Source organism: Schistocerca americana, chromosome 1 (genome assembly GCF_021461395.2).
Source record: "Schistocerca americana isolate TAMUIC-IGC-003095 chromosome 1, iqSchAmer2.1, whole genome shotgun sequence".
Classification (NCBI taxonomy): domain Eukaryota; kingdom Metazoa; phylum Arthropoda; class Insecta; order Orthoptera; family Acrididae; genus Schistocerca; species Schistocerca americana.
Genome location: NC_060119.1, coordinates 347,857,124 through 348,125,426, shown reverse-complemented (window position 1 = coordinate 348,125,426; position 268,303 = coordinate 347,857,124). Strand labels below are relative to the sequence as shown.

The window sequence follows — 268,303 nt, the reverse complement described above, 5'->3', positions numbered from 1 at the left end:
TCAAATCACATTAATCATGGAATGGAAACACACAGCAACAGAACGTACCAGCGTGACTTCAAACACTTTGTTACAGGAAATGTTCAAAATGTCCTCCGTTAGCGAGGATACAGGCATCCATCCTCCGTCGCATGGAATCCCTGATGCGCTGATGCAGCCCTGGAGAATGGCGTATTGTATCACAGCCGTCCACAATACGAGCACGAAGAGTCTCTACATTTCGTACCGGGGTTGCGTAGACAAGAGCTTTCAAATGCCCCCATAAATGAAAGTCAAGAGGGTTGAGGTCAGGAGAGCGTGGAGGCCATGGAATTGGTCCGCCTCTACCAATCCATCGGTCACCGAATCTGTTGTTGAGAACCGTACGAACACTTCGACTGAAATGTGCAGGAGCTCCATCGTGCACGAACCACATGTTGTGTCGTACTTGTAAAGGCACATATTCTAGCAGTACAGGTAGAGTATCCCGTATGAAATCATGATAACGTGCTCCATTGAGCGTAGGTGGAAGAACATGAGGCCCAATCAAGACATCACCAACAATGGCTGCCCAAACGTTCACAGAAAATCTGTGTTGGTGACGTGATTGCACAATTGCGTGCGGATTCTCGTCAGCCCACACATATCGATTGTGAAAATTTACAATTTGATCACGTTGGAATGAAGCCTCATCCGTAAAGAGAACATTTGCACTGAAATGAGTGTTGACACATTGTTGGATGAACCATTCGCTGAAGTGTACCCGTGGAGGCCAATCAGTTGCTGATAGTGCCTGCACACGCTGTACATGGTACGGAAACAACTGGTTCTCCCGTAGCACTCTCCATACAGTGACGTGGTCAACGTTACCTTGTACAGCAGCAACTTCACTGAAGCTGACATTAGGGTTATCGTCAACTGCACGAAGAATTGCCTCGCCCATTGCAGGTGTCCTCGTCGTTCTAGGTCTTCCCGAGTCGCGAGTCATAGGCTGGAACGTTCCGTGCTCCCTAAGACGCCGATCAATTGCTTCGAACGTCTTCCTGTCGGGACACCTTCGCTCTGGAAATCTGTCTCGATACAAAAGTACCGCGCCACGGCTATTGCCCCGTGCTAATCCATACATCAAATGGGCATCTGGCAACTCCGCATTTGTAAACACTGCACTGACTGCAAAACCACGTTCGCGATGAACACTAACTTGTTGATGCTACGTACTGATGTGCTTGATGCTAGTACTGTAGAGCAATGAGTCGCATGTCAACACCAGCACCGAAGTCAACATTACCTTCCTTCAATTGGGCCAACTGGCGGTGAATCGAGGAAGTACAGTACATACTGACGAAACTAAAATGAGTTCTAAGATGGAAATTAAGCGTTTCCGGACACATGTCCACATAACATCTTTTCTTTATCTGTGTGTGAGGAATGTTTCCTCAAAATTTGGCCGTACCTTTTTGTAACACCCTGTATAAAAGGACGAATTATTAATTTTCATTAATGGAAATAACTATCTTGTATGTAGCTGCTTAATTATTATAGATAAAACTTAATGAATTATTTCGTTTATTGAGACAAGAATTGGACTTTGTTTTTCATAAAAAGCTGATGCAACTCTGTTGTAAAGGGAATCAACCTTTTAATTAAAAAGGTTCACGTTTTGCTACGAGTGGTGACAAATTAGTAGGATGTTAATGTTAACAAATACGAGGACTATCCAATCGAAACAGTTGGATTATTTGTCTAGAACTATACACTTGAAACTACAGACGAACTTCTGTCAACAAACTTTTGATTCACGAGTCAGAGATAATATACCTATACAACTACCCTGCGAGGCATGTGTCGGAAAGTGTCCTGAATCTTCGAATAAGTCATATAGGAAATATCGCACTGATTACTTTTGAAAAAATTCACACGACTAGACTAACGATGGGCGTTTTCTCAAGGCTATTTCTTCCATCGGATTCATATTTGCGTTAAGGTTGCAAAACAGAAATGAAAGATCTGCCAGAAAAAGGTGTGCTGCTGTTAAACGGTTCCGGTGTGAACTGGGACTGTGTTCAACAAAGGTAACATTTTCAGCTCATACAATTTCTTCTTGTAATCTGAGTCCTACAATTTTTGTCGGTTGACAGAAACCATTTACTGAACAAACGAATACAGATTGTTTTACAGGTATTCCCCGCCTATGTCTACTAACTTTTTCCATCGTTCTGACAGCTTCCGTATTTGTGTATCAAACCATTCTTTGGGTTATCCTGGCGGCACTGACGGACAACTGCATGAAGTTTGTCAGTGGTGGTGTACTTCTTACCCCGCATAACCTCTTTCATTGCGTCGAATAGAGCATAGTCGCTAGGAGCCAGGTCCGATGAATATGGAGGACGTGACAGTACAGTAAACCCTAGTTCACCAGCGGTGGCAATTGTCTGGGGACTGCCATGTGGGCGCGCATTGTCGTGTTGAAGTAGAACGCAGCGTCGCTGTATGCACCGGCGGAGTTGGTGCAGTGAACTGCTGTCCCGACCATTGCTGAGCGTGGGAGGAGTCAATCCACCAGCTGAATCCCAAAAACCAGTCAGAATTTGTTCCTGCACGAATGGTCTCAGGAGGGCGGCTCCCAGTAGGTTTCTACTCCACATACTGACGTTTCTTTTTTTTGGAAAGGCCGTAACTCGTTGATCGTGACCAGACGCTCAAAAACTTCCGTTGAATCTGCACTGTGCTGTTGCAGTAATTGTTGGCATATCTCCACACGCTTCTGTTTCTACGCAATAGTGAGCGAATGAGACACGCATGTTGCACACACCTTCTTCATCTTCAAATCCTGACGGATGATGATGTCGAAGGTTTCTCATCACAGGCCTCTTCCCTTTTCTTGTTCATCAAACATGATTCGGCTGTGCCTCATTATCAAGTCATTGACACGCTGAGCATTGTTTGGTTTGTTTGCAGTGGCTGCACGCCCAGTTCTTTTGCGTTTTTTAACACAGTCCCTGCCATCCCTGAATTCTGATACCCAACGAAACATGGATCTGCGACTTGATGCTGTTTCTCCACATATGGCTACCGACCTCTTGTGGATGTACCAAGCAGTCATTACTACCCTCCGGCGAAACCACACTGTCCACCGTTGCTCATGCTTGTCTGCTTCCATGTCGTTTTATCGATATACAACAGCGTACTTGCAAGCCGGAACAATTGCTGCTGCAATGCGCCATCTATGGGAAGCAGCAACGCCATCTGATGGCGATAGACAGTACCAGTACTACCTTCACGTATACATCGACACACATTCCAGACTGCTACTTGGCAGGAGTTACAAGGGGAACGCCTATCAATTTTGAACGAACTAAATATATGTTACCGTGGGTGACCGAAGATGGTGAATTCTTTTTTGAATGGCAACACATACCAAATACGTTGGAGAAAGACCTAATATCTGGTTATATTCTTATTATTCTGGTTATATTATTATTATTATTATTATTCAGACCATTCTTATACATTCAGGCCTTCACCTGGTGAATGTCGACAAACCAGATATGCTTTGGTGGATAGCGAAACGAGAAACTGATGTCGACAGAGAGGTGATAGCCTGTCGCTAAACCCATTGTTCTGCCGCGATTGAGGTCACGTGGAATCTATACTGGTGTCCAAAATTAAGATAACAAATCGCTATTTGTCCGTCCTGTGTCTAATTCACGAAATAATCATACAAACTGTCAACTTGTATCCGTACGATAGTGTTCTCCAAGAGAAATGGCATTCTGGTCAACGGACAACCGTGCCAACGATGACGTCAGGGAACTTATCAAACGCGGTAATGTTTGTCAGTTAGTGCTACACCCACAATCGCTGTGTATACAGTCACAGACGGCGTACAGTAAGGCACAGAGAAGACGCCTACCACACACTTTGCGGTGGAGGGCCATAGGAAGAATGGAATGGAACTGGACAGTCGCAAGTCCGATGGCTTAATGTGAGTCTTTCTGTTGTTTCTCATATGCGGCGACAGTTTACACAGACCAGAACTGTATCCTGAAGACCAGGGCAGGGCCGACCACGTATGACGTCAGAAAGAGAGGAGCTTTATTTGGTTGTAAGGGTATGACAGTTCCGCCTTAGTACTGCATGGCAACTGGTATCTGACCTCTCAGCATCCACTAGACGTCTTGTATCGAGGCAAATGGTGCACAAAAGGCTTCAGCAGAGTGTCTTTATTGTCATAGATCGGCTGTATGTGTACCGCTGTCGCGTCTTCACAGAAGGGAATGTCTAGAATGATTCTCGGCGGAATGGCAAATAGAGGAAACATGGCACACGATTTCGGGACCCAGACATTGTCGAAATGGACCGATATCGAGGGCGATCCCTAACGGTGCGGGCAGGGATTATGTTGACTCTACCCCCTTTTCATGAAATTGTACCAGTGAACAGGCAAGGTTTAACTGCTGTCGGGTATCGTAACGAGAACTTGGGAGTTGCTGTGGGCTCAGGTTTCGTACTGATAGACGATACTTTTCGACCACATACAGCACGGGTGGTTGATGTTTTCTTCTAAATGGAACATATTGCAAGCCGCTCTCGCGAACTGAACCCTATATAGCATGTCTGGGATTCACTAGGGAAACGGATTGCATAACGTCAGCATCCACCAACCACTCTCCAAAGACTTGCGAGAGCTCTGCGGGAAGAACGGGCGTTATTGCCTCAAAATGAGATTGATGACAACATTCACAGCGTAATCTACTGTTGTCAGGCCCGTATTGGTGCCAGAAACAGTCACACCCCATACTGAGCACATTAACCAGTTATCGGAATAAGTGTGCAAATCCATCACGACGGAAAAAACGAAGAGCATTTTTTCTACTGTTAAGCGTCTTGAAGTTGTTTACGTTCTACATTCTTTACACTATTTCTACATTACTATCACCTGTTTATGCTATTTTGTAGCAAAATAAGCGCAACCTGAAAAAGTTCCGTTTGTTGCTTTAATTTTGGACAACAGTGTATTTGTTACACTTTGGAACATTATTGTTTGTCAATCTGATGCAACGTTCGCTGGTACGTGCAATGTTTTCTTAATTTTTTTATCCGGTTCCCTAATTAATACCGAATGGATACTGCAGTGAACATTGATTTTTTTTAAAGAAAAGAAATAGCTACGTGCATTAATTGCGAGTGAACGAAAAAACAATTGTTTTTATTTTCCTCAAGAAAGGTATTCTTAAATACTATCTTTAGTGATTTCTGCTAAAAGTAAGTGCAGAAAACATTTGCATTGCAGACGATTGAAGTTTTAAATTAATGATGAGAAATTAATAGCATCATCAAAACCAGGAGAAAGGAATATACAGTTCGTATTAATGGAATGAATGTCATCGAGCAAAACAGAAGAAATGCCCGGCGTTCCCCAAGGAAATGTTATAGGACCTCTATTGTTCCAGATCTATACTAACGATTAACTCTGAATGAAGAATGAGTACTAAAAGAAATCTTCTAAATTTCGATTACGCGATAAGTCACACAAATCTGAAGGCTATATATAAATGCAACTAAATACTTAGGGATTACAATTACAAATAACCTAAATTGTAACGGTCACATAGATAATGTTGTGTGTGGGCAGAGCAAACCAAAGACTACGATTCATTGACAGAACACTTAGAAGGTAGAGGCTTACACCACGCTATCCTGGAGTATTGTTATGCAGTGTGGGACGCGCATCCGTTGGGACTGACGGATGACAATGAAAAAGTTTAAAGAAGGGCAGTTCGTTTTGTATTATCGTGAGATAGTGCCACAGACATGACACTTGAATTGGAGTGGCAATCATTATAACAAAGTCATCGTTCGTTGTGCCGGGGTCTTCTCATGACATTTCAATCACCTGTTTTGTCCTTCGATTGCGAAAACATTCTGATGGCACCCGCCTACATAGGGAGAAATGATCATCACGCTGATATAAATCAGGATTAGCACAGAAAATTTAAGTGCCCGTTTTTCTCGCGCGCCGTTCGATAGTGGAACGGTAGAGAGACGGCTTGAAGGAGGTTCACTGAATCCTCTGCAAGGCACTTTATTGTGAATAGCAGAGTAATCACGTAGATGTAGTTTTACAGTATTCTGTTACCAATTTACATCTACGTCTGCAGCTACATCCACATGATTACTCTGCAATTCACAATTAAATGCCTGGTAGAGGGTTCATCGAAACATCTTCAAGCTATTTCTCTGCCGCTCCACTCGCGAACTGCGCGCAGGAGAAGGGAAGGCTTAAATCTTTCTGCGTGAGCGCTGATGTCTCTTATTTTGTTAAGATCATTTCTCCCTATGTATGTGCGCGCCACCAAAATATATGCGCAATCGGAGGAGAAAGTTGGTGACTAAAATTTCACGAGAAGATCCTGCAACTAAAAACGCCTTTGTTTTAATGATTGCCACTACAATTGACGTATCATGTCTGTGGAGCTCTCTCTCATATTTCGCGATAGTACAAAACGAGCTGCCCTCCTTTGAACTCTGTCGATGTCCTCCCGTCAGTTGCGCCTGATGCGGATCCAAAAAAAATGGTTCAAAGGGCTCTGAGCATTGTGGGACTTAACATCTATGGTCATCCCTAAATAACCTAAGGACATCTCACAGCACCCAGTCATCACGAGGCAGAGAAAATCCCTGACCCCGCCGGGAATCGAACCCGGAAAACCCGGGCGCGGGAAGCGAGAACGCTACCGCACGACCACGAGCTGCGGACTGCGGATCCCACACAGCACAGCAGTACTCCAGAAGAGGGCCGATAAGAGTGGTGAAAGCAATCCCCTTAGTAGACCTGTTGCATCTTGTAAATGTTTTGCCAATACACTGCTGACTTTGGTTTGCTTTCCCCACAACATTATCTATGTCATTGTGCCAATTTAAGTTATTCGTAATTGTAGTCGCTAAGTTTTTAGTTGAATTTACAGCCTTTGGATTTGTGTGACTTGTCATGAAATAGAAATTCATCCGATTTCTTTCCGCACTCATGTTGATGATTTTAAACTTATATATTGTTTAAACTATTTTACAATTTGTTTTGATCATCTGATGACTTTACAAGACAATAATGGGTTGTTCAGTATATTAGGGGACCAGGACATGTGTTTTTTCATTAAATTCAAATAGATAAACTGTCAACATGTTTTTATTTTTAATCAGTAATACACTCCTGGAAATTGAAATAAGAACACCGTGAATTCATTGTCCCAGGAAGGGGAAACTTTATTGACACATTCCTGGGGTCAGATACATCACATGATCACACTGACAGAACCACAGGCACATAGACACAGGCAACAGAGGATGCACAATGTCGGCACTAGTACAGTGTATATCCACCTTTCGCAGCAATGCAGGCTGCTATTCTCCCATGGAGACGATCGTAGAGATGCTGGATGTAGTCCTGTGGAACGGCTTGCCATGCCATTTCCACCTGGCGCCTCAGTTGGACCAGCGTTCGTGCTGGACGTGCAGACCGCGTGAGACGACGCTTCATTCAGTCCCAAACATGCTCAATGGACGACAGATCCGGAGATCTTGCTGGCCAGGGTAGTTGACTTACACCTTCTAGAGCACGTTGGGTGGCACGGGATACGTGCGGACGTGCATTGTCCTGTTGGAACAGCAAGTTCCCTTGCCGGTCTAGGAATGGTAGAACGATGGGTTCGATGACGGTTTGGATGTACCGTGCACTATTCAGTGTCCCCTCGACGATCACCAGTGGTGTACGGCCAGTGTAGGAGATCGCTCCCCACACCATGATGCCGGGTGTTGGCCCTGTGTGCCTCGGTCGTATGCAGTCCTGATTGTGGCGCTCACCTGCACGGCGCCAAACACGCATACGACCATCATTGGCACCAAGGCAGAAGCGACTCTCATCGCTGAAGACGACACGTCTCCATTCGTCCCTCCATTCACGCCTGTCGCGACACCACTGGAGGCGGGCTGCACGATGTTGGGGCGTGAGCGGAAGACGGCCTAACGGTGTGCGGGACCGTAGCCCAGCTTCATGGAGACGGTTGCGAATGGTCCTCGCCGATACCTCAGGAGCAACAGTGTCCCTAATTTGCTGGGAAGTGGCGCTGCGGTCCCCTACGGCACTGCGTAGGATCCTACGGTCTTGGCGTGCATCCGTGCGTCGTTGCGGTCCGGTCCCAGGTCGACGGGCACGTGCACCTTCCGCCGACCACTGGCGACGACATCGATGTACTGTGGAGACCTCACGCCCCACGTGTTGAGCAATTCGGCGGTACGTCCACCCGGCCTCCCGCATGCCCACTATACGCCCTCGCTCAAAGTCCGTCAACTGCACATACGGTTCACGTCCACGCTGTCGCGGCATGCTACCAGTGTTAAAGACTGCGATGGAGCTCCGTATGCCACGGCAAACTGGCTGACACTGACGGCGGCGGTGCACAAATGCTGCGCAGCTAGCGCCATTCGACGGCCAACACCGCGGTTCCTGGTGTGTCCGCTGTGCCGTGCGTGTGATCATTGCTTGTACAGCCCTCTCGCAGTGTCCGGAGCAAGTATGGTGGGTCTGACACACCGGTGTCAATGTGTTCTTTTTTCCATTTCCAGGAGTGTATAATCAACTCTGTTATCAACCACCTTTTGCCATCTATTACGCAAATTGTCAATGGCAGATCGATGAAAATCAATTGGTTTTTGAAAAAAACTGCCGAAGACGGCATTTTGCACATAATCCACGTTTTCCAATTTTTGCCACTTAGAAAACGTTGTAGCGGTCGGAATGAATGAAAATCCGAAGGCGCAATATGAGAAGAGTGTTTTTCCCAGGGTCCGTCTTGTGCAGTGCAGTCTTGAATTGTCGTTTCCTGAATTATGCGTTTTGTGTTGATAATCGCGGGGAATTTTTCAATTAAAAGATTGATTTACTCATCCACTTTGAGCCGTGGTAAAAACTGCTGTTTTGAAGAGCGCGGCGCAGCGCGTAGTGTGAAGCAGTCGCCCTCCGTTTCTGGCGGTGGCGCCGCTGTGGCAATTGCAGCGTTGGTGTCTCCCTCTGCTAGGAAAGGGGATAGGTTGCCTGTTCACGTGCATTTAAGGAGCGCTATGAGCTCGCCAGGCGGTCAGTCTGGGTCTGTCTCTCGTCCGCATTTGTTAGGCAGTTAATGTCGTCTGTCTGTCGTTCGGATCAACCTTTGAAGCCGGCAAAATTAGAGTCTTTCCACTTCGCCAGTAAGAGAACTCAGCGAGTGGTCGCCCGGTCGGGGCTTAGTTCCTGCATCTGAGTCTGCGCGTTAGGCCGCCAGTCTGCTCGAGTTTGTTCAGGCAATGGTCATTGGCGGTTGGATCGATCGGTTGGTCGGTCGCGCATTGAGACACAAGATGACTTGTCCGTCTTGAGCGTCGGCGCACGTGAGGTCGCAACGTGAGTCCAGTGGGCCGCGGCGTATATCGAGGGGTAGTGACTTCGCGGTCTACACGAGAGCAACCGGAGTCAACCCACGACATCAGTCTGGCCGGTGCGAGCTGCGACGCTGTGAGACGGGAGATCGGCGCGCCTTCCTGCGTCCGTTGAAGCGGCTGGCAGCGGACGGATCGGGAGAGCGATTGGGGGGTAGTGCGCCAAGTCTTCTCGAGAAATCGCAGTTTACTAGAAGTTAAGTGATCGGTGATATGTTGTTGATTTACTCTTGTTAAATTCTACTTGTTTTCTTGGTGAGGTCACCAGCCGTTTTGCTTTGGGGTAGTCCCACCATCCTTCTCCGTTTGCCCGGCCGCGGGAACGTGATTGTTTATAAATTTGGTGGTCCGTTTTTCCCTTGTGGAGTAGGGGCGGGTTAGAGCAACCTGCGGTTCGGGTTGTTCGGTAATCTCCCTATCAATCTACCGTACGTTAGAAGGTGCCTCTGTCATGTTTGTCGGATTGGTGTGTTAACGGATTTATTGCTTGGAGTGTAACGGCCTAATACCTGAAATATGTTTTGATCTTTGAAAACTTTGATATTATTGCCTATGATCTTGAGAGACGGTATCTGTGTAATGTAGAGCATCTTAACTATTGTTTGGCCAACCTTGTAGAATTTAATACAAGATTGCTTTTCATGGGCTTTTATTTAAATGATCATTTTAGTATATAAAGTTGCCACCCTTCCACCGTAAGACTTTTCTTAGAAGTTAAAATCAAGTTGCACCTTCGATGGCAAGGTTAATATTTTAATTGTTAGTGTTTTGCACCATTCCCATCCCTCCTATGGGGGGTGCATAGTTTGTGTGCTTCTGTAAATTGTTAAAACGCTTAGTTTAAAGTTATCTGGTATGTTGCAGATCTGCACCAGTGTAGTCTTTCAGAGGCTGTTGTGAGCGGTCGTAACTACGGCTGTGCCAAAGGGAGCGGGAAGATTCTCTGCCCGAAAGCTCATACAGTCAAAACTTGTTTCTTTCTGCCGCTGAGTAAATTGTAACTTTGATATTTAGAGGGTGCTTTCTGATTATAATTTTAAATCTGTTTCTTAAAAAAATGCCTTTAGGCTCTATTAAAGTGAATAAAATTCCCATTTGTTAAAAGGAATTTGGTTATGATTTCATCAGTTACTCCCTGGCAACTACTTCTGTGCTTACATGGTGTGATTAAATGTGTTAATGTTCTTGATGGATCGCCAGTAAATAAAATAAATTCTTAAGAATATTCTTTGAAAATAAATTACGGTTCACACTTGTTCATAGTAAAGGTTTCCATTCGCAATTCGTCCACGTTTCGGAATTTCAAAATGAACGACCCCGCCAATTCTCCACGAAAAACACAAAAGCGCCTTCTTGAGGTCTAAATCTGGCTTAGCTGTGCAGGGTAGTTATAATCAAACCTTTTAATACTTCAGAGGGCCTCCCTAAAAACGAGTAATCAGAGGGCAACAAAAAGTTGTGGAAACACTGGAAAGGACAAGTGGAAGATAAATAATGAATAAGCCACTGAAAGAAACTCCATTCCACCTGAGAGAGTAACGTTTGTAAATTGCGTACCATGTTTACGTTCCATGTTGAAAACACCGCTCAATGTGACGACCATCTGTTCTACTGCTGCCCGAAACATCTCAGGTGGGATGTTCGCTATCTCACTCGCTATGCTCATCTTCAGAACTTTCAACGTGTGATAGTTTCCCGTTCACAAACCCTGTCCTTCAGGTAACTCCACAGCCAGAAAGCACACGGTTTCAAATTTAATGATCTTGATGGCCACGCAGTTTGGAACGATCGGCCAATGGTTTTCTCCAAATGTATTACGCAGTAAACGAGTGGCCTCACGAGAAATGTGAGATGGAGCTCCACTATGATCAAATCAGTTGATTCCAAAGCATCACTCTCGCGTAGAGCAGGCATCACATGTTGGCGAAGATCATCACAGCCACGTGTGCCGTTCACGCCGCATGTTCTTGGTCCTTGGAATCAGAGTTCGTCCTACGTTGCCAAACCAGTACCGGCGCTAACGGCCAGTCATGACACTGACACTATTAATAATGCAAATCCTGCAGTGCACAGTCTGATCATCATTCCTATAAAGCTAAGTATTCATACGGTAAATACACTGGTGTCCATAATTAAAACAACAACGGAAATTTTGCATAGTTGCGTTTATTTTGGCACAAAACAGTACAAACAGGTGATAGTAAAGTAGAAACAATGTACTGAACACAGAACGTAATCAACTGCAACATGCATAACGGTAGGCAAAAATTTTCTTCGTTTTTTTCCAACTTAACGGATTTGACGCGCACATTCTGACAACTGGTTTTGTGATCAGTATGAGGTGTGACCACCTATGTCACCAATACAGGCCTGACAACGACGGGACATGCTGTGTATGATCTCATCAATCTCTGCTATAACGCCCGTTCTTCGTGCAGAACTGCTCACAAGAATTAGAGAGTGGTTGGTGGATGCTGGCGTGATGCAACCCATTTCCCTAGTGAATCCCAGTCATGTTCTATGGGATTCAAATCGGGAGAGCTAGAAAGCCACGTCGTGCGTGCAGTCTCCCCCGTTTCCAAAAGAATCAATCACCCGTGTTGTATGAGGTCGAGCATTATCGTCCATCAATACCTCGCAATAACCACGCATGTGATTCCAAGATCTCCCCGCGGTATCTGACAGTAGTTAAATTTTGCTGATTCACCCATGCAGTTTCATGAAGAGGTGTCCGAGTGGTCAACATAACCCCTGCCCACATCATTAGGGATCCTCCTCGATATCGGCCTCTTTCCACAATGTTTTGGTCACGAAATCGTGATCCATGTGCCCTCCAGTTGCGAATTCTTCGAGAATCACTGTCCAAACCAAACTGGAACTCAACTGTGAAAAGAACACTGTTCGACCGTTCAGGTGGCATGTCGACGGCTCCACTCTAGACGTTCCCTTCTGCGAAGACGCGACAGAGATAAATGGATAGCAAGTCTCCAACAATAAAGGCCACTCTGCTGAAGCCTTCTGTACACCGTTTGCTTCGATACAATACGTCCAGGGGATGCCACGAGGTCATATGCTAGTTGCAGTTCGGTACTAAGGCGGTACTGTCGTGCCCTTACAACCAAATAACTGTCCACTATATCTGATGTCACACGTGGTCGACCCTGTCCTGGTCTCCAGAATGCAGTTTCGGTCTCTCTAAACTGTCACCACATCGGAGAAACAGCAGAACAATTCACATTAAGCCATCTGGCCACATCAGTTTGCGACCCTCTTGCTTCCATTCTTCCTATGGCCCTCCACAGCAGAGAGTCTGTAGGCATCTACTCTGTGCCATATTGCACGTCCTTGACTGTGTACACAGCGACTGTGGAAGTGGGACTACCTCGCAAACGCTATCCCGGTTGATAGGTGCTCTGACGTAATTGCTGGCGTGGTCGGAATGCCATCTTCCGTGCAGAACACGATTGTAACGACATCTGTTGACAGTTTGTACGTTTTGATGCCGTAACTTAGACACAGGACGGGGAAATAGCAGTTTGTTGTTTTAACTTTGGACACCAGTGTAGTTTTCCGGCTACACTGGCTCAAGGAACGAAACTTTAGGTATAACAACGTGGAGATTCATATGGAGAGATCCACTACCTTTTGTGTTTTGTGTTATCATTGAGGACCCATTTTTCATCTCCAGTGATCAAGCGATCAAAAAACGCTTCTGTATTGTGCGGCTGAAGCACTAAGTTGCATGTGGTGGATCGGTTAGTTTAGTTTGTCTTTACCAATCTGCTGAAAATGTTCTTAGATGGTCAACCAAAATCGGCTAATGTGTGTGACAGCTCCTCGATTGTCTGATACGTATTTGCTTGCACTTCCGCCCTTAAGATGGTCTTCTTGGTCCTTAAGAGACCTAAAGACGAAAAATACCGGATTTGAACTTAGACAATCACCTTTGGCATTTACGAAAGTCTAATGCACTTTGATAAACATCGCAAAGTAAACAAGTCATTCTAAACACAAATGTCGTGCGAGACTTTGAAATGGGTAACGATAGTTTCATTCTGACGTCAAGCGGAATATCAACGACCGCATGATCGACTATCAACTTTCGTTAGCGTTTGATACGGGTCTCTCACAAAACCTCATGCATTATTGTTGTAATAAAATATCACATTATGATTTATCGACAGTTAATGTCTTCATATAAGAGCGCTCTCACAGGAGTAAGTTATTGTCAACACGCTTGTTTTATAATTTCAAGGTAACGGAGCACTGAATATTTTTCACAGACACGTCACTATTATCATTAAATGTCACTTAACATCGCAACAACGATATAAGCCTTCAAGAGCAAAAACTATGATAACCAAGACATGAGACAAACATCACGTGAGTGTTGTTAACATTTCTGGGACATTCTTATGAATGTAATGCCAGTATGTTCTGCAATATTCGATGTTATTTCCATTCCCTCTGATTTCAGAACGAAGGATGAAATAAATATTTAGCGATTTCCGAGTGTGTGGTTGGCAGGAACCTAAGAGGACAGCTTAAATTCCTGCGACTGAAACGAGCAGCAATAAAATTCTTATTCTCGCTTTACACAAATATTTCGAGGCGGGAGCCTAAGAAAACAGCTCTAAATGCTGCGACTAAAACGAGTTGCAATAAAATTCGTATTCTTCCTTGGCTCTGAGCACTATGGGACTTAACATCTGTGGTCATCAGTCCCCTAGAACTTAGAACTACTTAAACCTAACTAACCTAAGGACATCACACACATCCATGCCCGAGGCAGGATTCGAACCTGCGACCGTAGCAGTCGCGCGGTTCCGCGTATTCTTCCTTCTCACACATATTTGGCTCCTTATTCCCGAAAATGTGGCGAGTTCCGAGTGTGTGGTTAGGCAGGAACCTAAGAGGATACTTCAAATTGCTACGAGTGAATCGGAGCAACAACATTCTTCGTTGTCACAAAGTCGAGAGCCGATCACGCGGTCATCGATATTGCGTGTGACGTCAAAACGCCGTCACGTTTGCGGGAAGTGTTGGGAAACGAGCGTTATCTCTTTGAAATCACCATGACCTGACAAATGACAAACGAATATGGACATGTGCAGAAACGTCATTACTTACTGGTTCCCCTGATACTATCTGAAATTCACACCAGAACATGCCTTCGAGGACGAAGATGTACGCTTAAAGAATTGAAAATTAAATACAAAAATGTTAGATATTAAGTTGTAATGTTGCGTTCTAAGTTACGTAAACGATGTCAAATGAAACACAGTGCACCTAAAAAAGGCATTGTTGTGAAACCAGTGACCAATTTCATTTCAATCTGACAGACCTACAGTCACGCAGGGATGGCGAGTATAATTTCATAATGGTGTACCAGGTTCATTTAACGAGCTTTCTCCAGCTAAGACCTATGAAAACTACGGCAGCTGAAGAAGTAGCGTATCACCTTCTTTCCAGTTTTTTTTTTTTTTTTAGTTTCGTGCCCCAGCTATATTTAGAGCAGATAATGGTAGGGAATTCTGTAATTAAATCATATCCGAATCATGCGCTGTATAGAAAAATGTTAGTTGTGCATTTTCAACTTCTCGCGGCGTAATGAATAATCCATTAAATTTCGGGCATGCAGCCGCGCAAATAAAATTTCCTCCACTGATATTTCGGCCGCGTGTCGTCCGGCCATCCTCAGAGTGAGTCGCAAGACTGATGACAAGATGCCAAGCGTGGCCTTATATGCTCCACCGCGTCGGTATTGCGCGTGCGCGTCACAGATACATAGGTCAAACAACACGCGCCGTTCATGAGAGGTGGAGCATCGAAGATACACACGCTTAGTACAGCCAGACAAGTCAGCTGTGGCTGAACATTTTATTGTTACAGGTCATTCCATGAATTACAGTGATGTGAAGATTTTAACATCCACCTCTTCTTTTTGGGAATCTGTATTCAAGAAGCTATAGAAATTAGATTATCTAACAATTTAGTAAATAGAGATAACGGTTTTAATTTGGACAAAGCATGAAATCCGGCTCTTGGAGTAATTAAACTGCAGAGAAGTCGTCATCGTGTCACCGCCGCCGATCAAACATCGATAAGCGAATGGAATGTCTGTACGCCTTCGCCACAGGCGGCGCATGTGTAAGCGTATGTCTCTGCCGCCGACCAGCATCTGTGAGCCGCATGCGCAGTACCGCCGCGGTGGATGATATAAGGCCGCGCTTGGCCTTCAGTACCACAGGAGCGTCTGAGGAGAGCGGAACCCCAGCGCGCGCCGAAGCCGCTACCCCACCCCACCTCGCAGGACCACAGCCGAGCGCGAGCGGCTGTGCGAGATCTTCGGAACGCGCTAAGGCAGCCGCGAAGGTGGACTATCGGAGGAAGAAGATCCCACCGACGACCACGCCGAGACCTGCCGTCGACTTCAGCACTACCGCCTGTGCTAATTCACTGCGTCGCTGTTTCGGAGGAAGCAGAATTTGTCGTTGTGTAGCTACCAAACTTTGGTAGCGGCAAAATTGTCGTGTGCCACACACAGTGTCGTGCGGCAGAATTCTTCTGCCTCCTCCCAAGAGTAGGGAACAATCCGTGCCAGGGCCGGTGGCGCCGCCCCGAAACCCGCGCACGTGTCGATTAGGGCTGTGTTAGCACACGGATACCTTCAGGCAGAGGCAGTAGCCAACGCAAGGTGCCAACTAAGTGTGTAATCGGCACCCCAAAGCACGACCACACTCACAGCAAGGCACTGACTGACCCAGCAACATGAGCAGCGACAGTGACCAAGGACGTCCCCCACCACCGACCTACTCCAACAAGGCAGCGAGCCCCCCAGCCAGCCCAAGCCCCCCCCCCCCCCCCCAATCACCAAACAGGAGCAGGACACCGAGCGAAACATCCTCCCAGGGAGACAGGCAAGAAATCAGCGACCCTTGGCCTACAAAGTACGAGCTTAAAAACCTCCCCAGAGGCACCAAGCAACCCGCGTTAGCCTCAGACATGAGGAAATTTTTAAAACAAGACTTTCTGAGGAGCATAACAGACTTTCAAAAGAACCGCGAAGGGACGGCGGCATACATCTGGAGTCAGATGGGTGGCGCCGAGGGGGAAATAATGTACAAACTTAGGAGATGTGGGTACCCTGAGGTCACCGTCAACTCCAGACAGACAAGGGAACCGCGAGGATCCATAGGGAGACACAGGAAGAACCCCTCAATGAGTGTCATATTAAAACAAATCCCACATGGAACAACGGACGAGACTGTGACAGAACAACTTCGCCAACAGGGTTTCGACGTGGTAAAAGCATGGCGAATAAAGGACAGGAAGCGCAACGCTTTTACCCAGAAATTCAGGGTAATTACGTACTGCCAACAAACTGTTGACACACTCCTGACTGAGGGAGCAAAAATAGATTTCACCGTAAGACACACAGAGCCCCCACGTAACCCTCCCCCACAACCGGCACAATGTGGCAGGTGCTTAACCTTCGAGCATGCCACAGCGAACTGCACTAGAGAAAGTGCCCAAGATGCAGTGGACCGCACGATCTCTCACGCTGTAACATAAAAGAGAAAGAGATGTGCGCAAACTGCAAGGGTGACCACTCCGCGCTCTCGTACAGGTGTCCCATGTGTCCCAAGGAGGCAACAAGTGAGGAAACGCGCGCGCCAATAAAAATCATCGACGAACCAGCGCCACCTCCAAACAACAATGACGACCTCAAACAAGAGCTCGTGCTGAAAGAAGACCTGGTGCGAGTCCTTGCTGCAACTCTGCTGGACTTGTTCCAGGATCGCAGGGAAGCCATCAAAAAGTCACTGAAACAAGCTACTAAACAGATTCTAGAAAAAGACTTTGAGGTGACGCAAACAGGAAACAAAATACATATCACAATAAGTGACCACTGGCACCCAGAAACACGCTTCAGACACACACCACAACACACACCCCAGCACACACCGCAACACACACAACAGGACACGAATTAAACAGGCACCCACACCCTAACTCCAAACCCCTCCCTCCCAGGCACCTCCGCGATGGCCAACACACTACGTCTCCTATCGGTAAACGCCCAAGGCGTCAAACCGAAACGCCCACTACTAACGCACACCATACAACAGGAAGGTGTCCATATTGCAGGCATCACCGAAACATGGCTAAGGAACACACACGCCTTTAACATCCCCAGGTTCAATACATTCCGAAAAGACAGGCAGGACGGAAGAGGAGGAGTAGCTATACTCGTGCAGAACACGGTTGCAGCAAAGGAGATTCCTCTCCCGGCACCACTCAATAACGTAGAAGCAGTCATAGTACAGATAAGAGACAAGAACAGACGCACTCTTATGATAGCATGCCTGTACAACCCATCTGGAACGCCCCTGCCACTGCACTTCCTACGACATATGATGACTTACAATAGATACAAATACTAGGAGACTTTCATGCACGACACCATATGCTAGGGGACACAGCCGATAATGGAAACGGACGAAGTCTATTCGACTTCCTGACAACAGAACCGATGGAACGGTTACCAGTTTAACCAACCGACTTTCATAGGACACCGAGGCCACTCGACACCAGATCACGTACTATATGGACACAACATTAGCGACACAATGTCAGATGCTGTCGTGGGCACCTCGATAACGAGCGACCACCTGCCAATCCTTTTTTCGACCAGCGCCACCCTGCCCCCAGACCATATACCCACAAGACGAACAATCCGCAAATACGCAAATGCGGACTGGGACAAATATAAAGAAGTACTCACGGAACAACTATCAATACCACTGACGATAACAGACGACGACGACCTCCAACACGCCACAGATAGAATAGAGACTGCCATACATCAAGCAATACATGAAGCCATACCCACCATAGTAGTCGAAAATTGGAAACAAGCCATACCCCAGGAAGCCCTCAACCTAATTCGACACAAAAAACAACTTTATAGACAAATCAGACGCGACAACAACCCAGACCTAAAAAGACAATGGAATAGATTGAATGCCAGAATTAAAAGAATCATATCTGACACCGACAAAGACAATGGGACGACACATGCAGAAGACTTAACTACAGGGAAGGGGGGAAATTCTGGCAACGCTTTAAAACGCTCACGGGACAACGACAGACAACAAACACTACATTACTAGTGGATAACGAACCGACAACAGACAAAGCAGAACAAGCAGATGCATTTCGACAAGTACTGCAGCAAGTTTACTCCTTCCCACAAGACGCAAAATTTGACGACAACTTCAGACAACACGCCGAGCAACAGCTGGCTATAATCCTAAACACCCCAACGACAGCAGCAGAAGACGAAAACATGCTGACAGCAGAGATCACTAACGCAGAAATAATTAATGCCATATACTCAGGACGTAACACAGCTCCAGGACAAAATGACATAGGACGTATACACCTTCAGAAAGCCCCAGCCCACCTCCTGACATCCATCCTCTACCTCATCTACAACTATTGTCTCACAAATGAAACGCTACCCGCCACTTGGAAGACTAGCAAAACAATAATGATACCAAAACCTGACAAACCAAGGACTGACCCAAGATCTTACAGACCAATATCTCTACTCGACGTCATAGGGAAAACTTACGAAAGGATACTAACTGACCGCATAAAAACGTATGTAGAACGCAACGACATCCTCCCTCTGACACCATCAGGCTTCCGACAAAATCACTCCACTAACGACCCGTTAATCAGACTGACCAACGGAATAACACAAGGCTTCAACAGAGGACACTGCACACTTGCAGTCTTCTTAGACATAGATCGTGCCTTCGACAAGCTCTGGCATACAGGACTGCTCTACAAACTGAGCAAACTGGGCCTCCCGACCAAGGTTATACGACTAATACGGACGTACATCACAAACAGGAAGTGCAAGGTACATGTCGGCGGAGCCTACTCCCAAGAATTCACACCCCAAGCAGGAGTGCCACAAGGAGGTATCCTATCCCCGCTGCTGTACGCGCTTTACATGGCTGACGTACCAACGACAACAACCCCCAAAGAAACGGTAGGACTGTATGCTGACGACACCGTCTACTGGTGCACAGACTTGAAGACGACAACCATACAACAAAAAACACAGACCTACCTACAAAGATTAGAAAACTGGATGATGACATGGAGAATCCGACCAAACCCAACCAAAACCCAAATGGTTTTATTTAGACACAGACACCTGACGAAAAAACGACAACAAAACACAAATGACATACAACTGACGCTGTGGGACACACCACTAAGACTTAACGACACTGCCAGGTACCTAGGAGTGTACCTAGACAAGTACTTAAACTGGAAGACAAAATGGTTCAAATGGCTCTGAGCACTATGGGACTCAACTGCTGAGGTCATTAGTCCCCTAGAACTTAGAACTAGTTAAACCTAACTAACCTAAGGACATCACAAACATCCATGCCCGAGGCAGGATTCGAACCTGCGACCGTAGCGGTCTTGCGGTTCCAGACTGCAGCACCTTTAACCGCACGGCCACTTCGGCCGGCAAACTGGAAGACACACCTCACTTACCTGCTAAACAAGACGAGGAAAAGACAACGCCTAATCAGACAAGTACAAGGACGATTCCATGGATGTGACGACCACACGGCGATACACACCTACAAGACGTACATCAGACCAGTGATAGAATATGCAGCAGCCCCCTTAGGAGGCTTGCACAAACCGGTAGCCGAACAACTTTACTCGACCGAAAGACGACTTTTACGCGGCATCTGTAGACTGCCAAGGCTCACGCCCAGTGACGACGTATATGACATCACAGGCGTGGCGCCGCTACAAAACAGACTGACCAAACTCAGAGCGAACTACGGTAGACACATATTAACGAAACGCCCAGACATGGAAGACATTTTGACAACAAGACCGCGAGTGAACAGACGACCAAAATTTAAGTATACCCAACCAGCGCGTACAGTAGCACAAAACACCAGCCAAGAATACCCAGACCTCGCCCCCACCATGGAACCACTAACACAAGGCATCCAACTTCCCCCCACACCTGACCCAAAGACACAGAAACTGACCCCAGAATATACACACAAACGCGAACGCGCCTGCGCGCACACGCACACACACAAAACATACACAAGAACTGCAGACCTAAGCTACATCTAAAAAGTAGCATAGAAATAAATTAAACATTAAAAGTAGCATACACACCAAAACTACGGTACTACTATCGTATGCTACAACCTCCATACACACTAAAGTACTCAAAGAAAACAAAGAGAATAATCATAACGGAAAATACTGTATAATTTATAAACAAACACTATATCACAACATGACTTAAAATCTTTAATACTTAAACCTCAACCTCTAACCTCATTTTATGTAATATTTTTGTACCTATTTAATATCCTTGTACCTACTTTATATTTTGTTTATATTTTGTTTTATTTTGTATTATTGTATTATTTTATATTTCTGCATCTTTATATATACTACACTCCTGGAAATGGAAAAAAGAACACATTGACACCGGTGTGTCAGACCCACCATACTTGCTCCGGACACTGCGAGAGGGCTGTACAAGCAATGATCACACGCACGGCACAGCGGACACACCAGGAACCGCGGTGTTGGCCGTCGAATGGCGCTAGCTGCGCAGCATTTGTGCCCCGCCGCCGTCAGTGTCAGCCAGCATACGGAGCTCCATCGCAGTCTTTAACACTGGTAGCATGCCGCGACAGCGTGGACGTGAACCGTATGTGCAGTTGATGGACTTTGAGCGAGGGCGTATAGTGGGCATGCGGGAGGCCGGGTGGACGTACCGCCGAATTGCTCAACACGTGGGGCGTGAGGTCTCCACAGTACATCGATGTTGTCGCCAGTGGTCGGCGGAAGGTGCACGTGCCCGTCGACCTGGGACCGGACCGCAGCGACGCACGGATGCACGCCAAGACCGTAGGATCCTACGCAGTGCCGTAGGGGACCCCACCGCCACTTCCCAGCAAATTAGGGACACTGTTGCTCCTGGGGTATCGGCGAGGACCATTCGCAACCGTCTCCATGAAGCTGGGCTACGGTCCCGCACACCGTTAGGCCGTCTTCCGCTCACGCCCCAACATCGTGCAGCCCGCCTCCAGTGGTGTCGCGACAGGCGTGAATGGAGGGACGAATGGAGACGTGTCGTCTTCAGCGATGAGAGTCGCTTCTGCCTTGGTGCCAATGATGGTCGTATGCGTGTTTGGCGCCGTGCAGGTGAGCGCCACAATCAGGACTGCATACGACCGAGGCACACAGAGCCAACACCCGGCATCATGGTGTGGGGAGCGATCTCCTACACTGGCCGTACACCACTGGTGATCGTCGAGGGGACACTGAATAGTGCACGGTACATCCAAACCGTCATCGAACCCATCGTTCTACCATTCCTAGACCGGCAACGGAACTTGCTGTTCCAACAGGACAATGCACGTCCGCATGTATCCCGTGCCACCCAACGTGCTCTAGAAGGTGTAAGTCAACTACCCTGGCCAGCAAGATCTCCGGATCTGTCCCCCATTGAGCATGTTTGGGACTGGATGAAGCGTCGTCTCACGCGGTCTGCACGTCCAGCACGAACGCTGGTCCAACTGAGGCGCCAGGTGGAAATGGCATGGCAAGCCGTTCCACAGGACTACATCCAGCATCTCTACGATCGTCTCCATGGGAGAATAGCAGCCTGCATTGCTGCGAAAGGTGGATATACACTGTACTAGTGCCGACATTGTGCATGCTCTGTTGCCTGCGTCTATGTGCCTGTGGTTCTGTCAGTGTGATCATGTGATGTATCTGACCCCAGGAATGTGTCAATAAAGTTTCCCCTTCCTGGGACAATGAATTCACGGTGTTCTTATTTCAATTTTCAGGAGTGTATATCTTTGTATACTCAATATGATCAAATGCACTTTTGCAAGAAATATTGAATTAATAAATAAATGAATGTACGAGTTATGTACAGCAAATGGCTGAAAAGGGCAATGCAAGCCCTCAAACAGCCCGCCCATCCCCATCAGGGGTGGGGAAAAAAAAAAAAAAAAAAAAAAAAAAAAAAAAAAAAAAAAGAAAAGAAAATATTGTCGTCAGTCTTGGGACTCACTCTGAGGATGGTCGGACGATACGCGGCCGAATTATCAGTGGAGGAAATTTTATTTACGCGCCTGCACGCCCGAAATTTAATGGAAATGTTAGATGGTTCGGTTGAAGGCATCAATCAGAATATAAATAATATGTTAATTGCATGGATGAATGATGCCGATACAAATACATGGTGAGATGATATTCATATCGGAAGCGATCCGGCGAGTACTAACTCGATGACTTACTCACCTGAAGATGGGGGGCAGGTGGACCGCCGAAATACTGTATCAAGATGACTTTATGTTACGGCTAGAAACTCGACATGATTATCAGCAATTACTACGCCGGGAAAGTTTACGGAACCACATGATCAGATGGTTTGTTCTCTGTTCAGGTTGCCAAAAAGACAACATATCATGAAGCAAAATGTCGGAGTCTTTATGAAGCTACATTTGGCGTTAAACCAAAAAGAGGAACAGGATCGTTATCTTCGTCTCGCAAACAAATCGCAAATATTGAAACTGAAGAATACCTGAAAGACTTTTTTTTTTTTTTAATCTGGTTCAAAATGGCTCTAAGCACTATGGGACTTAACATCTCAGGTCATCAGTCCCCTTGAACTTAGAACTACTTAAACCTAACTAACCTAAGAACATCACACACAGCCATGCCCGAGGCAGGATTCGAACCTGTGACCGTAGCGGTCGCGCGGTTCCAGACTGAAGCGCCTAGAACCGCTCGGCCACCAGCGGCCGGCAATATCTGAAAGAAATTGTTAATACTTTTGAAGGAAAATTTGGCACTGGCCATACTGAAGAGGAGCTCACCATGTCTGCATATAAAGTCCTGAATGAACAATACGAGTTTATTTCTATAAAAAGTGTGGTAGTTGTAGTTGGAATAGTAGTTTCCGATTTTTATAATTTAGCAAACAAAAAGGTAACCGTAAAGAAAGGTTACTTTCCGTAGATGAGACTTCTCAGGAAATGTCGCTGAGTAGCAGCTACTGTTAATTCCAGAAGAATGTACTGCCTTTTAAGTCCAACAACTTTCTCCTGTTTCAACAAATATCATAACATAAATTATGATTTAAAAACGTAATAATAATATTTTTATTCAACTTTCATATTCAGTGCATCGTGAATGTCGACATTTGTTGGTGTAAGTGAAACTAAGGGTATTTCGCAAATAATTCTTCAAATGTTCAAATGTGTGTGAAATCTTATGGGACTTAACTGCTAAGGTCGTCAGTCCCTAAGCTTACACACTACCTTACCTAAACTATCTTAAGGACAAACACACACACCCATGTCCGTGGGAGGACTCGAACCTCCGCCGGGACCAGCCACACAGTCAATGACTGCAGCGCTCCAGACCGCTCGGCTAATCCAGCGCGGCTAGTCGCTTGCCACTTTACGTCTGATGTATTTTATGGCCTACATTGCTGCATGTCAAATATAGATAACATATTGAAATTGTTTTTAACGATGGAGGGGAGCCATGCCCCTTTTCACTCTCAGGAAAATTCATGAGATATACCCCAGGTTGTCTGCGACTATATGAATCACGACAATCTCCAGATTCGGTCTTTCACGGTAACATATACATCTCTAAAACAATAAAATTAACTTGACACAAACAGGTGTTTTTCAAGGAAAAATATTTAGATGATCAGCTTTTGTACAACCTTTAGTGCCGCGCGTTCTGAGGCGCCTTTCCACAGTTCGCGCGGCTCCCACCGTCGAAGGTTCGAATCCTCCCTCGTACATGGATGTGTGTGTTGTCCTCAGCGTATGTTAGTTTAAGTTAGATGAGGTACTGTGTAACCCTAGGGATCGCTGACCTCAGCAGTTTGGTCCCACAGGAACTTACCACAAAAAATTTCAATCTTTAGTAAAAATTTACATTCATTAACTTCCAGAACATACAAAAATTTTTATATAATTACTTATTTTCAGATGTGAATTGTTTAACTGCTGATTCGTGATCGATGACTTCCAGACTGGCCAGATTTTCAGTCTTTGGGACCACCATGCGCCGACGTGTATTTCACACCAATGGAGGGGCTCGAACTGTCCTCGGACGAGCCAAGGCCTACTTTGCAACCTGGCAACAGACGTTCTCTGACTCGGCGTTCAGTCGGAGCCTTCATCATGCATCAAACATCCGTACCACCATGTCATTGCACGTCGGACTGTGTCAACTTGGTGCTATAGAGATAACGCCCTAGATGATTGCGCACGTCCTTATTTTGATGTAAAAGTTGTTGATTTCGTCCTACAAGTCGCAAACGTCCAAGTATTCAGGGCTCGTTTTGTGGACGAATATCTGCGACAGCAAACAGCTCTATGCACGACGTGATCAGTTTTTCCTGCTGACTTGAAGCTCACGCAGCATGTTTGGGACGTTCTCGGGAAGCGTGGTGGTCGCAGTCCTCTCCAACGTTTATACTTCACTGAAAGCAGCGCTGCAAGAAGAATGGCATTAACTTCAAAAACAACATTACCATTAACAGCAACGCACACTGCTGTATTTCTGATCGGACTTATCACAACCTTTAATGAATGTTAGGTCTACTTGTACTATACCAAACTGTGAAATCGTCCTAACGTCTAGGAGCGTGCAGGAGCCTGTTGTTAGAGGTCTCCTAGTCTTGCACGGAAAGACTGACGCCATATGGCGAGAGGTCCGCTTGACTATAGCGCCACATGGAGTTGGCACCGCAAGATGAGGCAGTTGAAAGAACGAGAAAAGATAGCGTGTGTCAACCAGCGAGCATTGTGGTGGTGTTCTTCATTACAACGTGGCCCAAAGACAACAGCTGTATGGCTTCACGTGGGGAAGAATCATTCGGAAACTACGAGAAGAACGAAGTGTGTAGCCCAGGAGTTATGTACTGGTCACACCATTTTTTTCATGTGCGTGGGGAGCGAGACGAACTACAGGCACTGCTGCCCGAAAGAGAGGAAGTGGTTGACAGCTGCAGATGTCCGCTACATTGTGCAACAAGTAAGAATAGACTGACGGCAAACAGCGGGTGCAACTGAAAATACATGTAACCCAACTGCAAGCCATATGATCACCCACTCCACACTGGGCAGCTACTGCATGGGGGTGGTATCTTTGCCCGACGACTAGTACGTGGTGGTTCGTTAACACATGCACATGGGCGGCACGGATTACAATGACGTCAAGAACACAGACGCCGAAACAATGAAGAGTAGGGTCACCTGCTCTTGACGGAAAAGTACAGATTCAGTCGGAGAAGTGACTGTGGGCGTATCCTCCGATATTGAGAGGTGGGAACACGTGATGCAACCTGGGAAATTGTCGAACCTGACCGTTTTGGTTGAACAGGTGTTATGGTGTAGGGAGTCATATAACAAATTTCCTTGAGACAGGAAAGCTTCTATTCACAAATTAGCACAGATTTAGGAAGTACTGACCGTGTGAAACTCAGTTTGCCCTTTTCTCACATGTTGTTGTGGTCTTCAGTCCGGAGACTGGTTTGATGCAGCTCTCCATGCTACTCTATCCTGTGCAAGCTTCTTCATCTCTCAGTACCTACTGCAACCTACATCCTTCTGAACCTGTTTAGTGTATTCATCTCTTGGTCTCCCTCTACGATTTTTACCCTCCACGCTGCCCTCCAATACTAAATTGGTGATCCCTTGATGCCTCAGAACATGTCCTACCAACCGATCCCTCCTTCTAGTCAAGTTGTGCCACAAACTTCTCCACAATCCTATTCAATACCTCCTCATTTGTTATACGATCTACCCATCTAAACTTCAGCATTCTTCTGTAGCACCACATTTCGAAAGCTTCTATTCTCTTCTTGTCCAAACTAGTTATCGTCCATGTTTCACTTCCATACATGGCTACACTCCATACAAATACTATCAGAAACGACTTCCTGACACTTAAATCTATACTCGATGTTAACAAATTTCTCTTCTTCAGAAACGTTTTCCTTGTCATTGCCAGTCTACATTTTATATCCTCTCACTTCGACCATCATCAGTTATTTTGCTCCCCAAATAGCAAAACTCATTTACTACTTTAAGTGTCTCATTTCCTAATCTAATTCCCTCAGCATCACCCGACTTAATTCGACTACGTTCCATTATCCTCGTTTTGCTTTTGTTGGTGTTCATCTTATACCCTCCTTTCATGACACTGTCCATTCCGTTCAACTGCTCTTCCAAGTCCTTTGCTGTCTCTGACAGAATTACAATGTCATCGGCGAACCTCAAAGTTTTTATTTCTTCTCCATTGATTTTAATACCTACTCCGAATTTTTCTTTTGTTTCCTTCACTGCTTGCTCAATATACAGATTGAATAACATCGGGGATAGGCTACAGACCTGTCTCACTCCCTTCCCAACTACTGCTTCCCTTTCATTCCCCTCAACTCTTATAACTGCCATCTGGTTTCTGTACAAATTGTAAATAGCCTTTCGCTCCCTGTATTTTACCCCTGCTACCTTCAGAATTTGAAAGAGAGTATTCCAGTCAACTTTGTCAAAAGCCTTCTCTAAGTCTACAAATGCTAGAAAGGTAGGTTTGTCTTTTCTTAATATATCTTCTAAGATCAGTTGTAGACTCAGTATTGCCTCATATGTTCCTAAGTTTCTACAGAATCCAAACTGATCTTTCCCGAGGTCAACTTCTACCAGTTTTTCCATTCGTCTGTAAAGAATTCGTGTTAGTATTTTGCAGCTGTGACTTATTAAACTGATAGTTCGGTAATTTTCACATCTGTCAACGCCTGCTTTCTTTGGGATTGGAATTATTATATTCTTCTTGAAGTCTGAGGGTATTTCGCCTGTCTCATACATCTTGCTCACCAGATGATAGAGTTTTGTCAGGACTGGCTCTCCCAAGGGCGTCAGTAGTTCTAATGGAATGTTGTCTACTCCCGGGGCCTTGTTTCGACTCAGATCTTTCAGTGCTCTGTCAAACTCTTCACGCAGTATCGTATCTCCCATTTCATCTTCATCTACATCCTCTGCCATTTCCATAATATTGTCCTCAAGTATATTGCCCTTGTATAGACCCTCTATATACTCCCTCCACCTTTCTGCTTTCCCTTCTGTGCTTAGAACTGGGTTTCCAACTGAGCTCTTGATATTCATACAAGTGGTTCTCTTTTCTCCAAAGGTCTCTTTAATTTTCCTGTAGGCAGTAGACAGTATCTATCTTACCCCTAGTGAGGTAAGCCTCAACATCCTTACATTTGTTCTCTATCCATCCCTGCTTAGCCATTTTGCACTTCTGTCGATCTCATTTTTCAGACGTTTGTATTCCTTTTTGCCTGCTTCATTTACTGCATTTTTATATTTTCTCCTTTCATCAATTAAATTCAATATTTCTTCTGTTACCCAAGGATTTCTACTAGCCCTCGCCTTTTTACCTACTAAGTCCTCTGCTGCCTTCACTACTTCATCTCTCAAAGCTACCCATTCTTCTTTTACTGTATTTCTTTCCCCCATTCCTGTCAATTGTTCCCTTATACTCTCCCTGAAACTCTGTACAACCTCTGGTTTAGTCAGTTTATCCAGGTCCGATCTCCTTAAATTCCCACCTTTTTCCCACATAATCTACCATAAACCATGGATCGAGGGCACACTGCAGTTACAATATTCCCAGACTTCCGGAAAGTAGTTTACATCGCGCACAACTGCAAACAGTTGACGAAGGTCCAAGCAAACGGTTTAAGTCCATAGACATGTAAGTAGCTCGAAGACATCTTATGTAACAGAAGCCAGTATGTTGCCCTCGATAGCGACTGTTAGAGACACGGGTATTGTAAGAAATGCCCTAGGGAAGTGTGATATGACTGCTCTTATTCTCTATAAACATAAATGATCTGATGGACAGGGTGAGCAGCAATTTACAGCTGTTTGCTCATAACGCTGTAGTGTACGGGAAGGTGTGGTCATTGAGTGACTGCAGGATGATACAGGATGACGTAGATTTCTAGTTTGTGTGATGAATGGCAGTTTTCTATAAATGTAGACAGATTTACGTTAACGGGGATGAGAAGGGAAAACAATCCTGTAACATTCGAATACAGCATTAGTAGGGTGCAACTTGGCAGTCACATCGATTAAATATGTAGATGTAAAGCTGCAAGGCAATATGAAATTGAATAAGCATTTCGAGTGGTAGTAAGGAAGGCTTGAGATCGTTTTATTGGGAGAATTTTGGGAAGGTGGAGCCCATGTACGAAGGAGATGGTATATAGAACACTAATGCGACCCATTCATGAGTACCATTCGAGTGTTTGTGTCGCAACCATGTCGAGTTACAGGAAGATATCGAAGCAATTCGAAGGCACGCTGCTAGGTTCGATCATCACACAAGTATTACTGAGATGCTTCGTGAGATCGACCGGGAACCCCTGGAGGGAAAACGATGACCCGACTTTTGAGACCAGCTGCAGAACTATTCTACTGCCGCCAACGTACATCTCGCACAAGGATCACGTAGATAAGACGCGAGAAATTAGGGTTAGTGTGGAGCCCTTGGGCAGACCCCCCTCCCTCTTGTCCTATTTGCGAGTGGAACAAGAAATGAAATGGCCATAGCGGTCGCCACGACAGTAGTCTACTAAAGGTCATCTCGCCATCTTACAACATTTTCAGTTAGTGATAATTTCAAATGTTAGTAAAAATTCAGAAAAACATATTAGACATCTCTGTTTCTAATTCTAGAATATGATGGAGTACTTCCCCAAAAGAAAATTCTTGCCAGCTGCTACGAAAAAAATAAAAACTAACGTTACAAGAAATTTGTGAGAAAAATAATTTTTTACTTCAACATGTTGATAAATCAGAAGTACTGACATAGTGGACAGAAAAAAAAACATTAAAATTCTGAATGTTCATAAATTCAAATGATACATATTTTATATGAAAAACATAAGACCATCCAGCGATAAAAAAAACCGTAAGAGGTGTGAAACTGTTCCATCTGTGTAGTAAAAAATGTCATCGCTGATGAATTTGCGTTCTGTTGGAATTCGTAGAAACTTCCAGCGGAAAAGTTGTTAAAAACTATAGAATTAATTTTGGTAACATCCAAGACATCATTATTGTATCGTGTTACCTACGAATGCTATTTTTCTTCTGCGAGAGAGTCCATGCGCGGCAGCGAGCGAGTACTTTTCCCGACGCAGGATTTTTGTTCCGACGGCCGAAAAATTTTTATTTGCTGCTCGTACTGACACTTCGTCACCGCATCAATCATCCATATTGCCGATATAAACTACACAAAATTAACTATATGTTTTCAGGCCACTAACTCCGTTGAAATCGTGCAATACATATTTGTAAATATATAGTTTTGTGCTACCCAAGTTTTATCGAAGTATAAAAGACTATTGTCCTCAGCACGCAATAAGTCCATTGTACAAAAACTTTGTTCTAAATGCTGCAGTGTCTCAGCATTCCATTAAAAACTTTCGTCCAACATTACACTTTCTGAATGAAAAACCATAAGACCGGAGAAGACAAACAACTGAGGTCTCTAAGCCAGAATAATTAATTTTTTTATGAGATCACGTTGTATATTTTTTACCTATCAGATACTCTCATCTGTCGCAGTACTTAAGTACAATTCTACACATGAACATTTTTTTATTCAAAATGGTCGAGTTCCATAGATTTCCATCTTCACTTATATCCCTTTCTTGTAGGATCAAAACACACGTTCAGCTCTAGAGATCCTGCCGATGCTACTGCACTCTTATGAAATACAGTCTATTCCTCATAAACCATAATGCTTTGTTGTCATTTTACGAACTTGCGCTAAATTTATATTACTCCTGGTTTCTTCACCATTAGCCAGACAGTGAAAAACTTCGATAAATTCGAGTCGACAAATTTAGATTTTTTTCCCCATCATTTTGTCCTTTACGTAGACTTACTGGAGTAACACTACACGTAGGCTCTTGCTTCAGCATTTCGCACACTGTCAAACACACGCCAATGCACCGTTCCACGGAAGAGTGAAACCACACATGAAAACACGGTATAACACGGGAGCACTGAACATTCAGCTGGCGCGGAACTTCTTGCGTCACCAGTCTTCTGACTGGTTTGATGCGGGCCGCTACGAATTTCTCCTATGCGCCAAACTTTCATCTCAGAGTACCACTTGAAACCTACGTCCTCAATTACTTGCTGGATGTCTCTTCCTCTACAGTTTTTGCCATCTACAGCTCCCTCTAGTACCATGGAAGTCATTCCCTGATATCTTACCAGATGTCCTATCATCCTCCTTGTCACTATTTTCCACACATTCCTTTCCTCTCCTATTCTGCGAAGAACCTCCTCATTTCTTACCTCATCAGTAGTCCACCTACCTTTCAACATTCCTCTGTAGGACCAAATCTCAAATGCTTCGAGTCTACTCTGTTCTAGTTTTCCAGCAGTCCATGTTTCACATCCGTATAATGCTGTGCTCTAGACGTACATTCTCAGGAATTTATTCCTCAAATTATAGCTCTTGTTTGAGACTAGTAGACTTCTCTTGGCCAGGAATGCTCTTTTTCCCAGTGCTAGTCTGTTTTTGATGACCTCCTTACTCCATCCGTCATTGGTTATTTTTCTGCCTAGGTAGCAGAATTCCTTAACTTCATCTACTTCGTGGCCATCAGTCATGATGTACTCATAAGGCTGTTCATTCCATTCAGCAGATCCTGTGATTCTTCTTCACTTTCACTCAGTATAGCAATGTCATCAGCGAAACGAATTATTGATATCCTTTCACCTTGAATTTTAATTCCACTCCTGAACCTTTCTTTTATTTCCATCATTGCTTCTTCGGTGCAATGACTGAATAGTAGGGGGCGAAAGACTACATCTCTGTGTTACACCTTTCTTAATCCGAGCACTTCGTTCTTCGTCGTCCACTCTTCTTATTCCCTCTTGGCTCTGTACATTACATATTGCACCTGTCTCTCCCTACAGCTTATCTCTGTTTTTCTCAAAATGTCCAAGATCTTGCGCCATTTTACGACGACGAATGCTTTTCCAGGTCGACAAATCCTATGAACCTATCTTGACTGTTCTTTAGTCTTGCCTTCGTTATCAACCGCAACGTCAGAGTTGCTTCTCTGGTGCCTTTACCTTCCCTAAAACTGAACTATTGCACTGTTAACACTGCGGCAACAAAGATATGAAGTGGGCGAATCATAGGTATAAGCGCCTGTGGACTGCAAGCAGCAAATGTGACCTTGAGGCGTCTAATTTTGTGACTGCCACTCTAATGGTACACCACCACGCATCGTACGCTGGCTTGCAGTGTGTGGATGTAGATGTAGTATGATGCTTGGGCGTACTCACCTCCACATCATTGAACTTCACCCGTTCCGCTGCCTCACGCGCCTTACTCGCCTAAACTGGTTCCGTGGGAATTTTTCTTATTTCGAAGTACAAAAAGAGGCATGGAAAAACACGCATTTGACAACATCGAAGATTAAAAAAACGAGGTAGGAGCTGTCAGTTATTTCTAATTATATCTAAAAATATCCGAAACAAGTTTCGAACAGTGGAAGCATGGGGGGGGGGGGGTGAGGACACATGCACTAGACGTAATGGAGAGTATTTTGAAGGGGATAAGGTTGTTTTGTAAATAATTTGAAAATATATAGCTTTTAAAAAATAATTCCTTTTTTTCGTACCCCCTCGTACAATGCACGACCGCATCGAATAGCGCAGGTGGTAAAGCTCTTGGAATGAGAGGGTATCCGGCAGACGGGCTGACCTGCTTGTTTTCGCAGCACGTACGTATACACCAACGACCATCCAGCAAATGTCAACAGCGCTGGTGGAGGAACTGAATGCCCTGGCACAAGAAGTCCTAACCAAACTTGTGGTCGGCATGGGAGCAGTTTGCACAGCATGCATAGTGCGACACACCCTGTTAAGAACTACGTCCCACCTTTTGTAATGTCCAGGAGACTATTGTACATCGCAGTGCATTCAGTGTAATTACTGTCTTTAATTAAAAGTGTCACCTCTGTTCGTCTCATTGCGTATTTCTTTTATTAACTTTCTGTACTATGCTGTAGTAGTACTTTCTATGTATGGTGCAAGTTTCATCGAGCTATGTTACCTCTTTGTAAAAAATCAGTAAGTACTTTTTTGGCCCGAACAATTTTACGCTTCCTCATTAGTGTACCGATTTAAAGTAATGTTACAACAATAATGTACAAATAATTTCAAATATAGTATACTTAAATCTGAAAATTTTACAACTTAAAAACAAAAAATACACCAAATGTAAAAAGAAAACGCAAATACAGCAAAGATATTTTATATTTCATAAAATTTAAAGAAAATATACACACAACTCAACAACTCAATATATGTAGAATAAACATTTAGAACACATTTATATGGATAAGACTTATTAAATAACGCAATATGACAACTGGTACTGAAGTGGACACATATCAGGCACTCGTGCAGTGATATAGAGATATATCTACTGTGTTTCAACAAATGTGCCTTCGAAATATCATTTTATCATATGTATATGACTGTATATGATATTAACGATGTTGTACGTTTTTCTATTAGTCAAATATCGAAATGAAAAACAAAATATGGGGGAAAGTGGGTTTCGAAAAAAATGACTTTTTCAGTAAATATGGGTGTACTGTTGTAACATACATTAAAAAGCATAGAACTTATTTAAAGTTTTTTTTTACATCTGTTATCTTTTCAACGGAATTCATTCAGAAATATGAGAAATTTTTAAGGTTGTGTTTCGCCAGCTTAACGACTGTATGAGTACGCATAAAGAAATGTGGTGTCTCTTATTTTTCTCTTAACCACAGCGTATTTAAGGACGATCAAACTCGAAGTTAAATCTCTAGTGTACACTTACTTGTGAAGAAAAGATGCAGCAACTGCTGCCAACTGAAATCAGGACTCATCTGACCAGGCCACGATTTTCCAGCCGTATAGGGTCCAACCGATATGTCACGAGCCCTAAACAGTCGCCGCAGGCGATGTCATTTTGGGCACTCGCGTCGGCCGTCTGCTACTACAGTCCATTAACGTCAAATTTCGCCACACTGTCCTAACGATACGTTCATGGTATGCCTGACACTGATTTCTGTGGTTATTTCACGCGGTGTTGCTTGTCTGTTCACACTGACAACCCACCACAAACGCCTTCTTCGCTCTCGGTCGTTAAGTGAAGGCCGTCGGGGCCACTACGTTGTCTGTCGTAAGGAGTAATACCTGAAATTTAGCATTCTCGGCACATTCTTGATACTGTAGATCTTGGAATATTGAATTCCCTAACGATTTCCGAAACTGAATCTCCCATGCGGCTAGCTCCAACTCCCATTCCGCGCTCAAAGTCTGTTCATTCCAGTTGTGCAGCCAAAATCGCGTCGGAGACCTTTATACCTGAATCATCTGAGCACAAGTGGCAGCTCCTGGACGGTACGCAACAATGATCAAGGGTGCTAACTTAAATCTGAGCATGAAACAAGCGAGTTGGTTAAGGGAGTGGAAATAATTCCAAAGCAAAGCCACGATGGTGCCATTGGATTCCCTACGTATTTTTCAATTAATCCATGTTGTTTATCATAAATCCCATGAGCTAGTGTGTGTACAGTGACTGAAGATAGAATTCCGAGGCACTTGATAACAGCTATATGAAGCTGATGAACGGAAACTGAGAATCGCACTGAAAGCCCTTTCTCGTGCCAAAAACATTCTTTGTGGGTGCGCAGAGTTATTCCAAAATACGGCACAACTAAACAGAATTGAACGAAAATACGCGAAGTAAACTGTGTCACTGAGAATGAATTAAGCTTATTGTTATAGTAAATTCAGCATCAATTTCCACATACGATGTGTCGTCCGTCTCGACGATGACCTCATCCGAGCAGATATTTACAAGAATTAAACGGTAAACCTTTTCTTCAGGCTTAAGAATTTTAAAAAGAGTCACCGGGCGCCATAAGTCGAACGTGGTAGTAATTTATAACGCAAGCCACGCAGTTTACATGCAACAACAGATGTTAAATGCTCTATCTCTTTTAGGTGGTATGATATCAAATGATCGTATAGCACTATTGACCCCACCTCGTCTGGGGATATTCGGCCGTCTGGTGAAAGTTTTTCAATTTGACGCTTAGGTGACTCGTGCGTCAATGAAGATGAAATAAAGTGGTTAGAACAATGCACACCTAACCTCTGAGCGAAGAAAATCTCCGACCCAGCTGGGAATCGAACCCGGGACCCCACGATCTAGAGGCAGAGGCACTAACATCCACACTGCGAGCTGCGGACTTTGCATTGTGTTGAAATGGTAGCTGCTTCTTCCAAAATGAAATCGTGCTTCCCTCAATTACCTGCCGAAGCGGTGTTGTCAAGTGATGGTTTTTTCCTATTTTTAGGGTTCCGTCCCTAAATCGGTAAAAACGGAACCCGTATATAATTACCTTGTTGTCGTCTGTCTGTCAGTCCGACTGTCAAGAGCTCTTTTTCTCAGGAATGGGTAGAAGTAAAATGTTGAAATTTATGTCACATGCTAAGATCTACGGTCGTTGGAGGTCTATAAAATTGAAGCTTCTAAGTCAATACTATCAAAAAGATACGACCATTTATGTCACATATTTGATACACGTAAACTCACTCATTAAAACCTGTACGGTACTTCCAGGTGACAGAGTTATGAAATTTGCGAAATAAAGGAAAAAATGTGAAAATTTATTTTGTAATTATATCCCATGAAATGGAAATGAGCGTTTGGCGTCATTGGCCGGGAGGCCCCTTACGGGGTTAGTCCGGCCCGCCTTGGTGCAGGTCTTATTACATTCGACGCCACATTGGGCGACCTGCGTGCCGGATGAGGATGAAATGATGATGAAGACAACACAACACTAAGTCCCTGAGCGGAGAAAATCCCAGAACCAGCCAGGAATCGAACCCGGGCCCGTACGACGGCAATCTGTCACGCTGACCACTCAGCTATCGGGTCGGACGTTATATCCCATGAAAGCTTGTTTCTTTTATCACTTGTTATCCGGTTTAAAACTTAAAATTAAAACATCCTCGAGAGTAATAGAAAGGTGTCAATGTCATGTAGGGGGTAATCGACCTTTATTACAATTAGTAGTTCTATATTTAGGCTGGCCGGGTCGCAGGCGGAAAAGTCAGACATCAGACAAGGAATGACTTTATTGCTAATACGGTGCCTTTCGGAATGTACCGATCATCAGATATCCAGGTGCGATTGCTGCACGTAGATATGGCGTTTCAAGCTGCATGGGGAACGAACATTCGCAACAGTAACTGAACAACTGAGAACTGTCCTGCACCACTATGCAAACAACTGACGCGCAACCTTTTGCTGAAAAAATAACTTTGTTGTTATAATTTTCCTCGTTATTAAACATACATGACCACATGTAACCTGTTTGCCGGATCCATTGTGTCCCCCCACCCCTCCCCGCCCTACGTAGCAGTTAATGTCGGAAGTAACTTTATTTTTCTCCTTGAACCGAGCTGACCTTTCCACTTAACAAAAGGTTGTTCAAAGAAAATTGCTTGATCGATTTACACTGCTGTGACAAAAGTCACGGCATACCTCTCAATATCGCGTCAGGCCTGCTTTTGGCCGGCATAGTGCAGCAACGCGACGAAGCATGGATTCAAGAAGTCGTTGGAAGTGCCCTGGAGAAATAATGAGCCACGCTGCCTCTGTAGCCATCTTTAATTGTGAAGGTGATGCCACTGCAAGATTTTGGGCACGACCTGACCCCTCGATTATGTCCTATAAATGTTCGATGCGACTGATGTCGGGCGACCTGAGTGGCCAAATCATTCGCTCGAAGTGTCCAGGAAGTTCCTCAAGGCAAACACGAACATTTGTGGCCCGGTGACATGCGCATTGTCATCCATTAAAAGTTCAATTGTTCTTTGGCTGCAAATGGTTCCCAAGTAGTCGAACATAACCATTTCCAGTCAATGATTGTTTCAGTTGGCTAAAGGAACCAGCCCACTCCATGTAAACACGGCTCAGCCATTTCCATTCAATGCTCGTTTCAGTTGGCCAAAGGAACCAGTCCATTCCATTAGGGAGCCACCAACATTTTGCACAGTGCCTTGTTGACAGCTTTGGCCCATGGCTTCGTGGAGTCTGACCCACACTCGAACCCTAGCATCAGTTCTTACCCTCGTCTGTCGCCGTAGCCCATTGTTGTTGTTGTGGTCTTCAGTCCAGAGACTGGTTTGATGCAGCTCTCCATGCTACTCTATCCTGTGCAAGCTTCTACATCTCCCAGTACCTACTGCAACCTACATCCTTCTGAACCTGTTTAGTGAATTCATCTCTTGGTCTCCCTCTACGATTTTTACCCTCCACGCTGCCCTCCAATACTAAATTGGTGATCCCTTGATGCCTCAGAACATGTCCTACCAACCGATCCCTCCTTCTAGTCAAGTTGTGCCACAAACTTCTCTTCTCCACAATCCTATTCAATACCTCCTCATTAGTTATATGATCTACCCATCTAAACTTCAGCATTCTTCTGTAGCACCACATTTCGAAAGCTTCTATTCTCTTCTCGTCCAAAATAGTTATCGTCCATGTTTCAATACCATACATGGCTACGCTCTATACAAATACTTTCAGAAACGACTTCCTGACAATTAAATCTATACTCGATGTTAACAAATTTCTCTTCTTCAGAAACGCTTTCCTTGCCATTGCCAGTCTACATTTTATATCCTCTCTACTTCGACCATCATCAGTTATTTTGCTCCCCAAATAGCAAAACTCCTTTACTACGTTAAGTGTCTCATTTCCTAATCTAGTTCCCTCAGCATCACCCAACTTAATTCGACTACATTCCATTATCCTCGTTTTGCTGTTGTTGATGTTCATCTTGTATCCTCCTTTCAAGACACTATCCATTCCGTTCGGCTGCTCTTCCAGGTCCTTTGCTGTCTCTGACAGAATTACAATTTCATCGGCGAACCTCAAAGTTTTTATTTCTTCTCCATGGATTTTAATACCTACTCTGAATTTTTCTTTTGTTTCCTTCATTGCTTGCTCAATATACAGATTGACTAACATTGGGGAGAGGCTACGACCCTGTCTCACTCCCTTCCCAACCACTGCTTCCCTTTCATGTCCCTCGACTTTTATAACTGCCATCCGGGTTCTGTACAAACTGTAAATAGCCTTTTGCTCCCTGTACTTTACCCCTGAAAGAGAGTATTCCAGTCAACATTGTCAAAAGCTTTCTCTAAGTCTACAAATGCTAAATGCGTAGGTTTGCCATTCCTTAATCTATTTTCTAAGATAAGTTGTAGGGTCAACATTGCCTCACGTGTTCCAATATTTCTACGGAATCCAAACTGATCGTCCCCGAAGTCGGCTTCTACCAGTTTTTCCATTCGTCTGTGAAGAATTCGTGTTAGTATTTTGCATCCGTGACTTATTAAACTGATTGTTCGGTAATTTTCGCATCTGTCAGCACCTGCTTTCTTTGGGATTGGAATTATTATATTCTTCTTAAGGTCTGAGGATATTTCGCCTGTCTCATACATCTTACTCACTAGATGGTAGAGTTTTGTCAGGACTGGCTCTCCCAGGGCCGTCAGTAGTTCTAATGGAATTTTGTCTACTCCCGGGGCCTTGTTTCGACTCAGGTCTTTCAGTACTCTGTCAAACTCTTCAAGCAGTATCGTATCTCCAATTCCATCTTCATCTACATTCTCTTCCTTTTTCATAATATTGCTCTCAAGTACATCGCCCTTGTATAGCCCACTAACGTCGTACGTTCCACACTGATTTCTGCGGTTATCCCACGCAGAATTGCTTGTCTGTTAAAACTACCAACTGTATGCAAAAGCAGTTGCTTTTGGTCGTTAAGTGAACGCGTCGGCCACTGCGTTGTTTGTGGTGAGAGGTAATGCCTGAAGTTTTGTATTCTCGGCACACTCTTGACACTGTGGACCTCGGAATAATGAATTGTGTAAAGATTTCTGAAATGGAATATTCCAGGCGTCTAGTTCTAACTACCATTCTGCATTCATAATCAGCCAATTCCGGTCGTGCGACCAAAATCACGATGGAAACATGAATCACTTGAGTACAAACGACAGCTCCGTCAATGCACTGCCCTTTCATATCATGTGTACGCGGCTGTATATGTGCATATCGCTATCCCATGATTTTTCACCTCAGTGTATTTTCTTCTTTATACAGGGTGTAGGCGTCAGATCTGTTCAGTTTTTGTAGAACCTAAATCGTTTTTAGCTTTCCGATACCAGGACTCTTGAACAAGAGTACTCAACGTAAAAAGTATGCAAGGCGTCATAGAAATTTGCGATCTGTCACAAAAACAAAGCAAAATTATAAATACTACGAAGGGACAAAAGTACGATAGACATGCGTGAGTGCAGTTAAAATAAGACTCAATTCCGATGTCAGCACAGAGTATTATGCAAACTGCATAGCAGAATACACCGTTCATCCCACCACCCTCAATGTCAAAACTTTCTTCCCGAGAAACCACGACCCTGACGTTCCGTCCCGTTCAGTTGACGGCCTGTGTGAATGCCGCTGTTTGAAATGCACTGTGGAAAGGTTTGAAATTTCGTTCCGTTCGTCAAGTGTGAAGCGACCTTAACTCGCCGACGTTCCGACAATGTCGCTCGGCTTCAAAACCAAGCTCTCTAGATCTGAAGCACTCTCGTCTCAGCTTTCGCGACCTTGACCCAGAAAACGTGGATCCGCGTCTGTCGAAATCCAATAACCTCGCCTTTCCAACCGCAAATCTCTTTCGACGTTACACACCGCCTGCACACTTATTGCCGCTTGTAGCAAACTTGCTGTTACAGAAAATCATACACCCAACACAAGCGTACCGATATGTCAATCTCTGCATCATTAATCGGCAGCGAATGAGCGCCTTTCGGAAGTGTACCATCAACTTAACATCCGACAATACAGTATCTCATAACTCAAATGAGACGTCATTTAAGATTTAAAGTGATGTTATAATGTTTCGTCTGTATATGAGGAAGTTACCGTATTGCCGAACCCCCACCCCTCCGCCTCATTCAAGGTTATAAAGGCGCGCTAGTCAGCTGCCACTACATCTATAGAGAGCCTGTTTGCGTGCTTTTTGTGGAAGAACTTTTAACCCAACAAGCTGCTCGCGTACATTCCTAATCACTATACCGTGCACAAAGATCCTGGGTTAATTTCCAAATATGTCCCAGTGTCTAATGCAAAGATCCTTTGCTGCAACTCCTTACCAGCAGATCATGTGCTGGCACCAGGTTTCACTATTTCCATCACGTCCCTACACTCTCTTCATTATAGTTAAACAACACTATACATTCATAAGCAACTTAATTAGACATAGCTGGTGCGTCCGCCAGTTTTATAGTTTGGCAAATATCACGCCTGGGACGTTATCAGATCTTGCAGTGCCCATTGGCAGCAGTTGACCTAAAGAAGAACAAGACAAACGATATAAGTGAATTCGAATGTAGCCATATTGTGAGTGGAAAACGTATGGGAGTATTCATATCAGATTTTTATGAAGAATTTTTTTCTCCTTACCTACTCACCCCTATTTATTATTTACCAGTTTGTATACCACTGATTTCAGAGCCAATTAGTTACACCTTCAGGCAAAAGGATGTAGGAATTGATATACATTCACAACACATACCAGCTGATAACATGAGTAAACTGCTCATTCATCCCTGTATCAACAAGTAATAATAAATGTATACTATGTGAACTGAAGAATAAAAACTCAAAACACCATGGAGGAGTTGTGCGGCATAAATGAAGTTGGTAGATGTGTTTCTACATCTGAAACATGATGTCTATTCAAATTTCACACGAGTCGCATAAGGGTGGCAATATTAATGCCACTATATATGCTGTAATGGTCGCGAGTGTTAGTTACCTTTGAGATTGGATGTGGTGAGCTGACGTTAGTCAAGAATGCCTTTAAAGTGACGAAGACACCATTATCAACACCACACTGAGTTTGAAGGAGGTTGTGTAATAGGGCTATGAGAAGCTTGATATTCCATTTGTGATATTGCAGTAAAACTTGGCAGCAACGTAGCCACAGTACACAACTGCTGGCAGCAGCGATCACAAGAACGTACGGTTGGAAGATGATCAGACTCCGGACGACCACAGGGCACTACTAAGAGGTGCGACCATCATGCTCAGCATACAGCTCTGTAACATTGTACTGTCGCTGCAGCAGCAATTTGAGCAGCAGTTGGTGCCACAGTGACAACAAACTGTTAGAAATTGGTTACCTCAAGGATAGCTCCAAGACAGACACTCCGTGGTGTGCATTACACTAACCCCAAATCACCACCATTTGTGACTTCAGTTGTTTTCAACCAAGAGCTCAGTGGATGGAAGGGTTGAGGTCTGCTGTGTTTCTGATAACAGCTAGTTCTGTCTCAGTGCCAGTGATGGCCGTATGTTTGTTAGTAGGAGGCCAGTTCAGGGCCTGCAACCAACCTGCCTAAATGCTAGATATACTGAGCCTACATCTTGAGTTATGGTCTGGGGTGCAATTTTCTTTGAAAACAGGAGCACTTTCATGGTTATCCCATACACCCTGCCCGCAAATCTGTACGTCAGTCTGGTGATTTAACCTGTTGCGCTGCTGTTCATGAACAGCATTCCAGGGAATGTTTTCCAACAGGATAACACTTGCTCACATATCACTGTTGTAACCCAACATGCATTAGAGAGTGTCGACATGTTGCCTTAGCCTGCTGGAACATCGGACCTGTCTGCAATCGAGCACACATGGGACATCATCTGACAAACTCCAGTGCCATCCACAAACTACATTAACTGTCCCTTTATTGACTGATGACATGCAACAGGCATGGAACTCCATCCCACAAACTAACATCTGGCACCAGTGCAACTCAATGCATGCATGTTTGCATGCTTTCATTCAATATTTTCGCAGTTACACCAGTCATTAACGTACCACCATTTCTTGTAAAGGCTTATCTCACACTTATATTAACCTGTCATCATGCAATGTTAATCAGTTAAATATGTTACCTAGACAAATGTATTTCCAAAATTTCATTACGCTACAATAATTATATTTTGGCGTTGCCTTTTTTTTTGTCAGTGCAATTGAAACTTGAATGAATTAACTGTGTCCCCATGCCATCAGGTGATATATGCTGTAGATTTCCACTGATTATCACATGCTCAAAGATGGAGCCATGTCACTTGTAAATCAATATCACACAAACTGGAAAGCAAAATATACTAAGCTGCAAAAGAAAAAGAAAAATAAAGAAAGAAATATAAAGCTTTTACTTCTCTCCCTGATGTTCTAGAAGCTGATACCTCCACCATCTTTTATTATTGAGGTGGCTACAAAAATCCATATCAAAGACCATGCAGGAACAGGCTTTTCACATGCTTCCTTGTCACAGTTGTACTGAGAATTCAAGAAAAATTGCTCCAGTGTGCAAGAATTGTGGATTGTAATAGCAGCAAATCACTTGCCAATTCAATGTGGGATGACAACTACCACTACTGCTGCTACTGCAGAGCAGCTGTACCATACAGAATCGCCTTCTCAATATGGGCTACATCACTCACCAATGCACATGTATACCTCTACTAGCTGTCATTGGATGCTCGAACCACAGAAAAGACCATCACTTGGAGATAGTCGGTGGAGCTGTGGATGCTAGAAAGTGGAGTGCCAGGTAGAGGATTCCAAACATTTCTGCCATATTCTTCTGGTTGATTTCAATAGAGGAGTGACAGCAGTGGAGGGGACCAGAAACATTTGCACCATGTATGGGTATAATGCCACTGAACGGAGCAAGGCAAGAAAATGGTTTTCTCATTTTAAGGAGGTAAGGAGGGTCGTTTCGACATTAGTGACTCTCCACATTCAGGAAGACCTTCGAGGTTTGATGAAGATCATTTCAACACACGAACCCACAAAGATCCCCATCAGTATATTTGAGAAATGGCAAATGTGATGAACTGTGATCATTCCACAATCATTCAAGATCTGCATGCAATGTAGAAGTTTCAAAACTCGGGTCTATGGGTACCGCATCCCCTTAGCCAAAATAATTAAAATCAGTGGGCGGCCATACATGACCGCTACTTGCTTGTCATCAACTGTCTCATGAACAACATCATTCATTTCTATCCTGTATTGTTACTGATGACAAGAAATGTTGTCTGTAAGACCGCAACAACAATGATAACATAAGGAAAAGAAACAAATGGCTGAACTCAAACAAAGCAGCAACTCCCAGTACAAAGACCTGCATGCATCCACAAAAGATAATGTTATGCATATGGTGGAACAGTGATGGTGTGGTGTACTACAAATTGCTTCTCTGAAGTATAACCAAGACTGCTGACACTTACTGTCAACAACCGAGATGTCTTGCAGATGCAGTCCAAGAACAATGAGCAGAAAGACTAAGAAAAGTTACGCCATGCGGCAATAATACCCACCTGCATTCTGCTACACTGACAAAAAACACTATACGCGCTTTTCGTTAGGAAGTCAAACTTCACCCCCCTTACTCATCCAATCTTGCACCCTCAGATTTTCACCTTTCCACTCTCTACTGAACAGCCTTCAAGTAACTTCCTTTCCAGATGAAAATGCACTTCAAACATGGCTCTATGCGGGTTTTTATCTCAAAACGAGATGATTTCTATAGCCATGAAACCAAAAAGTTACCCTAGCTCTGGAGGAATGTTGTAAATAGTGAAGGAGAATATACTATCGATGACTAAAGTCTCTGTTAAATGTATATGTCATGTTTATTAAACTCATGGAAAAACACTACCAACTTACGCACCAATCTATTTAAAAAACTGCAGGAAGCAACGCAATGTGCTTGCCAGAACAACACCATTCAGACAGGTGGCACAGGTATTCTCATGTGGGGGATGTTCATTTGTGATGAAATGGGGCTGTGATATGTCTATCGTTGTATCTCATGAACAAACACTACTTCCCATTTGTGTGCAGCAGTTTGTTCACCTGTAGTGTCATATATGCATCCTTTGCTTTACAACACAACAGTGCACCACAACACTTCGGAATTGTGTCAGAATGCTTTGAGGAATATTCCACACACACGTGGATGCTTGACCAGCTATCCAGGTTACCTGATCACTAATCTATTAAGCACAACTAGGATTGTCAACTAAGATGCTCACTGACTGGAATTAGCTACATCCAATGTACATGGATTGTGGGCAGAGGTTGAGCTGCCACAGATCAAGATGTTTAGAAAATACTTTTGTGGCTCAAGAAGTACATTACATGACATTAATACCTGTTCCATAGATCAAGAATACAATATTTTGTAATGATGTGGAACATATCAGTTTAACATAAGTTTTCTCTACACTATATATATTTTATTTATTTATTTTACACATCTAGTTCCACATGACCAAATTGAAGAGCAAATCTCCAAAGTCATGGAACATATCAGTACATGAAATTACAACATAAAAGTAATAACAGATAAAATAAATGTTTATGAAGTCAAAGAGAGACAAGCCATAAGTTTACTTAAACGCAATCAACAATATAACACAGGAATTAGCTTAATTTTTCAAGGAACTCCTCAACAGAATAGAAGGAGTGATCCATGAGGAAACTCTTCAGTTTTGATTTGGAGTCATGTGGATTACTGCTAAGACTTTTGAATTCTTGTGGTAGTTCATTGTAATGTACTTCTTGAGCCACAAACGTATTTTCAAAACATCAGTACGCTGCACACCTTTCTGCACAAGAGTCAAGGAAGTGCGATACACATGCAGATTGGATTTCTGTCTAGTATTAACTGAGTAAAAGCAGCCAATTCTTGGGAATAAGCTGATATCATTAACAAGAAACAACAGTAAAGAATATATACACACATGAAAAAAAAGGTTTTGCATCACCCCGGTTACCAGAACTCCTGACGATAAGACATTGACTGTGTATATTGACCGTTTAGAGAGGACACTACACCCACCCAAAGATGTAAACAACCATGCAGGAGCAGCAGCACCTATAAAGGGGAGAGGGTACGACAGCCGACCACTTTCTGTCATTCCATCAGGAAGGAGGTACACGGCTCGTCTTGTCTGTAGTTCAACCATGCCTAGACAGTCAATACCGCAGTTCAATTGCATCCGCATTGTTACTTTGTGCCAGGAAGGGCTCTCAACAAGGGAAGTGTCCAGGCATCTCAGAGGGAACCAAAGTGATGTTGCTCGGACATGAAGGAGATACAGAGAGACAGGAACTGTCGGTGACATGCCTCACTCAGGCTGCCCTAGGCTACTGCTGCAGTGGATGACCGCTACCTACAGATTATGGCTCAGAGGAACCCTGACAGCAATGCCACCATGTTGAATAATGCTTTTTGTGCACCCATAGGACGTCGTGTTATAACTCAAACTGTGTGCAATAGGCTGCATGATGTGCAACTTCACTCCTGACGTCCATGGTGAGGTACATCTTTGCAACCACGACACCAAGCAGTGCAGTACAGATGGGTCCTACACCATGCTGAATGGACCACTCAAGATTGGCATCACGATCTCTACACCAATGAATGTCGCATATACCTTCAACCAGAGAATCGTCGGTGATGTGTTTGTAGGCAACCCAGTCAGGCTGAACGCCTTAGACACACTGTCCAGTGAGTGCAGCAAGGTGGGGGTTTCCTGATGTTTTGGGGTGGCATTACGTGGGGCCGACGTACGATGCTGATGATTGGTCATGGAAGGTGCCGTAACAGCTGTACGATACGCTGCCGCCTTCCGATTGATAGTGCAACCATATCGGCAGCATATTGGCAAGACATTCATCTTCATGGACAACAATTCGCACCCACATCATGCACATCTTGTGAACGACTTCCTTCAGGATAATGACATCCCTCAACTAGAGTGGCCAGCATGTTCTCCAGATATGAATCCTATCAAACATGCCTGGGATGGATTGAAAAGGGCTGTTTAAGGATGACGTGACCCACCAACCACTCTGAAGGATCTACAACAAATCATCATTGAGGAGTGGGACAATCTGAACCAACAGTACTTTGATGAACTTGTGGATAGTATGCCACAACACATACAAGTATTCATCAATGCAAGAGGACGTGCTACTGGGTTTTACAGGTACGGTGTGTACAGCAGTCTGGACCACCACCTCTGAAGGTCTTGCTGTATTGTGGTACAACATGCAATGTGTGGTTTCTATGAGCAATAAAATGGGCGGAAATGATACTTATATTGATCTCTATTGCAATTTTCTGTACAGGTTCCGGAACTCTCAGAACCGAGGTGATGCAAAACTTCTTTTTGATGTGTGTATATTGAGAGGTCAATGTCGGAATACCCGGACTAATGAACAAGGATCACCAAAAGGTTCATAAACTTACACCACTTATTACCCGAACCGCCCGTTTCTGAGCCAAAAATATCCTTTGAGAATGGGTGGGGTTACCCCAAATCATAATACCATACACAAATGAAAACAATCAAAGTAGACAACTTTTTGTGTTGAACTATCACTTACTTCAGATATCTTTCAAACAGTAAAAATGGGAGCTTAAGTCTTTGAACAAGATCCTGAACGTGGGCTTCCCACAACAGTTTACTATCTATCTGAACACCTAGAAATTTGAAATGTTCAGTTTCACTAATCATATGGCCATTCTGTGAAAGTAAAATGTCAGGTTTTGTTGAATTGTATGTTAGAAACTGTAAAAACTGGGTCTTACTGTGATTTAGCATGAGTTTATTTTCTACAAGCCATGAACCTTTGTCATGAACTGCACTACTTGAAACAGAACCATGTTGCACACAACATCCTTTACTACCAAGCTAGTGTCATCAGCAAACAGAAATATTTTAAAATTACCTGTAATAATAGAGGGCATATCATTTACATAAATAAGTAAAAGGAGTGGCCCCAGCACTGATCCCTAGGGCTACCCCAATTTGACCGTGCCCTACTTAGATCCCCTGTCATAGACATTCTCAACACAGTGAACAATGACCTTTTGCTGTCTGTTGTTAAAGTAAGAGGTGAACCAAATGTGAGCTACTCCCCGTATCCCATAATGGTCCAATTCTGGAGCAATATCTTGTGACCAACACAATCAAATGCCTCAGTTAAATCAAAAAAGATGTCTAGCATTCGAAACCTTTGTTTAATCCAACGAGTACCTCACAGAGAAAAGAGAATATAGCATTTTCAGTTGTTAAATCAGTTCTAAAATTCAACTGCACATTTGATAGCGAATTATGTGAAATAAAATGATCAATTATCTTTAGATAAACTGCCTTTTCAATAATTTTAGCAAACATTGATGGCATAGAAATAGATCTAAAATTGTTTACATTATCCCTTTCTCCCTTTTTATAGAATGGCTTTACTGTTAAGTACTTTAATCGTTCAGGAAACTGACCATTCTTAATGGAAAAATAACAAATGCAGGGCTAACATATGCAGCCAGTACTTTAATATTCTGCTAGGCACTCCATTATATCCATGGGACACTGAAGCACTAAAGAAACTGGTACAGGCATGCGTATTCAAATACAGAAATATGTAAACAGGCAGAATATGGCGATGTGGTCAGCAATGCCTATATAAGACAACAAGAGTCTGGCACTTTTGTTAGATGTTCACTGCTGCTACAATGGCAGGTTACCAAGATTTAAATAAGTTTGAACATGGTGTTACAGACGGCGAATGAGTGATGGGACACAGCATCTCTCAGGTAGTGATGAAGTGGGGATTTTCTCATATGACCAAATCATGAGTGTACCGTGGATAACAGGAATCCAGTAAAACATCAAAACTCTGACATTGCTGTGGTCAGAAGAAGATCCTACAAGAGTGGGACCAATGATGACTGAAGAGAATCATTCAACATCATCAATAAGGGCTTTTGGAGCTGAAGGCCCGCTTGTGTTCCCTTTATCACTGCACGACGCAAAGCTTTACGCCTCACTTGAGTAATTCTAGTAGGACAATGCGACACCCCACACATGCAGAATTGCTACACAGTGGCTCCAGGAACAGTCTACTGAGTTTAAACACTTCCGTTAGCCACCAAAACTCCCCAGACATGAACATTATTGAGCGTATCTGGGACATCTTGCAACATGCTGTTCACAAGAGATCTCCACCCCCTCGTACTCTTATGGATTTATTGACAGCCCTGCAGGATTCATGGTGCCAGTTCCCTCCATCAGTATTTCAGACATTAGTTGATTCCAAGCCATGCCATGTTACAGCACTTTTGCGTGCTAGTGGAGGCCATACACAATATTAGGCAGGTGTACCAGTTTCTTTGGCTCTTCAGTGTAGGGCTCCCTCTGTGTGTGTGTGTGTGTGTGTGTGTGTGTGTGTGTGTATGCACACACACACACACACACACACACACACACACACACACACACACAGAGAGAGTTACTACTTCATGCCCAAAAGTTTATCAATTGAGTAGAAGGAGTTGTCATTCAGAAATTATTTTAATTTGTTTTTAAATGTTGGTTGGCTATCTGTCAGACTTTTAATGCTAAATGATTAATGGAAAATCTCATATGAGATGTGAAACAAATACTAACAAAGAGATAGAGGGGCTGGCCAGTACTTACCTCAGCTCAGTACAGCCGATAGATACACATAAAACAGAACCGAAAATTTACGTTCCTAGCTTTCGGAACAAATGTTCCTTCATCGGGGAGGAGAGAGGGGAAAGAAAGGGAAGAAGGGAAAGGAGATTCAGTTACTCACAACCCAGGTTATGAAGCAACAGGGAAAGGAAAATAGGGAGGGTAGCAAGGATGGAGGCATGGTTGTCAGAGGGAACCCAAAGATCTCCCCGATGAAGGAACATTTGTTCCGAAAGCTAGGAACGTAAATTTTCGGTTCTGTTTTATGTGTATCTATCGGCTGTACTGAGCTGAGGTAAGTACTGGCCAGCCCCTCTATCTCTTTGTTAGACTTTTAATGCTATTTGTCAAATGATCAAAGATTTTTGTGGCAGCTTACACTTCACTATTATTTTTGAACTGGGACGAGTTGTAATAACAATTTTCATAAGTGAATGTATGTACTGCAGAGGTACTGCGAATATCATGAGTTCCTTAAATAAATGTCTAGAAGGTGATCTTGGGTGGGTTCCAGCCATTATTCTGATTACACGCTTTTGTGCAATATATACTTTTCCTCTTAATAATGAATTACTCCACAATATGATGCCATATGAAAGCAGTGAAAGAAAATAGGCATAGCAGGCTAATTTACTGATATGTTTATCACCAAAATTTGCAATAGCCCCAATAGCATAAGAAGCTGAACCTAACAGTCTCAGAAGATCATCAATGTGATTCTTCCAATTCTATTTATCATCAATACACACACAGAGACATTTTGAATATTCTGCTTTAGCAACAGACTTCCATTCAAAGATTATATTCATCATCAATGGTGTTATGCCATTTACTTTACAGAATTGCATGTACAGTACTTTCTCAAACTTTAGTGATGGTCCATTTGCAGAGAACCACTAAATAAATTTCTCAAAGATATTATTTACAATTTCCTCAGCTGATTCTTGTTTGTTGAATGTGATTATAATACTTGCATCATCAGAAAAAAGCTTTGCCTCTTCATGAATATAGAGTGACAAGCTATTATATATATTAAGAACAATAAGGGACCCAAGACCCTGTGAGACACCTGCCCTGTTAGAGGACTCTGCTGATTTTTGCAGACTATCTGTACTGTCAATTTCAACCTTCTGCATTCTTCTAGTTAAATATGAATTAAACAATTTGTGCACTGTCTCACTCATACCACAATACTTAAGCTAATCTAGAATGATTTCATGATTCACACAGTCAAAAGCCTTTGAGAGATCACAAAATATTCCAATGTGTGATGTTCGGTTATTCAGAGCATTTAATATTTAATCAGTGAAAGCATACATAGCATTTTCTGTTGAAAATGCCTTTCTGAAAACCAAATTGGGATTTTGTTAGTACTTCATTTTTAAATGATGCTACTCTTGAATACAGTACTTTTTCAAGAATTTTGGATAAATATGTCAGAACTGAGATTGGGTGGTAGTTGTTCGCAGCAGACCTATCCCCTTTTTTATGCAGTGGTTTAACCATAGCATATTTCAGTCTATCTGGACAAATGCCCTATTTCAGTGAGCTACTACGCATACAACCGAGGATCCTACTTATCTGTTGGGCACAAGCTTTTAGTGCCCTGCTTGGAAATGCCATCAATTCCACGCGAGCTTTTACTTTTGAGTGAATTTATTATTTTCCTAATTTCAGTGGGAGATGTGGGCTGAATTGCAAATTCATCACATTGCATGGGTATTGCCTCTTCCATATACAGCCTTGCATTTTCTAATGAATAAGTGGATCCTATTTTCTCTACTTCTGTCTTATATGATGCTAACAAAGAAAGCCAGTTGGCTTTAATGCTCATCTGAAGACACTTGGAACAGATGTAATAGGACCATCATAAAATAAGTAAAACAATACTGGTTGAGTAAAAGCCAGGCACAACAAAAAGACTGTTGCACATAACCCTTTCGGGCAAAGCCTTCATCAGAAAAGAGAAACACACCTGCTTTCACACGAGCAACATTCAAGGACCAACTAGAGAATGTACACCAAGCATTTAGATTATTTATCTGACAGTAATTCAGCTACAAAGATTTACGTTCGTGACAAAAGAGACACTGCTCAATGTTCTTAAGACATATGAGCTCCTTTAAATTATGAATCTTGTAATCATAAAGATATTTTTGTTGAAACTAAGGCAAGAGTTCCTTTGTTGATAATACCTGACATTACCAAGCCAAAACACTTCATCAAGTAAGTGTAAGGGAAAAGCATAAATATAAAGTTTTTCAACACTTTTCTTTGCCACTGAGTTCTTAGAAAAGGCAACACCACGAAAATTGAACCAACCATTAAGTGAAAAATATCATAATTTATTTAGTAAACAGTCGTCATCACATGTAAGTTGTTACTTTTCATTTGTGGATGACTGCTTTCGATCTACTATAGAGATCATCATCAGATTTCTCTCTGCAGTAGATTGAAACCAGTCATCCACAAATAAAAAGTTACAGCTTATAAGCAACCATGACTTCTTACTACATAAATTATAATATTATTAGATCACTGTTTCCTGGAACAATGTTCCTAAGAATTTGAAATACATCAGTCAAAAAACAGGACTACAACAGAGAAGGAATGAATATGACTGTCATTGATATTTGCCGTATTTATGTGGTTTCACAACAGAAAATTAAAGGATTTCAATATAAATTAAAATAACTTTTTAAATGTGGACACTTCACAAATATAACAAAACAGTACACTAATGCCACAGCACAACTGGTCAAAACAAATTATGTACTCACTTATGTGTAAAATAAGGGAAAGTAAAACTTAGCTATAGCAGAATGATACATGGTGCATTGATAAATGTAACAGAAAACAGTATACATTCACTTTAAAACTCTTGCTCTGTTCCTACAATAAGCACAAACAACCATACAGACACCAAAATGAACATAACAGTACCCATAGCAAGACTGATAATCTATTATCAATTACTGAGTACAGTTGCCTGTGCAGGAGGAGGGTGCAATAGGATACTGCAGGGTAGGTCTTCCGAGAGATGATTTGGTGGCCGCACAAAAAAGATGAAAGGAGTTCAGGGGGTAGAACAAAGAAGAGACGTCAAGAATGGAGAGAGTTAAGCTGGAAAGGAGGTGGAAGAGGAAGGTGGAGATGAACAGAATGACAGGGTGGGGTGCGTGAAAGGGAGAGGGTAGAAAAGGGGGAAGAGGAAGTGAAGGTTTGGACAGGAGAAGAGGAGGAGAGAAAGAGAGAGAATGCTGCAGTTAATATACAATTCTTTGCATACGCATAAGTAACCAACTGTCTATTAACATGAATGGCACAGCCAAACTGTGGCAAATGACAAACTTGAACATCCAGTTGTGAAACATGCTGTGCAATATTACACAAATAACTTCCACGACTGCTTCTTTTATGGGTCGTTTTGATACTCATTTCCAGCACAAGTTTCTCTGGACTACACATGTTGGAATTCTCTCTCCAGCATAACCCACACTCTACAATTCCCCTGGCCTAAACTTCTGCTAAACTGTTTCCTATTGCCTCATGTTACCTTTTCCCTTCTGTTTACTGTCCACACCATTCCTTCCCTGTTCAGATCATGTACAGCATTCTCCCATCATTCTTCCTCCTCTTCACCCCACCCCACATGTGGACATTCTCTCTCTCTCTCTCTCTCTCTCTCTCTCTCTCTCTCTCTCTCTCTCTCTCTCTTCCCCCCCCCCCCCCCCCCCCCCAACCCTTTCTCTTTCAGTATCACCTCCCTGTCACCTCCACATCCCTCTTCCCTCTTCCACCTCCCTCCCATCCCACGGTCTCTCCTTTTTTTATATCTCTTATTTGCTATACCCTCTGAACTCCACTCATCTTGTTGTGCAGCCACAAAATCATCTGTCAAAAGACCTGTCGTGCACTATGCTGTTACTCCCTCCCCACCTCCTTCTGCTTAGGCAACTGCTCTCAGTAACTGATACTCAATAATCAGTTTCTCCGTGACCACTATAATGTTTGTCTTGGTATCTGTATGGTTGTGTGTAATTTTATTAGAAAAATAACATCATCTCAAAAGCTGCTGCAACTACTGTTTTCAGTTAAATGTTTCTATACACGTCTGTCCGCTATAAGTGAGTGGTTGTCTTCCCCTTATTTGAAGTACTGTTCCATCCAAGAAGTTCCATTATTGTTATATGTATCCTCTTATGATCTTTTCACATTAAATATACACAGTTTATAAACTAAACCAGACTGCATTCCTAAAGCATACAGAACTGACTGTAACTAGGCAGTGACATCTAAAAAAATTTTTCGGAATGCCACAGTGATTTACAGCGATCAGTGCCTTGGTCATTGAGTTGCAGCTAGCTAGAACTGCTCAATGTGAATGAGAGCAAGTGAAACAGTGCAACTGTAAAATGTAGGATGAATATTTGAGAAGATCTGAGGTGCATGTCACAAAGCAAGCCCATAGTCAATTCCTAACTAGCTCTTGTTATAATTAGACTACATTTTCCCATTCAGTAATAATATCGCATTGCAACATGTACTGTCACTAAAGTTTTCAACTTTTTACAAATGTTAATCCTATTTCGTTTCTCAAGCCTCCCTTCTAAGTTGAAAATGTTACACCATAAAGTCAAGGGCTAGCACAGCATTTGGGAACAACAGAGCAGAGAGGGCTGTGAAACAATGTCAGCCAATTGCACACTGACAGAACCCCTCTCCAGGATGACAATGCTGCAATGACCTCTACGTGAAGAGGACATAAGCGCCGCGCCCGACTGGTCATGGCCCAGTTGAAGAGAAGCTTCAAGACTAGCAGCCTGAATAGAAGCGTCAACTGTATTACTTCATTTGTATTAAGAATTTTATATACTGAAGAAGCTGGCTTATTTTGTCTGTCGCCCTTTTGCAACACATCTATGTAATTCTCAAAGTTAAGTACTGTCATTTATTTTTTTTGTAATAAACCTCATTTAAATGATTTGCTTGAAATGCTGTCTAGTGATCCAAGAAAGCAAGTTTCCTAGACACCCCATATTCGACGACTAGGCAGGATTTAACAGAATGTGCCTTTAAAAGAGCTTTCAGTAGAAGGTACAGAGCACATGCAACTTTTTTCTAGATGTTAACTGATGAAATTAAATACAGTATAAATATGCAAATCAAATCAGTCCTCTTCAAATAGCATGATCCAATCTAATGTGATGCCATAACTGTGAATTTTCAAAACCTAGTTAACTTTCTTAGAGTCCTTAATTTTATACATTTCATTTGGAATTTTTATACTGTTATCTTGCATTAGAATGCAAATAGGATACAAGCAAGTCATCCAACATGTAGCCCTTCTGCATATGAGGTACATCCAGAAAGTCAGTTTTCCTATTTTTTAAAACAAAGGCAACATAGTTTCACGAAAAAGTTACTGGCAACAGGTACAGCAATGTTTGAGTTATTTCTTGACACAGTCACCACAAGAATTGAGTAACTTGTCATATCAGGGTATCAACTTTTGTATTACTGGGTTGTAAAAGTCTGCTACCTGTGAATGAAACCAGCATGTAATAGTCATCTGCAACTCTTCATCGTTGTCAAAACACTGGTCGGAGGACAGGAATTTCTTGAGGTGCAAGAAAAGATGTAAATTGTTGGGACAGCCCCCAGCTGAACTTCTGCAAAACAGTTGCTGTGCGCCATGTTATATGGGGACAAGTATTGTCATGGAACAGCGCAACACCTGCGGTAAGCATTCCAAACCTCTTGTTCACTCTGGGCAGGAAGTCAATGAGCAGAATGTCCTTCCTGTTCCAGAACATCACACACATCATTTTCTGCACTGAAGCAGTCTGTTTGAATTTCATCTTGACCAGTGATCCACTGTGACACCTATGTATTTACTGCTGCTTGGTTCCAAGGGTCAAGATAGAAATCCAGCTGCCACATACATTCAGCAACAGCACAGCTCAAAGCGTATTTATTTTTGTGACAATGGACTTTCATTTGTACGTAGTAACATTTTATTAGTACAGTATATTCACTAGTAATGTAGCCAAGTGGAAGAAAAGTTAAATGAAACCCGTATCACGAGAAAAGGAACAGTATAGAATAGGATACTGTTCAGGAAGGAGGTAAATTTATTCTTTTGTGGGAGACATCAATACAGAATGAAATCTCCACCTCTCTTTTGCCTCAGCCTGTAATGTCTCAATGGTGAATGGCACAGGAACCAACTGCCCTATCATACACTTCTGTTTGTTCACCATGCAGGCAGCCTGTATCTACAATTATACAGTGTATCATTGCAGGAATATCAAACTGTGACAAAATACTTTCAGGAAGACTCTAGGCAAATGAAGGCAACTGTGTTGCCCCAGGTTACCTGGTATCAATCAGGAGCTACTGCAGTGTGTTGTTATTTTACTGAAATAACATGTTAAAAATTATGACCTGTTCTCCAGTTTACTAAATCTTGCATAGGAACTAGTGTTCACAATTAATTAATTAATTAATTAATTAATTAATCATGTTCTGTAAGTTCTGTTGTGAAAGAGGACCTTCAAGGAAATCAAATAAGTCGAGGAACACCTTAAAGAGTGAAGGAGGAAATAACTACAATAAAACTGCTATATTCTATTCAGTTGCCAGTGGAGCAAATGACCACTGTTAATCTGATATTGTGAATTCAATATTCTTTGCATTATTACAAACAAACAAATACGTACCGTAAAATGAGAGAAGGGGCAGGAACATAGAGTTATTAAGAAGAATTTGCTTTAATAGTAAGTCTGGCTAATGTAGGGGACTAGACCCATATCTAAAGTTTCTCAGAACAAAAACCAATTCCTTCTTTTCATAAAATTCAGGGAGAGCTTGAAAGTCTTCCCATATCCATCATGAAAGGGCTGACAAGCACGAAGAGAGAGAGAAGTGAACAGACACAAAATATTTTTAAAAAGTAGGATCATTATGACTATACAACCATCAAGTGTTTTAATTTTCTGTAGTATGACAGCTTGCTAAGAAGCTCTAAGTTTAATTAACATTTGGTTACATTCATATTGAGAAACCTCCAAATTCTTAGGCTGCAACAAATAGTGATCAGGACATGTACAGGCTGTCTTCACAGTACATGATACAAACTACAACAAATGATGCAGCAAAAAGAACATTCTCAGGATAGCCAACAATGAGATGGCTTTTGAAAGGTTAAATAAGAGCAAGATGTGCAGTCAAGGTACAAAAAAAACTTGAATTTTAGTGAACACGAAATAAATAAATAAGCATGAAAGGAAAGACAGAGCTTCAGCAGAATAAATGAAAGATTTAAATCTCTACTCAGGGACAAGCTAGGTTTGAACAACACAACCTATGATGGCATGCATCTTTCAGTATCTGTGAACAGATTGGCGATATGAATGACAGTTTTAATCTGTGGGTGAGAACCATGGTGTAACTTTGAAATTCGAAAGGATGACAATTGGTGTAATGATGATGTTGGATCAATTATGATTATTCAATTTTGGATGGTGCTAGGATACTAATTTATATCATAATAATGATGCAGGGATCATGAATGAGTATTCAGTTTTGTATAGCACTAGGATTCTAATTTCTATCATGGTGCACTTACAGGTACTCCTAATGATAGTCCTAGAATCATCTCACCACACATGTTGACATTCTTAATCTTCCTTAAATCCCTACCAAAATATCGCAGTCAATACTTTGTTTTACCCCTGACTTATGTACCTTCTCATGAAGAGCAAAAAGTTATTTGGTCCATAGTTATTTACAGTTACCTTTAAAAATTGTGAATGTTTGAACTCCCAGTTATCACAGGATATAAGCAATGAGTACAGTTTTTGGCAATTACTGTGAAAACGGCAACAGCAAAAGCCTACCTGAAGGAAAAATTCTGAGACTAGACTAAAGTGATTTAGGGAAACCACACACAATCTAAAACAACAATTGGCCCAAGATTTCCATCCATGAATATTAGTCCTACCTTGCCATTTCTCAGAGTTACTGGTTCAGATTATCAACAGCCTTATTACTGACTTTACTTACCTGGACTGGAAACAGGCTTCAAACAACTGGCTTCTTACTTAATGATTTTATGCATCCCATCATGCGTAATATTACGAATGTAAATGAAATGTCTCACTTACCTACTAACAGTTTTCTTCTCCACAGTGTCATATGGAAGATCTCTAGCACAATGGTAAGCATGCCCCCCTGCCGAAACCAAAGTGGCACAGGAGGAAGCAGGTGAAGGAAAACTCACAAGCGTGTCACTATCAGAGGTAGGTGATGCTGCCGTCACGATAGTATCACTATCTGAATCTATGGAACAAATTATGGAAAACATGAGGGATTTCTTCATTCTAATATAAAACTGTATTATTTTAGTTTCAATGTTAAGGGAAAAGTTAATATCGTTCTTGTGTATTTCAAATTCTGTTAGACTTTAGGAATCTGATGGAACCTCTGTGCATTCAGGTTAAAACTAAATCAATTTTACCAATATAACAGTGCCTATATTTATCTGGGTAAAGGGAAGCACTAGCAGACCTGATTACTGAAATACTACTAATACCATCCAATATGTTAATGATTATCCTCAGTTTCATTTTCTGACCAGTACTTAACACATTTCTACTTATCTCTTTTCCATTATAAAAAAAAGAAGAGAAAAACAGTGTAACACAGAACAATTATGAACAGCTACAAGTACTACAGCACTATCAAGTACAGATATGAAAGTTGAGGTACTAGTTAAGGTGGAATAGGTAGAGAAGAGTACAGAGAGAGGATAGATGAGGGAGGAGAAGTTGGCAAAATGCCGTACCTGGAGTGGTTAGGAGAGATGGCAAATTAAGGCTGAGAGATAAGAATACAAGTACACAAGTCAGTCATGGCTGAATATGTCTAGAAAACAAGGATGGGCAGGGAGTAAGTGGAAAAGAAGGACCATGAAAATAAAGCAAATAGTCAGAAAGTAAGAACAAAATAAAAAGTAGATTAGGCACATGAAAAGAAAAAAAAGAAAGTGGGTGACTGGGAAAATCTAAAGTCAAAGCAGGAAGAGAACAGATGTTGTTGGATTGTGGAAAGGGAATGATGACAGGACAAGAACAAAAGTTCATGTCAAGGTAACTGTGTGATCATAGTAAGTGCTGAAGGAGCTATTAGCATCAGCGCAGTTCTGAGGAAATGGTGCTGAGTGGTGAAGGATGGGTATCCATATGCAACAAGTTATAGAGTAAATATTAAAATTGACAGTGTTCCAAGGCCTAATTTACCACTGTTGATAGTATGTAGAGGTCATTAATCTGAACAGACTTTCTGAAGAGTTATTGTAGTGAGATTAGTAAAAAAGTGCTGCACAGCCAAGCTTCAATACTTTTCACGAGATAAGGTGTGCTTGGCACAGAACTTATGTTGAAAGTTGCCCATGTTGGATACTGCAGCCATAGTCAAATAATGAATAAAATAAACACGTTTTGTACCATCACAACAGCATCTCTTTATCGCTCTCCCAAGACCAGTTTCAGACTTCAAGCATTTTCAAGTGGGACATATTAAAGTCATGTGAGTAACACTCATATTATTTGTGAGTAAATAAAAATTAACTTGAGAAAACAATAAAAGTATGAGGCAGAATTGCAGGCCTTTGGGAAGTAGACTTTCAGTGTTGTTGGTTTGTAGTACATACACTATTCTAGCTTTTGAAACTATTAGTTCCTTCCTCAGGGATGAGAGAGAAATTGGTTGGAAAAGGTTAAAAAGAAAGAGCAGGTCATTCGGAGCCCACGATGAAAGGGACCCAGAAGCTATGAAGGGCTCGCCACATCCTCAGTACATGTGGGAACCTAATCATCCAGGGGTTTGTGTGACTTGCCCTTCATTTTTAACGTTACCCACCTATGACCTCCAACTCTTTCCTCATGAAGGAACTGTTAGTTCTGCAACCTAGGATAGTGTATGCACTGTTACAGGTGTCTCTCATCAGTTGCACTGAAATTTCACCTCCTGAAGAAAAGAAATGAACAGCAAATCTGTTGGGCCAACTCTTTGCCTTTACAAATGTCTGCTTGTGTCTATGTATGTGCGGATGGGTGTGTGTGTGTGTGTGTGTGTGTGTGTGTGTGTGTGTGTGTGTGTGTGTGTGTGTGTGCGCGCGCGCGAGTGTATACCTGTCCTTTTTTCCCCCTAAGGTAAGTCTTTCCACTCCCGGGATTGGAATGACTCCTTACACTCTCCCTTAAAACCCACATCCTTTCGTCTTTCCCTCTCCTTCCCTCTTTCCTGATGAAACAACTGTTGGTTGCGAAAGCTTGAAGTTTGTGTGTATGTTTGTGTTTGTTTGTGTGTATGTTTGTGTGTCTATCAACATGCCAGCGCTTTCGTTTGGCAAGTTACATCATCTTTGTTTTGAGATCATCATTTTGTATAGTGCTGGGCATAATTCTAGTTTAGTACATGCATTATTTCACAAATCCACATACTTTTTGAATATTTTAAGCCCCTGGAGAATTTAACCTTTAATGTACAAACAAGAAAATAACACAGGGCTGTGATGTTTTGGCATTTTACAGGAAAGTGGGCTAATTAGAGTGGCTTTTTAACACTCTTTATGAAAATGTAATGTTTTCTTCTAAGACCTACAGTTATTTCATAATTCATGAAGTTTCCTATTTTTAAATTTCCGCATAATATATACTGCAATAGATCATAAAGTGATTCAACATGATCAGCTGTGGAAAAATTGACACTTCTTGAGTTGTTTAGAAGTGCATTAACACATCAGAGTCATTTGAGTGTAAATTTGAAGTGAAATTTGTGTGTAAACATTATCCGGTTATTTCAAATCAGCCTAATAATGGCCACTTCATCAAGAAGATCATGTGTGAATGACCCTGACGTGTTTTGTTACATCTGCAGCTCTCTGACTCTCAAAAGCAGGAGAGAGAACATGACCTCATTTATCGAAAGAGCATACCTGTCTTATTTCGGTATAAAGTTACGAGACCAGGACAAACATTTAGCACTACACCCTGCTTGTCATGCATGCATTTTTGAGGAAATGGACACAAGGCAAGAAGAAATCTTTACCATTCAGGATTACATCGGCATAGAGAGAACAAGAAAATCATGAAGATAATTGCTATTTTTGTATGGTGAAAGTGGGTAGGCTTATCAAGAACAATACAAAACAAACTGTTTATCCAAACCTAAAAATCAACCATAGGATTTCATATCAAATGGTCCTAACATTCCTGTGTCTGAAACACCCGCTACTATAGAATCTTCAACATCACCACCAGCATCATCAAGTGAAAATTCAGATCCTGATTATAGCTCCACACCCACAAAACGACAACTAGAGCAGTTTACACAAGAAGAACTTAATGACTTGGGAAGAGATGTGGGTATCTCAAAACACCGAAGTGTTGTATGTGGAGATCCAAAAGTAATAGGAGTGCTGCTGGGATAAAAGTCTGGCTTAACAAAGTTCATTTGTTTCCTGTGCCTCTGGGGTAGCGATGTCAGCGAACAGCGTTGGAGTAAAACAGAGTGGCCTACCAGAACAATCATGAATCCTGCGGAGAAAAATGTGATATATGAGAATCTTTGGTACAATGACAGAAATCATCCAGCTACCTCTTGATATTAAACTGGTAATCATGAAACAGTTTGCCAAAGCACTGCCACAGATGGTGATTGTTTTATGTATATAAACTACACGTTTTCTTTTATGTCCAAGGCTAAAGTTAAAAGTAATTACTTGTCGGACCAAACATTAGAATTTGAATTATCTGAGAATGTACTAACACATGAAGAACGACTGGCCTGGACAATATTTAAGAATGTGGTTGACAATTTCTTAGGGACTAGTAAACACACAGATTTTATAGCCATGGTGGAAAATATGTTGATAGCTCTGAAAAATTTTGGATGCAATATAAGCCTTAAAACCTATTTCCTTCATAGCCACCTTGACTACTTCTCCAACAATCTTAGATATGTTGATGAACATGGAGAAAGGACTCATCAAGACATGAAATAAATAGAACTACAGCATCAAGACAGGTGAGATGAAGGGATGATGGTCTCTAAAAGGAGATAATATGTAGCTACAGCATAGAAGAAAATCTTTAAGATAAAATTTCAATTGAAGACTAAGCCGTACTGAAATATGTTGAACTTAAAATTGTGATAAGGTCTGCAACCAAATAAATGCTGTTTGATTTTGTCTACTTGAGCAGTTTACAAGTTACTAGAATAGCTGTAAATGTCTTTATCAATATACTAAAATGTCATACTATTGTATAAATATAACAGTTCTTTATAGCATTATTACAGTTTTCTCATGCATGATGGCCAAAATCTAACTTCACATTATTCAACAGAGACCAGTAATTACTAAAAATCACCTTTCAAGATTAAAAGCCCTAACCAAAAATTTTATTTTGCAGCCCTTTGTAATCAACAGTAATTACCAGGTTTTTAATTAGGCCTGCATCCAGATGCAGCACTTGAAATTCAATGCTTTTCTATGAAACATAGTTTCCTTTGCACACGTGATTTTCTGCATGTGAACCAAATTTTAACTATCAGTCTCACTCAAGCCCTGATTTTTGTCATGTGCAATCTGAACGATGGTGACTCTTTTGCACGTAAAATCTGAAGGTGCACAAATGATGCCATTAACTGTGCATTTATTTCTGCCCAACTATAATCTTTTCCAATTAATCAATTCCCACAATTAACCTGGGCACCTGCTCCAGTTCGTAGTTCAAATCTTGCTTAATATACAGGGCTATTACAAATGATTGAAGTGATTTCATAAATTCACTGTAGCTCCATTCATTGACATATGGTCACGACACACTACAGATACGTAGAAAACTCATAAAGTTTTGTTCAGCTGAAGCCGCACTTCAGGTTTCTGCCGCCAGAGCGCTCGAGAGCGCAGTGAGACAAAATGGCAACAGGAGACGAGAAAGCGTATGTCGTGCTTGAAATGCACTCACATCAGTCAGTCATAACAGTGCAACGACACTTCAGGACGAAGTTCAACAAAGATCCACCAACTGCTAACTCCATTCGGCGATGGTATGTGCAGTTTAAAGCTTCTGGATGCCTCTGTAAGGGGAAATCAATGGGTTGGCCTGCAGCGAGCGAAGAAACGGTTGAACGCGTCTGGGCAAGTTTCACGCGTAGCCCGCGGAAGTCGACGAATAAAGCAAGCAGGGAGCTAAACGTACCACAGCCGACGGTTTGGAAAATCTTACGGAAAAGGCTAAAGCAGAAGCCTTACCGTTTACAATTGCTACAAGCCCTGACACCCAATGACAAAGTCAAACGCTTTGAATTTTCGGCGTGGTTGCAACAGCTCATGGAAGAGGATGCGTACAGTGCGAAACTTGTTTCAGTGATGAAGCAACATTTTTTCTTAATGGCGAAGTCAACAGACACGATGTGTGAATCTGGGCGGTAGAGAATCCTCATGCATTCGTGCAGCAAATTCGCAATTCACCAAAAGTTAACGTGTTTTGTGCAATCTCACGGTTTAAAGTTTACGGCCCCTTTTTCTTCTGCGAAAAAAACGTTACAGGACACCTGTATCTGGACATGCTGGAAAATTGGCTCATGCCACAACTGCAGACCGACAGCGCTGACTTCATCTTTCAACAGGATGTTGCTCCACCGCACTTCCATCATGATTTTCGGCATTTCTTAAACAGGAGATTGGAAAACCGATGGATCGGTCGTGGTGGAGATCATGATCAGCAATTCATGTCATGGCCTCCACGCTCTCCCGACTTAACCCCATGCGATTTCTTTCTGTGGGGTTATGTGAAAGATTCAGTGTTTAAACCTCCTCTACCAAGAAACGTGCCAGAACTGCAAGCTCGCATCAACGACGCTTTAGAACTCATTGATGGGGACATGCTGTGCCGAGTGTGGGAGGAACTCGATTATCGGCTTGATGTCTGCCGAATCACTAAAGGGGCACATATCGAACATTTGTGAATGCCTAAAAAAACTTTTTGAGTTTTTGTATGTGTGTGCAAAGCATTGTGAAAATATCTCAAATAATAAAGTTATTGTAGAGCTGTGAAATCGCTTCAATCATTTGTAATAACCCTGTACAGTAACGTACCTACAGTGAGACAAATGTTCAAATGGCCATACAAATGGATGCTGATCCAGGCTTCAACATCAACTTTTCACCCAATGTATCCAACTCAAGTACGAAATGAGCACCGAGACTCTCTCAAACTGCGATTCCACATGTGGCCTTTTCATATACATTTGTTACAGCACTTCTGTGATGTAACAATATACACGCAATATGTCACCAAAAAAAAGAAGCACCACGAAGGAGTTGTGCAAATTGGCACCAAATCGATATTCATACAGATACTGATGGAAAACATAAAATTTTAAACTTTGCTGGCCAATGGATGAATGCGTGATGCTGCTGCACAATTTCACTGTGCAGCTGGCTAGGACGGAAATGGGATAATTTGACACCCTGGCATACAGTCTTTGCAAATTTCTTTCCATGTACTCAGTTGAACAGTAAGTATGCCCTGCAGACAGGAACATGAACAATATACATAGATGTCAGTATTTGAGAGAAGATGTGTAGTTGGGCTCAAAGAGACCATTTGGAATAATCGGTAAATCGCTCCACATTTGAATACCAGAAATGTCACTATTCAGCAATCTGGGCAGGAATAGTCAGAAAGGCACTCAGGGCACTGGTTTCATCATTACCATCAATACAGCATGCTACTGGTGCTTCAGTCCAATGTGCAATGGGTGCTTCAAAGATCACAGGGACCAACAACCGATGGTTCACAGAAAGGGAGCTCACAGCACCCCTTGCGTCAACTACCACTGACCTCTGCACACCAACAGGCAACATCGGGCACATTTGGACTGGAATCTCATTGACTGGAGTAGAACTGTCTTCAGTGATAAGTCCCGCTTCAGACTGAGACCTGGTGACCAGGGAAGATGTGTCTGGAGGTGCTCTGAACAGTAGTCGCGTATCAACCTGATTGTTGCCTGCCATACAGACTGACATCCACGAGTGATTGTCTGGGGTGCCATTTCATTTTGTAGCAGGACCCCTTTGGTTGTTCTCCGCAGCACCCTTATAGCACAGCAGTTCGCCAACGATATTCTATGTCCCGTTTTGTTCCCCTTTATGGCAAGCCATCCTACTCTTACATTTCAGCAACATAATACCCATCCACACATGGCAAGAGTTTCTACAGCCTGTCTTAATGCTTGGAATAATTAGCTTGGCCAGGTTTCTTCAACTGAAAACATTTGAAGCAGCTCAGGATTTTGACAATCTAACATGCCAATTGGACAGAATTTGCACAATATTCCTTAGGAGGTCACTGCCAAGCTGAATACCTGCTTGCATAAGGGCCAGATGGACCAACATATTATTGACTTTCTCAATTTGTGAAGCTCTTTCTCTTGAATAAATCATCCAATTTTTCTGAAACTGCACTCCTTTGTTTGTCTGTACATGTATATCACATCTACCAATTTCTTTTGCAATGTGCTCACCTCCCCTCCCCCTTAATGGTGTACACTGTATATGCAAGCAACTAAATATTTGAGGGCAGGATAACAGTTTATGCTGTTAGGGAGAAAGAGAATAACTTGAAGTGGCAAGATGGTTGAAAAAAGTTGAGGTATCATTTACAGGATGAACTGTGGTGGAGGATCATTGGCAAATTGGAGGCAGACAGAATTCTGGAAAACTGGTAATACAGTCGAAGCTTCAGCGGTCTATTACTCAGAGAAGTAACAATTATTTCTAAACAAAGGTTTGATATCCAGAAAGATTTTCAATAAATATTGAGTATCATATGATTTCATTCATTTGAAGAACTAGGGGTGCAACCCCATTCCATTTATGTTGTTTTCACACTTGAACAACAAGACGGGTAATATTTAACAAAGAAATTCATCAAACAGCTGTGCCAATTGAGAAGTTATTTTATTTTATTTTTGGTACCAGTTTTGACAATTCAATACACCATCTTCAGGCCCCCATATGCACCTCTAAAAAATTATCAATATTAGCATAATGGGGCCATCTGTTTTGGACACCATTAATTCTTAAGTGCTTCCTTCAAAGACTTGACTGCAACTGAGCACACCTACAGTCCAAGAACAGTAGTGCAAACCCATTCATAAGTTCTGCTAGAGTGTTTGGGATCCCATCAGGTCAGATTAAAAGAATACATCAAAAGAATTCAGAGGGATCTTGTTAGATTTGTTATCGGTAGGTTCGATCAGCACATAATTATTATGTAAATGTTTCATGAACTCAAATAGAAATCCCTACAGGGAAGATGACACTCTTATTGCGAAACACTATTGAGAAAAGTTGTAGAGCCAGCACTTACAGCAGACTGCAGACCAATTCCACTGCCACCAACGTACGTTTTATGCAAAGGCCGCAAAGGCAAGATGTGAGAAATTAGTCTTGTATAATGGTGTGCAGACATGCGTTTCTTTCCTTGCTCCATTTGTGAGTGGAACACGGAAGGGAATGGCTAGTAATGGTACAACATAACCTCTGCATGCACCATTTGGTGGCTTGTGGAGTATGTATGTAGATGTAATCGTCCCTGATGAGATCTACTGAACATAATGAATGAATGAAAGGAATTACTCAATGAATGAACATGTGTATGAGGTGACCAGTATCATGTAACACTGCCACAGCAGACAGACAGTACAAACATGTACACGAGAAACACATAATGGCAGACTATTCTCTTCAAGGATTGGGATGCACTTCTGATAAGCAGAAATGTTTTAATTTGGCAACTTGTTGAGCATTAGACTTGTGAAAGAAATGCATTTGAAAAAGACAGAGTAACTGTGTGTGTGGAAGGGAGGCACATGTAAGCACAAGTGTGTGTGTGTGTGTGTGTGTGGGAGGGGGGGCGGGGGGGGGGGGGGGGGGCGGAAGGCAAGGGGTAAGCAGAGGGCAAGGAGGGGAGTGGGAGGGGGTGGGGGTGGGGATGGTAGTAGTAGTAGTATTGCTAGGCACTCGGTAAGGAAGGCCACCTCACCTGCGCAGCTACCAGGAGAATTCTTGTTGTTTATGTACAGTGGACAAAACAAAGTTGTTTGCATGCCTTGATCAGTTTATATATCTTCAGTTCTATACAGCTTGCACCATTGGGAATGCAACACACACTGCCAATGGTGTCAGCACCATATGTAACATGCTTTTAGCATTGTATTTGTTCCCTTCTTATTTTTAATGGTTTGACTTATGGAAGTTTCTGATTTTCTGTGATTGTGTATAATTACCACATATTGTTTTGTGTGTTATAATAACACTTACTTTCATTTGTTTGAAATGCTGATGTGTTTCTGCCTCTGAATGATAAGAAGACAGCTGTATCATTCCATGGCTGCCACACAGCAATCTTTGAAGGTCTGGGTTTCCACAGAAGTAATTAAGGTTTGTGTCCCTATAACACCATATTTCTTTTACATGGCATTGTTTGTTGAGGTTTTGCACACGTAACATGAACCAATGTCTACAAAAAAGCCATTAATCACTCAAGGAATGAAGGTATATTGTAGGAATAGAGGAAACTGTATCTGTCTGTTAAAAGGAGCTCTGATGTTGATGCTATAGCTCATTACAAGCCATACAGCAAAATACTGAAGAAAGCAATCCAGGCATCTAAAGCAAACACATTACGAGAAAAAGAGACTCACATTAGGTACTAAAATAAAGACAATATGGGATATAATGAAGATGGTGACTGGCAGAACCAGCGATGAGGAAATATTAGCTAGATCTAGCAGGACCACCCACCAGTTCACTTGAGTTGAATCATCCAGCAATGGTTTCACAACAGGCGTATGTCAACCTCATTGACTTGCCTGTTTGAGTGCTGGACTTGAACCCCACTGAAAATCTGTGGGCCAAAATGAAGCATCATATGAACTTATACTTGCCGACACCGAGAGGCTGACTGCATCCATGCCATGAAAACTAAGACATGGCTTTCACTGTATTCAGCACCATCAGAAATTTTATTTCCATCTACTTATATTTCAGTCAGTGTAAAATAGAAGCTATTCCTATTTCATCATATTCTTCATGAGCTTATGAACAAAGTTAATGAATTACCCATCTGTATTCATCAACAGTGTCATCAAAACCAGCTGACCTAATGTGCTTTTCTGAACCACTGACACAGACATATTAAATGTTATAGAATTTAATTTAGCATTTCACTTCTGTAGAGCAGAAGAGGAGAATGGAGAAGTTGCCCCAATCATCGGAAAATGTCATACATTTAAGGCCACAGACATTAACAAATTTTTCTTATAGCAACATAAGGAAACACCTGCAACTGCAATAGAATTTCACAACAAATCCTGTACAACAGTAAGGAAATGCAGAAAATTTCGATCTGTTTATAAATCAACTTTAAGCTCTATGAAGCAAAAATGTGGTTTTTTAGGGATTTAACATAGACTTCTCTTTAAATTATTTGTATTCAGAATCACGCTCACCAAAATTAATTTCTACTATCAACTTCTCAACTAGAGTAGCTAATTGCTCAAAAATAGCTATTGGTAACAATCTTTACTGAATGTCCTAATGAACAAAATAATATAACAAAACAAGCAGTTAATTGTTACTTAGACTAAGACAAACATTTCCTTATGTTAAATGTTAATACTGATCAGAAGAGTTCAAAAGCGTAATTAGTAAGCCAAAATATTTAAAATTTTATGAAACTTATCAAACCCTGACCTGTAGTGATATGTACATTATTCATCACATGAATGACTAATGCAACACATTTATTAATAAGTAATTTCTTACCTTATTTGAAACCTGTTTCCCCTCAAAAGTAGCTCAGATTAAACCAACAGTGATCGATTGCTCGGAGTAACAAGGGAGGGATGAGAAAGATGCGTGCAGAGAGGTGGTGGGGACGGTATAGGGCTGCTAGGAGCAGTACATGGAGGCTGGTGTAAAGGAGTGGGTGGGAGGGGGGGGGGCAGGGGGGAGCAAAGATGTAGAAAATGGGGAAAGGACTAAGCAGGTGCACTGGTGGTATAGTAAAGGACTCGGAACAGAGGAAGAGGTAGGCACATGGACTAACATAGGTAAATGCCAGGGGTTTTACAGGTACAAGGAATATGCTGCACAGAGAGCTATCACTTTTCAATGCAGAAAAGCTGCTGTTGTTGAAAGTATCCATGTGATATAGATGTTCAAGCACTCACTGAACTCAAACACATTGTTTTGAGGGCATGCTCAGTAACTAAGTAGTCTAACTGTTGCTTGGTCACAGTTCCCAGATACAGCACTAGCATCTTTCCCCATTCCTACCCCGCTAGCCCTCTCTCTCCCCACCTCCTGCTTCTTCTTCTGAATTCCCACTACTCACCCCAACAAAATTTCCTATTCACTTCAGATGCAGTCGCAGTTTGGTCTTAGCACCCACAGACATAAGCCACTGTAGTCTGTGGGTGCTAAGGCCACAGACGACGGTGGCCGTGTGCCTGTGAGCTGTGCTTGTATGAATGTGCATGAGTTTTCTACATCTGATGAAGGACTTATTGTTAATCCAATAATAAATATATCTTGTATTCTTTTTCATTGTGCCTGTCTGCAACTCAATGCCTCCTCTATGTGGTGGGCTGCAATATATCCTTTCAATATTGTTGTTATCCTATTCTGGAGTTTCCATTGTCAGAGTAAACCAAAGTCTACAAAAAAGCCATTAATCACTCAAGGAATGAAGGTATATTGTAGGAATAGAGGAAACTGTATCTGTCTGTTAAAAGGAGCTCTGATGTTGATGCTATAGCTCATTACAAGGCATACAGCAAAATACTGAAGAAAGCAATCTAGGCATCTAAAGCAAACACATTACGAGAAAAAGAGACTCACATTAGGTACTAAAATAAAGACAATATGGGATGTAATGAAGATGGTGACTGGCAGAACCAGAGATGAGGAAATATTAGCTTTAAGAGTAAATGATATATGGAAACATTTGCAATAAATATTGCTGAAAAGATGGAACTGCCAGGTCCAGTAGAATATCTCAGACCAGCCATTACAAATAACTTCAGTAACATGAAAATGACCCTCACTACATGATGAGAATGTCCACCATCAAATCTTTAAAATCATAAATTTTTAGTTTTTATGATAAAATATGATAGTAACAAGATAACACCACTGACAGACACTGTTAAATTGTCGTCAGGAAAATAGGTCCCACACGTATCCGCCTGCCTGCTATAACAAATGCTGAAAACTTTGAGCATTGATACATGCTATAAAGCAATTATGAACAAACAATACTGAATGTTGAATTTTGTTTAGACTCATCACAGCACAGTCCATATTAGATGGTATTTCATGTCTTCAAGAAATGGTGCAATTTACCTTGTTTTAATCTTCCTACCAGGTAGAAGTCCATGATTACATGTGGTGAGCATGAAGGCTGTTTTGTGTTTCCCAAATGATTGATTCAACAACCCCAAATACTCTGTTAAGAAGGTCATCTGTGCAGAATGGGTGAACCATCTGTCACACAGATAGCACATGGCTTGTCCGATTTCCAATGGGTGTTTGCAATAACAGCAGCAGCATATCTGTCAATAACTGAAAATACTTGTTTTATTTAGAGTCTAAATAGTAAAACAGGGTTTGCTGATCTGACCCTTGAAAAACCCACAGTAAATGTTGACAGTTCATGGTCATTGTTTATACATGTCTCTCAGCCAGCAAGGATTTTCACCAGACCTTTAGTGCATTTTGTGGAGATGGATTTTCACATGGTTTGTAAATGATGCTTCATTCTTTTCCATCTTTTTTTGTGCCTTTGCCTCTCATCAGTGCAGGGTCAGCATGGTTATTAGCATATTTGGTAAGGGTAAATCAAGGGGTGGCCAAATGCTCTTCCTATCGTCACCATACCATTAACAAACCCTCCTCCCCCTTAGGATGGAATGTATGTACACCCACTGCTGGCGTGTAGGCTTATTTATGTGAAAGTGAGTGAAAGTTCTTTAAATGTTTGTGAATTGTGTAACTGAAGTGGGACTTGGGTGCCAGCCATGTACTCATTTAGTGGGATGTGGTAAAATGTATAAAAACCATATCAAGGCTGGCTGGCAAACAGAACCTCATTGTTAATCTGGCAGCTGGGCTCAATCTGGGGACAGTACACCTCCACAACCCAGAAGTGCTGCTTTAACATGTTTGGTTACCTGGGGAGGTCTGAATGATGCTTAATGTACAAACAACACATTGCACAGAAATGCCATGTCACTTTGCACCTTTTTGTAGACATCATTCATAGGACTCTAGCAAATTTTGAAAACCATTGCCATGAACATGCTGATGGAGTGAAATGTAGATAGGAAGAAATTCCCACTCATTCTGGCTGTGTTACATTGACATGTCACTTGTGTGTTATTGCTACTCAAATGTTAGCTTCATTTTTATCATCAGGCACTGTTATTTTTTGATGGCTTATTTTATTCTTCAATTGTGAAATTACTGCTCAATTTCTTAGTTCCTTAAACTATTTGGTGGTGAAAAAATGGCTAATGAAGTGTTTTTTTCACTCTTGATCTTTGTGTTTTATGGAACGATCCAGTTAAATCATATTATGTATTTCTACTAGGCCTACAAGAACATTAAAATAAGAAAAGAAAGACCTGTCATTCATCATCTTCACATCTTAGATTTAACAATGTTTATCTGTTGGTTACATAAAAATTTAATGTCTCATTGAAATACATATTAGTCAAGAGAGAACACTACCTCAGTTGGTGAATGATTACAATAAGTAATTGACCATGATCTCATTGAAAGAAGTTTCCCAGTATTAGTCTAAAGTAATTTAGTAAACTTAATACAAACCTAAATCAGGGTTGCCAGATGGGTAATGAATCCCATTTCTCCTGAATACCAGCCCAGTGCCTGAACCAGTGTGCTGCCTTGCTTGCACATATTTTAAAAGGACGTAATAATCCACAAACTGTTAAAAGTTGTAAGTAGTACTATTGTCATGGTAAAGCATACCCCTTATGCATTGTTGGTTCTCTGGAACATGACATAGTAAAGTATACTGGCAGAAGTAAAGCTGTGAGGACGGGCCGTGAGTCGTGCTTGGGTAGCTCAGATGGTAGAGCACTTGCCCACAAAAGGCAAAGGTTCTGAGTTCGAGTCTCAGTCCGGCACAGAGTTTTAATCTGCCAGGAAGTTTCATATCAGTGCACACTCTGCTGCAGAGTGAAAATCTCATTCTAGAATTTGGGTTTCCTTGAATATTTTCTTTACTACAAAAACTTTTTTCAATGTACAAACATGTTATTGCAGGCAGGTTGGAATTTTGTATTTTGGCAGTGGAAGGAAGACTGGGCCACTGACCTACATGGATGAAGTAGGAATTGCAATTTTGACTGTTAGTGCAGGAAGACCTACACTGATACACTAATGAGGCATGTCTTATCCCCGATTTGAAAGCGAGGAATCATGCACTGAGGAAATCGGATCCTTCTCTACTGGAAGTAATGTGAATAGCTCAAGCCTATGAAAGTGTCTGTGAAGCCCAGAGTTTGTTTGCAATGGAAGAAGATGACACGGCAGTCAATTCTCTGGCACCAGCCATGCTCACCTTCTCCACAGCTCAGGTGACACTATAAACAACCACACCAGTGGTAGCAGGTTAGCTTCCTCCTTTACACACACATCATGTGCCCCCATTGCATGCAACACACTACAGGCATGGTGAAAAGGGACACTTGCACAAGGTATATTGTAGAAGCTTTACTACAAGCACACCCAATCCTGTGGAAGTGTACAAAGTAAGTTATAAATCTACAGAAATGCATGTTTCTCGGAATTCGGTTTAGCAAATGTCCTTAGATACATTCACTGGCAAACAATCAGTAAAGTTATTTCTTAAGGCAAGTGCTACGTGTACTTGCTGACCAAAGCACTTAACATTTAATATAACTGCCATTGGGCCTATGGATGCCATCAAGTGACCCTGCTTTGAAAATTTTCCATTTTATCCACATACTACCAAGTCACTTGTCTAGTAAATTTTCTTGTGGTAGATGACCTTAAAGTGAACAACATTTTTGGGGTAGATTTTTCCACACTTTTGTGTTTAGAGCTCATGAAACAGTATGTGCCATGCAATCCAAAGAACTCTATGTCACCCTAAAGTCTGTCTGCAATACAGACCTATGCTCAATTCATCTCACCCGGGTTAGGAAAGATAACTGATTTCGAAGCTCATTCACTGTTAAGGTGACAGCTAGCTCATACTTCCTCAAAGCTCACATGGTGGCAGGTGCAGTATCACGTAATCCCATAGCCAATGGGCCACTCCAGTGGCAAGAGTACACAAGTCAACCAGAATTTTGAGATTTAGCAGTGACTTTAAAGTGAGGATAAACTCATAAGCTGAAGTGGAAACTTACCTCTTTACTGACACCAGATGAACTCTGCAAAATTAGGCCATGGCACCTTATTCAGTAAAATCAACCTAACAGAGGCATACTTTAAGATTCCCTTGGATGCAGCATACAGCCTTACCTAGCCCTCAATATGCCATATGACATCTATAGTTACAATAAGTTACCTTTTGAAATACCATCAGCCCCTGCCATATTCCAGTATTTTGTGAATAAATTAGTAGAAGGTATTCCAAAATGCACTACAAACCTCGAAGATATCTTTTCAGATGTGACTCCAGGGGATCATCTGCACAACAATAAACTTTTTTTCCACAGGCTGGCAGCAAAATGACTCAAATGTAGCCCGGGCACGTGCTCTTTCAAGCAACTACCCTAGATATATTTGGAGTTCACACTCCTAGCCAATGGACTCTAACTAAAGGAAGATTATATTGTGGCAATCAACAACATGCAGCCACCTACAAATGTAAAAGACCTACAAGTTTTTCTGGGTAAGATCAATTATTATGGACACTTTTTGGGAACCTATCAGAACTCTCATACTTACTGAACCCCCTATGACACCAAGGCTTGTGTTGCAAATGGACACTTTGATGTCATCAGAGCTTTCCAGGCTTTAAAAGATTGCCTCAAGAAGACACTGTGCTTGAAAACGCACATCCCTGGTCTGCCACCGCTAGTAGCGACCAACACATACCCAAACAGCATATGTGTAGCCCTGTTCCATAAACATCCTGATGGCACAGAACACCTAAGTGCATATGCTTCTAAGAGCTTATCCACCTCCCAGTAAAAACTACTCTCAAATAGAAAAGGAAGCCACTGCTGTCATGTACGCAGTCAAAAATTTAAATTATTCCTTTATGAACATAAGTTTCATCTTCTCAGTGACTGTTAAGATTTGCTTGCTATCTTTCGTCCAAAGTTCACCAGACCCGATCAACCCTTTAGCCTTTAGCACTGAGCAGTGACTTGTAGACTTTTCAGTACTCCACCATTACTGTGCTCTGACATTACATGCTAGCACAGATGCACTGTCGTGGTTTCCCATGGCACTAGACCAAGTTATTGACCACCATGAATTGATGTGTTTCCCAGAAGACTGAGATCTGTATTCAGCAACTGGAGCTTTCCCCTTAACATCACGTGACATTGAGGCTGCCATCTGCAAGGATACAACATTATACTGCATCACTCAGTGCGGCATGTGTGCATGGACACACTTAACAGCCCCGATTTCTGCCCCTACTAGCCACAACAACAAAAAATGTACCTAAAGTAAGGGACTCCGTTGTGGGTCTCAGACGAGGACCACTATTACTTAATGATTTCTCCTCCACTTAGACCGTGATGTCTGTACCTTCTGCACACTCTGGTAATCCATTGAATACAGTGAGACACCAGCTAGACATGAAGTACTTCAATAATAATAACTGAATCCAACAGCTGTGCTGTAACCCAATATTGTTTATCCAAAACATGCTACCAGTTTTGATGCCAAGTGTAATCTGCCATCAATGTACAAACCACAATAACTAAGACCAATAGAGTCTTCAAACGGATTCAGTACAATTTATTAAGCATGTTGTGGCAGCCCGTGCAGCCAACAAAGTCAAGTGCAGGAGGGCCAAAATCAACTAGATTCCATATTAGTAAAAAGTCTGGTTGTTCACGGGCTTGTTACTGATACAGAATCCAACTGATTTTGGCCCTACTGCACTTGAATTTGTTAGCTGCACGTGCTGTCATAATATGCTTAATAAGCTGTACTGTATCCATTCAAAGATTCTGTTGGTCTTTGTTGTTGTGGTTCATACGATGATTGCTGGCGACACTTGGGGCCTGAGGATGATGCTTTCAGTATCAAAACTGGTAGCATGTTTTTGAATCAATGACACTGAAATACAATACAGCTGTTGCTTTAAGTTATCATTATTCAATTACTTCTGTACACTGTCCATTGGACCAAGACCCAGATAAAAAGTTTGGTGTGACAGAACATATTTTGGCTCAAAACTGACTCTGACATCGTGGACCTTGTGCATCAAAGTTCTGCCTGTCTAGCCCATCAAGCTGCATACCTCCCTGGGTTGATGTTGTGGAGCCATGGAAGTATCCATTTAGATTTCATCAGTTTGTTTTGGGGCACCATGTGGTTGGTTGTGACTGATTTCTGCTTTCACTTCCCTTTTGTGTCCCACATGTCCCAGGTCACTTCTGCACTACTATCATGACCACAAGAAAAAGTTTTATTATTGAAGGCATCCCTTGCACTTTGATTTCAGATAATGGGGCAATGTTCAGCTCCCACGATTTTGAACGGTTTTATGCACCTTCATACTGCACCCTTCCACCCAGTCTCCAATAGTCATATGGAACATTTTTTCTGTACTTTCAAGACCCAATTCCTCAACGAAATGATGTCCAGCACCACACCAAATGCCTTTTGTAGTTCTCTGGCAATTTACAGGCCCACTCTGAAGACCACAGGTGGGGGGGGGGGGGGGGGGGGGGGGCTGTATGGCTTCTCTCGCTGCACTCTTGGAGACATGCTGCAGCTGCTGGCACCAGCTCATGTCATCACCAAAACCTCTTCTTCCCAGGTGGGTGACCTAGTGTGGGACCGCAATTTCAGACGCCACCCAACCTGGATCCACAGGATGATCTCTGCCTGTCATGGATCAATGATGTATACTGTGATCACTGTACATGGTCTTCTGCGGTGCCATCAAAATTCACCTCATCTTCACCATCCTGGTCAGGGCCTCCCGCTACTCTGACCCCGGTGAACACTTCAATTTCATGGCAGCTCATGTGACTTCCATCGAGCTTTGTTATGTCTCAGACACCTATGTGAACACCCATCAACACTAAGTTGCTGCCATCTAAGGTGGCAGCTCTGCTGGACAAAGCACACCCCCCCCCCCCCCCGCCCGCCCCCCACCCCCAGCAGTCACCACAACACAGATGGTGCTTGTAATCAGGGGTGCCTTCTGATTACGTCATGCTGAGCAGAATTCTGTATATAAGCTGGCCCTGGGTCAATCTGGGTCAGATGCAATTTGATTCCAATGGCAATGAAGTGGAAGTGCACACCAGTCGGTCTGATGGTTTGATTTTCGCTGTGGGCATGGTTTATGAGATTTCACTCTTTGGACTCCGTTAGTGGCTGGATTGCGATACTGTGCAAATTTGACTTTGGTTAGATAGCTTTCCAGAACGTAAGTTTTACTGCTCCCAGGACTGTTACGCAACATATCTCTATTTGTTGAATAAATTGGGGAGAATTTCCATACACTCTGATTTGCAATACTCTCATAACCAATGTATCAAAATACTCTCATAATCAATGTATCAAAACCTGGAAACACAGGAAAGAATGATTTTCAACATTTCATTCAAAATGTCTTTTTACTGATTGCAGAAAATAATTCACTGCTTTTGCTGGATTCTTGATCTCAATGTAACATGACCTTTCTATTTACAAACAATGACAAAAAGCTGCTGATAATATATATTCCCTCTGGAATTACTAATGTGTTTCAACCTCTACATAAAATAAATAAATTCTACATTTTCTGGAAATTATCTGACTTTCCACAGCTCTTTCTGCATTTTTTTGTAAATTGTCTGACTTTCCACAGCTCTTTCTCATTTCAGGTTTGCCAGTTATACAGTATTCTCAAATTTCACTCATTTTTGCATTATCAGTTTGCATTGCCACATTTCACAAACTAGATCAAATATGCCTGGTACATAGCACAACAGGCAAGACAACAGCACCATTTCTTACTCCGTCCAAATTTTCTGCAAATAAAACTAGTAATTACTGTGATGTGCCCAAATGCATCCATGTTTCTTTTGTAAGGTGGCCCAGGAAAGAGGAAAATGTTTGCTTTCATCACTAAACAGACACTTTGTATTTTAGTGATGTCGCGCACTCAACAGCATGGTCATTAGCGCCCTTATGAGGTGTCAGAACACCAACTCGTGGGGGGATGATAGCTGCCTCAACAGACAGAGTTTCTTATAGTGCATTAAAAATCAACCTAACAAATGTAAAAACCGCCATCATAGTACATTAAACTATGGCACTTGAAATCAATTGATAAAAATGCTAAAATGTCTGGTTGAGCCATCATTTAAAAATACACTGACCTCATCTCCCCAACACTTTATGGATGAGGCCCAACATTTCACAGAACTCCAAAACCCATTGTACACTAATGTCAGTGTCAGCAAGGATGGTGGGTAGATCTCCAGCCAAACTGAAGGTTGTCCTCATATTAATATACAAAACACACAGCTACAACAGCAGTACACTACAAACTTCATAGAGTGGTGAACGTTCCTGAGTAGGAGGAAACCACATGTCAATGAGCAGTGTCCTAATCTCAGTCTGATGAGCAGCACTTCCTTCCATCAGTGTGGTTGGTATGAAGTCTGCCCTGCCTATATGGTCAATTTCGTTTACCACAGACAGTCATTCACCACTTCCAACCATCTGGTTCCCACTGAGACATGATACTTCTGTCAGATAATGAGATGATGGCATGCAAGAGGACAGTACACTGATGTATGGTTCCATCCTTACATGCTTCTTTTTGTTGGATGTGTCATTTCCCGATATCCCAATGTGTCCTAGTACTCAGCAAAAGGCCATGTCCTTGCCTTGGTGTTGGATCTGCTGTAAGGTGTCACGGTTAATCTAAATCATCCCGTCAACTGGATACATTTTGTGTACTACTTGTAAAGAGAAACTTTGTACTGTGATTCATTTTAGTGATGACTATAAGAAACAGATGAGGAACAGTGTCACTGTGAGTAAAATGTTACTGTTGTGGACTTCAGTCTTACTGTCCTAAGATGGGTTTGATGCACCTCTCCACACTAGTCTGTCCTGTGTGGACCTCTTCATCTCTGCGTAACTATTGCAGTCTACAGTCATTGGAACCAGCTTATCATAATCAAGCTTTGATTTCACTCAACAATTTTCATCCCCCTCCCGCCCCTCCTTCACACATTACCACCCATTAACAAATTAACTGCTTCCTCAGGAAGACGTGTCCTATCAACCAATCCCTTCTTTTAGAATAAAACCTAAAAAATTTGATAAGAACTGTGCTACACAAACTGATACAAAATGATGTACAAATCAAATTCCGAATTGAACTGACACTTGTTATCTGTAGTGTGATGCCAGTACACCACAATATTTTGCTAATCACCTCCATAAGAATTATAAAGTCAATAGCTTAACTGTCAATATGAAGTGCAGGTTATCCAAAAAGTGAGTAATAACTGATACTTTTGGTATGGCATAGGTGCTTGAAATTTCTCTGTGTGTAGTGCTGGATTTACGCGTTAAGTGATGTTAAGCTTTCATTACAGTGATTTCTGTTCATTTGTTCATTCGTATGCAATGCAGGAATTGTACAAACTGCTGTTAAAAGTGATTCTACCTTTAGCACAAATGAGTAACTTCACAGCTAAAAGTTTGACAGTGCAATTACTTCAGTGAATTCTTCTTGCATTAGACATTTCATACCAGGTTTTGACAAGTTGTACTGGATCATTACCTTGTAAGTAAAATCAGTACCGATAAATACAATTATATAAACAATGCATGCACCTAAGATACTGAGAGCTTCACGGACCAGTCCTCCTAAGTGTAATCACCTTCCAACAAGCATATTTGAATACTGGAAGTACTAACCTGCTTCAAATGCATCATAAAACTCATCATCAGACGTGTCATAAAAACGAGGACTTCTCCTTGGAGTTGGACCATCCACCATGTTATGGAGTGAAGGGTTTGACAGATGTGATGCCATTGATTGCTCCAGCTCATGATGCTCTTTTGCTAGCACATTAAGGGCTTCTTCTAGAACTCGGCACTTCTCCTGTTCTTGTTTCAACTGCAGTATTCTTACCTAACAGATAACATTCTGATATTGGAAAAAAATCCTTAGTTGCAATCACAGTTGATGAAAAATAAATGCCATATTTGTTAAACATGGATAACACAAATAAACAGAAATTAAGAGAACTGCATTTGTTCTTACCTTGCCTCTTGCATGTACCTTGCTTGTATTACATAACTATCCTCTGTTATCAGAAGGAAAGTTGCCACTCACGATATAGCAGAGATACTGAGTCGCAGATAGGCACAACAAAAAGGCTTTAACAATTGAAGCTTTCGGCCACTGGCATTCGTCAACAATACACACACACACACACACACACACACACACACACACACACACACACACACACACACTCACTCAAACACAACTCATACACATGACTGCAGCCTCAGACAACAAAAACCACACTGTGGCTTTAATCGTTACAAACTTAATGGAAAATGGTGCTCTTAAAAACTGAATAAATTTCAGCAACAATTATTTTACAAAGATGAAGTTTCAAATCAGACTGTCAGAACACAGGGGTCAAATTAAACAATGGAAAATCCAGGGTGGAATAACAACATGAATTAGATCACAGCTCACTACATAGAGATGGTGTTCAGTAGTGGATGTGCACATTTAGAAGTACACTTGTATAATTTTTTAGCTATTGGACAAAGCCCTTCATTCATATAGCATAATTCTCACACACATGGCCACCGTCATTTCAGTGTTTTTAGCCCCACTGGGGCAAGTAGCAATCCCAGCTTGAGTGGGTAGTGGAGTACAGAAGAGGCATGGGGCAGAGAGGATGAGGGATAGCTGCATACGGGTGGGGGGGGGGGGGGGGGGGGGATGCTGTAGTGCTGCTTTTGGAAATATGTAGGGACATGGCAGGAGCAGGATGGTGAGCTGCTAAGTGCAGCATCAGATGAGCTGTGCTGAAAGGAATTGGGAGGAGTGGAGGGAGCAAGGGAGGAGAGGAGAGAAGCAGACAATAGGAAATATCTATGCAGGCAAGGAGGGGGTTAGGAGATGTGTGTGAGGCTGAAGTGCACACAGTAAAGGAGACAGCAGCAAGTGGAGGGTGCGGACTATAGAAGTTGAGGCCAGGGGAGGTTACAGGAACAATGAATGTGTTGCTAGGAGATGGCTGAGGTATTAGACCTACTTAATTCCATCTATTATGTATATTACAAGGATAAAAAATATCACATCTCACATTTTAATTTTTATAATTTTTTTCCTAATAAAAATGTTATTTTTTCTATAATTTAGTTATTCCTGCAATAAAGTTTAGGTCTACTAATTAAGTATGGACTATTGCAAGTTACAGAGAAAAATTAGAGCAATGGTTTATAAACTTTGGAAAGTATTTGTACCTGAATTCTGAAAAATACAACCTGCGGGAAATTGCAGACGAAGATTGAGTCCAATTAAACTGTGCCTCAGAACACTCCTGGAGTATAGCCTTCATCCTGCAGCATTTCTTCATCTTCAAGCTTCCTCTTGGCATTCCTTTTAGGACTTCTTGCTAACTGGTAACTTGAAGAGCGAATCTTTCAGCTTCATGCATCCATTGTACATCACACACAAGTAATTGATCTTCCATATTAGAGCCACATTATATGTCTAAATTTCTCAGGACTTCCAACCTTCCTATCACTCCATCACTGAAACAATCACTGCATCTTGTACACCAACTTTTAATGTATTTAGTCCTACAAAAACATTCTTGGGTAATCTTTCCCATATGCAATGGTTGAAACTTTCATTTGTATTCTGAGTGCCCCCACGAAGACATTTACTAAGCAAAACAGGGTCACTCAGGTCTCTAAAAATTGGTTTCATTTCATTCAAAACAGGCTCAGGAAGAGAATGCTTAGAATGGTATGATTAATCACTTTATTTTGCCTTTTGGTAACCACACCAACAATCCGCTCCTTTAGAGCAAAGTCCGTGAACAGGGTAGTCATCTGTGGACAACTTACGAAAGCAAGTGGCCCATACAGCTTTTCTCTTTGCTGCAACATCATTCAGAGGTGCAGTTTGTCTAATGGCCAGTCCATAATAACTGCGAAAAAGGTCTATTTCAGTTTATGTCAATCTGCCTCGATCAGACAGAGTTTTTCCATCAGACAGCAACTTTCCTTTCATTTCTCTTTGTGGTTTCCTCAATCTAGCACCCATCCTCTTTTGCACTTATCCACAACACTCCAGTTTTGTTACCAATGTAGCACCATAAGCATTGAACTCATTAATTTTATTGAAGGCTTTAGAGTCCCCATCGCCTAGGTACTTTGTATATCTAACTTTATAAATGGGCATCGCCCTCTGAAATATTTTTAGAGCTTCATCAAACTCCATACCTCCACTGTAACCACCATAATTCTTAGAACACTGATGTTCAATATGTCCTTCAGTGTTACCATGGCAGGTGTGGCAGTACTTAGATAAGAACTCAACATCAACAACTTCTCCATTCTCCAGAGAAGTAGCTCTTGCAATACCATTCATTCAAGGAACGATGTCCTCGATGTTGCCATGTCTCATCAAGTGCAACAGCAATGTCCCTGGTTCCACTAATATTTCCAGTTTCTTCTACTGAACATTTCATAGATGCTTTAGACACAACCGTCAAGGCACCTAAAAGTATTTTTATGTACTTGCTGAACCTACTGGGAGGAGGAGGAGGAAGGTCCATCAAACCACAAAATGTTTGAGCAGTCTTTTTTGCTTCTCCTATTGCATGCATTGCACACACTAATTTCAAATTCACATCATATGAATTGTGCACAATGTTCAAAGCTATTTTCGATATAGATTTATTGCAGGATCTACACAGAACAGCTAATTTTGATGCTAAACCCTTCCTCCTCCTTTGTTGTTCAGTTATTTCCAGACAGCCTACACAGTCACATTGCTTACATTTCACCACCTCCTTTATCAAAGAAGATAAGATGCCTACATCAACAACAAAAAATCCGCTACAAACAGCATTATTGTAAACACAAAAATTTGAATCACCAGGAGGTGTGCCATGTGGGAGTTTCTTCCCTGAAGAACTGATACACAGGTTACTTTCAACAGTGTGGCTTGCTTTGTTTGTGAACTGGTTACTGTAGAATTTCCTTTTACTGAATTTCTTGATGCATGGCATAGTCCATATTCATTGCACACTAAAGAATATGTACTTCCACAAATATATGTGGCATTTGGGCAACAAACATTCAATAATATGTGAACAAACTGATTCAGTGAAACAGAAGTAAATACTAGCAAAGATAATCATTTACAGACACTAGAAAACTGCACTGATACCAACATATACAATGTATCATATGTATGATTGCTGGAAACAGAAAGTTCACAGTTCTTTTCGAAATAATACTGCTTTCTGTAACAGAAATAAAGGGGGCGTGGCAGAATACATGACAGTAACTTTTAAATTTGGTATATATCGGTCATTTTTCATTTGAAAACCTATAATGTATATATCAATGCAATCACAAAAGACTATAGAACTTAATAAAGTAATAAAAAAAATTCCATCTTTCCACCATTCTGTATCCTTGTTCCATAAAACATTTCAAAATATAGGGAACTATATTAGAAATAGAAACTGAAAGATTTTGACAAACAAGCTGACTTTAATGTCAGTGGGAGACTACTTACTGAATCCCCAAGGAACTATTCATTTCACTTTCCAAAAACAGTAAATTTAGCATACCTCCTCCTGTTGCTGAAACAGAGAGAGACAATGCCCAAGGGAAGAGAGCATGTCACCAGCAGTGTCAGACAAAGTCTGGAATCTCTGAAAAGCATCAAAATTATGACATTTGACACTTCCTGCATAAAACTGTCATACTTAAAACTTTTCATATATTTACTGTGAACTGTACTTTCAACTTACTCTTATAGCAGCTCCTGTAATTGTGTCAGATGCAAGACTATTATTACTCAAGACTTCAACTACAGCTGTGCTGTCTCTAAGTTGTTTTTCTAATACCTGATGATGGGCAGCAGCAGTCTGCAGAGCATCCTGCAAAATTACTTACTATTCAGCATCATATAAATAAATTCATCATAATATAAATTTTAATCAAATTATGAACAGCAAGCTGAACACCATGCACGTAAAGGGTATAACAAGCCACAATTCATTTTATTAATCATCACTGCATAAATTTAATTTGGGCACAAGATGTGGCTAAAGGAGATTTTGTACTGGGAAAAAAACCACCCACTCACCCCCCCCCCCCCCCCACACACACACACACACACACAAAGCTGCACATTCAATACGTCTAAGACATGTCAATGTCTAAACACATTAAAAAGAACACTTCCTCTCTTTCTTTTCTATCACACATCTGCAGAAACTAAACTGAGGTTTTGCAAATCAAACTAGCAGAATGAAATATTTTCATAAGTCACAGTTACACTGCCACATTTCTTTGGCTCACTATGTTTTGAATGATTCCTTGGTGGTAATGATACTTTAATTGTAAACACTTCAGTCCGTTACAGGCTGTATGTTCTGTTGTTCTGATGACAGTCACTGTTACTCATGTTGTTTCGCAAGCTGGTAGTATGCTGAAGTAAAAATTGAATATCTTGACTGACTGGTTCCTTTTTTCAGAATGTTAAAAGACTGGTGTGTTAAAAGTGGTGTGTAGCCTGTCATTCAAAGTAATATTCACACCTTTTGGTTCGCAAGGTATCATTCAGGTCAGTGTCCACATCCTTTGCTCTCCCGTGGAGTTAATGCTCAATTCCAAGTGCTAGCATATGTTAAATGTAAACTTTTATGAAGTACAAGGTAATGTCAGAGGTAAAGCTCCAAGGGCAGGTCGTGAGTCATGCTTGGATAATTCATTTGATGAACACTTTCCTGTGTAAAACATCTCAGGATTGAGTACCAAATACGAAAGGCAGAGATCCCAGGTCTGAATCTCGCTCAAACACAAAGTTTTAATCTGCTGGAAAGTTTCAAGTCAGCACATAATCTGATGCAGAGTGAAAATTCATCCTGGACATGTTAAATGTATCTTTGTGTGAACCTAGTCTTTGATGCCCATCATAATGTCCCAAACATATTTTTACTCCTAGCATACATCTGCTATGATTAATTAATCTCTGCAGAAGCAGCTTCTTAAGGCTCCGAATTGCACAATTTTATGCAAGTCTGCTCTTCACTTTTTTAAAGATAAGAGCGTACAAATCAGCACCATCTTGTTCTGTCTGTTGGGTACTGGCATCATGGCGTTTGGACATGAGTGCAACTGCTCTGATAATTACTCCATATAGATCAAATTTTCAGTAGTACATTGTTAACATTTCGACATGTACATGTGTGTTCAGTGGCATGCATCTATTGTAATTTTTCTGTTGAGAAACATTTTTGTTCGAGCATATAAATTAAGCTAAATACATCTCTGAATTTTTTTATTTCGCATTGTTATACCCATATTGCCCTTGTTATTTAATACTCTTCTCTGCTCTGTATGAGTTTAAAATAGTGCAGACTCAATTTTGCATTGGCATTCCATTTTTCATTAATGATGAAGTGAGATTACTATAAGGTAAAATATTTCTTACATCGCTGACCGTCACTAGAATGATCCAAGTAAGAGAACCTTCTGCAAAATGGCCACAATTATTATTACATTACTGTTCTCTGAAATACTTGAAATACCTTGCAAATTTCATTACACTTATACAATGTACTACATACATAGAGTATCTTCCTTATAATTGTCTATGGACACTACACCATGAAGCAGGTTCTTGACTTCCTGTTTGGTCTGGTTCTACTTCCATTCTTTTAGTAACCAAAATTATATTTCCCATGTCTTACCAACAATGAAAGAATATTTCCTTTTTAAGTGTGAGTTATCTCACAAATAAACTTACATTCTCTAACTAAGTACATTTCTCATCTTATTATTGCAAAAGATGATGTCAAGTTTCTGATTTCTCTCTTGGAAGTGTGGAGGATCATATGTACAATATATTCTTCTTCCTAGTTCACAGAGATGACTTTCATTGTATAAGCCAAGCTTTCATGCTGAACTGCCAAATATTTATGACAGTTCTTTTTTGTACAGAGTATTTCTTAACAATTTCCTCTAAATGGCGTAATGTAAATAGTGTCAGTTCACTGTTTTCATGTGTGTATTCTTTGTAATACCAATTTTGAGTTGCCACTGTTCACTAGATGGCCGTCCAGTTTACATGTATAATATTACAATGTGAAAAGACCAGCACTATACACATGTCATTTAGCAATGATCACCAAGTTCCCAAAACTGTTTAATGTCCAAGATGCCAGCAAAGCAAATTTCTGAAACAACTGATTATGCCATTTAATGTATTATGCACATACGCGTACATACTGATATCTGGAATAACCGAGTGGGGATATTTTCAAACTGTTTACTTAGTTTCAGTTAAAATAGTAGATGCTCTTTTACCTGCATGGACCCAAGCGGTTTAATGTTGTCATCCTCTTCATCACTGTCATGTTTAATATGACCTTGACTTAAGTAGTGCGTGCTGAATTCTGCATGTTCTGAAAATGCATTGATCCATTTCTAAAACAGAAAATAATCCATAATTTACAACAAATGCATTTATAATATCCATGTAGACACCATACATGTCAAGTCATACCTGTCTGCTTATCTGTCCTGTAGTTTCTCCATAATTTACAACACTAAGTCGATGGACTGCTCCATCTGAGAAATGCACTACAAATGATGAATTATCACAGTCAAGTGGTAAAATGTTTGCACCATCAAGATACTTAAAGTCCTTTCTCTTAAATCCTGTGGAAGCATCAGCTCTGCTATTGAAATATGTAAGAACCCCACGTTCCAGCACAGCCTGTGGAAAAGCAAATTTAATTAAGTTTAGGTTTTTGCTTGTTCCATGGATGATATCCATGACAACTCACTATGATGTTAAATGTGTCAGTAGGTTCACAAATACAATACATATTCTCTGTGCAAACGTAATCACTACATGCCAGACATTGGCACACAAGGTGTGATCAAATAGTATTGAGGATTTCTTAATTTAATGGGCATTATTCATTGCATTTCGATTTTTTTTTATTTTGCTGGTACACAAGTTCCACATGTATGTACACATTTTCAACTGTTTTGAATATTTAGTTTACTGTTGACAGCCAAAAAGGTTATAGGTGCTCAGTGAATTTTTACTTATTAAAAAGATGGTTCAAAGAATTTACATGAAATTTTGCTTGAAAAATGGAATGAAGTGCAACAACACATTTCAAATGTTGACTGTTGCTTTTGGTGAATCTACTATATGAGTAAGACAAGAGTTTATAGTGGTATAAACATTTCAAAGAGGGTCAAGAAGACATAGAAGGCGATGACTGCTCTGGATGCCCTAGCACATCAATTATTGACAAAAACGTGCAAAAAGTAAAAAAAATGGTTCTGGAAAATCACTAGATCATGATCAGAAAGGTCACTGATGACTTTGGAAAATCATTTGGCTCATGCCAAGCAATTTTTTCAGATGTTTTGGGCATGAAATGTGTAGCAGCAATGTTTGTTCTGAAATTTTTGAACTTTGACCTAAAACGATGTCACATAGACATCACTCAGGAACTCCTGAATGAAGTCGACAAAGATCCATAACTTCTAAGGAAGATTTTAACTGGTGACACAACATGGGTATGTGGGTATGATGCCAAAACCATGGCCCAATCATCTCAATAGCAACTGACTGAAGAGACATGACTGAAAAAAATTTGATAATTTCAATCACATTTGGAGGTTCTTCTCACTGTTTTCTTTGATTATAATCAGATCGTGCATACGAGTTTGTACCCTATGGTTGTACGGTCAATAAGGAATACTACCTGGAAGTCGTGCATCATTTCCGTGAAGCAATCTGAAGAAAATAGCCAGAACTGAGGCAAAACCACTGGTGGAAATGGCATGACGATAATGTGCTTGCTTACATCTCAATACTGGTTCATGATTTTTTGACAAATAATTTTTTTTGGCAGAAAACAAAGCCATATGTTGCCTCAGTATTGCATTCACCGGCATGGCTTCCTGCAACTTCTCTCTATTCCTGAGGCTCAAAAGAACCATAAACGGACGACATTTTGCCACCACTGATGAGATAAAACAGAATTGTTGAAGGAGCTGAATGCCATTAATGAAAAATGGTTTCCAGAAGTGCTTCCAAAATGGTAAAAAGTGCTGGCACAGTGTATTATATGTGAGGGGGGATAACTTTCAAGGGGACAAGTTAATGTTGATGAATAAATAAAGATTAAGAAAAATAAAAATTTCCATTACTTTATGATCACATCTCGGATCTGGATTTTTTTTTTTTTTTAATTTACAACAAAATTTGATAAACGTATGTCAACCAAGTACTTATACTATCGACTCATAGATTCGTCTACGAATATAAAGAGTTTTCAAGCACAAATTATTTCAGTTCTATCTGTCAGCACTTTTAATTGGAAGAGAGGTGGTCAGATATTGTAATGGCTCCATCCTTTGCCTCTCTGAGCAAAAATGATGGCAAGCTGTGGACAGTGGAGGTTCTTTTTCTTTCTAGTGTTACATTTATAAGTGCTACTACTTTTTAAAAACTGTGCCTAATGCTTCAGAACAAACTTCATCACAATGTAATCGTATTGGGAGGCCATTGTTGATACAACCAACTTTTTAAATCATTATCTACAAGTAGTTCAAGAATGGATATTGGTTATTATCCTTACAGGACATTTCTGTGCAATGAGCACTTGGTGTCTGTGTATGGAATTGACCCGAAACTTATTCAGTGCAACATCAATGAAGCTACGCAAAGAAAGCTAATTTTTGAATGCTTTCAGCACCAAATATATGCAGAGGAAATTTTGCTGAACTGAAGTGTTTTGGAAGACTTATAGTATGAGACTTCAAATTCAAGTTCCGATAAAAATGCACGTCCATGAATTTTGAACAATCAGCTTTACATGGTTTCTTTCCTCCATGCTCTACTGTTATTGATGATGATACATCCAACCTAGAACTGAATAAACCATTATAATTAAGCGATAGCCCATCAATCAATAATACTTTTGAATATTTTATTCATTGCTGCTCCTGTTATTGCAGTTCTGCTGAGCAAATTTCTGCTTTAATAGTGTAAGTTGGAAGATAATTTACATATATAGCAAGAAAAATGGGTTTCTCCAGAAGAATGTTGTTTGCGCAGTTAGGTGCCTTACGCAGATCATGAAAAATTCCGATAGGAGGAATCCTGTCACTCTAACATCTTAATACACAATTAACTGCAGAGTAGATGGACTATTTGATTGTGATCCCTTTCTTCAGTCCAAATTGTGACTGACTCAGAACATTATATTTACAGATATGCTCAGTCAAAATATATCACATTTTCCACAACTTTTGAGGAGGAAGCTAATAATGAAACGGGTTGACTGCAATACATTTGGATGGTTCTAGAAATATGATGTTTCACTGATAATTTTAAAGTTTTTAATGTACTTTAGTATAGTTGTTGTTGTTGTTGTTGTTGTTGTTGTTGTGGTCTTCAGTCCTGAGACTGGTTTGATGCAGTTCTCCATGCTACCCTATCCTGTGCAAGCTTCTTCATCTCCCAGTACTTACTGCAACCTACATCCTTCTGAATCTGCTTAGTGTACTCATCTCTTGGTCTCCCTCTACGATTTTTACCCTCCACGCTGCCCTCCAATGCTAAATTTGTGATCCCTTGATGCCTCAGAACATGTCCTACTAACCGGTCCCTTCTTTTTGTCAAGCTATGCCGCAAACTCCTCTTCTCCCCAATTCTATTCAATACTTCATCATTAGTTATGTGATCTACCCATCTAATCTTCAGCATTCTTCTGTAGCACCACATTTCGAAAGCTTCTATTCTCTTCTTGTCCAAACTATTTATTGTACATGTTTCAATTCCATAAATGGCTACACTCCATACAAATACTTTCAGAAACGACTTCCTGACACTTAAATCTATACTCGATGTTAACAAATTTCTCTTTTTCAGAAACACTTTCCTTGCCATTGCCAGTCTACATTTTATATCATCTCTACTTCGACCATCATCAGTTATTTTGCTCCCCAAATAGCAAAACTCCTTTACTACTTTAAGTGTGTCATTTTCTAATCTAATTCCCTCAGCATCAACCAACTTAATTCGACTACATTCCATTATCCTCGTTTTGCTTTTGTTGATGTTCATCTTATATCCTCCTTTCAAGACACTGTCCATTCCGTTCAACTGCTCTTCCAAGTCCTTTGCTGTCTCTGATAGAATTACAATGTCATCAGCGAACCTCAAAGTTTTTATTTCTTCTCCATGGATTTTAATACCTACTCCGAATTTTTCTTTTGTTTCCTTTACTGCTTGCTCAATATACAAATTGAATAATGTCGGGGAGAGGCTACAACCCAGTCCCACTCCCTTCCCAACCACTGCTTCCCTTTCATGTCCCTCAACTCTTATAACTGCCATCTGGTTTCTGTACAAATTGTAAATAGCCTTTTGCTCCCTGTACTTTACCCCTGCCACCTTCAGAATTTGAAAGAGAATATTCCAGTCAATATTGTCAAAAGCTTTCTCTAAGTCTACAAATGCCAGAAAGGTAGGTTTGTCTTTTCTTAATATATCTTCTAAGATCAGTTGTAGACTCAGTATTGCCTCATATGTGCCTAAGTTTCTAAAGAATCCAAACTGATCTTCCCCGAGGTCAACTTCTACCAGTTTTTCCATTTGCCTGTAAAGAATTCGTGTTAGTATTTTGCAGCTGTGACTTATTAAACTGATAGTTCGGTAATTTTCACATCTGTCAACGCCTGCTTTCTTTGGGATTGGAATTATTATATTCTTCTTGAAGTCTGAGGGTATTTCGCCTGTCTCATACATCTTGCTCACCAGATGGTAGAGTTTTGTCAGGACTGGCATAATATTGTCCTCAAGTACATCGCCCTTGTATAGACCCTCTATATACTCCTCCCACCTCTCTGTTTTCCCTTATTTGCTTAGAACTGGGTTTCCATCTGAGCTCTCGATATTCATACAAGTGGTTCTCTTTTCTCCAAAGGTCTCTCTAATTTTCCTGTAGGCAGTATCTATCTTACCCCTAGTGAGATAAGCCTCTACATCCTTACATTTGTCCTCTAGCCATCCCTGCTTAGCCATTTTGCACTTCCTGTCGATCTCATTTTTGACAGGTTTGAATTCCTTTTTGCCTGCTTCATTTACTGCATTTTTATATTTTCTCCTTTCATCAATTAAATTCAATATTTCTTCTGTTACCCAAGGATTCCTACAAGCCTTCGTCTTTTTACCTACTTGATCCTCTGCTGCCTTCACTACTTCATCCCTCAGAGCTACCCATTCTTCTTCTAGTATACTTCTTTCCCCCATTCCTGTCAATTGTTTCGTTATGCTCTCCCTGAAACTCTGTACCACCTCTGGTTTAGTCAGTTTATCGAGGTCCCATCTCCTTAAATTCCCACCTTTTTGCAGTTTCTTCAGTTTTAACCTACAGTTCATAACCAACAGATTGTGGTCAGAGTCCACATCTGCCCCTGGAAATGTCTTACAATTTAAAACCTGGTTCCTAAATCTCTGTCTTACCAATATATAATCTATCTGAAACCTTCTAGTATCTCCAGGGTTCTTCCATGTATACAACCTTCTTTCATGATTCTTGAACCAAGTGTTAGCTATGATTAAGTTAGGCTCTGTGCAAAACTCCACCAGGCGGCTTCCTCTTTCATTTCTTAGCCCCAATCCATATTCACCTACTATGTTTCTGTATCTCCCTTTTCCTGCTCTTGAATTCCAGTCACCCATGACTATTCAATTTTCGTCTCCCTTCACTACCTGAATAATTTCTTTTATCTCATCATATATTTCATCAATTTCTTCATCATCTGCAGAGCTAGTTGGCATATAAACTTGTACCACTGTAGTAGGTGTGGGCTTCATGTCTATCTTGGCCACAATAATCCGTTCACTATACTGTTTGTAGTAGCTTACCTGCACTCCTATTTTTTTAGTCATTATTAAACCTACTCCTGCATTACCCCTACTTGATTTTGTATTTATAACCCTGTATTCACCTGACCAAAAGTCTTGTTCCTCCTGCCACCGAAATTCACTAATACCCACTATATCTAACTTTAACCTATCCATTTCCCTTTTTAAATTTTCTAATCTACCTGCCCGATTAAGGGACCTGACATTCCACGCTCCGATCCGTAGAACGCCAGTTTTCTTTTTCCTGATAATGACGTCCTCTTGAGCAGTCCCCGCCCGGAGATCCGAATGGGGGACTATTTTACCTCCGGAATATTTTACCCAAGAGGACACCATCATCATTTAACCATACAGTAAAGCTGCATGCCCTCGGGAAAAATTACGGCCGTAGTTTCCCCTTGCTTTCCGCCGTTCGCAGTACCAGCACAGCAAGGCCGTTTTGGTTAGTGTTACAAGGCCAGATCAGTCAATCATCCAGACTGTTGCCCCTGCAACTACTGAAAAGGCTGCTGCCCCTCTTCAGGAACCACACGTTTGCCTGGCCTCTCAACAGATACCCCTCCCTTGTGGTTGCACCTATGGTACGGCCATCTGCATCGCTGAGGCACGCAAGCCTCCCCACCAATGGCTAGGTCCAAGGTTCATGGGGGGAGGTCTTTAGTATAGATATGAATGAAAATGACTACTCACAGTGTAGATGAAGTATTGAACAGTGGATACACATATAAAGATGATGTTGAAGCTGCATATTATTTCAGATCAGGCACATGCATATGACGTTTTGTAAATAAATACAAGTTTGGAAAACTGAATGAGCAATATTTGCAACATTTTGTTTATGTGCCTATCACAGGCTTAATATTTCTGCACATCTTCTACTCACACCTCCACTAATGGTATCAATTTAATATACCCAATTCTTAACCCTTTTGCGGACCCATTTTTTTGTAGCAATTCAGAAAAGACACTTTTTGTGTATCATATTAGACCTGTGATTAGCTGATTATGTTTATTTTTCGATAATTTTACTTTTAGGATTTAGGACCAAAAACTATGACAGTACATATATAACCACAATATATTTGCGAGCTGAAAAAAAAAGTTGTTTGTTTTTATTTTACCTTATTTCAAAAATATTTACGTTTCATGTTTACAAACAGTTTATAATCAACATTAACAATTTAGAACATCTAAACAAGTAATACTTCTTTCCCAAACAAATGATCAGATGAGTGTGACATTTTTTATTATTTTGTTTCCATAGAACTGGCAGAAGCATGGTTCAATACATGTGCACTCTGCAGAAGCAGCGTATGTATTTTATTCTAGTCTCAAGTTTTTTTTAAAGCACTTTTGGAATCGCCGCATTTTTTTCCAAAATGGACACATGATGTCCCACTTTTGCCAGCTGAACATGATCTGGTACAGTGTTGTTCTTGGTCAGAATTTCTTCGAGCAGCATGTGTGGTCAGAACTTCTTTGAGCAGTATGTGAAGCCACCTATCAACTGTTTTGTGAGTCATAACAGTAAGTTCAGTTGATGTTGGTATCATCCCTGTCCTTCACTAATTTGTTAGAATATAAAAATATTTACAATTGCCACAACTTGCAGGGAGTAGAGAATCTGGTGCCACCATTAATAAGAATGTTGACCTATTGCAGAGTGTTCTCTAAGGTTACCAATGTGATCTACACCTCCCATTATATTATTGTATGTTGCTACAGCTGTTAAACAATTGTTACTGCTGGTAATACCATCTTTATTCTTCCTTGTAACAAATTCCGGATTGTCTGAAGTTGTCAAAATATTGAGAGATATGTTGTCCATCCACTTTATATCTCCAATACAACTGCACAAGAACTAATATCCTCCTTTTTTCAAGCTACATTCCTCTCTCGTCACTGAAAGCACTTTCTTCCAGTTTTCTCTCACAATGCCCACACAAAGACATGGGCCGATAAAAGTCACAATAATGTATACTGCAGAAATGAAGCAATGTATTTTGGAAAAGGTAATGACACTCTGAAACTGATTGCTGTAGCAGTTTTCACACACATGGTGCAGTGTACTACCACAAGATATCAAGCACGCAGAGGTGGTAAGATTTATTTCCAGTTAATTTTGTGGTAAGTATACGTCCCCTTTGTGGTAAGTATACTTCCCCAGCTCCTTTGAGAAATTACTTTGGTAGTAAGCAGCATACTTCCCAAGAACCTTTAAAACATCATTATTTGCTGGTATGTGTACTTCCATGCCCCTAAATGCTGTATTTCACAACAAACAGAAACTACAACTTGTGCAGTGAACCACTACTACATGCCAGGAACATACAGGAGCGGTACAATGTATCCTAGAAAAAAAAACCACAGTTACTGGGAAATATAGCCCCCATGGCATGCAAAAGGGTTAAAACACCACGAATACACATCAAGAATATATTTCATAAGTTTGATTGTGTAAGTAACACAAATTACATCTCAGTTCCACAAACAGAGTATATTGTATGCCATTTACAATTGTGATGGAGGAGAGGTGTTCATTAGATAGTGATATATGAAACATTTCAGTTGGTTTCATTCCCCCAGAGGTACGAAATTTGTTTAAAGCTGAATTCAAATCACTGTGAATATCCTCTTAATGTAACTATTTCACTTCCTAGTTAACAAACTACAACTAAAGCACATATGGCTGACTGGCTGAATGAAAAATGTATAACACTATTAAGCTTATCTATTATGGATGAGCCACACATATTCCTATCTGGATTTACTCTCAAAGTAGTTCAAGTTAAGTATGGTTCGTAGTCAGATGTTTACATTTAACTTGTGTATGTGTTTCCTTCAAGAACTGTATGATGCAGTAGTTCACTGTTTCCCTCAATTTATAATATGCTACTCTATAAGCACAACCTAAAATCGATTATTTTACTGCTCAAGGAAAACTAAAATCTTCATTAATTTGATGATGTATAACAATAATTTCATTTGGACCTGCTTTCACTCTTTCTGGCCAATGCTAATAACTCTATTATTCTGAGTTCTGTATATCTGTATCAAACCAGCTCCTTTCTGAATGAGAAGTAGATATGAACGCATATGCACGAGTGGATGCGCACATGCATATGAACATCCCCCTACCCCTGCCCACACATCTGTGCGCACACGCGCACACACGCGCACACACGCACGCACACACACGCACGCACGCACGCACACGCACGCACACACACACACACACACACACACACACACACACACACACACACACACACACACACACGCGCGCGCGCGCGAGACTGTTAAAAAATCCATAAACAAAATTACTACTGTGCCCTATTTTATTGATTTCACTCTAATAATTTATAACATACCCACATTGGCTTCCAACCAAGAAATCGTGATCGCTTAAGAAGTTGTCCTTCAAAACGTGCAGCAGACTTTTGAAGTTGGCGTACTGGTCGGACACACAGAACTTGTTGCATATGTGGATCCCTTGCTAAATTAACAGCAGTTTGTCCTGGAAAAATAAATTCATCATTTTGTCAAACAAAAATGTGGCAACTGAGCAAAGATTAAAAGTTCATGTCACAGATGTGAATTTTTGTATGACTGGTCACACACCACACTGAGTTTTGAATATATATAATGAAGTAATTAAAATATGCTGCCTTGCAGAGTAAAAAAACAGTTCTGGAAGACAGCAGCCCATTGCACAGGAGCTGAAGAGTCTCCTTTTTGTGGAAAAACAGAAGGTGTTGCATTTAAACTGCCAACAGAAAATGAGAAGAAATGAAATACTGCACTAAAAGTGTCACAACATCGTAGCACAAAATATATTACATTTCTGATAAGAAAAAGTAATGAATATATTTAATACCAATAAATACCAATAAAAAAATTCAACTCTCATGGGAGAGAGTTTGCTGGCTGCTCACCAACCAGATAAGAACTGTATGCATGACTTGGACATTCAAGCACAATCTTTGCACTTCGCATATAGTACTCGACTAATTGAAGCAAACAAACACACCTCCCAGCCTGACTCAAGGACTTCACTCTTAAAGTTCTTTTTTCAGCATTTCTTAATCCTACAAACACCTTCTCACAATGGAACTATGTTGTTAACAGAAAGTATAAGGCGGAGAATGGCTACAACAATTCTAGGAGCTGAAGGAGAGATACACATTGAAAGAGTGTAACACCGAGTTAGAACATGGGGTGTCTTTGGGTGGTTCAACTGTAAAGGATGTGGGATGAGAATTTCATTTGCCCAGTGGCTCCTTACTTAAACTCATTTCACAGCAGTCAAGAGCAATATTAAATTGAATTACATGGAAAGCACAGCTTCACAAAAGGAAGTATGTATTATCTCGCGCGCGCGCACGCGCACACACACGCACGCACGCACGCACGCACACACACACACACACACACACACACACACACACACACACGCACACACACAGAGAGAGAGAGAGAGAGAGAGAGAGAGAGAGATATGACCCTTATGGGAACACTATTTCTATTTCTTAATCTCTGTCAAAGCATTAATTACACAGAGTAGTATTGTTATCACTTATTTGCGTAATACTCCATCACAATGCACTGGCAACTAAATTAAAGCTAAAAGCTTCACTACCCACCCTATTACATACATATCACTACCACACTAGAGTTACACGCAAATTAAATTTAACTTTTTTCTGTTTATCTGAAAGGCAGATTGTAAGACATGATACAATATTGGTGCTGAATTTCAGAAAAAGTTGCAAAATGTTCAAACATGTAAACAATTTGTACTGGTTTCTTAAGACTTGAAAACATTGGCTATACTGATGATAACATGTGCCTCTTCTATTGTTGGTTCATCATAAGTTGACCCTTTTTAACAGTGCTGCCAGTAGCGGTGAAATCAGCATTAGTTGGAAGATACTCATTCTATGAGTGTTGTCAATATTTCCACATGTGTCACCTCTGCTTTCATAAATGCACAAAATATGGGCAATGCAGCCAGCACTGTGGAAAAAAGTTGGTACTGCCTTCTCCTCAACGCTCCCCTCCCTTTGACTGCCCTAATCAGGGCCAAAGCACACCACTTGCCGTTCCCAACAGCCAACACTCAATGAGTCAACTTGTCATGACCAAACAGTACAACTGGTGGTGGTGGTGGTGGTAATAGTACTAGTAGTAGTAGTAGTAGTAGTAGTAGTAGTAGTAATGTCAGCAGTGGTACTGGGAACCTGTTTCTGCAATGGTCCTGGATATGCAGTTACAGTAAGTCCGTGGCTTTTATAATTACAATCATGTATTACTGTGAGGTATGTCTTTTGATGAGGAAATTGTTGGAAGACTGAGACTATGGTTATCTCTGATTTTTATGGGCATTCATGGAAACAGCCTCATCAGGCTGGTATACAGAGATGCACAATTATGCATCATAAACAATACATGCATTTCAGTACATTCATGGTAGTATGTTATACTTTGTCTGTGTAAACTGTACTTCATAATACCTAAACTAGCCTCCATATCCCCATTCATAGTGAAATACCTTAATATAGCCACATTTTGAAGCCCAAGACAACCAATTTCATGATTGAAAATTACTTTTCTCACCTCGAGTATTCTGAATTGTGGTGTCAATGCCATTCTGTAATAAAAGTACTGCTGCCTCCTTGTGCCCTCTATATGCCGCACAATGAAGACAAGAATTTCCTTGTGCATCTACACAATTTATACTTGGTGGCCTCTCATCTTTCAACTGCAACGGGAATTTTATTAAAAAACTTAATGACAAAGTTAGTGAATTTACATGTTTACACAGATAAATGGTGATCATCCATTACGAAAACAAGCTGCAAAAATGTACATTAATTTAGCAAAATGAAACATTTCATGTATGCTGATAAACATACTTTATTAATACACATTGTACTTAAATGAGATAATAGAGTTAAATCCGTTGGAATAGTTATTTTAAATTACACAGCAACAAACTCAGAAAATAAATCTTAACGTAATGATTTAATAATTACCACACACTTAGTATTTTAATGAGATGATAAAATTAAATGAGTTGAGATAATTATTCTAAATTACACTGCAAAAAACTCAGAAAACAAATCTTAACATAATGATTTGATAATTACCAACACTGAAGATACAGTAAGAATGAAAAGAGACATTATGTTACACGTAACAACAACTCACCAACCATGATGACCTCAGACATAAAACGTTATTTAAATCTGATGGTAAAGATATCTATGACCAAGCTGAAAGAATGCATGCAAATTACAAAATGTTTCAAGCAAATGTTCTTTAGCCATCTGGGGGACATTAATCAGCATGATTGCCTTTGTTGTAGCTTTGTTTTTTTACAAAGATATGAACAGCGATATGACTTTTTTAAATGGCACCCTGTATTTTTTATTCGGTAATTCATTTCCCCTCCCAAAGACTTATTCAAAAACATATTCACTGAAACACAATGTTATTAATTACATAACACAACACTAACGTGGAGCCCAGGATCACAAACTTGTCCAGCTGCTGGAGTTGTCAGAAAACAAATGAAAACCAAGTAAAAACATAACACATAATTGACTTTGACTCTCCTCTACCATTTCCCAGAAGTAGAACATTCAACAGTGATCAAAGTGGTGACCCTGGACACCGATACACTGGTGCACTCATTGAATGAAAGAATTATTTACTGTTCCTGTGTTGCCTACTGAAGAGAATTACAAGCAAGCATGATATGTCCCTGCATGTCCTCTGCAGTTGTTGGAATATCGTGATCGACAACGTCTTTAATGCATCCCCAAAGAAAAAAGTCCGGAGGATTTAAATCAGGAGACCTAGCAGGCCAAGTAACTGTTCCTCCTCAACCAATCCATCGGGCAGGATGCCTTCGGTTCAGAACACAACATGCACACAAGGCATTATGTGCTGGACATCCATCATTTTGATACCACATAAGCATTCTGGTTCTTAGCGACATTTCATCCAGAAGAGGAGAAAGAATTCGTCTGAGGAAGTTGGTATATGCTGTGCCGTTTAGACTACCATTGGTGCAATAAGGGCCAATAATTGTAGTACCAAGCATCCCACACCCGAAGTTAACTATCCATTGACACTGATGTTCCACCTGTCTAAGCCATCGTGGATTGTCGCTGGACCAATAAAGCATGTTCCTTGTATGTACCTGTCCTTTGTTTGAGAAGGAACATTCATCAGTAAATAGAACATTGGAGAAGTAGTTCGAGTTGGTGAGGATTTGCTGCTGTGCCCACTGACAGAACTGTACACTATTCTGGAAATCATTCCCACACAATTCTCGATGTAGGTGTACATGGTAAGGATGGAACCGGTGACGTGTAAGAATACAATGTACACTGGTTTTAGGAATGCCAATCTTGTGTTCAAGCTGCTGTGTGATCACATGTGGATTCATATCAAAGGAAGTGAGAACAGTAACTTCAGCACCTTCGTCTGTGCGAGAGCTATGATGATTGCGTTGTCGTGGGTTGAAACTTCGCATTTCCTGAAGCATTGCAAGACGACCAGAAAACATCCGTTGGGAAGGTGGGTTCTTGTCAGGATATCTCTCTCTGTACAGTTCCGCTGCCTGCATAGCATTTCGCCTACTTTCAACAAAAACAACAACAACAACAACAATAATAAAAGAAACGTTATGTCGATGCAGTTAGTAGGAAGGACAGCCTTTACTGTATGCCTACTCAACACAACAGTATTTAAAAGGAATAAACTACTGCACTAAATGTACCTGTACATAAGAAATCAGTATTGTAATTACTGTTCTGCTAACTTACATTCCCCATAGATGAGTAGCATTTATACCTTCTCTTCAACTGACGATGGTTGATGCAACGACGGGTGTGCATTCTACTTATGTTTACATTTATCATCTGTCAACGTCAGCACATGGATGTGTTCCATTACCCCGAGTAGCAGCACTATGTGCTGGGAGTGTCAATGTCAATGTTGTGTTATGTAATTAATAACATTGTGTTTCAGTGAATGGTACACTGTGATACATTTTTGAATAGGTCTTTAAGAGAGGAAATGAATTACCAAATAAAAAATACAGGGTACCATTTAAAAAAAGTCATACTGCTTTTCATATCTTTGTAAAAAAACATAGCTACAATGAAGGCAATCATGCTGATTGATGTCTCCCTGACAGCTAAAGAACATTTGCTTGAAACATTTTGTAATTTGCATCTGGATAAACAGTTATTTAGGGTGGTCAAGATAAATGGGACACCCTGTATACAGAAAGTAACATGGTGCTAGGTTAGTCAAACAAGACTTCTAGGACATGGATTGCAAAGATTAAAATAAGCTATTGATGATACAAGGAAAGAACATTATAAGAATACAACCAGTACTGACAAAACACATCATTCCACAGCACATGTGAAAACAAGAAAAATAAAGAAAAATCATTGCATGCTTGAGGCAGGGTAACCACCGAAGTGGTGCACAAGTGATGTGACTTTTTTAAGTGGCAGATACATGGAAGTAGCATGGCAAGCATGTGACCTGACATCAATGGAAGTATCGTGGCACCATTTCTTCTTAAGATGATGAAGGCTCTCTAGCTTTAGTAAACTTTCTTAATGTTTTCAAACAATGGAAACTTCAGGTTGGAAATGCATAGACTGTTACTCTCCATAAAGATGATACCCTGAGTTGCTGACAGGCACAACAAAAAGACTGTTATACATTATAGCTTTCGGCCAAAGCCTTCTTCAGCAAAGAAAACACAAACATATTTACAGAAACAAGCATACCTCATGCATACATGACTGCTACCATTGGCAGCTCCAACCAGAATGTGACTGTCATGTGCATAGCAATATGGAGTGCAGCAGAGAAGCAGGAGGGCTAGAAAGGTTCGGGCGGAGTGAGAGAAGAGCACTGTCTGGTGATGCACACCCAGACTGGAGATGGCCAAGCACTGCATTGGGAGATGTGGTATTTGAGTGGAGGGGGGGGGGGGGATGGGGAGCAAAGAAGGAGAGGAGCTGGAAGGGGAAAGGATAGCTGGCACAGGGTGGCATACAAAGAGGGTGAGGGAATGTGAAAAGGGATGAGGTGATAGAACAAGCGGGCAGAAGCAGCTTGGTGAAGGGCATGAGAACAATAGGTTACTGTAAATCTAGTCTGGGATAATTTTGGGAGCAGAGAACATGTTTTAAGGATAATTCCCATATCTGCACAGTTCAGTTCCTTCCCTCCACCACCAGCTTTTCTGAAGTTTGCAGATAGGAGTTATCCTTACAACACATTCTCCACTTCCAAAATTATCCTAGCCTTAACCATTGGTAATCTACTGTCCCCACATGTTCCACCCAAGAGTTTCTGCCCCTCATCCTACCACCTCCTCCCTTTTCACATTCCCTCACTCTCTTCGTATGCCACCCTGTGCCAATGTACTTACCCGGCCTTTCCCCTTCCTGTTCCTCTCCTTTCCCGCTCCCCATTTTTCCCCCCATACCTCGCCCCCCCCCCCCCCCTCCCAACACTAAACCTGACAGTCTTGTCAGGCTTCCATCTAGTCCCTGCATGCCCAAACAAACAGTGCTCTTTTCTCTGCCCATCTGTACCCTGCTATCTCTCCCCCTCCCCACTCCACTCCACTCCAGATTGCTATTCATGTGACAGTCGCATTCCATTCAGAGCTGCCAGTAGTAACAGTCATGTGTGCATGAGGTGTGCTTCAGTGTGTGAATTTGTGTATATCTTCTTTGCTGAAGAAGGCTTTGGCTGAAAGCTATAAAGTGAAACAGTCTTTTCGTTGTCCCTGTCTGCAACTCGATGGATCAACTTTATGGTGAGCAGCAATCTATCCTTTTCCTAATACTGTTAATTAATGTTTTAATGTAATGTAGCAAACCTACATCTGTCTTTTTAGTTAGTTTCTCAGTAAAACTTCGGCTTTTCACATGAAAAATTAAAGACCACTGTTATAAGATTTGCAAATGTTTCCCCTATGCAGACTTTCTCTGTCGATTTTGAGGAAACTATTTGATGAATACATTTATTCTTTCACACATTACATTCGCACATCTTACCTTGATGATGAACTTGCTCTCTTTTGATTGCTTTTTATAGTTATTATGGCCCTTCAAAATTAAGTAACCCACTGCACACATTTCAAAAAGTTTGTAGTGAAAACTATAGTCACTCACCAGATTATGTTTTGTGAATGTTGGATAATACATTGCTGCATACGAAATGTAGGTAAACTGAAATTGTTCTTAATGCTGGAAGGATCTGCAGAACTATGACTCATGTTTATCTATCATATGTGGTTTATGAAATCAGCTACAGTCACATTTTAAGCTAACTGGCCTACTACCATTGCCTCAAGGATTCAGAAGTGGTGGCACTGTCTCCAGCAGGCAGCAGGTGTTGCATCATCCATGCAGCAAATCATCTGGACCACGGCCTGCAGTGTCAACACAGTGGGGTGAGTGAGATTACTATTTATTATTTTTGGTGTGTGTGACAAACATCAAGTCTAGAATGAAGTGTAACTGTAATTTGAGGGATGCTTTGTTTAGGACATACAAAGTGGCAGATGCGCCTGAATTTTGGTGTAACTGCAAAGAACAGCACTTGCAACCTGTTAGATGTTCACAATTCGTTTGGGCATTCTGCACCGTGTTATGGTCATGTTGCGAGGCAGTGTAAGTCTAGATGGTTAATGATAAGGCACAAAGGTCATGAATTACTGCTGTATTTCTTGTGTGTGAAAGAGGGATAAAAATATTGTGACGGCAGAGTCAGAGATGTGGGCATTTCGTAGCAGAAGCAGTGTGTTTGTCGATGGAAAACGTACTGCGGTTGTTGGCAGATAACAAAGAGCTGTGAGAGAAAACTGCAGTTAACAATGAGCAAATAGCATTGCTTCATGCACCAGACCATGTGACAGATGTAACTGCCACTAGCCTAATCATTCTTTTTCTTGTAGGACATCCAAGAGTGTGATGTTATTCATGGAGGACCTGATGAGGTCGGCAGATATGGGTGGTTGATCGGATAGTCATTTGTTTTTGGTGGCTAAGTTATGTCTAATGGAAGAGGCAAAAACTTTTGTAAGATGTACAGAGGCACTGAGGAAAGCAGAGATGTTCACACAGTTGAAGCAGGTGCTTCTGCAGAGGTACAAGAAGCAGAACAGGGAAAGGATCTTTCGGGATCAATTTTGTATGTTTTCAAAGAGGTGTGGGGAAGATATACAGGATTTTACCAGTAGAATAAGGAAGGTGAACACACATGTATAAAAGTTGGGGGGGGGGGGATGATGAAGCAAGTACAATTGTGGTGCAGGAAGCTGAGTAAAGAGTGCTTAACACTCTCCTAAGAAGTTTACCACCGAGCACCGAGTATGTCAAGAAAGGTGCACACAGGCACTGCTAAAGATCTCCATTCTGCTGTTAGGTTGGCAATGAAACATGAAAAGATTGGTTTTTCTGAAAGGGTATGTGATACGCAAGGGGTTCTTCACAAATGTAAGATGTTACAGTTGTGGATGGATAGGGCATGTGTAGAGGCAGTACTGCCATCCTCAGTGGGTTAAACATAATATGTATCAGCAGTAGAATTTGGTAAGGGTAATAAGGATGGGCAGGGAGAAAATAAGCAGCCATTAAACTCAAGAGGGAACCCTAAGATCACCAAGTAATATCCAGAGGCAGAATGTGCAGCAATAGGTGTTGTAGGGGGCAAGAAGTATAAGTTTTTGTTGGACACAGGGGCGCACAAGTCAGTATCTAGTCAAGATCTAGTAAGGTGGAGGCAATGGAACCCACAATGGTACAGGTTTTTGTGAAGTAAGGCCACTGAGGTCAGCAGAAAGAAGTTTTCAAGTACAGGCAGTTCAGTTAAAGCACTGTGTGGAGATAGTGCCTCATATAAGCAAGGGCTACAGGATGATCCTGGAGTTAGATTTTTTGTGTCAACATCATCCCAAAACAGATCTTTGGTGTAATGCAGTGGAACTTAGGGGGAAAACATTCCAGTTAGGGGAAGCTGCCATCAGTGTAGAGCTGTTGCAAGGTGCATCTACAGTATTGTGCAATCTGATTAAACCACACAGAATGCACTAAGGCTTGATTCACATGACTGTGTGCCAGGTGGCACTGGAAAGTCGCTTGTGTGGTGTGGTACCAGACTAATCTCTCTATATGTTATGTATGATTGAGCCACTGAAAGGGAACTGGATTCAGCAAGTTGCTTTGTTAAAAGGAGCATTATATGCATACAGGAGAGAGATGGAGGAACGGTAGTGCCCAGGAATCTAGATAATTTTGATGGCAAAGAGGTAAAGCTGATGAAAGGGATGTCAGTATCAAGTTTGGACATTTCAGAGGAGGATGACTGGTGCACAGAGGGAGTAAACCATGAGCATACACAGGCCACCGCTAAGACTGCATTATGTAAGAAGATGGGGCATCTAAAGGGAGTCGAGAGAGTGCGAATGGAGGAAGTGTTGATAGAACTTTAAGATTTTTTCCCCCTTGCATCCATTACCATCAATGCCCATTACACAGCACCCAACTCAGACAGGAAATGAAACACCAGTGTACAAGAAACCATCACAGATACTCGATATTTACAACCGATTGTGGATTTTATCAACCAGTAGTTCACTGATAGGATAATAGAAGAGAGCAATAGCCCATTGGGAGCAGGAATTGTAGTCATGCCTAATAAGTATATGGCTGGTTCTAAGAAGCAAAGGTTCTGCTGTGATTACCGTCATCTGAATAACAAAAAAGTGAAGATGCATGTCTCATACCCAACATCACAGAGAACACTGATAACTTGGAGCTTTCCAGTAGTTCTCTACCATGGATTTAAGAAGTGGATACCATCAGTTAAAGGTGATTCTAGAGGACCAACTGAAGACAGCATTTTCGGTACCCTGGAGCCTTTATCAGTACAGGAGGATGCTGTTTGGGCTCAAGAATGAAGTGGATATAGTCACTTAAAAGTGATTTTAGATGACCAATGGAAGACAGCATTTTTTGTACCCTGGGGCCATTATCATTACAGGAGGGCGTCATTTGGGTTGAAGAATGGTTCTGCAATGTTTCAGTGAGTGTTGGATGGATTATTGAGCAGATTGGAGTCTCACCAGTGTCTAGTCTACCTGGACAATATAACTGTATTCTCAAAGGATGTGGAGGAATGTAGGCAACATTTAAGAGAGATATTTAAGAGGCTGTTGGTTACAAATCTGATGTTAAGATCTGATGTTACAGAAAAGTGTCATTTCGCTTTGGAGGAAGTGTGTTACTTTGGGCACGTTATCAGCAAGGAAAGGGCGAGTACGAACCCAAGATTAGTATGGGTGACACACGATTTCCCAGTTCCAAAGCTGGGTAAAGAACTAAGATTGTTTTGGGACTCTTGAACTATTATAGGAGATATCTGGGGGGTTCATTGACATAGTGCAACCACTCCTGCAGCTGTTGAAAAATGGTCTGAAATTCATGTATATAGACTGTCCGGGCACATTCAACGAGTCAAAAAAAGTTTTAACGTCAAGTCCAGTCATAATTTTTCCAGATTTTCAGAATCAGTATACATTATTTTGTGATGCATCTAACCACACTTTGGGGTGTACCCTGACTCAAGAGGTCTTTAGGCAGGAACATCCTGCAGCTTATGCATCACACAACTTAAAAGGGCAGAGAAAAACTATCCAGCAACAGAGAAAGAGATGCTTAGCCTCATATACAGAGTCACGTAATTTTGATATCTTCATGGGAAAGAATTAAAAGTAGCGACTGACCATGCCAGTCTTCCTTGCACATCATAAATATCTCCTTGTATAGAGCGACAGGGCTGTGGCTCCATTCAATGCAGTTGCTTGTGCAGCAGTTCGCGCAGAGTGACGTGGCACATGCATTTTGTATGTTTTTATATACTCCAACATCACAGTGGTTGTGTATTGCGTAACTAGTTAAGGGTGCCAAAGGTTGGATGTGTTCATCGCACCACAGCCTCTGTTAATACTAGGAGGCTGTGGAAGTGTTATGTAACTTGCAGCTATGAGATATTTATGCAATTGATTTGCAAGAAAGACTGTTTGTAAAACCATTAATAGTACTGAGCTGACAGCTACCACTCATGGCAAGAAGAGTAAAGTACCTGTTAAATAAGTCATTTCACAGGCTGCATTGGATTGGTCCATTGTGTTTATAGGATGTAATATGAATTTCGATATAGGCAGTAATACCCATACAGCAGACTAACAAGATGGGCAGTAATACTCAGCGAGTTTGACTACGAGGTGGTGCGCAAGCCAGGTATGAAACATGGAAATGCGGATACTCTGAGCAAAAAGATAGCAACAGTGCAAGTCTCGGGTCATGTCCTTGCTGAATGGTAAGCAGCACAGAAAGCTGACAGTTACTGTAAGCTATATAAAATGCAACTGCAGTTAGGCATGTGTGACATTTTGTCGTGTACGGTAACTAGGTTAGGGCCACGAGTAGTTGTGCCAGCTAAGATTAGATTAGATTAGATTAATACTAGTTCCATGGATCATGAATACGATATTTTGTAATGATGTGGAACGAGTCGAATTTTCTAATACATGACATAATTAGGTTAATTTAACAACATACTTAAGTTAATATAACAACTTTATTTTTTGTGTTTTTTGTTTTTCTTTATTTTTTATTTTTATTTTTTAAATATTTTTTTCTTTCTTAATTTATATCTAAAAATTCCTCTATGGAGTAGAAGGAGTTGTCATTCAGAAATTCTTTTAATTTCTTCTTAAATACTTGTTGGTTATCTGTCAGACTTTTGATACTATTTGGTAAGTGACCAAAGACTTTAGTGCCAGTATAATTCACCCCTTTCTGTGCCAAAGGTAGATTTAATCTTGAATAGTGAAGATCATCCTTTCTCCTAGTATTGTAGTTATGCACACTGCTATTACTTTTGAATTGGGTTTGGTTGTTAATAACAAATTTCATAAGAGAGTATATATATTGAGAAGCTCTGTGAATATCCCTAGATCCTTAAATAAATGTCTGCAGGATGATCTTGGGTGGACTCCAGCTCTTATTCTGATTACACGCTTTTGTGCAATAAATACTTTATTCCTCAGTGATGAATTCCCCCAAAATATGATGCCATATGAAAGCAATGAGTGAAAATAGGCGTAGTAAGCTAATTTACTAAGATGTTTATCACCAAAATTTGCAATGACCCTTATTGCATAAGTAGCTGAACTCAAACGTTTCAGCAGATCATCAATGTGTTTCTTCCAATTTAATCTCTCATCAATGGACACACCTAAAAATTTGGAATATTCTACCTTAGCTATATGCTTCTGATTAAGGTCTATATTTATTAATGGCGTCATACCATTCCCTGTACGGAACTGTATGTACTGTGTCTTATCAAAATTCAGTGAGAGTCCGTTTACAAGGAACCACTTAGTAATTTTCTGAAAGACAGTGTTGACAATTTCATCAGTTAATTCTTGTTTGTCAGGTGTGATTACTATACTTGTATCATCAGCAAAGAGAACTAACTTTGCCTCTTCATGAATATAGAATGGCAAGTCATTAATATATAATAAGAACAACAAAGGACCCAAGACTGACCCTTGTGGAACCCCATTCTTGATAGTTCCCCAGTTTGAGGAATGTGCTGATCTTTGCATGTTACAAGAACTACTTATTTCAACTTTCTGCACTCTTCCAGTTAGGTACGAATTAAACCATTTGTGCACTGTCCCACTCATGCCACAATACTTGAGCTTGTCTAGCAGAATTTCATGATTTACACAATCAAAAGCCTTTGAGAGATCACAAAAAATCCCAATGGGTGGTGTTCGGTTATTCAGATCACTCAAAATTTGACTGGTGAAAGCATATATGGCATTTTCTGTTGAAAAACCTTTCTGGAAACCAAACTGACATTTTGTTAGTACTTCATTTTTACAGATATGTGAAGCTACTTTTGAATACATTACTTTCTCAAAAATTTTGGATAAAGCTGTTAGAAGGGAGATTGCACGGTAATTGTTGACATCAGATCTATCCCCCTTTTTATGCAAAGGTATAACAATAGCATATTTCAGTCTATCAGGGAAAATGCCCTGTTCCAGAGAGCTATTACACAGGTGGCTGAGAATCTTACTTATCTGTTGAGAACAAGCTTTTAGTATTTTGCTGGAAATGCCATCAATTCCATGTGAGTTTTTGCTTTTAAGCAAGTTTATTATTTTCCTAATTTCAGAGGAAGAAGACCTGAAGGAGATGCATGCACACATGCTGTCTGGTCACGGAGGGTGCAGAGTAACGAACCGAAATACAGCTACAGGATACTGGTGGAAGGGAAGGAAGGGAGATATTGATCAGTATATGAGAAATTGTGTGTAGTGTGCACCCTTGAGCAATTAACAAATACCATTAGAGAGACTTCCAGAAGTGTTGAAGCTATTTGAAATGACTGAGGTGGATGTGTTGGGACCATTTAACCAGAGTTCAGCATGGACCCATTTTGTGTTGACAGTAATAGATCACTTTTCTCGGTACATGGAAATGATTGCCATGCTGAACCACCAAGCAGTTACAGTTGTACAGACAGTGGTCAACAGCTGGATACTTAAGTCTGGAGTGCCAGAGATGATGACTACAGTTCAAGGGACAAATTTTACGTTGGACTTGATAAAGGACTTATGTTGCTTTAAGTGTGAAGAAACTGAGAAATAGGACACTCCAGCCACAGTCAAATGTCAGAATGGAACGGGTACATCATACAATCAGAAGGACATTAAGCTATTATGTGAACTAACACCTTAATGATTGGGACACACACGTCTTATTTGTTGCATCTGCATACAATTCAGTGATACACACTAATAAAGGAATATCTCCATACGAGATACTGCATGGCAGAAAAATGCCATCTTGTTTGATATGATTAAGGCAAGAAGGGGCAAGGACAGAGAGTTGGTTGATGATTCCATCAGGATGATGAGAGAAGTATGGAAACGAGGGCAAAGGGTGAACACAAAGGCACTGGAGGAACAGGAGGAAGCTGTGAAGCATACAGTGAGCTTACCACATTACAGAATATGGCAGTGGATAATGCTACGCAGCCATTACACAGCAACGGGTCAAATAAGAAATTCATACCACGGATCTTACCAAGTGGTTGAAACTACGTCATCAGTCAATGTTAGGCTACAGTTGCCGGCGTGGTCAACAGCAGTGCATACTGGATGCCCGCGACTGTTCCACAGTGCTCCTGAGTCATTACCAGGGGTAGTAAGAGCACAGCCTGAGAAAGAGGAATGGCAAAAGTGGGTGTGAGTGTGACTGGACCTGTTTGGGAGGTGCCATATGTATTAAGTTAAAGGAAGTGACAGAGGTATTTTTATTGTTGGTGTTCACTTAGGGCACAATGTGTAAAATGTGAGGTGTAATATATTGAGGGTAAAGAAATGTGTTTTTTGTGTAAGAGTTGGGGGTTCCTTTAATTTTCTTTGTATAGGTATGCTGACGAGTGGCAGCAGCCTTCTAAGGGGGAGGGGGAGATGATAGGCCTTGTCCTCAGGCTGGTGTACACAGTGGTCGAGGACAAAAAGAATGCTAGCCATGGGAGTGTTGCATCTCTTCGCCATGAGCAGAATGGGGGACCTGCTGAATCACCACCTGGAGGAAGGTGTTCTTTTGCTAAATAAGATGTGGTGGTTACCAGCCATCAATGGGCATCAAGCTTAGTTTTTAACGCTTGTGTATTGTGGAATGAAGTGAGAAGGCTGGAGCAGGTGTTTTCTGGGCTTCGATGGAAAACCAAGAGCCAGGGCTTGCTTGGAAATGTTTCTAGGTAATCTAAGAAGATGGATACATCATACGAACACTTGCAAGAGCAGATGCGGCAAGCAGTGGAGGTGGTGCCATACTCACTATATTGGCAGAAAAGGGGTTGGATAGATGGGGTTGGATAGATGCTGGGGGAAGAATTTTGAAGACTGTATTGGGGACAGCAGATGCCGGTGACATCAGGGAATTGAACCTGACAGTGGAGGCAGTGAAGAAGTCAGGAGAGGATAGCAAGTTGGTGGTGAAGTGGCATACTGCACAGACAGCAAGCTTGGAAGGCAGAGTGCAGAGTGTTGGAGAATACACATACACTATGAAAGCTAACAAGTGGGGTGATCGATTATGCAAAGGCATCAGAGGACACTGTAAATTGAGATCTGGGAATCAAGCAAGCAAGGGTGGATGTGTTGGATGCAAGATCACTATGACAAGGCTGTTACAACCATTAGCAAATAGTGAAAGTGATGCTCAAGTGGTAATGGTGAGCTTACAGAAAGCTACTCATCACACACTGCATGGGCAGCTGAGTTCTGTCCTATTACCAGCAGAGCGATACTTGTCAGTGTTGCGAAAAGTGCAGTGGAAACCACTGTTGGAGCCGAGATTGGTAGTACAGCCCAATAAGCAGAGGTTTTACTACCATATGGCACCAGTAGAGGTGCGGATGTACACATTGGTTAGATTCCCAGTAGCATGGAAGCAAGCACAGTTCAGATGTTACACCATTCATCAATATCCAGTGAAATGGGGAGTCATAAGAAAGTTTGTACAAGTGAGCATAGTGGTGTTTTATCGATCTCTGAAAAGGCAAACAGAAATGTGGTGATGATGGAGGAGGAACTGCTGCATTCTGAGGGGGAGAAGATTATAGTGAGTCCATCCTCGTTGATTGAAACTGGTATACAAACAGATTTATGGTATAGCTACTCATGGGCACAACAACAGGACAGTATTGCCTGAGGGACACTGTGGGACCGTAAACTTAATTCCAGTAAGTGGGGTTGTACTGGATTAACTCCATGTACGATACTGTGGTGGTAGTGGCAAGTTGTTACAAACATGGAAGGCTCATGGAAACAAGGCAGATGAAGCCTGAGGGGTGGTAATGGGTTATTTATTAATGGGACGGCATGCGAGATAACAGGGTCAACCTTCCATCCACCATCCACAGTAACAGGAATTACCCAGCTGAGAATGACACAGCCACACTTGTACTGACCTGGAAGTACTCCTGAATAATACATTGAAACCACACCCAATCCATTCCCTACACCAATCAATAATTGCACAAGAAGGGCAGATTTCAGCAGAACAATTGATGCAGTGGTTAAGCAATTTAGGGTTGATGATGATAATGATGATGATGATTGGTTTGTTGGGTGCTCAACTGTGCGATCATTAGCGCACGTACAAAGTCCCAATTTTTACACAGTCCATTTTCTTTTCACAATCCAAACTACTCACTCTCACAAATGATGATGATGATGATGATGATGATGATGATGATGATGATATGATTAGGACAACACAAACACCCAGTCCCCGGGCAGAGAAAATCCCCAACCCGGCAGGGAATCAAACCCAGGACCCCGTGGTCTAGAGGCAGCAATGCTAGCCCCTAGACCACGAGCTGCAGACAATTTAGAGATGGTAAAAAGCAATGACATATAACCATGATGTTGATCTTCACAGCACTTATCATGACTGTGGGTGTAACCCTGCTTTGCATAGCCTTCACCTATCTGAGGCACAAAGCCATCCATCAACCCAACCAACTGGTAATATAGATTCCAGTTGACTGGATCCCTAGAGCATGAAAATAAATGAATGTGGACTATGTAGTGTGCAGGTTATTGAGAAATGTATTTACTAGAGTTTAAGAGGAACAAGCCATTAATGTTTACAAAGAGAATAGCCAAGGGAAAATGATTGATAGGATTTAGAAGGCATGGCATGATGTGCGTTACAAAGGAACTAATGGACTGTTAAGCGGAATACTAACAAGCAACATAGCAGCATAGAAGAAATCTAGCAAGCAGGATTTACAAGTTAAATGTGGTCATGTGATATACTGCTGTAGATCAGTCATAAGTGAGACCCGAGGAGACAGTCTTTCCATGGAGGAGAGGGTAGAATAATGCTACAACCATTTTGGGGGCAAGTCAGTGAGAATATGTAGAGGAGTACTGCAGTAGACACTGTTAGATGGTGGGTGCAGGGTATTGTTATCTCAGTTATAGTAACTTATCTGTTGAACTATTGCGAGACAGACCAGTGAAATGTGCCAGTGATGCAGTAATGCACAATTCTTGCAGTGTGGACAAGTGGATTTCTCCACCTTCAGGTTTTGGTATGTTGCCGATCATGTGACTAGAGTGGCACACTGTAATAACACATGTGCTGCTACCTTATATAAATAGCTGCAATTTCTGTAGCAGTTTCATTTGCAGCCCAGCTACTCTACCAGGACAGCGAATGGGGTAGTGGGGGTGCTATGCCAGTCAAAGGAACCAAATGGAGCAGCAAGAAGCGCTCACGAGTTCAAGTCTCCGTCACAGTATCAGCTTTCTGAATTAAGTCCATCCTCCGGGCTTACTGCCACATTGTAGCAGGCCTTCCAGGTTCACTCCAGCCAAAGCCAGATTCCTGCCCAGGGGGCAGCAGGTCGCATCCCATGTGCAGCAGTCAACTCCTGCCACCACGATGGGTGTGCCTCCATTCTACACATCACTGGCCACCTAGACGAGTTGGTCATCAGACTTGGCCACTGTCACAATTCGTTTTCACATGCTGCTGAGACTTGGAACTTGCAGTGCAAATGTAGCAACAGGGTTGTATCCCAACCACTGAGCGCAAGCATTAGCAAAGCTGGCTGTGCACATGTTGCAGCCAGCTCGCCAGAATGCTAGTTGACATCTTGCTGGCCACCAGGCTTCTTCCCTTGGCGTGTGGACATGGTTGCTGCCCTACCCTGACACAGTATGAGTGGGAAATAAAGAATTAATTTTGACAGCCGCTTCTCTCTGGGCCTTCACCAGCCTGCTACCTCACCTCAACCTCTTTCACCTCCCATCCTGACACCACAGCTATCCCTCCACACCAAGGGTGGCTATAATTCCATTACAAGTTATTTTCATATCCCTCCACACCAAGGGTGGCTATAATTCCATTACGAGTTATTTTCATTTTGAAGCTAGAGACAGACAATCACAGATTCAGTGGCAGAGTTAGCTATATACTATGTGCATCAATTTTTCTTGTTTTGTCTAACAGTTTTAGTCACAACAAAATTAGTAACTGTTTTTCTTCACTTATTGTCAAACAAATGGCTTGTGTTCCGGCAAGCAATTAATAAAAAATCTGATTTTTTTACTGATGTAACTAAACCATACTGTGTTCCAGATAATTATGAATGCAAGAGATCGTTTACTGTGAAGGGATTTGGGTCTGTCTCACACTTGGACAAAAGAAGAAGAAATGTGTCAGCAATAAGAAATAGAGATGCAGTGACTAATTGTTTCATAAGCAAGGCTGGTAAAGTGCCTCGGTGCCTTGGCCGGACAGCAAAATCTGAGTTGTTATGTAAGATATAATATGAGCTGCCATGTGCATTTCCCTTTATAGGCACAATTTTATTAATTTCATTGCTCTATCTTAATTGTTATCTTCAATAATTGTATCTATACATTCTTCTGAAATTTAAAAGAACAAAGTAATCTGCTAATGTTGACTCTTCCCCACACCATCCAGCAATCTGTTCTATAGCAGTGTTTACTGAATGTGGTTTGTTCTATTTTTATGATATTTGTATCACACTTTCCAACAAAGTAACTGTACAAGATAATCATGTGGCTTAATTCATATGAGACAAAGGAATCAATGTCATTATTGCTGCTTTTCACAAAATGAGTGTGGAAATAGTATTCTTAGTCACACCTTGTACAAATTATAATGTATGATGCCACTAATGTTTCATTCTTTTATCAGTCATTCATTCCTTTTGTTGTGCACGTTTGCAGTAAAATAAATAACAAATTCCTTATTTATCTTTACACTGACACGACAAGTTTCCACATATATAATCAATGATCAGTCATGCTGGGAATACTTCATAAATCACATCATTTCAGACTTTTGTAGTTATTTGAACTGTTTTGTCTTTATTTGCATGTCAACTCAAAAATCATTATCAGATTCCTCCACAATTCCAATCTGATCTGTCTGTTTGCTAGATTGTGTCAGATGAAGCATGCTGCAAGAAGTCAACAGCAAGAGAAATGTAGGAGGCTACTCAAAACTTTGTCTTGCAACTGATGTTCCACAAACATTACAGTCCGTTGAAGTCCGCCTTAAGGTATTTACAGAGCTCAATATGTATCATGCTATCCTTTTATTTTTTCTGAAGACACACTATCATTCCAATATTGTGATTGAAACATCAAATGCAATATGGGAACATCCGCAGCTTGAATATTTGCCTACACAAACTCAATAGCTGGAAGAAAAGAAGTGATTGTTACTGGGAACTGTGGAATCTATTGAAATGTACTGGAAAGCATTTCAGGGATGAAGCTTCTGCTAACTATGGATCAACCCTCCATAATTCCAGTCCATAGTCTTGTTAGTTGGTTTTGATGTAGGTAGATTATTTTTACCAGTCGACAATAGTGTTGGGGAGCTTGAACACAATGCTCAAGGGGGAGTATTAAAAGGAAGTTGTTTCAGTAACGCATTGTTTGAAAACGTGCTCCTACTTCTGGAACCTAATGTATGCCAGAAGAGGACTGCAAATTTGTCACCGTTTTGTTGAGATGAAGCTTTTCCTTTCAGAAAACACACAATGATACCTCTCATCCACAATTAACCAATGAAATGTGTAGTGCAAATTGTTTCCCACCTAATTTACTGAAGCCGAGTGTAACATGGTAGGTGCTGCATAAATAACTGTACAACAAGTGACTAGAAAACGGCACTTTTATTAGAAACCGAATTGTTACACCAATTGCACAAAATGCATGCTGCTTGGAATGTTTGTGGCACTAACTCTGTCACTCATTGGGTTCAGTAGCAGGTGTGGAGACAGCGTAGCACTGGTGAACCTTCAAATTTGATGGTACATGTGAACGTGAGACCAGAATGATCCTGACATAATGATGAAAAGAGCCAGACTGAGCGAAGCTAGTGGTGGAAGTCGACATGCAAAGAAAAACTCGCTGCCTTGGCAGAGGGGTTGCCACACATTTCTCCCTCCCTCGTGAGTGGAGGTTGGGCAATGAGTGTGGTGATGACGGTGACCAGTGAAGTGGCATCTTCCAATTTTCGTTGACCCACTGGTTTTCATGGCTATTTTAGAGCAACTATACAAGATCTCGTTGAACAGCAAACGCTTCTGACATCTGCGATTCGTGATTTAGTTGCGACATCAAATGCGGGACATCTCTCGTCATTGTATATACCTCCTTTTCCTCCTTATGGCGAGAAGGTGGAAGAATGGTCTGATTACGAAAAACGTCTTCGACAGCACTTCTTGGCATTTCATGTCGCGGATGAACAAACATGTAAGTCTCTGTTCCTTTCATGGATTTCACCTCAAATGTATCAGTTGTTGTCACAATTGCCTCCTTTGAAAGATCCTGTTCGTCTATTTTCAAAAGCAAACGCATGTGTTGCCTTTTATCGTTGTCAAAAACAACCGCATCAATCCTATCGTGCTTGGGCTGTTGAAATTCATTGCCTCAGTAGGAAGTGTCAATTTGTTACTGAAGTTTACAAAGAATCCTATGCCGATTCCATGATAACGGGATGCTATTATCCGATCAGCGCCCGACAAAGAAGTTCGGCAACGTGCCCTTCAGTTGGCAAATCTGACTCTAGACAAAGTCCTATCCATCGCTCAGTCTTTTGAAATTTCTCGCGCCCCTGCAGCACAAATAGAGGCATGGGGTGACGTCGGGAAAGTACAACCTCTGTGCGCTGTTGAAGTGTGCGGCGTGTCCCTGCCAGCCGACGTGGCTGCAGTACACTCCCAAGCGCAGCCTCGGCCTAACCGTAAACAAATCTCTAAGAAACTGCAGCAAAACCCATGGCAACTTCCTTCATGACACGGTGTTTTACGCAACATTCACGAGAAGATTGTCCACAACGTTGGGCCGTATGTTACAAATGCAAAAAGAAGGGTCATGTGTCATCCGTTTGCGAATCTGACCACATACCTGACAATCATGAACGTGATGCTGATTCTGCTTCTGTGTTGTCTGTCAATGGTACTTCTTCCCTTTCAGGGAAGTTATTCCTCACTGTCCAAATCCTTGGTCGGGATGTTCGTATGCAGGTGGATACTGGTTCTGCTGCCACTATCATCAATTCTCAGGCGTATCTTCAGTTGGGTTCTCCAATCCTATCACCTATCACTCGGCAATTATGGACGTATAATAAACAGAAGATCTCTCTCTTGGGACCATTTAATGCTGAAGTATCTTACAAATCCATCGTTCGCACTGTTACCATATTTGTGGTCGACCATAGTAATGCGGAGAATCTTTTTGGTTTCGATGCCTTTCGCATTTTTGTGTTCTCCATAGATGACTGACAATATCATCTCTGATCCCATTCCTTATGCTCAATTGGATTCCTTGTCGATGACATTTTCGTCCCTTTTTTCTCCTGGATTAGGCCGTGCAAATGACTTTGAAGCTTATATCACGCTCAAACCCACTGCTCGGCCTAAGTTTTTTCGGGCTCGGCCCATTCCTGTGGCCCTTCATGATCAGGTCAAACGGGAGCTGGATCATCTCACTGCTTCAGGGGTCTTGCATCCTGTCACTTCCAGTGAGTGGTCCTCTCCTGTCATTCTCGTTCTTAAGCCAAATGGTGATATTCGTCTCTGTGGCGATTTCAAAGCCACTGTAAATGCCCAATGCCTCATCAACACTTACCCTATGCCCCTACCTGAAGAATTGTTCACTAAACTTGCTGGAGGCCAGTATTTTTCTAAACTTGACCTGTCAGAAGCTTATCATCAACTTCCTCTCGATGCTGCTTCCCGGCAATTCCTGGTACTTAACATGCCTTTCAGCCTCTATCAATATCAACGATTGCCATTCGGGTTTGCCAGCACCCCTGCTCTCTTTTAGCGATTCTTCGAACAATTATTGCTCCCTGTCCCTGGGTGTATAAATTACATGGACGACATTGTTGTCACTACCTCCACCACTGAAGAACATCTTCAGAATCTCCACACACTTTTTCATGTCTTACAGACTGCCGGTCTTAAGTGTAACCTTCAGAAATCAAAATTTTTTCAGCATCTATCATGTACTTGGGGTTTCAACTCTCTTGGAATGGTATTCGTCCGCTTCAGCAAACTGTCGCTGCGATCGATGCCCTTCCTCGCCCTACATCTGTTCAGGAACTGCAGGCCTTCTTGGGGAAAATTGCATACTATCACAGGTTTTTACCGTCTGCTGCTCCAGTGGCTCAACTGTTGCATCGCCTGTTGCATAATAACGTGCCCATTCACTGGTCTGCGTCATGTGGTGCAGTTTTCCAGAAATTGAAGACTATGCTGAAACAGGCCCCGTGCCTCACTACTTATTGACCTGGCCAACATCTTGTTCTTGCCACGGATGCCTCTCAATACAGGGTTGGTGCAGTCCTTGCGCACTGTTTATCTGACGGTTCTGAACAACCCATTGCTTATGCCTCCGAAACGCTCATGGATGCCCAACGAAAATATTCTCAAATTGAAAAAGAAGCTTTGGCTATTATTTATGCTCTTCATAAGTTTGGTGTTTTCATTTACGGATCCAAATTTCATTTTGTTATGGACCACAAACCACTTGTTTCCTTGTTTCATCCATCAACGTCGCTTCCCAACAAGGCTGCACACCGCCTCCAGCATTGGGCACTTTACTTGTCTCGTTTCAATTATGAGATTCATTTCCGGCCGATGGCTCAACATGCGAATCCTGATGCACTGTCTCGCCTTCCCATGGGTCCTGATCTGGCATTCGATAGGGACGAACTTTTGTGTTTCCACCTGGATGTTGCTGGGCAGTGGGTTGTGGACGGGTTCCCCATCACTGGGGACCGGCTGGCAGCTGCTACGGGTTCTGACCCTACCCTCTCCTGGGTTTTACGCTGTATTCAGGAGGGTTGGCCAGATCATCCATCTGCTAAGACTTCTGATCCGTTGCGGAACTACTACGCTTTGCGCTACCGCCTCAGGGCTAGGGACGGTGTTATCCTCCTTTCCACCGACAATGCTTCGCCGCGTGTTGTGGTACCTGAGTCTTTGCGTGCTTCGGTCTTGCGCCTCCTTCACCAAGGGCACTGGGGTGTCTCTCGCACAAAATCTCTGGCGCGCCATCATGTGTACTGGTCCGGCATCAACTCTGAAATCGCACACATGGTCGCTGCCTGCGGCCCTTGTGCGTCACAGGCTGCCGCCCCGAAGTCATCTTTGTCACCGTGGCCTTCACCTGAGAAGCCCTGGGAGCATATTCATGGTGACTTCGTGGGACCTTTTTTAGGTACTTATTGGCTACTCGGTACTGACACCTACTCTAACTTTCCTTTCATTGTCCGTTGCACGTCACCTACTACCACGGCAACCACAAATGCTCTAGCTCACATTTTCTCTTTGGAAGGCCTTCCCTCTACTCTTGTTACTGATAATGGTCTGCAATTTGTCTCTTCCAAATTTGCAGATTTTTGTGCCCGTCACGGCGTCATGCATGTCATGGGCCCTCCGTTCTATCCACAGTCAAACGGTGAGGCTGAACGGCTGGTCCGCACATTTAAGGCTCAGATGAGGAAACTCCTGACTACTTCTGCTCCTGATGATGCGCTTCTCCAATTTATGGCTTCTTACCATTTCACCCCCACATGCTGGCTGAGCTCTTACATGGCCGACAGCCCTGCATGCTACTTCATCTTCTGCGGCCTTCCACCTCAAGGTCACGGGTGGCTTCGCTTGGCCGGTTCACCGCCGGCGACCTTGTATGGGTACGGGGATATGGCAGGTGGCCAAAATGGAGTCCTGGCCGCATCTTACAACACTGTGGCCGACGTCTGTATGAAATCCAGACAGACACGGGTGTTACAGTGCGTCATTCGGACCAGCTTCGGCCTCGTGTGCCAGCAACGCCTGTTCCGAATGCCGCTACACCACCTTAGGCTCTACCTGACTCTCGGGATCTTGGCACCTCTCATTACTCACAACGCTGCCCTCTCACCATCATCTCGGTGCCAGCACAAGAAGGGATGCCACCAGGAGACATGCCCATGCAGGAACCAGATGACCATCATCTGTCGGAGCAACTCTATTCGCCTCCTTCTCCTACGGACGCCAACACGTCGCCCATGTCTCCTGTTATAACAACCGGACTTGTTCCAACGGGCAGATTGGTGCACCGGGCCCCAGCAGATTCGGCCCCTACGTCTCCTGTCATCTCGACCCGTTATCATCGGGGAGACTTCCGTCGTATGGGAAGCCTCCTCCTCGAGATTTTACGGCCAGTCAAACAACACCTACGGATGTTAGCAATCTACAGGCCACCTCCATCAAGACCAGTGCAAAAAATTCAAAGGGGGAAAAGTGTTGTGACTCACCGATCTTTCAAAGTGCTGCCGCGTAGTTACGCGTGTCCTCTACATGCGGCGCTGTCTGCCAGCCATGCAGCAGCCGCGCCACCTAAGCGGCCAGCCAGCCAGCGGCCACTAGACTTGGACTCAGTGCTGATTTGAGTGTTACAGTGTACACTCATCTTACCTTGTTTACTTGCTCTGTGGCTTACATGTATTGTATCGTCCTAGAAATATATTTGTTCAACTTGACATTATAACCTAAACTTCATATTAAAAAAATGTGTGTGTTATTGTCATCTAAAATACAGTCTTTTGCATGTCATGAAAAATATACCATCCCAATTACAATTACATTTTCAGGTTGGCGATCACCAATATTGCTGCTATTAAGGACAATGCTATGAACAACGGGGCAGTTCTGTAGCATTAGGTACCAAATCATGTGAGAACTGTTCCATCCTGGTACAGAAATAATTAACTCACTAACTTTGAAGAAACTTGGCATTGTAATGAACTGTTTGAAGTGACAGTGAACTATTTGAAGTGACAGTGAACTATTTACGCATAGCATTGAAAGTGACTGTTACAGTGTCAACTTTTTTTGAGTGACACAGACAAACTGAAATGACACACAGACAGCAAATGGACAGTACGTAGACAATTGTTCAAAACAGTGCAAATTTTATTGTTTGAAGTATGAACAAAAGTGAGTGGCATAATACACAGAAAGCTTCGACAAATTGAAGAACAAGGCTGCCTGAAAATCATCGATGCCATCCTGAACAGCAACCAATCAGCAAGTGAGCTTGACTGACATCACATCCCAGAGCACAGCAACCAACTAGTGCAGAGCAAACTAGATATAAACAACACAGTGAGCACAGGCAATGGGAGATTACAAACTAGAGTAGCTAGCAGATGACATGACGTAGCCACAACTGATGCAAAAATGTAGAGAGGTAAGTTGACACTGTGTTTGTTTGTTAGTAACTATTCGTACAAATGTGTGACAGTAAGTTAAGGACAGTTTGCTAGACAATGAAGGATAGAGGGAAAACTGTGAATGGACATGAGGAAGAAAGTGTTCTTAGGGACACAATGGAGAGATTTACCTTTGTACATGAACATAGCAATTAAAAGTGAACCTGAATGTGACAGCGGGTTTAAATTGGGGCTACACTTAACTTTATATAATGTTTCGATGAGAGCCAAATTAAGAACTAAATGTCTAGGGTTTCAACACAATGCCAACTGAAGTGGAATGAAGAAATGGACATTTCCAAGTTGACGGAACCAGTTAAAATTAAAAAAGAGTTGAATGAGGAGAGTAGTAGAGTGCAGGATGTATCAGTAAATGATAGTTTTCAGTCCAAACTGCTAAAGTTAATGGGAAAAAAAAGACAAAACCCACATAGAGATTGTTGGTACAAGGGTTGGAATGAAACAAACTAAGAACAAGGTTAATGTAATTAACACTAACGGTACAAAATTGGATAAGTAAACTGAATCTGCAAAAATTTGTGTTGAAAATCAGTTCGGTGTGTGGATTCATAATTTGCAAGACAGTGAAAATTAGCTGTAATAAGAAGATAGGAGCTCTTGATATCTCTGTCTGATTTAACTAATGTAGCACAGACCTGTTCTTTTGATGACAGTAATGAAATGATTTCATATACAAAGCAGGTAAATATTGTTGATATTGGGTAGGTGGGGGTAGCCAACAGAATACTGATGTAAATAATGATGCTTTTGTGTACGTTGGGACCAAGTGTGCAATTGGTAAATAAAAGTGTTGACACAATGCAAATCTTTGATAATTAGTAACAAGGAATGTAAAATGCTATTACTATTGCCAGTGTAGGTCATGTAGTGCTGAAGTGAGAATTTAGAAGCAAAAATTCATCAAAGTACAGAAACCTCTTCTCAAGTTGTCGATAACTGATATGTAAAGAGCATTACAGATAGATAAAGACGTGAACAGTTTGGAAAGAGTAGTATTTAATGAGAGTGTATAAAAAGTTACTTTCCTTGTAAATTTGCAAACAGTATTTTTTGCTGCCAATGTTAAAAAGGGAAATTTGAGTACTTGTGTCAAAGGATAATTTTTAGTGAGAGCATGCGGGAAGTGATTCGGAGTAATAAGAATCAGGAATTAATTTTCAGTGCAAGTGCAATGAGAAGAATTTCAAATGCTAATGTCAAAGAAATAAATTTCAATGTAAATAAGATATGCAATGCATTTTTGTTTGCCCAGGGATCAAATGTTCAAAGAATTTGTTGTGTTTTGTATTGATCTGACAAATTCTCTGAAAGACAGTTATTGGACTGCTATCAGTAAAGTAAAATTAGAGGGAAGTACTTTGGGTCAAATTAGTTGTGAACCTACCAGTAAGTAGGAGATTCACTGTTATCTAATAAATTCATTATGTGGCAAATAATGCTTCCCCAAGCTGCCGTGATTTCATTCTTCATCTTTCCTGAATCACTCAACCTCTTCAACTATCCTGTCATCTCATGAGTTGATCAGTAATTGCCTGCAACTTTTGTATGAGCTTTGGTATAAAAATGGGTACAGGTAAATTTTGTGTTGGGGTATTATTTTATATTGAGTTAATGATCACAAGTGATGGAACTATAAGAGGAGGAAAGGATCGACAGTACACACTACATATATCGAACTTCATAAAATTGATGAGGTGTTGTTAACATTTTGGTTTTGAATGTCATAATGAGGATGATTTGGTATCTATAATAATAAATTTCTCTCAGCCAAAATCTGAGGTAATATACAAAAGTTTTGTGCTCAGTGCAATAATTTATCATGTTATAGCACTTGACATATCAGTAAAATGGAATAAATCCAAGATGCAGTTTCCTAAAGTAATATTTGAAACAACAAAGCAACATTTGTATCTGTATTGCCCTTCAGGTCCAAGTTTAAAGTAATATGATGGTACACATTGAAGTAATGATATTCGTAGTATTGATATTTGTCTGTCATCTGGCATTAGGATTTCTTACTGTGGAAATGTGACTCTGTAGAGTCATTTTTTGTATATGAGGGGCAAAGCAGATGCTTATTCTTAGTTAATGGAGTAACAAAATAAGGGCTTTTTTTTTTCAAATTGATTTTACTTCACTACAGTAGTCAAGCTATACTTGCAGTAAATTACAGGAAGTTTACATGACTAACTTTGGTGAAGCTCAACCACCATTATGAAATGTAACAAGTATGAAATATGTCTGCTATTAATTATGAGAACCTGAAATATAAGTAACCACAACATCTTTGTTATAGGAAACAATACTGTGAATTTATCATGTTAAATTAAATCTTGTTATGCAGCAATGGCAAAGAAGCAACATCATTGCAGTTGATTGCCATGAAGTCTTTGTCTATACAGAGCATTAAGAATCTTAATGTCTTGTATATTGGATTAGGATCAACGTTATCCAACTATTTCCATAACAAACGTGACAAGTGAAAAACTTATCTTATTAATCTTAGCAATTCTGCTGTTATTCTGAAACATACATCACTCAAGTATGATGTGGAACCATTAACTGAAGTATCAGAATGCACCTTGATGAAGTGAATGAAATAACAACATCCATGCATGAATACTGTTTATTGTTGTTTGTATTATTAACTTCAAACCAACCAGTCAACTCTGCGACAAAAATCTCCACATCTTTAAGTCTTAAGTCAGAGTTGACCAATTGGTTTGGAGACAATATATACAGATAATAATATACATTGCTCACACACAGATGTCATATTTCATTAACGACATCAAGATGTGACCTGATACTTCAGTTAATGATTCCATCTCATATTTGAGCTATGTATGTTTCATAGTAACAGCAGAATAGCTAAGATTAAGAAGATTTTCACTTGTCGGGTTACTTTTTTAAAGTAGCTGGGCAATACTGATCCTGATCCAACACATACAACATCAAAATTGTAAAGTTCTATATAGGCAAAAGCTTCAGTGAACAATTGCAATAATGTTGCTACTTTGTCATTACCACATAACGAGGTTTAATTTAACATTATAAAGTCACAGTACTGTTTCCTATGCCAAAGGTTTTATGGTTAGATGTTACTTATATTTCAGGTTCTCATAATTAATAACAGACTTATTTCATACTTGTTACATTTTATAATGGTAACTGACCTTCACAAAACTAGTCACATAAACTTTTTGTAATGTACAGCAACTATGGCTTGACTACTATGCTAAAGCCAAATAAATTTGTATAAACTTACATTTAGTCACGCTCCTTAAGGCAGTCATGTCAAATTACAAAATAATTACATGCATCGATGAAATACTAATGTGAAATAATGACAATCTGTTAGGTTGGATACCAATTGTTAGGGAGCCTGACTTTGCATTAGAGCCATTTTTTATTGCGACTGCACTCCTTAGGGTAACGAGGTTAGAACTGAAAGGATTTGATGGAAAGCACAGACCATTAATGAATAAGGTACAGCTAAATGTGCACAAATGCATATGGTTTTTGTGTAATAAAACATCTTTGCATGTTAAGTAATATGTTAGTATTTTGTACATAAAGAATGACACTAAAAAATGGAGAGATGTCGGAAAGGGTAATATTTGATAAAGTACTAATTATGTACTGCTGCTTATTTTGTTTTACATGCTAATGAGATTTGATAATTGTATTTTTTGGTATTCAGTGCTTAAAGTAATGATGATACATCAAAGCAAAATATTTTTGCCAATGGACTGATAACAATAACACAAAAGTAATATGAGTGTTTTGACAAGAGTGAATGATGAGTGACATTTTGGAAATTTCGTGAGAATTTAATTTTCATGAGAATTTAATTTTCATGTTTAGTGAAGGTATAAGGGGAAAAAAATGAAAACAAGATGGCTGGAATAAAGTAAGTAGACTGTTCATTATTTCAAAAGTAATCACCATAACTGTTAATACATTTATCCCACTGTGAGACAAGACAGTCAAGGCCTTCATGGAAAAATGTTTCCAGTTGCTTACAGAATGTACCCAGACATGCACCTCTTTGTCCAAAGCAAATCAACGGCCACAAAAGTCTTCCTCGGGGCTCTACAAATACTGAAATCACATGGGGAAGAGATTGGTACTGAATAGAGGATGTGTATGAGCTACCCAGCAAAATTTCTACAGCATAGTCAAAACAGCCTTGGCAACATGTAGGCTCAGTGAGAAGCCCTTACGCATCCTCCATAGAGCTTCAATCTGTCCCCATGCAGTTTTCATATTTTTGGAGCCCCAAAGAAAGAAATTTGTGGCTACCGATTTGCTTCAAAGAGGTGCACGCCTGGATACAATCAACATTCTGTATGCAGCCACAAACATTTTTCCATGAAGTCACTGACCATCTTGTGGATAAATGTAGTAACAATTATGGGGTGATTCTTCAGTTTCTCCTGGCGTATTTCTTGCTCGAACAGTCCATGGGTCCACTGCCGGTCCGTAGTATCCAATGGGGACAATATTTCGGCAATCAGACGTGTCGCCATCGTCAGGTGGGCTGACAAACTGAGCTCCTGAGGGCGGGTGGTCGTCTTAAACCCCCCCTCCCCTCACAAAGCTTTCTCTTCACTGTCTGCACGTCAGCGGTCGGTGAGACACTGGCGTCAGCATCAGCGTCTGTGGTGGCGTCGGTGTAATTGCCTCATCCCCCCCTAGTCGCCCATTCATTTCCTTTGCTGAGCATCTTCTTAACCTGTTAAGTTGGTAGTTCCACAGTGGGTAATATACGCCAGCCTGTTCGCGGTGGTGCTGCACACTGTTCTCACATTTTCCTTTGCGTTTTCATTGTTGAATTTAAATTGAAATTGGGTGGAAATGAATAAAATATATTGCAGAAGTTAACAAAACTGTATTTTCACAATATTACATATCATTTTCAGTGTGAAACATTTTAAAACAAGGTGCTGCAGACAAGGAAACTTTGCATTCTGCGCACCAGTAGGCGCGAAGGCCTTTTCTCGTACACACCACACACCTCCTTGTTGGTCTTTTCTTCGTTGTGGGTGGCAGAAGGTCTGGAAAATGCCTGGCTGTAAGGCATGTTGCTTTTGGTGTTCGAGGTGGGCGTCCTACTGATGTCCCTTGATGTGGTGAAGATATGGTCAACTGTTCACCAAGACTAATCAGGAAGCTCATTCTACTTTGTTCGCCACCATGCTTCTTGTACCGAATGTATGCATTGTACCATGCAATGTCCAACAAGTGGCGGAAAACCTTCTGTTAGTATTTTTTCAGCCTGCTTCTGGCCATTTGGTAGCTTTGTAACTGAGAATCGCACCTATCCACGCCCCCCCATATTCTTGTTGTAGTCAACGACAACTTGTGGCTTTTGAACGATTCCCTTCTTCGAGTTTACATTTACAAATGTATCGTCACGGAAGGTGCTGACCATAACAACGTCTCTTTCGTCTTTCCATTTCATTACCATCTGCTTGCCTTTGTACCCTGTTATGTACTCCCCTTTCTTCAGTTTTTCCTTTTTTACGAAGTCAGGGAACCCCTTCCTGTCTTGCCGCATTGTGCCGACAACATTGGTGTTATTGCTGGCTAGTTTGTCCACCAAATCTGTACTGGTGTACCAGTTGTCAAGATAAATACAGTGGTCTTTCCCAAGTAGATCGTGTGCAAGCTCCAAAAGAATTCGAGAGGTTATTTTTTCATCTGGATAGTGGCTACCATAATTAGTGTCCTTTCCAGTGTAAACAATAAAGTCCCATACATACCCGAAACTGCTTTCACAGAGTTCGTACAATTTGATGCCAAATCTGCTATGCTTTGATGGAATATATTGCTTCCATCCAAGCCGTCCTTTCCAGAGCAACAACGATTCGTCAACGGTGATGTTCCTTTCTGGCATGCACACTGATCTGAATTTACGCCGCAGATGCTCCATAATGAGGTGAATTTTGAATACTTTTCTGCTGATAGTGCCTAGTGGGTCATATGAGGTATTGTCAGCAAACTGGAGGAATTTCAATAGAAGATGAAACCGTTTTCCACTCATCACTTTCCTGAAGAAAGGTGTGTCAACTGATTCCCTCTTTGAAAAGTACACTTTGTGGTCTGGTTTGTGAAGAATTCCTTGAAGCACAAGCATTCCAATAAGTGTTTCTACCTTGTCGCGTGTAGTATTCTGCCACCTGTGAACCCTGGAGCGTGCTGTTAAATTGGGATGAGAAACTATGAACTGTTCTGCATATAAGTTCGTCTGTTTATCTATCATTGTGCACAAAGCATCATCCACAAAACACATAAAACAACTAATCACATTGTTTTGTTTTAGAGGCACAACTGTACCACTATTACCACTGAACAAATATTGAATACAAACTGAACTAGCACACACAAATTCACTAGGTACCGTCTGCTGCAGTAGCGTATCATCGTCAGATGTTCCTGAATTGAAGTCACTTTCACTAGCCTCAACATCTGTATCTTGAAAACTTTCAGAACTGTCACTGAAATTATCGTCACTTTCTAAAAGCAGCTTCTCAATCTCCGAATCTGATAAACGACTTCTTTTCGCCATTGCAAAAGATCACTCACTAACGCTGCGGTAAACACAGACGAGAAAGGTGCGCTATTGCAGCTGCTTCACAGGACGCATTTTCTCCATGCGCGCTCGGGTGGACAACGTTATAACTAGCCTAGAACACGCTGTGTTGCGTGACGAGAGCTGCCATCAAGTGGACAAAGCTCAACTAATACCACAGTGTCAACGGCAGGCTGATAACTCACCATTCCCACTAGCTACTAGCCACAGAACGCAGTGGATGGACATATCCATCAAACCCACTGTACAATAGCAGAGCATGGACGGATATATCCGTCATGCCCACTTAAAAGGCTAATTAGACTCAATGCTGGTTACCATGCCCTGCTGAGGTTGTAGCTCGGTTGATGAGTCCATCCCTGGTATGAATTTCGATAGCCTCTCTAACAATGCTGTCCCAGTATTTACATGTCTGTGCCAGGACCCTGGTAGTCCATTTTGTGATTTTTGGACAAACAGTGCTCTGTGACCGCAGACTTGTTGGGGTACCCAAGTCGAGTGTGCCTCTGATGTCCTTGCCAATGATTTTCGATGGTCCACACTGTCTGTCCAATATAAGTCTTCCCACATTGACACAGAATCTGGAATGAAAGTAAATCTAATCTAATCTAATCTAATATGCCAGCCTTTCGCTAACCACGGTCGTCTTTGACACTTCCCAATAATGCTCGCGTTTTATTTGGTGGGCATAAGACAGTTCCTACTTGATGTTTCCTTAATATTCGTCCTATTTTCCCTGATAGTGTGCCAGTATATGGTATATAGACAGTGGCTATCTCTTTCTCTGTGACTTCTTCCGTCTCCACATGCTGTACTGTAGAGGTGGGGCGGAGAGCGCACCTGGTCGGCCATTCCGAGCACCCGTTTTTCCAGAATACAGTTTTGATGTGTTCCAGCTCTTAGGGCAGACTATCTGCATCAGAGATGGTGCGCACGCTGTGCACCAGTGTTTTTAGCACCGCATTCCTCTGTGCAGGGTGGTGGCAGCTACATGCTTGCAAATACAGATCGATGTGTGTTTTCTTGCTGTATACCCCGTGGCCCAGGATGTCATCTGCTCTGCTTTTGACTATCACGTCCAGGAATGGTAATCTTCCTTCTGCTTCAGTCTCCATAGTGAATTTGATGTTTGGATGTATGGTGTTCAGGTGTGTAAGGAAGTTCTGACCTCCATGTATTTTCTCTTTAATGGAGAATACTATAAACAAACAGAAGGACTCGCAATGGGGAGCCCACTCTCACCTGTGGTCGCGAATTTCTATATGGAGTACTTCGAGGAGGAAGCTTTGGCTTCATCCAAATGGAAACCTACTTGTTTTCTACGTTATGTGGATGAGACGTTCGTGATCTGGTCCCATGGAAGATAGAAGCTCCTAGACTTCCTTACACACCTGAACTCCATACACCCGAACATCAAATTCACTATGGAGACTGAAGCAGAAGGAAGATTACCATTCCTGGACAACATGGTCAAAAGAAGAGCAGATGGCACTCTAGGCCACGAGGTATACAGGAAGAAAACGCACATCGATCAGTGTGCACCATCGAAGATCGTTGTCGAGAACATCAGAGGCACACTCGACTTGAGTACCCCACCAAGTCTACGGTCGCAGAGCACTGTTTGTCCGAAAATCATGAAATGGGCTACCAACGTACCAGGGTCCTGGCACAGACATCTAAATACTGGGACAGTGTTGTTAGAGAGGCTATCGAAATTCGTACCAGGGACGGACTCGTCAACCGAGACTGCGGCTACAACCTCAGCAGGGCATGGGAACCAGCATTTAGTCTAATTAAAAAGATGCTCAGCAAAGGAAACGAACGTGCGACTAGGGCGGATGAGACAATTACACTGACGCCACCACAGACATCGACACCAGCGTCTCACCGACCGCTGGCGCGTGGGCACGGAGTGCAGATAGAATACCTCGCAAGGGGAGGGAATTTAAGACGACCGCCCACCCTCAGGAGCTCAGTTCATAAGTGCACTTGATTATGGCGACATGTCTGATCGCCAAAATATTGTGCTCGTTGGACACTATGGACAGGCAGCACACCTGTGGACTGTTCGAACAATAATGGTGCCTACTTAGGAACAATTTACTACTTTGCTTTCCATCTGATTCATTTTCATCTGATTGCCTCTACTATTCTGATTTGAGTAAATTCATTTAATGATATGAAACAGCTTCCATCAATTTAACTTACTACAATTAGTAATTATGTAACAATGTTATGATAATGGATATATACTGTTTGTGGTATGTAAAGATTTATGCTTTGCCGTGTTGGAAAGTGTTTGGATTACAGAGTTGGTTATAGAGGCTCAGTTTCCAATCTCTTTGTATTACTTTACATAATTTTCTGTGTCAGTCTGAAAAGTAAATGTGTATATGAGGTGTGATCAAAAAACTGTGGGAGTTTTTGTTTTTCTTAAAGAATCTTCATTTATTAACCAACATCAACTTTGTACCCTTCAAAGCAATCCCCCTCAGATATAATACACTTGTGCCAGTGTTTTTTACTATCCTGGAAGTGCTTCTGGAATTCACTTCTTGTTATGGTGTTCAACTCCTTCAGAGAATCAAAGTTTAACAATGCAAACAAAAATAGACTTCACTATCTGCAACTTACCATTACTCTTGCACAGAAAGGAGCAAAGAAATGAGCCATAACAATATCTGACCACTTCTCTTTCAATTACATGTGCTGTCATATGATGAAAGTTGTTGAAATAATCTCCAATTAAAACTATTTCTACTTCATAGATGAATTTCTGAATTGGTAGTATAAGTACTTGGTTGAACTACCAAATACTGCTGTAAATTTTTAAAAAATCAAGAGACAAGGTGCGACCAAAAAGTAATGGGAGTTTGTGTTTTTCTTAAGGAATCTTTATTTACTCATCAACACTAACTTGATCCCCTTTCAAGAAATATCCGTCAGATATAATACACTTGTGACAGTGTTTTGTACTGCCCTGGAAGTACTTCTGGAATTCACCTTTAGTTATGGTGTTCCCCTTCTTCAGCAATTCTGTTTTTTATCTTATCAATGGTGGCAAAACAACATCCTTTCATGGTCCCCTTCATCCTCACGAATAGAAAGAAGTTACAGGGGGCCATGTCTGGTGAATATGGTGGCTGAGGCAACACAATGGCTTTGTTTTTTGTCAAAAGATCATGAACAAGCACTGAGGTGTGAGGGTGAGCATTATTATGATGCAATTTCCACAAATGGTTTTGCTGCAATTCTGGTTGTTTTCTTCAGATTACATCATGTAAATGCCACACAACTTCTAGGTAGTATTCTTTATTGACCGTACGCTCATAAGGCAGGAACTCATGGTAAACTATCTCATTGCAAGCGAAGAAAATAGTGAGAAGAACATTCACATGTAATTGAACTTGTTGATTTTTTTCGGTCTTGGCTCTTCAGGCAGTTTCCATTGGAATGATTGGGCCTTGGTTTCAATGTCATACCCATATACTGTTACAACCTTCCACAATTCTCGAATGATGTCTACGCGACGTCATTTTTGGTCAATATTTAACAATTTTGGAACAAACACATTTCATGGCCAAAACATCCAAAAATATTGCTTGGCATGAGCCAAATGATATGCCGATATCATCAGTAACCTCTCCGATAATCATTCTGCAATTTCACAGAACCATTTTCTTTACTTCTTCCAAACTGTCATCACTAATTGATGTGCTCGGACATTCGGAGCAGTGGGTGTCTTCCAATGTCTTCTCGACCCCCTTTCCCCCTTTGAAATGTTTGTACCACTCGTAAACTCTTGTCTCTCTCACAGTTAATTAGCCAAAAGACATAGTCAACATTCTGAATGCGGTGCTCACTTGATTCCATTTTTCAAGTAAAATTTAACCCAAATTCTTTGATCCATTTTTTGTAAAAAAATAAAAATTTGCCAATTATTCAAAAACGTACAACCTCTTCAGCTGCCAACAGTAAATCAAATACTCAAACCAGCTGAAAATGCAAACATACATCAGGTACATGTGTATCACCAACATAAAAAAAATTGAAAATTGGATATATAAAGTCCATGCAATAAAACAATCTCATTACTTTGGATCAAACTTCATATGTAAAATCTGTCATGGTTGTTAGAGCATATGAAATATTTTCTTACAGGGATAAGTTTACAAATTACTAGTGTGCAAATGTAGAGTTTTTTGTTTGCTTTTCTTTTCACGTATAATGACAGATGGTGACCACCTTCAAGGAGTGACAGTGAGCAAAGATGGAACTGTGTCTTGGACCTCCAGTGATGGACTGTGTAAAACCGAATTATTTGAATAGAATAAGTCGATAATAAATAAACTGAGTTATTTGGTCAGTCTAAAATGTTTTTCTTTTGTATATTTGTCAAATAGTAAAAAAACTTTTCTTTCTATATGACAGTAACACAAACTATATATTTACAAGTTGTGTATAACATGGAGTTACTTAAGCATATTTTGATAATTTTATTGCTGTTTGTAATTTCTTTATATGGTGTGTATAATTTTATAGCTTTTATTGGTGGACAGTTTTAGTATATATTTCATTTACATACGTAATATCTGAATTCATGTTTTATGAAAATTGTACTTACCCCTTGTCTGTGATTCATGTAGGAAGTTAAATATATGATTATCTTGACTTTGGAATACATAGGGTGATTCAGCTACCACCTTCAATCTGATCCATGGAACCCGCACTCCATCCGTAGCAAGAATGGTATCCACACACACACAGTAGCCATGTAATCAATATTAATTCCTTCTCAAAGCTTTGGGCGACTGTTGGCAAATGGAATCACAGTTTCAAAATACAAGTGAGGACTGGCTATGAGCTAAATCGTTTTTTTTTTTTTTTGGGGGGGGGGGGGGGGGCGCTGAGATATTCCTTACTTCCTCCATATCATGAAAAGGGTAGTTGCTACTCACCATATAGCAGAGATGCTGAGCCACAGATAGGCAGAACAAAAATATTGTCGCAAAATAAGCATTCAGCCAACAAGGCCTTTGTCAGAAATAGAAGAACACACACGCGTGCACCCCCCCCCCTCCCGCCACCCCCGCTCACCCCCCCCTTACACACACACACACACACACACACACACACACACACACATATACACATACACACATTAGTGCAACTCACACAAGACAGCTGAAGCCAGACTACAAGCAGCAGCAACTGCACATGCTGGGAAAGGCAACTGGGTGGGTAAGGAGGCGGCTGAGGTGGGGGAGGGGGGGATAACAGGGTATGGGTGGGGGAGAGTGAAGTGCTGCTGGGGAGAGTGCAGAGATTAAGTGGAGAGAGGGTGGGCAGTTAGGTACAGTCAGTAGATTAGACAAAGGGTGGGGGAGAGGGAGGGGGCAGTGGTAGCAGGAAAAGAGAGAAGTAAAACGACTGGGTGCATTGGTGGAATAGAGGGCTGTGTAGAGCTTGAATAGGAACAGGGAAGAGGCTAGGTGGATTAGGGTAATGACTAATGAAGGTTGAGGCCAGGAGGGTTACAGTCTGTAGGACTTGAGTTCCCACCTGCACAATTCAGAAAAGTTGGTGTTGGTGGGAAGGATCCATATGGCACAGGCTGCGAAGCAGTCACTGACATGAAGGATATCATGTTTGGCAGTATGTTCAGCAACAGGGTGGTCCACTTGTTTCTTGGCTACAGTTTGTCGGTGGCCATTCAAGTGGACAGACAGCTTGTTGGTTGTCATGCTTACATAGACTGCAGCACAGTGGTTGCAGCTTAGCTTATAGACCACATGACTGGTTTCACAGGTAGCCCTGCCTTTGATGGGATAGGTGATGTTAGTGACCGGACTGAGCAGGTGGTGGTGGGAGGATGTATGGGACAGGTCTTGTGTCTAGGTCTATTACAGGGGTATGAGCCATGAGGTAAGGGATTAGGAGCAGGGGTTGTGTAAGGATAGAGGAGTATATTGTGTAGGTTCAGTAGACGGCGGAATTCCACCATGGGAGGGGTGGGAAGGACATTTCTCATTTCAGGGCACAATGAGAGGTAATCAGAACCCTGACGGAGAATGTAATTCAGTTGCTCCAGTCCTGGGTGGTACTGAGTTATGAGGGTAATGCACCTCTGTGGCTGGACGGTGTGGCTTTGGGAAGTGGTGGGAGACTGGAAAGATAAGGCATGGGAGATGTATGTTTGTACAAGTTTGGAAGGATATTTACGGTCTGTGAAGGCTTCAGTGAGACACTCTGTATATTTCGAGAGGGACTGCTCGTCACTGCAGACATGATGGCCACATGTAGCTAGGCTGTATGGAAAGGACTTCTTGGTAGGGAATGGGTGGCAGCTGTCAAAGTGTAGGCATTACTGATGGTTAATAGGTTTGATGTGGACAGAGGTACTGATGTAGCCATTTTTGAGGTGGAGTTCTACACGTAGGAAGGTGGCTTGTTGGATTGACTAGAACCAGATGAAGCGAATGGGGGAGAAAGTGTTGGTGTTCTGGAGGGATGTTATTAGGGTTGCTCATCCTCAATCCAGGTCAGAAATATGTCACCAATGAATCTGAACCAGGTGAGGGGTTTATGATTCTGGGTGCTTAAAAAGGATTCCTCTACATGACCCATGAGTAGGTGTGTGAGTTTTGTGTGTGTGTGTGTGTGTGTGTGTGTGTGTGTGTGTGTGTGTGTGTGCACGACTCATCATGTTTGCTATATGGTGAGTAGCAACTATCCTTCTCAGAATACTGTCACATTCCATCCTGGATTTTCCATTGTTTGATTTTGCCTGACAGTTTCTTCTTTTTTCCATCCTAACCCAGTGCTGTTTTCCTTCATTACTATTTTCTAATGCATTACTACACTCAATGTCTGTCTGTCCTTTCTCTTTTTCCCTATATTTCTCTTGGTACCTTACAAACCACACTGCGCACACTACTTATGAGCCACACTGTATCAACAGTTTTGACTGTGCACAACAGCTGGCTACAAGACCATGCTGACTGTTGGTGCAGCATCTTATTTCCTATATTACTCCCACCGATATCATTAATCCTATACCTTCAAACGGATCACTCTCCCTGCATCACTCCCCCATATTTTCGCATGTTATTTCCTCATGATCTTGTATCTCATCCTACCAACCACTCCCCAACTCCCACTCCTCCATTCTACACCACTACTCACCTCATCCAGTCACATCTGCCGTCCTCATCCTTCACACTTATCCACCCTCAGACTTTCAACCCCCATTTTATATATATATATATATATATATATATATATATATATATATATATATATATATATATATATATATATTAGAGGGAAACATTCCACGCGGGAAAAATATATTTAAAAACAAAGATGATGTGACTTACCATACGAAAGCGCTGGCAGGTCGATAGAAACACAAACAGACACATACATACACACAAAATTCAAGCTTTCGCAACAAACTGTTGCCTCATCAGGATAGAGAGAAGGAGAGGGAAAGACGAAAGGAAGTGGGTTTTAAGGGAGAGGGTAAGGAGTCATTCCAATCCCGGGAGCAGAAAGACTTACCTTAGGGGGAAAAAAGGACGGGTATACGCTCACACACACACATATCCATTCACACATATACAGACACAAGCAGACATATTTAAAGACCTGCGTCTTTAAATATGTCTGCTTGTGTCTGTATATGTGTGGATGGATGTGTGTGTGTGTGTGTGTGTGTGTGTGTGTGTGTGTGTGTGTGTGTGAGTGTATACCAGTCCTTTTTTCCCCCTAAGGTAAGTCTTTCTGCTCCCGGGATTGGAATGACTCCTTACCCTCTCCCTTAAAACCCACTTCCTTTCGTCTTTCCCTCTCCTTACCTCTATCCTGATGAGGCAACAGTTTGTTGCAAAAGCTTGAATTTTGTGTGTATGTATGTGTCTGTTTGCGTTTCTATCGACCTGCCAGCGCTTTCGTATGGTAAGTCACATCATCTTTGTTTTTAATTTTAGTAGGTTTTCGCCTTTCACTATTATCGTACTCCCTAAGATTTCATCTTTTTTCCCCGTATTTCATCTGTTTCATTCTTTTTGTGATTTTTCACGCATATTGAGTGTATTTTTGGGTTTTTTAAATGTAATTCTATGTTATTTATATATTTTTAACATTTTTTTCCCATCCAGCACGGATCATTGCTCCTGCATCAATACAGAAAAGTTTCCATATCCCTAGCCAGAATCCAGTCCCACATACTGTTCCTGCATTGTTGCTTGTCTCATGGAAAGCTCCCCACATGGCCTTACAAGGAAATTACCGATCTCCGGCTGCCACTGTTCTTTTGAACTGCAAATATTACCTGACAGAAGGACTTCACCAGCTGTCAGATACATCCACCTACAAATCTTGCCACAGAGACCCCATTCCAAAAATCGAGCAGGATCTCCAGTCTCTCCTCCACTCCTTAGTCTCATACCAGAAACTCTCCCCACAACCATCTCTCTCCTCGCCCCTACCACACCCCACACTCCTACATGCTTACTGAAGTCTATAAACCCAACCACCCAGGATGCCCAATTGTGAGTGGTTACTGTACCCCCACTGAGAGAATCTCTGCTCTCGTAGACCAACACCTTCAGCCTTCCTATATAAAATAATTTCCTCCACCGACTCTCCACAGTTCCTGTTCGTTTACCACACAGTTCCCTGCTCATCACTATTGAGCCACCTCCCTTTACACTAACATCTCTAATTACTATGGCCTCACTGCTATTGAACACTCTTTCCCAACACCCAAATGATTCCAAACCAACAACATCCTTCCTAGTTGTCATGACCAACTGTATCCTCACCCACAATTACTTCTCCTTCGAAGCAAATCCGGGATGCGACTATGGCCACCTGCATGGCACCATCCTATGCCAACCTATTTGTGGTCCGTCTAAATGAATGCTTCTAACCATCCAGAATCCTAAACCCTTCCCCTGGTTCAGATTCCCTGATGTCATCTTTGCGATCTGGATTGAAAATGAGGACACACTATCCACATTCCTCTAGAACCTAAACACCTTCTCCCCCATTTGCTTCACTTAGTCCTAGTCAATCCAATAAGCCACCCTCCTACACTTTGAACTCCACCTCAAAAACATCTACAGCAGTGCCTCTGTCCATATCAAACCTAGAAACCATCAGCAATACCTACACTTCGACAGCTGCCACCTGTTCCATGTGAACAAGTCTATTCCATACAGCCTAGCCACCTGTGGCCATCACAACTGCAGTGATGTACGGTCCCTCTCGAAATATACTGAGGGTCTCACTGAGGCCTTTACAGACTGTAATTATGAAACCAACCTTGTAAAAAACCAATGTCCCATGCCTTATCTTTCCAGTGACCCAACACCTCCCACAATCTCACTGTCCAGCCACAGAGGAGCATCCCCCTCATAACCCAGTATCACCCAAGACTGGGTAACTGAATTACATTCTCCGTCAGGGTTTTGATTACCTCTCGTTGTGCCCTGAAATGAGAAATGTTCTGCCCACTATCCATCCCACCCCACACACAGTGGTATTCTGCCTACACAACATACTCATCCATCCCTGCACAACCCCTGCTCTCAACCCCTTACCTCACATCTCTTCTACCTGAAAAAGTAGTCATGTGATCTACAAGCTAAGTTGCAACCACTGCACTGCATTCCATGTGCACATGACAACCAACAAGCTGTCTGTTGGTATGTATGCCACCAGCAAACTATGCCCAAGAAATAACTAGACCACCCTCTCACTCAGCATGACATTCTTCATTTCAATAACTACTTCACAGCTTGTGCCATAAGGATCCTTCCCACCAACACCAGCTTTTCTGAATTGTGCAGATGGGAACTGTCCCTCCAATATATCCTCCTTCCCTGTAACCCTCCTGGCCTAACCGTCGTTACTCATTGTCCTCACCCATCTAGCCCCATCCCTGGTACCATTCCAGCTCTACACAGCCCTCTATTCCACCAATGTACCCAGTCTTCTTACTTCTCTCCTTCTCTGCTACCCCCCTCTCCCTACCCTCCCCCACCCTCCGCCTAACCTACTGACTGCACCTAGCTGCCTTTTGCTCTCTCCACCTCGTCCCTGTATGCTCCCCACTGTCACTCACCCCTACCCTGCTATCCCTCCCCCTTCCCAACCCAGCTTCCTCTTTACCCTCACCCAATTGCCTCTCCCATCATGCACTGCTACTGCTGCTGCTGCTCGTAGTCTGGCTTCAGCTGATCATGTGTGTCCGATTTGTGTTTGCACGTGTGGGGGGGGGGGGGGGGGGGGGGGGTCTATTTTTGATAATAGAGACGTTGTTGGCTGAAAGCTTCTTCTGTGACAGTCACTTTGTTATGCCCATCTGCAGCTCAGCATCTCTGCTATATGGTGAGTAGCAACTATCCTTTTCATAGTGTTGTTACATTCCATCCTGGATTTTCCATTGTTTGGTTTTGATTTTGTTTTTACTTCCTCCATTCTTATCCAAGTGTCTCCAATCTTTCTTTGTGTAATTAGCAGTGTAGTCATGCAGGTTTGATTGTCTCTGTAACTTTACTCTGTTTATAGTACCTAACCATTCATAATGGCTCAAAAACACTGCCTTATAAAGTGTGTTTCATCGGAAACAATGAAATTAACACGAGATATCAAAATGGGAGGTTTTATGCAACCCCATATGACAGAACAATGTTGTTGGCCAGTTCTCTCTGGAGATGTGAAGCACATTGCAAAATGTTGCAGCATAACTGGTAGAATATACAGAGACATCTTAGACCTATTGTACAAATTTTGTTTATGAAATTACATTAGCATATTAATGCAGTGAGTCATACATTCATATTTTCAGCTCTAAGAAGGAACTTATATCTATTATGTGGCTGTCACCTGTCTGGATAACACTCCTGAAACAGATGTAGTGCAGGTTGTATAAAATGGATCAGTACAGGCAGCTGAATCACCCTTTACACCCTATCTGTACAACCAATGTACGGTTATGTGACAAAGCAGGTGGATCCTTTGTTATGTTTTTCTACTCCAAAAAATAATCAATATTTTTTTACTAATTTTTATCTTCTTTCCATTACAGCTATATTACTTAAAAGTTACAATTACTTGAAGTTAGCACTGCTGTTTGCCTCATATAGAAACCTTTTAGCTAATACTTATATTTCAGGAAAGTGGCCTATACTATTCAAAAGTTTAGGATTCACACTTTCCTGTAAAGTGTTTTAAATTACCTAATGCTAATTATCTTATACAATAATTAACATCAAAGTTTCTTGCTAAGACCATTTTGCACTGCTGATTTTGTAGTAATCGTGGCTAGATTCCAACCTTTACCTAACATCTTTTGTTACATTAATTTTTCTGTTCCGTCTGACTTCAGTAAAATTAATTAACTCACTAATTAATAATTTCATGTGTTTTGAAATATTGCACTCATTCATATAAATGAGGGGATTCACAATGGCATAAGGATAATAGTTCCATATATTTTTCTAAATTGCTGAATAGCAACATTTTCTATAAAACAAAATCATATTAGTTCATGTAGTGCATCAAAAGCAGTTAATTCCAAACTAGCCATTTTTCAAACCATTAGTAAGTTTCAAAAAAAAAACTTCATTCCTACGTCAGTCTCAGTCATGAAAGGGTCAGTCTGCAGTCTGAAAGTAAACAAGTAACATCTACGTCAGACAGGTGCTCATTGTTGAATCATTCCGCAGTAATGTGCATTATATAATGGAATATATGCACATTGGCAACCGCAAAACTGAAAAACTTTAATGTTAACTACCAACAAGTGATATCTGTAATCTAAATAAATGATTTTTTTTAAAAGTGAACTGCAATGTGATCAACAAGTACTGCAGACTACCATCGTCGTCATAGTGAACTGTTGTTCGACTCAGTGATTCATATTCTGCGCTGTCTTAAATGGACCACTGGACTGTAATTATACTCATCAAATTACTGAAGGACTGTGGTAAATTTGAACTGTATCATGGTAAATGAGAGCAGTGATATTTTCGTACAAGTAGAGACATTGTTTTATGCCACAACAGAACAAATTATTTCCCACTGTAATTGTGCATGCTGGCTTGTAGACTTGTGCTGATTATTTTTCATTGCATAAAGACTGGCCACTTTAATTAATAACTGAACTTTACATGAATAAAATGTGTGTGTTACTGTCATTTAAAATATTCTAATGCTATGAACAAGTCAGTTCTGCTGCACATATTTTTCTAGCATGTTAGTGTTGAGGATCCAGGTATTCGGCACTTCAATAAATTGTAACATGAATAAAATTGATTTGATAGTTCAATCTATTTGTTTGTTTCATAACTTTATAAGGATATACGAAGGTGTATACATTCTAAGTCATCTGTGCAGCACAATGTAGACCATCCTCTTTGAGAAAACAATGTTACTGAGTTGTGTTATCCATTCTATAACTTCTTTCTGAGCCCATGTAGAGCATTGTCTTTTCAGAACAAAGTATATATGTTCTTTACCTACTACTGAATTACAGTCTCCTATCACAATTCAATTTCTATCCCTCAACTAGCTGAATAATTTCTTTTATTTCAGCGCACAGTTTTTCAATCTCTTCATTATCTGCAGAGCTAGTTGGCATATAAGCATGTACCATTGTGGGAGGTGTTGGCTTTGTACCTGTCTTGGTTGTGATAATTCATTCACTATGCTCTTCATAGTAACTGATCCACACTCCTATTTTCTTACTCATTATTAGACCTACTCCCTACTTGATCTGGTATTTATAACCCTGTACTCAACTGACCAGAAGTCCTGTTCATCCTACCACTGAACTTCACTAATGACCACTACATCTAACTTCAACTTATCCATCTCCATTTATCGATTTTCTAACCAACCTGCCCAATTAAGAAATCTAACATTCCAACCTATAGATTGCCGGTTTTGTTTTTCCAGATGATGACATCTTCCTGGGTGGTCCCAGCCCAGAGATCTGAGTGTAGGATTACTTTGCATCCAGAATATTTTACCCAAAAGGATGCCATCATCATTTGACCATACAGCAGAGCTGTATGGCCTTGGGAAAAACAACAACAGTGATTTTCCCTTGCTTACAACTGTTCGCAGTACCAGCACAGCAAGGCCATGTCGGTTGATGTTACAAGGCCATATCAGTCAGTCCTCTAGACTGCTATCCCTGCAACTACTGAAAAGGCTGCTGCCTCTCTTCAGAAACCATACATTTGTCTGGCCTCTCAACAGATACCCCTCCATAGAAGCTGCATCTATGGTGCTGCTATCTGTATTGTTGAGGCACACAATCCACCCCACCACATTAAGGTCCATGGTTCACAGGTGAGTAGTTATCTCTTGAAAATTAAGCAAATTATACTGGATTACAGTGCAAGAAAAAACACATCCAGCAAGTTCTTAATATTATAATTACCAAAATGTTCAAAGTGTCTAGGTCCCCTTCTCTCGCTGCTGCAAGGAGCCTTTCCTCTTTGTGGCGCATGTCTGTTTTTTCTGCAGCCCAAAGCAGTTTTGCAACATCTTCATTTTTGGCCAAGTCTCTTGGTGTTTGGCCTTCTCCATTTATTACATCGACTTTTGCATTGTTTTGTAACAGGAGAACAACAATGTCCTACAACAGAATACATCAGATTTACTACAGTTTTCTTAAGGAACTATGTGTGTGTTAAAATAACAATTTTCAGTTGAGGTTTGCATATAGTGTGCAGAATAAAAACAGCATGAAACCTACTTAAAATTAAATGAGATTCTCTGAAACAGTTTGATGTAAATAGCTTTCATTAAATTAACATAACCTATTCTAACTACCAACACAATGGAAAAAGAGATTGGATATTACTTTAAAGCTCTACACAACTCACAATATTTCCATTCCATTTACTGGACATCAATAAAGAATAGTCAAATAAAGACAACTAAATGTCTACTTATGAAGCCACAGCACACTGATGAAGAGGCATACAAAAGCAGAGGGAAACATTTATTGAACTTTAATTTCCTTCTTCTGTGAAAAAATAGAGGAAGAGGTTGAAGGATTTGTACCTCTCACCATTGTACTATACTGAGTATTTCAACAACCTTTCATGTTGGAGTTATAATTTTATAAAGCCAGCTTCTGAAATGAGGTCCTCAGCTGTTCCCATGACAATCAGAATAACAATACTGACAAAAACCTAATCAAACTGAATGTCTCCTCATCCGTTTCTTTGCTATATGTTTCACATCCTTTTAATCACCTTCAGTGCAAAATTTATCCTATCACAGGTATAACTGGTAAGACCTATTAGGTTAGATGGTGTGTCCCATTTGAACAACAAAATTTTTTTTTTTTTTTTGTTTTTTTTTTTCTTTGTTAGCATGATGATTGCAGAGTTATCATAAAGTATGACTGGACACATGAAGAATGGGTAGCATGTATTACCCTGGCAAACAGCACATACAGCAACATTACTGTAATGATCGCCATGCTCTACTACATGTGTTTGGTTCCCACCACCCATGTGCTCAGAGTAGCATCACATTATCACCATTATTATTATTATTATTATTATTATTATTATTTCTTTCCTTTCTCAGATGTTATGTCTGGTTAAAAATGGAAAGTGACGCGGACCTTGATCAAACGTGACTTCCTTTTAACTGTACGGTATAGGTTACATTGCATTTAAGAACTTTCGGGTAATTGAACATGTATCAATAATTACAGATTTCTGTAGTTGTATATATACATTTGGATGTAGCTGTATTGCCTTGATGTACTGGTGGATATTGTATGGTATGACGCCTGTAGTTGATAGTATAATTGGAATAATGTCAACTTTATCCTGATGCCTCATGTCCTTGACTTCCTCAGCCAGTTGGAAGTATTTTTCAGTTCTGTATATTTGTTGTAGTGGATATGGATATTTCGATTAGTTGTGTTAACTTTTTTTTATTGGTGAGTATGATACCAGGTTTGTTGTGTGTTGTTGTTTTATCTGTTATAATGGTTCTGTTCTATTATAATTTGTATTCAACATTCTCCAGTACACTTTGTGGTGCATACTTGTATGTGGAAACGTGTTGTTTTATTAGTTTATGTTGTATGGTGAGTTGTTGATGTATTATTTTTGCTTCACCATCATGTCTTCTGGTGTATTCTGCATTTGCTAGAATTTTACATCCGCTTGTGATGTGATCTACTGTTTCTATTTGTTGTTTGCAAAGTCTGCATTTATCTGTTGTGGTATTGAGATCTTTAATAATATGCTTGCTGTAATATCTGGTGTTTATTGTTTGATCCTGTATTGCAATCATGAATCCTTCTGTCTCACTGTATATATTGCCTTTTCTTAGCCATGTGTTGGATGCGTCTTGATCGATGTGTGGCTGTGTTAGATGATACGGGTGCTTGCCATGTAGTGTTTTCTTTTTCTAATTTACTTTATTCGTATCTGTTGATGTTATGTGATCTAAAGGGTTGTAGGAGTGGTTATGAAATTTCAGTGGTTTAGCTGATGTATTTATATGATTGATTGCTTTGTGTATTTTGTTAGTTTCTGCTCGTTCTAGAAAGAATTTTCTTAAATTGACTACATGTCCATAACGTAGGTTTTTCATGTCGAAAAATCCCCTTCCTCCTTCCTTTCTGCTTAATGTGAATCTTTCTGTTGCTGAATGTATGTGATATATTCTATATTTGTGGCATTGTGATCGTGTAACTGTATTGAGTGCTTCTAGGTCTGTGTTACACCATTTCACTACTCCAAATGAGTAGGTCAATATTGGTATAGCATAAGTATTTATAGCTTTTGTCTTGTTTCTTGCTGTCAATTCTGTTTTCAGTATTGTTGTTAGTCTTTGTCTATATTTTTCTTTTAGTTCTTCTTTAATATTTGTATTATCTATTCCTATTTTTTGCCTGTATCCTAGATATTTATAGGCATCTGTTTTTTCCATCGCTTCTATGCAGTCGCTGTGGTTATGCAATATGTAATCTTCTTGTTCAGTGTGTTTTCCCTTGACGGTGCTATTTTTCTTACATTTGTCTGTTCCAAAAGCCATATTTATATCATAGCTGAATACTTCTGTTATCTTTAGTAATTGGTTGAGTTGTTGATTTATTGCTGCCAGTAGTTTTAGATCATCCATGTATAGCAAATGTGTGATTTTGTGTGGGTATGTTCCAGTAATATTGTAGCCATAATTTGTATTATTTAGCATGTTGGATAGTGGGTTCAGAGCAAGGCAGAACCAGAAAGGACTTAATGAGTCTCCTCGGTATATTCCACGCTTAATCTGTATTGGCTGTGATGTGATATTATTTGAATTTACTTGGATATTTAGTGTGGTTTTCCAATTTTTCATTACTATGTTTAGGAACTGTATCAATTTAGGATCTACTTTGTATATTTCCAATATCTGTAGTAACCATGAGTGGAGTACACTATCCAAAGCTTTTTGGTAATCAATGTATGCGTAGTGTACTGACCTTTGTTTAGTTTTAGCTTGATATGTCACCTCTGCATCTATTATCAGTTGCTCTTTACATCCTCGTGCTCCTTTGCAACAGCCTTTTTGTTCTTCATTTATAATTTTGTTCTGTGTTGTATGTGTCACCAATTTCTGTGTAACGACTGAAGTTAATATTTTGTATATTGTTGGTAGGCAAGTTATGGGGCAATATTTTGCTGGGTTTGCTGTGTCTGCTTGATCTTTAGGTTTCAGATAACTTATTCCTTGTGTAAGTGTATCAGGGACTGTGTCTGCAATGTAACTGTTAAATAATTTATCTAAAAACAAAGATGATGTGACTTACCAAAAGAAAGCGCTGGCAGGTTGATAGACACACAAACAAACACACACACAAAATTCAAGCTTTCACAACCAACGGTTGCTTCACCAGGAAAGAGGGAAGAAGGGGGAAAGACGAAAGATTGTGGGTTTTAAGGGAGAGGGTAAGGAGTAATTCCAATCCCGGGAGTGGAAAGACTCACCCTAGGGGGAAAAAAGGACAGGTATACACTCGCGCGCACACACACACATATCCATATCCAGGGTTGGAATGACTCCTTACCCTCTCCCTTAAAACCCACATCCTTTCGTCTTTCCCTCTCCTTCACTCTTTCCTGATGAAGCAACCGTTGGTTGCAAAAGCTTGAATTTTGCGTGTATGTTTGTGTTTGTTTGTGTGTCTATCAACCTGCCAGCGCTTTCATTTGGTAAGTCACTTCATCTTTGTTTTTAGATACATTTATCCCACATGGAATGTTAAATAATTTAGTTAGATGTGAATGTGTTGAGGTGAACTTCTTTAGCCAGTAGTCTGCTATTTTATCTTTTCCAGGGGCTTTCCAATTGTGCGTAGAATTAATTGCTCGGGTGACTTCATGTTGCAAAATTATCACTTCAGGCATTTGTGGTATCATCTTGTATGTGTCTGTATCTGCTTGTATCCACCGTACATGTCTGTTATGTTGTACCGGGTTTGACCATATGTTGCTCCAGAAGTGTTCCATGTCTGTTATGATTGGTGGATTGTCTATTTTAATGTTTGTGTTATCTATTGTCTGGTAAAATTTCTTTTGGTTTGTGTTGAATGTTTGGTTTGTTTCCTTCTATTTTCACTTTTTTTGTATCTTCTAAGTCGTTTGGCCAATGCTTGTAATTTCTTCTTCTTTTCATCTAATTGCTCTATCACTTCTTGTTGTGAGATTTTACCTAACCTTTTTCGTTTTTTTTTTCTGACATTTCATTTCTTATAAATTGTGTTAGCTGTCCGATGTCTTTTCTCAGTTTTTCTATTCTGATCTGTAGCCTGTGTTGCCATGCTGGTTTTGTGGGTTTCTTCTGTGTGTTGGTTGGTTCTGATCTCTGCCTAGTGTGTATATTTAGTGTAGTGAGTGCTCCTATATAAACCAGTAGTTGTAACTCTTCCATAGTTGTGTTTTCATTTATTTTGTTGTGTATCATTGTGTTGATAGTTTTTATTGTTGTTTCGACTTTTGGGTTATTTGGTGGTCTATGCAAGAATGGTCTAATGTCTGTATTTGTGTCTTTGTATTCTATATATGTCAGCTGAAATTTTTCTTCTACATCTAACATGTGTGTCACTTTGTGTTCTATTTGTGCTTGTTGTGGTGGGTGTCTTACGATTTCTTTTCCTCTGATTGTTTAATTGATGCATGTTGTTCTTTGTTTGTTTACTCTGGGATGTTTGAGTCCATTACTGTATTTTCTGCTTCTTCTGATTGCACATTATTTGTTCCAGTATTTGTTGTACTTGTTGTTTGATGTTTTCTAATTCTGACTGGGGTATCCTGTTATTTTTGATTATTACACGGATCTGATCAGCTAGTCATTGTTCTGTTATAAATTTTAATTCTGGGTATCTGGTATAAATGTAGTGTATACTTGTGATCTGTATCCAGTTGTGTTGGTTCCTAAGTTTGTTGCTTGGTAATAACAGAACATGAGGTGTCAGTTAACTTCATCTGACCATCTCATCCTCTGTCTTTGTTTTCCTTCTAGAGTGGTTGCAGGAAGCATATCCTGTAAAACACCTCTATTTGGATTTAAATAATTTTCCGTGTGGCTAGCAGTGCCGTTACCATTGTGGACGGGCATACGGTTCAAGCATCATCCCCGACGGTGACAGCGCTTGTCCGAGGCTTCATTAGTTGTGTCCTGAACCAACCAATCACACTAAAAGGGGGGCAAGCCCTATTAGTGGTTTGTCCTTTTCGTCACCTTTTACGACTGACAGAACATATCGGAGGCCTATTCTTTTCCCAGGCCCCCACAGGGTTTATTATTATTATTATTATTATTATTATTATTATTATTATTTCTTTCTTGTCTCAGACGTTATGTCTGGTTAAAAATGGAAGGTGACGCGGACCTTGATCAAGCGTGACTTCCTTTTAACTGTACGGTATATGTTACATTGCATTTAGGAACTTTCGGGTAATTGAACAAGTGTCAATAATTACAGATTTCTGTAGTTGTATATATAAGTTTGGATGTAGCTGTATTGCATTGATGTACTGGTGGATATTGTGTGGTATGACTCCTGTAGTCGATAGCATAATTGGTATAATGTCAACTTTATCCTCATGCCACATGTCCTTGACTTCCTTAGCCAGTTGGATGTATTTTTCAATTTTTTCTCCTGTTTTCTGTATATTTGTTGTATTGGGTATGGATATTTCGATTAGTTGTGTTAATTTCTTCTTTTTATTGGTGAGTATGATGTCAGGTTTGTTATGTGGTGTTGTTTTATCTGTTATAATGGTTCTGTTCCAGTATAATTTGTATTCATCATTCTCCAGTACATTTTGTGGTGCATACTTGTATGTGGGAACGTGTTGTTTTATAAGTTTATGTTGTAAGGCAAGCTGTTGATGTATTATTTTTGCTACATTGTCAGGTCTTCTGGGGTATTCTGTATTTGCTAGTATTGTACATCCGCTTGTGATGTGATCTACTTACTGTTTCTATTTGTTGTTTGCAAAGTCTGCATTTATCTGTTGTGGTATTGGGATCTTTAATAATATGCTTGCTGTAATATCTGGTGTTTATTGTTTGATCCTGTATTGCAATCATGAATCCTTCCGTCTCACTGAATATATTGCCTTTTCTTAGCCATGTGTTGGATGCGTCTTGATCGATGTGTGGCTGTGTTAGATGATACGGGTGCTTGCCATGTAGTGTTTTCTTTTTCCAATTTACTTTCTTTGTATCTGTTGATGTTATGTGATCTAAAGGGTTGTAGAAATGGTTATGAAGTTGCAGTAGTGTAGACGATGTATTTATATGAGTGATTGCTTTGTGTATTTTGCTAGTCCTGCTCGTTCTCTAAATAATTTTCTTAAATTGACTACCTGTCCATAATGTAGGTTTTTTATGTCGATAAATCCCCTTCCTCCTTCCTTTCTGCTTAATGTGAATCTTTCAGTTGCTGAATGTATGTGATGTATTCTATATTTGTGGCATTGTGATCGTGTAAGTGTGTTGAGTGCTTCTAGGTCTGTGTTACACCATTTCACTACTCCAAATGAGTAGGTCAATATTGGTATAGCGTAAGTATTTATAGCTTTTGTCTTGTTTCTTGCTGTCAATTCTGTTTTCAGTATTTGTGTTAGTCTTTGGCTATATTTTTCTTTTAGTTCTTCTTTAATATTTGTAATATCTATTCCTATTTTTTGTCTGTATCCTAGATATTTATAGGCATCTGTTTTTTCCATCGCTTCTATGCAGTCGCTGTGGTTATCCAATATGTAATCTTCTTGTTTAGTGTGTTTTCCCTTGACTATGCTATTTTTCTTACATTTGTCTGGTCCAAAAGCCATATTTATATCATAGCTGAATACTTCTGTTATCTTTAGTAATTGGTTGAGTTGTTGATTTGTTGCTGCCAGTAGTTTTAGATCATCCAAGTATAGCAGATGTGTGATTTTGTGTGGGTATGTTCCAGTAATATTGTATCCATAATTTGTATTATTTAGCATGTTGGATAGTGGGTTCAGAGCAAGATAGAATCAGAAAGGACTTAATGAGTCTCCTTGGTATATTCCATGCTTAATCTGTATTGGCTGTGATGTGATATTATTTGAATTTGCATCTATTATCAGTTGCTCTTTACATCCTCGTGCTCCTTTGCAACAGCCTTTTTGTTCTTCATTTATAATTTTGTTCTGTGTTGTATGTGTCATTAATTTCTGTGTAATGACTGAAGTTAATATTTTGTATATCGTTGGTAGGCATGTTGTGGGGCGATATTTAGCTGGGTTTGCTGTGTCTGCTTGATCTTTAGGTTTCAGATAAGTTATTCCATGTGTAAGTGTATCAGGGAATAGTGAGTGCTCCTATATAAACCAGTAGTTGTAACTCTTCCATAGTTGTGTTTTCATTTATTTTGTTGTGTATGATTGTGTTGATAGTTTTTATTGTTGTTTCGACTTGTGGGTTATTTGGCGGTCTATGCAAGAATGGTCTAATGTCTGTATTTGTGTCTTTGTATTCTATATATGTCAGCTGAAATTTTTCTTCTGTATCTAACATGTGTGTCACTTTGTGTTCTATTTGTGCTTGTTCTGGTGGGTGTCTTAAGATTTCGTTTTCCTCTGATTGTTTAATTGATGCATGTTGTTCTTTGTTTGTTTACTCTGGGATGTTTGAGTCCATTACTGTATTTTCTTCTTCTTCTGATTGCACATTATTTTGTTCCAGTATTTGTTGTACTTGTTGTTTGATGTTTTCTAATTCTGACTGGGGTATCCCATTATTATTATTATTATTATTATTATTATTATTATTATTCCAAATGTACCTCCAGAAACAGGAAACAGTTGCTATTCTCAACTTCCATAATGAATTTGGCACATTTATGAAAATCATTTAAGAGATCAAAGTATTAATTTAGAAAGTCTCTATTATGTTTGTTGCCACACTACAAACATATCATCTGCCTATTGTTACAAATACTTAAGTGGGTGTGCCACTATCTTTAGTGTGATTTCATGAAACTACTCAATGCAGAAGTTCACCACAACATATGATAGAGGCGAGTCCATCACAAACTTGACTGAATCCTAATAGTATTTCACATCCAGAAGGAAGCACATTGCTGTTAAGCAGTGATACATACAACCTAATATGGTGTTCAACATGTTGTTCAGGGAAATATATTTCTTGGAGACGAACACTGATGACCAACGAAAGAATGATAATAATAATAATAATAATAATAATAATAATAATAATAATAATAATATCACATCACAGCCAATACAGATTAAGCGTGGAATATACCAAGGAGATTCATTAAGTCCTTTCTGGTTCTGCCTTGCTCTGAACCCACTATCCAACATGCTAAATAATACAAATTATGGTTACAATATTACTGGAACATACCCACACAAAATCACACATTTGCTATACATGGATGATCTAAAACTACTGGCAGCAACAAATCAACAACTCAACCAATTACTAAAGATAACAGAAGTATTTAGCAATGATATAAATATGGCTTTTGGAACAGACAAATGTAAGAAAAATAGCATAGTCAAGAGAAAACACACTAAACAAGAAGATTACATATTGGATAACCACAGCAACTGCATAGAAGCGATGGAAAAAACAGATGCCTATAAATATCTAGGATACAGACAAAAAATAGGAATAGATGATAGAAATATTAAGGAAGAGCTAAAAGAAAAATATAGACAAAGACTAACAAAAATAATGAAAACAGAATTGACAGCAAGAAACAAGACAAAAGCTATAAATACCTATGCTATACCAATATTGACCTACTCATTTGGAGTAGTGAAATGGAGTAACACAGACCTAGAAGCACTCAATACACTTACACGATCACAAATATAGAATACATCACATACATTCAGCAACAGAAAGATTCACATTAAGCAGAAAGGAAGGAGGAAGGGGATTTATCGACATAAAAAACCTACATTATGGACAGGTAGACAATTTAAGAAAATTCTTTCTAGAACGAGCAGAAACTAGCAAAATACACAAAGCAATCACCCACATAAATACATCGGCTATACCACTACAATTTCATAACCACCTCTACAACCCTTTAGATCACATAACATCAACAGATACAAAGAAAGTAAATTGGAAAAAGAAAACACTACATGGCAAGCACCCGTATCATCTAACACAGCCACACATCGATCAAGACGCATCCAACACATGGCTAAGAAGAGGCAATATATACAGTGAGACAGAAGGATTCATGATTGCAATACAGGATCAAACAATAAACACCAGATATTACAGCAAGCATATTATTAAAGATCCCAATACCACAACAGATAAATGCAGACTTTGCAAACAACAAATAGAAACAGTAAGTAGATCACATCACAAGCGGATGTACAATACTAGCAAATACAGAATACCCCAGAAGACATGACAACGTCGCAAAAATAATACATCAACAGCTTGCCTTACAACATAAACTTTTAAAACAACACGTTCCTGCATACAAGTATACACCACAAAATGTACTGGAGAATGATGAATACAAATTATACTGGAACAGAACCATTATAACAGATAAAACAACGCCACATAACAAACCTGACATCATACTCACCAATAAAAAGAAGAAATTAACACAACTAATTGAAATATCCATACCCAATACAGCAAATATACAGAAGAAAACAGGAGAAAAAATTGAAAAATACATCCAACTGGCTGAGGAAGTCAAGGACATGTGGCATCAGGATAAAGTTGACATTATACCAATTATACTTTCAACTACAGGAGTCATACCACGCAATATCCACCAGTACATCAATGCAATACAGCTACATCCAAACTTATATATACAACTTCAGAAATCCGTAATTATTGATACATGTTCAATTACCCGAAAGTCCCTAAACGCAATGTAACATATACCGTACAGTTAAAAGGAAGTGATGCTTGATCAAGGTCCGCGTCACTTTCATTCCGAACCAGACCTAAGGTCTGAGAAAGGAAAGATAATAATAATAATAATAATAATAATAATAATAAACCCCGGGGAGGCCCGGGAAAAGAATAGGCCTCCGGTATGTTCTGCCAGTCGTAAAAGGCGACGAAAAGAACAAACCACTAATAAGGCTTACCCCCCCCCCCCCCTTTTAGTGTGATCAGTTGGTTCAGGACAGAACTAAAGAAGCCTCGGACAAGCGCCGTCATGGTCGGGGACGACGCTTGAACCCTATGCCCACTCACACTGGTAACGACACTGTTAGCCAACTGGAAAATGATTTAAATCCAAGTAGAGGTGTTTTGCAGGATATGTTTCCTACAACCACCCTAGAAGGAAAACAAAGACAGAGGATGAGATGGTCAGATTAAGTTAATCGACACCTCATGTTCTGTTATTACCAAGCAACAAACCTAGGAACCAACACAACTGGATACAGATTACAAGTATACACGACATTTATTACCAGATACCCAGAATTAAAATTTATAACAGAACAATGACTAGCTGATCAGATCCGTGTAATAATCAAAAATAACAGGATACCCCAGTCAGAATTAGAAAACATCAAACAACAAGTACAACAAATGCTGGAACAAATAATGTGCAATCAGAAGAAGCAGAAAATACAGTAATGGACTCAAACATCCCAGAGTAAACAAACAAAGAACAACATGCATCAATTAAACAATCAGAGGAAAAGAAATCGTAAGACACCCACCAGAACAAGCACAAATAGAACACAAAGTGACACACATGTTAGATACAGAAGAAAAATTTCAGCTGACATATATAGAATACAAAGACACAAATACAGACATTAGACCATTCTTGCATAGACCGCCAAATAACCCACAAGTCGAAACAACAATAAAAACTATCAACACAATCATACACAACAAAATAAATGAAAACACAACTATGGAAGAGTTACAACTACTGGTTTATATAGGAGCACTCACTACACTAAATATACACACTAGGCAGAGATCAGAACCAACCAACACACAGAAGAAACCCACAAAACCAGCATGGCAACACAGGCTACAGATCAGAATAGAAAAACTGAGAAAAGACATCGGACAGCTAACACAATTTATAAGAAATGAGATGTCACAAAAAAAGAGAAAAAGGTTAGGTAAAATCTCACAACAAGAAGCGATAGAGCAATTAGATGAAAAGAAGAAGAAATTACAAGCATTGGCCAAACGACTTAGAAGATACAAAAAAAGTGAAAATAGAAGGAAACAAAACCAAACATTCAACACAAACCAAAAGAGATTTTACCAGACAATAGATAACACACACATTAAAATAGCGAATCCGCCAAACATAACAGACATGGAACACTTCTGGACCAACACACGGTCAAACCCGGTACAACATAACAGGCATGCACGGTGGATACAAGCAGAAACAGACACATACAAGATGATACCACAAATGCCTGAAGTGATAATTTTTCAACATGAAGTCACCCAAGAAATTAATTCTACTCACAATTGGAAAGCCCCTGGAAAAGATAATATAGCAAATTTCTGGCTAAAGAAGTTCACCTCAACACATTCACATCCAAGTAAATTATTTAACAATATAAATATAATAGAGGGAAACATTCCACGCGGGAAAAATATATTTAAAAACAAAGATGATGTGACTTACCATACGAAAGTGCTGGCAGGTCGATAGAAACACAAACAAACACATACATACATACACACAAAATTCTAGCTTTCGCAACCAATGGTTGCTTCGTCAGGAAAGAGGGAAGGAGAGGGAAAGACGAAAGGATGTGGGTTTTAAGGGAGAGGGTATGGAGTCATTCCAATCCCGGGAGCGGAAAGACTTACCTTAGGGGGAAAAAAGGACAGGTATACACTCGCACACACACACATATCCATCATGGATGTGTGTGTGTGTGTGTGTGTGTGTGTGTGTGTGTGTGTGCACACGCGCGCGAGTGTATACCTGTCCCTTTTTCCCCTTACCCTCTCCCTTTAAACCCACATCCTTTTGTCTTTCCCTCTCCTTCCCTCTTTCCTGACGAAGCAACCATTGGTTGCGAAAGCTAGAATTTTGTGTGTACGTATGTGTTTGTTTGTGTTTCTATCGACCTGCCAGCGCTTTCGTATGGTAAGTCACATCATCTTTGTTTTTAAATATAAATTATTTAACAGTTACATTGCAGACCCATACACATTCCCTGATACACTTACACATGGAATAACTTATCTGAAACCTAAAGATCGAGCAGACACATCAAACCCAGCTAAATATCGCCCCACAACATGCCTACCAACAATATACAAAATATTAACTTCAGTCATTACACAGAAATTAATGACACATACAACACAGAACAAAATTATAAATGAAGAACAAAAAGGCTGTTCCAAAGGAGCACGAGGATGTAAAGAGCAACTGATAATAGATGCAGAGGTGACATATCAAGCTAAAACTAAACAAAGGTCACTACACTATGCATACATTGATTACCAAAAAGCTTTTGATAGTGTACCCCACTCATGGTTACTACAAATATTGGAAATATACAAAGTAGATCCCAAATTGCTACAGTTCCTAAACATAGTAATGAAAAATTGGAAAACCACACTTAATATCCAAACAAATTCAAAAAATATCACATCACAGCCAATACAGATTAAGCATGGAATATACCAAGGAGACTCATTAAGTCCTTTCTGATTCTATCTTGCTCTGAACCCACTATCCGACATGCTAAATAATACAAATTATGGATACAATATTACTGGAACATACCCACACAAAATCACACATTTGCTATACATGGATGATCTAAAACGACTGGCAGCAACAAATCAACAACTCAACCAATTACTAAAGATAACAGAAGTATTCAGCTATGATATAAATATGGCTTTTGGACCAGACAAATGTAAGAAAAATAGCATAGTCAAGAAGATTACATATTGGATAACCACAGTGACTGCACAGAAGCGATGGAAAAAACAGATGCCTATAAATATCTAGGATACAGGCAAAAAATAGGAATAGATAATACAAATATTAAAGAAGAACTGAAAGAAAAATATAGACAAAGACTAACAACAATACTGAAAACAGAATTGACAGCAAGAAACAAGACAAAAGCTATAAATACTTATGATATACCAATATTGACCTACTCATTTGGAGTAGTGAAATGGTGTAACACAGACCTAGAAGCACTCAATACAGTTACACGATCACAATGCCACAAATATAGAATACATCACATACATTCAGCAACAGAAAGATTCACATTAAGCAGAAAGGAAGGAGGAAAGGGATTCATCGACATAAAAAACCTACATTATGAACAGGTAGACAATTTAAGAAAATTCTTTCTAGAACGAGCAGAAACTAGCAAAATACACAAAGCAATCACTCATATAAATAAAGAAAACACTACATGGCAAGCACCCGTATCATCTAACACAGCCACACATCGATCAAGACGCATCCAACACATGGCTAAGAAAAGGCAATATATACATTGAGACGGAAGGATTCATGACTGCAATACAGGATCAAACAATAAACACCAGATATTACAGCAAGCATATTATTAAAGATCCCAATACCACAACAGATAAATGCAGACTTTGCAAACAACAAGTAGAAACAGTAGATCACATCACAAGCGGATGTACAATATTAGCAAATACAGAATACCCCAGAAGACATGACAATGTAGCAAAAATAATTCACCAACAACTTGCCATACAATATAAACTAATAAAACAACACGTTCCCTCATACAAGTATGCACCACAAAATGTACTGGAGAACGATGAATACAAATTATACTGGAACAGAACCATTATAACAGATAAAACAACACCACTTAACAAACCTGACATCATACTCACCAATAAAAAGAAGAAATTGACACAACTAATCGAAATATCCATACCCAATACAACAAATATACAGAAGATAACAGGACAAAAAATTGAAAAATTCATCCAACTGGCTGAGGAAGTAAAGGACGTGAGACATCAGGATAAAGTTGACATTATACCAATTATACTATCAACTACAGGAGTCATACCACACAATATCCACCAGTACATCAATGCAATACAGCTACATCCAAACTTATATATATACTACAGAAATCCGTAATTATTGATACACGTTCAATTACCCGAAAGTTCCTAAATGCAATATAACATATACCGTACAGTTAAAAGGAAGTGACGCTTGATCAAGGTCCGCGTCACTTTCCATTTTTAACCAGACTTAACGTCTGAGATAGTAAAGAAATAATAATAATAATTTTAAAAAGTGCCAATATGTTACCAGTGTCTGATTTTAATGTTCTGACAATATCCACAAAATGTGTTGAATTTTCGATCTGGTGACAGCTGTGTCCCACTGGAGCACCTTGTGTGGTGACTACCTCTTTTGACAGTGCACTTGTCAAAGACCTGAGGACACTAACTATGAGCCTTAATGGTATGCCCTCCATGTGAACTTTTGGTGATACTGATGCCTGTAGCTCCAAACACTGCAGGATGTCTAGGTGGTAACGCAGAGCACTTTGGTAGCATAGCCATTGTCCTTATAATGGTAGATATGGTAACCTATAGTTACGCCCGCATCTCACTGTCATTGGTGACTGATCACAAGCCATTGGTGTCTCTTTTTAGTCTGTGACACATTTACCTAACAAGACAACTCATGGACTAACGGTGGGCCCTGTTTCACAGCAGACATAATTATGAGCTTCATTTCATACCCACTGTTCAGCACTCTAATGCGATGGTCTTTTGCTTTTTCTGATGGGACCTGACCCTAATTTTGATCAAGATAAAGTATTTAGTTTTTATCTCGACGAGGAAGATAGCTGGACAGTTGGTGGATTCCCTATTAGCAGTTCTCGCATCACTCACGCTATGACCTCCAACTCTGTCCTTCGTCAAGTGCAACAATATGTTCAGCAAGAGTGGCATGGGAGACCTCTGGCTTGTTCATTGGATCCCGTCTGCAATTATTTTTTGCTGAGACACAGATTCATGCCTCTCAATGGTATTCTCTTATTGCCACAGGAACGCTGTTCCACAGGTGGTTGTTCCAAAGACATTCTTCGCTGGGACATCTTGCACATGAGGATACTGGCCTGACACTATGTCTACTGGCCTGGAACTGATTGTGGGATAGGACACTTAATCAGCCCTCGCTCTAAATGTGCAGGTCATCAGGCCTCTTTCTCACAATATTGTACACCATTGCCTGAGCCATCACAGCTGTGGGTTCAGGTCCATGTTAACTTCAACGCTCCCTTCTTGAGTGCTTATTGATTGGTGGTCATAAAATCCAACTCCCAGTTTCTGTTTGTAGTCAACTGCTGCTCCACTAAGGCAAATACAATGGTTAGGTTCCCACTTGTATCTTATCCACTGAAGGACTGCCCTGCACTGCACCCCGATAACTGACAATGGTCCTCAATTCATCCATCATACTTTTCAGGATTTTTGAGCACACCATGGTATTCAACATATTCACGAACCCGTTTCATGTTCAGTCAAATGTGAAGGCAGAACACCTCATCTGCACGTTTAAGACACAAATGAAGAAGTGGATGGTGACACAACCTTGGACGAATATACTGCACCACATACTTTCTTACTTCCTGCAGGTTCTCTTCCATGGGTGAGAAGAGCTTGCCGAAGTGTATGCATGGCTGTCAGCCAAGCTTAGTGTTGAATCTCTTGCTCCCTACACCAAGGCCACCAAAGGCACCTCAGAAGATGCACTACACACCTGGAACTCCAATCTGGGTTTGCGTGTTTAGTCGCCATGAGTGCTGGATCCCAGCAGTCATCCACAGCCGGCATGGTCAGCATGTCTTCATATTGCAGACAGAAGACCGGCTGGCTACCCACTACCAAAATCGACACCAACCCCCAGTGGACGACTCTCCTATGCCACCTCCACCCACATCTGGAAGAAGCCAGCTCTTCCTGTTCTTGGTCCTCTTTTCTACCTTTCGTTCATGGTGGCCCTTCCACAGATTATGCCCCCATATGATCCTATATCTTTTTCACTCTCCTACATTGTTTCTAGCCTTCAACCAGTTCATCAGGACCTGGGTGCAGAAGACTGTTCACAACAGCCGAAGGCAGGGACAGCAGGAACCACTTCTGCCAGAGCTCTCTCCTGCGCCCATGGCCCAAGTCATTTCTAAGAGTCTGGTGTTATCGTCCCACCCACAGCAACCCCATCACCGTCCAAGTCACTTTTGGCCCTATTCTCCAAATCAAGTCGACAGCGAACTCTTTGCAGCGCACAGGGCACCCACCAGCAGCACAACACAAGACAATGTCACCAATCTGAACACCAAGTGCTGTCCCATTTTATGGTGGAGTGATGCCGGTGTAACACAAGCTTACAGCTTCCCCGATAAGAGGAGATGACTGTGATAATCTGCAGCTATCCAGTACTGCCCCGGTTCGGAAATACCGTAGATCCAGGACTGAAGCACAGAGCAGTCTTGAATTGTAATAGTAAGGTGGGTAGTCTTCATGTGACTCATGTTTGCATTCAGTGATTTTGCTGGTTCCTCTTCATTTATTGCTCTCACGTTAAACGAAAACAAAATAAATTTATGTGGCCGAGAGCTATCAAGTGAATTAAAATACATTCACATAATTACGGAAGGCTGAATTGAAATATGTTATTAGTTTCAGATTTTATTTTATTTCCACCTGTCTGACAGTCAAGCATTAATCGTCTTGCAGAACAATGAAGTTATTTTTGTCAGTTTGCTAAAGAAATTTGGCTTTCATTAATCTTTCCCGCTGAGGCAGTCAATTTATTCAAAATGAAGTGTTTAATTCTGCACTATTGGCTAGTTTCAACTGTTCGCTGCATTTCAAGTGCACATTTTCACCTAGCACCTATGGAATTATGCCATAATAAAGAACCAAACATGAGATAATACAGTCCTGGTACTGCAAAAGAATTTACACCCGAATCTGTACTTACGAATGTGCACTTTAAGCTGAATTTTACTATGATTCACCAAATTCTGATGCTCTTGAGCATCCTCTAATGTCTTCTTTCTTTTATGTCATAATGTAAGATCTTTTAATGTTTTACACGTATGAACATACAGGCTTCCCGCGTCATAGTAGCTACGCAAGCGCGGTGACGCCTGTTATCTGGCACTCTCCGGCAACTACTGAAACGAACCTATTTCTAACAGGTTGCAGGAAAATACTGCGAATGGTTGTTTGAAAAGCGTTACTTTCAAAGTAAATTTCCTTTTACGCAAGATGAACTAAGTGCAAGAATGTACGATGAATTTCTTAAATCACAGAGTGTTTGACTCTCATTTAAAAATCAACTCTTTGAGGAATACCATTTAGAATAATTTCGAGCCTAGAAGATAAGACCTTTATGATGTTGTTAAAAATTTTACTGGCAAATTTGTGTGATGTATCTTAAAGCATAAGACACGCAAACAAGATCAACATTATATGTGAGATCTTAGCTTCTCTTACAGCTCATTAATCTTCGAGACCAATATTACATGTGAAACTTTTTTGTAGCAGTGCTATGCATATTATTTAAAGTATTAATTTTTCCTATTGTATGTTCGCACTACTTAACAGTGGTTTTGCTATTGGATGACTCCATCACATATCCTATGCTCTGAATAGTCACTGAGATAATCTGCCGAGATCACGTGACATGAGGTATGACTGGCTTACAAAAGCGCATCGCAATCTCAAAAAGTAACATGCAGTGTTTGGTGGAATTCAAATTTATACGAAAATATGCAGTGTACATATTGCTGCACATCAGACATCTTTCCAAAACATGTTTTTTCCCCTGAGTTTCGTTTTCTAAAGTGCTGGGAAATTCAATGCCAGTGTATAAAACCATAACCACTCAAAGGATTGATAAGTTATAAGTTCCGAGGAAAAGTATACTGTCACTTAACATGGAAAAAGTGTATTTGCAACAGGGAAAAAGTATATTTTTAACTGGGAAATCTGGGAAAAATGCAGGAATTTTTTTTTTTCTCATTCGCGTATACACCCTGCATGGAACATGGGATATACCATAACCCACTTACATGGATCTATATCTTCCAACAATGACTATATAACGGAGATACAACGCAAGACACTAGCGCTTCATCAAATGTTGTGAGGGCAGTGTATGCCTTCTGAAATATTGCAGACACTCTGAGAAATTGTGTGTCAAGCAAACTGAGAAATTTTATTGCACTGACAAGTCACAACAAACTTCTTTTACTAGACATGGTATGACAGTCTATCCGACCAGAATGGCAGCTTCCCCATAACTTTCATATGGATTGATGAAGTTAGATAAATTTTTCAAGATCACTCCTGGTTGACAGCAATTCAGGCAGCTATGTAAAATATGCATTGGTAGCACTGACACATAACAATCTATTTCCCCTCACACTATCATCTCCTCTGCTAGTGTCTGGTGCTTGCAGGTTTGAGACTGTGTAATTGGTTCAATTGCTTCTTTGAAAAACAGAGAAGCTTTGTCCATAGTACATGAATAAGAGTATCCTACAAGACCCTTTCGCTGTTGTGGGTGTGTATACACATCCTGCTATGCCATTCCCCAGGTGTTGTAGACATGTATACGCACACTGTTTGGATTTTCCTACAATGTTATGGATGTCCAAATATGTCCTGAGCTACCGATCTTTCACTGCTGTGAATAAGTTACTTCCATACCTCTGTGCCTCATTGCATGCAATCATTTGCAAAAAACCTCATTTCAATACCTTGAATTGTTTATAAGATATGGCAATTCACATGACTGCATGATTCACAGTGCATAAGGATTTGACTGTGCACTCCCCCCCCCCCCCCCCCCCTCTCGCGCAACTATCCTTCAGATATAAAACTCAATAACTCAAAAACATAATGAGATACCCACTTCTGCTCTCAATTTTAAATAAAATTTTGATATCTTATCAACATTTCATTGACTGCAATATATGATCTAAAATCAACCAAATGCAAAGTTTACGTACTCCATTTTTACCTATCTGAAATCTTTAAAATTTCATGTTATGTTTTACTTAATTTGTTGCAGCACAGGATATATGATAGGTAACGAAAAGAAATACAGTTCTATATTGAGTGAAGATACCGAACCATAAGATATTCAAAAATCAAATTTTTTCACCTGATAGTTTTCGAAAAATCAGATGATAAGTATTCCAAATTGGGCAGATTACCATCTCTCAGCACAGGTACCAGCATTTGGCAAGCATTAGAGCTATATAAAAAGCTGCCTCAAGCATGAAATGCAATGGGCAAGTTTGTAACAGCGAAAGGATTGACAGAATAGGATTGTTACTCTTTTGATAACTCAAGAAGATTTCATCACCAAACTTTCCTAAGAAGGTCCACATTTATACACCTCAGAAATAATTTACACAAATATTATCTAACTTTAACTACTTGTATGAAGGTAAACTCAAATGGCACATATTTTGTGGGTACCTAATACACAGCCTACACCAACAATTTTTAACAATACAACTATGTCAAAGTGCATCTCACTCAAAGTAATTTTTGCCTGATTTCATTCTTAATATGCTTTTCCCTCTACAATATCTAGAGATCGTCTGCCAGCCACACTCGAGCATCTTCTGTTATTGACTGCTCTCAAACATATATTACAACTTTTTACATTTTTATCAAAAGTTTTTTCAAGCCTCTTCTGTAATTCACTTTGGACTATCTGCTTATACCTTCCTTCCTTTGCAACTACGGTATTCATAGACCACTTGCCAGGAACACTTATGCCCTACATAAGTCTCTGACAAGTGTTAATATTGGCACTTCAATGTGATCACATCACATTAAGATGCTCAGATTGTGAATGGCAGGGCCAGATCACTATGATTACAGAGTCTATCATGTTGTTATAGCAAATGAAAGGGGTCTCTTTGTGTATAACTATTATTCAGCTGTTTGATTAATTAAATGTTAATAGCCTGTACTGAAGTTATTTCAAACATAATTACTGTAAAAATCTTGTAATTGCAACAATATTATCTACCCATAGCACTATAGTACATCATTTCAAAAACTACCAACCGTCATCTACAGAGACAACATATTTATTTAATCAATCTGAGTTTAATCTACTATATTACAGTCCATAATGGAAGCTATATAACTCAATTCAAATGTACAGTTTCGTAAATTATAACATAAAAAAGACCAAAAGCAACAGAAGTGGCTTGTACACTATGTTCAAAATTACATTATCTAATGTCTCACATTTGGTCACAGATGTTTCAGTCACATACTCCTCACTTCACTTCATTAAAACTCCTAAAAGAAGAAAATGAAAAGTGAGATGCTAACATTTTTCTCATCTTCAATGTAAATGTCACACTGTCATGGCTATTTTATTACAACATGTAAATAACCTACCCTTCAGATGTTATTACCCATTTAATATTCACTGGTATAAACTACAGGTAACTGAACATAATCTTTGCTAAATTCTGTAGTATGAAAACTTGAAACAGTGGCTCAATATACATCTCACCTCTCTGCCAGTGAATGCTGCTTTGTGCAATGCCGTATCTCCAACATCATTAACAGCATTGATATCCGCACCATGGGTCAAGAGAAGTTCAACCACATCTTTATGGCCAAAGTATGTAGAAAGGTGTAAAGGTGTCCAGCCTAAATTACTTTTGCTCTTCCCTGAAATTTAACATGAAACTAACAATTACCAAATATGTGATGAATACCTCCATGAATGTTAATTCATCACCAAGAAGTTGAAAACTGTAATGAATTAGCAAATGAACCTTGCTGAGCAATTCACAACTAATAAAATGATTTAGAAACATTACAGTAACCGCATTTTGACTGTATTGCTACCCTAAATGATAATAGGAATTAATAGTACGGTTTTGTCAGTATTGCTGCATTTAGTTATTTTCCCCATTCTTGCTGAATCTGAGAAAGTGATCCATCTGAAAATATGTTGCTGTTACCAAAACCTGAATCAGAAAAGAATTTTGTGATGTGAGCTACTGCAATAAGATGACAAAAGTAACTTAAAAGTTCCATATTAAACTGTTTTCTATACATCCAAGAGTCTGACACGAACATGATACCATATCTATAACCAATATTTATTTAAATACAAAGTCTCAGACAGTAATATACAGATATTTTCTACTCAAAATAAGAAAGTGGCTTGCAGTGCATGATGGTAAGAGTTTTCTCAACAGTTGTGTTTCATGTCACTTTCCTTACCTTAAGTACACTTTACAAATGTATTTAATTAGCGGAAACAACACAATAATGTTTGGTGTGCAACAATTTACTAGCAACTGTCTGTAGCTGCATCTGTGTTAACAGTTAAAAATAGACAATTTTCGTACTGTAAAGTGATTATGTAAAGCATACTTCATATGTAAGTTCATTCCCTTAGATCTCCCTCATCTGATTAAATGATTTTTTCATGATCTGGGGATTTATATTTAAATTATCAATTATTTAAATTACAAATGCTGAGGTATCTAATTTTGAGATCAGTGGGCATTTTGGAGGAACTTGAAATTTGTGGCAGTAAGAGACAGCATTCTGACTGTGTTAATGAATAAAGTGATTTCAACTAAAACTTTTACTCTGAAATCTTTGAAGATTTCATTCCCTAAAGTTTGAGTTCGTAGTATGCACTATTGGAGGCATGCAGAGGTCAACAGTGCCACTGTCATCTACAGATCCATGTTGACAAATGGCATAGTGTGTCACTTTCTGCAGGAATTGAAATGTTATTATCTGCTCTTCTTGATGTCACATTCATTTACTTTCATTTTCATTAACATTACCTATTGTTCTAACCACAATATATTGGAATATGAGACAGTGACTAATATACAGGGTGTTTCAAAAATACCTCTATGAACTTTGGGGAGAAGTTCCAGACACAAAAACTTCTCACCCAGTATACAGTTTTAGTGACAGGAAGGCCATCATGGATGTTGCTAAATGTATGTGATATAAAGTACATACTCGCACAAAAATTTTCTTGGGTTCCTTCATCAAGCTTATGTGGCTTACAGACAACCAGGGTAAAGTAATAGATTTCCATACTAGGACTCAAAAAAGTGGTAGGGGACTGAGCGGGAATAGGAGAGGGAGAGGGTGGGGAGAGGTGGAGTGGGAGGCCAAGCAGAGGGACGAAGGAGGGAGAGGGGGGAGGGAAAGAGGGACAGAGATTCGCAAAGTTATAAGTACAACACAATAAATAACAGCAACGGAAATTCCACAATGGAAAAATATGTAAGAGAACCACTTACCACTTACCTACAGAGGATTGGTGCATGGTGCACAGAAATACATACTGGTAATAGAAAACCGTTTTCTATTATGTGTTCCTGTGCACCGCACACCAATCCCCTATAAGTAAGTGGTTGCCTTTCCCTTATTTTACATATAAGGCAATGGTATACACAAAAGAGAGCGAAGAGCATACTACTAATTAAAGCTTCTGCCCTTGCTAAATGTGTGTGGCAGACTTACTTAAATGTTGTTGTAATCAGTTGGCTGAAAGCCAAGGAACTCACTGAAAGAGTCCATCTCCTCTACTGCGGCAATCAGCAGCCTGAGAATATCAATACAGTCTTCCCACCACCTCTGTTTTGATGTCCAGTTATTTGCTCCTCTATCACTCCATATACTTCTGCCTATTCTTGCCTGAACAGTCTCATTATATACCTCCTGCTCAACAAAGTGTTTCAGTAGAAGCACAGCATTGGTAATTACTGTAACTTGCTTTTCTCTGGTAGTAACAATGTGCAAGTAATATGTTGAAATAGCCAATTTTGTGGTTCGAGTATTTTAGAGGCTACTGACCATAGTAGTGTGCTATCAAGTATTACAAGCTACACCACAAGGTTCATTACTACAATCATCGCACAAAATAATTTAAGCCACAAAGGTACTGAAGAAGATCACCTTAAAGAAATATTAATCAGGTTCAATAACTGAAAACATAAGTAACTGGATACATAAAAAATCTATGCACAAAGAGGCAGCAAGAGAACACAGATATTAAAGATATTACAGTTTGTGCTTTTGGTGCCAGTGGCTCCTGCTTCTGGCAGCAGTGCTGAAGGGGCAGGAAGAGGGGTGAAGGAAAAGGACTGGTGAGGTTTAGGAAAGGGGGTAGCATTTGCAAAGTAACCCAGAACCCCAGGTCAGGTGAGACTTACTGAACGTCAGTCTTTCCTTCTCATCCCGTCTGGTAAGTCTCCCCTGCCCTGGGTTCTGGGCGACTTTTCCAAACTCTACTCTTTTTCCTAATTCTCACAATTCCTTTTCCTTCGCTCCTCTTCCTTCCCCTCAACCCTTCGGACAGAAAAAGGCCCATTGGCTCAAAAAGCTAGCAAACTGTAAAACCCTTTATGTGTGTGTTCTCCTGCTCCTGCTGCTGCTGCTGCTGCTGCTGCTAGATAAGTAGATTTTTTTATCTATCCAGTTATTTATATTTCAAAAATTGATTATTTTTGTTGATGGATTTGCTAATTGAGCTCAATAATACAATCTTTCATTACATAAATCACACAGAAACAATCTGTAGAATGTTGAATGTGATCCTCAGTTAAATACATTGATTCCAAATTCTTTTAAATACTATAATGCTCGATATGGTCAAGAATGTGGAAAATCAATCTTAAATGTCAATATAGCCTTTGCTTGTCTTGGTTGCAAGTTTACAAAATGAAGCAATCACTTTTGACCATGTTAAAAATCATCTTCAGATCTAAAATGGACAGAAAAAATATTTCGAAAATATTTCACCAACTGCAAATTCCTTGGTACCTGCTGTATTACATTCAGATCTACTACTCAACAGTGGAATATGTATATTTGCGCTAGACTGGGACTCAAACACATATTTCACATTCACAGTGAGCAGTCACCTTAGCCACTTCAGCTATTCAAGCTTGGTCCCAAGACCAACACAAACTATGCATGGCACACGGTCTACATCATTATACTGTAACCCACTAAATGCAGTCCCCTAGATTTTGGGTCGGTCTGGACAGCATGCACAGACATCCGAACTGGTTAAAGCTGCCATCCAAGATTAGCAGGAAATTCGGGTATGAGATCCAGTGTGGCACAAATTTTTATAGGTCACTATTAGGTAATAGATCTATACATAATACAGCTGATGTTAAGTAACTCACAGTGAGTGAAGTCATTTTGCAGTATTTCATACAGCTGTGGAGCATCAACAATGTCTGTTCGTTCAGACATGTGCGTAAGTATTACAGGCCTTGGTGGGCACACGACATCATCATCATTTGTCCCAATTATTCACTGTCTCATTCTACCTGTCGCAGGAATACAAATAATGGTTCAAGCATGGGTAATGAATTAAGTGGACTATGATATAATGACATAGATAGTGTGACACATGGACATATAGGTTGGTCTGCTGAGGGTGCGCAGATAGCCGAAGTGATTAAGGTGACTGCTCACAATAAGCAGGAAATTCAAGATTTGAGTCCCAGTCTGGCACAAATTTTCACATGTCACTGTTGGATAGTAGATCTGGACCTAATATAGATGGTCTCAATGCATTCTAAGTCAGAAATTAAAGCTGAAGTATTTCATACAGCTATGGATTGTCAACAGTGTCTATCCTTTCAGACAGGCATGTAAGAAAGAATATTGTTCATAAAAAGTTCTATTTACTTACAATATGTACAATACAGAAAGAAAAGAAAGGGACAAAGCAGACACCATAAAATATTATTAAATAGTGTATCAAGTTATATGTAAGTACTAAAAACATGCACGCATTTCCTAGAAGGCACCACTGAAGCACAGTTACGTAATAAAATTTGTTACACTGATACAGAATTAAACAATATACAAATTAATGTCAGCAAGCCAACTCATGGTAGTAAAAGAACCCTGATGGATGCAATGAACTTATCAGTGGCACAATGTTTCCTCTCTGCCCTTCTGTATTTTGCTTTTTATTTGATAATTTATTTTGTAATTTATTGTTATGAATGAACTTTTTGATGGTACAACTTTCCTTTTTTTGTACCTAGCATTTTATTTATTAAATTACTTCATAATTTACAAAAGAGCAACTTCCATTATCAATTAGCAGCCTGCTCATTAGAATTATTGTTTTATCTTCTCATATACTCTACCCACACTTTGTTATTCTCTGCTGTTGAGCTCTTTTACTACCATAAATTAACCTGCCAAAATTATTTTGTATATTGTTTAACTTTGTTTTAATACAATAAATTTTATTATGTAATGGCACAATGGAAAGTCCAGGATGGAATAACAATACAAAAGGACAGATCACTATTAACACATTGAGGCATTGAGTTGCTGACAGGGACAATGAAAAGAGGCTAAACATTTTCAGACAAAACAGTCCTCCTCCTGAAATACAACACACGCATGAACACATTCATGCAAGCACAACTTACACACACATGGTTACTGTCTCCATCCTCTGGGGCCCATCGCGAACTTGCCTGCACCTAATGTGTGCAGCAGTCTGGGGTGGGTTGTGTGGTAAGGAGGCGGCACAAGACAAGCAGTGCGAGGGGTAGCATCCCTCCACAACCTCAACACTTTCTCCCTCGTTTGCTTTACCAGGTCCTACCCAACTCAACAAGCCACCTTCCTCAATATTGATTTCCACCTCAAGGGCGGCTCCATCTGTTCCTCCATACACACCCATTCCATACCAAGAAGTCCTTTCCTTACAGCCTAGACACGCATGCTCTTCCCATCTGTAGTGGCAAGCAGCCCCTCTCTATGTATGCAAAGAGTTTCACTGAGGCCTCCACAGACCAAATTATGCTCCCAACCTTGTCCAGAAACAGATCTTCCATGCCTTGTCTCTAGTTGCGTACTACCTTGTGATTCCGTATAACCCAGGACTGAAGCAACTGAATCATATTCTCTGCTCGAGTTTCAATTATGTCTTCTTGTGCCCAGAAATGAGGAAAATTATACCCATTATACTCCCCCCCCCCCCCTCCACCATCCCACATTTGTATTCCACCATTCATCGAACCTACACAATATCCTTGTTCATTCCTACTCCACCCCTGCTCCAAACCCCTTGCTGATCATGAAGCCAAACACTGTGTGTTTCACAGATGATGCCATGTACATCCTTCCTACCAACACCAGCTTTCCTGAATTGTTGCAGGAACTCTTCTAATGTTCTCCGGACGACAACAAGAGACAGTGTGGTGCTGGCGTGCAAGACTCACACGTCTCTCAATTCAGTTAACTTGCCCGATATGTGTAGCAGATCCTCTTCTTGGGTTAATCCGCTATGTGAATCTCCCAACAGCTTCTTCTCCAAAGATATGTTGCTGGTTAAAGGAATTTACTAACTACTTTTCTATTCTTGAAATTATTTTTTGTACTCGTAGAAAACTTTTCAATTCAATCACAATATATTTTCAACGTTCATAAACAATAACTTCGGCAAGCTAACTCATTCTCCGAACATTAGAATCATATACACTTCTTCAAAATAGCTTACATGTGTCTCGCATCGATCATAACCGAGATATGAAAAAATTTAAAGGTCTCTATTCTCATTCGCGTCCAACAAATGAGTGTCCTTAGGAAACTACTTTCAACTGTCCACTAGTCTTTTTATAATCATCACAGACATTAAAGAACACAGAATACTACATTAACTTTTCTTGTTCTTCTTTGCTCATACACGAAACTTTGTGGACTGTACAGTAAGTACTTGTCTGCAGCCGTTCAGTCCCCGTGCCCATGTTTTTTCTCGTGGCTGTTCTTTTTTGACCTGCACATACAAATAAACTATGCACAGTCAGCTGATTCGTTTCTCCTACTCATATCTAAAATATCATGTGTTCAAAACATTCGAAGGCCGAGTGATTCTAGAATTTCCTCCGAAATTCTCGAAGCACTACACTCTCCCTGCAGTATATCCTACGTTCCCATAACACCCTTGGCTTCAACCTTTGCTAGTCCCTTTCCTCCCACTCTGTAATGGTGTTTCATGGTACGGTCTTTGTTACTTTCTTTTCGTTTTTCATTGAACATTTTGTAAGTACAAAGAACTTTTTATGAACAAAATTTCTTCCTGTCTATTTTAGATCTGAAGATGATTGCTAGCACAATCAAAACTGGTCATATCATTTTAGGAGCAATCTAGACTAATAAACGTTATATCTTTAGAGTACGAAACCTGTTCAAAAAAATCCGAAACATTCATAATTTCGCACCAATAGTGTGTTGGAGTGAAATGCAGTTGGCATCCCTGCACATGCCTGTGTTTAATGTGTAACTGCTGGAAGTTTCATTGTTGTATGTCTGTTAGTTATTGTTCAGTGCTGTATTGAGTAGAATATTGTGACACACAGTTTGAGAATTTCGAGATGGCAGAGGCGGAGGAGAAACGCATCAGCATTAAATTTTGCATAAAAATCATGAAAATCTTTACAGAGACACATCAAATGATGCAGAAAGCCTACGGTGATGAGCACTTAAGCCACTCTCAGTGCTACAAATGGTTCACACGGTTAAAAATGGCTGCACGGGAGTTGAAGACGACCCTCATTCAGGATGCCTTTCAACATCTGTCAACAATGCTCATGTCACGAACTTCAACAAAAGTCTGCGTGCCAATCAAAGACTGACTGTAGAAGAGATTGCAGAAGACTGTAACATTTCGTTTGGATCATGTCATGAAGTCCTGACACAGTGTCTTGGAATGCATAATGTTGGCACCAAGTTCGTCCCACGGCTCATGTGTCAAGACCAGAAAGACCTTCACCTCACAATCTATGAAGAGCTTTGGAATGCGCAAATGAGAACAAGGTGTTCCTTAAGAGAATCATAACTGCTGATAAGACATGGGTCTATGGTTATGATGTTGAGACTAAGGTTCAGTCTTCACAATGAGTCAAGAAAAGTTCTCCAAGACCAAAACAAGCTCATCAGGTCAGGTCAAATGTCAAAGTCATGCTGATAGTTTTCTTTGATTTTGAACAACTAGATCATAATGAATTCATGCCAAAGGAACAAATTGTTAATCAATGGTACTATCGAGACCTGTTACGATGCTCCAAGGAAATGTGAAAAGAAAACACCCTGAAATGTGGCAAGACACCTCATGGCTCTTGCACATGATAACGCACCCCCACTACTTCATTGCCTCATCCTCCGTTCTCTCCAGACCTGGCCCCTGCAGACTTTTTATTATTTCCAAAGTTGAAAATCCCCTTGAAAGGACAAAGATACGCAACAATGGATGAGATAAAAGAAAATTCATAGACGGTGCTTCATGTGACCCAGCAAGAGGCATACCAAGACTGCTTCCAGAAGTGGAAATGGCATTGGGAGTGGTGTATCAATTGTAAAGGAGAGTATTTCAAAGGACACCATGCACAATAAGTAAAGGGTAAGCGTAGAAATATTTTGTGGACAAAATTACGAACGGCCTCGTATGCTATCACTGGCTTGCCAGGCCTATCACAGACCTTGGCATGGTCAGTGCCTGCACGTTTCCTCATGTTGCTAAAGTTTATGGTTAAACCTGCCAATACTCGGGAGGCTGGCCGCAGTTTTGGCCTACATCCCTGGATCAAGTTTATAATTACATTTGACAAATAACTGCTAAGTACTATTTACCCTTGCAGCTTATGTCCAATCTAATCTTTCCATCTTTGCGCGCTACAAGAAGCTCCTGTACCATTACAGAATCACCATGCCTGGAACTATACAACAGTATCTCTTGCAGCTCCATTTCTGGCCCTTCATTGGACATTTTAAGGGTCTATCAGTCATATCATCATATGGAAGCATCTAAGACCTGAAACAAAAAATACCTATGGTGAAAATAACAATCAAAATTAAAATATAGGAGTACTTCTCATAAGAAATTTCAAGGAAAATAGCAATTAAAAAGTCTTAATTGTAAGATGAATCAATGAGCAAAAAACAAAAGTTTTATGCAGAGGTATAGTTTTATGTAATATTGCCCTAAAAACATTTTCTCAGAGAAAGAGTGTGTGAGTGGCTCAGGGCTCACAGAGACACATATCAGGTATCCGACTTTCAGAACAATTAAGTAGTTTATTATGTCCTCTCAGGTGTGCACCAGTTTCTCACATCTTCTTTGTACAATATTTCAACACATTTAATAACCACATACAAAGTTTCCTTGACATACCAAATTGCTTCTCTCTTTAACTGTGCTGATTACACCTCCACTTTGCCTTCCTATAGTCCTACAGTTCATGTTTTGCAAACCATCCTTTTCCAAGTGGATCTAGGAAAAGATTATTGTTTCATTGGTGTTACGGCACACAAGAATATACTCATTAGTGACTTTCCAAAAATAACCACAACTGTTCAACTGTTGAGGAGATAATGGTAAAATGGGAATAAATCACTAAGAAAAACAAATATACTTTGAATCAGAAACACAGGTATTTAAAACTGGTTTGGAAAAGCACTACACTCTGTGTCCCAAGAGTTTAGGGAAAAAACTATGTTGGTTCTTCCTGACAGAGGAGGAAGTCACGGCTTAAAGAGGAATCTCCAACACAGAAGTGATTTCAAATGGCGTCCTTTTCCTCAGTTACAAGAAACAGGTATGCCCTATCAAGCAGTTGACCTGACCAACAGAAGCTTTTTTATCTTTCATCTCACTCCAAACCAACCTGTTTTCCATGGCTGTCCTTTTCAACCACAACACGGAGGAAAGCAAGCACGAAGTGATTCAATTTTCACTATAGTCATTCTTAACAGCTGCCTCTAACATCTCGTATCTGTGAATTCCAAAATACTCCAATACCCAGCAAAATCATCTCTCATCACCATTTTGAAAAGACAACACTAGGTGGACTCCTAACTGCCCAGCACAAGATTCTCTGCTGGGTATGCTCATTGAACAGTTAGAAGAGCACAAAGTGGGCTGAAACAGATGAGCAATTTCAACAAATGTTCACATCTAATCAATTCTAGACTGATTGTGATTGTGTATAACTACTGATCGAAGACAATGAACTACCTTGGTAAATCTATTCTTAGGCCTTTTTCTAGGAATATAATGGAGTAACCAGTAAAGTATCCTTGATTAGAGCCATCATCCTATAATAATCAAGGTTACAGTGCATATTTAAAATACAGTGGATTTTACACCAGTAGTTACAATACTCATCTCATTGTGTATGGGTAACTTAAAAATTGTTTGGGTTTGCAAAAAAAAAAAAAAAAAAAAAAAAAAAAAAAAAAAAAAAAAAAAAAAAAAAAAAAACTTTGGCGGCTACTAGTTCCACCACTATAGGAGAACATTCATTTCTTTAGCTTCCACCACTAGCTGTTTCATTTAGTTTTCTAAAGGTGCTATTGCTCATGACCACAGTGTTCGTGAGCATACAATGACGAAAAATTCCATAGAAGCTGCAGCTGACTTGGCCATAAAAACTTGTAGTATGATGAGGATTCATCAACCAATTGCTACAAGTAGTTCACTAACTTCCAACTAGCTGATATGATTGCATGGCATTCAATATTTCCAACTGAGAAAACTGAACAGAACCATAACAGCTAAACTCATAATCAAATTATGTAAGAATATACTGATATTCACAGTAAAACTGTAGTGTGTTGTCAATTCCCTAGTTTCTTTTACAATGGTATTTGCAAAACATACTCGAACTTCAATGCTCTCACAATAAGGTTCCTTAGGAATTACCGCAAAGTGAGCTCAAAAATAAATATCAAGCCCAGAAACACTATAAAATTGTTGAAACTGATGGCAGGGAGCTCTTAAGGTGCAGCTGAACTAAACTAAAACCTCATCAAACACAAATGAAATTAACAAAGACATTATCTTTGAGGAAAACATGAACATTGTTATGCAGTCTTTTCCTCCAGTCTCTGAAGTACCAAGTGCAAAGTGACTAGCTCTAGAAGATGAACAACAGATTTTAAAACTACCACAAAATACTGGACACTTAAATGGTCTCCTTTCTACATTGGTTATGCTTTCTGTATATAGCTGGAAAGAAAGCAATGGTACATGTGATACTTTGCGGGATACCATTTCTTTGTGTTAATTTTGTCTGAGAACATCTTCCCAAAACAATTATGGAGGTATGCTCTCCAATGTAGGACTCATACTTCCTGGATCTATACTGGGAGTTACTCATGAATTTCCATAGTCAGTCAAATCAAACACGGCGCCTCGTTCACCATTTTTAATATACATTTTAATTTTGCAGATACTATTTGCTGACTAATTAAAAACAAATATTGTCTGCAGATGACAGTAACACTATAAGCACAGCTGAAACATCATACAAGCCACAGACAAAATCTAACTCAGCAGCTGCTGATGTTCACAGGTGAACAGATTCTAATAAAATTATGCTTGATATCCTAGCTGAACCTTGTAATTATATCTTTCACAGCCTCAAATATATTAGAAAATACGTTAAAGCATACACCAGAAACAGTTCTATTAATATTCATAAAATAAAATTAGGGAAAACACTCACTTTCCAAGTAAACCAGAAGTAGTCTTGAACAGCCTTTCCCATTAGGAAATAAAACTATATAACCATCTGCCACAATACATTAAACACATGAAATTATTTGCAACAGTTAGAAACAATCTTCAGCAATCTTTAACTGACAACTGCTTTCATTCAGTGAATGAGTAACAGTCTGGTGAATGAGTAAGATATGTTGATTGAATTAAAAACCCACGAACTTCACATGGATGTCATTTTTATTTCATGAATTAGGCGTTGTTTGTGTTGTAAAAGCAAAGAAATTTAATTTAAAATCATGTCTCTGGTAAGGAGTCCTAAATAATGTAATTATATTTGCTCACTTATATCCATGCGCAGATGGAATCATATATATTGGTGAAACCAATAACTGTTTGCATATAGCCTAACTATTTATGCAATATAAACTTGGAACAGATCGAAATTTATTAACTTTTGTTAATATTTTAATCTTGTACTTCTAACTTGTTATTGTAAGTAGACATCATCCATGCAAAGTAAAATGTCAAAAGTCAAATAGGGACATTAAAGATTTTTTAAGGGTCTTCCTTGTGAACCTAGTGAGATCAACACTTTAGTTACTTGGTTTTAGGAGAGGAATAAAGATGTTTCTCCCCCTCTCCTTTCCCCCCCCCCCCCCAAAAAAAAAAAAAAAAAAAAAAATTATTAAGATAATGTACCGGGCGCCAACTCTGTTTCAAAGACTAGAGACTGTAATATATTATTTCATACCTGCAATTGAAGCAGTTCTCTACAGTCTGTCTTTGCCAAAAGCATGTAGGTCTTTGGTGCGGTCTGATACCACACAAGAATAGGCCTGACTATACCCAAGTAAAACATGACAATTTTGGTGGCTTCAGCTCAGTAACTGATGGAATTCAGTCTTTATCAGCGTCCTTTAATAATCTGTGTGCAGTCTTTGTCCTTCAACAGTGAGCTATAATAGGGCCTGTGCCAAGGGTCTGCACTTGTTCCATCAGCAGAGTGACATTTGCATTCCAACAGGAAAAAGCTTTTTCATAGTTGGGCATAAAACCTGGTGATAGAGAACGCATCCACCATTTCCAAAAATCTTTCTTCGACTCAACTACTCACCTAATTACACTATCTACGCTTCGTCTATATGAGCTCCTGCAGCACCAAATGTACCTTTTCACTTGCCTTAACCACAAATATGTTCCTCCCCCTCTCCCCCCCCCCTCAAAAAATGTAGCGTTGTTAAGTAGGAAGCTAAGGAGATGGGCCTTCAAAAAACTTAAAGACTAGAAATTGTTGAAAGTTTCAAAGGAAGCATTAGGCAACAACTGAATGAAATACAATAAAAAATGAGTGGATGGCTCTGAGGCATGAAATAATGAAGGTAGCAATGGAACAAATAAGTACAAACAAAATACCCACCCAGCATCCCTGGATAATGCACAAGATAGTGAATTTAATTGATGACAGGAAAAGGCATAAAAGTGCAGCAATGAAGTATGGAAAAGGGGACACAGATATCTAAAAAATGAGTGACCAAAACTGCAATATTGCTAAGCAGGAATGGCTTGAGGACAAATGCAAGGCTGCAGAAGCGTGCATGATGTGGGGAAAGGTAGACACTTCATGTCAGTTTAACAAGAGATTTCCTTATATGAAATAGTTCAATTTTGTTTTTTCATTTTACTAATTGTAAAATTACTAATTTTCTTTTAAACATTCATCTATTGAGTTGACAGTGTTGTCATACAAAAAGTATTTTTAATTGTTTTTAAATTATGGTTGGCTGTCTGTCAGACTCCTGATGCTATTTGTTATGTGGACAAAGGCTTTTCTTGCAGCATAATTCACCCTTTTCTGTGCCAAAGTTGTATTTAACCAAGAATAGTGAAGATTAGCCTCTTTCCTAGCTATGCACATCACTACTGCTATTGAATTGAGATGGGTTGTTAATAACAAATTTCATAAGTGAATACATAGTGATGCTACTGTTAATATCCCTGCAAGATGATGATGGCTGAGCTCCAACTATTACTGATTACACACTTTTGTCCAATGAATACTTTTTTTCCTTAATGACAAGTTACCCCAGAATATGATGCCATATGACAGCAGTGAATGCAGCACTCACAGCCAAACTCAAAGCCTTTAACACATCATCAATGTGTTTCTTTCAGTTCAGTCTCTAATCAATGTGCACACCCAAAAAAATTTGAATATTCTGACTTAGCTACAGATTCTGTTCAGAGTCTATATTTATCAATGGTGTTACACCATTTACTGTACAGAACTGTACATATTGTGCCTTATATATGCTACCTACTAGTATATAAGATAGGCAAAACACCCTCAAACTTCAAGAAGAATGTAGTAGTTTACATTAAAAAAGACAGGCGCTAATAGTGTGAAAATTAGATTTAACCATCAGTTTCGCAAGCCATGGTTGCAAAATATTGACATGAATTATTTACAGAACAATGGAAAACCTAGTTGAAGCAATCCTCAGGGAAGATCAGTTTGGGTTCTGGAGAAATGTAGGTTCATGTGATGTAACACTGACTCTATGACTTATCTTAGAAGATAGGTTTAAGAAATGTAAACCTAGATTTAGAGCATTTTTATATTTAAAAAAAACTTTTGGCATGTAGACTGGAACACATTATTTGAAATCCTGAAGGCAGCAAGGATAAGATATAGAGAGCATTAAGTTATCTACAACCTATACAGCAACCAGACTGCAGTTCTAACAGTTGAAAAATGTGAAAGGAAAGCAGTAGCTAGGAAGATATGAGACAGGGTTGTAGCCTATATCCAATGTTATCCAGTCTGTACACTGAGCAACTGGGAAAGTAAATTACAGAAAAGTTAGGGTAGAAAAAATAAAAATGTTGTGATTTGCCAAAGACATTGTGATTCTGCCAAAGCTAGTAAAAGGCCTGGAAAAGCAGTTGAATGGAAAGGATAGTTTTTTGAAAGGAGGTTATAAATTGATTACCACTTAACAGGCAACCAAGAGGGAATTACGTTAGAAATGAGACACTCAAGCAGTAGAGGAAGATCTCTATTTGGGCAGCAAAGAAGCTAATTACGACCCAAGTGGAGAATATATAAACTGCAGACCAACAATAGCAAGAAACACTTTTCTAAAAAAGATAAATTTGTTAACAACGAATACAAATTTAAGTTGTAGGAAGTCTCTTCTGAAAGTGTCTGTCTGGAGTATGGCAATTGTATGGCTTTGAGGCATGGGTGGTAAACAGTTTAGACAAGAAGGGAACAGAGGCTTTTGAAATGTGGTGCAGTAGAATCTGCCAAATATTAGATCGGTAGATTGAATAACTAACAGGGAGGTACTGAATCTAACTGAGGAGAAAAGGAACTTACGGCACACCGTACTGAAAGAAGGGACTGATTGGTGACGTCCTGAGGCATCAACTGATCATCAGTTTTATATTGCACGGAAGTAGGGATGGGAGGGGGGGGGGGGGGGGGGGAGATTGTAGAGGGTGACTAAGGATTGAATACCGTAAGCAAGTTCAGATGATGCAGGCTGCAGTAGTAATGGAGCAATGTTTACAAGGCTTTCACAGGATACACCATGTGGAGAGTTGCAACAAACCAGTGTCTGGATGGCAGACCAACACAACATGATAATACACATAATCATTCTGGGCATCCTACATCTACATATACATAACCACTCTGCAATTCAGATTTAAGTGCCTGGCACAGGGTTCTTTAAACCAACTTCTGACTATTTTCCTAGCTTCTATTATCTAACAGTGCTTGGGAAAAATGAGCACTTAATTCTGCCTCTACAAGCTCTGATTTCTCTTATATTTTTATGATGATCATTTCTCCCTATGTAAACTAGTAACAAAGTATTTCTGCATTCACAGGATAAAGTTGGTGCCTGAAATTTTGTAAAAAGATCTTGCTGCAACAAAAAATGCCTGTTTTTTTTTAATGATTTCCTGTAATTCACTGTATTACTTCTATTTCCTTTCTTAAGCACTGGTGTGACCTGTTCAACTTTCCAGTGTTGCAGTATAGACCTTTTGTCGATCAGGCAGCTACATATGATCAATAAGTATGGTGCTAATATAACAGCATACTCTGAAAGGAACCTAATCAGTACACTACGTGGGCCAGAAGACTTGCCTTTATTAAGTGTTTTAAGCTACTTTGCTATACCAAGGATATTTAATTTACATTAATTATTTTTGGCAACTATTCTTGATTCAAATACGGACTATTTACTACATCTTCTTCTGTGAAGGAATTTTGGAAAACTGTGTTTAGTAACTGAGCTTTAGTGACACTTTCACCAATAAAATTATCACTCATATTGTAGTGAAGGTATTCTGTTCCAACAGCAAAAGACATAAATGTTCAGTTGACAATATCTATATAACGCAAAATGTCCCATTAGTATGAAGAAAATTAACAACATGCAGTCAGCTTAGATGTGGGCAGAAGGATGGATGCTGTTTACTACAGGATGTTCAAGCAAGTAACAAAAAATCTGATATAGTTTCTGTTGCTTTATTTTTTGTTTCTGAAAATGGAAAGTTTACTTTATTTGTGATCAAATAATTGATTAATGTGCTTACCACAGTCGTCTAGAAACCACTTTGCCAGAATTTTCATGGCACATTTTAATTCTCACCATTTTTTTTTCTTTTGAACAGACAGTAGTATCAAAAGAAGGCAGCATTTCTCTGGTCGATGGTGTTCTCATGATAGATCATGTGCCATAGGCACAACAGACAGTTCTCTGCAGCTTAGCTTCTATTGCGACACCATTTTGATTTAATGAGAAACTGGAGGATTATGTTTAAAAGTCATTCCTGACTGCCTCACTATAAAGGAAACATATGTTTGTGAGCACAGACTCTAGCAAAAAATATGTTGAAAGTTAAAACCATTTTGCATCCTTCAGTTATTTAAAGTCTTTAAATAAATATCTGTTTATTTGATTAGTTGCTTGTGCACCATCAGCTGATTCCAGTAGGTGGCTATTATAAAGTGCTGAAAAAATCAAAACACTATTTAAATGCTACAGCCTTTAGAATAACATATAGAGGTAAGCAAAACTCTCCTTCACACCTCGAGCATCACCCACTATATAGCTCAAATCCTCTTCGGACAGTATGAGAACATATTGTGTCCACTGTGAAGACATAAATACAATACATCTGAATACACATATTTTAATGAATAAAAGGTAAGAAGGGAAGAAAGAAGGAAGCAAGGAAGAATAGTGTCTAACATCCTATCAATAATGATGTCGTTATAGATAGAGCACAAACTCAGTATGGGAAAGGAAATTGGCTATGCCCTTTCACAGGAACTATCCCTTCATTTGTCTTAAGGTATTTAAGAAAATCACAGAAAATCTAAATCTAGAAGGCCAGCTGGGGATCTGAACTGTGGTCCTCTCGAGTGTGCTAACAGCACACCATCTCAATTGGTTTTTAATGACTAATATATGCATGAACTGAGCACCACAACATCCTTGTACTTGTGCTCATGATATGCACTTATAGTTTGTTAAATTGCGTATAATCAAGAGGATGGTACTTGTCAACTTCTTCACTCTTAACACAGTGGAAGCTCATACTTATGAGCAAGCGAACCCCATCACGAGCATGTTGAAAGTGCATGAGGAATGTGTAGGGCCTCTTAGGGGATAATGATGGGTACTACTGATTCATTTTAAATGTAACCCATTAAACACAATATTCACAAATGATGAGTGAGAAGAACGACTGTTGACAAACCCTAATTTGAGCTCCAATTTTCCAGTTGCATTCATTTTACAAGATGTGTGGGGGAGGAAGTAAAATATTGCCTGATCCTTCTTGGAACATATGCTCAGAATTTCAACCATAAACCTCTCTGTGATACACAACACTTCCTCATGATGCATGCAATTTCTGAGAGCAGGAGTCCATACAGTCCACATACGAGTCCATAGAGCCACTTATAGAGACCACTTGTGTCAGTCCCCTGGCACACTCTGGTGGGCCGCCAATGAAACAGCATTATTTAAGTGATCACAAATGAGTGCTCTGCCTATTCTTTATGCTGCATTCATGTTGACCAGTCAACTTGTTCAGCGCTATGCACAACCTGTATCTTAATGTTGCTCTACAAAGTACTATGTTCCAAATATCGTGTTTGTTCTTGATATAAGAAACCTGGCAGTGAGTGAGGGTTAGATTTCCTCCATGTGTTAGTGCCAGTGCTAAATCACCCAACAAACATCCCGATGGAAGAAATACTCCAATGTCTCACTGCCCAGCAGCAAGCTCTCGCAGAACAGCAACAGCACTCCAATCAAGTAGTGTCTTCATGTTCACAGCATGTTGCTCTTGCATCAGTGTAATCATTGTCCTTTCCAACATATGATGAATTGGCTGAAGATCAGGACTGCTAAAAGACATGATTACGCCGAAATTTCCAGGTTTTTCATGTGGGTGATGTAAACCCAAGCTGGGTTTTCTTTCTCTCCTGGCTTTCGTCTCACATGTATCAGTTGTTGTGCGAAATTGTGCCTTTGCAAGAACCGCTCAACTTATCATTTGATGAAATTTTGCAAGCTTCTCTCAACCGATTACTGTGACAGAACGCATATCATTGGGACACATGTAGAATTTTACCATTGTCAGAAACATCCCAACCAATCTTACAAAGCCTGGGCTGCATAATAACAAGGTTTGAGCCATCACTGTAAATTAGTCACTAGCACTCATCACGAATCCTATGCTGATCACATGGTGCATAAAATGGTTATTTGGCTGGCCCCAGGTAGGGAAGTTTGCAAAAAAGCACTTCAATGTGAGAATCCAATGGTTACAGATGTGCTCAATATACCACAGTCCTTTGAAGTGTCACAGGCCACAGGATATCAGATTGCTGCATGGGGGACATGTCAGAAGTTGCTCATGCTGCAAGTATGCAGCAAGTATTCAGAAAGATGGGAAAACCTTTGCATCAGTACCACCTTTAACTAAGTGTTGCATGGAGCAGCATTGGTTACAGACAGAGCAGCAACTGGCCACGTCACAGTAGCAGTTGCCTGTCCCCCTTCCATCTTGCCTGTACTGGTTTGTCCAATATGAGTGTTGCATACCCTAAGCACTGGGCAGTTCGGAAAAAAAGGCCACACTGCATCAGTGTGAGACATCTGGTAATTTGCCGAAAATTTTTATAGCAGCATATTTTACCCCTGTGCCAAAGATAGGTTGAGTAAGGATAATGTAGGTCTTTCTTTTTTCTGGTATTATAATCATGAATGTTGCTGTTGTTTTTAAACTGGTCCATGTTGTTGAGAACAAATTTCATTAGTGAGTAAATATACTGTGAGGCTGTTGTAAGAATTCCCAATCTTTTAAAAAGATGCCTACAAGATGTGCAACTATGAACCCCACACATTATTCTAACCACTTTCTTTTGAGCAGTGAATACTTTTTGTCTAAATGTTGAGATACCCCAAAATATTATTCCGTATGACATCAGAGAGTGAAAGTATGCAAAAGTACGTTAGCTTACTAAATTCTATATCCTCAAAACTGGCAATTATTCTGATTGCAAAAGTTGCTGAACCTAGTCGCTTTAGAAGATCCAAAATATGAACTTTCCAATTAAGATTCTCATCTATATGTACAACCAAAAACTTTGTATGCTCTACCCTGTCTACTGACTTCTGTTGATGTGTTTATACTTACTGAAGGAACTGTACTTTTTGCAGCAGAAAATTGGATGTACTGTAATTTTTCAAAGTTTAGAGCAAGCCCATTTGAAGAAAACCAATTAATGACTTTTCCAAAGACCTTATTTGTATCATTTTTAATTGGAGTTTCTTTTAATGAATTAATAATGATGCCTGTATCATCAGCAAACAGTGTCAGTTCAACTTCCTGTTTCAGATAGGAAGGGAGGTCGTTCATATATATCAAGAACAGAAGGGGGCCCATTATTGAATCCTGTGGAACACCTAATGTAATTTCACCCCAGTTAGATGAAGTGGGAAACTTATTTAAATCACTTGATCCATATAAGGAAACTTTTTGCTTCCTGTTTTGTAGGTATGACTTAAACTACTCGTATGCTATTCCATTTATACCATAGAACTCCTCAGACAGACAAAGGTACAGACGGTGTTTAGAAAGGATAGATTGCATGCAACCGGTGGTGGAGTGTTCATCGCTGTTAGTAGTAGTTTATCCTGTAGTGAAGTAGAAGTGGATAGTTCCTGTGAATTATTATGGGTGGAGGTTACACTAAACAACCGAACTAGGTTAATAATTGGCTCCTTTTACCGACCTCCCGACTCAACAGCATTAGTGGCAGAACAACTGAGAGAAAATTTGGAATACATTTCACATAAATTTTCTCAGCATGTTACAGTCTTAGGTGGAGATTTCAATTTACCAGATATAGACTGGGACACTCAGATGTTTAGGACGGGTGGTAGGGACAGAGCATCGAGTGACATTATACTGAGTGCACTATCCGAAAATTACCTCGAGCAATTAAACAGAGAACCGACTCGTGGAGATAACATCTTGGACCTACTGATAACAAACAGACCCGAACTTTTCGACTCTGTATGTACAGAACAGGGAATCAGTGATCATAAGGCCGTTGCAGCATCCCTGAATATGGAAGTTAATAGGAATATAAAAAAAGGGAGGAAGGTTTATCTGTTTAGCAAGAGTAATAGAAGGCAGGTTTCAGACTACCTAACAGATCAAAACGAAAATTTCTGTTCCGACACTGACAATGTTGAGTGTTTATGGAAAAAGTTCAAGGCAATCGTAAAATGCGTTTTAGACAGGTACGTGCCGAGTAAAACTGTTAGGGACGGGAAAAACCCACCGTGGTACAACAACAAAGTTAGGAAACTACTGCGAAAGCAAAGAGAGCTCCACTCCAAGTTTAAACGCAGCCAAAACCTCTCAGACAAACAGAAGCTAAACGATGTCAAAGTTAGCATAAGGAGGGCTATGCGTGAAGCGTTCATTGAATTCGAAAGTGAAATTCTATGTACCGACTTGACAGAAAATCCTAGGAAGTTCTGGTCTTACGTTAAATCAGTAAGTGGCTCGAAACAGCATATCCAGACACTATGGGATGAAGATGGCATTGAAACAGAGGATGACACACGTAAAGCTGAAATACTAAACACCTTTTTCCAAAGCTGTTTCACAGAGGAAGACCGCACTGCAGTTCCTTCTCTAAATCCTCGCACAAACGAAAAAATGGCTGACATCGAAATAAGTGTCCAAGGAATAGAAAAGCAACTGGAATCACTCAATAGAGGAAAGTCCACTGGACCTGACGGGATACCAATTCGATTCTACACAGAGTACGCGAAAGAACTTGCCCCCCTTCTAACAGCCGTGTACCGCAAGTCTCTAGAGGAACGGAGGGTTCCAAATGATTGGAAAAGAGCACAGATAGTCCCAGTCTTCAAGAAGGGTCGTCGAGCAGATGCGCAAAACTATAGACCTATATCTCTTACGTCGATCTCTTGTAGAATTTTAGAACATGTTTTTTGCTCGCGTATCATGTCATTTCTGGAAACCCAGAATCTACTCTGTAGGAATCAACATGGATTCCGGAAACAGCGATCGTGTGAGACCCAACTCGCCTTATTTGTTCATGAGACCCAGAAAATATTAGATACAGGCTCCCAGGTAGATGCTATTTTTCTTGACTTCCGGAAGGCGTTCGATACAGTTCCGCACTGTCGCCTGATAAACAAAGTAAGAGCCTACGGAATATCAGACCAGCTGTGTGGCTGGATTGAAGAGTTTTTAGCAAACAGAACACAGCATGTATTTATCAATGGAGAGACGTCTACAGACGTTAAAGTAACCTCTGGCGTGCCACAGGGGAGTGTTATGGGACCATTGCTTTTCACAATATATATATATAAATGACCTAGTAGATAGTGTCGGAAGTTCCATGCGGCTTTTCGCGGATGATGCTGTAGTATACAGAGAAGTTGCAGCATTAGAAAATTGTAGCGAAATGCAGGAAGATCTGCAGCGGATAGGCACTTGGTGCAGGGAGTGGCAACTGACCCTTAACATAGACAAATGTAATGTATTGCGAATACATAGAAAGAAGGATCCTTTATTGTATGATTATATGATAGCGGAACAAACACTGGTAGCAGTTACTTCTGTAAAATATCTGGGAGTATGCATGCGGAACGATTTGAAGTGGAATGATCATATAAAATTAATTGTTGGTAAGGCGGGTACCAGGTTGAGATTCATTGGGAGAGTGCTTAGAAAATGTAGTCCATCAACAAAGGAGGTGGCTTACAAAACACTCGTTCGACCTATACTTGAGTATTGCTCATCAGTGTGGGATCCGTACCAGATGGGTCTGACGGAGGAGATAGAGAAGATCCGAAGAAGAGCGGCGCGTTTCGTCACAGGGTTATTTGGTAACCGTGATAGCGTTACGGAGATGTTTAATAAACTCAAGTGGCAGACTCTGCAAGAGAGGCGCTCTGCATCGCGGTGTAGCTTGCTTGCCAGGTTTCGAGAGGGTGCGTTTCTGGATGAGGTATCGAATATATTGCTTCCCCCTACTTATACCTCCCGAGGAGATCACGAATGTAAAATTAGAGAGATTAGAGCGCACACGGAGGCTTTCAGACAGTCGTTCTTCCCGTGAACCATACGCGACTGGAACAGGAAAGGGAGGTAATGACAGTGGCACGTAAAGTGCCCTCCGCCACACACCGTTGGGTGGCTTGCGGAGTATCAATGTAGATGTAGAACTGTAATTTCTGTAACATAATGTCATGATTCACACAATCAAATGCCTTGGACAAGTCACAGAAAATTCCTATGGTGACATTTTACTATTTAAAGACTCTATTATGTGGACAGTGAAATTCTATATTGCTGTCTCAGTGGAACAGCATTTTTGAAATCCAAACTGTGATTTACTAAGTATCCCATTACTGTTGAGATGGCTAACCACTCGAGAGTACATTACCTTCTCGAAGATTTTTGAAAATGCTGTAAGCAAGGATACTGGCTGATAATTAATGACATCTGTGGTGTCCTCCTTTTTGTACAGAGGCCTGACAATGACATATTTTAACCTGCCTGGGAAAATACCTTGAGTTAGTGATGCATTACATATGTGACAGTTGTCATTACTCCACATTGTTTTAATATCTTATTAGAGACGTCATCTACTCCAACAGAACATTTATTTTTCAAAGATTTAATAATTTTACTTATTTCACAAAGGTTGTTAGGTGAAACTTGATCTGACTATTTTTCTTTTTTTTTTTTTTTTTTTTTTCTCCATAACAGACTCTTCCATGTACTGCCTGGCTTTTTCTTTTGAACTGTTCTCACCAATTTTTTCTCCTATACTTAAGAAATGGTTGTTAAATACATTATCTATTTGTGTACTGTGGGTTAGGATGGTCTCGTTCTCTTTAATAGTAATACTACCTACCCCAGTGGGTACTTTTCCTGTCTCCCTACTAACAACATTCCATATTGATTTGATTTTATTGATTAGTTGGTTGGTTGGTTTTGGGGAAGGAGACCAGACAGCGTGGTCATCGGTCTCATCGGATTGGGGAAGGATGGGGAAGGAAGTCGGCCGTGCCCTTTCAGAGGAACCATCCCGGCATTTGCCTGGAGCGATTTAGGGAAATCACGGAAAACCCAAATCAGGATGGCCGGACGCGGGATTGAACCGTCGTCCTCCCGAATGCGAGTCCAGTGTCTAACCACTGCGCCATTTGATTTTATTGCCAGAGTTGTTAATTTCTTCTCTAACATACATATTTCTTGATTTCCTTGCAACTTTTCTCAGTATGTTACAATAATTTTTATAGTGTAAAACTACTTCTTGCTGTCTCATACAATTTTCTTTTTCTTTATGAAGACACTTTAATACCTTTAGTAATCCAAGGTTTCTTTGAAAAGTGTGTGGTGTTACATTTAGTAATATTCTTTGGGAAACAATGCTCAAAAATGGATATAAATTTATCAAGAAATATGTTGCATTTATAATTAGCATTTGGCTCATTATATACATCTTTCCAATTAACATTTCTTAAGCTTTCTCTGAAGTGCTCTACAGATACTGGGTTGAATGACCTCACACTTTTACTTAATGGTTTCCAAACTGTACACCCTGTTAGGTTTTGTAAGTTAATCAGTTGTGCACCATGGTCTGACAATCCATTTACCACAGGGAAAGCATGTGTTTGTTTTACAGCATCTTTCTGTACAAATAAATTATCTATTAGTGTGCTACTGTCTTGAGCTAGTGTGTGTAGTAAATACTCATTTGGGCTTGTTTAAATATCTGCATTTGCCTATTGGCAATGTTTCTGCACTCGCCATTTTTCAACGGTATTTGGAATAGCTGACTGTGCAAGTACTAAACTGTTCAAACTATTTCGACAATATTGTAGAAGCAGGTCGTACACCTGAAGAACATATTCCAAATTTACGTGCTTTGTTTCATGTGATATCTGAACCAGGACTAAAGTGTAGACTGGACAAGTGTGATTTTTTTAAACCTAATTGCAGTATCTTGGTCATGTCATAAACAGTCAAGGTGTACATCCTCTTCAGTCACATTTGTTAGCTATACGAGACTTGCCAGTTCCTCACAATGTCAAAGAATTGCAGTCAGCTTTATGGAAAATGAGCTATTATATTCAGTTCATACTGAATGCTGCACAAATCGCAACTCCAGTGCATAGCTTGCGTTGCAAGAATGTCCCCTTTGTTTGGACAGATGAGTGCCAAGTAGATTTTCAAAAACTTAATGATGCATTGCTCAGTAATCAATGCTTAATTCACTTTGATCCTGAAAAACCAGTTGTATTGCAAGCTGACGCTTCCTCTTACGGAATCTATGCAGTGCTTTCGCACAGAACTGGTGATAAAGACAGACCTATCACTTTCACATCAAAAGTGTTACCCAAAGCTCAATGTAACTAGTCACAAATTGAAAAAGAGGGTTTGGCTATTGTGTATGGTGTCACCAAATTCCACCACTATTTGTATGGCAGAAAATTCTACTTAGTAACTGATCACAAGCCTTCACAGTCCTTGCTTCACCTGATGAAACTGTTTCCTGTACAAACTGACCAAAAATTGCAATGATGGGCTTTGTTATTGTCTCAATACCAGTACGAGACTGTGTACCATCCGAGAGTTTAACATGGTAATACAGACGCGCTTTCACGTCTTCCGATCGGCCCTGATACAGACTTTGACACTTCTGCTGCATCTTTTTGTACGTCGATGCTCAGGATTCTGAATTGCTTCAGTCTTTTCCACTGAACTATAGGAAAATAGCACAGGCCATGGAAGCTGATTCAGATTTGAACATTTTGCTCAATTATATTCACACATCTTGGCCTCACCCATTGAATAGCATAAAGAACTCTGTAGTGTGCCAATACTTTGCATGTCAGCATAGCCTCGCTGTACAGAAAGGTGTGATTCTTGTTCAGAATGACAGTGGACAGTCACGTGTGTTGATCCCTAAAGCTTTGCATAAAGAAGTATTGCAGTTACTTCACCAAGGACACGTGGGGATTGCTTGTACAAAATAGTTAGTGTGCAGACACAGTGTTTGGCAGGGTATGGATGCCAAAATAGAACAGATGACATTACAGTGTCACGCATGTGCGGAAAATCAATCCACTATGTCATAAAAATTCTTTGCTTGGCCTAAGTCGCACTTGCTTTGGCAACGTGTGAACATAGACTTTGCAGGACTTTTTCGAACACCAGTTGGTTGATTGTGATTGACTCATATCGCAAGTTTCCTTTTGCTGTGCCAATTAACTCTGCAACATCACATAGCACAGTTCAGGTGTTGTCATCGGTCTTTTGCCTACAAGGTTTACCTGAAGTACTAGTGTCAGACAACGGACCTCAGTTCACGTCAAATGAATTTGAAACATTCTGGGAACGCAACAGGATACAGCATCTAACTAGTGCACCATTCCATCCATAGTCAAACGGCGAAGTGGAACATTTTGTTAGAACGTTCAAGCAGCAGATGGCCAAACTTCACTCTGCACACCAGGGATCAAGCATTGCAAGTATTTCTTGCCTCATACCGTTGCACCCGCAAGATGGACCATCGCCAGTGAAATTGCTTCATGGCCACCGCTACTGGACACTGCTCCACCTACTCCACCCTCCTCAGCAACCGACACCAAAGGAAGGCCCCATGTATCGCTTCACACCACATGATATTTTCTTTTACAGGGTTTTTAGTGACAGCAGATGGTGGGTGCGAGGTGAGATAGTCTGTTGCCTTGGCAACTGCATGTATCTTCTTCCAGGTCCATACAGCTTGCAGTGCTGCCATCAAAATCAACTTTCCCTCTGTCATGTACACGACGATCTTCCAGCCTCTCTTCCCCCAGATTCACGAGTCCAGAGGGCAGCACAGTCACATAAGCAGCCTGAGGGTGTCGTCATGACACTGCGGGATGACCGCATGGAGATGGAGCGTCCACCTGCTCCGCCTCTTCTCGTCCTACTTATGGAGCTGGACCCACCCACACCGCAACAGTCATTGCCTTCTTTGTCTGGTCCATGGCAGCAGGAGGTGGACATGTACCCTTCTGGTCATTTTCCGGGAGACATTTCTGCCAGAGCGCTAGCCGGATGGCGGGGTACGGCTGGTAGCTTGACGTCCCCTGCAGCCACAGCTTCTGGCCCAACATCGCGCCCACACTCCTGCACCCGCCACCTCAGTTGCACTCCCTACGCGATGATGGTCCATCACTTTGGGGGGGGGGGGGGGGGGGGGGGAATGTTCTGGCATAACCACAAGCACTGGAACGAAAACGAAGAATGCAAGACCAGAGAAGGCGGTGAAATGAATTCAGCCAATGGTGCGCTGATTAGAACTGCACCACAACCGGGCAGTGCCCCCAAGCCGAAGTGAATATATTCACCACTCCTGCCCAACATTAGAGGACAGTATTAGTGCTGCCTAGCAGAGAGTGTTACGATATCAGATTGTAGTGATCCATATCCATTGCTTGGTTGAACATTGTGTGTAGCAAGGACTCAGATTTATGTTGCATGTCGCCCATCATTTGTGACACCTTTGTACATTAAAGTTAAGTATTATCAATCTGTTTTATAGAAATAAAACTACTAATGTTATTTGCTTGAACTGTTGTATAGTATTCTGAGAATGCAGCATCCCTTATGCACCCTATACGAGACGAGTGGGCAAGACCCAACATTAGCAACCTCCGATAGTTGCTTTCTGTTTTGCAGTACAGAACTGTAATCTTGCCAAATCTCAATTTTTTTTCTGTCATCAAATGAGTACCTAAATTTTGAGGTTTCTCGCACAGGGATCAAGCCGTTGCATCACCATGTTGATGCAATTGCAGATTTTCCGTGGCCGACCTTCGTTACAAAACTGCAAGCATTTCTAGGTAAAGTTGCATACTACCATATGTTTTTTACCAGATACATCCACAGTTGCTCAGTCACTGCACATGCTTTTTCATACAAATGTGCCTTTTTTCTGGTCCCCAATTTGTGATGGAGTGTGCACTTTGCTTAAATCTAAGCTGCAATCTGCCCTGTGTCAGCCCACTTTCAGCAGGTCAGCATCTCGTGTTGGCTACAGAGGCCTCTCAGCATTGTCTTGGTGCAGTGTTGTCGCACAAATATACGGACTGGTCTGAATGGCCCATTGCTTACACTTCTTTAAGACTTTAACTCCCACTCAGCAGTGGTATTCTCAGATTGAACAGGAGGCTTTAGAGACTGGGTTCCCCCTTAAGAAATTTCACGTCTTGTTGTGAGGTTCTGAGTTTCATTTACTCACAGATCACAAGCCATTCCTTGTTCTTTTTAACCCTTCGGTTTCCACACCGAACAAGGCAGAGTACCATTTGCAGCAGTGTGCTATCTTCATCTCCCATTATCATTATCAGATCCAATATTGGCCAACAGCATAACACACCAACGCCGATGCCTTATCTCGCCTTCCGATCGCCCAGACACGGCATTTGATCAAAATGAGTTGCTTTGTTTCTATTTAGATGAGAGCATTGCCACCGCCTTGGATCCTGTACTTTGTTGGGTCCTCTCTTCTGTGCAGAATGGTTGGTCGGTAAAAATCCCGAGCCATTCCTCAGATCCCTTGCATAATTTCTTCCCATCAGGCACCGGCTTCCTGTGTTTGTTAGGGTTATTTTGCTAGCTATGGAGGAGGATGCTCCCTGTTTTAAGATTTCCACTTCCTTACACCATAATATACTGGGGCTTCTGTATATTGGTCACTGGGTGACCTCTCGCACCAAAACTTTGGCCCTTCGGCATACGTGTTGGCCAGACATAGACGAAGATTTTATGTGGTTTATCGCCGCATGCACTCACTGTGTTTAGCAACTGGTGGCCCCACCCAAGGGAGTGTCTACACGTCAATTTTGCCGGGCCCTTCCTAAATCAGTATTGGCTCACTGTAGTGGATGCCTGTTCCAAGATTTTTGCAATTGAGGGATTATGTATACAGTGGTTACCAATAATGACCCCCAGTTTGTTAATTGAAGATTTGCATGTTTTTGTCAGGCTAATGGTGTTCGCCATCTCACAGCTACTCCAATTCACACTCAATCTACTGGCAAGGGTGAACACTTGGTTCAAATATTTAAAAATCAAATGTGGAAGTCGTATCTGGCAGGTCTCCTGAAGCTGCATTAAAAAGTTTTTTGAGCCCATACCTTTTCACTCAAGTGGGGGCAAGGGCCCAATGGAGCTGCTACATGGACACCAACTACTGAACCACCTTCACCTGCCGCATCTGACGCTGCATCCACCAGCGCCACCAGCTTCACGACAGTTCCAGCCAAGTGTGCCTGTCTGGGCTCGTGGCTTTGGCTGCTGACCAAACTAGGTTCCTGCCATTTCTGAGCGTTGCCGAGGCTGGCGCCTGTGTGTCACCTGCACTCCTGATGGGTAAAAGTCCCATCACTTTGACCAGCTGTGGCCACGCCAGATAGGGCCTGTTCTGGGGGGGCCCCACCACCTCGCAAACCCCTGCCACAGCTGATGCCTGTTCCTGTGTCGCAGACAGACCGGTTCATGCCACAGAGGGGGTCGGTGTCTGGCTGACTGCTGCTGGGGTTCACACTTCAGCACCCACTCTTCGACTGCCGTCATGGTTGCAGCCCAAGCTGCACCAGTTGCTGCAGCCATCACCGCTGTTGTTGCTGGGTCCTGTGCGGGTGTCATCTCCGATTCCCCTGCTGACACCTGTGACACCAGTCCCTGGCCTCGGTGAGGATGATGCAATGCAGGCACTGTCCCTGGTCCTGCCCTACAGCCTCTCATGAGAGGGGAGACATTGCGCCAACCCAACCCCTAATCACTTCCACCCCTACTCGTCAGTGACTGTCCGCCACATGCTGCAGCACCTGGCAGCTGCCTTTGTCATACGATGAAATGGCCATCAGCACAGTCATTGGTGTTTTCTGTAAACATAATCTCAGTGGTACGTTGTGACATTAGTGATTTTCTTTTCCATCCACAGTATCAGTAATTTTTCAGTACCAGTGCTTCTTTTTTTCCATAGTGTTTTACACACACAAAACACTATATGTATGCAATATATGTATGTATGTGACTTTCCCACCCTCTAGATGGGAGGACACATGTACCTTCACACGACACATGCGATTTCAGAGACAGTGCATCCGTACAGTTCACAGGCCTACTTGTAGCGGCTACCAGGGTTGGCCCCCTCATGCACTATGAAACAGCATTATTTAAGATATCACAAATGAGTGCTCAGCCTATCCTTTACATTGTGTTACTGTTGTCTAGTCAATGCGTTCAGTGCTACACCCAACCTGCACCTTACGTGTTGCTCTATAAAGAACTATGGGGTCAATGGAGGCATCCGATCCCACCCGTTGGCTTTGACCCGTGATGTAAGGGTGTTGTGGCGTGTGACGTCATGATGGTGTGGAGTTTAATTTACGAATGTGTTATGCTTATAGATGTTGTCTTTATGCGATTGGTGGTGTCCTCTGGTGGTGTGTGTATGGTCTGTGTGTCATGTGAACTGGGTTCATTTGGGTGTCAGTGCTTGAAGTGTGCATTTATCGGTCGTGACTGTTATAGAAGAATGGAAATTGGTTTCAGTGAGTGGTGAATTAAGTTTCCGTTGTGTTTATGTTATTGTTGTGTCATTTTATGTTATTGGTTTGCTGTTTTTTGCACGGTAAGTCATTTAATTCAATTTTTTGGCTTCTTTTATGGGTGTGAATATGACTTCTAAGTTTAATAGTGCGCATCTGCGGGCTGAAATGTTGTCCGTCATTAAGTTTCCGCAACTTTTTGGGCTTGTGGCAGAGATAGTGAAATGCAGTAAGCAGTCATTTCTTTGGGTCTATTGTTCGCGTGTTATGATGTTCAGTGGGGTTTTTGCGTGTTGTTGGGTCGGTGTTATTTACTGCATGTGTTAGTGGTTGATGTTTTGGTATTGGCACTTCTCGTTGATTTATGTATCTTAGGGGAAGTACTCAATTTCAAATTTTTTTTTTTTCATCAGTTGTATTTGAGCTACATAGATCATGGGAAGTGACCGATTCCAATTTGTCGTCATAACTATGTGTGTTTTGGTATTGTGAGCTGTTGATAGGTCACAACGCAAGTGTCCTATTCCAATTTTTTGTTGTTTTAAGTGTTGGTTTTGTGGTATTGATAGCTGCAGTGTGATTATAATATCTGGAGTAGTTGGATTTTATTTTGCAGTATTAACAATTGCGGTTGAGCTATGTAGTTGAAGGGAAGAGACTAATTCCTGTCGATATTGTAAGTGTAGCGGAATTTGGGGATTTTGTGGTGTTTTTATGTCGTCGTTTTGTGTGGTTTGGAATTATGTGTGTCTATATGTGTTCATGATCCTGTTAGTTTGATTATATTTTTGGAGGGAGATATGTGTGTTGGTCTTATATGTATTTTCGAGTTTGTTGTCATGTTTATGACGTCATAGGTGCCATATTGGAGACCTTTAGAATGGTCGTTTCCGCCATATTGGTGATGTCATGGGTCAAAGCAGACGGGTGGAATCGGATGCATATGTAATCCCAAACTATGGTCTGTATATTGTGTTTGTTCCTGTTATAAAAACTTATCTTGTAGCATCTGTCAATGAAGTTTCTTGATCACCTCCATAATGCTCTTGCGAATATGAGAAAAGAGGAGTAGTTAAGTCTTACAGACATGAAGAACTGTCACATACTGACAACGTAATGACTTGCAATTTGTTATGCTTAAGGCTGTTGGAAGCCGCCAAGCACTACAAGATGGGAAGTCAGAGACACAATGCAAAGAACAGGCAAAAATGGTAACTTTTAAGTTAGTGGGGCTAAACACTAACACTAGAGCCCTGCAAAATGCAGATGCTCTGGACAGCTGTCCCAGGGGAGTTAAGTTTCATGTCAGAGAATTAACTGGTAACTCCAGTCACCACCTGAACACTGTAGTAAGGCATCACACTAGAAGATGGCCACAAAAAGGCAAGTCTTACCAGAGGCAGCAAGCTTAATACTTGCTCCGACAAACTACAACGTCAGTGGGTATAGACAAGTTAAGAGTGCTACTATAGCTCTCCCCACTCACAAAAGACTGGGGGCAGGGCCAAGTTACGTAGAACACTGTTGTTGCTGGCCATAATAGGAGTGTCAATGACCTACAGCTTTCTGCTGAATGGTATTCTTGACAAACTTAGGGGTTTGTTAATGTAAAGTCCAGAAGCAACCTTATCTACAGAATAGGAGAAGGGGAGGAATCTAAATGTGGTTGGCTAGAGAGACCTCGGAGGTGCAGAGCGACTCATCTGGTTGACTGAAAGTTGGTAATTGCTGGTGGATTGGTGAGTCAACTACAGGAAGGGAGAAGTAGTGTGCCACCACAATTCTTTAAAAATGCATGTTTTTGTATTTAGAGGAGTTTGCAGTCAGATCTTTGGGTGCCGACACCATGTCATTCTTGGCCAGCCTTGGTAAGCTATAACGTCTATTTTTCTCACTTGGAGTGATGATCTCAAGTTTGTACATAACATGCTGTTACTGTTACTGCCCACCCCCCAAGGATACAGATACTGACTCCTGTCGTGCAACCAAGGGTCTCCTTTGCTTTTTCTAATGTTTGGAACTAGCCCTCAGTCTAGTAGTTAGTTTGATCACTAATAAATAGTGTTAATCAGACCCCTGAATTCCATGAGTCTCCCATTACAAGAATCCTGTCAAGTACCAGAATAAGTGTCTCTCATAGATGTCCTGTGACAGAGTTTAGCACTAATCCAAGTCGTCAATCTGCCTAGCTAGGAATTTGTCTTTCTGCATTTGCTCCTCACCATTTGGAAATTGCAGACTGACCCAAACCCTATCTTCCCTCTATCCTGTGCTATGACATGGCACAGCACATACTCTCTAGCACTTTCCCAAATTAGATTACCATTTCTGTGATGTTATATCCATTACACTGGCTGAATAAGACGTGTTTACAGGATATACAGCCATAGAAGTCTCCCTTGTGCTAGATGGTCAAGTTGCCATCCTTGCAACCCAAATAGGGTAAACCGCAAATTGTGATTCCACCCAACTGCTTTGATCCATGACGTCACTGTGTTACGTTGTGTGAAGTCATGGTGATGTGGTGTTTATGAGTTGCATCATGTTTGGTAGTGTCTCCTGTATCTGATGTTTTTATGTTTCAAATTTGTTAGTTAGCATGTTAGCCAGTGGCATGAAGGCGTTAGGTTGTTATTGAAAGAGTTTGTTGCGGTTTGCTAGTGAGGCACTTCAATTTTGCTGGTGGATACATGTTTGTGTTTGGAATTATTAGTGCCATGAGTTTCTTACGGTCAGAGATTTATTTATTTTTGTCTGTCATGGATGTGATAAAAATTTGCAAATAGGTTGTTACTTGTTGCAGAGGGTAAAGATACGATGTCTATTATCAATGTCCTACAGTTTTTTGGCTGATTTCAGATGATGTTTTGTCTTTTAGGTTTTGTGTGTGTGTGTGTGTGTGTGTGTGTGTGTGTGTGTGTGTGTGTGTGTGTGGACAAGGTTGGGCAGCCTAGATCTGTGTGACAGTGGCTTTGGTTGACGAGCATGTTTCCATGGTTTTCTTTCTTTTTTGTTGAAATACGTATGGATGTGTGTTAGTGTTTGCAGTTGCTTGTGTATATCAATACTGGTAATGATGCAAGTTTTCATGAAGTTTGGGGTTTTTCTTGTTAGTTTTTGGTAACTGTGTTGGGTTGTGGTTGACAGGTACTGTTGGTTAAGTTACATTTTTGTATATTTTGGTTTGTTGTATTGTGGACTTTGTTTTAGACAGATAGAGTAACTGGAGGCCAAAATGACAAATTTGACAATATAAGTGTGTTGTTTTAGCTACCACAAAGGTCAAGTGAAATCTGCAATATTGGGTTTGGAGTTGTTTGTGGGTTCATGGTATTGAGGGCACTACACAGGTGAAGTGAAACTTGTGATCATGGTTGCCATTTTGTATGTGCTTGAAATAGGATCGTCCAGCCATTTTGATGATATCACAGGTCAAGGAGATGCGTGGAATTGCAACTTTCATTTTTGCCCCTATTGTCTGTCAGGTTTCACCATACATATTTATTTGTAGTCACGGAATAAATGAGCAGCATAACCAGTGAGGAATTTATTTAATATTCGCCTTTATATAAGATTGTGGACACTATCACAGTTGGTTAAATTGTTTCCTCTGCCAGTGTGAGTCAGTGCCTTGAATTTGGCATTTTGGAATTATTTACTTTCTGTTCTCACAGTCTGCAGCTGGCTCAAATGAACTAACACTCCAAAGAAATTTTGTTGGAGGTGAAAATAACTCAAGCCACTCAGCAGCAGCCACTGCCAAAGAAAATGTATTTTGTTAGTGAGAAATAATTTAAAATCTTTACTGCACCTGACTGCATATTCTTCTACAGTCTTTGAGATTATGAAGGAGGCCATCTCGAACATCACACAAGAGAATCGTCACAACAAGGAGGAATGCAGTTAGCAGATACTGCAAAATCTTGTACAAGTGTAAAGTGATCAGTGTTCAATGTTTTGTCAACAGATATGATACTTGCAATGTCAGGTAGTCAAACTGGTGAAAAAATATGGACTTATCATTTCACCTGAAAACAAAGCAAAAGCCACCAGTTTGATTCCCTAATGACAAAATTGAAGCTATCAAATACTTTCTTGTCTAGGGTAGGCAGGATAAAGCACCATGTGGGGTAAAAACCCACACCAAGTTTTTGAATTAATTGTCAGTGATTCAGGAGTTGTCCAACAAGTGGCATATTTGCCTTATTATAACTTACTGTTCCATTAAAGTTCATCCTGGGTCGGTCGTTCCAGAGATGAGAAAATGTGGCAAGACCATATTTTCCTATTTACATGTAACTTTTCTGATATTTCACTTAAAACATTGTGTACGGTATCATTTGGAAAGAAGAATCACAAAGAACTTATTGACACTCCTGCATTTAAATTTCACTTTCAAATGGAAATAATTGTTGCAGTTGGTCCCAAAGATAAACATGGGATATTTGCCAGAATATGGCGAAATGGAGCAAGTCCTCAGAGTATTTTGGGGTTAACACCCATAGCCCCAGTAACATGACAAATGTTCCAATAATAACCCTGCCCCCTCCCCCAAAAGATGACATTCAACCCACACTATATAAGATTATCTCACTTAAAGATATAATTCTGCTACCAAAAAACAAAAATATTCAGGTAAAGTGAAGGAGTACCTGAAGAAAAGGTACAGGAGCCTAGGACTTCCAGCTTCCAGCTTTTTGTTGCTGAGGTAATTTCGTTATACCAGGAGGAAGGCTTTGAAGGTGAATTTTTCCAGGAGCCTACAAATTTATTGCGACAGAGGAAGGGTTGTTGACAATGTGATACTGAAACTGTCGAAACCCACAGGGATGAATGCTTCATGCTTCCATAATGCAATAACTTATTCAGATGACTCAACAAAGTAGGCCTACACTATTTACTAGGTACTTAGATAGCTTAGCATCAGTCGCTGAACTCTTTCAGGTTACCTTACCAATCCTCCTTTTGTGGAAAAAAAAGTATTATTTTGTACAGCTATTTTTTAAGCAATATGTTCAAATTTGCGAGATATTTAAGTTCAATATTGTGTTGAGTAACTTGGCTACAATTGAACGACATCACAAAGGGATATTTCAAGTGGTTTTTCTTTAACGCAACGATCCTTTTGTAATCCATATTTATCCTAAATGGGGCAAGACCTGCGGTGCTTTAACATGCAATTTTTCTTTTTTTGCCTAATCGTAAATTTCTCTGGAATTAATAATAAGGTAGAGCTGAAATCTTGATGGGTTATAGATAACATCACAATCTATGCCTTCAGTTTGAAATTGTGGGAAAAATCTACACATCATTGACCATAATGTTAGAAAAATTGAAAATTGTAGGACTTTACCCCCACTTATCCTGTAAGTGGACACAATACAATATATACGTGCAAAAAGTTCAACACTTTACCCGTACAGACGCAGTTGGTTTCACTGGATATTTTCAAAACTAAAACCAATGTGTGGATGAAGGAAAATACCTTTTATGGTATAGAAGACTTTCAGAATAGTTGTAAAGATGATCTAATTTACTAATTAAGGTTCAAATGGCTCTGAGCACTATGGGACTTAACTTCTAAGGTCATCAGTCCCCTAGAACTTAGAACTACTTAAACCTAACTAACCTAAGGACATCACACACATCCATGCCCGAGGCAGGATTCGAACCTGCGACCGTAGTGGTCGCGCGGTTCCAGACTAGCACCTAGAACCGCGCGGTCGATAAATTAAGGCTTACTGTCATGTATAGATATGGATGTAGCAGCAGCTATAAGCTAATAGGGTACAACACTGCTATATTTTCACCATGTAATATTTTGCTATGTAATAATAATAATAATAATAATAATAATAATAATGTCGTGTGACTACGCCCCATGTAAAACATAATGTACAAACAGCTGTGATTTTTCTGACGACATCGATTGCATGTTAATGCTGAAAGATGGATTTTTTAAAAAAATCACAAACACCTATTGTCTTGTTGAAATAATAAAACAATAAATGTTTAGCAACATCTCTATTAGAGATTCAAAATTTAATTTCTGATGATTTATATTAGACTGAAAACATAAGGCATTTTATTTTGGCAAGTTTTTTAACATAGGATGCAATATGTTATGCAAGTCACAGTATTTTCCAAACTTACAAAATGCAGTACTAGTAACTGTATCACTTGTCATGAAGTAAGGTTAACACTGACTGCAGAAGAACTGGACATCTGCCTGCATCATCTATAACAAAACATTTTCCACATTGTTGTTTGTAATCAAAATATTCTGTAAGGTGGAACACTGTGACAGTTGGGCATTCTTATCATCACCAACTATTATGAGTAAAATTAAGTAGCAACAAATAAAAATTTTATGTCCCTGAACAGATGAACTATTTATCCTTGACTGAGGCAAAAACCAAAGCGCTATGTCTTCTTGCCATTAATTAAGAGTGAAATAAAAGTACTTCAAATATAGCATTAAAATGTACACAGCCCTACTCACATCTGAGAACTTCAAGTAAATTATTGTAAGTACCTTGTCTGCTTATCTGATGTGTTAGTGGGCACTACTTCACTCAGCCCATAATACATGGATTAAAAAAAAAATTCTGCCACAATTTAGCATACAGTATAGTTAACGAGTTACAGTCTATCTTAAGCATTCACATATAATGCGAAATGTATGATGAAACTTTCCTACATGCATTCAGTTAAGCACCATGCAAATTTTGAGACGTTCACAGAAGAAGGGCCCAGAGATTTAAAAATATATGAAATTGTACCCAAGTACTTCGTGTCGTGAAACAACATAAACAACTAGATTTCTCGAAAAAGGCTATTAGATTTCTAGAAAAAGGCTACAATCACTATTCGCAAATACAACATAAAAGCAACTACAAGCACTTTAAGGTCAGGATTCCAATCTGAAGTCAGCAGTACGTAACAATAACGAGATCTATGTGATTTTTTCTAGCAGGATATGGTCCGTTCCTATCACTTTGCAGTGCTTTATAAATGTTTCGTCTAAAAAACATTGTTATTTCTGAGCTACGAGGCTTAATTCAATACAACTATGAGCCTGTATTTAAAAACAGTGTCTATAGGCCAACTTAGGTACAAGATATTACGACTTTAGATTTAAAACTACAGAAATGCAAACAAGTTAGTCGTCTGCTGTGCACTCATAAGAAAAGGTAAATTTAGGAAGTGTTTTAATATTTTTACGTTACTTTTGCGTTGAGGACTGCAAAACCAGGCGATATAGAAATAAACAGTGAAGCCCAACGAAGTTGTCATCCATCAAACCACCGTAAAGCCCAATAAATAAACACATGCCCCTCTGATGACAGATTTTCAAATCATCAAAGATGTTCATGAAAGGAGAGATTATAGCTTCGACCATATCTATGGTCGAAGGATTGTAGCGTTACCTCACCATCGTTGAAGGCTTAAGGCGGGTCTCCAAATGCAACAATAGTAACGTCACCCGTAGTGTCATTGTAGTTGCATTTGGATACAACCAGATTCCTGTAGTGTTCATCGAGTGGCAGCACCTTTAGTTATGCCACTAAAAGTTAGAATCACTTTAACTCTTTAAGTAACTCTTGTAAATGTATACACCAGCGGTAAACAACTCGAATTACAAAAAGGTTTAAAATCGTGAAGTCATTTTCATTCCTCCATCACCGATTAGCGTCCTTCAACTGCCAATTTGCGACAGAATTTCGTATTCACGTCACCTTATTCTGGTTTTTGTGATTGTGTGTGCTTTGGGCTACCAAAATACGTCTCACAGCTGGTCGTTAGTAAAAATTGCGCAGTTTATTGAATGGTTCAGTGAGAGGCCTTTTTTGCGAGATCACAAAAACGAGTGCTACGTGGACAAAAAATACATTTATTACATCTACATCTATATCTATATTCTGCAAACCATCGTGAGTTGCATGGCATTGGGTACGTCCCATTGTAACAATTATTAGGGCTTTTTCCTGTTCCATTCACGTACGGAGCACGAAAAAAGTGATTCTTTCAATGCCTTTGTGCTTACAGTAATTATTTTAATCATATCTGCACGATCCCTATGTGAGAGATATGTACAGAGCTGTGTTATATTCCTTCAGTAATCCTTGTAAGCCAGTTCTTGAAACTTTGTTAACAGACTTTAGCGGGATAGTTTACTCCTATCTTCGAGTGTTTTTCAGTTCAGTTCTTTCAGTATCTCTGTGACACTCTCCCACGGACTAAGCAAACCTGTGACCATTGCTGCTGCCCTTCCCTGTATACGTTCAATATCCTCTGTTATGCCTAGTGTGCTCCGGGTCCCACACACTTGAACAATGTTGCACAAGTGATTTGTAAGCAACCTCCTTTGCAGATTGGTTGCACTTTCTCAGTATTGTACTAATAAACCAAAGTCTGCCACCTTCTTTACCCACGACTGAACCTACGCGGTCATTCCATTTCGTATCCCTACGACGGATTACACCCAGGTTCCTGTATGAGCTGGCCAGTTCTAATAGTGACTCATTGATATTATAGTCATAGAATAATATGTTTTTTCTTTTTGTGAAGTGCAAACTTTTACATTCCTGGATATTTACAGCAAGTTTCCAATCTCACTTTGAAATCTTATCAAGATCTGACTCATTATTTATGCAGTTTCTTTCAGATAGTAATCATTATAGATGACTGCATCGTCTGCAAAAAAACTGATTTTACTATTAATATTATCTGCAAGATCACTTACATATAACATGAACTGCAAAGCGCCCAACACACTTCCCAGGGGCGCATCCAAAGTTTCTTTTACATCTGACAATGACCATCCATCCAAGGTAACATGTTGCCTCCTTCCAATCAAAAAGACCTCAGTCCAGTCACAAATTTCACTTTATGTTCCATATGATCGTTGTTTTGACAGTAAGCGTAGGTGTGGTACTATGAATGCTTTTCAGAAATTAAGAGGTACAGCATCTACCTGTTTACCTTGATCCAAAGCTTTCAGTATGTCATGCGTAGAAAGTGCGGGTTTGGTTCCACGTGATGGATGTTTTCGAAATCCATGATGGCTGGTATTGAGGAGGTCATTCTATTCAAGGTATCTCATTATGTCTTTACTCAGAATATGTTCTAAGACTATACAACAAATCGCTGTCAAGGATATTAGATGGTAGTTCTACATCTACATCTACATTTATACTCCGCAAGCCACCCAACGGTGTGTGGCGGAGGGCACTTTACGTGCCACTGTCATTACCTCCCTTTCCTGTTCCAGTCGCGTATGGTTCGCGGGAAGAATGACTGTCTGAAAGCCTCCATGCGCGCTCTAATCTCTCTAATTGTACATTCGTGATCTCCTCGGGAGGTATAAGTAGGGGGAAGCAATATATTCGATACCTCATCCAGAAACGCACCCTCTCGAAACCTGGCGAGCAAGCTACACAGCGATGCAGAGCGCCTCTCTTGCAGAGTCTGCCACTTGAGTTTATTAAACATCTCCGTAACGCTATCACAGTTACCAAATAACCCTGTGACGAAACGCGCCGCTCTTCTTTGGATCTTCTCTATCTCCTCCGTCAGACCGATCTGGTACGGATACCACACTGATGAGCAATACTCAAGTATAGGTCGAACGAGTGTTTTGTAAGCCACCTCCTTTGTTGATGGACTACATTTTCTAAGCACTCTCCCAATGAATCTCAACCTGGTACCCGCCTTACCAACAATTAATTTTATATGATCATTCAACTTCAAATCGTTCCGCACGCATACTCCCAGATATTTTACAGAAGTAACTGCTACCAGTGTTTGTTCCGCTATCATATAATCATACAATAAAGGATCCTTCTTTCTATGTATTCGCAATACATTACATTTGTCTATGTTAAGGGTCAGTTGCCACTCCCTGCACCAAGTGCCTATCTGCTGCAGATCTTCCTGCATTTCGCTACAATTTTCTAATGCTGCAACTTCTCTGTATACTACAGCATCATCCGCGAAAAGCCGCATGGAACTTCCGACACTATCTACTAGGTCACTTATATATATTGTGAAAAGCAATGGTCCCATAACACTCCCCTGTGGCACGCCAGAGGTTACTTTAACGTCTGTAGACGTCTCTCCATTGATAAATACATGCTGTGTTCTGTTTGCTAAAAACTCTTCAATCCAGCCACACAGCTGGTCTGATATTCCGTAGGCTCTTACTTTGTTTATCAGACGACAGTGCGGAACTGTATCGAACGCCTTCCGGAAGTCAAGAAAAATAGCATCTACCTGGGAGCCTGTATCTAATATTTTCTGGGTCTCATGAACAAATAAAGCGAGTTGGGTCTCACACGATCGCTGTTTCCGGAATCCATGTTGATTCCTACATAGTAGATTCTGGGTTTCCAAAAACGACATGATACGCGAGCAAAAAACATGTTCTAAAATTCTACAACAGATCGACGTCAGAGATATAGGTCTATAGTTTTGCGCATCTGCTCGGCGACCCTTCTTGAAGACTGGGACTATCTGTGCTCTTTTCCAATCATTTGGAACCCTCCGTTCCTCTAGAGACTTGCGGTACACGGCTGTTAGAAGGGGGGCAAGTTCTTTCGCGTACTCTGTGTAGAATCGAATTGGTATCCCGTCAGGTCCAGTGGACTTTCCTCTACTGAGTGATTCCAGTTGCTTTTCTATTCCTTGGACACTTATTTCGATGTCAGCCATTTTTTCGTTTGTGCGAGGATTTAGAGAAGGAACTGCAGTGCGGTCTTCCTCTGTGAAACAGCTTTGGAAAAAGGTGTTTAGTATTTCAGCTTTACGCATGTCATCCTCTGTTTCAATGCCATCTTCATCCCGTAGTGTCTGGATATGCTGTTTCGAGCCACTTACTGATTTAACGTAAGACCAGATCTTCCTAGGATTTTCTGTCAAGTCGGTACATAGAATTTTACTTTCGAATTCACTGAACGCTTCACGCATAGCCCTCCTTACGCTAACTTTGACATCGTTTAGCTTCTGTTTGTCTGAGAGGTTTTGGCTGCGTTTAAACTTGGAGTGGAGCTCTCTTTGCTTTCGCAGTAGTTTCCTAACTTTGTTGTTGTACCACGGTGGGTTTTTCCCGTCCCTCACTGTTTTAGTCGGCACGTACCTGTCTAAAACGCATTTTACGATTGCCTTGAACTTTTTCCATAAACACTCAACATTGTCAGTGTCGGAACAGAAATTTTCGTTTTGATCTGTTAGGTAGTCTGAAATCTGCCTTCTATTACTCTTGCTAAACAGATAAACCTTCCTCCCTTTTTTTATATTCCTATTAACTTCCATATTCAGGGATGCTGCAACGGCCTTATGATCACTGATTCCCTGTTCTGTACATACAGAGTCGAAAAGTTCGGGTCTGTTTGTTATCAGTAGGTCCAAGATGTTATCTCCACGAGTCGGCTCTCTGTTTAATTGCTCGAGGTAATTTTCGGATAGTGCACTCAGTATAATGTCACTCGATGCTCTGTCCCTACCACCCGTTCTAAACATCTGAGTGTCCCAGTCTATATCTGGTAAATTGAAATCTCCACCTAAGACTATAACATGCTGAGAAAATTTATGTGAAATGTATTCCAAATTTTCTCTCAGTTGTTCGGCCACTAATGCTGCTGAGTCGGGAGGTCGGTAAAAGGAGCCAATTATTAACCTAGTTCGGTTGTTGAGTGTAACCTCCACCCATAATAATTCACAGGAACTATCCACTTCTACTTCACTACAGGATAAACTACTACTAACAGCGACGAACACTCCACCGCCGGTTGCATGCAATCTATCCTTTCTAAACACCGTCTGTACCTTTGTAAAAATTTCGGCAGAATTTATCTCTGGCTTAAGCCAGCTTTCTGTACCTATAACGATTTCAGCTTCGGTGCTTTCTATCAGCGCTTGATGTTCTGGTACTTTACCAACGCAGCTTCGACAGTTGACAATTACAATACCGATTGCTGCTTGGTCCCCGCATGTCCTGACTTTGCCCCGCACCCGTTGAGGCTGTTGCCCTTTCTGTACTTGCCCAAGGCCATCTAACCTAAAAAACCGCCCAGCCCACGCCACACAACCCCTGCTACCCGTGTAGCCGCTTGTTGCGTGTAGTGGACTCCTGACCTATCCAGCGGAACCCGAAACCCCACCACCCTATGGCGCAAGTCGAGGAATCTGCAGCCCACACGGTCGCAGAACCGTCTCAGCCTCTGATTCAGACCCTCCACTCGGCTCTGTACCAAAGGTCCGCAGTCAGTCCTGTCGACGATGCTGCAGATGGTGAGCTCTGCTTTCATCCCGCTAGCGAGACTGGCAGTCTTCACCAAATCAGATAGCCGCCGGAAGCCAGAGAGGATTTCCTCCGATCCATAGCGACACACATCATTGGTGCCGACATGAGCGACCACCTGCAGATGGGTGCACCCTGTACCCTTCATGGCATCCGGAAGGACCCTTTCCACATCTGGAATGACTCCCCCCGGTATGCACACGGAGTGCACATTAGTTTTCTTCCCCTCTCTTGCTGCCATTTCCCTAAGGGGCCCCATTACGCGCCTGACATTGGAGCTCCCAACTACCAGTAAGCCCACCCTCTGTGACTGCCCGGATCTTGCAGACTTGTGGATAACTTCTACTAACCTTCTTGTAGACAGGCGTGACCAGTGCCTTTTTCCAAGAACTGGGCACTCTTTTTTGTTAGAGATATCTACGATATACACTCCTGGAAATGGAAAAAAGAACACATTGACACCGGTGTGTCAGACCCACCATACTTGCTCCGGACACTGCGAGAGGGCTGTACAAGCAATGATCACACGCACGGCACAGCGGACACACCAGGAACCGCGGTGTTGGCCGTCGAATGGCGCTAGCTGCGCAGCATTTGTGCACCACTGCCGTCAGTGTCAGCCAGTTTGCCGTGGCATACGGAGCTCCATCGCAGTCTTTAACACTGGTAGCATGCCGCGACAGCGTGGACGTGAACCGTATGTGCAGTTGACGGACTTTGAGCGAGGGCGTATAGTGGGCATGCGAGAGGCCGGGTGGACGTACCGCCGAATTGCTCAACACGTGGGGCGTGAGGTCTCCACAGTACATCGATGTTGTCGCCAGTGGTCGGCGGAAGGTGCACGTGCCCGTCGACCTGGGACCAGACCGCAGCGACGCACGGATGCACGCCAAGACCGTAGGATCCTACGCAGTACCGTAGGGGACCGCACCGCGACTTCCCAGCAATTTAGGGACACTGTTGCTCCTGGGGTATCGGCGAGGACCATTCGCAACCGTCTCCATGAAGCTGGGCTACGGTCCCGCACACCGTTAGGTCGTCTTCCGCTCAAGCCCCAACATCGTGCAGCCCGCCTCCAGTGGTGTCGCGACAGGCGTGAATGGAGGGACGAATGGAGACGTGTCGTCTTCAGCGATGAGAGTCGCTTCTGCCTTGGTGCCAATGATGGTCGTATGCGTGTTTGGCGCCGTGCAGGTGAGCGCCACAATCAGGACTGCTTACGACCGTGGCACACAGGGCCAACACCCGGCATCATGGTGTGGGGAGCGATCTCCTACACTGGCCGTACACCACTGGTGATCGTCGAGGGGACACTGAATAGTGCACGGTACATCCAAACCGTCATCGAACCCATCGTTCTACCATTCCTAGACCGGCAAGGGAACTTGCTGTTCCAACAGGACAATGCATGTCCGCATGTATCCCGTGCCACCCAACGTGCTCTAGAAGGTGTACGTCAACTACCCTGGCCAGCAAGATCTCCGGATCTGTCCCCCATTGAGCATGTTTGGGACTGGATGAAGCGTCGTCTCACGCGGTCTGCCCGTCCAGCACGAACGCTGGTCCAACTGAGGCGCCAGGTGGAAATGGCATGGCAAGCCGTTCCACAGGACTACATCCAGCATCTCTACGATCGTCTCCATGGGAGAATAGCAGCCTGCATTGCTGCGAAAGGTGGATATACACTGTACTAGTGCCGACATTGTGCATGCTCTGTTGCCTGTGTCTATGTGCCTGTGGTTCTGTCAGTGTGATCATGCGATGTATCTGACCCCAGGAATGTGTCAATAAAGTTTCCCCTTCCTGGGACAATGAATTCACGGTGTTCTTATTTCAATTTCCAGGAGTGTAGTATAGATAGATGACAGGGATTCCATCAGGCCCTGGAATTTCGTTCAGTTTTAATGTTTTCAGCTGTTTCTCAACACCACTGACCTTAATAGTTATTTCATTTATCTTTTCACTGGTTCGAAGATTAAATTGGCGCAGTTCTCTTGGGTTTTCCTTTGTAAAGGACCGCAGGAAAACAGAGTTAAGTGTTCCAGCTTTTGTTTGCTACTCTCATTTTCAGTTCCTGTTTCATTCTCTAGGGACTGGACATTAACTTTGGTGCCACTAATAGTCTTTAGATATGACTAGAACTTCTTTTGGTTCTGTAAAAGATGACTTGACAGTATTCTGCTATGGTAGTCACTGAAGGTGGCACGTATTGCTCTCTTGGAAGCCAAACGCGTTTCATTCAGCATCTTTCTAACTATAGCCCTACACATTGTTTTACACCTATTACACAGTAATGTTTGTTTCTTTAGACGTTTCTTTACAGTGACTATATATGATGGAAGTTTCATTAATTCACATTAAAGTTGTCTGTAGCACAAAAAAGATGTACAATGCTGCTACCAACATTTTTGATCACCTACCACAGAACATAAAACGTCTGAAAGGTAGCGAAGATAGACTTGGGAAACAAACTGAAAAAGTTTCTCCCCCCATTCTGTAGAAGGATTTCTGTTTTCGTAATGTGCAAAAGGTGTTAGACAGGCATTACTAATTCACATCTGAGCTAGAAAATTTTAAATAAATATGGAAACTAATTGCGGTTGTTCTGCACACAGCCATATTTAAATATGAATGCATACAGTAATTGAGATATATAATGACTTGTGCCACTTCAATATAATTAATCAAATCACATCCCTTTATTTTTCTGAAGACAATATTACCATTGCATGAGACATGGTTCAGTACAGGTTATTTCTTTACAGACAACAGAATATAATATTACGTATTTGACTTACATGAATGTCAGTTTACACTTCAATATCACACAGCTTGTACAATCCAGAATTCAGATCGCATTATATTCAAATTATTTAATTGTTTACTCTATTACATATGCATTTCTCAAGGTTATAAAAGGTCTTTCGTTTTAACCAAGATTCCGTCGTCATTTTAAATTTATGTGGCAGTTCCTTTACACTTAGTGGTACTTTGTTCAGAATCACCTTGCCAGTGTATGCAGAACTGTTTTTGTCTTGGATAGTCTAGTATATATATATATATATATACATATATATATATATATATATATATATATATATATATATATATATATAGTGCCCATGCATATGAAACCATGAATAAAAACTTGATAAATGTCCTTTGGACTAGACTGCTATATATATATATATATATATATATATATATATATATATATATATATATATATATTCTCTTTGACACTGACAAGTATTTGGAGTATGTACAATCTGGAAAAAGTAATTACTTTGCATCCAGTGCCTTATTTTTTTAGAACATTTGTTTTCTGGACCAAAAGTGCATTTTATTGCTTTCTTCTGCAAGTGGAAAACATTCTTAGTCCTAGCAGAGCTTCCCCAGAGCAATAGCCCATAGTTCAGTTTTTTATTGGAAGATATCCATCAGGAGCAGATCTTGATTGATACAACTTTTTAATTTTCTTATCAGGTACATTACACTCGATAATTTATTGCACAATTTGTCTGTTGTTGTATTCCAAATAATTCATTGTCGAAATGTATACCTAACAATGTCTCTCAGTTTTCACTTTGATTGAGCAAGTCAGTGTTAAGAACCCTGATGGAGAAAAGCGTGTTTGCTCGGTATCATTCAGCTGTAACCTATTATCCCTGAACCGCTGAGTAACCTCTTTCATCAAGAGGTCATTCATCTGTACCATGAACTTTTCATCAGCATGGGATGTGATGAAGGTGGTGTTATCTGCATACATCACTGCTCTACATGGCGCAAAAACTGGCAAGTCATTCACATACAGAACGAACAGGAAAGGTCTGGCCCCATTACAGAATTTTGGGTGACTCCATGCCTTTCATTCAGAAAATCTGATTGTTTGCTTGAATACTGTTAGCTAAATATGATTTCATAAGCGCTAGTTCATTGCATTTTATTCCATTATGTTCTAGTTTTTCTATTAAGTTATTATGTGAAACAGTGCCCAAGTTTTTGCTAAGTTCTGCTAGACTTGCATGGGTGTATTATCTATTTTTTGAAGCCCTGTAAGGAAGAAAACACATCTTGAACTAGTTGATAGTCCATTTCGAAGCACATACTGGACCTTGTTTAAAAGGGATTTACTTTTTAAAAAATCGTTCAGTTAGTTTTTTACGAAGATTTCAGTAATTTTTGGTACTGCTGGCGCTATTGTGATAGACCTGTAGTTTTCAAGTGAGTTTCTGTCTTCTTTTTTATACAGAGGCAAAATAGTGGTTAACTTAAAGCTCTCTGGAAGTATCCCTGTTTTGAAAACCAGATTTGTAAGGGAACTTAGGTGACCGACTGTATCAGATGGTTGTAATTAAACTGATGTTCTGAGTGCTGCATTGTGGGCTGATGCACTGCAAGTATGTTCATTAATTAGTTTGCTCATGGAGTATACTGAAAAAAATAATAGTTTCACTTTCTGCCACCAGGTGAAAATATGGTGCTGTAAGCAGTCAGAAGGTGAAATGTTGCCTGTTTTGATGTCAGTATGACGTTTGTTGCTTGGTGATAAATTTTGATTTATTTTGTGAAGTGACTGTTGGTGTAAAGGGTTATGAACGGAAACTAAAGATTAGTAGAAAAAAATGCATTTTGAATAAATATATTGCACTTAATTTACTCTAAAGAACTGCTACACTATTAACAGCTTGTTCCAGCCGTGACTAGGAATAAGCAGAGGGCTGACACATGTAAGCATTTATACACGCCAAATGTTTAGCTATCGACAACGTGGGGTAATGTTCGGCACCAACTAGCAAAACGGAACTATCGCTAGAATCACAGATCTACAAGTAGGAGAAGACGTAGAAGACTGACGCTCAGAGGGCCGCTGCTTATAACACGCACAAGAGTGCAGCAAGTGGAGCAAGGTGCAGTGGCATCGTCCGTGAAGCATTTCCGCCGGCGATGCCCTGTTCCGGGGCTGAAGAATGACAACAAGAGCAACAAAGTTTGGTTCCCCATGTGGTGGATGCATAGTGTATCCATCCGCTGCTTTAAAGTTTGGCTGAAGCCTTGTGAGTCTCCCTAGACTGTGTATTATGTGAAGGAGCACTTGTGGTGCGACGAATTCCATTTGGCTGCACAGAAGTCTTCGAATTCTGCAGACACAAACTGTGGTCCATTGCCAGTCACAAACAACTTTGGTAAACCCTAGAGGTAAAATATGGATTTGCAAGGCTTAAAGAGTGCAATGTGTCGTAGTAAAGTGCATGAGAACCACAAAAGAAAGTCCAGCAAATCCCAAATGCAAGCACTGACAATACACTTCAGGCTTTGGGCAATCAAAGAGCTATTGAGGAGGGCCTTCCCGGTATTCGGCACAAGCATGGCACTGAGCTGCCATCTGTTCTCTTTGTGAGTCCATGCCAAACCATGTGCAATAACAGTGCGCTAATTGTTTGGTGCAGACTATGTACCAGTGACCATGATGAAGCAAACTAAGAACATGTCGCTGGAGAACCTGTGGAATCACCACAAGCGATTGTTCAGCTTCAGTACATAGCAATAGGACATCTTGTAGCACAGACAGTTTATGTGGATATGCAAAGTAATGGTGAACCACTTGGCTAACAATTTGTTTCACAGTATCACACACCACCAGTGTGGACGTGGCCCAACAGAGACTCTAATTCTGGATCCTCTGTTGTTGCTTGGGCGATCTTCTGGTAATCAAATGGAAACTGGTACAGTCTGAGTTCTGTTCATCAGTGTGGCAACAAGTTTCTTCTGATGCATCGAATTCTTCGTCCAGTTCAAAGCGAAGACATGAAAGCATGCCTGAATTAGCGACCTTGGATGTGGGCCTGTACATTATCTCATATTGGTAGTGCGATAAGAAGAGATCCAAAGTTGCAGTTTTTGTGAAGTGCAATTTGGAATTGGCTTGGCCGGGATGGAAAGTGACTGCAAAGGCTTGTGGTCTGATAGCAAGTAGAACTTTCTTCTGTAGAAATGCTGATAACACTTAGTCACTCCACAAATGATGGGGAGAACCTGTTTCTCTATTTGCGAATAATTGCTCTGAGCATTGCTAAGCCATTTGTTGGCGAAGGCCGTTGGTCAGCCAGCAGAACCAATCCTGTGCGAGAGTGCAGCACCAGTGCTGTACAAAGAGACATCCACAGCCAAGATTATAGTTTTGGAAATTCAAAATGAATTAGGCACCGATCAGTGAGCAAAGCGTCTCTAAGTCGTCTAAAAGGTATGTCACATTCCTGTGACCACGCTGTGGTACATTCTTGCAGCGAAGACAGTGAAATGGTGCTGAAATCAGATGGAATACATCAGCCGCCCTAGCACTGCATGCAGTTCAGTTACCTTCTTTGGATGTTTGAAGTCACAAACGGCCTGCAAGTGCGACTACGTCAGATGAACAACCTCAGAATTAATTACGTGCCGCAAGTACTCAACCTCAGTTTGACGGAACACACATTTGTTTCTGTTGCGTTTTAGGCCTGCCTCTGACTGCACTTGGAAGAGGGTTCGCAAGTCACTAAGGTGGTCATCTGCTATGCGATCTCATACAACTATGCCATCAAAAAACTAATTTGTACACGAAGGAAAGATGCAATTAATTGTTCCAAACAGCGCTGGAAAATTGCTGGTGCAGATGCACTAACGAAAGGCTAACGAAGGAACTGGAAAAGTCTCTTGCGTGTATTAATGTCAAATACTTGCTGTGACTGTCCATCTAACGTGATCTGGAGGTCGGCATCGAGTAAATCAGTCTTAGAGACGTAACTACCCGCTCCCAAACGGGTCATAAGTTTATCATATCGATGCAAAGGGATCACTGTTGCCTGAAAGTCTGCATAAATACATTACCTTCCTGAAGGCTTCTTGACCAATGCTAACAGACATGCCCACTAACTGTCCGTTATGAGTGCAATAATGCCATTGTCCTGCACTGTGAAAGTGTCTGAGCAACCTGTTCACGGAGTTTTTGTAGTACAGCATGAGCTCTGCAGAAGTGAAGCTGCGCAATATTTTTCATGGCCATGTGCGCCACAAAAATAGAAGCTTTGCCTAAGCCGCAGCAAGCAAATTTTTGAATTCAGCACAGAACTGAGCAACACTGTCCTTCGAATCAAAAGAGGTAACTGACAACACAACCCAAACGAATCAATCAAATCAAGACCAAATATATTTACACTGTTGCACGAACGTAAAACTCGAAATGTCACAGCCTTTTACAAATTCTTGTACGCAGCAGGGAGGCTGCAAGAATATAATGTGGCACCATGCCGCAAAAATCAGTGAACAGATGAGAGCCTCTAATAGCTGGCCCAAGTTAGTTGCGTCAGATATCCGTCGGCGTGCATACCTGCTGATAGGCAAAATTCTGGCAATGTGTGGTGCGCACGGACGTGGGTCACCAGGAAAAGCAACACAAGTGCGAACCACAGTCCAACATAACAGTCGCGACACTCATTGCTGTAAAGTTGCTGCCGTTTGACAGCTTGAGCGACACTATAGTTCAATTCTTTTATCTTGGCGGCTCGCGCATGCCCGCCCAGACGCTGGAGATTGCTGCGTTGCCAGTTGCACACGACGCACGCGCCAATAGAAGCAGCGCCATAGTATAGCATAGTTCGCAAGCTTACGTGTAGGGGGGAGCGCGCAGTTCATGAAGTAAAGCCACCACGGCCTCATTTACCCTTTCGCTGCTACAAAGACGTGCTCCCTGCATTCCGCGCTGTGGGCGATTTTGTCACTGCACTGCTCGCCTGTGCAGACACATTGTGTTCCGACTGCTTTGACACTCTTTATCATTCGTTCCACAAAAACTATTTGGCTCAAAAATTAGATTTTTACCTACCTTCTTGACTGATACCTTCCCCCCATAAGTGATTTAATTTTGTTTCGATGTTCAACGCAGTTATTATGCAGCATTAAAGATAGTAAACCTTTGCACGAAATTTTGAAGAGTTTGCAGAGGTAAAAGTCCATAGAGCATACTTTCCGCATGGTCGATTTTAGTTGCCGCAATGTTGAGAATGAAATGTGGACAAGATACCTATATATTTTATTTAATTTAAGTACCACATAAGTGTCATATGTAATATTGAGAAATATTCCACCTTTCGCGACTGTAACAAAAGTTTTACGTGCACTGGGCATGTTTGGCTTTATTTTAAAGCACTTCAATCAATCCAAAGGAAGTAGACAAAATACATTAAACAAAACTGTGGACTTACAAAAACATTAGGACTTGAATATACCGTCTGTCAGTGAAGTGCTCAGAGCTATGTCAAATATAATTTTGTGTGTGGCACACACAAACAGCGTTTATTTGCTAAAACACTGATGAGCCAACAGAAACGTTGAATATTGTGCTACCGCAGCACAAAACTACGAAAGGTGACTTGCCAATGGAGGACAGAAATTACAGTCCTCTTATGATGCTTGAAAAGAGAGAAACGCGTCTGGTCTAAATAAGTCGCTTATTACAGTTGCAGAAGAGGGATATATTTCAATACCATTGGTAAAACTGCGACTGTGGAACAAAAACAAGAAATAGAACATGAATACCATTGTGTATGTGCCATACCTTTCACCGATGGAAGTGCTTTAAAATAAAGCCATACGCGCCGTGTGTATATAAAACTTTTATTACAGTCGCGAAAGACGGAATATTTCTCAATATTACATACGACACCTATGTGGTACTTAAATTAAATGAGATATTGTTATACAGTAAATATTATATGAAATTTAGGCATCTTGTCCACATTTCATTCTCAACATTGTGGCAACTAAAATCGACCATACGGAAAGTATACGCTATGGACTTTTACCTCTGCAAACTCTTCAAAATTTCGTGCAATGGTTTACTACATTTAATGCTGCACATCAAAACAAAATTAAGTCATTTATGGGGGGAAGGTATCAGGCAAGAAGACGTGTAAAAATCAAATTTTTTGGCCAAATAGTTTTTGTGAAATCGAATGATAAGTGTGTCAAAGCAGTGGGAACACCATGTGTCTGCACAGGCGAGAAGTGCAGTGATGACAAAATCGCGCACAGCACGGAATGCGTGGAGCACGTGTCTGCAGCAGCGAAAAAGTTAATGAAGAGGCAAAACACTAGAAATTTCATTCAAACGAATAAAATTCGTAAAGTAAGGCACTCCAATATTGTTTTTAAATAAAGAAAATATTAAGCACCACACAAGGTTTGAACTCACAACTTTTGACTCGTCAGCCCAACACCTTACCCATTCCTCTACCTCAGCTCATCAAACAGGGTAACTCCATAAGGACTCTAACACCTCACGCAACTACTTATAAACACTGTTGGTATGACTATGAGTTACTCACGCTTCGTCGAAGTACAATAGGAAATTAACAATTACCGCTGTTCTTTATTGCTATCGCCAGAATTAGGAGTCTTATTGCTTGTTTGGTTTAATTAATTAATAGAATATGAAGCAATTGGTATAAAGAATGCTTTTTCCAAACTTTCTGTAAAAGAAAGTCTGCTATCAAGACATTGCTTTTGTTCTATTACTTTATTTATGACTGAACGTTTCTAAAACTGAAGACACTCGTCCGCGCTCTGCACTGCTGTCGAGATCTGGCAACGTCGTTCTCTGTTCATTGGCTGACTGTGTTTTGTGACGTCAGATGGGCAGAACTAACCTAAACTCGGCCGCCAAGATATATGACGCGCACTTTAGCGTTCCAAGGGGCGATAAAGGAGCTCTTCAGACGCGTCGTAAGCATAATTTTGTTTTGCATCCCTTTTCTACGAGATTTACGAAATATTTGAATTTTTTTTACCTCCAAGAGTTTTTGTATTATCAGAAGACATAGATGTTTCTAAAAATGATTCTAAAATAAGTCCAATTAGGGATAAAAATCATGAACCCAGTGGCAAGTTACAACAGATTCGTAAATAAACACCTGTAACGTTGGATAGAACTGCTGCTTACCATATTGGTATCAACAGGGTATAAACACATAGATTCACACATAAGAAGCACAGATATGTACCATACCTCTACACGCAAAAGGGATCGACACCTCATTTGTTGTTCCGTAGGCCTACTGTGTTTTAGTCATTGCCGCCTGTCAGTAATGCTGTAATATGTTAAATCTTACATTAGAGACATTTCGTCCAATGATATATGCACTAGCTTATCAGTATCAGAAAAATGCTGTACCTTGTGCAATGTAAGGTGGAGCATATTGTCACTTATCCCACATTTAATTTGTATGCCTTCCACATACCTCTGTAATGTACGCACTGATGGAAACATAAAACAGCAAACAGCTTATTTTTGTCTTTCCATCTTGCAGATGGCATGCTAATCTGGCTTAACAATAAGTCAAGGGCATCTACTTTTAAATGACAGGGTCCCATAGTCTTCCAATTTGTTTGTCCTTCTTCACTTGATCCTTCTGATACAGTTTCTGTTTCTATCTGTACTTAAAATGATAGGCACTGTTACGTACCAACCATGTATCAGGCAGCTGGCCGCAGAATTTCATAAGTGCGAGATCTCATTCACTTTGTGTTCCTTGCGGGAGTGTCAACAAGCGTGAAACGAAACGGCAGCGTTCCATCATTTTAGCAATTCAGGAAGAAAGCAAGACATCAGCGCTTTGCGAGAATTGGGCAGCTAGCATCAGCAGGAGCTTAGTAAAGCAATACGACTGAGAAATATCACGTCTGGTGAAGTAAGAACCGCGTCGGTAACGCAAGAAGACGTACTGAATATTGTTTTGCACCAATCTGTTGGTGTAACAAATTCGTGAAGCAAATAGGGCTCGATATGAATAGCTGATACATTCGTATTAGGAAAGCCTATGCCGTCATTACAAGTGATGTTGGGTCAACACCAGCCGATATTTCACACTATAAGTACTCCAGCATTTTGAGTTCAGGAGGGCATTGGTGAGAAGGATTGATGCCATACAGGACGCGCGTACTCGATTCCCTGACACAGTATTAATGCTGGGTATAAGTCTGTTGTAGTTTCCTGCTCGTACTCAGCACGGCCAATAGCCGCCGGAGAGATGTCTACATCTCTGTAAGCACCTGTCACGAGTTCGGCGCTGCTGACAGCTTCCAAAGCGGACGGGAAAGCCTGGGGGTCTTCCATGTCGACTTGAGCCGGGGTTCCAGCGTTCCTGACACTTCAGTGGAGCCTGCACGGCAGGTCAGGGTCGGCGCACTTCTCGACCGTACGACAACTGTCATGCAGTTCAGAAAGCAGAGATGAGCCACAGTTGCTGGAATGGGTCGAGGACTTCCTAGGGCGGCGTGTGTAAGCCACATACACTGGCGCCACCTTCTTCGAGTGTGGAGGGTGGAGAGGCAGCACTTCAAAAATGGTTCAAATGGCTCTGAGCACTATGGGTCTTAACTTCTCAGGTCATCAGTCCCCTAGAACTTAGAACTACTTAAACCTAACTAACCTAAGGACATCACACACATCCATTCCCGAGGCAGGATTCGAACCTGCGACCGTAGCGGTCACGCGGTTCCAGACTGTAGCGCCTCGAACCGCTCGGCCACGCCGCGCAGCACTTCCCGAGTAGCTGGCGGGCACTCGCGGCACACCCGGACAAGCAGCGGCAGAGGATCACTGCAGCATCGCTAAAGGAGAGACGTATTTGCAGAAATAAATGGTTAAAAGTCTCTCTTCTTTTATTGCGCCCACCAGCGTACAGAAGTTACAACCACCTCCTCAAGTGGCGAACTGGGATAGTGCCTCCTGACACACAATCCATCTGCCACGGCCCCCAATGGTTGTCACATGGAAAAGTGGTGTCAGAAGTGTTTCTTTGATGCTTACCACACCGGCGTCAGGAGCCTGTACCAGAGCCATGCAGCTGTAGTAGCAGTTGTGGGGTGAGTTGCTGAACAACTTTCTTGCTCACACAAATACTTGTTTTGGTTGTGATAATGTCCAGATTATGGCGCAGTCATTTGAAAGTAGCTTTGGTGAAACATAGTGAACCACCTAAAGTGGCCGCTCGGGATTAGCCGAGCGGTCTGAGGCGCTGCAGTCATGGACTGTGCGGCTGGTCCCGGCGGTGGTTCGAATCCTCCCTCGGGCATGGGTGTATGTGTTTGTCCTTAGGATAATTTAGGATAAGTAGTGTGTAAGCTTAGGGACTGATGACCTTAGCAGTTAAGTCCAATAAGATTTCACACACACCTAACGTGTCTGAGCTTAAGGGGAATTGTAGGGAAGTGTACTTAGTACCAGTAGTGTGTGAAATGTGTAACTTGTCTGGTCATAGTGTGACTCGTGATAGATATATTCCTGTTGTGTGTTCCACGTGCGGGAATTATGGTCTTGCAAAAGAGGACTGTAATAAGTGTCGTTGGTTGGCAATGAGACGCATTAATACGTAATTTTTATATGTTTTGTGTGGTGGTGTGTAGCAAGTGGAGCTTATTTTGAGAATGAAAATTCACAAATATGGCGCAAACCCGAGCAGCCTCTACCACAGATGCCATTTCCGCTCTAATGGAGCAGGTTAGGTTGTTGCAGGAACAGAATGGCAGATGGCTAAAGAATCGGGTAATTTAATGGTGGATTCGATACAGTCGGGGTCTGATATGTCTAAAACAGTACTACCAGTTCAATTACCATCCAGTGATCCCAGAGTCGCTGGCTTATTCCTACTTTTTCTGGAAAAACATCGGAGGATGTCACTCTTTTTATACAGGACGTGTTATCCACAGCCAGCTTGTGCAACTGCTCTGAGCAGACACCATTGAAGATGGCCAAATTGCACTTATTGGGTGAGGCTAAGATGTACGTTATGCACCACGAGGTTTTGGGTAAGGTAAGTACGCTTACAGAATTGGCAGACGGGTTAAGGCATCGGCACAGAAAACAGAACAGAACGTGAAAAATTGAGTAATTTGAGGTAGATGTCAAATAAGACAGTGGAAGCATTTTTGGATAGAATACACAAGTTGAACAGGCAAAATTACGAGTTGACTAGCAAACCGGATGCGGAGGATAGGCTCTGAGCACTATGGGACTTAACATCTATGGTCATCAGTCCCCTAGAACTTAGAACTACTTAAACCTAACTAACCTAAGGACACCACACAACACCCAGTCATCACGAGGCAGAGAAAATCCCTGACCCCGCCGGGAATCGAACCCGGGAACCCGGGCGCGGGAAGCGAGAACGCTACCGCACGACCACGAGCTGCGGACCCGGAGGATAGGGCACTAGATGTATTCCTATGGGGGATTTTCTCCAGAATTTTCATGCAGGGTAAGGATGGAGTATCCACAGGACGTAGCTGGGGGATTGAGAATAGCTACGCATCTGTAAGAGGTAGACCGTGCTACTAGGCCTCAAAACGAGCAGAGACTGTTTATGTGAAATAAAATATGCCATCGCTGTGGGCGGAAGATTCGTGTAAAACCTCAGTGTCATCAACCAAAATGTTTTAATTATCAACGGTATGTGCATAAAGCATCTGAGTGTGGGTTGAGGAAGCGTAATCACTATAAAGGGGAAAAGATACCGTTAAACAGCAACGGGAGTCTTCCGACCTTCGCGCCGGCCGGAGTGGCCGAGCGGCTCTAGGCGCTACAGTCTGGGGCCGCGCGACCGCTAGGGTCGCAGGTTCGAATCCTGCCTCGGGCATACATGTGTGTGATGTCCTTAGGTTAGTTAGATTTAAGTAGTTCTAAGTTCTAGGGGACTGATGACCACAGATGTTAAGTCCCATAGTGCTCAGAGGCATTTGAACCGACCGTCGGGAAGCACTCCCCGTAAAGAGAAGTGCATGTAAGACACACGCCGAGAAGGACTGTTCGTTAGTGGCTTGGGTAAACGGGGAACAGTGTGAGTTTTTGCTGGACACAGAGGCACATATATCGGTTGTGAGTCTGGATTTTGTGGATAAGGGCAGACTACATGAACCAAGGTATATTGCGTACAGTGGGCTGCAGTGCAGTAGATGCAATTGGGACAACACGTCTCCAGTTTAAGATAGGGAACGGAGCAAATGGAGGTGTTACCAATTGTAGGACAATGTGTTGCTGGGATACGGGGGTTAGCTTTTCTGGTTAGGCATCGTGCTAAAATCGATCTTTGGCAACGAAAGGTTGAACTCGATGGTTGCAAATGTGTCTGCATCACAAGATGTGCCTGTTTCAGAGGTAGCGTCAGATAAACTGTGTATAAGTGCTTTGAAGATTGATTTGCATGACAGGGTACCAACAGGTGCAGGGAAACTAATCTGGGTACCAGTTGATATTGATGTTCCACAAGTTGTAGTGTGTTTGGTAGAACCACCAGTCAGTAATGTGTTGGATGAGCAACGTGGTTTTGTACGTTGGTGTATTATATGTACAAGGCACATTAGAGGTCAGATTATGGTGCCAATAAGCCTGGATAATTTTGGGGAATACCAAGTTACTCTCTCAAAGGTGTTGCTTGAAGCCACATTAGAAGTTTATGAGAATGAGGACATGGAGGATTATGGGTTTCAAAGTGAAACGGAATGAACCGTCGATTTGTCTGCGTTGCAAGAGAAGGTGAAGCACTTGAAGGTTGAAGAGAGATCACTGATGGAAACATTGTTAGTGAGGTATAGGGATTTGTTCAATGCACAGGGAGTGTTACCGACTACACAGGTCACACAGCATTGGATACCATCGGGGAATCATCCATCAATGTTTAGAAAACAGTACCGAATGCCAAGGCATTTACAGTCTTTGACAGAACAGTTTGTAGATCAAAAATTGGCAGATGGAATCATACAACGTAGCGACAGTATGTGGTCAAGCAGTGTGGTCCTTATACCTAAGAAATCAGCAGATGGGACAAAGAAATATCGATTTTGCTGTGATTATTGATTTTTGAGTGAGTAAACAGTCAGATATGTATCCAATTCCTAATATTACGGACACAGTGAATAATTTGGGTCAAATGGTTCAAATGGCTTTAAGCACTATGGGACTTAACATCTGAGGTCATCAGTCCCCTACACTTAGAACTACTTAAACCTAACTAACCTAAGGACATCAAACACATCCATGCCCAAGGCAGGATTCGAACCTGCGACCATAGCAGCAGTGCAGTTCCAGGCTGAAGGGCCTAGAACCACTCGGCCAAAACAGCCAGCAATTTGGGTCAATGCAAGTTCTTTTCGACTCTGGATTTGAGAAGTGGGTACCACCAAATTTAAGTTTATCCTGATGATAGACATAAAAAAGCATTTAGCACAACACCTGGTCATTATGAATGCCGTAGGATGCCTTTTGGGTTGAAGTATGCATCAGACACATTTCAATGGTCGTTGGATGGAGTCCTCAGAGGCTTAAAACCTAGTAAATGTATGGTCTACTTGGATGACATAATTGACTTTACGCAAAATCTAGAGGAGCACGTGCAGCGTTTGGAATCAGTATTTGACAAGAGAAAGCTCGACTGACGCTTAGTATTGAAAAATGTTACATTGCACAGACGCAAGTAAACTATCTGGGACATATAATTAGTCAGGTTGGGGTAAGGACAGATCTGTGCCTCACATCGGCAGTATTCGACTTTCCAGTCCCTCAGACTGTTAAGCAGAAACAATTATTTATTAGATTATCAAATCACTATCATCGATTCGTAAAGGGGTTTGCTGAATGAGCACAACCATTGACGAAATTGTTAAAAAAAGGGATTATATTTAGCTGGACGCCCAAGTGTCAGACAGAATTTCAAGAGTTAAGGGATGTATTAACTTCAGATACAGTTTTGGTGTTTTCTTTTACATATTTTGATTATATGCATATGATGAAAAAATTTGATCAGTTCGTCTTACTGATTTTGGTAAAAAATTTGGTTGCTGATTGACAATACATTGCAGATAATTAGTACCAATATTAATAAACAACAAGGTTGTAGATGATCAAACATTACAAATGCTGAAAATTATCTAACTTGAAGAAAATTTGCCGTTGGTTTAGCTGGTAGGGAGTGGTCACGATGTGTCCATTGGTTAAGAATCTGGTATGCAGTTTAATTTCATTGGTTCAAATGGTTCAAATGGCTCTGAGCACTATGGGACTTAACTTCTGAGGTCATCAGTCCCCTAGAACTTAGAACTACTTAAACCTAACTAACCTAAGGACATCACACACATCCATGCCCAAGGCAGGATTCGAACCTGCGACCATAGCAGTCGCGCGGCTGCAGACTGTAGCGGCTAGAACCGCTCGGCCACTACGGCCGGCTTAATTTCATTGATGTATGTGTAAAAGCATAGCATGTTTATTTTTACCTATGCCACTTCCTCTCTAAAGTGTGCCAACTTAATGTGCCCATGTCATTAGTAGCAATAAGTATAGTATCTGACTCTCAACTACTGGCTATTGTGATTGGATCCATACATGGAAGAGAAAAATTAATTTACTTTGGAGGGACGCTGAAGAACAATGAGATCCTTTTGCTTTTGATACCCTGGGCTGTATATATGCAACACATTTCTGCAGAAAAAACTCTTTGATGTATTAAATTTCGTTTGAGGAATACAGTTCCTTTAAAAGAATAGCAGGAACCTATAACTTCTTATCTTCAACGAAAGTGCTACAGGACTGAACCCCAAAAGCTCTGCACATGCGGGCGCTCATCTCTTTGAAGAAGGCTTATTAAAGGCTTTGGAGCCAGTCAGAAGAATTTCCTTTGATCCATCAAAACTGGTTGCAACCGTCCATTGTCCGCAACTCTAACAGCTTCCGCCACTCACAAACCAGGGGAAATGCGTGAATCCCTGTGTCGAACGCATTCGCGTGGTTGCAACTGAATCTCGAATGAACCTTATAACTTCAATCCACGGACCACGTGCGTCGAGCTTAATGCAAGCTCCCCACATACACATACAGAAGTTTGTTTGATGCTCTCTGTTCATTTCCGACTTCGCTTCGTAGCGTACGCGAAATTCATGGCACCCCACGCGAGAAAATGTTCGTTTCGTTCCAGTCGCGCATCCATTGTTCTCCAATGCTCACGTGATCGGGCGACGCACTCGTCTCCGGGGAGTATATACCCTGCGGGATAGGTGTTCGAGTGGAGTTGTTGTACAAACACAATCATCGCGATCGCCAGTTGATGGATGTTGCGATCTGATTTCAGTTTTGTCACTTGTTCATTTACTCGTTCGGAAGAATAAATATAATTTCGGGAAGTGCACTTACCAGTTTCCATTACCACACCATCCAATAGCCTACATCTTGAACAAAGTATATGCACGCTTGACATGTAAGTGGAGAATCCCACACGTTCCCACTTCAATAGCACAGGGACGTCTGTTCCACTATATTCCGTAAGTGTAGTGTGTAATTTCTGCAGCTTGAAGTTGCCAAGAAGATCATAAGTATTGCGACTGAGCAACGAAAATGCGGGATTCGTATCTCAAAGCAACTGAGTAGTTTGGTCTGCTATCACAACGTCCACAAAGAGCTTTTAGAGTAGCGTTGCACTGAAGAAGAAAATGTTGATTTCTTGCTTTGCGAGCTACCACACTTCTGTTCCACACTAGAAGATCTGTTTGGTTCAGAATGCACAACATGTACAGCAAAGTTCGATTTCTGTGGGCATATATTAGGAGAAGGAGTCCTGTTTTTCTCTAAACATACCGCTTGAACATGTCGGTTCTTGTCACCTGAAAAACAAGATACGTTTCGTGATGAACACACACAATGCTTATGCACTGCTCATGTGGTTGGCTATGTTGAGCCCGATTGGGCTGCTGTGGGCTCGACTTGGAAGTGGTCTCTTTACGTAGCCGCACAATACTATTGCTAGACGTTACAACACAGATGTTGACTTGTTGAAAATTGTCTATGGCACTATCACAAGAGTCTTGATACTCAATAATTTATAAAACTTGCTGCAGGGAATTATCAGGATACATGATAATTTGTTCTCTTATTCTAGTTTGAGCTATGTTCTTAGCAATGGCGTCACATATCATGAGGTGTGTATAATACTTGCATTTTCACGTAATTAAGCCCTAGCACATCTGTCACCCACTGCCTGTAAGTTTCTCCTGACTACTTCCTTAGCCTGACAAAATTTAAACCTGTCTGATGCCACCTGAACTTTCTTGTCACAACATTATTCAAAACCTGGATTAATTGCTCATAGGTAACAAGTTCTGACCAAGAAGTGGGGTATAGTTTGGAGCACAATCGATAGGCTGACACACAGGCAGTAGTATAGTGATGGTCATTCTGGCCCATTTTTGATACCAAATCAATTGACTTATTAGTTAAATTGATTGAATAACTATCTCTACTAGCCCTGTCAAATGCCCAGCCTATTCAGGAGTCCTCCCCCTATGGGATATTCTCTGCTCTCCTCTGGGAGATCAAACCTCTGTTCCAGATCAGTACTCAGACCTGGGATCTTTGCCTTTGAAGACTGGAAGATAAAAGAAGAGGTTCCGACGCAATTTTGACATCAAATTAATTAACTAATAAAATAAATCGATCAATTAACTACTCCTCCCTCCCTGACCTAGAAAAACGACACAAAACTCAAAGTCGGCACGAAATTTAAAATCGGTGGGAAATTCAAATTTTCGTGGTAAAATCGAATTTTCGCGGTAAATTTATATGCTAATTACATTGCATTGCAGATGACATAATATTAATAATTAATAATATTCATGATTTATAAAAACTCAATTTGTATATCGTTGGTGTGGAAGGACGTAAGGTTCCCTCTTCATTTCATCATCTTTGGAATATCAGCACGTCTGTCTATAACGTCACAATCCGAAATGGACGACCCAGAATACTGGCTTAGTCTAAACCCCTCCTCCTAATGGTAGGAAATTCAAAAATTAGAAGGAAAATTCAAATTTTCTCTATGGCTGTCAATCATGGGAGTTGGTAGTTGCCATTGACTGAGCAGCAGACAGCTTTCAGTCAGTATATAAACTGTTACATGTGAGAATGATGCGTGATAATAAAAGGACAGTAAACATTACCGAAGTGCAGGGGAGTAACTGCAGGGAGGAAGGATGGGCAATAACATTAGGACAGCAACACACTGTCAAAGTGCTGTTGTACATTTCTTTCCTTTATTGGTTTTTGATACCCCCCCCCCCCCCCCTCCCCAAGGTGACAGGCTTGCAGCAACTTAGTACTCCGCTCTCCAGCCTACAGAATTTTAAAAACCCAATAAGAAGGTAATAATAATAAAAGCAGGCGATAGAAACGGTGACCTTTAAATGTTAAAAATGGCGGAAATTTATGGAAGTTAAAATATAAAACAAAAGTTGGCAATGATAATTAGAAAAACACAGTAAGCAGACAGGTACAATAGTAGACAGCTAATTAAAAAACACTGCGACAGTCTGGTTTCTGTTCACAAGAGACAGAAAGTCACACCTTGCAGCACTATGGTTTCTGTTCACTAAACTTCAGAAAAGTCGCATAACACTTAACACACACTTAAAATACTGCACTAAAAATATTGGCATGGAGATGACACATCACAGCTTAGGGCAAATGGGGAGGGGGGAGACCCAGACAGATGAAGGGGGTTAAAGGGGGGAAGAGCCTATGAAGGGAGAGGATTCATTGGAGGGGAGGGGGCAAGATGGACACGGGAGGGAGTGGGAAAGGCAGCAGAGGGGAATGCTAAAGGACTTGGGGGAGAGAAGGGAGTCAAAGAGAGGGTAAGTGGGGAAGAGGGATAAAACAGGATGGGACAAGGGAGAGGGGTAGGGAGGGGGAGTTAACGATAAGAGTTGATAGGAGGCATAAATGGAGGGAGAGAGGGTATCATTGGAGGGGGGAGCTGATGGAAACCACCTTGAGAAAGGAGATGAAGGGTGTAGAGGTTGAGGGTAGGTGGGACACAATGGTGAAGGTGTGGTAGCAGATGGGGTTGGAGAGGAGAGGAGCAGGCAGGGGATGGGGGCATCAAGTCTGCTGTAGGAGAAGTTGAGGATTAAGATATGTTTGAGGATAAAAAGCAGGTGGGGGAAATGAATCAGGTCATAGAGGATCCATGTGGGGGACAGTAGGCATATGCAGAAGGTGAGGCAGAGTGGATGGTGCTCGAGGATCTGGAGGGACTTATAGAATTTGGGGGGGGGGGGAATATTCAGGTAGGACTGGCATAGCAGAGGGTGGGATGAATCAACGATTTGTAGGTGTAGGTGTAGGTGGTAGAGGGGCTTAATACCCACGTCCAGCCAGTGAGGAGTTGAAGGAGATGGAGGCGATGGTAAGGTGACAGTCAATGGTGAGTCCAAAGTAGATGAGGATGGGGGAGAGGTGGACAGTATTGGCACAGATGGTAAGAGAAAACCAAGGAGCCAGAAGAAGGGAGTGATACAACCTACAATGATTGCCTGGGTCTTGGAAGGATTGATTTTTAGGAGCCACTGGCTACACCACACGGCAAAAAGGTCAAGGTGATTCTGGAGAAGGCATTGGGATCATTGAAGGCCAGGTGTTACAGCAAGGAAGGTGGTGGCATTGGCATACTGCAGTAGGTGGACTGTAGGGGGGTTGGGGGATATCTTCTATGTACAGGAGGTAGAGGAGAGGGGATAGGACAGAGCCCTGGGGCACACTCACAGATGGGTAGAAGGTGCAGGAATTGATGTTGTGGATGGTGACATGGGAGGGATAGCGGGAGAGGGAGGTGGCAATCAGATGGGCGTAGTTGATAGGAAGGGTGTACGTCTGGAGTTTAAACAGGAGACCGAGCTGCTATACACAGTCGTAGGCCTTTTCAAGTTGTAGGGATACAAAACTGGTGGACCAACGAGAGTTAAGCTGGAGGGAGAGGAGATGAGTGAGGTGTAGGAGTAGGTTGTCAGCAGAGAAAGATGGTTAAAAGCCACATTGGGTGTTGGGAAGGAGGTGGTGTTGGTGGAGGTGGGTATAGCGTCCCCAGTGCCATATTACAAAAAGACTTAAAAACAATATTTATAAAGAAGACATTCATAATTTGTAAGAGATTTTTTTTTTCATGTAGCCGTAAATTAATAATTTCTCTGTCCAAGTTTCAAATGCAAAGAAATAATTTATGACAAAATGATCTAAAGAGGTGACAAGATACACTCTTTTGTTAATTTTTTAGTCGTCTTCATTACTTCCTATCTTGTCTTTGTTGTATATAGACGGACATCTCTCGAGTGCTGGCAAATGTAAGCATATTTGTATGAGTTAAGCATATAATATACTGATTTAATATTATTGTGCACTTTTAATTTGTAAGAGGTGATCCCGATTTCATGTCCGCCTTCCTTGAATTAACCTGCATTCAAGTAATTCACAGCTCAACAATCGCAGCGGCCGATGCAGCCAACGACGCCATTACGTGGCGATGTTAACTTATGAAAATTTAGCGGAAGCAGAAAACTCGCCCGCTATTAGCATAATATTAATTTTTCTCCACAGCCGCTCGAAGTTGCAGAAATACTTAGCTTTAAGATTCTTATTTTCAGTAACATAGCCGAGACCCAGAGCCAGGACTCTGACTACAATACAATGGTTAACGGAGGTAAGAAAAATACTCTCGCGCGTGTGTGGGCCGCAATTTTCATTAATAACTAAAGATTTCTTGCTTTAAAGTGAACTGACTAGCCGAGGAAATTAATATGAAAAGTTTATTACATTGTTCAACTTAAATATTTTTATTAAGGCCCACCACGTAAGTCGGCAACAATCAAAAAATAATAAAAACAATAATAATATATATATTAAATTACGACGGCCGACGGACGCGAGATTGGCGCCCAACGTGGGGCCCGATTAAAGAAAATACGAAATTTACGAAATCTGACTCTATTGTAATGAATGTAATTATGTATGTGTCTAATTGTTGTAAAATATTAATGCTTATATGAATTCTTTTACATGTACAACAACAAAACCACACCCTGAGGAGATCTGGAGAGGAAAAAGTGTAGAAAAGAAAAAGGATTGCGAGAAAGAAAAATAAGAAAAGGTAAGGCCTATTGCGCAAGCATCCTGTGTAGCTCAGTGCAGAATATCGAACCCATGTGCACATGAGATACCTTCGGTGTTTTGTGTATTTATGTGTTTATTTTTGGAGGGGATAATTATTCGTTTTGTGTATTTATGTGTTTATTTTTGGAGGGGATAATTAATCGTGTGTGTATCAGTGTTAAAGATTCGTCAGTGGCTTAAAGTGAATTTAGTATGGGTAAGATAGGACAACCTAAAGCATCCGTACCAGAAGAACAAAATTCTGTTACTATGGAAAGTGAGGATCATTTGCAATACGTAAACGAATCCCAAGCCACCGCCTCGGATAACATAATTTCCGGAGCGGGGGGCGAGGATCTGTGGACGGTGAATGACGCTCCACAGCAGAATGGGAATATAGTAACAACTCCACTGCCTGGGCAGGGGGGCCAATCGAGTGCTAGATTAAGCGGGGCACCAGTATGCTCACCGATTGCAGACCCTTTTGCAGAATTTCTGCGCAGGTTAGAAGAAAGAGATAGGGAAAGAGATCAGAAACTGGCTCAGATGCTCCATGAGCAAGAGCATCAAAAGAACAGAAAGAAAGGGAAAAAGAAAGAATGTCAGAACAGAGGGAAAAACAAAGAGACGAGAAACTGGCTCAGATGCTGCGTGAGCAGGAGAAAAAATTAACGCAAAAGCTCATTGAGCAAGAGCAGCGCAGTGAAGCAAAACTCGACAGTATCCAAAGCGAACTAGCCGAGATGCGGGACGCGTGCAAAGAAATACCCGATCTTGTGCAAAGCTCAGCCGGCGAAATGCAAAAATTACAGATATCGCAGGCTAGGCTTGAAGATAATGTCCAGACTTTAACCAACCGCGTAGATAATGTGGAGATAGATGCACGGAAAAGTATTGACGCATATTTGGAAGTGCAAGCTCAAAAAGTAGAAAAATAATTAAATGAATGGCTAGAAGTAAAGGATCGCGAGATATCTGCAAAGATTGGAAGCGACGTATAAACAGCTGTAGAACAAGCAACTGCGGCCGCGAGTGTAGATATTGACGCTAGCGCTGTAGCACTACATGCCAAATTAAAGGCCGGTTCCCACTAGAGCGCGGCAGCGCGTCGTGCGGCAACGGCAGCGGCAAGCGTTTTCGTGTTGACGCGGCGGCTCGCGGAATTGGCGTCCCCATCTGGAAGCGGCAGATGTTAGCGGTAGCCAATGACGGACGGACAGCCACTGAGGTACGGGGCAGGACCCACTGAAACGCGCGGTGCGTTTGATTAACTATATCTTACACCTACATGAAGGAAAGACGAAGTTGGGTGAAGACATACCAATTTTTCATTTTCTGTACAATGTACTCTTTCACATATTTCATTATTCATGTTTTCCCATTTCACCATAAACAGATTTCATGACTACCGTTCACGATTGTTCACTATCTCCTAACACATTGAAACAATGTACGACAAAAGAGATTATTCAGATAGTTAAGCGAGACAAAAATTTAAAATGTGATGCGGTAGCAGGTACACCAAAACAGTAAGAACACAAAGGCTTGGGGGGAAGGGATGAAAGTGGAAGCCACCAGATAGAATTTCACACAGAGCATAATGTAATCATCGCCAGCACCTTGCTTAAGAATCATGAAAGAATAATACGTATTTGGAACAAAGTTTTCGAAACCAGATTTTAAATTATAAGACATTTCCTGGTGCAGATGCAAACCTACAATAATTTATTGGTTACGAGCTGCGGTTTACAACTAAAGAGACAGTAAATGGTGGCAAATTAAGGAAACGGAACTTGAATAAGTCAAGACCCACAGTTATTCGATAATCTTAAAGTTACCGTAATGCAACGACTGACTGAAACAGAGGAAGGAATCCGCTAGAATACGTATGGATATCTTTGAGAGAAGAAGTGGTCAGTGCAGCAGAGTATGTGAATGGGAAGAAGGTACAGTAGAAATCGTTAGATAAAACGTGATGTATTAAATTTGATACGAGGGAAAAATATAAAAATGCAGCAAATAAAGTAGGCCATAGGAAATAGAAATGCCTAAACATGACGTTGACAGAAAGTCCAAAATTGCAACGCGATTTTGCACTTGGAAAACATAAGGGAATGAAACTGAGAAAGAACAAAGAAAACTTTGCTCAAAGGAGAAGCAACTGTCAAGAACTCATTTGGCAAGTCAGAACTAAGCAAATAAGAGGAGGCTAGAAAGTGGAAGGAATATGCAGAGAGGAGAGGGGGAGGGGTTGTACAAACTAACATAAGCGCAATGTTAGATTCCTGTGAGATGTCTGAACATGCAAGGCAATACTGATCCTACCACTTAGCTGAGTAGACACACTGAAGAACTGCGAAACTGTGTTTATAGCGTTTGCATGTTAAGAGAGAGATTTTGACAATCTTCATTAAAACATTCTTTGAAGCTCTGGAGATGTCATCGATAAAACACAGGGCCACAAGATTATCTACAACTTGTACTGAAACCAAACTGCATTTTTAAGACTTCAGTGACTTGAAAGGGAAGCAGTAATTGAGAAGGCAGAAGTAGAGAGGCTATAAAATGAAGTCAGTGAATAGCAAGAAAAGCGTTCTAAAAAAGAAAATTTGTTCACATCGAATATAAATTCTAATGATTGGGTACTATTTTACAAAGGTATTTGTGTGGTGTGCAGCCTTGTATGTAAGTGAAATGTGGGCGATGAACAGTTCTGTCAAGAAGACAATGGACACTTTCAAAACGTGATGATCAATAAGAATGCTGAAGATTAGATATGAGGATCGTGTAACTAAAGAAGAGGAACGGAATTAAATAGAGGAGGAAGAGGAAATTACGGCACAAGTTTGACTACAAGAGGGGTAAGTTGACAGGACATATTATGAGGCATCAACGAATGGGGACAAAGGGGTTGGGTGATAGTATTCTGATAATAATCATCTGTTGAAATGCTATTCTACTATTTTATCTATTAATGTAAGCAGTGAATTTACTCTTCCATGCACTCCTCCACAAAACATTTAAACCAAAACTGAAATCAGCTGAACACCAAATCTTTCAACCACTGTCTGACAACTACTGCATTCACTTTCAATTTTCTATAACTATCACTGGCTAGCCACACACACATACAGATATAAGGAGAACAGAAATAAACAAACATTAGTTTTCAGTATATAATTCTTTAGGCTGGCAACATGTACATAAACAAACCAAACAGGAAGGGACATAAGGTGAACACACTAGTTACGACTTCAATTCAGTGTTTTCGGTAAAATGTCTACAGCTAGTGACAGAAGAAAAAAGAGAGAACATGAAAATGTGCTTATGTTCCACAGACTAAGTTTTAGTTCAACACCCAGCATGTGACCAGGTGAGGAGAAACGCAAATGTCCGCCAAAAACTCGATTCACTGTAAGTAATCAGTTATTCACGTAAAAAAAAAAAAGTGGACTGTTTTATAATCTGCAAGCATCACATATCAAAACAAAACAATCATTCTAGATTCCACCGAAGATGCCTTAAAGTAAAAGGCAAAACGCGTCTTGAACCAATAAAGTACACTGGATATAGAAAAAAACGTTTGCTACTTCCAAAGGAAATAATCAATAGCTGTGGATACTTAGCAAATTACATCTTATGACATACCAGCAAATTAGTCTCGGTTTAACTTCTCATTCCACATGCTATTAAATTCCGTTTAAAAAATTCATCTATCCCTTCTGAAAAACTGTGGTTACTTTCATATCTTGGTAGATAAACAGATTTTGGATATTTATCATGCGACGAAATACATGACTTTTTACAAGTTATCGTTTGCAAAAAAACGCGTTTCGATTTCTTGAACCGTTTACGAAATTTGCGGTTGATACAACCACATGGTTTACGACGAGCAGGACGAAGTATCGGTCGCGTCGCGAGCGATCCGCGCGCGGTCACCGCATAGCCCGTCCGCCGATATATCATTCAATATCTCGAGAACGGTGATAGCTATCGTTCTGCTCTCAGCTTTAGAAACAATTTCGATATGCTGACTAAATTTCATACGCAATAATGTATTACCTAAAATGAACTGTACGCAAAGTCCATGCAATGCGTTTTTACCTCTGCACACTCATTAAAATTTCGTGTAAAGGTTTACGTAAATGCGATACAGCAAGTAACCACGACGAATAACGAAAAGAAATTCGGTCCTTTATCGAGAGAAGATATCAGGATGTAACATGCCCAAGAATCAAATTTTTCTACCGAATAGTTTCCTTGGAATCGGATGATAAGTATTTCATAGCTGCCGCCGCGTCCGCGCCAGCGCTTCGGCGGAAGTTCGTGTGGCCCGGGGTGCCGTACCTGACGTCACGCTCAGCGCGTTCTGTGATTGGCGGCGCGCACCTGGAGCGCGGCACGCGGCAGCGGAAGCGGTTCGACGTGGTCAAACCGCGACGCAGAGCCCGCCGCGCCTTGCCGCTGACGCCGTTTCCATGGCAACCACGCCGCTGACGCGCGGTTTTGACGCGCGGCAGCCCTAGTGGGAACCGGCCTTAACACAGATTAAGTCCCGTGTGACTGCGGAGTTGCCAAATTGGCAACAGGAGGTCGTGCGGTGACTGTCTGCGTTGGAAATCAATGTAAACAGTGTCGGACAGATCATGAATCCGACTCCGCGTACTGATTACTGTAATAACGCTGACGGTAGGCAGGGTGCGAGTGCGCAACCGCAACCTAATGCGAATTATGAGCACGAACAACATGCGATACCGTGCAGCGCACATCACGAAGTGATGAATGTCCCAGAATGTAGCAATCAGACGTGCAAAAAAGAGGACAATGTAATAAAACACAGGACATTCCAACCTTTCAATTGCGAAAACGAAATGTCCACCCTGTTGTATTTATTAAGAGCTTCAGGAATGTGTTTCCCAGGACATGGACAGAAAGACAAAGAATACAGTTCGTGGTCTCCTTTATTCAAGGTGACGCGGTACTGTGGGCCACCGACGTGTCCGACAAATGTCTGACGATGCAACAGTTTGAAGGTGCATTCTTGCAAAAATTCTGGTCCGATAGTGTCCAAGAAAGACTACGAAAGGAGTTGTGCAGTCCAGAAATGTACAATCCTAAGATGGGAACGTTACGCAAATATTTTTAAAAGTATATAAACAAAACCAGGTACTGGGACGAGCCAATGTCCGATCGTGACATAGTCAGATTAATAAAAATGAAGTTGCCCAGTGAAATTAAAAGATATTTCATCAATGTGCCGGAATATGATATAGAACAATTCATGGAAATAGTGGATTCTGTTGACTTATTGATCGAAGATATGAAAACCGAAAACAAGTGGAACCATGCAGGCTGTAATCAACAAAAAGCCGATTACAATAGCAGCCACAGTAACGGTAGTAACTTAGTACCAAATGGTAACGGGAATAGGCAAGAGCACCGGCAACAGAATCAAGGCACAAACAATGGCAATGGTTATAACGGCAACGGTTATAATCGTCAAAATCGAAAGAGACATCATGATGGACGCACGAATAATGGATATAATGGTAATGGCAATCCGCAATGGCGGAACAACCGAAACCAGTGGCGTGGTAGTAATGAACCGACACCACAGTGGCAACAAAACACAGTGCCACAATGGAACGCCAACCCAGGTCCGTCACAGAACATGTCAGGGAGTTACAACCGACCACCACAAAACCAGAGCCAAACACAATATCAAAATACACCATCGGGGAGGCAGGGCGGCCAACCCAACAGTAGCAACAACAACAACCAGAACCACAATGTGAGGTTAGTGGAAGTGACAGACAACTGTCAACCCACTAATGCTCATCCGTTAAACTAAAGACAGCCACAATACGCTCTCCGTTGTTGGCTGCAGGATGGTGTAGTGAGGGCAGATTCACGGATGACAGCCATAAACTTTGTATGCTGAGATACAATGAAGGAACAAAAATAGAAAAGGAACTTGTAGACATACCGCAGAAATGTAACCGAACCGACAAAAGTGTTGTGCAGGCTATATTGCAAGCAGATATCTACGGAGCACCAATACAGATAATAGTCGATACCGGTGCGTCAACCAATGTCATGAGTGCAAATTTTTACAAGTACTTGAGTCAAAATAATAGAATACCAGTATTGCCAGTGAAGAATTGTCGTGTAACAGGTGCAATAGGTGCACAATCTCATATCGTAAAGCACCAGGTGCAAGTCGAGTTTACGGTAGGAAATGAAGCAATGAAATGCTCGTTCCTAGTAGTTAAGGGATTAGGTGTTGCTTGCATCCTGGGGATGGAATTTTTACGCCAGAGGGACGCAAAAATCGACCTCTTGTGCGGGGAAATAAGCCTTATGAATGAGGGTAGACGGGTAATTTTGCCATTGTTGAGGACACGGGAAGTGCACGGTAAATATTGCCGGAACTTTCAGTCGAGATTCGAAGGAATACAGGTAATGAATTTATATTCTGACTTAAGTACAAGACAAGCATATTATAAAGAATTTATTACTGAAGATAAAGAGGAAAAAAGGAAACTGATAGCCATGAAAGTTAGGGAGTCAGAACATTTGACTGAAGCACAACAAAACGAATTGACTCAGCTACTTACAGATTATGAGAATGTGATTTCGGAAAAACCCGGTGTTATCGAGGGCTACACCTATAACATCGAATTGGTACCTCACGATACTTTCTGTCACGCAAACTACACCATCCCGTGGTCAAAGAAGGAGGCAGTTACGAAGGAAACAAGAAAAATACTTACAAAGACTTAAAGAAGTTTGCTCAGTAGAGCAACGTTTACATTTGTGTGTAGTAGGTTAAGTTTAGAGCGTATTTTTTTTTTGTGAGTAAATGTTCAGATTTTAGTGTAACATTTAAAGACAATGAGGCACACAAGATTAGTGCGATTCAATTTTGTAGATGTTAAGGAATAATAGTATTTTTAAACAATTGCATTTTGAAAAAAAAATGAACGTAGATTTAAGAATATTTTAAAAATTTCATGTTGAAAAATGATAAAAAAAAATAAAAAAATTTCAATAGCTTGTAATGATGACAGAATTTTTCATTAGAGTGTCATGAATATTTTTGAACTGTAGTAGTAATGAAACTTATGAAAATTTAATATTATAATGTATATGTTGTTCCATGTATTTATGTCTATATCGATCTTGAAATATGCTTAATCATAATTTACTAAACAACATGAGTGCAGGGTGTACATCACGCAAGGTACCTCATGTGTTGTGGACAAGGTACAAACCAAATCAGTAAATGCGACTACCGCTAAGCACTGTTAAAATATATTGCCATCTGCTAAGGCAGAGATTTACACGAATTTATAGTGTAAACAAAAGTCACAAATCAAACACTAATCTAGGAACTTGCACGTTAGGCCTAGATTATAAAATGTGTACGATAATGCGAGAGGCAAAGTTTTGTAAAGTCGAGCCTGGCTCTGGAGGGCAAGTACGCAATGAGTGGGCAGACATGACATGGGGACTTACCTCAGATGAGACGGAAATACAATTGTATAGTCAAAAAAAAAAAAAAAAAAATCTGAAGGCAAGTACGACTCTAAGTGGAAAATGAAAAGAGACAATTAGTGCGAGAGACTGGTAAAATCCAGCACGAGCCAAAATCCAGTTCAGACTGAATAAAATATATTAGTGTTTGTGAACTAATCGAAACAGTTACTTTAAGCAGTGTGAAAAACTGTGAAGGTGAAACTGTGATATGGACAGTGAAGTGCTAGTATTGAACGTTCAACAGCGGTGAGGACGCCAAACGCCAATATTACGCACGAAAATCTGTGAATTTGCTTATAAATGTGAACTGTTAACGTGAAGTGAACCCACAGTCAATATTTTTGGGACAGACTGTAGTTTCAGTGAGCACAATAATGCGAGATTGGAATGCGATGCGTGGGCTGTTGCAAAACAGCGACCGCAGAAACGGCGAATGTTTGTGCTAAGCTCGTACTGGGACACTCACCAGTGCCTGCGAGTGCGGCGAAAACATAAATAATTGTATCAAGACAAAAACTGACGTGTAATGGAAACAGTGGCGCAACAAAACTTCATTCACGGGAGAAGATCCATGTCATGTATTCTGCAAGACAGTGCTAGCTTGACACTCGGAAACTGGCGAAAACTTCTGCCGCACTAATAAATGCTTCTTTCCCACTAGCGTAACCATCTGCAGCGGGAAACAAATATTACGTTGGTTGTGTGTATGTTTCATGTACTACGTCGGAGATGCGTAGCAGAGCTAACTCCTGCCAACAAGAGCGGGGGGCGAATATCATCCCACTCCGCCACGCTCGGGCGAGACAGAAGCGCATCACCAACGGTGCAGCCGATCAGCTGATTCTGACGTTCCGCGACGGCGAGAGACACGCTGGCGTCGAGCGGGCGTTGACCTCTCCGCAGCCGCCGCGACCGCCGAGCACCGAACACGCCAACCGACGCCGTCGCGAGCTCAACGTCGCGGCGTAGATCATCAACGACACCGCAATCAATTGTTATAATGACCTCATTTCTTTGCGTAGTGCAACAAAACATTATGTGCACATCCTGTACTCCAATGACATCCCAGAAACATTTAAGTGAAAGTGACCCAAGTAGTTAGTCTGTCGCTCCGCCGAGGTTTTCCCCAGGTTTCCCTACGGCCGCGCCAAATGGGGAGCGAACAGTTGACACCCCTGGGACTTCAAATATTCCGGACTAACTCGTGATTGTATATCTTTGAACACTGCGAAAGTTGCAACTCTAAAAAGAAGCAGCCAAAATGAAAGTAATTGTATTGTATGTCCTTTTGTACATGACTGTATACGTAACCAATTGTATATTATAATGTTATGTAGATAACTTCATCTGTATTACACTTTGTGTGCAACACACCTCAGTAATTACAACATACGATGTGACATATGTAAACTGTGAAAGAAAAATCTGCGTGTGGACACTGTGGACATGAAAGAGGAAATATTTATGTCAAAAAAAAAAAAAAAAACACGAACATTTTTATGACATAAACATTTCGGGGGGCAATATAGCGTCCCCAGTGCCATATTACGAAAAGACTTAAAAACAATATTTATAAAGAAGACATTCATAACTTGTAAGAGATTTCTTTTTCATGTAGCCGTAAACTAATAATTTCTCTGTCCAAGTTTCAAATGCAAAGAAATAATTTATGACAAAATGATCTAAAGAGGTGACAAGATACACTCTTTTGTTAATTTTTTAGTCGTCTTCATTACTTCCTATCTTGTCTTTGTTGTATATAGACGGACATCTCTTGAGTGCTGGCAAATGTAAGCATATTTGTATGAGTTAAGCATATAATATACTGATTTAATATTATTGTGCACTTTTAATTTGTAAGAGGTGATCCCGATTTCATGTCCGCCTTCCTTGAATTAACCTGCATTCAAGTAATTCACAGCTCAACAATCGCAGCGGCCGATGCAGCCAACGACGCCATTACGTGGCGATGTTAACTTATGAAAATTTAGCGGAAGCGGAAAACTCGCCCGCTATTAGCATAATATTAATTTTTCTCCACAGCCGCACGAAGTTGCAGAAATACTTAGCTTTAAGATTCTTATTTTCAGTAACATAGCCGAGACCCAGAGCCAGGACTCTGACTACAATACAATGGTTAACGGAGGTAAGAAAAATACTCTCGCGCGTGTGTGGGCCGCAATTTTCATTAATAACTAAAGATTTCTTGCTTTAAAGTGAACTGACTAGCCGAGGAAATTAATATGAAAAGTTTATTACATTGTTCAACTTAAATATTTTTATTAAGGCCCACCACGTAAGTCGGCAACAATCAAAAAATAATAATAACAATAATAATATATACATTAAATTACGACGGCCGACGGACGGGAGATGGGGATGGAGTCATCAGGTAAGGATGGATTCTAAGAGCTTGCTGAACACCAAGGTGAGACATATAGGGCAGTAGGAAGAGGCATCAGACAGAGGCTTGTTAGGTTTGGGGAACATCAGGATATGGGAGATTTACCACAGATCAGTGTAGAAGTTGGTGGCAAGGATTATATTGTAGAGGGTGGCAAGGACTGCAAGCAAGGAGGGAGGGCAGTGTTTGTGGTGATGGTAGGTAGCATGGCTGTAGCCAGGGACAGTGTTACATTTAGTGCAGAGTGTCAGGATGATGTCTTGCGTAGTGATGGGACTGTTAAGTTCTGATGGTAGTGTGTGGCCCCAGTGCTGGAAGCTAGTAACAAGGGGAGGAGCGGAGGCATCCGTATGTTTGATGACATCAGGGAAGAGGGAATAATAAAATTGGGGATCATCTGGAATGAAAAAGACTTCACATAGGTGGGAGGCGAAGTGGTTGGCCTTACTGAGATTGTCAGGAAAGGAACGGTCATCATGGAGGAGAGGGCATTGCGGGGTAGAACAATTCCCAGTAAGGTGTTGGAAAGCTGACCAATACTTGGAAGAGTTTATGGGGAGTGTGGCGTTGAGTTGTGTGCATGTCTGTCGCCAGGAATGGCGTTTCTTTGCAGTAAGCATATTACTGATGTGCCATTGTAATTGTTGGTGGCGAGTGAGAGTGTCCCAGTCGTGAGTGCAGAGGAAGGATCGGTAGATAATGCTGGCAGGGTCGCGATATCTAACATACCTCCACTTCTTCAATGGCGATTGATGGTGGAGACTTGCCATGAGTACATACAAATGATAATTTGCGCAACGGATATTTCAACGCTACTGAAGTCTCCCTGACACTTAAGAGGAGTACAGTATTTCATTAATTATGTAAATTGTCATGTGATAACCTACGCGTTTACTAATCTTATCCTGCGGATATGATACAGTATCAGGATAAGCAGACAAAATCCAGACCCCCTTTTAACGAATAAGTTATAAAATGTACACAAGATACAAGATTAAGTGGTACAGGAAAATACTATGTACTAAAGGATAAATGCCGTGATTTTAATACATTTATTCATCATAAAAACAATTTAAAGAAACTAAATAAGGATTACTAGTCTCAGGTTTTCCCTGTATTAATACTGGCTCTCAAACTGTCTGGCTGTGCCCTACAATGTACTCGCAATCTGTAATTAGGTGCGGAGTAACTGACATCCCCTGTGTACTAAACAGCAACGAGCAGTGTGAAGCCTCAGTGCAGAACGGAGTAGAACACGTGATTCACCAATGTAAAGTCACTTTCCCACACGCCGGTGCATAAGCAAGATCACCATAATAATCAGAAGCTGTAACCACAGAACTTCTTGCCTCAGCGAGATAATAGCAAAATTGTACTTCACCAAAATTACAGCCACAGACATCCATTGATTGCCGTGGACCTCCAAGAAGAATCTCGTGCTCCACAATCCTACGACCACTCTTTTTTCTTCACTCCTCTTTTCGCTGCTCAAACTCTTTTCTCCCCCTTAAATTTGGGTGGCGAATCATCTTTCCAGATGGCGCTCATTTCTGAATGCCGACCAGTCGCAGTTTAGAATCCAGATCGAAGATTCTGGAAGTTCTTTCTATGTCCATAGGAAAGGATGCAGATATCTACTGCCATGTTTTTGGCCGACCAGGCCGCCTTCTCATGCCTGCCTGCCGGACACTCATTCCCGTTTTGCTGGTGGTCCAGCTCACAGGCGGGTCCCATTATTAGCGCCGGAAGAGGGTGTGCCATCCTACTGTCCAAAGGAATGTGTGAGCTTCCTGTGTCCTTCTGTTCTACCACAAGTTTCACAGCTCTGCTTGTTCCCCATTTACCCAACATGCAGAAATTATAAAATAAATTAATTGTAATAGACGATGTCAGTCATACACATGTTTTTAATGAATGAGCACAAATTTCTCTTCTCTATCATTGAAGGGGCTTACTTACGTCATATTGGATGTGAATGCAGTTTGTAAGTTGTAAAATAACGCCACCTTACAATGTCATCTGGAGATTTGAGGGTAAGGTTGTGGCGTTCGACCTGGGTGTGTATGGAGTCCCAGTAGGCATACCAGTTGGCGCAGGAGTAATCAAGGACAAGTTTAGGAGGAATGTCAGGTCGAGGAATGGGGCGGGGATGGTGACATCAGAGATAGTGAGGAGGACAGGGGCGTGGTCACTGCCAATGAGGTCAAGGACTTCTGTGGTGATGCGCCCAAGGAGGTTGGGAGAGGCTAGGATCACGTGAAGAGTGGTGTTGGATTTGAGTCAGATGTGTTGTGGGAAGAGAACCAGGTCGGCCTGGATGTTTGCAATAAACCGATGCCACCACTGGAGGTTGGCAGGAGCATGGCTGTGGATCTTGAGGTCTGCAGCAATCATGTAGGTGGAGAAGGTGTGGTCAATGTGGGCTAGGGAATCATACAGGATGGGAGTGCGAGAGCAGATGGAGATGTTGGCATGTGTGATGGTAAGGGTAGAGAAGAAGAGGCTGAGGGTGAGATGCTCGGCAGGATTGTTGAGGAGAGGCTGGAGCTGAACAGGGAGGTGTTTAAGGTGGCCAATAGCAACCCCTGCTATGCCAGAAGTGGTGGAGGGTTTAAGGGGCTGTGGAGTTGGAGAGATGGGGTTGGGGGAAGGTTCCACTTAGTATGAAGGCACTCACATGGTGTTGATTGAGGGTGTGGAGGAAGAGGTGTTTATGTGTGGGCAGGGAGAAGATATTATGGTAAAGGATACTGTGATGTTGTCGTGTCATGGTAGGGGAGATTTAGATGAGAGTGGTGATGGGGGCAAAGGTGAAGTGGGCCTGGTTGTGAGAGTTGGTGGCGTAGGTGGTGAAGTGAAAGAAGGAATTGGCAGTGAGGGCGATTTGGGAAAGGGTGTGGGCGCATTGGAAAGGGTGGATGCTTTGTAGGACAATGGTGAGAAAATGGATGATGTCCTCTGCAGAGGGCGGAGGGAGTTGTTGGGGTGGATGGGATTGTCTTCTGGATGGATGGGGATGGTGAGCTCTGGGGTGATGGGAGGAGGCTTTGCTTTGCATTTATATGAGTGGGTAGGGGGACTCATAATCGGCAGTGACAAGAACTTTATATTTAAGACATCCTTGGTAGTGGTAGGACTGGAGAGGAGAACAGGGAGGGGTCAACTTTGTGGCATCTGTTAAACATGAAGGCTTCCTCTGTAAGGAGGCAGTCAATGGAGGAGGAGGATTTGGTGAAGATTCTCCTAAGGCAAGTCCGCCCGGCATAATTAATGATGATATGGGCGAAGTGGATTTCAAGGATGGGGTGGGAACTGAGTTCCACCAGCACCTCAGTCCCTGTGACCATGTGATTAGCTTCATGATCACAGCAATGAAGGTCGGCAGATGATGGGGACGTTGAGACTGTCGGGGAGAGGAGGGAGTGTGGAAGGGGTAAGGGTGACTCGTGGGCTAAAGTGGACATGTGGGATTTTTGAAAGGAGATCGATGTGGAAGGATGCATTAAGGGATTTAAAGAGGACCGAATCATTGTGAGGAATGATAAGGGAAATGGGGGCATTGGGGAAGTATTTATAGATGGCCAGGATGAGGGTGCTGGTGGCGAGGAATTGAGGGACAGGATTTGAGAGGCTGAAGGCATAGGTCAAAGGAGATGTAGTGGTGGGGGATGGAGTCATGTCCATGGTGGTGGGTGGATCGTGGGGATCAGGAGATTTCTTTGTGGATGGTGTGGTGGTAGGGTCAACATTAGGGCGTTTGGTAGGCTTCTTGGATAGGACAAATGGGAAATGGGGCTGGTGATGGGTTGGAGGAGTAGGTGTCAGGTGGCAGGTCCTCCCTGAGGGGCAAGTGAATCAGGGGGTGGGGTGTGGGTGTGGCAGGGACTGTGGTGCAGAGTACTGATATTCTTGCTGGCTGAGAGCCTGATGTAGGTGGTGTAGAGTGTGGCGGGAATTCCAAAGATGACGATGTGGTGGCAGCTAAAGGTGGGGCAGAGTTGGGGGAAGTGACGGCTGAAAACAGAACAGTAGTAGGGCGAACAGGGATGGAAGAGATAATGGGGGTGGGGTATGGTGATGAACTTCATGTGATGGTGGTTGGAGCAGCAGAAGGGGAGGTGGAAATGATGGAGGTGGTAGGTGGGCCATGTTGGTGGTGAGCAAGTGGGGTGTGAAGATGGCGACGGTTGTGATGGCGACAGCAGCACGGACGAGAAGCGTCGTCGGCGGCGGCGGCAGCGAAGACGGCAGTGGCGGCAGCGGCAGCGGTGACGAGGTAGACCTCAGTGAGGAGGGGCAGCGGCAGCTCGACCAGGGCGGGGTGGCAGCCCCTCTGACAGCCAGTGAAGGCAGTCTGGCGACTCCCTCCGGGCAGGGGCTCGTCGATGATGACAACAGGGGCGGCGGGTCGACACCTCGGCGACTCCTAGGAGTAGGTAGGCAGCAGCTCCTGTAGGTGACACTGGCAGTGATGAAGCGACGACAGTCTGTAAGATCACACAGGTACAATTATTCCCTGTAAACAAGTGGATCTGGATCGATGGTGCTGTTGTAAATCCATGCTACCTATATACAGGGGACATGAAACAATATCATCAGGGAGTGAAACAATCTTATAGCTATTTATGAGTTAAAGGTCGCATCCTAGCTAACAGAAATGAGCGAAATGCATCGTATAATATTTTTTATGAGTGTAGTGTTCTTTATCTTTCTTGAACACTGCATCTCAAGAAGAAGGTGTGGCCAGTCACTTCCAGTCTAGTCCATTTCTCGGTTAATAGGAGACAACGATCTTCTGTGAGTTTTGTGTGCCTATAAATGGATGGACTGGCATCTTAACAGGTAGACTAAATTTTCCATTTACATCTGTATGCATACTTCGCAAGCCATCATACAGAACATGGCTGGGAGTGCCCTTACCAGTGCTGGTCACTTCCTTTCGTAGTCCACTCGCAAAAAGAGCGAGAGAAAAGAGACTGCCTATATGCCTCCATATGAGCGTTTTTTTTATCTTATCTTTGTGGTCCTCACGCGAAATGTATGTTGGCAGCAGTGAAATCTGTCTGTAGGCAGCTTCAAATGTCTCTTTTCTAAATTGGTCGAAAAGTACATTACCTTCCCTCCTCATGCTCCCATTTGTGTTCTCGAAACATCTACCCACTAGTTTGGTGGGAGGCTTTCTGGCAATCGTTCTTCCCGCGAACCATACGCGACTGGATCAGGAAAGGGAGGTAATGACAGTGGCACGTAAAGTGCCCTCCGCCACGCACCGTTGGGTGGCTTGCGGAGTATACATGTAGATGTGTAGATGTAGAACGCTTCTACAGGACTGTACTCTAAGAGAAACTCAGTTCGTGCAGGCTCAGAAACGTTTGGGATGGAGTGGTCGGCAAAGAGGTATATTGCTATTTTTCACTGGGTCAGCCTCTCTGGCACATCTCGAAAATACGTCTCAGAATGTTTCTGGTCGCAGGTGGGAGAAGAGGAAGCATACGGTTCAATATCCTGGTGTCTACCCCGGCGACATTTAAACGGTCAGTGCTCCTGAGAAGGATAGGACAACTTTGGCGCGTCTGGAATCGTTAACAGCTGCCTGGCACAGTGAGCCGTGCCTTACCAGCCATGATCGGTACAGGCCTGACGTGCAGGTGCAGCTTTGTGACCTGGTGGCGGTGGTGGCAGCTATTCACATGCGAGCCAGTGGTGGCAGTGGGGACAGAGGCAGACGTGTTGCAGGGGCGGAGAAGAGAGTGAAACGTCCTACTGTCCCACATCATTTACCTCCACTAACATGACAAGGCAGTCGACAGACAGAACGTAATTAGTGTTGGATATCTTCAGGTAACTGACGATGCTTACCACCCATTTTGGTATCAGAGGAAGTGACTACCTAATCTGTGGGAAGTCTCCAGAGACGTCACAGGAGTGCTTCTAACAGTTACCTGGTGAGTGAAATACGACTGCAGGAAAGAAAATACTTACAACGTAAAGGTATTCTCTCGATTAATTTCATCAGTTGAGAGTATCCCAGATATCGTTCTCGAGTTGGAGCAGTAATCAGGAGGTTTTTCGTTGTGGCGATGTCTTTCAACGAAATTTCTAACTCCTCCCTACATGGGGAGAAAAGGCCAACGTAATAAAATCAACTATATTACCAAACTGAGAAACTGATACGTAGAATTAACCTGATATTTGCAGCTCCTCTGTGCTGTTATTTGGCTACGTTAAGAGACTTCATAGGTGGCGAGGCATCCTGTGACAGAGGTGGTGCACACACTTAGCACTCCGTCATGAGTTAAAATAGAGTTTAATATTCTAGCCCTGTGATGCATGAGGTAACACATATTAAGCTTATAAGAACAGGTTTTTGTAACACATGAGGGAATACTCAAAAGAAATATAGCCTATGCCATACTGTTGTACAGGATTTTCACACTAAGAATCAGCAAGTAACGATACTTAAGCGATGTGAAAACGAGTGTATGCTACGATTTCTTCTGTCTTCTAAAATAACGCACATGAAAGCGAGTAATTTGTATTTCGTATGAGGTGTATGGACAACAAAACCACCATCTCAGACTGTGTAAAGTGGATTTTTTATGTTGGGGAGTCTTCGCTGGGGTGGAATTGCAGTAAGACCTTTGTGTCCATGCCGCACACTGTACTAGGAGATAGCGATGCCGAGCTGCAGCCAGCGGCAAGCATGGTTGGAAGCCACAGCCTAGCATGTTGCGACTATGTACAAGCAGAGGCTCCACTGGTCGGCTGGTCGGCTCTTTAGGTACACTGATGGGTAGAGAGCTATCACAACCAGAAAAATTGCATACTAACTTACAGGAAGTAATTCACAACTATCAGAATATACGACGGCTGCACAAAAAAATTCGGAAGCGTAACACCAATAATTCATCGATATCAAATGATTAACCATAAATTTTCCTTTGTATGTGTCCTAATCTCTTTTACGGTATTTTTTTGATTACTATGCTAGTAATATGACAGTGTAAAGGTGTCAGAGTATTCATTGACAGCATAATGTTTTGAGACAAATACATCACCTTTCTTTCAAATAGAACATACCTCCATAATACGAATCTAACAGTATCACAGTGCTTCCAATACACTATCCATTGAATCATTTACATTGGTGCAACAGCCTCACACCTCTATGCATTATTCAGAGGTACTGTAAGAATAGCAGGGAAATACGGTACCAATCACAGCATTCTTCATTTTTACCCCCACGCGCTATTCGACAGTGGACCAACCATGATACTGCATTCCATCTAGAGCAAAGTATATCCACATTGATAATATGTAAATGGATAGTGACAGTTATTCATTTAGAAGCAAATGCAGTACTTAAGCACTTATCTAACTGTCGTACATCGAGAACCTATTAACTAACAAGAACAAGCCAGATCAAATCTATGTCAATGTTTCCCTCAGCTACAGGTTATCTTCAGTACCTCTTATACTTTGATCCGAATTGCAGTGCAGTGGTCTCTAGGTGACATGCCAATGCGTCTGGCCTCCTACACTGACACTTCTTAGTGGGCAGATTATACACCCCTTAAAAATCCACGAACATTAATTTGCACCTGATATATTCTTTTGCTTTAGCTCACCATCACTAGTAGGTAAATGAGGTTGCTGGTGCAGAGTGCATTGTTGCCAGATGTACCCAAGATGGTGGTGATGGTGTCATCCAAGATGGCGGCCTGTAGACTTCAACACATGATGTCATACAAGATGGTGGTCATGACGTCAGCTGATGACATGAGAACCATTATCCAACATGGTGGCCTTTGGCAGTAAAGTGCCATGCCCCATGCCAGAAGTTTGAATTTTGGTGGGAAATTGAATTGTTGGCTTCTATGGGTCACCTGGCAGTCCCCCACCCCCTTTTCCGACTTTTTGCATGATTACACGTTATCCTCTTGGAAAATGGGCGGGAATTTCGAATTTTGCAGGGCATTTTGTTCTAAGAGCTTACTCCTGCACCTGAAGAGAGACTGTTCACGATGTCATTTAATTCGAATATAGTTTGTTTGAATTTGTTTAAATTTGTTGATATTTGTTTAAATTTACTATCCACCTACAGCATTAGTAGCTTACTGTGGTGATACCACCGCAAGAAGCTGAGATATCAGTGCTTGTTGAGCTGTCGGTGTGGAGGGAGCATGTGTTCAATTAGTGAAATGTTGGTGCCAGACAAGGAAAGTTTTAATAGCTGTATTACATGCATTCATTCAGCTGAGCAGTTCATCCACAGCTCATTGCATGAAGAATGGAAGCGAGCATTAATGCTTGACTTGATGAAGAGGATGAATACAGTCTTGCAAATAAATGCTTTGCATTGAGATGTATTAAAGATGCATTACACAGCACATGGAAACATCTGTCACTGCTGGAACTGGCTGTAATTTCTAAAACCTACATATAAGCTCCCACCACACTAGAGACAACTGCCTCCATCTTCATGATGACATCATGTGTTTTTCTCAGCTGCACATATGCCTGAGCTTCCTCATCCCCCCAGCAGTCAGGAGGGGAAAAATGGCAGGAAACGGACTCAGCCTGTTCTGTGCTGTTGGAGAGAGGAAGGAGTGTACTCTCTTGATTTTTGGAACAATTTATTTAAGGACGGCTTTCACATTGTTTATTTATTACACTGATACAAAACACTCATCCTGATGTGCTTGGGGTCACAATATACAGTTTACAGACCTGGAAACTACTCGTAAATAATGCAGTACACTGATGTGCAGAGACGCAAACAACTCTTAAATTACCGAAATAATCCAGTACACAGCATAGAGCATAGACACGTACAGACTACTCGTAGATCACCGAAATAATGCATGTGTAATGCTATGCAAACACACCCACAATGGTTAAACACCCGAAAATAATGCAGTGCACAATCACTCAGTGCACGTAAAAAACGCAACTTATCAGTGAGTCAACCCTGATTCTACTGGATGGAAAGCCTAAGTACACCTGCTAATACATGGAAACTGTCCAGATGCGGGAGGGAAGGTTACTTTAGTGTACTTGATTTATTTTGGTCGGGAAGCTAAAGCAAATATCGATCCTAAACACGCAATTAATCTCAAAGATCGGGCCTAATTACACAACTATATGCATAGCGCTACACAAGGACGGCATAAAATCGCAATACAGCAAAAAAACAAACGATACCATACAACTGGTGTTATCCTGCTAGGACAAAATTTCACAATACCACTCGAACCAATGACAGAAACACTCAAACTCTACCCTACACCTACGAGCTGGCGGGAAAAATGCTGGGGTGTAAGGTACTATCTTTGTTCTTTTTGGCGGGAAATATGTTCAGCTGACAAGATACTGCTGTCGAACAGAGAGGAGTTAATAATGCATATTAGCTGTAAGCATACAGCATCTATCGCTGTTTGACATCAGAGTTTGCTGCAGAGCCTACTAAAAATCACCCTACAGCCTAGGTAATCGAAGCCAATTCACGCAATCACAGCTGATAGAAAAAATGCGTCACAGTTCTAATTACACTTCGGAATTGTCGTGAAAAAACCAGCACTTGTAACGAACTGGTGATAATGCAGCACATGTATAGTAAAAAATCGTCATCCTAAAAGACTGCAGAGGAGGCGGTAGTTCCTCGATGAACGATCACAAACTGCCGAAGATCGAGGCCCTCTCTCCACCTACAGGGTGGATGGACTGAGGGAGGTAGCTACTCCGCCAGCAGCCTCGCAACACGTTCTGGCCTCTGTCTGCCTTGAGACGGTGGTCCTTCGCCAACACAAAAGCAGGTTGTTGTTGTTGTGGTCTTCAGTCCTGAGACTGATTTGATGCAGCTTTCCATGCTACTGCATCCTGTACAAGCCTCTTCATCTCCCAGTACCTACCGCAACCTACATCCTTCTCAATCTGCTTTGTGTATTCATCTCTTGGTCTCCCTCTACGATTTTTACCCTCCACGCTGCCCTCCAGTACCAAATTGGTGATCCCTTGATGCCTCAGAACATGTCCTACCAACCGATCCCTTCTTCTAGTCAAGTTGTGCCACAAACTTCTCTTTTCCCCAATCCTATTCAATACTTCCTCATTAGTTATGTGATCTGCCCATCTAATCTTCAGCATTCTTCTGTGGCACCATATTTCAAAAGTTTCTATTCTCTTCTTGTCCAAACTATTTATCGTCCATGTTTCACTTCCATAAAATGGAAATGTCGTGTGGCTAGGGCCTCCCGTCAGGTAGACTGTTCGCCTGGTGCAGGTCTTTCGATTTGACGCCACTTCGGCGACCTGCGCGTCGATGGGGACGAAATGATGATGATTAGGACAACACAACACCCAGTCCCTGAGCGGAGAAAATCTCTGACCCAGCCGGGAATCGAACGCGAGCCCTTACGATTGACAGTCTGTCACGCTGACCACTCAGCTACCGCGGCGGACACTTCCATACATGGCTACACTCCATATAAATACTTTCAGAAATGACTTCCTGACACTTAAATCTATACTCGATGTTAACAAATTTCTCTTCTTCAGAAACGCTTTCCTTGCCATTGCCAGTCTACATTTTATATCCTCTCTACTTCGACCATAATCAGTTATTTTGCTCCCCAAATAGCAAAACTCCTTTACTACTTTAAGTGTCTCATTTCCTAATCTAATTCCCTCAGCATCACCCGACTTAATTCGACTACATTCTATTATCCTCGTTTTGCTTTTGTTGATGTTCATCTTATATCCTCCTTTCAAGACACTATCCATTCCGTTCAACTGCTCTTGCAAGTCCTTTGCTGTCTCTGACAGAATTATAATGTCATTGGCGAACCTCAAAGTTTTTATTTCTTCTCCATGGATTTTAATGCCTACTCCAAACTTTTCTTTTGTTTCCTTTACTGCTTGCTCAATATACAGATTGAATAGTATTGGGGAGAGGCTACAACCCTGTCTCACTCCCTTCCCAACCACTGCTTCCCTTTCATGCCCCTCAACTCTTATAACTGCCATCTGGTTTCTGTACAAATTGTAAATAGCCTTTCGCTCCCTGTATTTTACCCCTGCCACCTTCAGAATTTGAAAGAGAGTATTCCAGTCAACATTGTCAAAAGTTTTCTCTAAGTCTACAAATGCTAGAAACGTAGGTTTGCCCTTCCTTAATCTAGCTTCTGAGTCGTAGGGTCAGTATTGCCTCACGTGTTCCAACATTTCTACGGAGTCCAAACTGATCTTCCCCGAGGTCGGCTTCTACTAGTTTTTCCATTCTTCTGTAAAGAATTCGCGTTAGTATTTTGCAGCTGTGACTTATTAAACTGATAGTTCGGTAATTTTCACATCTGTCAACACCTGCTTTCTTTGGGATTGGAATTATTATATTCTTCTTGAAGTCTGAGGGTATTTCGCCTGTTTCATACATCTTGCACACCAGATGGTAGTGTTTTGTCAGGACTGGCTCTCCCAAGGCCGTCAGTAGTCCTAATGGAATGTTGTCTACTCCGGGGGCCTTGTTTCGACTCAGGTCTTTCAGTGCTCTGTCAAACTCTTCACGTAGTATCGTATCTCCCATTTCATCTTCATCTACATCCTCTTCCATTTCCATAATATTGTCCTCAAGTACATCGCCCTTGTATAGACCTTCTTTATACTCCTCCCACCTCTCTGTTTTCCCTTATTTGCTTAGAACTGGGTTTCCATCTGAGCTCTTGATATTCATACAAGTGGTTCTCTTATCTCCAAAGGTCTCTTTAATTTTCCTGTAGGCAGTATCTGTCTTACACCTAGTGAGATAAGCCTCTACATCCTTACATTTGTCCTCTAGCCATGCCTGCTTAGCCATTTTGCACTTCCTGTCGATCTCATTTTTGAGACGTTTGTATTCATTTTTGCCTGCTTCATTTACTGCATTTTTATATTTTCTCCTTTCATCAATTAAATTCAATATATCTTCCGTTACCCAAGGATTTCTACCAGCCCTCGTCTTTTTAGCTACTTGATCGTCTGCTGCCTTCACTACTTCATCCCTCAGAGCTACCCATTCTTCTTCTACTGTATTTCTTTCCCCCATTCCTGTCAATTGTTCCCTTATGCTCTCCCTGCAACTCTGTACAACCTCTGGTTCTTTCAGTTTATCCACGTCCCATCTCCTTAAATTCCCACCTTTTTGCAGTTTCTTCAGTTTTAATCTACAGGTCATAACCAATAGATTGTGGTCAGAGTCCACATCTGCCCCTGGAAATGTGTTATAATTTAAAACCTGGTTCCTAAATCTCTGCCTTACCATTAGATAATCTATCTGAAACATGTCTTCCATGTATACAGCCTTCTTTTATGATTCTTGAACCAAGTGTTAGCTAGGATTAAGTTGTGCTCTGTGCAAAATTCTAACAAACGGCTTCCTCTTTCATTTCTTAGCCCCAATCCATATTCATCTACTACGTTTCCTTCTCTCCCTTTTCCTACTACCGAATTCCAGTCACCCATGACTATTAAATTTTCGTCACCCTTCACTATCTGAATAATTTCTTTTATTTCATCATACATTTCTTCAATTTCTTCGTCATCTGCAGAGCTAGTTGGCATATAAACCTGTACTGCTGTAGTAGGCGTGGGCTTCGTATCTACCTTTGCCACAATAATGCGTTCACTATGCTGTTTGTAGTAGCTTACCCGCATTCCTATTTTCCTATTCATTATTAAACCTACTCCTGCATTACCCCTATTTGATTTTGTGTTTATAACCCTGTATTCACCTGACCAGAATTCTTGTTCCTGCTACCACCGAACTTCGCTAATTCCCACTATATCTAACTTTAGCCTATCCATTTCCCATTTTAAATTTTCTAACCTACCTGCCCGATTAAGGGATCTGACATTCCACGCTCCGATACATAGAACGCCAGTTTACTTTCTCCTGATAACGACATACTCTTGAGTAGTCCCCACCCGGAGATCCGAATGGGGGACTATTTTACCTCCGGAATATTTTACCCAAGAGGACGCCATCATCACTTAACCATACAGTAAAGCTGCATGCCCTCGGGAAAAATTCGGCCATAGTTTCCCCTTGCTTTCAGCTGTTCGCAGTACCAGCACAGCAAGGCCGTTTTGGTTAGTGTTACAAGGCCACATCAGTCAGTCATCTAGACTGTTGCCCTTGCAACTACTGATAAGGCTGCTGTCCCTCTTCAGGAACCACACGTTTGTCTGGCCTCTCAACAGATACCCCTCCGTTGTGGTTGCACCTACGGTACGGCTATCTGTATCGCTGAGGCACTCAAGCCTCCCCACCAACAGCAAGGTCCATGGTTCATGGGGGGAGGACAAAAGCAGGTATAGTTAACTAAACAATGGGAGATAAAAGAACGGCTGTCCCGAATACATCTTGGTCGTCTAAAGTATAGTGCCACAGCTGCCACTAATGGTTAGGGGGCGCACCTGTGGCGACGAGCTGCCACAGACTAGACAGGTCCTCAACGCCTCCAATAGGCCTCTCGTTCTGGGATGGAAAACACTTTTGTTTAACATCACTTAGGACGCTCCAACTGGGACCATGGGAGAGCCGCAGTCCCATAGAGAAATCGCCCACTGTTCTGTGCTGGACTATCTAACATCAACTCGACTCCTATAATAAAGCAACTATTAAAACATTCACGACGATAATAAATGTTCTCTTTCCACGAAAATAGACAAAGTCAATTTTCATTTAGTTTTTTGAGCAAAATCGGTATAGTTTTTTGCGTTCGACTGCACTCGCATCTCATTAATTTGTGTCGTCCAGCGAAGTTTGCCTCCACCGATCACAAATGATCAGCAGAGTCATACCCACCCTACGTAAAATAAAAAAAAATAATAAAAAGACTTCGACTATTTTGATGCGAAAACTACCGATCACCACAGAATATCCTCGTTATTTCGAAATTAAATTGATCATAAGAGTCACTTTGCATGGCGAGTAATTTTTGGTTTTGTTTTTTCTGTAGTCGGATTACACTCACCAGGTAGGTCAAATGGGAATCCATCCAAGGAACACGATGTTCTTTTCGAGGAACACTATTGAGAAACGACATCTGAAGCTGACCACAGAGTCTTCAGGTACACACACGAGCCGCTGATAGTGTTGCGCTTTCTGGTAGAAATGCTGTCAGCAATTTGGAATCAAGCCTATCCATTCAACCACTTCATGCGTTGGATCCTGTAGAGACATCTTTTAATGATTACAGCCACTGGTGAATCATATTCGTGTCGCTCTCATATCTCGAAATGAGTCACTTTTTGTCTCTCAGGGAGCATTCTTGACTATCACCCAAACATATGTGGCTGTCCTATTAAATATACACATATTGGTTCATTGGAGCATGTGGATTGGAATCGATGTCGCTTCCACAGACCGGTGTAAAGTTTCATCACCTGTACAGTAAGATGACCATATCCAACAAACTATCAATCACACGAGAGGGTTCCTGTATTGCTCCTTCATAAGCCGTTTAATACATCGTATTTTTTGACTGTAACACATGCAGTCAGTGTACACCGCCAAACACTTGGTTTTATCTACCATGACTTAAAGACCCATGTCAGCTGCTGCTAAACTGACATTAACACGCTTTGATCCTCTGGCTCTCACAGAAAACTGAGCATCTGTACAGCTACCACACCACAGGCTGGTAGAAATAAAACACAGAAACAATGTTCCCCATTGACAAAAATGTGGAAGACATTGAAACATAGGGAAACTGGAAGAGTCTGCGATATTGAACAGCACTTACAACAACTATTCGAAGGTGATTAACTCTACAGTTAATCTCATGTTCCAGTCTAAACGGTAACAGATGTCTCGGTACTCCGTTTCGAAAAGCATTGTTTGTTCATTTTGCAGTCATGTATATGATTACTGATCCAGTGTTGACCATCACCGGAAGGTGCTGTTCACAAAATGCATGAGATAGTACAAATAAAAAGAGGTACTGTTATCTTATTGGTGAAAAGAAAATGAAATAAAAAAAACATTTTACAGGTTACAGGTAATATATTTTACAGATTACAGGTACTATACTCTATTAACTCCTCTTTATTCCACACCAATATCTTGTCAGTTGAACATACTTCCTACCAAAAAGAACAAAGATTGTACCTTACACCCCGCCAGCTCGTAGGTGTGGGGTAGAGTCTGAGTGTTTCTGTCATTGTTTCGAGTGGTACTGCGAAATTTTTTCCCAGCAGGATAACACCCGTTGTATGGTAACTTCAGTTTTTGCTCTGTAGTGCGATTTTATGCCGTCCTTGTGCAGAGCTATGCATATAGTTGTGTAATTAGGCCTGATCATTGTGATTTATTACATAATTAGGATCGATATTTGCATCAGCTTCCCGACCAAAACAAATAAAGTACACTAAACTAACCTTCCCTCCCACATCTTGACAGTTTCCATGTATTAGCAGATGTACTTGAGCTTTCCATTCAATAGAATCAGGGTTTGAGTCACTGATAAGTTGCGTTTTTTATGTGCACTGAGTGATTGTGCACTGCATTATTTTCGGGTGTTTAACCATTGTGAGTGTGTTTACATAGCATTACACATGCATTATTTCTGTGATCCACGAGTAGTCTGCATGTCTGTATGCTGTGTACTGAACTCATGAACTAGCTCAGTTCTTTGGTCTGCTGGATCAGAGGCAGTTGTCTCTTGTGTGGTGGGAGCTTATATGTAGGTTTTAGAAATGACAGCCAGTTCCAGCAGAGAGATGTTTCCATGTGTTGTGTAATGCATCTTAGTGCAAAGCATTTATTTGCAGGACTGCATTATTCCTCTTCATGTAGTCAAGCATTAATGCCCGCTTCCATTCTTCATGCAATGAGCTGTGGATGCACTCCTCGGCCGAATGAGTGCGTGTAATACAGCTATTAAAACTCCCCTTATTTGGCACCAACATCTCACTAATTGAACACATGCTCCTTCCACACTAACAGCTCGACACGCACTGATATCTCAGCCTCTTGGGGTGGTAACACCACACTAAGCCTCTAATGCTATACGTAGATAATAAATTTAAACAAATTTCAACAAATTTAAACAAACTGTATTCGTTTTGAATGACTTCATGAGCAGTTTCTAGTGGGGGGCAACACCATACTGACTCCCCTCAGCTGCAGGAGTAAGCTCTTAGAGCAAAATGCCTTCCAAAATTCGAAATTCCAGCCTATTTTCTAAGAGGATAACGCACCATCATACAAAACGTCACAACGTTGAGGCAAGGAACTGCCAGGTGACTCGTAGAAGCACATAATTCAATTTCCCACCAAAATTCAAACTTCTCGTCAGGGGGCGTGGCATGGGGCATGAGACTTTCTAGTCAAAGGCCGCCGTCTTGGATAATGGTAATCGCGTCATCAGCTGACGTCATGACCACCATCTTGTATGACATCATGTGTTGTTGCGAAGTCTCCAGGCCCCCATCTTGGATGACATCATCGCCGCCATCTTGGATACATCTGGCAACAATGCACTCTGCACCAGCAACTCTGTCTCCCTACTACTACTGACTTGTAAGTTCTTCGTGCTACATTAAAAGAAAACCGCTACAAGCTGCTATACAATGATTCACTGAGTGTAGATCGCACTAATATTATAGATTACCCTTGCATCCCAATCTCATACTCTGATCGATTAGAGAAATGAGTGTCTATAGATTTGAATACATATGCTAACCCAGCAGTATGCGAGTCTTCTTTTCTAGAGTTGTTTTTTTTTTTTTTTTTTTTTTTTTTTTTTTTTTTTTTTTTTTTTTTTTTTTTTAACGTGTACTTAAGATGAAAAGATGTGGGTTCACCCGATTGGTGAACAGCAACTATGTACTTTCGAATTGGCCAGTCGATGTTACTGTGCAACGATACATATAATTTAACCACAAATGGATTTATGCATATTAATATCGAGATAGCAGCTTTGTTGTTGATAATTAGATCTCTCCCTTCTAGCAGTTCTTCTAGACGAGAGCGTTCGGGGATTTTAATTTTACCTTTTATTTCTTCCATGACACTGTTGTTTAAAGCACTCCACATCTTATTGTGTGTAAGCCAACGTTTCTTCTCCTACACATTCTTACGGAATTTCTGTGTAGAGCTTGAAGTTTACAAGTTTTGCAAATGGATGTCTGTCGCTAAGCACAATGGATACGAGGCTGCGTCTTAAGGTGGATTCACACTTGACGGAACGTCACCGTCACGTCACTCACATCAAAAGATTCTCATCTGTAGTTCAAACGGTGGCATTCACGCACGCCTTCAACGGAACGTCATCGACACGTCACGTCACGTCAGCAGCATGTCGGGGTTTCTCAGGAAGAATGTTTTGACGAGCCATTGACGGAGTCACGTGATATTTTCCTTTTGCTGCCTGCAAGTAGCACCCCCAAATATGTTTCATTTAGCTCAGCAAAACGGCCAACGTAGACGAACCTTAAGCAAACCATCAGCTTCTGCCATGGTGATATTGGACTCCTAATTCTTGAATTCTCTTCGTAATTTTTGCTTGTAGCCTGCTTAACAGACAAAAAAAAATGTTGTTTAGACAGTCTGAAATATTTACAGAACGATGACTCCTCCCCTTCCAGCTCGTTATAAAGAGTGTGGAACTCCACAGTCTCCATTTTTTAACAATTTTTTATGACACAGACTCTTTTTGCTCGCTGTTCCTGTTCCTCATTATCAAGTGCAACAACAATAATTGGAAACTGCTTTAAACTAAATTTCGGTGTTTTATGACGATCTACCATGAACTACGAAATAGCGCCTCCAGTGGGTATTTTATGAAGCAGTTGTAACGTCCGGACGCTCTTTCGATGTTGAAGTGTCGTGAGTTAGCCGTGGGACTAAGGGGTCTTTTAACCTACTGTCCACTGCAACGACAGGCTTGGGTTTTGCAACAGTCATGACAAACATAGTAGTGTTGTTTGTGATTTCGGGGCCAGCAAATATCAGCTCAGTGGAAGAATAATCATAGGCATTGGTTGCAGGCGTTGAATGGTGGGAGGTGAGCGGTGATTCTTCTTGGCAGATGTGCTGATCGTGGTCTCTGCGCATGAGGTATTGCGGTACTCGCAAATTGTGCAAGTTGGGCAGAAAGCTGATTTAACCTGACCACCTATGCAGATCAGAAGGCGCGAAGTGTTTTGCACTGAACTGTTTGTTCCGCATGGGTGCTCATAATGTTAATGCATCTATCCGCTCAGCAAGTGTTGTCCATCTATAGCAAGGAGGGCCATGACTTCAGTGGCTGTCTTGGTCAAAGACAGAATAAAGCATCCTACGAAAATTGCCCTGTAGTGGTCACTACCGCCAGTTGGTGCCTGATCTCGTTGGGAAATGACGAGTGTTTCAGAGTGGAAATTACGCTGACTAATATGCTGTGCCCTAGCACTGCCAATTTAATATTTAAGGGCCAGTCAGGGGGCTGAGAAGCAGACTCTCCAAAGGGACTAAACAGGCAAGAGTTGACCGCAGCACATGAGCTACTAAATGCGTGCAAATATATCTAGTTCTGCTCCATTAAATTTCGGGAATGCAGCCGCATAAATTCTGCTTCTTCTTCTAATATTTCGGCTGTATATCTTTCAGCCATCTTCAGAGAGAGCCGTACGACCCAGTAAATCGGCCGTGGCAGAGCATTGTATTGATTCAGGTCACTCTATGGTATATGAAAATGTCGAAATTCTGACTTCTGTTTCATCTTTCTGGGACTCCGTAGTAAAAGAGGCCATTGAAATCCGCTTGGCGAAGAATTTAATTAATAGAGACAGCGGTTTCACATTAGATAGATCATGGAATCCGGCACTTTCAATATTGAACTTACAAAGACGTCGCTACAGTTCAGCTCCCAGTAATACATCGATCTCCCAGCATGGATCGAATGCGCAGCCACAGACGTAACTCATGCATATGTTACGTCTTTGCCGCCGATCAACATCACTGGCGCCTTGTTCATCTGTGGCCGCATGCGCAGTGGCGCGGTCCGCGAGTTTAAAAGGATGGAGCGAGCGCTGGAGCGTCAGTCGTACGGCTCTCTCTGAAGATGGCTGAAAGATATACAGCCGAAATATTAGAAGAAGAAGCAGAATTTATGCGGCTGCATTCCCGAAATTTAATGGAGCAGTCTACTGCGCCGCGAAAACCTGAAGATTCACATATCTAGTTCTGTGTAAGAGAGTTGAGCGCCTGCTTAACTGGTTGACATAAACGCAAGGCAGGGCTGATTTACTGGAAAATTCGCTCGATATCATCGGCACGACCCTCGGTAACTATATCGAAGCACTTGTATCCACACTTGTGTCCTTCACTTTCCAACCGCACGTCACTAAGACACAGGAGCGAAAGACTCCTTCGCACATGGATAGAACTTTCCTCTCCGCAACTTGACTGGGCTTGTTGAGAGGGGAAGGATAAGGTCAACCCTACCAAGTAAGGTACGTCGTACCGCGAGCACCCAGTAGAGTACCGTCCGCTAGCAAGACTGTTCAGCTCGCGTATCATGCACACAGTACCAACAACAGTGTTTCTGTGGAATACAGTACATAGAGTGCTGCTGTCTACACTCTGTTTCACACACATATTTAACATATTAAGTTCAGCTTTCACTTTCTGTTGTATAATTAATATTTAATTTTTAAATTTGTAATCTCGTTTATTAGCACTGATATGATCTCTTCAGCGTTCCCTTTGCTTCTAAGTGTTATCTGTAGTTTGAAGATGTCACATTTGTTCATATCCAGATTTTCTGCTTGGCGTTTCCATTAATACAGATATAGCGAAAAAAGCTCTAGAACTCTTGCATTTTATGCACACGATACCTTTAACAGCACGCTTTTCACAGGAGCAGATGTTCGAGTCCTAAATTTCTTGCAAGCAGTCATAAGACAACGAGGCTCCTGCACAGATGTCCTCATTTACATGTTTTGTTCTTCTTGTCATATAAAAAACTCGAAATGCCATTTGGATTTTAAAAGGGATAAATCAATATACAGTAATTCCCCAGTAATACTACTTTTATGGGACCAAGTGTAAGCGATATTTTAGATTAGATCAAGGACATCAAAAAAATACTTGTGTAAGCACAGTGTAATTTATCTGCAAGACCAATATGTGGTTTTAAAAGCACATTGTAGCTATATTACTGTACCTCAGCTGTGTGGTAACCTCTGAACTCCTTCCATCTTTGAATCTGAAGAAGACATTTCATCAGTGGAACTGCCGTCTTCAACACTGATAAGTAGCTGATCAACACGATTTATGAAACCATGCAAGTTCTACATTTTGTATTCTTCTCTTATTACACGTTGTTTTGCATCCCACCAGCATTTGGCTGTGACGTGCGACAGACCTTCGTTTATTAATTTAAGCATGTCTGGAAGCTTAAATGTTGCATTATTTCTTATGACGAATCCATTACCTTGGCTCCAAATAAATTCCATGTGGTTCAAACTGCAGTGGTACGGCGGTAAACTAATAAAATATGACCCACAGACTGCGTTATTTCATTTATTATGTACTGATCTACAACACGAGCTTCAACCTGTTTCAGCAAGTCTAGCTGAATCGCGGTAGGATCAACAAGTTCTCTCTTTCTCATCAGCCAATTTACAATGTCTTCCTGCTGTCAAGGTTTTTGTGGTCTTCACTCAACCTCAACACTGTGATATGAATCATTGTCCATAGTTATAGCACTGTTGGGCTCTATCTTGGGTAGAATATCTTTGAACCATTTTATGAGTATTTCACCATATATGTCTCCATGATTATCTCCAGTCTTTTTATTTTTTATTCAAAAATCAGTTCAGCACCTTCCACAAAACCGCAGTTACTTCCTATAAGCGCTATAATTGGCCTTTTTTCCTTTTCCCATCGAATTTTTTAACCTGTGGTAGAAGTGCAGCAAAAGCTTGTCTCATATCAGTCACTGTTTTGTCAGTCCACACTTCTTGCGTCACATGTCCTGCACTAACCCATGTTTCCTCAAGGTAACAAATCTTCCATTTCTCGCATCTGAACTGTTGAATCTGCCAAACATAAAGCCAGTAGTGGGCAATGGCGGTTGTACACCACTTTTGATATTAAACTGAAATGCAAATTAATTAAATTGTGACAGCTGATTGATTTATGACCTTAACCTATTGTTCAGCTAAGTGTTTTATGACTCTGCGATGTAGATACTTGACCCCCTGGGAATAATCTGTCCTTACAAAAAATCCTTCCCCTCTCCTTATAAAATTCAATTTGCAGGTGTTGGATCTTTCTTGCTCATCATTCTCTGCTGTATTGGAACATGTAGGTCTTGTAAAATTGATCGAAAAGAAATAATTAAATAGATGGATTTTTTCTTATTGCAAAAAGAATACCGTCAATGTATCTCACCACACGTAATTACACTGTTAACAATCTTTCACACCGACCGCAGAGAACTGTGTGCGCATGCCCTGAGAGCTACACCAAGCTGGCCACTTCGCAATTTTCTACAGGTGCATGCTGCATTATGCCCCCTCAGAGCACACAAATGCTGTCGGCCACAGCATACACCACCCACCTCACATGACACATTGACCGATGTCCCGCCAACCCACCAACAAAAGCTTCAGGTGGCAACAACTCTTTAATATCTGGTACCTGAGAAATTCCTCTTGAAACACATGCTCTCTTTCTCTCTCTCTCTGTCTCTCAAATGGTTACTTCCTGTTTGTGAGTGTGTCGACCAATCTGTTCAAACCTGTCGCCCAAGGTATACCCAAATACTGCAACCTGATTGTTCCTGTCAAATTAGTGGGCAGAGCTTGAGTCAATATAAACCCTACTCCTTCCACCCCCGGCCTCATTCTCCCATCGTTCGCTGGTGTCTCAGGTTGTTTTCTTGCTCGTGTGTGTGTGCTACCAGTTTATTTGGAAAAATGAAGCTATCAGTGGCATCAAGCAGTGGTGGCAATGCCAGTGGTGTCAAATGTCCGAGGCAATAGGAATTACCTGGTAAGTTAATATTCAAATCGGCAATTGCAACTTTTTCTTCGACTGAGAATTCTAGAGTACAGCATTGAATATATTTCACCTTATTGTTTCATTATACATCCACCAAATTTTGGAGAAAATGAATGCTGTGATGAATCAGCAGCAGCAGCTTCGCAAATAGTATAGACTTTTTCTTTGTATACGTAATATAATGATATTATTTAGTAGTCAGTCAGTGAGTCTGTTGTACATGATTTAGAAAATCAAAATCGGTAATTGTAACTTTTCACTAAGAATTTCGTAGTATTGAATACACGTCGTCTTATAGTTTCAGTATTTGGGCAACAAATAAATAGTGAGCTGGCTGCTGAAAGCCAGGAACAGCAGCAGCATCATCATCGGCATAGCAAGTGGTGCATGTATTTTACTTATTTATAGTACTGTATATATGTAATACGTTGCTATTTGACAAAAATTTCATCATATATGTAATATGGTGCTTATTCTTTGTTGTTGTTGTTGTTGTTGTAGTCGACTTCCTGGCAGAAGAAAATGATAGGGAGGGGTATGTGTTGAGGACAAGCAGGACCTATTGCAGATCTCCTGTACATTTAAATTCTAAAAAAAAAAAGTTTCTGTTTTCGTATTTTTTCGAGTGTTTGTATTTTATTATTAAAAAAAAATTTTAAAAAAAATTAATATGTGGTTTTAGGTGATATCAGTGAGATGGACAGATGGCTCTTCCACAATTCAGGAGAGGACGAAATGCCACAGTGGGTTGAGGAGATGGAGGAAAGCCTTTGTTGGTGTGAGGAGATACCGGATAACCTGAGAGAGATACCAAGGATCCAGAGTTAAATGGGTAATACATACTCACTCTGCTTATAAATAACTTCTTGTAGCACTTGGCGATGTCTGGAATGTTATACTTAATTTTAGTTGTTCTCTCTCTATTCTACAGTGGCTACGTTAGGGAACAATTTCCACAACAGACCTTGGCATGGGTAATGGATGCGGCGGCAGCAGCGGTGGCGGCGGCTTCTCCCACGACGATTAGCGGCGTCCTTGCCAACAAGGCATGCCTCACCAGTCCCCGCTTTGGCAAAGCTGGTTTCACCACCCGCAGTACCCATGTCATGGCGTATTTTGGAAGTTGTTCCCCTAACGCAGCCTTTGTAGAAGAGAGAGAGAACAACGAAAATGGAAGTACACCACGCCAAACATCGCCAGCTGCCGCAAGGAAGAAAAAATAAATAAATAAATAAAAATAAAAAACATGGGTGATACGAGGGTAATCCCAAAAGTAAGGTCTCCTATTTTTTTTATAAGCACATAGACCCGTTATTTCTACAATGGTTTACATCAGTTTACAGCTAGAACATTTAACTATTTTTCGACATAATCACCAATTACGTCGACGCATTTTTGTAGACGCTGTGGCAGTTTTTGTATGCCCATGTATTACCAGCTCGCCGCCATGCTGTTTAGAAAGTTATGAACCTCTCTTCTTTCACCTCGTCGTCGGAGCTGAATCTCTGGGACCGCAATTAACGCCGACAGGTACTGTGAGACTCTGAAAAAGCTCAAACGGGCAATTCAGAACCGGAGAAGAGGAATGTTGAGTAAGGGCGTACACATTGTCCATGACAACGCTCGCCCACACATCACTCGGCAAACCGTTGCTCCCCTGCAACAGTTTCAGTGGAACATAATCACCCACCCACGCTTTAGTTCTGACTTGGCACCCAGTGACTATCAGCTGTTCCCTAGGTTAAAAGAACATTTGGCCGGAAAGCGATTCAGCTCCGACGACGAGGTGAAAGAAGAGGTTCATAACTTTCTGAACAACATGGCGACGAGCTGGTAAGACATGGGCATACAAAAACAGCCACAGCGTTTACAAAAATGCACGTACAGAAATGGTGATTACGTCGAAAAATAGCTAAATGTTCAAGCTGTAAACTGATGCAAAGCATTGTAGAAATAAACAGGTCTATGTACTTATAAAAAATAGGAGACCTTACTTTTGGGATTACCCTCGTGTGTAAGCAGAGTGAGTATGTATTACCTATTTCACTCTGGTTCGTTGGTATCTCTCTCAGGTTATCCAGCATCTCCCCACGCCGACAAACGTTATCCTCCATTTCCTCCACCCACCGTGGTACTTTATCACCTAAAACCACATATTAATTTTTTAATAATAAAATATATATACAGACGCGAAAAACTGCGGGAAAAAATTGTCTTTTTTAGAATGTTAACGTGCAGAAGATCTGTAATGGCTCCCGCTTGTCCTTGGCAGATGCCCCTTCCTATTCATTTCCTGCAGTCAAGAAATCCCAGCTCACCAATTACATATTGGCCATATACTGAAACAATTAGACGACATATATTCACTACTACAAGATTCTTGATGAAAAAGTTACATTTATCGATTTTGATTTTCGAAATCATGTACGACAGCAAAAACTCACTGACTGGCCACTAAATAGTATCAGTGTTCCACATATACAAAGGAAAACATATGCTACTTACAATGCTGTTGCTGCTGCTGCTGCTGCCGCTGGTGTACCTCAGCATGCATGTAATCCAAAATTTAGCGTATGTATGCTGAGACAGTATGACTAAATGTATTTAATACTGCTACTACGGAATTCTTAGTCGAAAAAAAAGTTGCAGCTGCCAATTTGAATGTTAACTTACCCGGTAATTTCCTTTGACTCGGGCACTTTCTGCCACTGGTATTGTCGCCACTGCTTGATGCCGCTGATCACTTCATTTTTCCGTGTAGACTTGCAGCTCACACATACGAGCAAGAAGACAATCTGAGAAACCGGCTTGTGATGGCAAAGTGAGGCCAGCCTTGGAGGGGGTTGGGTTTATATAGGCAAGCTCTGCCCCGCCAGTTTGGCGGGAACCAGTCAGACTGCCTTACTTGTATTCCACCTTTCTTTACGTGCACACATTACACTTGTCAACGAGACCCGTGTAAACTCCGATGTCATTGTTGCAAGTTCCTTTACCGGTAGCGTTGGATGTTTTTCCGACTACTTTTCAAGAACATTGAGAACTATCAGTTTTTCACTGCTTTTTAACGGTGTTCCCCTTCCATGTGGAGGGAAGGGCACTCTCCCACCCTCCGGATGATTCTTAACAATAATTGACACAACTTAACGTTCCCGCATGGAAAGATCGCTATTTACAAACTGAGAAAAGGCTAGCAGTGCATTTTCACACATGAAAGTTGATTTTACCCTGCATACTCCATTTACACTCTAGTGTACAACACAGGGTGTCATTTCGATCAACATAAAAGGAATAACTTGGAGTGGAATGCAGCCTATGACCTAGTGAAGTCAATTACCAGACTATATCCACTACACAACCACAATTATGTAGATTTGGTGATATATGTATAAATACTGTACCACATATCTCAAGTTTATTAAAAAGAAGCTTAAACGTTTTGACATTTCATATTGAAAGGAAAACAGAGAGTATTTACAAACTCAGCCAACGTGTGCCGATCAGAGCTAGCCATAACATCGTGCACAGAATTGTTCAGGGATAGCGACTGTACACCGAGATTTGAAATAAGAAATGCACGGCGTAAGCATATAGCATATTGATCGGCAAAAGTATTCCCGTCTGTTAGTGCTTAAGAACCCCTTAAAGTTTCATTAGCGGTAGCGTAACAAAATATCTAATACTTAACCAGGTTTTACTTTCAATGGTGTAACAATACCCATAAACGTGTGCTACGACCACTCACCAGTCGTCGCGCATACGTTTGTTTACATCAAGATCGTTCTTACGATGAATATACATATTCATCGTACACTTTTACTTGGCTCCTGTGTGGAGGCCTCTGGGAATGGAAGCTTGCAATGGGGCCAGCACACAGGCTCCTGAAGCAAGCCCCACCTCCTCCTCCCAGAGCAGACAGCTTGTAGCTTATAAAACAAACTAACAGGAAATTAACTAATGCGTTGCAGAAACAAAAGTTTGTGACGAGTTGCTAGGAGGACCAGGTACAGCCTTTTCGCTCATTTCTGTAAATAATATTGACAATCAGTATGCACAACACTGCATATGGATCAACACTATGTTCACAATGGTTGCTCATATTGTTATGTCACACTGTTATGTCATACTGTTACATAGCAAAGGTTGGCAACGAGAGTAAACATTCTGGAATGGCACGAAGTCAGTCAACTTCCACAGACCACAAAGAGGCCAAATAAAAGTGTGTGACAGTACAGTAACTGTGGTGTCAAGTCTAGAACATGAGTTGTGTGTGTATTGTTGTAGCCAATTTCTATCACATTTCAACCAAAGCATGTTTTAAATGTACAGGGTGATTATTTTTTTTTTTTAATTATGAATTTGGCCAGCTATGGACCGCATGCAACTAAGACTTATGGTGTTTCTTTTTCTTCCGTTCTTCCCAGTACTTCTTCATTTTCTCGCCAACTGCTCGTCTCTGCTCATCTGTCCACACTCTCTTGGGTCGAGGTTTTGGCGCATCTTCTTCATAGTTTGCGTTTTCTATAAGTAGCCTAAAGTTATTCCTGTCACGTATTATTTCTTCTGTAGCACCTATTTTGTTGGCGTCTTTCTTTACTGCTTCTATCCATCCTACGGTGTTTTTCAACTTACTAACGTAATTAAAAATTTTCTTTGTAATTCGTGTTTCTTCCATTCTTTTTAAATGTCCATAAAATTTTAGCCGTCTCTTCCTCATTGTATCTGTGATCTTTTCTGTATTTTTGTATAGGTCTTCATTTCTCCTTTTAATCCACCTGTTTTCCTTGTTTTTCTCAGGACCTAGAATTTTTCTTAATATTTTTCTCTCTCTTTTTTCTAGTTCTCTTAATTCGCCTTTCTTATTCAATGTTAGGCACTCTGATCCATTTGTTGCTTGTGTCCTAATAACTGAATTATAATGTTTAATCTTTGCTTGTGTGGATATTGATTTCTTGTTGTAGTAGTTTTGTGTTAATTTATATTCAAATTCCAACTTTTTTATTCTTTCTTTATTTGTTGTGTTATCCAGTCCATTGGCTTCGATCCACTCCCACAGGTATTTGAATCTATCAACTCTTTTAATTTTTCCATACTTTGTTTTCATAAACTTTTCTGTATTATGTTTGTGTTCTATATACTCGGTTTTTTCGTAGGATATTTTTAGCCCAGTCTTTTCAGCAACCTCGTGTAACATATCAAGCATAACTGTTGCGTCTGTTCGGTTTTCAGTTATCAATGCCATATCATCCGCAAAGGCTAAACATTTTACTTCAAATTTGTTCTTTCCTTGGCCCATGCTTATACCCTTTGTGCCTCTGTTTTTTAATGTTTTTTCCCATGTTTTTACTACTTTATCTAAAACCAAGTTAAAGAGAATTGGGGACAGTCCGTCACCTTGTTGAACTCCTGTTTTGATTTTGAATGGTTCAGAAATTTCGCCTTGAAACTTAATTCTTGATGTTGTATCTGTGAGCGTTCGTTCAACAAGTCTTCTGGTGTTTTCATCTATCCCTGATTCATGAAGTATCTGGAATATTGTTTGTCTGTCAACTGAGTCGTAGGCCTTCTTGAAGTCTACGAAAGTAACTACTGTATTTTTATTTTGTATAGCTCTCACTCTCAAAATTGTTTTTAAATTAAGAATCTGTTCTGCACATGATCTACCTTTTCTAAATCCTGCTTGATAATCTCCTATATTAGGTCCTGCTTGTTCCTCTATTCTATTTAAAAGTGCTTTAGAAAGTAGTTTGCATGTCACTGGTAACAAGGATATGCCCCTGTAGTTGTTGGAGTCTGTTTTATCTCCTTTTTTATGGAGAGGGCGGATCAATGCTTGTTTCCAGTCACTGGGTATGATTCCTTTTGTCCAAATGTCTTTAATTACTTTGTGAATTTTCTGATATGCGGATAAGCCCCCTAGTTTCCACATTTCTGCCACTATCCCATCCTCACCTGGTGCTTTGTTATTCTTCAATGCTTTGATAATCTTTTCTATTTCTTCTACTGTAGGTGGTTCCTACGGTGGATTTTCATGTTGTGGTTTTTGAAATTGTAACCTGTCATTAGGCTCCTCACAATTTAATAGATTTTCAAAGTATTCAGCTAAGATTTGGCAGTTCTCTTTATTGCTTAAAACCATTTTTCCATTTTTATCTTTAAAATGTAAACTTGGTGACTGGAATCCTGTTAAAAATTCTCTGAAAGTCTTATAGAAGTCTCTAGTGTTGTTCCTTTTGAAATCAGAATCCATTTCTTCTAATCTGTCTTTGTCATATATTCTTTTCACTGATCTGATGATTTTTGCTGTCTTTTTCCTTTCTTCCTTAATCTCTTCCCAGTATTCGTGTTTCTTATTGCTGTTCCATTTTTTCCATGCCTTTAGTCGATTGTCAATTGCTTCATCACACAGCTCATTCCACCATCTGTGTTTTGGTATTCTTCGTGGCTGTCCCATTTCTTTAACTGACTCTATCATTGTTTCTTTAATTTCTTCCCAATTATCCATTTTTCTTGTGTTTAGTATATGACAGAATTTGTCCTGCTTTTGCAGGAGAAATTTAGTGTTTACTCTTGGAAATCTTCTTGGTTTTCGTTTAGGTTTGTTTGGTTGGAACATGGTCTTTATTTCTGTCAGATAATGATCTGAGTCTATGTTTAGGCCCTTCCTCACTCTGACATCCAAGATTTCCTTGTAGTTGCGAGTCGTTATTGCCACATGGTTCAACTGATATTCACCTTGATTTGGATTAGGTGATACCCACGTTTTTTTCTTTCTTGCAAGTTTCCTGAAATATGTCGACATTAATTTTAGATTAAACTGTCTACAAAAATCTATAAGTCTTTCCCCGTTTCTGTTGGCTCTTGCATGTGCTGGATAATCTCCAACTACTGATTTAAATTTTATTTCTTTGCCAACTTGTGCATTAAAGTCTCCCACTAAAATTTTTATATGTTCTTTTGGTAATATGGATGTTTCGTGTTCAAGCATTTCCCAGAAATCTTCCACTTTGTCAACATTTGTTCTGTTATGTTGGTTAATAGGTGCATATGCATTTATAATAGTGTAGCGTTTATTGCCTGACTTGAACGTCAGAAATGAAATTCGTTCTGATGGGGAGCTAAAATTAGTTGTTGATTCCGTAAGTTGCTGCTTGACCATAAATGCGGTCCCTAATATAGTCGTATTATTGGAATTTTTAATGGCTGGTTTTCCTTTGTAGATCCTGTATCCACCTGATTCAAATGCATTTTCATCCAGATATCTTGTTTCTTGAAGAGCTAATATAAGTATGTTGCGTTGATTGAGAGCGTCCGTTAGGTGTTTTAGTTTTCCAACTTTCATAAGTGTGTTGATATTCAGAGTCCCCAGTAGATGTTTTTTCTTGGGTCTTATCTTTGAAGAAGTACTCGGAAGCTCCGACTCTTCCTTACATGATGTTCTAGGCTCTCCAGAATCCAAAGGCCTAGTTGCACCGCCATGAATAGCGATGGAAGATTGGTTACTTCCTGGAGTAGTTTCCATTTTGAAATTTACCATCATGTCTTAGGTTAAAATTTGGTTTGGGGAAAGGTAGTTGAACCTTTCGATGATAAAAATTCAAGCATTTAGCTTAGAATTATAAGTGAGGCCGCCACTAACATGTGGGACAGACGCCTTTTGCAGCCGCCCATTGTGGGAACAGACGCTACAGTCTGGTGCTTTTATATAAAAGCCTGCCTCTTCCGCCAGTTCCGCCGTTCTGATGATCTTCATCGCCGCCTTCACTGCCGTTGAGGTCTTCACCGTTTCCCTGGCTAGGGACCCTCACGAGGTACTATCACCCGGGCCAGGTGAACCAAGGTTTTTTAACGAGGTGTTACTCCTCCCCCTCCTCCTTTTTCAACCGGGCTTGGGACCGGCTTTGGCGGAGTTACAGGGTGATTATAATTAATGTTAAACATTCAAACTGCTGTAGAAATAACACCACTGGTCAGAATGACGTCAAATTGCAACGGAATATTAACGGAGATGAGGAGAAACGTATCGCAGAAGAAAAATAAATATTTGCAAAATGTAGCATCATAATTTAGCAGTGGTCGACTACAAATGACAAATGAATAACACAACAATGTTACAAACTGTACTACTCAGTGTGCATGGGCGTACAGGTGTGATACTGTTAGTTTCATAAGCCCATCAACCACAGCTAGGTCATATCACACTGGAAGGGAAAAATCGGTATTTAGTTGATCTGAGGCCAAAAACGGCATAAAAATCAGATCGGATTATTAATTTCCCTGTGACTGGTGCAAAACATGGTCAATATTTTTCCGGGTTCACGTTCATAATGTGTTGCGCAACGCGTGCCTTCAATGCCGCTAAGTTTGCAATCGGAACACTGAACAAAACATCTTTCAGATAGTCCCACAGCCAGAAGTCACATGGATTAAGATCAGGTGATCGCGACGGCCAGGCTGTAGGGAAACGCTGGTAATTTTACCATTTCCGAAATGGCGCTTCAGCGCCTGCTTAACTGGATTTGTAATGTGCGGAGGTGCGCCATCTTGCATAAAAATGATCCCATCCACACTGTTGGAGAGCTAGAATGACGTGGTTGCGCAAAAGACACTCATACCGCTTACCAGAGACGGTACAGGTAACAGGACCATAAGCACCTGTCTCTTCGAAAATACCCATGATAAATGATGCAGTAAACCCGCTCATCACAATGACCTTTCCAGGATGAAGTGGTACTGGTTGATTTGCGTGTGACTTTTCCGTTGCCCATATTCGACAATTCTTGTATTGACATATCCTGTCAGATGGAAGTGGGCTTCGTCTATCCGCAAAATCTCCCACGGCCAATCAGTGTCCACTTCCATGCGAGCAAGAAATTCTGAAGCAAAGGTCTCTGTTGCTGGCAGGGCAACAGGACGGTGCAGTAGTGCAATTCCTTAACTCAGCTCTCATGCTATTTCTAGCTTTATGTCTGATACTATTGACATTTATTAACACCATTTTCCCTTATTTATGACATAGGCACTATCCTTAAACCATTTTCCCGATTCATTAATTGTCTTACAAATTTTATACTGTGCATCATCTTCAATGCCTCTTTCTATAAGAATGATTGTGTCACTGGCAAAGAACACTGCATTTGATGTCACCTAGAATTTGACAAATCATTTTAATATACTAGGAATGACAGAGAACCTAACCTGAAATCCTAGGGCATACCATAACTAACTTCTCGTTATCTGAAAGATATTCCCTGTCTTTAGGGCAAATTTGTAGTCTTTGTTGTCTGTTAGAGGAATTAGACCAATTGTAGGCCAATCACAATATCCCTTAACAATCTAGTTTCATAAACAAAAAGTCATGGGTGAATAGATCAAACTCATTGGATTAATATGAGAATACCTCCCACCCCTCCACACTTAATGTATTCCTAACCAAGGCTCTTAGGACCTTTAACATGCACTGAAAGGTTGCTGGCTGTTTGATGTGTTTTGGCTAAAACCTTTTTTGAGTATTAGTCAATAATTTATTTTTATTCAGAAAATCAACTAGCCTTGTAGACATTACTCTTTCTACTACATTAGAAACATTTACTAGTTGCAACACTCAACTACAATTATTAGTAGCAGATATTTTCTCGTTTTAATGGAATGGATTTTATATGGATGGTTTTACTTTTGGAGCCGGCCGGAGTAGTTGAGCGGTTCTAGGCACTACAGTCTGGAGCTACGTGACTGCTACAGATGAAGGTTCCAATCCTGCCTTGGGCATGGATGTGTGTGATGTCCTTAGGTTAGTTAGGTTTAAGTAGATCTAAGTTCTAGGGGACTGATGACCTCAGAAGTTAAGTCCCATAGTGCTCAGAGCCATTTGAACCGTTTTTGTTTTACTTTTAATGGAAACGTACCTGTCCTGAAAGAGGTATTACTGTTAGTAAGCTGAGAGTCTGTGCCAGTGAAATTGTGTTTGATCACCTTGTCTGGAATTTCATTAATGTCACTGGACATTTTACTTTTTAATTTATTAATAGCTTCTCTCACCTCACATTCTGCTTATGGATTCAGAAAAGTTTTCTTTTAATTAACTGACATTTTTTCATTGTTTAAATTTCATTCATTTTAATCAGCTTTTGTGGTATGTTTTCTCAATGAATATACTGGCAATCTACTGAGCATCTCCTGTTACCTTACCTTCACTTTTCTTCTTCTTGCTTCTTTTTCTTGTTGTGCCATCTAAGGCACCTGGGCGCCGGTTTCAATTCTTTCTTATTTGATATTCTTGCTTCTCCCTCCAATATTCTTTCATACTCTCACTACGTGTCCTTTTTCTCTCCTCAGACCATTTTGACCCTGTCTTCTGCTACTTCCTTCATTAGAATCCTTCCATTTTTAACACTTTCCTCTTAAAAGTTTCTCTTTCCATCTCATCTTTTACATTTGTATTGTTTCTTTCCAAATATTTCCTAATTTCTTGAATCAAGGCTATTGTTACCTTCTTTTCCCAAATATATTTAAAAATCTGTTTAATTAATCTGTCGTCATTCATTCTGTATAAACATCTAAAAAATAGAACTCGCTTCTTCTGTAGCATTTCAATTACGTTTTCTATCTTCCTATATACTTCTTCATTATCTCTTGTTTTCCATACCTCTTCTTTTCATGAAGATCTGGAAATTGTAGCTTAAAGTTCGGTTTTTCACAGTTCAAGGTATTTTCTTAGTGTTTCACAGTTCTGGGTATTACTTAGGCCTATTTTACCATTTTCATCTCTTTAGCAAATACTTGGAGTTTTTATAGCTATTTAGATGATTTTTAAATATTTGATAGACATTCTGGGAGTTATTTTTAACAGAGGTGTTTTGTATGAGAAGCAATTGTGACTTCTCAAAAGATTGTTTAGCATTATTTATTATTCTTATTGTTTCTTTACTTTGCATTTTAAATTCATCAAGGTGTTCATTCTTCCCAGAACATTCCAATTTTTTCCAATGTTTTGTTCTTCCTGCAACAATCTTTTCACAGGTGTCATTTGACTAGACTTTCTTCTTCATTTTTGTTGATCCAAACACATTCTTCGCTGCCCTATTGATTTATTTGTATAACCCTTTCCATTTCCCTGATGTAGCTATTTTAATTTCTTCTTGAAGATATTTAGTGCCTCTTTTGTGATGTTCAGCCTGTCTGTGTTATATATAATCAATTTTTGCTGTCTCTTTTGGTTTTTACTAGGAGGAAGTTTCAGTTTCCTTAGACAGGTAATGATCAGAGATAAATACAGTTTATTGTTACTTTTACATTCATGATTTCTTTAATATTACTTCGAGAAACAGCCACATGATATAATTGGAATTCCCATATTATCGTATTTGGAGTTATCCAGGTTTTTGCTTTTCTCATACATTTTTTAAATGAAGCTGACAGTAATACAGGCTGAAGATTCTCCTAGTACTTTTCGAAAAGTTTTATCCCTCCCTATTTTTGCGTTAAAATCCGCCAGTTATCACAACATTTGATTTTGGAATTTATGATATTTCGTCTTCCAAAATTCCCAGGAAGATTCCACTTTACTCGTATTTTTCTTATTGTCATCATTAATTGGAGCATTTAATTGGAGCATTTAAGAAAGGTATACTGTTTATTTTTGCATTTCACTGTGGGACGAGAGAGTCCTTCTGTACTGGATTTGAATTCTGTAACGTTATCTGCTGCATTTTTATGAGTATGGAAGGTGGTACCAAGTATTGACACTCCTTACATAATTTTTATTGCCGGTTTACCCTTAAAAATTCTGTGTTTGTTGGTTCCTGCAACATTTTCTTCAAAAAATCTTATTTCTTATACCACTAAAATTTGTATTTCATGTTTGACTATGAGAAATTTCAAGTTTTTTCTGCTTACCAATTTTTAGCAATGAGTTTGCATCCACAGTATCTGCCAAGAATTTCCTTTTGAACATGAGTTTGGAAGGATACCAAGGTTGCTCCAACTCATCCTTACTACAGATGCTGGTTCCCCCCACAATACTAGGCCCCAATGCATTGCACAAAGCAGTGGTGAATTCCTCTTTTGTGTTACCGTATGGGGTATTGCTTACTTTTAGCAGACTTTCCGTTCTGCAATTGAAATTGTACTTTGTACATTGCAGAAAATAAATTCTAGGATAAGATTGGATTATTAGTCTGAAATGATAATTTTTCATGGCTCTCTCCATTGGGTTCTTGTGCTCTTTCTGTCGTTGGGAACATTTAATTATGAAGTTATCGGTTTTAGTTTTGCATTTTCGCATTTTAATACTTAAAGCTACCAAATGGATTTTGTTTTGTTGCTTCCCCTGATGATGTAACGAATCGTTTTTTAGTCTTTTACCTGTCAGTAAAACTTTCCTTTAACATTTCTGTATCATCTAAGATAAATTTTTATTATTATATTCATTTTGGCTTGTCTGCTTATATTTCTAAGGGTGGCTACCGATTTTTATTACCTGATGTTACCATGAGGTTTTATTTCTCACTGACATATTTAGTAGGAATACCACATCATCGACACTGTACGTCATCACGATTTTTGTCTTTGTCCCAGTGCATCCATTCAGCATACTATTAGAGATCTTGTTCATGTAATCATTAACAGTAAGTCGACCCACATGTACAACATTCAAAATAATGTGTAGCACACTTCACCTTATTACGTTCTACCTCCTTCGAGTGAACACCACTCCTAACGTAGGTGCATAAGCCCCCTGCCACTCCCCTCACATTTATAAATTTCCTTGCAAAATCGACCTTTCAGGTTAAAGTCTGGTACGCTAAATTGGGTTTCCACAAGCATGAATTTCATACAGATGTATCCTCCCACCACTACACTTAACTGCACGTTGGTGTTTTCACGTGAAATGCTACTGATGCGACTTTCAAGATGGCGACAAGTGAAATTATTCAGAAGGGACGCTGATGAACAAAAATCAAGACACGCAGATGTACGACATTAGAATGAGCATCTCAGAGGAATTATTTGGGTTCTTCCAATACACTAATAAGGGAATTATCTGTCAAGAACGACGTTTTGTTCGAAAACTATTCTCGATTGACTATATCCAATTTTGAAATATTTTTGAGCCATATTTCTGGCTCTGTGCAAAGTCTAACACACATGTGTAAGATGTTGTGCAAGCTCACATTTATTTATAAGTTACTCTGAAATATCTGGCAACAAGAGTCACTGCTCTATATCTACTGTATTTGGAACAGCACTGCTACTAAATTTTTATTTTATCTGCGACCGGAAAAAATGGTTTTTACCTCGACAGTTCACCTTTGGTTTTATTTTCACGGTTAGTACCAGCTGCTTGTTAGTACCAGGTGTTCAGAAATTAACTATGCAGTGCCATGTTGTGGTGTGCTAAGTAAAGACTGATGATATTGAAAATTATTAATGTAACATTTTCTATTGTTCAACGCATTTGAACCACATTTGACCAGGTATTTGTATTTGTTCACAGGTCTGCTTTGATTGAAGACATCATTGTGATCCAGGTCATCGTGCTGACGATTGAACAAAGAGTGTTTCTTGTGGAGAATGTGCACCAAAATGGACAAGTTTACCTCAGCAGTAGAAGGTGCATTTGCAGCGAAGTTCCCAGGAATGAGGATGCCTAACCACAATGCTGTAAGCAACCTCATCACCAAATTTCGAAAGACCGGAAGCATTCATAATGCTCCATAATCAGGCAGGCTCTCTACCAATATAAAGAACATTTCCTAATTTGTCT

General features: G+C 41.0%; 1 protein-coding gene across 1 annotated transcript; it reads right to left on the bottom strand.

Moving 5' to 3' along the window:
- Positions 1-24,965: 24,965 nt before the first annotated feature.
- LOC124622611 (oxysterol-binding protein-related protein 1-like) lies at positions 24,966-195,607 on the bottom strand. Its single transcript, XM_047148377.1, has 14 exons — positions 195,500-195,607; positions 194,424-194,508; positions 167,202-167,382; positions 159,058-159,218; positions 138,391-138,588; positions 95,466-95,610; positions 93,221-93,366; positions 84,453-84,665; positions 84,254-84,373; positions 81,691-81,819; positions 81,508-81,591; positions 77,585-77,801; positions 56,496-56,670; positions 24,966-25,057 (listed from the first exon to the last, which is right to left on the bottom strand). The coding sequence occupies exons 3-14, from the start codon at positions 167,335-167,337 to the stop codon at positions 25,036-25,038; spliced, it is 1,746 nt and encodes a 581-aa protein (XP_047004333.1). The 5' UTR covers positions 167,338-167,382; positions 194,424-194,508; positions 195,500-195,607; the 3' UTR covers positions 24,966-25,035.
- Positions 195,608-268,303: the final 72,696 nt, after the last annotated feature.

What these genes read in the sequence shown, in the direction of transcription:
- LOC124622611 (XM_047148377.1), bottom strand. Translation starts at nt 167,337, where the DNA reads ATGTCCAATGAAGGGCCAGAAATGGAGCTGCAAGAGATACTGTTGTAT. An exon ending in TTGGTTGGAAGCCAATGTGG is followed by an intron (nt 84,666 to 93,220) that starts GTATGTTATAAA and finishes GCTTTTCCACAG; the next exon opens with GCTGTGCTGGAACGTGGGGT. An exon ending in TTATGATGCATTTGAAGCAG is followed by an intron (nt 56,671 to 77,584) that starts GTTAGTACTTCC and finishes TTTGTTCCATAG; the next exon opens with ATTCAGATAGTGATACTATC.